Below are 214,239 nucleotides of genomic sequence, written 5' to 3' on the forward strand. Positions count from 1 at the left end.
ATGCATGTCCCTTCTGATGATATTGCTCATGGTAATTTTTGTTTTGGGACTTCATGGTGGACAGATGTTTCACCTGAAGGTAGCATCATGGCTTCAGCTATTAGGCCATGACATTACAGTGTCCCTGTGGCAGTTATAGCATCTCTATTGTCTTCCCCCTTGCATTTTACTTGTTTCTCTTCTTTGACATACTGTATCCTGTTTTACCAAAATAAAGCTCTAACATTTAAAATGAGATAAACCTCTTTTTCAAATGTATGGTGAAATATTAGCAGGTTCTCTTTTACAGACAAGTTGTTCACATGACACATTTTTCCCTCTGCTTGTTTCCAATGTTCCTTTACAGTAACTCTTCTGGGAGGAAATGGGAATGGAAATTATATCAGTGATACACAAGCCTTCTTAATCAGACATTATAGCTTGTATTCTGTGTTGTTTCTCAATTGCTCTTAAGTAGAAGCTTTTTCCATGACCCAGTTAATATGCTGAAATAACAATACATCAGGAAGAATAGTGAATTATGCCAAACACCTATGAATGAATACTGATTTGAGGTGAAATACCATAAAAAGGAAAATGCTTTAATTAAGGATATTAAAGCTTTTATTGCAAAGTTTGTTGAGAATCATTATGAATCTCAAACCTGCGCATATATAAATATAAGTAGCAACTTTACATTTCTGTGCATAGGGACATATAACTTCAAAATAGCAAGAGTTTTCATAAGGGAGTAGAAACCTGGAAGCTACTTCACACCATCTGCAATCTGCAGATGTAAAAGTGTCTGCTGACAATTTGGAGGTGAACGCACATTTCTCACACCTTGACAAGCCTATGTCTCGACAAGACAAAAATCTGTGAGGCAGGTTATAATGAAATCTGTCTAGTAAGGGCAATTACTGTGTTTCTAAAGGTTCCTGAATGTTATATACTGAGCTTCGAAATCTTATCATTCTATCCATGTACTGTATGTAATTAGAAAACTAAAGCATTTGGATTTTGGATTGATTTAATTGATTGTTCACCACTAAAGTACTATCTAATTACTAAATTGTGTAAGTAATGAGAAAGTTGCAACCTGTTAATTATCAAGCCCTGTGGGAGTCAAGAAAGAACAACTTAAAAGGAACTTTATTCTTGGTACAGTACTGTATGTTGTAGGCTGGATTTAGCCAAAGCACTGTCATTCATGATCTTCAGTGTTCACATCCAGCAGTTTCTAACCTGGCAAGACATTGCAGTCGAACACATCCCAACAATGATATGGTCAAGTCACCATTGGGGAGACTGAGAAACATAACACCTTGCAGAGGTTGATGCAACTTTGATGGTCTGGCCAGAACGGTCTATATAGAACTCCACAGTCACTTTAGAGCTCCTCCTATACTAACGGATTGGCAACCTTCCTGCACGGCTTTATATATTGATCAGGTCCTAGAGTCTCACGTACTGTACTGCTTCTTCCTGCAGGCTCCTCCTGAACTGACAACAAACACGCATAACAACCTTCATGCTGCCTGTTTAACAAACACTTTCTCATTGAATGAGAACATGGAAAGGCTACAGGACCTGCAGAACCTATCGTACCAGGCTTGAGACTCATTGAAAACTTGTGGGATATATGACTTTTAGGACTCAGAGACCAGTAAACAGGCACGTTCTTGTCTGGACTTTACAAGCTAGGACACAATCCAACAAGACCACATCTGCATCCTGGTCAGAATTTTGTACATTTGTGTTACAAATGTACAGCTTATATTCTTCCCAGTGGTGGTCATAGATGCAGCTAGCCAGTGACGTTCCATCACAGGCTGTTGTTATTGTTGATGTTGAATGTTAATTAGCACAATGGATTTATGTACAGTATGTCATGTGTGTTCAATAAAGTGTTAGCTCACCTGCTGAACAAAAATGATTGTTTTTTCTGTCAATGACATTATGTATTTCTCGCAGTTATACTGTAAATGTTTCTTTGATCATTTCAATATGCAGCCATTTTGGGAATACATGCAAGTTTTGTTTTTCTTATACACATACTGTACAGGCTGCTTTTTTAACCTTTAAATGCTTACTACAGTATGTTTTCTCTCACTTCATAACGAGAAAATATTGAAATAAGGAGCCAAAACATAGACAGCAGTTCAGTTGTGAGGATAGTGATTGTAAGCAGATTGTTTCAGACATGATACTTTGTTTTTTAAACTTAATGCTAACACAAACATGAAAGCAATGCAATACTTGTAGCATCAATATCTGATGGCAATATTGTTAAATTTTTGCTTCAACACCCAGGTTCAGCAGCTTTTTTTCCAATCATACAAAGTAAGTTTATACACTACCAGTACTGCAAATGACTTAGGACTTTCCGATTTCGGTTGTTAATTCTTTGAAGAGAGACAGTTAAGGTAGCAACAACTATAAAATAAGAAACGTACTGAAATGTACAAGCAGAGACATAGTTTATTGAGCACATTTTCATTAATTATTCAGAATTTTCACAAAGACGTGGAAGGTTAATGTACAAGGCCCTGTATTAGAAAGGTGAAAATCAATATGGCTCTTTGGTGCTGGTGTTATGACAGCACTCCAAGAAGCAATTAGAGAATCAGTACATTATCTGCTAATTGCCAAGATGTAGATTCCATCAAAGATATTCAAGTACCACTATCATAAACTAAAGGAGACACAGGAAATTAAGAATGGAGATAAAAATGCACCAGTCATAAGAAACATACTGCACAGGCTCATGTAAAACTCAGTAGGGTACATTTAGATTCACCATTACCTCTATCAATATTTTTAATCATAAGAATTATAATTACAATGCATGTATGTATATACTCAATATTCAATCGCTAGAGCTGATATTAAGCCAATGTCATTTTGGACTTAATGTGAAAAACACATTTGATGTTTTCATATTCTTTTCAAACTTCAAAATTTAAATGATTCCCTAAAAAAAAAAGTCTTGAAAAATATTGAAAATGGTGCAATTTGATTAATAAAAATTCAGATGTGCTTGGCAAAAGATAAGGCTGAACTCAGGTTCTTAAACTTAAGGGCCATGGAATGTTCAGTATTCAATGTACTGTATGTGCAGCAGCCATTTACTGTTTTTCATGCTACAGAATGTAATTAAATTGCACTTGCTAAATGATTCAACCCCTTTCCCAGATTTCAAGTTTAGTGAAGGAAGCAGACAAAATGTCATAAAAAGGACTTGTTAACTGCAACATAGAATTTAGGAGCATTTTTCCTTGAAGACGACATAACAACTTTAAATATGCCTTTTAGTTGTCTTCCGCACCTCAAAAGAGAGTATTATTCAAGTTATTTTAGAAAACATCTGGCAAAACACATCCCCCCTTTTGTCAAATTATCTTAAATCGCATTTATAATGATATGCAGAGAATGCAAGCATATGAGGTCTACAGTATGTTGTATACAATATACAATACAAAACTATTTATCTCAATTTCTATTTCTCTCAATTGCACTAAGATATACAGTATAGAGTAAAAATATGGAAGCTGGGATTAAAATGCAACAAATGAATATTGGAAACAGTTGCATTTCTTGTGAATACTGTACCTCTCAGTATGTATTAATGTGAAAAAGATTGTGTACCATGTTACCATGAGAGGCAAGGATTGATTTTAAAATCTCATTTCTGATAAATATCTTCATCAACTGGGACACAGTTATGTCAGCTAGTGTCTTACTTCATATGTTGTACTGCGATCCCTTAAAGTCATCAAATTGCACTCTTATTGCTGTCTCTTCCTAAGAGAAAATGACCTGTCATCTATTATTATGGAATTTAGCACCCTTTTAAACTAGATAATTTGGATTGACTTGTTAGTGTCATGTTTATTTGGAACTCTTAAATCAAACTTTAATTCCACACAGTATCTTTTAAAAGCAGTCTTTAAAGTATAAGTGTTTTGTGAAAGTCTCACCTGTTTGATCTTGTGTAATACTGTATGTATGATTAATTAGAAAAAAGTAGAATTTCCAGCCTCTTCAAATGGTGATTCACAACTACTACTGGAGTAGTTACTATTGAGGTAATACTAATGGCACCTCCATTAGCATTAGTAGTAGTAATAAAATGCCCCTTATTGTTTAACAAGTTTATTCTCATTATAATTTAATTCATAGTTTATCTGCAATTACATAAACCAAGGATTAAAAACATGCAAATGCAAGTGTATTCATCAGAATATTTTATTTTTAATTATATTTCAATCAACTTGCATCTACACTCATTCCTGTTATGTTTTCTTCATCTCCATAATAATCCAATTTGGAGTGTAAGGACTACTTTATGAATAACACATCACAAAAAGGTGCAGTGATAAACGGTAATTTAAAATTACAATTAGTAAGAATTCTGATTAAATTAGCATTGAACTCAGGACGGTTGGATTATCACGCAGTGCTTTACTCAACATGAAATGTCAGCCATGGCATTGGGAGGTTGGTGCCCTGAACCCTGATTTGCAGATCTTGGCTTCAAACACTTAAAGAGGGCAACATTGTCTTATGCACATGATTGACTCCTGACTCTGTTTGTTCACTTCATTGGACCACAGAAATCTTGCCTGAAGTGATACTGGATGACGATTGGCTGCTGCACAGGGAGTTGAGCCTTGTGTTCAGTTGCTCAGCAACAGCTGCCCCAAACGTTTTCCAGGTCAAAAGAATAGATGTTGCTGGCGCTTGGATAGCAATTCTCAGTGTCCAGGTTGAACTCTGATTTGTAGTAATTCGCAAAGTGTGAAATACAACTCCTGTAAATCTTAGGATCTAAACTGGAAATAAAATGTGAATTTGTTATAACATTATTAAGTGGCTATTAATTCTTGTCTCTAGACTTTTATTGATTAACCATTCCGATTCCTGTAGTTTCTCCACGTGTGATTTAATTACAGAATTAAATATTCATGAAAATAGCTTATGATTGCATTTATAACACATTTTGTATTCCATACACATGAGGAATTATAGTCAAGAAAACTGTCCAGATTTCCTGACTATATTGTCAGTTCAGAAATTCCAGAATTTCTATTAATTATGATTATACATTCTATAAATAACCGTTTATAGAAAATCGTTACTTACATTTAGTTTTGTTAATGTAGTTATTTTGATAATGTATAATCTTTTCTTCTGTTTGAACTTTGACTAATTTCTTTTTCATAGTTTACTAGTGCAGTATTGCTCATCGATTCCTGGCATCTCTAACTGACCATGTCAGTGATTGACTTGGAAAAGTTTTTAATATGATTATATTTACATATCCCAATACCTATAACAATCTAATGAAGTTTACCGCACTACCAAGTCAATCTGTTGTTTAAGGATTGAAGTCAGCTTCTTTGTCTTTATACTGTATAAGTCAGAAACAGATGAAAAAAGATGAGAATAAGAAATTAGATGTATTCTATAAAGGAAATGCTCTTTAAAGGCTGAATTCCTGTTGTTTTGAGAGACTGCAGAGCCCTTCAAGTTATGACTAGTTATCAGGTTGAGATGTTTTAGGATTTATCAGGATTGGAAGCTTAAATTTGTAGGGTACCTTCTGAAGCAGAATTAGATACTTGTAGAAATTGAAATACCATTATGAAAACATATTTCCAAAACATGTTTTAATGTATTCTTGCATTACAACAGTAATTAGTTTTATAAAATGTAAGGTGAAAAAGTTGAATTTTGCAACTTGAATGCTAATTGAGTGGGGTGTTGAAATATTAAGTGTGGTCATATTACTTTAACATGGTCACTTCTGTATACAAAGAGGAGATCAAGTAACTGTTTTGTTTCTTGGAAGTATTTTGCTCATTTAGAAGTCTTCTTGCTTACAAAAACAACACTTTAGTCTCACCTTTCTTCAGAAGAGTGGGGAAAAAATACATTGTGTTTTCTGAAGTCTTACATCACTTGTTATCTGTAAGACAAGATGGATGTGACTGTGAACAATCTGAAACTGGATATTGTCAAAGGTGAAAAAGTGTTTTATTGAATTCAGCATATGTTCAATTAATTCATTGTAATGAAAGAAACAGCTTCTCTTTTAATCCATTTTGCCCTCTAATTCAAATTTGATAAGTATTGTCAATTTATTCATATCTAACAACAATGCCATTTTTAAGGTTCTAATAGATGTTCTATTCTTTGAGCAGTCAGAGTCCTTCTAACTCATTTTTAAATGCAGTTCTAAACGTTTTTATTCTGTGATAATGCCTAACTGTTTCTCAGTAGCTGTTTTGAGCCATAATGTAATTATTGTATTTTGCCCCCAATGCCTATGAGTGTATGCCATCTGGCTACAGGTTTAAAAAAAAAAAAAAACAGATAAAACTCAAATTACCATTCTATTTTAGTTGATATAATCCATGTAGACCCTGAATACAGAGTTATTCACTGTGCAGACTATGACTGTGAGTGTGTAATTTGTGGTTTCAACAAATGCTGTTAAAATCCTAATTCACCTAATTATTCACTTAAATTGGTCAAATTAACAACTTTCAGTGTTCTTCAGATATTGATGTTAACAAAAGAAGAACAAAAACCTACACAATTGTGTCTCTTGAGGAGAGAATTTTGAAATTACCATATAGGACAAAAGTACAGTGACTGATAGCATGATAGGCCATGATTATGGTGTTGATTGCAAACATCTGCACCTACTGTATCTGTGTCCAATTTGAATATTTTACCCCTATGTGTGTATATTTTTTCCTACGGCTCCAGTTTCGTCTCCCCTTCTAAAAACATGCAAGATATGTTTGATTGGTTATGCTAAATTGCTCCCTTATTTTTTTATTTCCACAAGGAAGGCAACTGGACTCCTTGGTTCATTACATGTCTATGAGTAAAAAAAAATATTTCTTTGTAGAGATGAACAGATTATTTTCAAGATACTATTTTTGCATTTGGGAACAATAGTCTTTATATGTTCAATATTATTTTAAAATACAATACAAATTGTTAGTTTTCTGTTGGTCAATCAATCAAGAAGCAGCTGAATGCTCTTTGGGTCGGCTATCTACTGAAAAACAGCCACCTGTCATTTGTAATGGTTCTCGTGTTCTTATGAAATCCCTGTTTTGTATAAATAAAACCTTTGATAGAGAAATAATAATAATAGGTGTAAGGGATGACCTTTTTGTAGTGAAGCTTTATTTTATGACATGGTCAGTCACTTGATATCGAAACATCTAATGTATGGTAAAAAAATATATTTTTAAAATCTCTCTATTCGTAAAGTTCAGAAGGTTTGCAAAAATGTTACCTATGGGTTTTCAAGGCTTTGCTCTTTGTGTCATAGTAGCAGATTACTGGCAGGTCTCTCATATACTAAATCAAAGAGGAGGGCTGATTAATGCTGCAGTCCTTGTGACCCTTTCCCCCAGTGTTTCTGTCAGTGGAAGGAAGACATTAAGGAGGCTTATACAAAGACAGACAGAAAATGATAGAGCAATGTGCAGCAGGGAAGTATGAGAGCAGGAATTGCATATGTGTTTCAATCAGTTTGTTTACCTTGTGGGAGCTGAGATGCAGACTTTGAGACGTTTATGAAGAAGTGTAGACAGGCACCAATATCTGATAAAGAGGCTAACGCCAGAATTTAGTGCCAATAGGAAAGAAATTGATGCAAAAAATGTCCAGCAGGCAGGAGAAGGGGAAGGGGAAATGAGAGAAGACAGAAAAACAAAACAAACAAGCAGGAGCTTGTAAATGCAGGTGTGTTTGAAAGAAGGAATTGAATTGAGCCATAAAGATGCAAAAATGATCAAAATCTAAATGGGATTTTATATAACATGACATGCAGGGGAAAGAACAGCTGCAGAACTGTGCTGATAATCAGATCGGTTAAAGATAAGGCAATGGAATTGGAATACAATAAACAAGAATAGACTTCTGTCAAATACTTTGTGATAAATCAGACTTTAAATGGAGATGTGATGATTTGCTGTTCCTCATGTAATCTCAAAGTCAATGAGACCTACATATCTAAACTGCACATTGGAAAACAATCTACTTTTAGCCCATAGAAAGGCTCATACTTGAACATAGTGGCTCATTGAGCTGGAGCTTATCCAGTTTTCTGCAGAGTACATGAGTACTACCTGGATGCATTGGTAGTCAATTGTACGTTTACCCCAACAGATCTGGTACACTTTTGTATACCTAGGTGGAAAGGCGCAGTCAGGTAAAATAACTTGGTTAAGATCATCACAGCAGTGTGCATAGTAGATACTTGAACACGGAAACCTCTGGTCTGGAGCTACAGCCCTAACTACCATTTTATGTTGTGCCTGAGTTATAGTCTATAAAGTAGATAAAACAAATTAGGGTTCATGTGGTCCATTTTGTCTTTAATTATAGTGTATGCACTTGTGTAATAATTTACACATATTTTATGGAAATCCACATGTGATTAAGTTCTTTAAAGCAAGAAGATGTTAAACTGTTGGGGTTAAGCAGTTAATTAGTTGCATTAAACAATGCTGGGTTCAGATAAAGGAAGGCAATACCTGATTTTCTTCTGTCTTAGCCACAGGAAATGTTCAATCTAGTTTCAGGGCACTGCTGACTATTTTAAACCAGATGGAAAAACATTGAGTAAAATAGTTACCGATATGAGACAAGGAGAATTGTTGTGATAGTAATTCACTTCACAGTACAGGTGGGGGAAAAACAGCTGAGATATGACAAGATATCTGGAATGTCTAAAAAAAGGAAGAGACCGTAAGCTGTCTGTTTGCCATAGGGAAGCAATGAAGCGAGGAGAGAAGCTCAGTGACTGTGAAATGGATCTAATGCACAGGCAGGCTGGAGCACAGACTTGCGCACTGGCTAATTAATGACAAAAAGGAAATAGGCTGTGAGCCCAGAGTGGTGCCATTCAGACATTAAACCAGAGGGTGGGAAAGTATGAATAGAAAATGAAAGATGTAATTGAAGTTGGGATCAGTGGGAATCTATCTATATTTCTTCATACTGTTACCTTTTATGTTGGTGGGTTTATTGCAGTGGAAAACTGAAGGTTAGACATCTCTAGAGAGAACAACATGGGTGATATACAGTGAATGCTGGCTTCTGTTCTTGTTGAAGAGAACAAGTTTCTACTTCCTATATTCCAAACATTATTTTGTGCTGGCTACAGGGCATTACTAATAGAGCAAAGCTTGCAATTGAAATTTCTTTCAAACTGAATGCATGCCTCAAAGACGTAAGATGCGAAAAAATATATCTATTATAATAGCCTCTTATAGAAAATGCATGATTTTGTGCTACCAATAAATGAATGATATCTTTCTGTACATTGTTGAAATAGTTATAATTGACAGAAAGAGTAATACTGTACCACTTTAAATATATATACTGTATATATCCATGGCAAAACAACAATGAAAATACTGTACTAGCGCAATTAAAAATACAAATGTATGTTTTATTCGGATAATTAAAGATGAAAGTTTAATTTATAATTCCAGAAATTACAGTAGTTTTCAAATTAATGTATACCCCCTAAACTGTAACAAAAAGCAAATTCAGCAAGATAAGCCAGGTGTACAGTATGTTCTGATAGAAACAAATCCAAAATAAAAGACTTGTGTGATTTTCAAAATTGTATGGAGACATACATGTTCAAATGTATGCATACCACAGAATCAGTGTTTTGTGAACTTAAGGCTTTAAGAACCTCATGGAGGCACTTCCCATATTATTTTAATGCCTCTTCCTTCTTCTCATTAGGGGCATTCAACCATGCCTCTCCTGATGTGAAGGCTATGCAACTTGTGCTTGCGATCTGCCTTATCACCAATCAGAAATGCTGTGTTCTATGCCCCTTTAACCTTTTGGTCCTTGCATGTGATGCAGGCTTTGTATTGTTATCCTATCGTGATCCATTTGTGTCAAAATGTGTTGGTAAACATTGTAACTGGGATACTAGTATCACAGGACGCAACCGACCATAAAGCAAGGTAGATTCATCTATTTTTGATGAAAGGGATAATGTTCTATTTTCAACATGAGCATCAGTTTTTTGCCAGTCATACTCCTGATGAGACTGTGTTCCAATTTGACTTGGAAGCCAATTAGTTGCTGTTTGGCAAACTCATATCTTTTATTTTTTGCAGTAGAATTCAACCAGAGACTTTTTATGAGGTTAGTTTCGAATGATAGTCTTGGAACCTTCTTATCTTGATCACAGAAATATATTTGCTTTGGTACAGTTAAAGTATTTGTTTCTCCATTCTGACCACTTTATACCACATTTTAATTACACCTGTATTTTCTTTGCTAAATCAACTTTAGGCTCTTCGATTTCAATTTATTTATTTAGCGCCTTTCATAACAATGTTGCCCCAAGGCACTTAACAATGCAATGATCAATACAGAACAGAAAAGACCAGAGGACAACGTAGGAGCGGAACCACAAACGCCTTAGAACAAAAAACCTCTAGGGTCATCTGGTTGCCCAACCCCTTTGGGCATGCTAACATTATATAATTAAATATATATATATATTTAAAAGTTACTAAGTATAAGTGAGAAAATAAGGAATTCATTGAGGTTCATTTAATCAGTGTAATTTCTAAGTGCTACAGCACCCCTGGTGGACACAAGCATAAATTGCAACAAATCCAAAGTAAAAAAATGGCCAGAGCATTCATCATCTGGAATTTATAGCCTTTAATAAAGCACCAGTGTTATCAATTTTAAGCCAGCCTTTTGGCACATTGTATATTTTGTTATTATATTTTGTTTGTCTTATAGGCATTACATCCCAAAATTATTTCTCTGCTTGCAACACAGGACATAAAAAATGTAGATTTTTCTTATTCTTACTTCAGTTTGTTGACTAGCACTCCCTCAGTAATTTGGTTCTCTAATAAAAAAACTAGAATAATGATAAGCAGTACTAATATGTTGTATTTTCACTAGCAAAATAGTTTTTAATGTACTGTATATGAATGATGAAAACAGTAATTCAATGGTTTCACCATGAGTTAATGCTGATTGTTCGTGCTGTATGTATGCTGCACGTGCGTAGAAATGCTTTGCGATGATTTAAGAGTAACCTAGAAGCACCAGTCCTGAATTGGTTGCAGGTTTTTGCTTTGGTCTTGAGCCAGAACTGAAATGGTCAGGCTGGGAGCAGCTGCCGGTAAAGCACAAACACCTGTGTTCTGGGTCACCAAGGGATCAGGACAGAAACACAAACAACACAGAGGCAATGGTGTACAGAAAATAGACATTTAGACCTTATCTATTTCAGTGCAACTAACTTTAACCTGACAGCCGCAGTCTGTATCTCTAATGTCAGCCTAGGTCAGTACAACTGCCAAATGTAATAGGGTCTTTCAAGGGAGCATTGAAGGTGAGCTGATTCTCAGCATAATCTAGGAATGTTATGGTGTTCAAGGGGAGCTTTCAGTTGACTCTGCAAGTTTGGTTTTGAATTTAAGTTTATAATAATACAATTAATCTTCTGAGCATCTGTAGAAACTTATCATTCATTCATAGCTGCAACTGATTCACAACTTTTCCAGGGAAATGAAAATAAATTGTAGTGGGTGTTTTGACCTTTTATTGAACAGACATGACATGAATTAATTCTGCTGATTAACATTTGACATCAAGAGGTTCATCAACACGGGGTCTACTGTGAAAGACACAAGCCAGTAGCATTGTGTCTTTGAAAGGCCAACATCAATCTTTGCAAGGTTTTGTGATTTGTGGTCTTCCAGATTGTCTCTTGCCTGTGTCATGCTCAGTCATGTATATATATACAGTACTTCATTTTCTTAAAACATAGATTCATACATTTCTTTGATGCTTAGTATATGGTAATTACCAAAACAAAAGGGAGGAATAGAAGGTGCAATCTGGTTGTACAGATTGCAATCAGTGTTCTGTGAGTGCCTTCCCCTTGATTCATTGAAGAATGGAGAAATAAGGCAGTAGACAAGCAATATCCTGTTTCAAGCAATACTGTATCTCCAGCAAAATATTTCTACAACCTGAAATTTCAGGTTTATATTGGTAATAAATAAAAGGATCAAGACGGGCTTCTTTTAGATGAGACAGGGATATAGTACAGATGACAAACTTAAAACTTGTTATGAGCTCTGCTGGAAGTTGATATTGTCATAATGAATCTCTGGCATCAATTCTTATCAAGTCTTATCTTGAACCTTTGCAAGGAGTGAATTGAATGGCTTTGAACATTCCAGGTTCATCTAATGGAGTTTAGCTAATTTGGCATCAAAACAAATACTGTAGACTACTCACAAACAATGACAAAAAACATAATTGGTTGTGCACCAATCAGCACGTAATTACTATCGTAGTACATGCCCTTAGGCATACTGTAGTATGATGTACCAAAAGTAACACTAAAGTTGCAAGACTCTTTTCAATCTACCTGTAACTAGGTCATAATTATATATATATAGTATATAATTATATATTTGAGCGGAGTGGTGGCTCTGGGCCTGTGGCTGGAAGGTTGCCGGTTCAAATCCCGCTGCTGGCAGAGGAATCCTACTCCGTTGGGCCCCTGAGCAAGGCCCTTAGCCTCAACTGCTCCAGGGGTGCCTTTCAATGGAAGACCCTGCGCTCTGACCCCAGGCACTCTCCCTGTCTGTGTGTCTCATGGAGAGCAAGCTGGGGTATGCAAAAAGACAATTCCTAATGCAAGCAATTGTAAAGGGTTAATAAAGTGATGTTGTTATTATTATTATTATTATATTGGTTGGTATTCTAAATAATTACCTTTATTGTTTATCAATAACTAATGCTACTGTTCACGGCAATGACTCATAGTAAAGAAGAAACACAACGATTTACATTCCAGTTCAGCAGAGCTCATGATAAAGTATCAACTGATGATGTGTTATGCATACAGTATATAGCCACTGACACCCAAAAGTTAATACAAAGTAAAGCATAAATGGTGTGCTGGATGAAAACACAGAGATGGAACGCTCACATTGCTGGATAAACACAACTCCCTGATAACACAGAAAATGAGGAGCTCTCCAAACAGAGTCTGTGTTGAGGAGATACAGGCAACTTAAAGGTCTAGGTAAACTTCTTCAGCAAGCTGGGGAAAATGACTTACACTGTCTAGGTAATTAAAATCCCGGGCAAGTTTACAGGCAGACTAGACTTTTAAAAAAAAATCCCAGTTAACAAAATGCATCTGAATAGTAAACTAAAACCTAACTATACAGTACATAATGTACATTAACTTTGTTTTAGGGAGAAAAAAAACATTTGGATTTGCAAACTGTAATTGTCATCATCATTATTATTACCATTGAGAGTTCTCTATTAGCAGTCTTAAAGTGATATTCAAAACTATATTATTTAGGTAAGAAAATACATTTTTTGCTTTTTAATTATTGACACAAAATGTGACTCCTATCATGACACCTTTAAGCACGGTGCAGTCTTTTACTCTGTCTATACAGTATCTTGCCTTAAACATTAAATGAAAGTATTTAACAATGCAGTGAATACCAGAGACAAACACATCCATGTGTGTTAATGCTGAACCATCTGAGGAGATGAAAATAAACCATGTGGATAAAACCTGTAATCCAAGTTCTCACAAACTCTATGAAATTGTAGCATAAAGACACATTATTTAATTGATGAAAGTACTTTTGTTTATTACATTCTTAAAAGTCAATTAAAGTTGTATTTTACAGCTTTACCAGTTATTTTTCTTGACCACTAGATGTACACCGTTTTCCAATGTTGCCCTGAAGGGTCCTATGCTAAAATTTGAGGTCATGACCTGCTGATATTATTCTTAGCTGCATGAGATTTCTTACACTTCTTTCATAATCACAAGTTCTTCTTCTTTAAGGGAATCTTTAAAGTTTCTGACCTTTAGAACCTTTTATTCTGTTAAGTATTCCTTTATACCAAAGGAACTTGCTGCTACACTTCTTTATTCAGATACTGTGCATTCTGAACAGAGGTATTTATATCGACAGTTTCCAATATTCATTAAAATACTACATTTTTGTGTTACAGTTCGCACAAACTTGAATATTTTGGTGAAATACATGTTCAAACTGACATCACACGTGTTATATTATTGTTTTACAACGGCGGATCTTGTTCATTCGATTGGATTTTGCCAAGCAATCTAAAGGATTTCATTGAGTTCACTTTTGTTAATCATTTAGAATTCCTGGGTGACACGGCGAATAGATGATTACTAAAAACATGTACTCTATACAGAGAAAATGGTTTTCATCAGGCAAATTCAAGTAAATTGATTAACGGGTGATACAATTTAAGCATTTCTAAGTGACTGGCATGAGACATACGGAAATGTTTTGAAGTGAATAAATACAGTAGGTTTGATATATAAATTCTGTTTGCTCTGCAACAGTACAGTAGTATAGGAGCTGAACTATCTGTGCGTTCTCTCCCCACCTCCTCCTCCATCCAAAACAGCATCTAGACTGATACAATGCAGGGAGAGAGAGGAAACAAAATAATGGGGAATTCAGGCAGTCTCATCCGACTAACGCTCTAGCTACAAGAGCTCTGAGGGACTTAACGCAGCTCCAGAACGCACAACGATACAAAGCGAGAGACCGTACTCGGAGTAGCCAGGGAACAGTGGAGCAGACTGCTTAACAGCAGGGCATGCTCTTCACAAGTGAAGCTAATAGCCACGGGATGAACACTTGCCATCGCAGTTTTTCTTTCTCTGTAACAGCATCAGATACTGAAAGAAAGGGAGCTAGCAAGACAGCAGAGGGAAACTACAGGGCTCTGAATCGAAGGATGTACTGCACGCGTCTGCTCGACAGTTAGAGGCAGAGGACTCCCTCTGGATATAAAAGGCTACTCTGCCATCCCGTATCCCCCACCAGGCTTGAAGGCGTATTGGGCTTGTGATCGCTGGATCATCTGAGTTGGCAACACGACACACTGGGACAGTCGAGAGAAAAGAGTCTACATTCCGCTGGACGGTAAGTATCGCAAGAGTTGCGCCTGTTTCCATCTTTTTCTGTTCCTGGGGTGAAGTCAAATGTTCTGGGTGAAAAGTGTAATTGAAGCGAATAACAACTCATCTTTGACGCGTGCTTGGACCACTTGATGCGATTTTCAGTGTATTTTGATAAGATAATGATTTTAACAGTGGATATGGAAAAATCAGTAATAGAAGATCATTGCAGGGACTTGCAGTATTTTACAATAGGAGCGGAGCATTTTAAGTCAGCTTTATTTTACTCTCGTGAAAGTTTTTCAATAGAAACACTGTATTAGCGATTGAAAAAAATATTCTGCGAAAAGAGGTGCCGGTATTATTATTCATGTTGTTGTTGACTTAAAATATGTGACAAGATTTAGCCTCAATGCAAACACTGATTAGAGATCATTAAGGAACTGGTGATATGTGAAAGCCGGAAATAACAGGTTGTTGTGCAACTTGTTCAGCACATCATCAGCACCTTTTTGTTATTAATTATAGTACTCACTATTTCAATTTATTTTAATATACATGTACGTTTAAAGCGCATATCACTGTACCATCTGGATTAATTAATATTTGCCATTCGTTTGAATGACGTGAGTTGGAATTTGACGAATGATTAACTGGGATCTGGCTATCAAGTGTTTTTAATTGGGCCAATTAGTACAGCAGGCGTTGTGGACTTCATGTTAACATTAAGAATCAAAATTAACTAGACTAGAATAGGGTTGACAGCTAAATGTCTGACCTGTAACCGTTTATTACATTGAAAAGTGTTAGAAAAATACCTTATGAGCTTTGTCTTTTTTTGTCAATGTTACTATTCTGTAACATTTGATACCGACTTAAAGATATTGAACGCATATTTAGAATATTCAGACGGGCTTCTGTTTTATTCAGATGGGGTTGGTTGTATTGTAGTCGTAAATATGGTGTAGCTGTGAAAGGATTGCATCTACGTCTATCACAATGACTCTTGTAGAAGACGAAGTTAAACTTTTTTATAGTGGAATAAATCACGTTGTACATTTGTTTTATGAGTATATGCATATGTATATATGAGTTTAATATAAGCACGCACGACTAAATCGTCTGTGGTAGAAGTAGGGTAATGTTATTTACAGAGAAGCTCCAAAGATTCTGGAGATGCTCTTCGTCATTCTGCAGTTAGGTTTGCTACTGGGTACCACATCCCGATTGTGTTCCTTTATTGCTTGGCCCTCTTTAGCCACAGATGTACCTTAAGCAGTTCTGTGAATTTACATATAAAACTGCGAACTCCCAGTACGCCTGCAGAATGTGTTAACTTTTGCGGCTTCACATTATAATTTTGGAAGCAATAATTAAGCTTTGCCTCCCTGAAGTTTGTGTTTTCCTCCGGCAGAATTTCATTTGAATTTGCTGCTACTGACAGCTCGGAAACTCTCCTGCAGAATGACTTTGAAATCTACCTGTTTTTGGTCCGCTCTTGGAGTTTCAAACATAAATCGAAACGACTTATAATTGACAACTCTATGTTGTATATTACAGTTGGTAAAACTATGTGGTCTGAGGGTTTAATCTCAATTCAATAAATGTGGTGTGATCTGTAATGGGTTTGCTTGTTGATATGATTTTTAATATTTCTTGGCCAGTTTGTCGTTTCAAATCAAAATGTTATCTCACATAAGGTCACCTGTTAAATAGAGAGACTGGTTTATAATAACTGAGACTCTCATGCAGACAGATGATGAATTACAGATCTTTAAATGTCAGATCATGCTTTTCACTTTGATGGCTTTGGCTAAGTAAGATAAGACCTCTTGGATTTAGGTAAAGATTGACATTTGGTATTCCGTGTTGATGTAATATTGCAATAACAGTAATAAAAACCAGGACAAAAACTGTCATCACAAATCATTTACCCTTTTCTATATGTATTCAGCATACATTATTCAAAATTATTTAGAAAGAAAACTTTGGGCTAAGTAGATAGTATTTCTGTGTTTCAGTTGACAAAATTTCCAGGCATCTGAAGGTTTATCAATTTTCCCTCTCGTTTCCATTTTTTATTTGAAAAATATAATACAAACAACAGTCTCATTTCTTAGTCTCCTGTACTGTAACTGCCACCATTGTAAACTACAGTACTGTAGTATCATAATATCGCTGCTGTCTAAAAACAAAAGTGAAATATTTTATTCTTATTAAACACAAAAAAATGTACAGTTATCCTTCGGCATTCATTAAAATACAAAACTGAATTTGATACATTTCATAAATAGATTGTTTTTTTGCTGTAATTATCCTGTCTCTGTTCAATATGCTGTATTTGATAATTCACTGCTCAAAAACAAAGTTTATTTTTTTATTTTAAAACAGTCACTGCAAGCTTACGTTAAATGTAAGTCCTCACTCGTAATTTTATTACATAAAACATAATTAACGTTTGCTTGACTAGTACTGAATCTCATCTTGATTATCCCAGTTTGTACTCAACTATAATGTAACCTTTGGTTACTTAGATTGCTATTCACAATGAAATTGAAAATTATTGTGAATATTATTTTTTGTACAATAAAGGAAAGATGTGGACATGATTTGGGGATCTTATTCTAAAACCTGCTTTCCAAATCCTGATCCAGCTGTACCACTGTCACTTCGGGTTTTCATTTCAACTGAACTTCTAATAGATTCAACTTAGTGAGCCCTTAATCAAAAACATTGATTGATTAACAACTGTTGTCTGCACTCAGACTCCCAAATCCAACAAACTGAATGTTTTTAACTTGTTTGTGGTTCCCCTGTAGCTTTCTAAACAACTCTTATTGTTTATGAACTAATGATGTATAGATGGAGATAGCATTGTCTAACAGACACAATAACCCTTCTTAGTGTTGTATGGGACCACTGGGCTTAGCATTAAACACTGATTTAATGCTAATCTCTCACATCAATCTACTATTTAAGAAATGAAACTTTTTTTAAAATACAAGCAAGGAAGTCACTTTAAGAGCCTGACAAATTAACACATTTCAAATGGAATGAAAACTAGAAGACACAGGGGCACAGAATTAGGAAACAATGTTTTAAACTATTGCATTTTTTGGAGATACGCTTTTAACAGTTGCTGCAGGAAGCTAAAAATCTCTGTAAAATGGGGTTCCTCTTGCAAGCCTTCCAGTATCCCCTGACACCTTGTCCTTTGAAAACTAACATAAAAAAATGTGTTAGCTCAAATCGTTTTAGCTGGCATTTGGTGATTGGTTACTGTAAGATTCACTATGTGAGGAGTTTATTTTCACTTCAAAAAAGACAACACAGGTCTTCAGAGGTAGTAGGAACATCTGGTAAGCAAACTCGCATGCGGTGATATCTCATACAGGGATCTCCAGCCCTTGGCCTCATGACCCCACTGTTTGGTGTTTTTCATTCCAGCTGAGGACAGTTATGCAGTTGAACCCTTCTGCTCTTCTTCCTTCACAACTGGTCAGCAGCAGTCCAGTGCTTTCTGTTAGCACTGCCAGAACCTCTAATAGTTTGCTAAATCAAATTTAATTCAGTCATTAAGTTGCTGTTTGTAACAAAGAAACTGCAGCAAGGGGTTGAACAAATCTGAACCACCTATTTTCTTCTCTGGTGTTTGCCTGTGAATTTGTCCTCTGGAAGGTCTTAGCTGATTATTTTTGCTACCCTTTAGAATGTGAGCCCACTCAATCGCACATCATCTGCAACCTCTTTGCTTTTAAGCAGTGCAAAATTTAGTGATTTGTTTTTCTCACATCTCCAGCAAATATATTTACAAAACATAGCAGTGCATATGTGTGAACATACAGTATACATATTGGTAACTTACTGTACTTAATAAGATGGCCAGTGCTGTGATTTACCATTTAACTTTCAAAACACACCCTTTGTACTAACATCACGGACCACCAGGGGTCTGTGGACCACACGTTAGGAACCGCTGATGTAGTGAATCTTCAAATCCTGAGTTGTTGTATTTTTCCACTAGCAAAACAGAATGGTTATATAAGTGTGATCTTAAGTTTGTGCTTACTGTTTCGACTTCGGCCATACATGAACTTGCCCTGTTTCATAATGCGTTCTAGATTAGCCAGCCTGTTATGGTTTTAAAGTTTCTTACCTTCTGTAGCATTATTATTAAAATTTTCTTTTAAGTTGGTAGTTAAATGAGTATGCCAGAAATATTCTACCTGATCCTGCATGAACTGCACTGTTGCAATAGAACCAAAGAGCTTTTGAGTTCTCTTAGAAGTAACAGTGCTTTACTTTAAGTTATTGTTTAAATAAAATCTGAAAAAAATCTCCTTCATCTCACCTGAAAGGTCATTATCTACTCTGCAAACAATGTTATTCAAATGTTGTATTTTTGCCTAGTAAGGTTATGCTTTCAAGATCGTCCAGTTTGTTGGAGTCCATGTTTGTCAAAAGTACAGCATTTCTCACAATCCTTGTTCGTAAACCATAATAGGCTCCTGTCAGTGACCTTGTACGAACACTTTCCAAACACTGCCTCCAGCATTGTACAAATGGGTCAGGAATTGTTTAACTGGACCCTGGGAATGAAAGTAGAATCTAGTTTTAGCTTTTATTTTTTTCCAAAATAATTTTAACATGTTAATTTAGAAGTAAATTTGTTTGCCGGTTTTTATGTTTGTGACACTTGACCCAATTCTCTTTGACTCCCGATATGTAACCACTTTAATTTAACTCAGAAGGAGACAGACTCTCTTTTGATTAAAAGCTTGACCTGACCGGGATGATGTTCTTGCAAAAAACACTGACATGTTATTTGAACATAAGGGAAGGCCAGCAGTTTCATACAGCTTATGTACAGTAATATCGCCTTGACTACAGGCCTTTTAAACATTAAATATGGATCCTAACAGATTTTGCATTTTAAAACTCACATTTGTATAACATTATGTGGATATTATTCTCCCAGAATGTTCATTCTTAGCAAAAATCATGTTAAAATATATTTTATAATGTGATCCCATTAATTTACACTATATGGGTCTAAAAAAGACAGGTTTTCAAAACAAATAACTCACTGTAAAATACACATTTTCTAAATTTATCTTGCTGCAGTTTGAGTAAAGAAATCTTAAATGATGACATCTATAATTTAAATTTAAACATTAACCTGGAAATGGGGTATTCATACTCAATTGAAAGCCCTCTTCAGATTGTACACTGTGCTAGTCCTGAATTCTGCATTGTTTTGTTTTTGTTTTTTTCTGCAGGAACATGTAACAAGAGGCAATTGAAAACATCAAGTGCTTCGATATTCATGCAAGGGCAGACACTGTACTGTAAGCAAACATTAATGGACACAGGACATAAAGCGCAGTGGAAAGGACTACTGCCTGCAGATTTCTCTGAATCCCAGGGTAGTGAGAGTAAGCATTCATAATGCACTCCACAGATTAAAATGTAATTATAAAAGGCAGGGGAATTAAATACCATGTGTTGTTCATTTTAAAACACCATTCTCTTTTATCACTTTCACAATATGTGTGCCTTGAATGGCTAATAGTCATGGTGATTTATTTTCACTGTTGATTTTTTTTATGGAACCCTGTGCAACTATAGACATACTGTATATGACTCCATGTGAAACAAAGTTTTGATTTTCAGTTTCTTTCAACTATTCTTTAATTACTTCTTCCTGAGAAAAGAAAACTCAAATGACATTGTTGCTCAAATGGTGAGGTTTAATGAGAGTGAAGGCGTCATGTAAAGTCTTGGTTTTGATAACACAACATTAGTGTTGACCATGAGGAAAGACCACATACTTTCCATTTGTTTTGTGTTTGAGACAGAGAGAGTATTTGTGTGTTAAATAAAAGGATAAATATAAGGCCACAGGGGTTATTTAGATTTACATTTTTGTTTATGTGGACTGGAGCAAAAGATGGCTGACGCAGCATTGCACTTTGCAAATCACATTCCTATTTTACTTTTCATTATGGAGCAGCTTTATGTATCAATACATTTTATGATAATATGAAAGTAGTTTCTGTTATTAACTATTTGGATATTATGAACAACAGCTTCCATATTTTTCTTCTTGACAAAAAATGGCTTTTTAAGCTTTAATTTTTTTTTTATAGTTGGGCTGTGAAAGGGGAAGGGAATGTTTTCATTTTTAGACGCCTTCCTTTTAATGGAAAATAAGCAGAGTAATCACTTGTTGTAAGATGGTATACATTACATGGATTTTGGTGGGTAGCTGCGTCAGCAGCGTAGGCTGCAAAGGAACAAGTAATAGGTTTATTCCACGCTGAAAAGAGAAGAAAGAAAACACAACGTTTCGGCTGTAGAGCCTTCTTTGGGCTTATCCGTCCACTGAAGGGGGTTACCCCCAATCCTTTGCGGAATGGTGATGTTTCATGTTCTAACCTAACACAGCAGAGAGAAGTTGCCATGGAGAATTCACGTGTTAGTCAAACTTAACTTTTTAACAGTATTACGATTTTAGAGTAATAATCCATGTATTCTAAGTATGACGTTTTGTCATAGAAGCTTTTATTTCGTCACCCTATTTCGACTGATGAATATTCATTTATCCACTATGTATTTTGTACACGGAATACTTAACAGTACATGTATTTAATAGTACAAAGCTTTAGGTATTGCCGAGTTTACCTCATTTAGTTTACTCTGAATGGACGTGAATTAACGCATCCTTGTACTGACATTTTTGTGCTGGGTCAGACGGGACGAAATGCATTCAGTAATACAAAACTTTGAATGAACAGCGATATTCACACGTTTTCCTTAGTTTACAAAGGAAAAGCCTGTTTTGAGTCGAGCTTGCTCTACATGAATGAACACGATGTGACACTACTTTTGTACAGGGATAGACAAAATGAAATTCAATTTCATCAGACTGTGAGCGGAGAATGAGAAATTCTTAAAAAAATAAATATCTGCCGACATGCACTTACCGACTGGAAAAAAGGCATCAACAACAGAAAATATTATGACCCTGAGCCGTATAAACAGCGAGTGACGTCACGTTTTATAACTATGCCCTCTTGATTACTCATGCAATTTAAATCCACAATAGCGCTTTGTCACAGTAGGCCTTAGGGTTTAGGACAAGGGACATGGTATTAAAGTATTTTTTGATGTGGAACACGAAAACCTACATTATCTTCTTTTTGTCCTCCTACGTTTTTGTTTCCAGAATAAATGTTTTTTTCAGTTGAATGATCTCTTAAAATTGTCTAATAAACAAAGAATGATCCGCAGCATGCCTGTGTAGTGGTCAGAACCCAATAGAGGCAAAGGTAGTGCTGGAAGATAATGACAGTCACATTATTTTGTTTGTATTATATCTGGCATTTTGCCTCACACCTTTCAACTCTAAAAGATTAAATACACACATTTTCAGGACCTGTATGTGTTATTTTCTGCATGATCTCTTGTCACACTTATTTTGGTAAACTAACCCAGGGCATATGAATTGTACTAGGGTGTACTAAAGTGAAAATTGTTTATCTTAGAATTAATTTTTCTCTACCTTAAAAGAATTCAAGGAAATGATGTACAGTATCTCCATTTCCCATTATTAGTTTATACTGAACTTAAGCCAGCTGGCAGTCTTCTCAGCTGAGCTGGATTTTATTCAAACACTGAAGGCAAATTGGATCTGTGTGGTATGGAGTATAGTCATGCATGTTTAAAAAAGCCAATGAGGGAATATAAATTACTGATTCATATAAAATACTGTTATAAATGCATTCATATTGCTATAATATCACAAATTCTCAGTGACCCAGTATCTTTTCCAGGGTGTCTGTTTACCTGGCATGTTACACTGTAATTGGTGGTGCAGTCCAGAGTGGTTTCAAATACTGTCAAATCTGAGGTCAGATACAGCTTCTGGCAAAAGCTAAGTGAAATTGCCCTCAGTCCTTGGGGGACACTGTGAAGTTTGATACAAATGACCTTAAATTGAGGTTTAAACACCACTCCTAAACCCTCAACGTATCATTCTACTACACACTGTAATATGCATTGCAAAGCAAACAGAGTTTAACTGTTTAAAAGACAGACAGACAATTTTCAGATATTTTCCATATTAAATATACTGCACTGAACTAAGCCTCATGATCTTATTACATTGTGTACAGTATGTAATGTTTGAATTCAAAACATCTATTGCAACGTAGCACTGCAATTTATATAGCATATTTTTCATTTTGTAAACTGTAAGGGGCTGTCTTTGAATAATAAATGGAACCAACCAATGATTAAGATAATGGAATATGATATGATTAAGAATAAGACAGTCAATGCTGTCAGAACGTTTTTTTCAAACTCAAGAAATTCTAAAGTTCTTAAGTTTGTATACAATGTACATATGGTATACAGACCTAGGATCTGTATATTTTAGCAATTCAGATTGCCACAGAAATCAAATACAAATCTAAAAACATGTAAATGTGTGAATTACAATTACCCTTACAATTAATAGTTGTTCCCATGATCACGAACAGTATAATATTGAAAATATGTAATGCTTTTTTTCCAGACAAAGACTGGTGGAGATACAGTATATATAACCATACATATGGCTTGCATGTTATCTGACATTGTCCTTCAGGAGAAGCTTAGCAATTCCATTTTTGACAGTTTAAGGTTGCAGAGAATCTTAAAACTTTAAAATGTAAAATAATCTTATCTTAGATCACATGGCTGCAAATCTGAGTTTGGATTATTTTCTAGTAGAACCTATTTTATTCCAATGGCTGTTCATGAGATATAGACAACGTTCCTTGGATTTATTGATTAAAGGTGTTTAGATGGGATCTAGTCCACCCTGAGTGAGCCAAAGGGCTGCTATAAGAGAGATATGATCAGGCTGGTTGATGGTTGTTGTGCAGAGAACACTGGGAAGAAAAAAATTTATTACATGGAGGACGGAGAGGGTGATTGGTTGAATCCAGTGAATATCCACTTAAAGTGTTATTGCCAACTCCATTAGACAGAATGTGTTCATGTTCATCAGAAGAAGATATCTTATGTTTCTGAATCTGCTTGCATGTGCTGGACATGAAATGTTCTATATCTTTCTATACTGTACATGCAACCATAGAACATGTACTGTAACTGAAAAAGTCAAACTGAAAACAATGAACAAATATTGTAAATCAAGCACTTGTGTAGTCTAGGAGAATTATTGAAAGAAAGGTGAATTAATGAATCTATATTTTCTCTTGTTTAAGTGACAACCTAATGTTTTTAAGAAATGTATTTAGGTTCTAAGGTATTTCTGTATGTTTTTAAAATGTTAACCTCCAAGGTCAGAGTGGAATTGCAGTTTCTGTTTAAGGTAAGTGAAGTAGTACAGAAATGAAGGTAAAGAGAAACATTTTAAGTTATGACACCCTGAAAACATTTTTCCTCAGTTATGACATTCAGAAAACATTTTCCCACAATTTAAGGGTTATTGACATGGGCCAATAGGCATGGGAAAAAATCTAATTGAAAGTGACAAATTCTGTGAAGGCTGGCCCTAGGGGAACTTGAATAAAACTGCTGCAATTCTGGCTGAGAGAGAGAAAAAAACAGCATACAAAAGTGGGAGCTCAGGGAGTTGCACTGAGTGGTATGAGAATAATATGATGAAAAAAGATGAGAAATACAGACTAAGAAGGACTGTTTGTTTAACTGACCAAAATGTGTATTTAACTATGCTGGCATCCAGACATTAATGTATGTGCACACAGCCTTGAAACTATAATTTGGCAACTCCAATCTATCCACAATAATTATGTAATTAGCATTAATTTTATATACTGTATAATTAAAAGTTTTAAAAAGCTTTGCACTATGAACATACATTTTCTCCTGCCTTCTTCTAAGTGTTAGTGTTATACACCATTTAATACTTTAATACATAGGTATACTTTACCTATGTGTGAAGATAAATTAATCAGTCCTTTTAGGAAAAATAAACATTATGGTCTATGTATCACTCTCAGTATTATACTAAAGTGCACTCCAGAATAATGGAGCTGTGATTTATTGCAGATTTCTTTTAAAGCAAGCCACAGGGAAACAGCATCCTTTTGAAGATAATACAGTTTCAGCAAGGTAGCTAGTGCTAGCTACATTCTAAATAGGACAACATATGGCAGGAGGGTCTCTGTTAAGCTTTAGAGTTTTTAGTTGGTTCTTGGGAGACAGAATCCAGAACAAGAAAGGCAAGCACTTAGAAATACTCAGTCTATATAGCAATGATGAAGTCGCTGGGGATTTGGTTGATTGAACCTTAGAGATTGTGTGAGGTCAGAAGAAAATAGGAAGAGTTTTGCTGCATAGAAAGAGTTCAAATCAAACGATCGGTTGCCATCAGATGTTCATTAGTCTACATTGCCCTGAAGATTTGCAGCATCCATGAAATCTGATGCACAAGCACAGTGAGCCCTGTGTGGCTGTCAGTGATACTGATATATGTACTCATTTATGGGTAGCTTCATCTTGTACCTTTGTCTGACGTTTTTGCCCCTTAAGCAAAGCCATGGAGTGTTCTCAGGTGGGTGTCAGGGGTTTCATTATGCCTTATTATCTCTTTCACAGTGTGCCAGGTCATTGGCGGGTCAGTTACTTTAACCCACATCTAAACTACGGGGGAAATGTATTTAAGGATTGCCATCAGCTCTTAAAATAAATTAATCTTCTGTAAATGTACTTTTATTATCAATCATTTTTGCACTTCAAGTCACTTATTTTTAAATGTTAATTTTCCGAACAGTTTTTGTATGTTGTAAAACTGAAATTGGGTCATCACATACACTACAGCAATTAAAGTTTTTGTTTCCATTTTAATGAGGGAGTTGCAACTGTATTTCAGAATACGAAGAGCTGATTTCAGCACAGTTTGACTTCTCTCATTTATTTTGGTTTCTGTTCTGATTTTCATAGTGAAAAACGATACACTAGAGACTCAAGGCTGGTGGGTTGATGCAGAGAACTCTTACTAAAAGAGTAGATAAAAACAAACAAAATCTCAAAACAATGTTGACAGAGGTCATGTAATCTCTTAGTAGAACAAAGGTAGTGTCAAATATTTTCTGTGCTCCAATAAGGAACTGAAATATAAGAACAAAAAATAAATTAAGAATGCTTACTCAGTTCTCAATCACATTAATACAATTTTAAAATGTTCCTGTCCTTTTCTTGATAGTGAACTGAGAAAGTATGTAGTCTTTGATATACAGTAAGAGAGTTCCTATTTCCTCAACATAATGCGTTTTTCTCACCTACGTTCTGTCTGCTGAAGAACTCAAGATGAAGTGGTAAAAAGCAAAGATTGATGTGTCAGAGGTCTCTTACAATGTTTCCGGAAAGCAACAGAGTGTGCAATGTAGACGTTAATGCTCTAAAAACTGTTGTGAATGTGGCCACGCAGTCAACCAGGAGAGAAGATAAATTTCACGGGGGTGAAGGGTTTTCACTTCTGCATAAAATTTGCTTCCCATTTTCAGGAAGCAGAGCTGGAGTTTAGTTTAAACTGCATTAGCTGAAAAATATTTGATCGGGTTCTCTTAAACATTGAAGTCCTAGAAAACATTTGTTCTGAAGATGTTCTGCATTGCCTTAAAGCTCCAAATCATTTAAAGTTGAGAACCATGAAAAAAGTGTAATCAAATGTGTTCCATTAAAAGTATTTGACACTTCAGTCACTGAAAGTATCAAAGTAAGAGAAGGAGGTGAAACAGCATTTCAACGCTGTAGTTGGATTGACAGTGTTGACATTTCAGTGCGTAGGTTATCCAACTTATTTTCATTTATGTCTTTGCACTTTTTATGTGGTATAAATGATGTTGTTACATGTATTTGAACTCAAAGGTCTTTGGAATAAAATGTAAAAAAAATGTTTTACTGGCACTTAACAAGCTTTGAAAGTTTTCCTATCAGTTTTTTTGTCTGCCTTCTAAAGGCACCATGTGACTGAGAAATCTCAAAGGTCTCAGATAGATACAGGCAAATTAGTAAATCTTCCTTGAAGCAATAGCAAAATAGTATGTGTACATGTTGATCTTTGTGATGAATAACACCACACACAGTAATATACTGTACTGTAGGTCATGACAGACATATTGACAGGATGAGTTTGAGTTTCTGAATTGAAACGGGAGATCATTCTTTCTTAAACCTTTTTATCTGTTTTCCTACAAGACAGATTATAATCTTTTAATAATTGAATGTGACATGGGGTTTTTGTACATGAACTGCAGCAATATACAGTATAGTGTGATGTACTTTAATTGAATATGATTAACATTTTTGATTTTGTTAAATTTATTAGGTGGAGACATACAAAATAAGTTAACTGTCATTATTCTATTGTGGAAAAAGTATCTCATTATGATGCCTTAAAGCTAGGCTAATCTATGTTCTAAAAAAATAATTTGTATAAGCTTAATGACTCATAAAACTGCCCAGGTTAAATGAATTGATTCAATATAACATCTTGAATGTTGATCCAGGTGGACGCTGCACATTGGTGGTGGTGGAGGGGAGTCCCCATTACCTGTACAGCACTTTGAGTGGAGTGTCCAGAAAAGCGCTATATAATTGTAAGCAATTATGAATTATTAGCAATTATTAGTATTATTAATCTGTATCTCGATCATTGTGGCTTTGCAGTACTTGACTTTTATATACTAAGACCATGCCCCTACTTAAAGGCCATCTATAAATGTTTATTATAATGGATACAACATGAATTTATGAAGTAAAACTCAAATAATGAAATTGAAAAAAACTATTAAACTAGAGGTGTGGAAAGGAATTCCTCATTGCATTTGTACAGTGAAAGAGATATAAGAGGCTATTAAAATCATATTAAGGTATTCCATTGTGTGATGCTATTAAATAAAATGTTCAACAGATCCATCTGTAAGTGATCACATTTAGGATAATAGAATCATCTGAGTCTAATGTTTAGAGAAGCTAAGTGGTGCAGGTTTAATGAAAGATAAAATCTTATTCTTTATTGAGGTTGTGTCAGAGCTTGACAAGGCTCAACAGATCCTAAGTATGAAGCTCTACACAGCATTATGGTCTCACATTTTTAACACTAACTTAGAATGTTCCATGTACTCTGTCCATCTAACAAGTGTGAATTTCCCTTGTCGAGTATTACTTGACTCATTTCAAACATAAACTTAGCCAGGACCTGAAATTTGGTTCAGTTTTACTTGTGGAATATGTAGTGTTTCATCTTAGAACCCTTCAAATATGAACATTGTCCGTATATTGTCTGGGTCTGTATATCTTAGCTCCATTTTAACACTTCATTGGAAACACTTCATTCCAACAACCCATCATGATTATACCACTCCGTCTCACCCTTGTTGGGTTGATAGTAGCTAGCTGTGCATTGTGTTTCAATTAAAATTCAGTTTTGAATGTGAAGTGTTTGTGGAACATTTCTCCACGTAACTCAATGTACTTAAAAAGAACAGTAATTATGGTTTCTGAAACCATTGGTATTGAACATAAACTTCCCAACATTAGAACATTCTTTTCACCAGCACTGCTCTAGATCCAGTGCTCTCTAGGCATATAGATAATGGATCTCCATCCCTTCTGCAGGAGAACTCAAATCCAGTTATTCTTTTAAGTCACCCTAAATCACCTGTTATTTAAAGACTAAGAACACTTAGTTGATAAATTAAGCAGGTAATGTTTCAATTAAGTTAACGCTGGTCCTTGAGGGCTGATGGATATTTTGATTTGTGTTTCAAATTATCTCGAAATTACTTAAGTGTATGGTACATGCCACTTGTTTAATTGATCACTGATAAGTTGTTGTAGGCCTTTACAAATTGATTTCAAGGTTACCTACTGTAGGTGAGCTCTTTGAGCCCAGGGTTTGACACATTCTGAACTGGACAAATAATACTTCTTCTACAATACAAGTATACCTTATCAGTAAATAATTGTCTGTATTTAGATGATCTGTCAGGTCCAGTTTTGTCAATTGGTTGCCCAAAAGCAACTTTAAATCTTTTTACAACTACGATTACTTCCAAAAAATTGAGACATTTCTCCTTTGTGATGCCTGTGGCAGGATATGATTGTTATGGTGCTACAGTAAGTTGTTTGGAAATTCCATAACCCTAGATAAGATTTTCCATGCTGCGGCAGCCCTGAAGCATATGAATGATCAATGAGATGTAAGTACAAAAAATACAAATACAAATAAAAAACATAAATGTATGAGATAAGTTTTTCATGTTTTCCTGGAGAACAATGGGATTCAAAAGTTATATAAATGTAATTCATTGGGGGGTTTCAAAACAGTTTCAAAGCATGCTCAACTGGTTAATGTAGATGAGCAGAGTAGGAGGAGCACAGTAAAGCAAAGCTGACTTTAAAAAGTTGAATATTTTTGGAAAATGCTACTTTAACATCCACAAAAGCTCTAAAATGTCAAGAATAGGAGTGTTTAAAACTTCACTTGATTCAGATGTTTTTTTCTCATACACAACTGCACAGTTATTTTGCATAAACTCAGATGTTCCCAAGATTGATCTTGACTATCACTTCATATTCCCCCGTCACTCACTTTATTATCTGGCTTTCATGCATATCATTCTGAAATAGCCACAGGCACCCTCTTGCCTCATTTGACTTGTGCCTATTACAGGATAACAATGCCTGTAAGAAAATGCGAAAAAAATATTCATTGGATACTCCAGATTAAATTGCGTTTCTCTTCAACTGTGCAATGTCACAAAGGACAGGATAAATTGGATAGCCCAAAACTAGATACTTCATCACACCTTGCAACAGGCAGATAAAAGCTTTTAAATTAATTGAGATCCTGACTCTATCCTGTCAGACTGCTTTTATTGTAAAATTGCTCCATTACTTTTTAAAACAAATTCCTTTTAAATTTACGCACTTCATAAATGTACGTGGCACTCTTGCCTTCTGAAACAGGTAGTTTGCAGTGCAATATCTTCATAATATAGTATGAATGTGTATTTCCCAACCAAAAGTAGAGAAATTACCATTTCCCTACTAAGAACATTTTAGTGCTGCCAAAACGTATGAGCTGCAGGAAGTTTCATAGAAGGTTTTTTCTTGTTGAAAAATATGTTGCTGTAGTTATATTAATTAACATAGAATAACTACTTTAACCTACTTCCATTTAGACCTTACATCTCCCTAGATGACTAAGAAGCAACAATAATACACAACAACTAAGATGATGCATAATATCTTAAGGGGTTTTAAAGTCTTGCTTATTGGACAGCACTTCTACAAAAACTGGATTTGCCTTAAAAATAGATCTTCATCAAGCAAAACTGAAAAGGTAATTTGTGCAATCTGCACATATGAGTGCATTATTCTTTATTCAGCCTGTTCACAGGCTATTCATATTACTTACCCTGTTCTAGACTTAAACTTTAAAAACTGTGCACTGAAGTTCACAAACTGTGTGTTCATTTACACCTATAGACATACTGTAATGAGCATTGGTTCTGTTTGAGGTGATGAAGAGCACGGATATAGAATCAGCCAAATTATCCCTGTGAAATAATGCAATCCTAGGACATGTGGGTATACTTGATCATTTTCTTATGTTCTACTGCCCCAGAAACCTCTCTGTTTTTCCCCCTCATTAGCTCATGTTGTTAGACACATGGTTAACAATGTGGGTAAAAGTCATTTCAAATAAGCACATCTCACATACCATGAACATGGCTATCTGTTCAAGAGCTATCGTCTCTCTGCAGTTTTATGTTCTGTAACAAAACAGACTGAAGTGAATTTACCTCTGGCTTTTAGCCGTGAGGTTTTATTGCTTTGTAATATTCCTTTTAAATTGTCTGCCTGTCTCATATCTCTGATTGACATGCTGCAATCTCATAGATCCGTGACACTTTAACTATCTGGGTTGACTTTCTGAACCTAAACCTAGGAGAAATATGCAGGGAGTTAGAAATGAAGCTTAGGTTTATAGTATGGCAGTGTTCCTATACATGATAAAGCTGCATGAGGTTATCAGCTTGTTTTTATCATTTTGTATTTATTTTTTTTAAAAAGGCAAGAAAATAACATTACCTCAGTGGTACCTCCCTTCAAGTTTTTACCTAAGACTCAAACATTTTCATATAGCTGCTTTGCAGCTCCCCTGCATATAAATGTACAGTAATAAAAAAACATAAAGATGGGCCAGAATCCAGTGATGCTAGAAGAGAGAATGCAGAGCATCTCAATGCCAAAAACCTATTAGCTCCAGTCAACCAGCTCTGTTCTGTCACTGCCAGAGATCCATTTTAAGATCCTCATCCAGTAGGAGTACCACGGATCCTATTTCCTATTTCCAAAACCTCTAGACCACCTCTAGACACTCCCAGAATGTGTACAAAGGTGCCCACAGTGCCCCCCAGACACAGAGGAACAGGAGCTACAGTAGCATCAAATAACTGTGATGGGCCAGGTATGGTCTAAGGAGGAAATTTCTGTTGATAATTCAGTGGTTAGCATTACTGGAGGTAGATTTTGTGTTATCTCAAATATTGTCCCAGAAAATGGCCTAATCGGTGACATTGAAGTTTCTATTCCAGATTGTAACAGTTGCTAAGGAATTACATGGAAAACTGCCATAAAAGCCGTATTGTACATAGCTGAAGGGGGTAGCAATATTTTAACTGGATTAATGAAACCTGAACCCAAGAACTAACAATACATACAGTACAGTATTATCAATGAAGTTGATAAAAAACCTCTCTGCATAGTGTAATAACAGAATGGCAAGGGGGAGTCAATGTCTTTAGCCATGTGTTTAAGGCAGACTGGCTGGTAAATGTTATCAGAGGTCAGACGACTTTTAATAAAGTCCATTACATTCTGGGAAACTATTTTGAAGTTTTCAGTCAGTACAAAAGCATTATAGTGTGTAAATTGGCATCTGGGCAAATCAGTAATACATAATGATACTGTAGTTCACACAAAGTGTTGGATCTTTATATTTTTTCTGTAATAGGGATGTATTGGCAATACAACCTGTAATATTATTATCCCTTTAAAAAGAATCTTCCTTAATGGATGTTTATATTCATTCAAGCATATTCGGATCTGATTTTGCCCAAAAAGTCATATAATAAAGGAGGGACTCTTATCAAAGCCTGCAGATTTATTTTATCATGTCTTAAACCACTTGCTTTTATATCAGAAAGGGATATAAGCACCTTTAGCACAGCTGTCTCTACAGGAACAAGACTAGGCAAATGAAGAGACTGGAGAAAAAGTGTACACTTCCCCTGATCAAATTGGATGTCTGAACTGTATAAATTAGAGTACAACATGTTAAATGTTGAGTTTATCTGCACAGAATTCTACTTGTGCCAATCTAAAGGCTGGAATAACAGTAACTGCAAAACATTACTCATTACTGCAGCATGTGAAAGCTAGTAAGTGGCTCACCTGCAATTAAAACCATAATTTTATCTAAAACTATGCCTAGGACATTTGGTATAATGTATAAACAATGAATTTAAAACTTTTCTAGTGAGGTTAATGTCCCATGCAGTAACATAAGAAAAAAACTGAACCCGTTCTTGAAATGGTACTTCTTAAGGTGAAATTTAGGCAGTTGTAAGGCAAGTTCATTAGAGTTATCCTTAGAGTCTTTGTCTGCATCCCAGAATTTGTGTAAGTTTATGAAACAAGCCATCATTGAAATAAAGAATTTCCTCCAATTCAGCTTGAAACCTGTGTCTGAAACATCTCATTTTGTGGTAGTGTTGTAATGAAAAGCCACTGTAGAGCACATGAGCAGCCTATTAATCAGTTCAAACAATCTGTAGATACTGGTGTGGTGATCTGATAGCAACATGTATAGAACTTCCACATTGTGAACCACAGAAAAAAGTATGGGGGGCAAAAAAGAGTATGGGAGTAATGGAGTATGATTTAGCTCTTGATTGGGGAAAAGATTGCTCAGCAAAAACATTAAATGCAGCTATAGATAGTATCTGCCAGGTCTATCCCTAGATCAAGATATACAGTTTACCAATGTACAATAAATGTCTGGTATTTGTCTCAATTGTCTTCAGTCTACTGATTCACAGTGCCATTCATATTAGTTACCAGAATGATATGTCCAAAAGGGCTTTAGACAAATAAGGTAAAAGTCATAGAAAAAATAAACGTTTTTTTTCCTTAAATATTTAAAAGCATTTGAATATATCAGGTTTACCTCTGCTTCAAATGACCCTAATATAGAAATTAAAAATGTCTCCTTGTCTAAAGAAGAGAGCATTACCTATTAATGTACAGTGCATGAAACAAGCATAGGTGTATTCCATGCTGAAAAAAAGAAGAAAGAAACCACAACGTTTCGGCCATGGAGCCTTCTTAAATGTTGTGTTTTCTTTCTTCTTTTTTTTCAGCATGGAATAAACCTATTACTTCTTCATTTGCAGCCTACGCATGCTGATGCAGCTACCCACCTGAACTACTACTGTACATGAAACAAGTACATTATGACTACTAATTAAAATCAGTTGATTGCCATTCAGGCTTCAAATACCTAATACCAAAGAGATGTTGTATCATAGAGTGCAACAGCAAAATGCATGGGATTGGAACTGGCAGAGCAGTGAAAAAAAAGATGCTTTAGGGTTTACAATTGTTGCTGGTGTATCAGTCCTGTACCCTCAATGTTGATCACACTACATTATCTACAGCATATTATGTATTTGTAACTTAAACCATATTTCTGGACCTTGCATGCCAGTGTTTATGACACATTTGCAATTAGATTAGTCATTAGATACAGTATGTAAACTCTATGTCCCCCTTATCAAGTAATGCCTTTTTTATATAGAATAAAATTCCTTGTTAATATGGAAGACCCAAAATGGAATCCAGAGTCTAAAGAAAGCATGGGGCAGACAAAAGAACTCACTGGTACAGTATGGCATGACAGAAATATTATATGCATACAAATGCAGTGAACTGATAAAAGGCACCTTGGCTTGTGACACAAACCTGGCTTTCTGTACTTGGTCTGTAATTTTTTGTGTCCGTTGATTTTTGCTGTGTCTGTGTACTACTAGTCAATTCTCTGTGGAGTCAAAATTTATAGATTTTATTTATCCTGCAATGACTGGCAGCTGCTTGGGCACTCCTAATCATATTTTCTGGTTATAGTAATAGTTGTTCTTTTGTGTTTCACTGTCAGAAACACTTTCATTTATTGTAGTGAACATGTTACTGCAGGATGGGGTTATTTTTACCAAGTCATTGCTAGATACTGTATGTGCTAGGGCTCTCTTTTTTCTTAGATGAACCTAAAACCTTATTTAAATTCCACCTGTAATTTGTACTTGCCACTGATACTAACTTCTGTATTTGTCTCGATTTGTTTGTTTTGTTTACGCAAATATGACTTGTTGGAGAAAAGTCACATTTACATTATTGACAAATTAATTTAAATAACAAGAATATCTATAATGGATGAATGGCTAACATAATAAGCTACTTTTGACTATCATTGCATGTGATGATTATCATGCATGAGCTTGATTACTGGAGAATGGAATACTGAAGACAAGCCTACAGTTAGATGTCAATTTACTGTATCTATGCTTGCGTCACATTCTGTTCTCAATGCATTTTGGAGATATAGACATCTACTACTGTCTTGTGTACATTGATAACATCTTTAAATCCACAGCTTTAAATGGTAGAATTCCAAGCAGACTGAAGAACATTAATCTTTTAAAAATGTAAATGCAAACTGACCTGGAGGAGGCAGTTTTAATTGAAAATAAAAGAGATTATGAAGAAAACATTCTGTTCTTTTGTTAAGACTTTATAGCTGAGTGATGCTGCAAATGTACCCAACTCAGAAGTACATGTTTGAAAAGAAGATGTCTTTTTCTGACATGCACTTAAAAAAAGACTTTGACCTTCTAATTCCTGTTTTCTACATTCCCCCAGCTCTTCTTTAATTCACTGGTACACAATCTATTGTCCTCTACAATGCACTGTCAGAGAGAACTTGCCTGCTGGACCATATGGAATAATTATACTAGCAGTCCTCAAGAAAGCACAAGTGAGAATAAGAGAGAGAGTGCATAAGACAAAGCAAATTCACTAAATTAACACCCAGAGGATTTTTTCCTCCAGACCCTCGAGGAATCTGTCACACTCAGACTGATTCACTGTGAGCCAGGGTTCCACCCACTTTTAGGCATATGCTGAACCAGGCTATGTTTTTTTACATTGTTTTCAGTGTGCTGTCTGTGAAAGCTGAAGATACACTGGAGCAAGCTCCAGTTATTACCTGCAGAATCACTGCTGTTGAATAGTAGCAGGCTCTGGACTCATTCCAAACACACGCTCTGAAACACTGCAGGCAGGTTAGTGTCTTTTGCATGACTATCTCACAGCTGAATAGCCGTCTACTGGCACCTACAGGTGTAAGAATTATAAGTAGAACATCTGCTTGTTAGTGTACTGCCAATGTAATGATTTTAGTTTTGTTCCCAAGACTTTGAGCAAAAGCTTACTTGTGCCATATTGCAACAGCAACTGTCTTTTACTTCTTTGGAACCTGCAGGACATAAATAATGAATTTTTGAATTAATATACCTAGAAATTTTATTTTCAGCCTCTGGGACAGAAAGGAGAATTACAGTGTATGAATTAAAAATTATCACAACAGTGCTCCTTAAGTCTGTTTTAAGGCACATAAGTTGAATAGATCTCAGTGAATGTGACATAGATTTAAAAATACTTATAATATATACAGTATATTAATTCTACTTTTCCATAACTTAATTCAGATTTTTTTTAAATTATACATACAGTTGGAATTTACTATAATTATTTAATTATACAAATGTGTTACATACTGCTACAGTATATATTTATTATTCAATTCAACTTATGGGACCTTCACTGTGTGGTAAAAGCATGTTAAAGTATACTATTTGAATCAGGGTTACTAAACTGTGTATGCAGTTTTCTAGCATATGTTTTTAAAGCGCTGATATATTTTTCTAGGTCTGGATGCCAGACCAGGACAGGATGATAATTGCTTACAGTTCTCAAAGGGTACTTTATAGTTTTAAATCTAAGACTGCTTAACATGTACAGTATGATACTTCCCTTTTTGCTCAGGGATCAAGCATGCATTAAACTATGTATTGAATTTTACAAGAAGGTGTAGAATATCATTTGCTTTTACTCACTTTGCAGTCTTTTAAAAGCTTTAAACTCATAGTCTGTTTTTTAATGTGTGATAAAAGTACAGCGATTTTAATGATAGAGTGGGCAGTGGCATTTCAGGATTTTACTTAGTCACTTGAAAATCACTCATACCACCTGCTGTAGTGGGAAAGAGACTGGTCTTGATGTTTTGGTGATTGTGCTCCTGTATGTGAATGTATGGACAGACCGTAGTCCACTATCTGAAATGCACACCCCACTTACAATAATCTGCCAATACTTTTTACTCCACTCTCCTGTCCTGGAGGAGTGTACAGTATGTACAGTACATCAGATGTACAAGGGGACCTGTAGTATAAAAGATGTTGTCAGCAGTCTAAGGACAAACCAAACTGTAGGTATAACATAAAGAAAACCCAATAAACAGAAATTGATCCTTTTGGACTTCTGAAAGTGGTGAAATTTGTAAAACACATTGTTTGTAACATTTGTGTTTATTTTTAGTGTAGAAATGCTGTGAAATTGTAAATGCTCTTCCAAGTGTAGTTTGCACTGTCTACTTATAACACTAATAATACTATATTGTAATTTATTTCATTTACAGTATGTGTGTTGAGTGGGTTTCAGTTGAAATACTGTAGATTTAAAGGATTAAAAAAAAGAACACACATCCCTTGATAGTTACATCCAAGAATCCTTTTCTTCAAAGGAAGAAATTGATATTTAGGCAACAGCTGATCTTGCAGAAACTGCTGGCTACACAGTAAATGGTTTTGTACCAACTCATAAATGATGAGAAACCCTCCTGTATATCAAGGCAGATATATGGTCATATTAGCATATCGATTAGCAAAGCATTTAATTCAGCTGCAAATAACAGAATATGATCATTTATAATAGTGCACCACATAGGAGAAATTGGCTTTTATGAATTCACTTGGCTAAACTAGTCAATGCTTAATACTGGCGTGTTGTATACATTTAAATTCTCATCCATACGATTGTGTTTTTACCAGTGCTTGTTGCCTTTCTGTGGAATCCAACTGAATTAACAAGGAAATGATAGTAAATTTCATAATGTAAATATATTTGTAAATTCAGATATTATGTAATGTCATTTTCAGAACCCCAGGCGTGTATACTGGCAGGGAATAACGACACCCTATGGGGTTAAAAATCTCTATGTGTATTAACCTTTTTTATGCCCCAAGGTGTATCATTACCATGTGTTAACGTACCCCCTGTTGCGCCTTAATGCTTAATTACAAGAAAACAGTCATGAGAAATCAAGCAGCACGACCAAAGTAAATAAGCATTTCTTGTAAAGCAAAATGTTAAATGCAGGATCATGCTCTAAATGGATTGGAATATGTTTTCTTCACAGTCATTTGTGTAAAAAAATTTAATTGATTGTATGTGATTATATCAAATACAGAGAACAATAATAATCTCCCATTTCTCACCCTCTCCACCAGAGTTCTTCAGGAAAAGAATGGCAGTGCTGTAAATATTTAGTTAAAATATTACATTTATGTTTGCTATAAATTAATTAGGCTATCAATGTTGACTGTAAAGTGTTTCTGATAATGTTAAAAGCATGCTCTGCACAATTCATCACATGAGGGTCACTGTGTTAACACATGTGGTCAGTTTAATATCTATTTTGTATTGGGAGGGTATTTTTCAATGTAAAAACAGCCTATTACTGTACGTGGTGTTTTGTTTAGTTGTTGTTTTAAGTCTAGATCACCTCAGTTGTGATGATGATTGGGCATGGGTAGTGAGGTGATATAACTTGTCGATTGTCAAGCCTGGTGAAAATCAAGGAAGAAAAAACAGAAAGCTACTGATTTTCTCCTCTGACATAAAGAACAATGCCATGGTGCCATCAGTATATTGAAGGTGAAGCTCAGTGAATGCACTATTGCTCACCATCTTGGTCATTCATCTGCTAACCTGGCAAGATGTTACAACTAAACACAACCCATCGATGACAGGTCATGATCTGGGCAACCACGAGTCATGGTAACATGCCAAGATCAATACGGAGGTCCAAGTGTGATGGTCTGGGCAGGAGTGTCTAATTGCTACATTACTCCACCTGTAGTGATTGATGGCAGTCTTACTGCACAGAATTACATTGATAAAGTCCTGAGAGCACTTACTGCCCTCCTGTGGGCTCAATCCTGAGGTGACAACATTCCAGCAGGACACCACAGGTCCGCATGTTGCCTGTGTCTTGCGAGATGTTAATGTGCCAGCTATCAGTGAATGCCTGACTTGCCCTACACTACTAGTTTGTGACTTTCAGAGTAGAACCCCTGCTGATCAATCCTTTTGATGCCAAATGCTAATCAGCATATTGACTAACTGTTCACTAAAATGTCAGGCAAAGAGCGTCCTTAAACTGGCTTTTGTGACTTAATTGCATTTATAATTGATTGGTTTCTTTTTATGTTCAGTATATGACTAGATTTTATAGAATGAATTTATAAGATAAGAAAAGATCACTTTATTGGCCTTATACAATTTCTTGCATTAGGAATTTGTCTTTTTGCACACCCTAGCTTGCTCTCCATGAGACACACAGACAGGGAGAGAAGCTTGGGGTCAGAGCATTGGGTCATACAGCATCCCCGGAGCAGTCAGGGTTAAGGGCCTTGCTTAGGGGCCCAACGGATTAGCATTCCTCTGCCGGCCATGGGATTTGAACTAGCAGCCTTCCAGCCACAGGCGCAGATCCTTAGCCACAGTGCCACTGCTCCGCCCTGTGACATATTAGCACATGCATATTGGGTAAGGCATCATACAGTGCATCTGCTTGACTTTCTTCTTTAAATACTGCGAGGAAATGAGCATTTCAACAGAAGGGTCCAAGTCTTGTAGTTAAAGTTTTAGGGCTTGTGCAAATTGCATGTAATGGGTGTATTACCACTCAGTAATTAGAAACGACTGATTAAGAGTTTCAGTGAAAAGGCAGTACAGGGCTGGTAAAGAGTGTCAATGGGAATTTCATTCAGATTCCCCCATTTTTTTAAACAGATGGTGTTATGGTGATTCATTGCTTCTGATTAAGTCTGCTGCAATCTGCAAACCAGCTAATAGTAGCCAGGACCAAATTGAACACTCAGGAGGATTAACCTTTGAAGACATCTTTGTTGCAGCAATAAATTTAACAGCTCCTGTTCTCTTCACTGATTATGTGCCATGGTCATCCTTTATTTTTGGACAGTTTGTCTGACCCTGTCCTAACCCCTTGAGTGTATGTGCAACCATCACGAAGTACAACAAAGTATTACTGATTAATATTCGAAACAGATCATTTCTTACGTTTTTTATATTTGTTTTCAGTTTGTCAGGTGAACATTCTAAAATAGCGTTCCGGATAATTATTAACATTACATTATGGAAAATGCTGAAAATAGGGAATTATTATTTATATTATAAAATATCATTGTTTTAATCTATTCTTCTGTTAAAATAAAGATAATTTTGACTAACTTTGGGAAAATATGCTGTTTTGGCAAAACTTGATATTTAAGCTAACATTATAGTAGAATTATGCTCTACATGTTAGATACAAAGGTAAATTTAAGTATTTCAGGTTTTTGCCAGAGGCTTTTTCATTCTACTCAATAGTAAAAAAAAACACTGTCAGGTTGTGGATTTGTAATTTTTTGATTGGCAGCGGACTCAAAATATTGATTTAATATAAGTATATTAGTATCACACTTGATCTCATTTGATCTTCCTATGAACTCATCCTTTTGAGTAAAAATCAAACTTCTATTTTTAGTGGTACTGAATCTGTATCCCATCTCTGGTATGGATAATTTTATTAATAAATCTGTCTTTTTGTATTGCATAATATCAATTTTAAACACACACACACACACACACAGCAATAAACATTTTGAGGAGCTGCAAGCTGTTCTTCCTGAGTTTCCCAGGTGCTGGCACTACCTCAGAGGATCTACAATACAAAGAAAATGCCTCATGTCAGCAATTGACAGTGTGTTTTTGTTAGCATCTGGTCTCTACTGTGGTCTTCGTCTCTTACATTGTTTTATCACTTAACCTGTGAGTCACAGGTTGATGTGTAAGGCGAGGTTTTGGTTTGTCTGATTATTCACAGAAGTGTTTTTTGCACCAGATTTGTTGTGTGTGATCTGCTGAAGGGTTTTATTCAGTTAAGCCTCATGTTTTAACACACTGATTATAGAATGGGCGTATTTTTTCCTCAGATGGTTGTCACTGCATTAATATTTAAATTGCATATTTATCCCTTATTTATTAGAATAACATCTTGATGTTTAATATTGCACCACAGGACCCATTGATACAGTAAAAATCAAGTATTACCAACCTTTAGGATATATCCATTGAATCAGTTTGAAAACTGGGCTTCCTTCTAGCACTGCCAGCAATCTCTGGTTGTTTATTCCATTGGAATGTAGTATTTCAGAATTGAATTATGGATAAGACTGTTATAATGGGGACATACTTCAACCTTTAAGTGGTTAAGACATGAACTTTACAGCTTCAGACTTCACTTGTTCATTTGGCCATGATGAAGGAGAACAGAACAGCATCTGCTTGTTCACCTCTGGGGACCCCTGAAACGTGCTGGTGGAATCCTGCTGATGTCACCCAACATGCTGGCCCATGTGTACTCGGTGTTTATCTGCTGCCACCGAGGAAGGAGACACAGTCTCTTGAGTAGCAACAGCAGAAAGCAAAACACTCGGCAACACAGGGAATTCGAGCACAGGAACAGGCAAGGGGAAGTCAGGTATCACTTCACATATATATACTGCTAATCAGATGGAAAATGAAAACTTCAGTGCCATCTCCACACAAATGTGAAACAGTATTCAATATTTAAAGTGTATCAGTTGTTTCTTATGTGGTCTTTGTTAGAAATGTTTTATTTGACAACTTCGATATCTGATTACAATTGCAGAATTATTTTGTTTTTTTATAGCACATGTACAGTTGCTCTGTATCTCCTGCTACTGCCTGGCACATTTACTGTAACATTACCTGATCTAAAAATATTATTAATAGAAACATACATTAAAAGAAGCAGTCTTTTCTTTTTATTGTAAATTCTTTTTTTCCTCTTTCATACATTTTTCTCTTTGAAGAACAGGCTTTCTTTCTTCTTTCATTACTTACTGTAGCATACACAGTACTTCTTTCTTGCATTCTCCACATTAAAATTTTTAATTTAATGTTAATCATAAATATTAGAAACATCAACAAATTTTATTCAGTTTTCAACACCTTTTAATGAGATTCAAGGAGTCTTTATAAGTTTAAAGTTCTTTTTATGAACAGGTTAAATATTTGAAACACAATTGATCATTCTTATCTAACCAAATGATTTTTATATACATCCGCGGTGTTAATTCTCATCTATTCATATTATTCTGTGTGACTGATTCTTATTTATCTGCATGACTTTTGCTACTCCTTGCTATTTATTACCTGTTTTAATGTTCTCGTGCTAAACTGAGAAGGCACATACTGTATTGTTGTTTATTATAAAGGCTGATGCTGTAAAATATGTGGAATATCATTCTATCTGCTTACCTCTTTCAAAATAAAAATAAACACCTGGAAATCTGTGGAAAAAAAAATCACTTGATAGAGTTTGTAAATGGTTCAGTGTCAGATCTCTTGCAGGATATTTGAAGTCCAGCTTCACAGTAGGGATGAAGTAAGCTATCTCCATAGCGTTTTTATAAGCCCTTTACTTAACCACTCAGGACAGGTATGGTCAGCATATTTTCTGTTCTAAGCTTATACTGTAATTCTTAAATGCTAAAGCAAAATGTTGGAGAAATACTTGATTCTGACCTTTTGGCTTCTAGAAGCTCATCTAATAAGAATGCATCATGTAAGTTGTAAGATAATAAATATTATATTGAGTGTGGTTCTCTTGTGATCAAGACAACCTTAGGCTGATTTCAGAAACATACCAGTTGCAGACTGGAATCTGTTTAGAATTGGAAAGCTGTGAATGAATATATTTATCTTCTTCTGCTTGATTTTGTGACATCAGCTGGGCAGCTGGAGTGAAAAGCATTTGAACAGTGGCAGAAAATTATAATGGAAAAGGGCAAAAATTAATGGAGAGAGAAAAGGAAATGAAGAGCCATTTGTCAGTGAATGGGAAGTGATAGATTTAAAAAAATTAAAGTCAGGAATTCATTTTAGTGAAAAAGAACAGGAGTGGTAATTCTAAAACACTTAGCCTGCACATCATATTATTTCCTGTGAGCTATTATCACTTTTTTTCATGCCTATCATGAATTATGTCACATCTGGAAGTGCTTTATAAAAATATAATATACGGTCCCTTGCATCTGTAATTGGATAGCTCTTACTGATTTGTAGTCAGTGCTTTTAAATGTATAAAGAAATTCATTTGTTGATTTTTTTCACAGCCTTGTATGTTACATAATGACCGGTTTATAAAACGTCTTGAATGTGTGCATGTATAAAGGTAAAGTTAGGTATGGAGTTTAAAACACACAGCCCAAATTTACTTTTAAAAGTTTTATTTTAAAGGCCCTAGACCAGAAAATAACAGGAAAATGTACTGTACCTTGCATGTTTTTTGGAAAGTTTCTGTAATGTCCATTTTGAGTATGAGTCCATTTATATGTATATGATTTATGTACTGTATATTCAACGGCACTAAGTAAATGTATCTACTGTATGTTTGGAATATTTTTTACTAAAACAACAGAGTCAAAAAAGACTATAAAAAATAACACTAAAATCAGAAATATGAAATAAGTCCTTTATACTAGTAAAACAGACTACTTAAAAAAAAACGTCAAGAAAGGCAACGACGCATGAATTGCTTCTTAGACCCCCTGAACCATTTGAACCTCTTTTTCACTCGTCCCCTATTTTGGTAGAGGACTGTTCGGTGTAGAAGATTTTACAGGTTATAAAATGCGAGGAAAACAGATGTGGGACAAAGCAAATATTGTACACATTGTATACTGTAGTATTAAGAAAGCTGGGATAATAAATGACTTGCGCCGAAAAGGAATATTGCAGCTTGAATATTCTGTCATAATCATGGCTGATTTCAACTCACTGTACATCCCCATTTTTCTGTCAGGATTCATAGGAGAGGATTTGATTTTAATTAAAGCTTATGCTGAGGTTAAAAACAGAAGCACCGCAACTATAAGTGATACCCCACTCAGAGCACTTATTGATTAGATAAAAGCAAATCCGCTTCCCCAACCAATTAAAATTTCAGGGGAAACACCGACTGTCATTTACAATGGGATTTCAAATCGGTGTGAGCTTCACCGCATTCAGATTGTTATTGAATGTGTTATTGTCCATTTCCAGTGATGCTTGTTCTCATTCTTGAACATATCCCCTCCTGTTATTTCTCTAGTAAAAGAGAAGCCTTATATATGATTGTGTGTAGTCAATCTTATATTGTAATATGTTTTCATATTACTGTATACAGCTTGACATGCAGAGATGAAAGGCAGAAGTACAGAAACTTACCAAGTAGAATGGACTGGCAGGCGAGAGGTCCAAACACTGGAGAAAGTTCACCAAGTCAGGCAGTCCAGGTCAAGCAAAGGAAGACTAAGCAAAGCCAGAGGGAGATCCAGAAATTGGGGTTGAGGAAAACAATGCAAAGGGTCAAAGCCCTAATGGGGTACACAAACACAAACACGGGTGGGAAACAGAGTAAGCACGGAAAAATGCAACCCCAGGTCATAGAGCAAAGGTTAAGACCCAGCACTGTAATGTCAGTGGGGTAGGAATTAATAAAAGTTCTTTCTTAATTACTGGCCAGTAGTATTGACAACCTGCCCAACCGTATTGGCATGAGAATGGGCAGTCTGGTCAATTGATTAGATGATTGAACAATATTACAATATTTCACATTTTCATATTTGATTTGTTAGAGCTTAGATTCATACAGATCATCATCGACGATACATATATACTAACTATAACTGGTTTGTCTCTTGGTTTTTGACAGAACATGACATTCTAGTGAAAAAGTCCTGCTATACTTCTGAAAGAAAGAGCACAACATACAGTATGGTACTGTATATACACATTTAGTTAGCTTTACTAAAAGTATTCAATGAAGATGTAATGTTAATGGCATTGTAATACTGTGTGAGAAATTCAGTCCATTCCATTGCAGTACTGTATTGTAACTAGCTCCTTCATTGTTGAATTAATCCTTATCTATGACACTGAAATATAGTAATTAAGAATATGGCAAAAGCAAAGTTCTGTGATGGAATGAATTAGAAATATAAAGATTGCCTTCCCCATTATTATAGCATGTCACAATGCTTATTTTTAATAGTTTGCTTTTCATTTTATCTTTAGTTCCCAGACTGAAAATTAATAAGTAGAACTTAATCCTTTTATCTGTCAAATTAAATGATTTTACAGATATAGAAGTTGATCTTTAATTTCAAATTTATATATACATTTTCATATTTAAAGGACAGATCATTATTAAACAGTTGCTGTGTTGAATCATACTCAATATGACCCAGAGTAAAATATGAGTTTTTTTAAAATACTGTAGAGGGAACAGGGTCATGTAATTTAATGCATGTAGCTATTGTTGACACCATTGTTGCTACTCTTCTTGAATTTAGTAATTTTTTGTAACCCTTGGTATTTGATATCCATTATATCGGCACACTTTGCTGAAATCAGTTTCTGTTCATTACCCTTCGTGTGTGAGATGGGTATGCAATTGTTAGTTCAAATTTAGAATTATCTACAGAAGCTTGCTTTCCCTGCTGGAAAGAGGCTTTGTTTCCCTTTGTTTAAAAAAAAAGATGTTGCTTTTCAAAGTTCTCGTAGTTTTCTACCAAAACTCCATCATAATACTCTAACATAGCAGAGAAGGCTCAAGGGTAGAAATGGCATCATATGGATTAAAATCATATGCCAGCCATTCATGACCTGTATAAAAGATCTTGTGACATACAACCCCGGCATCCTGGCCAAATTTCCCATTGGCCCTTACCAATCATGGCCTCCTAATAATCCCCATCTATGAATTGGTTCATTACTCTGCTCTCCTCCCCACTGATAGCTGGTGTGTGGTGAGCGTTCTGGCGCACTATGGCTGCCGTCGCATCATTCAGGTGGGGCTGCACATTGGTGGTTGTGTAGGGGAGTCCCCATTACCTGTAAAGCGCTTTGAGTGGAGTGTCCAGAAAAGCGCTATATAAGTGTTAGCAATTATTATTATAATTATAAATATACACATTGAACTGAATGTGTTGTACAAATCCAACAATGGGTCTGTGGTTGCCTTCTTGAATCACAGATTATTTAATTGCTGAATCACAGTTTTATCAGTAATGAGAGTAAGACGTTTTATATGGAGCTGTAAAATCCCATAAAGTGTGCTTTGAGCAAGAGACACCAGGTTGAACTACAGTAGCAGTATGGTCTAGTGTGCAGGTAACCTGCATCAAATATAAATTGGGTCATTCAGCTGCTGATTTCTTTCTTGTTGATCACCCAGCTTTACAAATGTTTAAAGAAAAAAACATCTGTCTGATAGAAAATACAAGGTTCATTTAACAGTACATTTCCTGTTAGATGACAGTCATTTTTCGGCAGCAGATATTTTATAGTTAAAGGGACCTTGATTCAGAATCCATTTTTTATCAGGTCAAGGGCCAGTAATTTCATTGCCTCTATATGTTTAAAATATTTGACTATGAATTTTTTAAAATTGTACAAACACCAGTGGTTGCATTTTTCTTGCAATGCGTCTTACTATTCATTTGTAAATTCCTGCTTTATTTGCTTGAATGCAAGCACATTTTAAACATGTTTTTTCCATTGTTGTTTTAGTTCCTCCCAGTTATGTCAATCCTTACATTTGAATCGGATTGCAGTGACATTGAATGAAAGCTCTGGATATGACTAGATCAAGATGAGAACCTAGTGGTCTTGCCTGAAGAGTCAAATAAGTGAGCTGCTATTGTTGCCAGCAGTTTGGTGACTGGTCTATGGCAAGATTGTTGGTGTCTGTATTGTACTGTACATTAGTCTCGTGCTTTATTTGACTCATTTGTCCATTTTTTATAAAGCTATAAGGAAAGTCGGGACTTAGAAGAAGGAGAAGGAGATCTCTGATTATCTGTGCACTTCGATGCTTTTCGCAACCTGTATTTTATTGAGGATCCTGCTGAATATTGTACAAGATGTTGCAGATTCTGTACAGTCTATAGAATCAATCCGTAGAGTCTTCACAGGATTGTATAGGGTCATTCTGTGTCACATCTTCCTGATTTTGGCATGAACATCATAAGCTTATTAACATGTCATTATGAAAAAAATATTTGGAGGCAACATTTCCTTTTAATGTCTTAATATAGTTTTTAGCTAGGGTCATTGATAGTAGTCATTTTTATACCTATCCAGGCTTTCTTGAAGATATTTTAACTTCTACATTTGATAAGAAGATATTAGATAGAGACAAGAAGGTGGTTCTTTTGAGTACCTCCTGCCCCAGAATGCAGCGCGGAATGAATGACCAGTTAGTGGTTCTAGTGTTAATCTGAATTTGATGTCTAATCAGATCCTGTGACGTGCTGCACCAAATGGAGAGAGGGAAGAAAGTGCCTGATTAACTGTAGAACCTGTGGAACTGTAGGCATGTTTTTGAAGAGGTTCTTTTTTTAATTGATAAAAGGAGACTTTAGGTCGTGGAAAGGATCTCGTTAACATTTTCAAAATGCTTACAGAAGGATGTGTACTCATGGAAAACAAAAAAGTTCAGTTTTCTTAAGTCAAGCCCTCTCCAAGATGAAGGGACACTTCCAGAGTTGCTTACCATGCTTCTGTAAATTATCCACAATCCTAGGAGGGATGCGTATGTTACTTTAAGATTTGGATTAAAGTAAAACTCCAAATATTATTGTGTCTCTTCATGCTTCTGATTCATGGATTCAGGATACAAAGAAGAGGTACATTTGTAAGCGTCGACTCTTACAAAACATTAATCAAAAGTCGTTTCAATAAAATGCTGAACAGTATTTTCCTGGTGAGACCCATCTCTACTATTATTCATTTCTGGGACGATTACCTCTCATGCATGAAGAGCCTGAATAAAAAAAAAAAATCCCTCTAGAACCGACTAGTGTGAGTACTGTTTTTCTAGGTGAAGGAAGTGAGTTTATATGTCTTAATTGGACTGACCATTCATTTGCTTTATGCACCCCAATTTCAAAATCTGTCATTGCTCACAAACACAGCATTCGTATTATAACCTTCAAGATGTAGTGAGAAGCCATCTGCTTCTTATCACGTTCACACTGCGTGCACCTCAGTGTCTACAGAGCAGTTAGCATCAATCGTAAGAGTGTTGCAATGACATAATTCTCACTGATAACAAGGTAAGCTCACAGATGCCTTGGCTGATGATACCCTTGCTAACCCAGGCAGTGTATGACTGTTCTACCACTTCCTTCTGAGGGACCCCAATCACCATCTGATTATGTTCTAGCCCAGATTGAATCTATTTATGTTCATATTGCTATAATAAACCTCCATTCCAGAAGTGCTCCTTTAGTTGTTGAGGCATTTGGTCACACCAGTGATCTTTAATTTTCAGCATTACTTTACTGTATTATTTTCCTTACAAATCCATGCCTTTTTCACTTTTATGAGCTTTTACACAAAACAGTAATGCTTCACTCTTCTTTTTCATTGTCATAAAAGGAACCGACACAGTTTTGTTTTGCTTATGTTCCCTTAAGGTAGCTCTAAATTAAGGTAGAGAAGCATCTTCATCTCTTCAATTGCACTTAACATGAAACCCCTTTGGCTGAATAGATGTGCTTCCATTATTTCTTATAGTTCAGTGACAAACAGTATGTATCTGCAATTGTAGATCAAGATTCAGGACAACATGTGGTAGGCTTTTTTTAAGGCTTACAATGTTTCAAGAAAAAATACTTTTTAAGAAGAGTGGAGCTGGTCTTGAGTGTGTTCAGTAGAGTACATTTATATTAACTGATTTCATAATGCTTACGATTAAAGGGTTTCACTGAAAAATGTACAACAAAATAGAATTTAAACAGCTACAACATGCAGTACTTCATTAGAATAGCCAGATTGCTTGTGAAAGTGGACTGTTACTTATCTTTTGCAGTTTGAAGTGATATTTGGATTGGAAATGGTTTGGTGAACTAAACCTGTGAAACTTTGGTGGTGGTGTAAGTGATGGGAGGTTGCTAGTTTGATGCATCAGACATTTTACTTTACGTTTTGATGCATCAGACAGATTTCAAAACATCCTTTTCCCTCAGACAATAAGACTGCTAAACAGCCAATCACGGCAGCCATCAGGAATTATCCAAACGACCACTGATTCGAATCAGTCCACTTGAAACTGATAAGGTGTACCTATGTTTTTTTTCTTTCCCTGACACCTCCTATCCCTACCATAGCTCCTTATGTTATTCATTGCATAAATCTTGTAAATTGTAAATTGTATAATTTATTGTATTCTACCCTGTAACCTTAATTATATCAACTTCTATTCATTGCCAACAACCACTCGCTTTATGGTGTATTGTTGTGCATTTGGTAAATTAACTTTGATTTATTGATTGATCTTTAATCTCCTGTCTGAATGGTATTACTGACAACTATAAATGAATAGACAGCTTATGCTACAGTATGTAAAGAATGCTACTGTATCATAAGACCGGATAATCAGATTATAATCGCTTAAATAACAAATAATTTGTCTTTCAAGTTCTGTGCCTTGCAGAGAACACAGCTTTTCATACATTGGTTGAAACCCTGTTACATTCCATTGCTTATCATGTTTGTAGAGCATTCTTTGCAAGAGCTGTCTGAGAAGTAAGCTTTCCTTCCTTGATTTTGCAAGGTGCAATCAAGGTGTGACTCACACAATTACCTTCCACAGCTGAGGCAGTTGCTGAATGCAAATCAGTTCATTACCTTTCCTTGTTCCTATTTAGAAGTTATTGTATTTTATGGTCTGTTATAAAAAGGTATAACAAACCTTTAAAGATATTTTTACTAGCATAACATGTACAGCTTATATACTTACAAATACATGAAATTCATGTTTCTTATACATGAAAGAAACACAACACTCAGGTCTATTGAAACAGTTTAAACAGTTTTCAATTAGAAGTACAGAAAATTTAAACTAAAATGCAGAATGCAGACATTACTAACATGTTAACTACTGTAGTATCAGACATTGCCTTCCTGAGCTTTAATGCAGTCCTGGTGTGCGCGCATGCCTGATTAACTTCTGGATAGCTTCTGGACAGGCTGCTGTGGTAAGTTACATCACTCTTACTGTGCCGCTACAGTCACCTGAAAAAAGAGTGTGGTCTCCTGTTGGTGGCAAGTTCTTTCCACATATGTGGAGTGAAAAATCCAACCATGTCCTATTGACTCATGCCATTGTCATCATTGTAACTATATGAACTTGCATTGAACTGATAGAAAATGATAATTACAGTATATACAGTATAGATCATATACGTATACAGTAAAAGCAGTTGGAAAATAAGATGAGATAAAACTAAGCACCTGAGAATGAGGATGAGGATGTACAACTTGAGCTTAGTTATCTCAAGTTATCTGTTAAAACAATCTAACCTTTCTGTTCTTAATTTGAAAATGTAATCAGTTACACTGTTGTGGCTTATATTTTCATTGTGCATCACTATACCCGAAGTACCTGTAAGTGTGATAAATTATTTAATGGTTTGTATTACACAGTATATTTATTTTAAAAATCTATATATTATTTTTTGTAGGGGTATGGAATATATAATATTAAATAAAATAAAAACAAAATATTTTAAAAAATGGTAAATTACTGAATTTCAATCCCAATGATATTTTCCCTAAATATTTGTTTTAGGTGTGTTTCTCCTTAAGCCTTCATAGCATTTACATGCATTTAATTAGAATCTTTGGGAGCTATGCTTTTCTGTTTAAAGGTTACTTCAATACCAGATGAAGCAAGCTATTGTGAACATTAAGTAGATTTGATAATGTATAATGATGACGTTAATTTATAATCGCAGTCTAATGAAACCTGTTTAATTGGCAGTGTCCATTGAATTTCCTTTTTTCTGCTTTATTTATGCTTGCTTTCCTGTCAGAATCCTAAAATAAAGAAACTGTGACTTTTCAGATTTACAAATAAGAGCTTGGGTGAGTGTCTTTCCCAAAAATATTTTGATTTTCATTATATTTTACTGTAGATGTTGATAGGTTTATCCATATTCTCAGGAAAAGAAATTCTGAAGTGTTTTTAAAATAATTTTGTTTTATTTACAGGCTATAGAAACATATTGATCTACTGCCTAAAGCTCACTGCTCATGTTGCTTTTTGATAGCCAACAGACAATGCCCTTTTAGAGAAGAGATGTGCATGTTATTTAGCCCACAAAATAAATGATACCATAACAGTCTGCCAAGCTAGATTAATCAAAACCAGTGTCATGCCATGCCGTTTACAGGAGAATATGAATCACTGTCTTTTAAAAAAAAACCAGTAACATTGTTTTAAAAGTTTCAGAATCATGAAATAATAAAATTAAACCACTTCAAATATGAAAATTAGAATTTGTTTTTAAATGAATGAATAGACATGTGAAGAATAGTTAACACTAGAAACAAAAAGGAATGAATGAGACTGTTACAATATTTTTTTGAAAGTGCAACAGAGTTATGGAGATCAAATTGAAGGAGTAAACCTCGATTATGTACTAGCACACAACTTAATTTGGAAAGTAAGATTAAAAATACTAGTCCAACAGAAAAAAATAGGCAAAGGAAAAAGAAAAATGAAAGTGACGATCTTAATCTTTCAATAAAATTTGCCTTTTATTGCGTTACGCCCTTCTTTTGATGATCACTTGGAATGTTCACCATAATCCCATTAACAGAACAAAATGAGAGGCATAATTCCATTAATGTTCACTTATCCACCTGTCCCAGAAATGTCATTCTTTTTTATTATGTTTTATAAATCTCTAATGGGGGAATTTCAGGAGGATGAAACTTTTAAGAAAATGCTGGTCGTTTCTGTCACTTTTTAATATTTTATCAAAATGGCAAGAATTGTAGTTTAAGATTTTCTAATTTTAAAATCATTTGGAGCACTGTCACGAAAAAGGAGGTGGAGGTGGGTAATTCCCCTTACTGTTTCCTTTCTCCAGAGGACTGTTTATGTTAAACACTCGCACCTAAAACAGCAGATCTTTGGATGGTTTGGTTTCTATCAACTTTGTGTGAAAGGCTTTTATAATTCTGAGACACAGATGACACAGATTACTAAAATGTAACCAAATGCTACAAAAACCCACAGAAAAGGAAGCATGGCATTATGAGCATAGAAAAGTGCAATGACTTTTTAAAGATTTGATTCAATTAGCAAAAAGAGAAACAGCATATGTCAATCTTTAAAGTGGTTACAAAAAGAGCAGATCGTTTCAAGTGGGTTATTTTGCATTGCAACCATCGCACTTCTGAAGTTAAGAGCCAGTCTCTTTGTGTTATAAATAAAATCACACCGCACTGTAAATGGAGAACTACAATCCTCTCGTGATTAATGACATAGCCTAAGCAGCACTTTGTGGTACTGGCATTTATGTGGCAGCTGGAAAAGGGATGATATGCCTTAATCCATTCACAGGAAGTGGCATTCTCTCTCTTCCCTTAATGTGAAAGAGAGAAGCATGCAAATCTGTCAGCCTTGGGATCACAATCAGCCAATAGATTGGACAATAAATGTATGTGAGAGCTTGTTTGCTTTGCATATGGGAAAAATTCGTGTCCACTCTCATTTGCAGGAGCAAAATGATCTCCTTAATAATAAGATTGCATTATGTTGCAAGAACCACAAGGGAAATGTCAATGTGTGTCATTTATCATAGTAAAAAAATTTGACACTGACATTATGGGACATGAGATGCCTTAATTTGTGACTATTATGTTGGCTACACCCCAGGAGTTTTTATTTGTCAATCTTGTATTCATAAATGTTAATGCTCTTGGCTGAATGCTGTCTTATTTGCTTGCTTTTCCCTTGGCTCTAGGAATTCATTTTGCATGAACATGCAATTTTAGAAACTTTTACTGGCTGTATTTTTGTTGTGTTCTTAATGTGTTGAATAATAAGTTGTAATTTGACCATGTTCAGATTTCGTAACTTAATAACTGCCATCCAGATATGTGTGATATGTCATTTATTTTACAAAGTTAATTAAACCATTTAGTGCAGAAGAGTAAGCAAAATGCTACTCCACTACTACTGTAGAGTATATAGTTTTTAGAAAGTAAAATCCCTCACTGGGATTTACATACTGTATAGTCAATAAGTGTCAAAGTTTAGAAGATGACAGTTTACTGGAGAAAGGAAAAAGGCAAAGCATGGTAAAACAGACATTTTGCATGTGTCTGTTAGCAATGTATCATTTATGTCTTAAAAGAGTAACATCTGCTCAGATGTTTTGAAGGTAAAAAGGGTCATAAGTACCAGACGTCAAGATATCTGATATGTTGACCAAGTTGACAGGTTACATTTTCTCTGCTGCATGTTTAGTTTCAGGTTCAATATTTGGTTGCTCACTCTAGCAGAATAATTATGTTTACCATATTTAAAGACTGAAGCTAAAGAAAACCAGATGATCAAAAGTGAGGCATGAGCCAAAATTTATGCACAGTATCACTTTAATGTAGATCAGTTTCATAATGTTTTGGAGAATTAAGGCTCTAGTCAGGCTTTTATGTGAAGATTTTAATATTGCACTACTGTATCTGCCTCTTCAGAGTGCTCATTTCTGCTTTGTTATTCACAGGATTTTACCTTAATATAATTAAAATAAAAGGCAACTGGCAAAAAATTCAACTGCTAGATTGAAAAACAAAGTTGAGTTCCAATATGAAATAAAAGCTGAGGTGGCGTGACCTGAATCATTTTATTAAATTAGTGAGATGTTTGGCTTGGTTTTACATTGATTTAGAGGTTACTCCTTTTAGCTTAGTTGTAATATACTAAATCGCTACAGCCAGTATTAACTTTAATTTTTTTTTTGCTTCAACAATATTTTGTAGGCTTGGACAAAAAATCTGCTCCTGATTGACATGAAGAACATTCATTTGCATTAGGGAATGTATTACTGCAGTTGGTTCTCTTCGTGGAAGTCTTGAAAGAGATTATTTTAACTCAGAATACTGCAGGATGATTCATTATTTCAGCAGGTGAACGTGTTTCTGCGTTTGTGTTCCCTGCTTTTAGAACTGAAATTGGGGTAGTTAGAAAACTACCTTCCACAACAACTGTCTCATTCAGCACAGCATCTATAAAATCTGCTGTGTTTGAAAAATAAAGGAACAAAACAAAACACATGTACAGTACTTTGCTGCTTGCATCTAGAAGGCATGGGTAAATGCCAGTGAAATCTGTCTGAGCCCCGTTTCAGCAGTACTGTCCTAAATGCAGTGTTTGCAACCTTATGCGCACATGCTCTTTTTAAAGATAGAATTCAGTTGAGATATACTGTAGAAAGACGAGCCCCAAGCCTGAAAGCTGAACAAATGAATAAGGATGCTGTACAGCTAAATAGAAACGTTTTTGCTTCCTCTGCAACAGATACCCACAGAGCAGTACAGATATGAGTGGAGGGCTTTGTGATACGAGGTTAACAGAACCAGTTATCCCTCTTCTTCTACCATCTGCTCAGCTAATTTGTCCTCTGAACAGAGCTTGGAGGTGGGATGCGCTGATATAAATAAATCAGTGATGAGCGGCTGATGCACAGAATTGGTAGATTTTCATTGCAATTGAGGTCGACTCATTAAGCCAGGTGCCCTTCCTCTGTTCTGCCAGCACCTTGTGAAGTACTTAAAAAGTATCACCTCTGACTTTGTGGCCAGTGTTGTTTAATGGTACCCAGCACGCTAAACAGCTGATACACAGACCAGATGCAGTGAGTGCCTGTGATAAGTACTATTGCAGGTGGAACACAATTTTTGCTTGACTGAAGTGGTGCTGCTGTGTTATCATTATGGGGGGTAGTAATATGATAAATAAAACCAACTGATAAAATTGGAATTACTAATTTTGAGGAGTGTAGAGACATTTAACCATAACGTGTAGTGGACAGATTAGAAATAATGTCCATGGAAAGAAGAAATTCCCATGTTTCTTTGAATACAGTAAAAATAGGTTATGACTAGTATAGTCTATGCTTTTGTAGCAGAAAATCTGACAAAGCAAAACCTTAAATCCTGACTTCATTGAAAAAGTATGTGAAAGTAGTACATCTTCTATTATTACTGTTCATATGTAAATATTGTTTAACAATTTCACTGTGTGAATAATCTGTAGTGTATCTTTTAGTCTCTTGATCACTTTCTTTTTGTTCAAGGTACTGTATACTGTATGTTAAACCTTCAAAACTTTCTATGGTGTCCTTTAAGGTACAGTAGCTGTGGCTTTTGGGATCTACTGTAACTTTGTAGCACAGTGTGTACAGTTGTTTAATTATTAGTATACTGTTAAGACTCTTTTTGTATATGTGATACAGTACTGAAGCAGCAAACCTCATCTCAACAAACAATATCATAACTCATGATCATAAATACACATAAATATGTTGGGTAATGGAAAAAAAAAAGAATTTTATTTCCATGGTAATAGAGTCTTCAAATGCTTAGTGGCTTGACAAAATAGTCTTGTCAATGTATTTTCCTCTTGCAGTGACTGCAAACTTTCTTTGGTTAGGGCCGTATACTGAGACAAGAGTTAGTTATTATAATGTCTATGGCCCATCATTTTGAACTCAGAGATGACAGCTAAAGTATTTCTCAGAAAAAAAAAGATTAGGAGCAGGTCACGAGTCAGAAGACAGTTTTTTAAATCTTTGTCAACGGAAGAATGGTGGATTAAATGACTAATCTTAGTGTTATTGTGCAGTCTCTTTCCTGAATTTATTTTTACCATCATTTAAAATCTGATTAACCCTTTTGTACATCACAACTGCATGCCAGATTAGATACAAAATTAAACAAATGTGCTTTATGAATGATATTATCATTTTATCATACAATATATTGCACAATTCTGAAATTCTGAAATTTGCCTCAGGTTTTATTGTAATTAAGCGCTGTAAAAAGTATATTCATGAATTACTTTTGTTGTGTTGTGCCTTCAGATGAGGATGCCATTTTTTTCCCATTTAAAGCAATGGAAAACACAAACTACAGGATTTCAGATGCTTGTTTTGTTGTCATCTGTTTTCTGTAATTCATGCATGAAAGGTTTAAGATGTGTGCCAGCACATTTGGCAGCAACTTGTATGAAAGAGTAAAACAGTTCACATCTTCCTTAATGTAAGAAAATAATGACAGTAAAATCATGTTAAATAATTCAAATGTTAAACATTATGGTCTAAAAGTTCCCTCTTTTGCTGATTTGTTTATAGATGATTATTTTAACAGAGGTAACATACTGAGTGAGCTGGATATTTTTATATCTAGGTTTTTCTGACCTGCTTCTTGTGACAGACGTTTAACAGAATTAAAATCATATTACAGCAATGTTTTCAAGTGCCATAGCAGTGCAGTTGGATTCGGACCCTAAAGATGGCTTGCAAATACAATTTAATTATTACCTCTTGTAAACTGAACTGTCTGTCATTGTCTGTGAAAAAATAAATTTATAGGGAGGGGTTAGTGAGGGACTAAAGAATAAAACTTTGCTTAATGAATTTAATATCTTAAATCAGAGATACAAGCACGTTGTCATGAAAGAGTCTGTAGCTCCTGTGTTCTTCCTCATTTTTCTGTCAGCCTGAACTGAAATCAATATAAAAGCTCTGTGCCATAGCCCCACTGTTCAATTTTCCTTTCCACAACCCAATCAATGGGGGAGGCATAAAGGTCTTGGTAAGCTATAGCATATATATTGAATTCTTGACCAGTTCTGCTCATTACAAAGCACATATTATTGACGAGGAGTGTATTACAGTGCTTTCCTGGCCATTTCTTCAGAAGGCTGTAGTACTCCAGACATGAAGCAGGCTCACTAGAAACAATTAAATCTGTGAGTTCAAGCAGGCAAAGGATGATGAAATGGTTCACCATCAGAATCAGAACACATAGAAGCTATTACTTAGAGGAACCTTTTTTAAAACTGAATTAAACATCTGCAGTAATGTTGATCAGTACAGTAACTGTTATTTTTTGCATTTGATCATTTACATCCTTAAATGGTTTTGGTTTGAATATAAATCAGTTGAACATTATGCATTCGAATCATTGAGAGCATCCAAATTTAAAATTACATACTGTATATTTTAGGATTAGATCTGTTATTTGTACTGTAGATAAATATTATCTTTAAAGTTGTTCATAATCATTTTAAGCAAAACCTCTGAAGTAAAAAGAGCAAGGCTAAAATGTCATGGTCTTTTTTAAAAATGTGGGACCTTTAACCAGATATTAAGTATTTTATTTCTTCAGTTGTGTGTTCTTTGAAATGCTGGATAAATAAAAATGCTTTTGATAGATAGTGTTTCATAGATGCATCTTATTGAGTTGACTGCTATTGAGTTTCTATGCTTTTTTGTTATTTTTCATCTATGAAACACCAGAAATCCTTGGAAGCGCATTGGTTTAACTCAAAGTGAAAAGACCTTGTCATCTATTTTTCTGTCTGCAAAGTGGTTGATGAAAAGAAGTTGTAGAGAAATCAATGACAGTGGAGAAGATAGGGTGGAAACCGAGGAATAAAAACACATTTAAACACATTTGCCTGCAGTATTCTTTACAGAAAAACTGAAATCAAAGTGAAATAGCACTATTATATAAAAAGATGGACAGATGGACCCAGGGGTTAAAAAAACAAGGATTTCTGAGGGTGAGAATTAACAGGCAATTCTTCATTGGGGCAGGTTTATTGCAGTCTTCACTGATAGACTTAGCACCCTGACCCAGAGAGCTAAATGCAGATGTGATGCTATAAAAGCTGTCACCTAATAGAAGGGCAAATTCAGCTCTTCATACAGTTCTTTAGAAAAATCACCATGCTTGGTAACTCATGTCTGAGGCACTTAAATGTGAGTCATCTCTCACATCATTTCCTAACTTACAGTACCTGATACAGAAAGGTCAGATTTACAGTATCCTAGCATTGTATTTCTGGATATCACCTTCACAACACATCAGCAGGGGGTTGCTTTTACATTCAGTTTTTTTTGTCTACAGTTGAGTGTCAGAATTGATCTCTGACATGTTTGTATTGCTCAAACGATTTTATTTTGTTTTTGACACTAGCACTTAAAATATCCATGTTTATTTCGTGAAACAGTTTATGCTGTTATTAGCAAACATACAAGGTTTCCTTTAGTTGCTACTGTAAGTTTCCCTGGAGACCTTACTATTTTATTGTTTTCTGCTTGTTCTTCTTTTCCTTTTACTTTCTATAAACTGTTCAATTTGTGGACATTTATTTTAACGTTTAGAGCTTACTTGCTTCTGAATTTTTAATGTTACATTGCTTTCACATTGCTTTCATGGGATAGGATGTACTGAATTTATATCAACTTCACATTGTAATATAAATTGCTTTTTATTTTTAGGTAAGTTATTGATATTTGTTTTAATAGAAGCTCTTTACTTATACTTAATTGCAAGCTCTAAGTGCAATTTAGGCTACACAAATAGAATTATTTTACAAGGAAATTTCTGATAGTACCACACTTTGTTTACTGATTACATACTGTACCATTTACGTGTGGACCTAAAAGTTCTGTATGTAAACTGTATAAGTGTGAATAACAGGTTATTCACAAATTACTAAAATATTGGTGAAACTGATTTACAGTGTCTGTTCTGAAAGAAGAAGAGTTGTAGGTTCCTATGACAAACCAAGCAGTATAATCTGTAGACAGAGATTTCCATTGGCTCTCCTAATAAGTTATTCAGCTGTATGTCTTATCTCATAATCCATATAATACTCAGAATCTCTGGTGTGTGTCCTACATGAATTAAATTGTCTCTTAACCTTCATGAACTGTGTTTTATTGACTGGAGGAGTAATGCGCACAAATATCTGTTTTTATATAATTATGAGGACTCCAGTAGCCTACAGCAGATTATTGACTAGAACTATGTGCTTTATTTCATCATAAATGTATAATTTATTAAATTATAAGTAATAATTTAATCATTTTATCAGAGTCAAACACTGCTGAACTTTATAAGCCACGTAATATAAAAACCATGTTGTAGGGAAAAGTTTCTTATGTTATGACAAAGTATTGTTTTATATTTTCTTCTCTCACTTTTCACTGATCTGCTGTGCTGTTCCATTTGCACAGAATGGCTTCTGCATGTTATCCAACTAGGGGCTAAACCTCAGTAGTGGGTGAAGTAAGTCCCCCTAGATTGGTGTTTTCTGTTTTTGTGTTTTTTTCTGCTTGAATTGTCCCTTTTTTTTCAACACAAAGCATGTGCCCAGAATAAAATAAACATGTACTCTAGGTAATGAAATACAACAGTCTTCACATTCGGAAAGTAACAGGTGAAATACAGGTTAATCATGCTCAGACTCCTTGCAGAGTCCTCACATGTTAAATGAAGAAACAAATTTACCACCTTGACTCTCTGTATGGAAGAGGTGGCTGATGTAGCCCTGGATTTCAAGCAGGGTTATTTGATGATATCTTCAGCGATAGACTTAAAGCCATGTCATAATATATATGTTTATTTGTTTTTGGGAGTGTAGCCTTTGCAGCTGTGAATTCCTACAGGCGCATAAGTTGCTCTAGATCTCCAATGGTGCATGGCAGGATAAGTATATAAAATTTCCTTCACAGAGTTTTGTTTTCTAAGTCATTTAACCCTATCTGCTTCTTTTTTAACTGTACCCTGTAGAACATGACCTAAAATTGGTGCATATTCTGTTTTTTAATGGCATGGTTGATCGAGATAAAATTACATCACTACTGCCAGCTGATTTATACCCTCAACTAAAATTAGCTACAGTTTATTGGGAAGGGGAGATCTGTTTTATGTTCTTTTGGCTTTTGGCATGTCTGTTATTCTAACATTTATGCTCATAGCGATTATATGAATATGGGAAGTACTAAAGTTAATTTGAGCTTTAATCTTGTGTGGAAAATACAGTTGCTTTCTAGTACGCATAATTTGTACAAGTGCAAGTTTGTTAATTCCTTTCGCTTCCGCATGATGTTTTAAAATATACATTAGGCTTTTTTCCCACAGCCATGCTTGTTACCTTCCAATCCGTCAGTTTCCAGCATACTGTTATAGAGAAAGCTGACAATTCAATAGAATCCAGGCACCATGTGGAGAACCCAGAATCCTGATCTACAATAAAGATATTGTATCCCCAAGCAGAAATCACATTCAATTAACTTTGCTTTTACATATTGAACATTGCTGGAGCAGAATAAATGTGGCTCTAAAGGAAGATAATTCTTTAACCCTAGAGCGCATATCATATTACAGTTAGCTACATTTATTTGTGTATATTTGAAATATATATGTATTTTTAAAATGGATTTTTGATTGCTTTATAGCCACCACCAAAGATTAAGCATCACTGTCTAAATTTTGGGACTTAACAAAACCATTACTGTTAAATTTGTCAGAGAGAAATGTTTTTGTATTTATTGAGTAGGTTGGAGAAATACAGTACACACAGGATAAAAAAAAAAAAGTTTCAGCTGGTGTAAAATGCCTGTGTCATGTCTTTGGTCAAGTAATGTACAGTGGACTTTGAGTTGAATTGTTAGCAATTTCTTCACCACAAATTTATATATACCAAAGCTGATCTAAGGATTATAATTATTCTGCACTGTTACTGATCTTGTGAGATACTGTACACTGCTGTAACCTTAGTATCTGCTTGTTAGGAAGTGTGGCTAGCACAGGGGTTTGGCAGGACAATGAGGTTGATACTGGCCTTGGATAAAGACTTTTATGATTACATATTTTTCTGCATTTCTGTTTCTTATATTTTGATCCTTAAATCAATTTAATTTTTTTAAACTAAGTGATGTGATCTTTTGACAGTTTGGGTTGCATTTAGAATTACAGCTTAGGCAACGGCTTGGGTCTAGGTTTAAAGTTTCACTCCACGTATTCTTTATGCTGGACTGTGGCATATATGGTTACCTTGACTACGTGCCACATGCAGTATGCACCAGTGCTCTAGGAAGAGACAATGGAAATTGGTATTTAAGGCTGTATTAATTGCTGCTGCCTTTTTTACATTGGCTGTTCTTAAAACGTTTTCATTATTTTCTTTTTTGTCTATTATGGTTTGCAATCCTGTAAAGCAAAAGCCTTTTTATTTTTTAAAGCAGTTTTAAAAATGTCTGGCCCAATAATTAACTGCCATTTAATTTTACATATATTTCACTCGGTCAAGTAAGATATCTAATAATTGTGCCCTGTAGAGAGCAGATCTGCAAGCCAGCTCCATGCACACTAGGGAGCCTGCTAAAATATGGAGATTAATCATTTTTAATGTTACCTTTCAAATGCATGCAAGCTTTCACGGGATGTATTTAGGCAGTTGTTTCCAGCTCAGGTCGCTGTGTTTCTTGCCCTTGCTTCCACAGGGGATACAGGATCCAAAATTACTTGACACCTTTGCATTCTCTGGGGGCTGTTTGACAAGAGCATGTCATTATGGGGAATAATGAGTAAAGGAGCCTTTTGAAAATGTTCGTAATTAAAAAGTCATTTGGATTCTGCTGATATGCTTTATTTAAAAAAAACATTGTTTGGAGCAGCAGTAACTTCCCAGAAGGCCTAGACATGGCATGACAGTATTCTGATGAGTGTCAGCTGAAGGGAGCAGCATATCTGTCATCTGAAAATGTTGACAACAGTTTATTCAGGTTTTTAATGTTGTGCTGGGTGCTTCAAGGACAATAACTGTATTTGGAGCCATGCATTCTCTGAGAGAAAGATGTTGTCATCAAGTGACACATCAAATCTCCCAGCATCAAAGTTATAAAGGCTCACATTGCTCTCTCTAATTACAACACTGTTTTCCATCAGGCTCCTGTTTTGTCATGATGGGTTCTTTTCTGACACCTCTTCAACTTTTGGCATTTTCCTGACATTTACATACTCACATGTCTGGTGAAATTACTTTTTCAAACGAGCTGTTTAATAGCAAATGGATTTATAAGCACTTAAGCATAGCCGGTGATGTAACGTATGCGACTGCAAGACTGAACCTGATATAACCAGTATTTTAAACCCTCAGTCCTTTGTTTGGGATGAAGCTGATTTTAGAAGATGATCAACAATTTTTCAGGATCCTCCGGAAAGTTCCTTCGTTGTCCTCACCTTAGCCTGCTAGTCGGGATGGAACTGTAGCGTGGTGGCTGGCCCTGCTGCTTCAGAGGAATTTAGACTGGGCTCTATCTATGAGTTGGGGCTCCATCTTTGTGGAATTTACGTTTTCCCCATTTTTCCATTTTTTTTGTGTTGGGTTAGGGTTAGGGTGTTGCTCCACGCTGACTAGGTTTGATCAGACATTCCGATTTTTTCTTTAATCTGTATCCCTGCGAGGGACAGACGTTCTTTAAAGGTTGGGGAAGTTTTGCAGTCTGTCTGTCCTTTGTGCCCACTGATTCCAGGATAGGCTCCTGGTTGATCCTCACCAGGACAAGTAGTTTTGTGATTAATGTGCGGATGGCTGGATTATTGTACTATTTTCAGTGGAATTATGATTGTCTATATACTTTTAGACTACTAAATAGAACATTCATTATGATTTTTTTCATCATCATGGGGTATTCATATTTATGGTTTAATGCTCTCTGTTTCTGCTTTGCAGTGGACTGGTGTACTGTTCAGGACATAACCCTTTGCTTGCTGGGATAGGCCCAAGCTCCCCCTGTGAACATTGTGTTGGCTAAAGTTGTTAGAAAACGGATGGATGTTCTCTATTTGATGGTTAACTATACAATTCAAATTATTTTGAATGGAATATTTAAATACTGAACCATTCCTTGGTAACCATGTAAAAACATTCCTTGTATTGACTTATTCTCTATAAGCTTTTGTTGTGAAAGCTTGGTTCAATCTTTTGAACTGCCTTATATTACCAGAACTCAGTGGGAGTACTTCAACCTTTGTTCATATACATCAATTTAGATCAGAGGAATGACTGCAGTTTAATGTTACCTGTAGGAAGGTGACAGAGAGTGAAAGGGTGTAATTTGCAGACCCAATATAAAGTACCAAGAATGGATAGCTTTTGATTCCAGCTGCTTGAACCTGCTATAACACTTGGTTACCTTTGAAAAATATAAGTGAGCTGGAACATTTTCCTGATTTGCATGTAAAATAGTTGATTTATTCTAGGTTGTGGATTACACTGGGAAAGCAGAGCATTAATCTATCAAAATGTAAATTAGCGTATAGTATATTGTAACATTTGTGTGCCAGAATGGACAACTGAAGACTACAAAAACAGGGTATTGAAAACAGGATATTTGCCTGAAAGTACACAACACCCTGTAAAACCTACTAAAATTGTTGGCTTTTACTGTATGTTGTCTTCTTTCTGTGAACAAAAAAAAAAAAACAAAAGTTCAAAGTGTGAAGTTTTTAGAATCAAATAAGTCATGAAAGTAAAGTTTTCCTATAAAAGACCCCCAGGTATTTGTTATAGTGAGTGTGGGTTGGACAGCAGAATATCTTGGACCTACTGTAAGAGAGACCAAAGAAACTAAACAGAAATAAAACTGATAATGTAAGCTTTCTAAAATATTAGAAGTTGGATTGAGCTTTCATTTAAAACTAAATGTTCCTTTGTCTTTATATTTTCTCTAGAATAGACCATGAAGGTGTAATAAATATTATTTGGTGTTTATTATAATAAACACAAGATGTTATGACCTTGAAATCAGAAATATTTTGGAAATTCAACATGGCCTTAGCAATCCATTCATATTTAACTGCAGTTACTGCAGATTATAACAGATATAAATATAATATAAACTGTATATATATCATATCTTTTCTGCTGTCCAATATTTTTTATAAATATTTTCATAAACAGTGATTCAACAGGCCTGTGAAATGGTATTGAGTATTCACAGCACAGGGAACATTTCTAGTTACAACACCATCATTGAGAAATTTAGCATGGGATACAGGCCTCACAAAATAAATACACCTAGCTCTTTGAGACTGCAGAACGGGCAGCACAAATTATCCTTATTATACAACACCCTTGCAGATTCAGGAGGATTTTCAATTTGTCCTTGCTTTTGTCTTCTAGACCTCTACCAGCTCCTCCCAAAAAATGAAGTAAAAATTTTAAGTTGACTCCAAACACTACTGTATAGACTTTGAAAAATATCAAAATATTTTTTACAAGCACTATAAAGGACATGATAAAATCTGTAGGCTTGATTTGGAAAGTAGATGGTAAGTTAGTTAAGAATTGTATAGCTTTGATCTTTATTTTTTGTTATTAGACGTGGATTGTGTCCTTTATTTTTAATAGGCTTTCTTCATCGTGATGATGTTTCTGTCGTCCTTGGGACATACAGTAGGCTTCATTATTCTGTATTTGTAAGTCATGTAATGTGCTTGTTGGACAAGTTCAGAATATTTTTTACCTGATTTAAATTTTACTCCTGAAATCGTAGTCTTAATTATGTAGATATGATATGGACAGTCATAAACGTTTAAGGACTGCATTTATACTGTTCACTTGAATTGTCATTTTTAAGCCTTAGATATCTTGTAGCTACTTCCATAAAGTAGAGATCTATCCTATAAGCTATTTAAATGCATGCTACAGATAACAATGGTTTTTAGAGTTTATGACTAACTCCCTGAGGTGTTGTTCAGTGACAGTATTACACAGAGACATGCGCTTTAAGCTTGATTAGATCCACTTTAAATTAGAATGACTAACCAGAAGAAATATTACAATTCCGAACACTCACAGACTCCCAGATTTCTTTTAAAAAAGCAAGTTACCCCAACTAGGATAAATTTCATAGCAATAAAATATTTATCATTAACTGAAATTACATCATTGTAGAAGAAAGGTTGCAAATAACATGAATCAATTTGGCCCATACACTATAAGCCATTTGATAATTAGTAGCTACACTGCAATTGATCCAACCATTTCTTCTACTGTAGCAAGTTAGCGAAAGAAGTCGCAGGCTTCTGCACATTACTACATGACTTTCTTCTCCTCCTGCTTCTTACCTTTATAGAGTTTGTACAGGTCCGTCTTTGTTGGTCTACAAGAAAGCTTGACCAAATCTGTTATATTTTTGCAATGAAGTTCTGACAAGCCAGTTTTCACATTGGATGAAAATGTGACGTACAGACATGTTTTCTTTCTCATTAAATAAAAGGTGCAATATATTGGGTACTCTGAATTAATGATCTCTGCAGTCATGTCAATGAGTTGGAAAAGGTAATAAAGTCACTGACTCAAAGCAAAGCTGACTGCAGTTTCTCTCATTTTTGCCCCATATGTAAATTGTACCTCCAAATGGGAAATAGGCTAATTGGTACTTATTTATCTCATGTTGATTCCTCCTTCTCACCAGAAGCCTTATCCAATTAAAATGAGTCAAATAATGCTCTCAGCTACTTTCTAATGACTCTGAGCTCCCCTGAGATTGTTGCATCTGCAGTAGATGATGCACATCTTACAGAATGTTTTCATCCTCCTATACAAGCTAAAGTGTCTAGTAAACTTTCCTTCTATGAAATATAGAAATACAGTACTCGGAGAGAAATCAACCAATCATACTGATTAAAAAGCCTTTACGTAAGATGGGGCTAAGCCAGAACTACATGTGGTTTAAACAGATGGCTGTCAATTATGCTCCATCCTTTTAGTACTAGGTTTTCAGGTCAGCATGGATAGGAAACATCTATTTCTATTTTGTATTTATTTCAGAACTGGATTGAGGATGCAGGTCTGTGGTTTTTAATTTATTATACCTGATTGCAGCACAAATCTTGTTTTTATTAATTTGGGTATCTTGATCCATTTAATGGTTCAACTACTAATTTTCTTAGAATACTTTGTAGTGGCGATGATGTTGATGGAGCACACTTCTAATTTTGTGCTTGTGTACTTTATTTATTTTAATGAATGGAAAAATAATGCCATTCTCCTTTGCAAATTATTACTAAAGAAATGCTAAGGCTGCTACATTCTTAATGTAATAATTATTTAATGTCATCTTTTTCGTCTCTGAAAACATTTAAATATTCTTAGTTCTGTTCAGCCTCTATTTGAAATTACAGTTCTTACAGTACGTTTCCCTGTGGAATCTCACTTTCAAAATCATTTATGCCTGGTACATCTCTAGACAAGTTTGATTAAAAGTAATATTTTGATCAAACTTGGACAGCCTTTTGTCAATAATGATTTATAATTTGCCCAATTTCTAACGATTCAGTTATGTCAGATGAAGATGTCAGTGTATTCCAGTCTTTTTCTGATGCTCTTGACAGATGTCCAAAATCAAAAGTGATATTAAAAAAGTAATATAAAACATTACAGTAAACCATAAAGGGCAAAAACAAGACACTAGTGTATATATACCGAGAGAATGTCTATGGTTTCACAGCAATTTATATCAGTATGGAGCCTGGTTTAAATGACATTGTTCTCCAGGGAAAAAAGGACAGCTGTCCTGTAAAATTGCAATGCCTTTGTAATATCCATGTTATTATAGGCCAATTTAAATAATTACAGCAGTTTTCTCTTTCCCTCTTTCTTTATGTATCTCAATTAAATTTCATGAAAGGTTGTATTTAATTAATTAATAAATTATGATTTAAACTCACTGATGAGCAACAAACAGATGTAGGAGGGTGGCATCAAAAGTTAAACAAGCCTGAGGCAGAAAAGCTGTAATCTACTGTATTTATTATAGCATTGTCCTTATACTTTACAGACAGCAGCTCTGAATCACACACTGATAATATGCTTATTTCAGAATATTTAGTGAATCTTGAGATAAATAATACTTTAAATGATTCCACTCTACAAATGTTTAATAAATGGCAATGCATCTCTCTTGCTCATCCACAAGAGTTTTGCAAAATTGTACAAAACATTTATTTTTATATTGTATTTGGGGATATTTGATCTTCCTGATCGTATATATCCTATTATATTAAGGCATATTTTCCTTTGAAAAAATGATTGGAGAGGGTACAGGGTTATGCAATTTTCTTTTAAATGGACAAGTCCTGCCCTTGCCTTGTCTCAAAGAGTACAAGTATAGAACCATTTTTCAAATGTCATAATACAAACAAATTTATGCTCCCTTAGGAATGCTACTGAGATATATTTACTGTTTAGGTAACTATGTAGGGAGTAAAAGAACAAAAACGAAAACATTTGAAAAAAGGGAGTCTAAACAAAATTTGACTTTAATTAGCTTAAAAAGTTTCAATTCTTTTAATCCTTTTTTTCCTTGTTTTAGGAACTATAGAAATGTGCATTCTCATAGACTGATTTATTTATTCAGTGGATGTTGAACTGTATTGTACACAAAGTACCTTATCAGCAGCGAAATTGAAATATCATATGGAATCAAACACATTCAGAAAACACAGATAGTCTCATCACTGTAGCATCAGCACTTGTCCATGATACATCTGCAGCCTGACCTACATTCTCTTTCAGCTTTGGATCCTCAGTAGTCTGCTGATGTATTTTGGACAGTAGAGCCCTGCAGTGCCCCCTAAGAAATGTAGAGTTAACAGACGAAACACATGGAGGTTCTTTTACAGATCAATAACTGGTTTCTGTCCATCATTATAAAAAAATAAGACTGGAGGCTTGAGACCTTCCAATGCAACCTTTTTATCTGATTCACCCTCAGAAGAAGTATGCTTTATTGCCAAAATTATAATGCCCATTTCTATGTGCTTGTACCAAAGGAAGTCTATTGCACATATTGTAGTGACCTGTGGATTTAGTTCAAGATATAATTTGACCCATGCATTTTAAAAGATTACAAATTTAAGCTTAAAGAAGATCAATGCAATTAAATTTATTTTTTAACACTTCATTGCTTTGATAGTCTGGAAGAAAGGATATCTCACTGAGCGTGGGGAATTCCCTGTTTTTTTGTTAAAATACAGTCTTGAGCAACATGTAAATGATTCTTCACAGTAACACAGAAACATAACTTGGTAAGCAAATTAAGTTACAGTTGTATAAACCAGAGTGACTTTGTGAGGACACCGTCTGTCAACTCTTTCTGTATTGAGCACATTTTACATAGCCATTTACTTACTAAATATTTGTTTTACGAAGTATGCTGCAATTTGTAGGAATTTTGTTTACAAAACAAATGGAGGTAAAGACATGAATTTACTTTCTTAAGATTAAAAAAATTGGATTTAAAATATGATTTGGATTAATTTCCAAATCTGAGAGAGAGATTCTTCGTCTTTATTTGTATGGACACAATTCAGTACTCTTAATTTTCAAGCAAAGGTACTGTAACTGTTCTCAGCATAAAATGTACTGGAATTTGAAATTAACATTCGTCCCAGCGTTGTAACCAAATGCCATAATTTTTACTTAGACCTCCCAAAAGAGTTCATGTGCACTGCTCCCCATCCCACAGTGCAAAGTCCTTTAAACAAACAAACTCAGATGATCATTGTAAAAGCACATCTATTGTATATGCATTGTCTTTTTAAAATGACAAGACCCAAAACAGTTTTAATGAAACTACCTGCTGGAAACTATAGGCAGCTTGAGAGCTTTTGTTTCTAGCCCTTTTCTTTTGAAGTTTTAGTGCTTTTTAATATGCATGCTAGGTTAGGGACAGATAAGCATTTCAGTCACAAATTTCTTGCACATTTCTTCATCACAGCAGCACTCCCTCGTCACACTTATAATTTTACCACTGCCAATGCTGCCACGCTCTATTCAGGTGTGTTCAATCTCAGTGTGATGGGGATAATTGCCTCCTGCCCTTGCCTGGGTAATTGTCTTTTGATTGAGGTCATCAGGACAATCAAGGCAGTGAGGGGTGAAAATTACTGGCAGAGACAAAGGCATGAACAAGGAACAAAAAAAATGGAAAAAAATATATATCTTTGAGCACGAGGAACCCTTGAGACTGAGGTCTGAGTTCCATGCTGTGAGGTAAAGACTTTTTTTTACCACAGCAGAGTCTGGAAACTTTGTTGTTGTGCTGGTTATTAAACCTGGCTGATAAAGCATTGGCCGATACTAGCAATTGCTCTGCTGAAAGAGGTGGCAATTATGTTTTAATCCCTGCTATAGCACCTAGAGCTTTGTTCTTCTGTGGCTATTACCACATTATTAGTACTGTATTTGACCTACTAATTATTTTTTTTCTTATTCCAGTAGATCTTTTACAGTTTTAGAAAACTATGATACAATTCCTGAAGCAAAATAGCCCCCTTTTCACCTGCATTCAAATTCAATACTTCATTGCTTTAACAACTGGTTGGATTTGGTAAATGCACCTTGCTATTACAGCATTAATTGTTATAATACTAACAGTACTGTACAGCGCAATAAGCAGCACTTTCCTTTAAACTTACTTGTTAAAGTGTTTTTTATATTGCACCATGTATAGAGTTTTATTTTGCTGTATTGAAATCTCAGAATGTTACTCTATAATTAAAAGAATGATGTTCATGTTCCATTTCAAGATGGAAATATAAAAAAAATCAATCATATGAAGGTTGAAAATGACACATGAAACCCTTTTCATAATGTCCACAATAAAAGGGAGGGGGGTAAGCAGAATTAAAAATGACAGCATACATTAAATATTTTGACAGCAGCCATCTCTAGCTTAGTGCTGGAAATTTTAACAGAAGAACATGGTGCTGACAGAAAGCAGATTATTGTGCTACATCCAGAACTATAATAAGACCATAATAGAAGGATTGTAATAAGGGGTTTTGATGGGAAGATTCTGAAGTAGAATGAGGTCTATCAAATCTTTCTTCAACCCATCGTTTAAAGTCCCTTGTTGGTAGCCCTTTTGATTTCTCCCTTTGTAGGACAATTATTTTAAGATATGCAAAACAAAGAATGGAGATTTGCTAGGTTTTTATAGTCCACATTATCCACAGAGAATGACACTAGTTTCAGAAACATTGTACAAGCAAAGGACTGTTCAAGGATGAAAATATAGCCTAGGATGGTGACATGGCTTCAAGGGTTAATTTCACATAATACCTCCACCACATTACTTTGCTTGCCTATATGTGGACAAGGTGAAGACTTTGTCATTAAACATTGCACTGAAATTAAGAAAACTTAAATATTGCAGCCCTCCTGACAGTGTGCATTTTCTTCCTTGTAATTTTTTTAAAAGCTGTAATTCAGCTTGAGTTTTGTACAAATAGTTATGTGGGTATCCATCCACCTATTTTCTAACTGTTTTATCCAGTTCAGGGTCATAGGTCTGGGTCAGAACCTATTCCAGCAAGAAATGAGTGCAAGGCAAGGTACACCCTGGACAGGACACCAGTCCATCATAGGGTACAGCAGACACAGACAGACACACGCTCACACCAGGGCCAATTTTTCCAGAAGCTACTAGTACTGTACTGTATGTCTTTGACTGTGGGAGGAAACCAGAGCAACCAGGTGAAACCCATGCAAACACAGGGAACACATACAAACTCCTAGCAGGAATTAAACTCAGGGCCCCAGTGCTGAGAGGCAGCAACGCTAATCAATATGCTATCATGCTGCCTGTGGATCTTTATGTTGAGCTTTAGTTTTTACTGTTAATATTTTTATTATGTTTTAAGTGTTTGAAATAGAGACTCGAGATAAATAATATTGGTTGTAGATGGATTTAGTTGAACCTCATTTCACAATATAAAGTTTAAATGCTTTATACAAAACCTGATGTTGTAGTGTAAAAACAAAAACAGAAGATTTTAGCTATATTCTCTATTTCACTTTCAACTTTTTTGTTCTGTTAGTAAACTTTGACTAGATTCATTTATGTATGTGGGTATGTATAACCTATGCATGCTCTATAATGTACTTTACATTTTTCTTTAAAGTTAATTGAAATGTAGGTAAATATGATGTGGTAGAAAAGTGGTCAGGTGAATTGGTCTGCTTTTGTTTCTGAGAGAGCACTTTGAATCTGATGTGGTTTCTAATTTTGAGTTATTGTATCTGAGTGGGAATGAACTGAGCTGAATTGTTATGTTTCAAAGAACAAAGTCTTTGTTCGTGCGATCCCTGGGCATCTCAGTAGTTTGCCCACAGTTATCATTTCAAAGGTTTACTTTAAAATGTGGAGGGAGGATCAAAACACTGTTTGATGGATTCCAATGAATGTCGGCAGTTGATCAGTAGGGTTTTCTCCAATCTGACACTGGGCCAGGTTTAGGCTCTTATCCACATTGATTAGTTCCTCTGTTGTAGTTTTGTTTGGATTGATTATGTTTTGCATACAAAAGTCCTTTTAAGCATGACACTGCTATAAATCTGATTGAACGTGCCTACTTCATGTTGCAGCCATGCATTACCATAGCATTAAATTATTCTAATCAATAATGTCATCTGCAAAATAAAATTCTCTTACAAGCCATATCCACCTTCCTGCCAAGGGACCTGACTTAGGATAAAATGCAGCAATTGATGATATTATTTAATTTATGAAATGCTAATAGAGTACATGCTCTAGCATGTCCATTCCTGTAATAGAATTATGTGGGGTTATTATAAGATGTATGATGTATTTTGGCCTTATAATTTCTGTACTACTATTGGGAAAAACCCCAGCACCATTTACAGTATGTATCTACGGTATAATACAACTCTCTATCCCTTTGACTGGTACTGCCCATGATATGATGGCATTTTAGGTTTCCTGGTATATTTTACACTGCATCAGTATTCTCTAAGGAAGTGTTTGCCTGACTGAACACAGAAATAAGGTTGGAAAGAAGCACACATTAACATAGTGTTTGTTTGCTTCTGTTGAGGTCGAACAAGTGATAAGCGATATTGAGTGTAATCCTGGGTTTATCACGTTTCCAAGTTTATCCCTTGGAGCAGTTGGATTAATTCTTCCAGTTGGTGTAACACAAAATCATCTTAAAGAGCTTAACAGCCTACAAAATACTGCAAAGACTTGGGAGAATAATTTAACATGAATAAAGCATTTGAATAACTGAATTTCAGGCTTCTCCCAAAAGCTAAGGGCAATAGATATGTTTTTTTATTGTTTTTCCAAATTTGTAATTCTGATTATATTGAAAGTAAATGGTGCTATTTTTTCCCTCTGTAAAGTCCAAGAGACATTTTCTGATATAAAACAACTCAAACTGTTAGAATAGCACTATTTAAATGTCTTTTTTACATAGAAAGCTAGGATGTGAAGAGTGAGGAAGTTTATAGTATAACCTGTTAGGAAACTGAAAAAATAAACAGCTACAGTAATAAACTGCGGCAGTCCTCTGTCTTCTTTTTCTTAATTATAGTAGAGTAGCAGGAGTGATGATGACGATAGAGTATTTCACAGTCTGTAGTTTACTAGTATTCCCTTTTGGAAAAGGTTCAATGCAAGATCACAAAACACAACAAAGTAGTTCCATGCAGCATTTACCTTAAATGATTGTATCCCTTGGGCAGAAAAGTAAAAAGAAATACAATACAGTCTTGTTATTATAATTCAATGAAGGTATATGCAATCCGGTTTTACAAATAGTTGCATACACCTTCTACAATGGAGCACAGACCTTTGCTTAAATTATATTTTGCTCAGATTCCAAGCCTTAATTTAGATTAGATTAATGCTCAGGAAAAGCTTGGACTATTGAGAAGTTTAGCTCATTTAGAAATGTAGTATTTTATTTCATAAAGAGAATACATGTTTTTACTGGTAAAAAAATATTTGCTTTGAACATTTCAAAAGGCTACAGTGTATCAGGTCTCTCAGTGCCAAATCAGAAAAAAATTATATGTGAATGCTGGGCTGTTTAAAAATTGCCTTCAACATACAGTAAATGAGTCACTGCAGTTATTTTACTTATTAGGTATTTTTCATATTAAGACCAGGTACCTTTGACTTGAGAGTAAGTTCATGAGCTTTCCAACCTGTTGAAGGTGCAACAGATTGGTGTTACTGGGTTTTAACTTAATAACCAAAGGCTATTGGAAATATCTGACTGTATAATATTGCCCATGTACTGGATTAAAGGGTCTGTAGATTGCTTTGGATTTAGTAACAGATGCTACCCTTTTTGTAATTTAAAGATAGTCCAGCTGTACTAATCACCAAGCTTGTTCTCAGAGAGTTTGAAGATGGAAAATAATGGATATCTGCAAATGTGTAAGCACACTGTGCTTGGTTGCAGTGTTGTCATATTTACTGTATTTCGTGGTTTTTATAAAGTTGTACAAGGGCAATGTGATGAAAACAGTAAGAGGAACATCATAACAAGGAGGAAATGAACAAGATAAAACATAATCTCTTTTAAAATTATAGAAATGGAAGTATTGACCTTACATGGTGTTGTACTTTATAGGGATTACAAAATCTGAGATACTGTAGTGTTCTGTTCAGAAGACAGATTTGTGTACCCTCATACTACGTTTTGCTTCAGTAAATGAAAATGTATTCAAATGTTACATCCTGGGAAACTATTTAAATGAAAATTGTTTTAGTTTTGTATTCCCAAATTGTGTATAGAAAGTTAGAATTTTTAGGGTAAATTATGCCTGTGGTATTTCTTCAATGGAGTTCTATTGAAAGTTCAGGAGGGATGAAGGCAGCCAAACTAATTAAGCTCAGCTGATTAATCATAACTAATCCTGATGTAATTGCTTCAGTTCCCATATACAGTATGCCACACATCACCCTCTCCTCTTCCTCACTCATTTTTGCATCCTTCCTTCACTCCATTATTTTGCAGCTACCCCTTGGTTGCCCTTTCACCAAGCATGGGGGTTCTAGCCAAGCAGGCTAAGCCAAGGTTTCACTAGATCCAATAAACAATTCTACTGTTCCACAATCTTCAGCTGCTGTGATTCCTTCTGAATTTAAATTAATGTAACGCCCTCACCTGGTGGTTAGGAGGAAGCGCCCCTAGGCGCTCGTAGTACCGCTGGGCATGCTGGGAGTGGTAGCCAGGGAGAGTCTGAGGGTCAGCACGATGACCAGCGGCTGACCCTACCTGTGTAAATAATGTCCTAGTAGTTCTAGTGCCCTGTGTAGTCCTGTAAAAGTATAGTGTGTTGTTAGGTAATTACCACCCTAAAGATGTGTAGTGTTCCATCAGTCTCCTCATGTGTGTGTATATCCTGTGTTTGGTTTTGTGTGGTTGTTAACAAATAAAGCTAGTGCTTGGTTGGTTAATCGCGTCTCCACTGTTCTTTAGTTCTGAAAAGAACCTGCAAACGCTACAATAAAGACATTTAGGTAGAAAGATGTGTTAATTCAAGTTGAAATATCTTCACAGAATGATGATGTTTTCCAACAAAAGTGAAATGTAAAGGATATTGATCAAATATAATTTGATTTTAGATTTGATGGTATGAATGTTGAAGTTCAGCCATGCTGCTTGTGATGAACAAGGAATCTCAAACTTAATGTAATCACACCGAGATTCCTGAATTAAAGCAAAGCATGTTATATATCTAAATAAAATGGGCAACAAACTGCAGTGGCATATGGCCAGACATAAATGCCAAATCAGGCCAGTCATGCTCTTTTAAGCCTGGTTGCTTGAGAACACTAAAAAAACACTGGAGTGGAACAAAGGCAACATAAATCCTTGTAAAAATGTCAGATAAAACCTTTACATACTCCGTAACTAAATAGAGGTGCAAAGTAACCAAAAACACAAATGTGGAATGAATCTTAATTGTTATCTCACAGGGCAGGCCTGTTTGTTGAGATAAATGGCAGTTGTTTTATGGCTGACTTTGACAGCAGCCATTAGAAGGATGTTAAATTTGAGGAAAGTTCAACAAAAATGAGCAATGCACCCCTAATTGTATTACCTCTTTCATAAGACAAATTAGGAAGGTGCTGAGAAATTGTTTTTGTAGATCCAACAGTGTTTTCTTTAAAAACATGGGATATCCTCTAAGGTGAAACTGGTAAAAGTGAACTGAGAGGAGTTGCTTACAGTATATGTCAGAGAGGTACAAAAACCAATATGAACAGTAGATGAAGATATTATTTAACTTATGTTTTAGAAATAAGCCTGCATCTCCAAAATCACAAGTAATGAATTTTATTTGTGACAATGTCTGTCAGCTTATATTCATTTTTAAAATAACTCGCTACTGATGAAAATAAATGTCCATTTTTGTGAATTCCAAAAAACTCCAGGTACACAGAAAAACAGTCATTCTGCAAATACAGGGCATATATTTTTTTTCTTTCTTTTACCTGCTATCATATGTATTTTAACTCTACTGAGGTGGTGTAAAAAAAATAACAGTCTATAGAAATCTAAATGATCTGCCAGTATTCCTGTTGAGATATAGTTGACATGCTGTCAACACATACCCACAGTGAGAACAGTTAGTGAGAAATGAAGTGTTTGTAGAAGTGAGGAAAAAATAGTATTACTCTGGGTGGAAATGACACAACTCTAATTCCATGTCTTCAGACAATAATGAGCATTTGATTAACAAAAAAGTGACAGTGCTTTAGTGAAAGTCTTGTCATAGTAATAAAACTGGAAAGGTATGTTTCTGTATGCACAGTACTTGACTTAAAATCTTTTTTAAATTTTATCTATTGATACCTTGTCATGGATTAGTTCAAGTAAGTAACTGCATCAGCATGTATAGGCTGCAAAGGAACAAGTAAAGGGTTATTCCATGCTAAAAAGAGAAGAAAAGAAACACAATGTTTCTGCTGTGGAGCCTTCCTCCGAAGAAGCTTCATAAAAAAAAATCAAGAACACAAGCAAAAAAAATGCCATGTCTAAGGCACCTTTCTGTGTGGAGTTTCCCTTCTGTCGCTTGGATGTTTTCCGAGTGCTATGGTTTTGTCTCGCCTCCCCAAAGACATGTTGGTAAGTTAATTGGCTGCTCTAAATTTTGGCATTTCTCAAAGAAGAGAGCCTGGCTCCCCCAGCTCATTAATCTGCCCTGTCAGGCATGATTCCCTGACAAACTGACCCAAAATAATTGGAACAATGTTTCTGATAAAGAAGACGAGGAAAAAGCAAGATTAAGGGTCTTCAAGTCCAGATAAGATGTAGGCTTTAGGAAGGTGATAAATTCAGATCATAATGCATAGGTTTTAAAAATGGATGTGATATCCCTGTTAACAATGAATATCCCTTTATTCCTGGAAGCTTACTTTTTTTTTACATTTTTGGTTTTGTCAAGTAATTTAACTTTTTTCTCTGCCACAGCCAGGATGGATTTGCAATGGAGTGAAAAATCATTTTGTCACATACTGACTCATCACAAAAAATCTCTTTAATCTCTCTCTGTATATACTGTATAACATAGCTTGTAAGCAAAAAATACTTTAAATGCTAAATATCTGTTATGGGAGATGTTAAGCTTGTTTTTATGCCACAAATCCTGTGCAACAGAATGCTGCAACAATAGATGATAGACAAATGCATATTCCCACTGAAACTACTCACACAAAACCTGCCCAAAAATACCTGTCTATCCTTGCACATTGCACACATCCCACTTACAGTAGCTTGTCTCCCATAAATTGTATGCTCTTGTACTGTATCAGTGGTCTGTCATTGTGTGTTTTGTTTGTTTCTGACAGATGTGTTGTTTCCTTTCAAGGTAGTGAAACTGAAAGGGGGCTAGGATGCCAAACAGTAGTTATGAGGATATCTGATTGTCCAAAGTATTTCATTGTGTTTAGGAAAGAGTGTGGAAATGGAATCAAAACTAAAGAACTAGGTCTATGGCAGTGTCATTTAGTTACATTGCTTACCATACAGGAAGACTAAAAGTAATTAGAACATGATAATGTTTCCAAGGTAGAAAAAGCACCGCTATGCTTATGTACAGTACTGTACACATCCAAGACATTTTGTGAATACCATAGCAAGAAAATGGTAAATTTCAGCTTTGTAACATAAAACAACACTTGTACTAGCTATATTTGTTCAAGAATAGTAAAATGTTAAGCACATATTATCCTGCAAGTCAATGTCTTGAAAGCATGCAGGTCAGATGTTAGCTTTGGCAGTTGTGATCACCTAATTAAGTTCTAGGGAAAATGCTTATTTACAGCATTCAATCAATACAGTAATTGAAAGGTGGGATGAAATGAATTTGAAGCTGCTGAGGCCCCTGTAGAATAGGGCTGATTACTTTTCAGATGCAGGTCACAGTTTAAACTATGGAACATATTGGGACAGTTATCTGTCTGCATCACGTGCATGATAGAAGAATGTTACTAAAGAGTTTTAGTTTATACAGAGAATGCAAATGCAAGAAATATTTTACAGATTATAATAGGGCCTGTTTTGCTCCTTTTGTTGTTAGTAGCTTAATGATCAAAGGAATGTATCCCACTGTTTCCTGAAGGATCTCAAAGAAGCAACCTCAACATAATAGGGTAGCCTGTTTCTAACATTCTGAAATCTGTGTAAAGAAGCACTTAATACTGTATAGTAAATCCTTAATGCAGTAACAGTAAGTTCTCTCAACTCCCATGTGGGTTTCTGTCAAATGTACTTGTGCTTTTGAAAATACGGTTGAGAACAAACTTGTTTTGTGTTACAAATTATGATACTTTTTTAGATCTATGTACATATAATGTGGTTTTAGGAGTTTGAGCATGTTTTGCTATTGTAACAATGCAGGAGTGACAGGAGCCAAAGCAAACACTGGAATAAGTTAAGGCCCTGTCTGAAGGGGCAGAGGTACCGCTGTGAGGCTAGCGAGATCACAAAAAAGGGAAAAAGAAAAATGCACAACTTTAAACAGCGGCATCAAGGCTGGACTATCCCTATTTAGTGGGGTCCAGCCTGGGAAAAAAGAACTGCTTGGAACAGCTGTCTCCCGTCTGGACTATCCAGCCATCGGCTGACCGAATATCGGCCAATACCACAGGCCTATCTCCCCTGTGTAAAACAGTGACCAGAGGAGGAAGGGTAGGATGAGAAAGAAAAAATACTCCTTTTGAGGAAAAAGGAAAGGGAAAAAAGCACCGCCTTACAGCAGGGTCTTCAAAAATACAAAAATAAAGGATAAAGTCACTTTTGACAGGGGAGTCCAGAGTGGACATAAAAGGGGGGATGCCTTTGACAGTGGGACAGGGGGGGGGTCGCCTGTGACAGCAGGGTCCAGACTGGACCACAAGAAAAAGGGAAAAAAATGTACCGCTTTGAGCAGCAGCATCCAGGCTGGACTGTCCCTATTTAGTGGAGTCCAGAATGGAAAAAAAGAACCACTTGGAACAGCAGTCTCCAGTCTGGACTATCCCTATTTAGCAGGTTCCAAAGTGGAAGAAAAGGGGACAAGGAAATGAAAAGAAGAAAAACGACGGCCTTACGCTCGCGTCACAATCCACTCCAGGATTATCACTGGAATGTTCTCCCCTTGCGGGGGTCTGCTCGTCCCTCTGGGGAGGTGCTCAGAGTGTCAGGGTCCTCACAGCTGCGGCTCATCCTTAATTAGCCAGGACAGCTGTGGTTGCCAAGGCAATGTGTCGCCCTTAATCCAGATTGGGTGTGTTATTTCACCACACCACTTCACAGCTTAGTTTGCATGTTGAGGATGTTCCACACTGCAGTTAATGGAACCTTATACAGTACCTACAGTACATCAAACAAAGCATTGCATAAATATAGTTATGTTAGACACATAACTATAAAGTATTTCACAGTGAACATTGGAAAGATTAATCATACTCCAAAAATAGCTATCAGATTCTTAGCAGGTAGATGTTTTTTTCTATCCATGTATCCAGTACTGTAGATATATGAGGAAAGTATAATTATTTAATTGCACTTGGCTCTGTGTTAGCTGCCTACCTTTTGGTTAAGAATTAAATTTCTTGCCACCTTGTCTATTTATGATGCAGTAACATGGAATATCATATCCTGATAAATCATAAACATTATTTTCTAACTCTTTAATTAACCATGCCAGCATTTTTGGATTGCTTTGTGGGACTGTGCAGGCAGACATTGTGACTTTGTATGTACATATTTGCCAGAACTAGCTTCCTAAAAATTGCCTGTGTAATTGATTTCCAAAGAAACAGATGTTACTGTGTGTCCATGGTATCATATCACACTGTGTGTTTGCAATTGCTTGAAGTTAATCATGCAGCTCCCCATAGCCATGCTTCCAATATCTGTATCCAAACAGTTGTGGCAAATATACATTTCCTAATCATAAGGTTTTGGGTTAAAAGAAAATTGTTCTGTAATTAACCTTGTTTGCATAAATGAATAGAGTCATTATGCTTTCGATGAGCCGTTATGTGGCTGGTATGTTTGTCAATATTAATTATGCCGGGATAAAGCTTAAGAACATTCAGCCTATCTGTTGTGAGTGACTAAGTAAAGTACATTTGTGAAATTAAAGGGGTGCTTTAAAATGTGCCATTGCATTCAAATTGAGTACAGTATAACTGCACAGCAGAGCAAAGCATCCAGCTCTTGAAAGGTGTTCAGTCACTCTGAGTAGAGTGTAAGAGCTTTTAGCATTTTCTCCCTCTAACGTTTTCAACATTTGTTTGATTTGTGTGTGAAGCCATATACTATACATCATCCCATGTAGAACATTGCCGATAATAAAAATAGTTTTTCAAATATTTATTTGAACAGCTCTCCACTCATGTGGGTCTTTAGGAATACACTAGTAACATTCTGTGTCTATCATTAGAAAGCCACTTATTCCTGAACATATACAAATAAGGAGGAACAAAAGTCTTAGGAAGAGCAAACAGAATGACTTTTCTGGTAATAATTCTTTGTCATACTGTATACTGTAAAGCCAGGTTAATTCAATTCAAGCATTATTGTCCTATTTGGGGAAATTTGTTTTACAGCACACCCCCAACATAACATAACAAGAGACAAACAGATACCATATTAGCAACTGGGTTAAGGGAGCTAAGTCTAGAACAAAAATAAATAAAAAAATCAGATATTGATAAATGAAAGATATTGATAGGGTGACCTTAGCAACACTTTCACTCTCAATAATGAAATAAGAGGCCATGGTTGATAGCTAAAAGAGAATGTAGGTCATAGAATAAGACATGCTCCTTTAAACAAACAATTATGACAATGCGGAACAGACTTTCCAGCAAGGTGGTTCAGGTACAGTACAAAAGCAGGGCTTTTATAAGAACCCTGTGGATAAAACTTTTCACTTTGCGCCTACAGTAAATAAGCAAGGTGGGATGATTTGTCTTCTCTCATTTGCAATCCTTCTTATGTTCCTAGGATCTTATTAATAATCAGGTAAAAAAATCAATATTCTTTCCTACCTACAGTACAACTGTCCATTTCTGCAATTAAGCTGAACTTAATTGAGGAATTAAAGACTATGATGGTGCAGCAACTTGTTCAATAGCTGTTCAAGTCATTTGTTTGTTTGCAGCCTTTTGAATAGTCTCCCTTTCTGAAAAGGTCTTTAAGCTAAGAAGCTGAAAAAGGACTAATCTTCTCTACAAAGGATGCATTTTGTTCCTAATCTTAATGAAAAAGTATTGAACCTCTCCTCTTTAAAACTATATTCAGAATTCCACAGAGCTCCCCTGTTAGTTATCCTGTCACACAAAGCAATTTGTTTTAAACACATTTTAAGCTGGAATTGGATATAAAGAAAATAACCAGTAGGTACAGGTACAGTACCTCACTGTGCCCCTATTACTGTTGTTTTTTATTGGAAATATTAGGTTCCTATAAGTCATGATGATTTTATTGTTCTGTCCTGAGGTCACTAAAGATTTTCAACTGCTTTAAGCTTCATTTATTCAATGGGCACCCTCTGTAAAGCTTACTGAATTGTCTTTTCTTACATCTGAAATAGATAAGATACTAGGGTGAAGAATCCATCAATTTGATAAATGTTGGATTGATCAAAAGCTTTAAAGTTTTACTTAGATTACACCTAGAGGAACCTAAAGGAGAATGATAATTTGGTATATCTTGGGGTTTGGGGATATTTTTCAAAATAACATCCAATTGTGTAGCATTTTGTAACAAGGTTAAAATGCTTTCTTTTTTATTAAAATTAGAAAATAACTGTATATCAATATCATAGCTTAGTAAACATAATTATTTTTCATTATATTTTATAACATTTGTTTAGACTGGATTGTCTTTTGTTGCAGGAACAATGAATGGTAAATGGGTTAGTACTGCATTCCTCACAAATATTTTTATATTCCATTTTGCTTAACAAGTACTAAAAATATTTCGGTATGAGCAGAATGTGTAGGCAGACAAGCTGATACGTGCCAAGGAGGTTAACACAAGTCATCTCTACAAATAGACTATGGGTGTTAAAGATAAAATGAGAGTTGGTGGAAACACAGATAGATAACCCCGACTGATCCAAGTGCATCATATTCTGACGTGTGTGATATTCCTAAAAGGTCTGCTATACAGTCAATAGTTTAGTTGTTAGAGCACCATTTTTTTCTCATAGTTGTTGTATAGTACATTGGTTTTATATTTCAGCACAGAGGAAGACTCACTAAAGCAGGGACAGACAGTGTGATGATAATTTACTGTCTTAATCAGTGTTTCTGTTCTACAGTTCATAGCCCTTTTAAACATAGGCAAAGGCACTGATTAGTTGAGAGAAACTGAATTCCCCTAACGAGGACAGACTTTGAAGCCTGGTTCACCCTTTGTTTGGTTTGTGACAGCAGCTGTGATTGGTGAGCACTGGAAAGCTGAAAGCTATTTTATTGATTTTGTTCATATTAGAAGTCCTTATGGAGATCACACTGGCTTAAGTTGTGTTCCTTTTCCCCAGGGCTCCTTACCTTGGTCATGTCTCTGATCTAGACCATATTAATCTCTGTCCCTTTGGAGAGATTACATTTGATCTGGCCTTTTTTAATTAAGGATTCAAAACCAACACTCTGCATTCCGTAACTAGTAGGATGTATTTATTTTCATTTGACAAATTCTGCTATGCACATTAATTACCATTGCTTTTAAACTACTGTAATTAGCAGAACTGCTACAACTTGATTGCCTTTCATACTTTTATGTCAAGTTGCAGCTTCAGCATGCATGGAGAGAAAAATAGAATTCGGCTGAAACTGCGAAAAGACTTTTTTGTTTAGCCTGAGCAGTGCCCATTTCTTAATGCTTCAAATGAAAGGTTTCCAAGGTTATCACAGCATGTAAGCCAACCAAAGTGGCTGTCACCTCTCCATCGGTTTCAATTTGAATGCTTCAGAGCCAATGTAACTAGAACGTCAAAGTAATCTCCTCTGGCGTGCTCTGAATCCATAATATTGAAAATATAAACATGGAAACTTGTCAACCCAGATTACCAATATTTCATGAAATATCAATTTCTTAAGCAGAATAAATGTAGTGACATTACCTTTCACTTTTTCAGTTTTAACAGAATCACACTGAGGTTTTTTTAATGCACCAAAAAAGTACAGTCTTTATGACACAAAAATCTCTAGCCATCTAATAGCAGGGTTCCGCATACTGTACATGTTGATATAAGACAAATTGAATATTTTTTATTTAGTCATTTATTTCCAAACATCTTCATCCATACATTTAGTTTTTGCCTCTACCTTTCCTTTCCATCATATAGTGAATCAAGACCAAGAAATTAATGTTTTACAGAAAGGATCTGTTGAACTCTAGAGGACTTATAAGGAATTTTCACATTTGCTATGAACTAATCTGAAGACTGTGATGGTAACTATAGATTATTTCTTGAAGATGAGCAAAAGCCAAGACGAGAAAGAGGGCAAGAAAAAACACCAACAAGATCAATTAGCTTGCATTTTCTTATTAACTTTATCACCAAATTGAAATCTTAATTTTGTAGCACATTAAAAGCAGCTTGGCACAGAATTTAAAATCTGCAGACTGGAACAGTTCAGAGTGGAAACTGTGAAGCTAACTGTTCACACACAAACACTGGTTTTGTACTTTCATAACATTTTGATTTGACAAAACTGAGGTACACGTTTACAACAGAAATATTCTGGTGCCTTTTTCTTTCATTTTTGTAGAAGAGAATATTGTGGAGGCTGCCTGTCAGTGAAATGACTCATTGATCTAATTAAACTTTCTCAGACATTCTGTGGCTTTCAGTGAGTTGCTGTTATAGCTTCATGCAGTTTTACACTGATTGATTTGTGCGTAGAAGGCTAAATCCCCTTTTTATGATTAGTTCTATCCGAAATTGGTGTGTTCTTTCCATCAGTGGGACGTCAGCATATCAATGAAATGAGTAGCTTCAGGCAGTACTAGTTTGACAGGTCTAGCAGTCTGGCATGCTGATGTTGACTAGTCAAGTGAGATGAAGTGTAGCCAGACAGACTGCAAACCTGGTTTGGGTGTTGCTGCAGATTGAAGATGAAGCAGGAAGTTTGAGGATGTGAAAAATGGGAACAACAGAAAGACAAGCAGAGAAGACAATTAAACCTATTGGTCTGAAACAAAAAAGTTATCAAATTGCTCTTGCTTGAAAATGTTTTCCTTTTCACAGGCAATGATTTCAAGCATTCTGGAAAAATGAATGTTATTCACCAGCATGATGCTAATATTTAGACTACATTTTCTTCCTACTGTTTTAGGGTTATCATCATCTTTTCTTATTATTACCCATTTTCTAGCTCTTTCACAGACCTCCAATATATGTAGGTTAATGATTGCAAAAGCTTTAATAAATGCACTCCTTTATCTTTTTCCAGAGAACCAAAAGTTAGCAGCCTGGAGACACAATTAATCTAAATTTTCTATTAAACAAGATATAAACTATTTGATAATACCAAACTTCTCATATAAACATTTATTACAGGAGTCAACTCGTATTAGGATAAAAGCAGAGTAAAGTGTAATAATCCTTGATAAGGTAATATAAAATTCATTGAAAATATAACAAAGCAACCTAACCGTTTGGTACAATTATGATCCAACCACAGGCAAACTTCTAAAATAATGCACAAATTAAGGCACACTTACACTGGTGGTACACTTAGTTTTTTTTTTCTGCTGGTTTCTGTATCAGTTTCTGCTCCAATTCACACAAAATTCAGAGCTCTGGGAATTCCCTACCGTATAATAATAGATTTTCTGTATTATTACATGGCTGAGCATTACAGAAGAGAAACGCAATGTAAATTGAAATTAGCATGACATTTAAATATTTCTTGTATCATTCAAATGGTTAAAAAAGGTTTGTATGTGAGAAGTAACATGGATAGACTTTGAGTTAAAACCTTTGAGTTGTAAAGGTGACTTTGATGGTGACTTTTTTATTATATCAGAAAAACAACTACAGTACAAACAAGTGCAAGAGGTACTGGGGATAATGGAATTAATGGTATTAAGAGTTTTTACTCTTGAAGATCCTTTTGAGGTCACTGTACTATCCATAAGGGAGTAGATTTTCATACAACTCATAGAGAGTTGGATTGGTGCTTCACAGTTATGTGGGACTGCTGAGACAGACATTAGTCTAGGAGTCACACCATCTGTCCTTGCTTAGAAATATTGTTTCAGTATACTGCATTAAACAGTTACACTCCCTTTCATTTGGTGATCTGTAAATCTGTTAGTCTGACAACTGTTTAAAGTTTAACAACAAATGAAGTGCACACCTGTCTTCAAGTTTGTATTTTTTGTTTTAGAAGTAATACTGTAGTCTTCTGCTAATTCCTTAACCCAGTACATACAGTATGTCTTAAATATGAGCTTCACTGCATAGCATAGCATTTTTTTTCCCAAAATGAAATAGGTTTTCTGGTTATGAAAACATGTTTTAATATTTTATTATCAAAATAATATAATATTATTTAATATAATAATATCAGAAAGTGAGAATTTAATATAATTTTCTCCAAATAACGACCCATTTTGAATACTTCTTTAAATTGATTTGTATTATGAAATGAAAAAGGTCTTTTATCTAAAAGCAAGAGAATCTTGGGAAATAATTTACATGTAGCTTTATGATTTTTAAGTACCAGCTTCCTGTAGAAGAGGAAATCCTTTCAAACCTTCAATATTTGTGATTCAGATGCAATTTAATTCATAATCTCAGTTCAGGTGGAGAACAGCTACTCATTCATATCAAGAATCTACCATATGCTATGGTGAATATTAGTATTCAAAATGCTAAGTAAAAGTAATCTGCTTGTTGTTGTGATTGGGAAATACAAATTTGTTAGTTACCTTTGGGAAAATAACATGCTCTTTGAAAATCTATCAACAAACCCTTGGCAACTTATTGCCTTTTTATTATATTTTCAGGTGCTGTACCTTCTCTCCCACAATGTACGGTATCTCGATTTTTTTCCCTTTTACTTTGTTGCACACATCTATAGAAGTATGCAAAGGTAATGGCTGCAACATAAATTCCAATAACTCTTCAGCTATATTTTCTCCCCCCCACCTCTGATAAATAAGAACTTGTAAAATAATTCACACTTTCATTTCACTTTAAGTATCTTTCACACTGGGTTTTTGTATTCTCATTCCATTTTTTTTCGGATGTATATATAGTACAGTATACCTTGTGTGTTGATTAAATATTTGGAGGCTGCAGCTTTAAAACCGTTAACAACAAAAATAATCGACAGCAAAGAAGTATGCAGTGAATTCCGTATCATGCTTTTTGCAGAAAATGATACAGTACAGAGATACAGCTTTCCACAAATATAGAAAAGAGAGATAGAAATAAAAACATTGTTCTAAGCAATAGATTTTGTCTTCTTCCTCATGGATAGAATAGATTGTGATTCCCCTCACTTGCTAAACATTATTATTTCAAATTATAAAGTGTACAGATTTTTCCAAAATAAGTGGCAGTCTGTCTACAAATTTGAATATATACAGTACATTAATTACTTAAAGTTTTATGAAACCTCCCAACTGCAAGGTGAACATGAGGAGAACAGTTTGAAATGAAGTACCTGTATTTGACCTATCATGCTCATCTATACACAGAGTTTGCTGGAAACTGATTGCTTCCCTCAACCCTCAAAAGACAGTTCTACTCCGGTGTTTTTTTCAACTTAGTTCAGTGCTTTTGAAACACAGATGATAAGATCATTAGAATTTATTGAATTCATCTTTGGTCTTCAAGTGGCACTACTACCTTCTAAAAAATAGTAAAGAAAGGAATGGGGATTGTGACGATTTAATCTGACACTCTAGTGATGTGCTTCTAATTCAAATCAAATTAGGTTGTACTTGTCACACATAATGTGACTAGTATATATTTTTTTATTCTTTTACAATTCATCGTTTTTTTTAAATATAATACTGCTTCTCAGGTGAAGAGAAAATCCTACTATATATAACAGACATTTATTTTTTTATTAAATAGAATGGAAATACTTAAACTAAAAGTCTAACAGAACCTAAACATATATTTAGAACCTAATAATATTTTATGTAGTAACTTAAAATCACAGAACCTAAAACTGAATTTATTGTAGAGGTACTTTAAGATTTTTGGGTAAGGAGGGATAAAGTGTGAGGTACAACTCTAGGTTTGCTTTAAGAATTATGACACACAAAAAAGTAAAAAAAACAAAACATTTACAGTACAAGTGCCCACCATCTCCAGCTCAGTGTATTCAAGACTGAGCATCCTGTAATTCACATTCTGGTCAAGCCTTCACTTAATTTTGAATGCCCTATGACCCTGAACACAGCAAAAGTGATCTCCACCAAGACTGCTGAGAACCTCGGTGCTGTCATTGTCGACGACAACCTCCCGTTCACACACTACATCTCACCTGTGCCTCATTCCTGCAGATTCCTTCTGTATAACATCTGAAAGGTCTGCCTGTCCCTGACCACACACTGAACTTTGACCTCTTCCCAGAGATTGCTGGACTACTGCAACTCCCTTCTGCCAAGACTCCTTTTACCAGCAGATCATGTTTCCTTCCTCCTAGTCTCTCTACATTTGCTGTCCACAAAAGATTCCTTTAGTGGTTCACATATTTTCTTGAAGAAGTGGCTAGTCGTAATTTAAGGTTAACTTTGGCGCTTTTGAAATATTTCCTTTACGTTTTATTGTCAATTTAGTTAGTATCAGATGCACACTGTGAAATATTGTTCTAACTGCTAGTTTATGTAGTTTGTTTTTTAAAAGGAATCACTTAATAGTAATAATAAAAAAGATCTGTTTTATTGTTAAAAAATATATATTTTGATGGGTGGATAAATCATATTAAAGAGAGGTTAAATGAATTCCCTGAGCAGCTCATAAAATTGAAAGTCCCCATCTGGAATATGGAACGAGTGTCTTATCCTTGATGCTGGCAGTTTGATTCAAGGCTGTGCCCATTTTGTTGGCCATGGCCTAAGCTCAGTGTGGTGCTGAGAGCTGCCAAGTCTGTGTGGATAGTTGCAGCCGGTAGATTTTGGCCTTTTGCACACCAGTGACCCCTTCTCATATGCCAGGGGCCTCTGGGAATGAACATCGTCACCTAAGAGCTTGATTCCCCCTTGGGTAAAGTCTCTAGCTTGACTGTGTTCCAGAATCGCAGGGCGCATCCAAAAAGGAGAATGGCTTGGCAGTATACATGTTCTGGAAAAAAAATGTCTCCTCCTGTTTCCCAGGCTGAATAAGAACTGGCTGTACTACACTGGAGGGAACGTGACAGTTTTAAATATTTTTCTACATTTAAATAGAAAAAAAAATATCTTGTACGATAGTAAAGAAGAAATTGCAGTACAGTGTATGCATGCATTTTGCTTGGTAGTAATTGCCTTTCAATAGTGTTCCTGAAGCAGCACTGGATAATTAAATTAATTTATAGATTCTGCATGTGTTGCATGGCGCGTGTTACTTTTCTGTCGATATTCCATGTACTCTGACACAGAACCAGTTTTTATAAATCTACAGATTTGTGTAGCCCCTGATAATGGCTCATTTCCCTGCTTGGGAACAAATCTGAAAAAAAGACATGGTAATCTCATTTCATGTGCACCTGTTTGTCTCTTGTGGTTAGGTTTCATCAAGCGAACAATCAAAATCATGTCATCAATGCAACTAGCTGTTTTTCTCTATAGGATCATTTACAAGCATTATATTTCAAAAAAGGTTTAACAATTATTTATTTTTATCTTTCATATCAAAGGAATAATGTCATTTTATTCAGTTATGGAGATTGCAAGCTGTCTCCTCTGTATACACACACCTTCTTCACACCTGAAGAAGGCTCCACGGCCGAAACGTTGTGTTCTCTTTCTTCTTTTTTTCAGCATGGAATAAACCTATTACTTGTTCCTTTGCATACACACATCATGTTCAGTGATTTAACCAGTTATCAACACTATAGGCACATTATGTCAGTCAGTAAAAAAAAAATGTCTTTAGAAAAGACACTGGAATAATTAAGTTCATATACTGAGAATGTTTTTATGTGATTTTGATTAATCATTCATGAATGACAGTGGTGCTTTTTAATGATTACTGTATGTTGCATAGGTGGTAAATCACCTCAAGTGATTGCATGTAAGTTATGATGTGATTTAATCTGTTGAATGCTAAACCTGGTGAAAATCAAGAAAGAAAAGCACAGAATGGAACTGATATGCTATGATTGTTGAGAGAACACTTTATTGCCATCAGTATGTAACTAAGAGCACTGCTGTTCACTGTCTGGGGTGATCGCAACCAGGAACTTCCAACCTGACAAGATGTTGAAGCCAAACACAGCTTACCAATGATAGGTCAGTAAGTGTTATGGTCTACCATTGTGCCTCTGAAAAGTGATCACATCCTGGGACTTCACTTTCTACACTTAAGCAAAAGCCTTTAAAAAATCAGAATATACCATCTGAGCATTTGCTTGTTATAAGAACTTTATTATAAGTTATTTAAGCAAAATTTGGCTTTTATGTTGACTGTCTTCTAGAATGTTTGGTTTCAGTTATCACATTTATAAATGTAACATGTAAGAGGAGTAAGAATTAGTTTGTAGAAATTGCTACCCATTTTATAGATAGGTGCTGCATATCAGTTTTCCAGTAAAAGGGTATTACCCCTGAACTAAGTGACTGTTAGAATAGTTTTTTTAATGGTCTATGACTAATCTCTTTTGTATTCTTGAGTCCAGTAGGTAGAATACCATATGTTTTTGGAGAATGGTTTATGTCCCTGTACCTACATGTACCTAATGTTCCTAGGTCTTATAATACCTCTGCCTCGTTTATGGAAAAATCACTTAGTACAGAATATTTCCTTTCCTCAGCTGTCGATTTCTGCCTTGGTTAATGCCTGAGTAAAATGTTCTTTTAATAAATACTGTAATAACAACCATTCGTTGTAATTGTCTGAAAATTCGCTATTTTTTATCTCTAAGACACTTTGCGTCAAAAGTAAAATATAAAAATATTTGTTATTGTTAGATAAACAGGAGCCAAGAGGCAGATGAAAACGGTATAATTCATTCTTATAATGATATGATTTCTGGACAAAAGAGATCAATATGCACGGCAGCGTATGTTGTGCTGAGATAACTGGAGCAACAGGGGGATGCAGAATATCATTGAGGTGAAGAAAAGGCAAGTGTCATTAATAATTAATGGAGAATGCTTCCCCATAGATCCTTGGACATTCTATTCACAGTTTCTGACCACTTCCAGCTGTGGTGCCGATTTCTTTCAAAGAGATGGATAATACTTGATTAATCTGAATCATTGTAAATTAATGTTTATCTTTCCTTTGTGCATGTCTGAATAAGGCCAGGAATGCAAAACAAACAAATTAACATTTTTAACACAGTGTTTTAGCTTTTAAATTATTTTTTAATACATCACATACAGTAATTATATACACAATTGTAGATTTTTGTATAAAGTTTTAAAAGAAGATGCTTATCATAGAACTGCAGAGTGAAGTTTTCTGGAAGCTACTTGCTATTCAGGTGTGTTTGCCATCATATTACATTAGTGCCTCCACCTCACCTAGTGCCTCAAAGATCAAGAGGCAGCCCACCAGATTGACCATCAGATTACAGGCAGTTACTTGCTCTAACTGAGACCTGTGCTGTGTGTTTCCTAGGCTCAGCTTTAATGAAGAAACGTCAAACCTGCTAACAATCTCACCAAAGGGGACACAATACCCTGAAGACCAAGCATGGGGTCACCATGGAAACCACTTCTTTTCCTGTCAATCATCAGTGGCCTTTCAGGTAGGAAACCAGTTCACTCATATTTGTGGAATAGGCTACTACGGATTTTTTAAAATTTATTTCAAGAGGAATGGAAGGTTTTAAACACCAAGTAATACCAAAGGGACCATAGCTCAAATTTGTGACCTTTTAAGCAGTTTTAAGATTTTGTTATTTTTATAATTCCACAAGCATCTGAAACAATCTTCTTTGAACTATTAAACGTAGAAGTCAGAGTAGTAGAAGTTTTTGTTTTGCTGTTTTCTTGTAGCAAACATTTCTATTTTTTTGTGTGGTTTTGCTGACTTGTAGTGTATTTTGCATTGCATGAAAGTTAAACAATAATAGTAAAAAAAATACATGTGAAAATCTTTTAAATTTTTACACCAATAATCACAATAAGCATTTTTATGGAATGTTACAGAAGTAAAGCTGATTATCATTATAATCTATTTAGTTTTGTATAATGGAAGATTATACAAAAATACTTATACTTTCAATAGTATTGCTATTTATTTCTGCTCTAAATGAGAAATCCTGTAACTGTTTGAACTGTTAATGGGACTCATATGGCTAGGATAAACATATTAATCCATGTCAAGAGCTATTTCATTATCTGTTTTCATTTACTGGAGCCTGTAGACCAAAACATAGAAGAGTTAAGTGAAGTATGATTACAGAGCATTTCTTGTAATGACTGAAATTAGGATTTTGGTTTGAGCTTTCAAAAGGCTTTGTACGCTCAAAACAAGTGTAAAATTCCTACATGCATGTCATGGGGGTGTGAATATTAGCACTAGTTGTTTAATAAAGCTGCAAATCATAATCAAATGGTCACCTTCTATACTGTATGCAAAGTTACCTGTGGTCACTAACAAAAGTCTGACCAAGTCAGAACAAAAATAAACTCTATATTTTCAGAATGTATTTTTGGTCTGTATATTTGATTCTTAAATGAGTCACTTTTCATCATAATAATTTTAAAACATTAAAGGTTAATAAAACAATCTACTCTGCTAGCTGAAAATATTCTACATAATATCAGATATGAAAATAATAACAGAATAAATAGAACTCATAAACCCCTCAGCATTACATAGGTTTTAAATTTTAACCTGTGTAACCTAAAGGGTTGTTCTTTCTTCCCTGCTAACTGCACACTATCCTTATTTAATCGTTAAGTCCCTGGTTGTATTAGTTCAAGAGAACCCCGAATGAGATGTGTGGGCTTGTCTTCATATGTTGCCCCTAGTCAGCTGTTATCAAACACTTCCTTCCAACTTCATGCGCCATGTGCAATTAATCACAATGAAATTTAATTTTCATCTGTCTGCAGGGGGTCACTAGTTTTTTGTGCCTTCTTTTTTTGTCATGTTTTGAATAAATAACAAGGGAAGGTGCTAGAAATGGAATGTTTCCATCTGAGACTTCTGCCGAGATTTAAAATTAATCTGTCGATTGGACTAGAAGAGATAGTTCACTGCCCTAGGAGAATTAGCCCGCTAGTGAGCACAGTGTGTGGTGTATTTGCAGTTCTAAAAAATGTCAAAGACATCTTAACAGTAAGGATCCTGGATAGGGGGTATAGTGTTATCTTTGTCACCTCTTTTTTTGTGTGGCAGCAATAATAGTTCTGCTGAAACAAGATCAATCCATATTTTATTTTAATGCTAACTAAAATATTAACTGTTTCCAGGAAAACCACAGATCATAAGGCTTCATATATGGAATAAAATCTGGCCCTTAATCCAATACAAAAAATAGTTCTTGCCTTAAAACAAAACGGTTTGGTCCTATAGCCTGAACTATTACTTACTGTTTGTCTCAGTGGAACCCCGGTGAGTACTATGGTATGAAAATAAGTTAAAGCATTGAGGTTATGCTGATCAGAAAACCAAAGAAAGAACATAGAATAGGAAAAGTGCAAAACAAAATTGACTTTTCCTTTATAATGAGCTTAGAATTTAGAATTTTATGGTTAAACTGATTTAATGTTCAAACTGAGCATTCAGTCACATAATTACAACACATGCTTTTAGCACTCTTTCTTGAGATCTAAACAAAGGGGAACATTTTTCAAAATATGTCCACTAGCCTTCTGACATGAATTCTCCCTCATGCCTTGTAGCTCTGTGCATTAGCATAAAGTACTGACCAGAATCAGCATTTAACCTCATTTCTCTCTGTGTTTGTTTTCACTGTTAGAGCAGCACTGAGCCTGGCTATGATTCATTGTAAAGCACTGTACAGCAAGAATGAGAATGAGCTCTCAATATCAAATGCTGATATAATCACAAGTCAGGGAGCTAAAAACAACTAGAACTTTTTGCCGTAATTATCATGTTTCTGTATGCAGCACTGGATACAGAACTGGACACTGGATGGACTGTCATTTATGGTCTGCTGCAGAACTCGTTAATGATAAACATTTTTCTTCTGTGGTTGCTGAATAAGGTCTACATTTCTGTTTAAACTACTTTAATCTGCATCCTAGATTTATGATTGTATTGTTATTTTCTTTTAAAGTACCATTTCTTATAATGATATATACTGTAAGAAAAGTAATAAAAAGTGAGCTCATTGTGTTTCAAATGCAATAAAAAAATCTGAAAAAGGCATAGAAAAAAGTAGAAAGTGTGCTTGTCCTTGAATTGCAGCTAAAGTGTTTGGACTGTATATTCATATAATCCTTTGCTATCATTTTCTCTTTATTGAAAGCACCAATATGATTCACAAATAGACTTTATCTCAATTTATTTTTTAAGCAAGTCTGATGTTTCAGATCTCCTAAGCTAACAATCAGACTTAGTTTATTTGTTTTTCATCTTCACTGCACCATTTATAAGTATATTTCACTATCCCGTATTAATGGCCAGAGTGAAATTCTATGGCTCCATTTATTTGGTAAGATTGACTGTCACTCTTTATTTCATTTGGTCACCCCATAATAGTGAAACTCATTGCTGAAAAGCAAATTCATTAAAAGCTTTCACAGACCTGAAAACAAATGTAATTTATGGGCCTTTGACAATCCTGTATGCTGCAGTAGTGTCTTGAATGCCCTTGATCCCCAATGACAGGTTCACTGTAACTTACTGCCTGTGTTTAAAATAAAAACAGCTTGACTGTCTTAATAGAATCTATTCTTGAATGCCAATATAATTGAAGAGGTACTGTAGGCTTTTTAGTGGAGTGCATCTGATAGTTAATTTAAAACCGCTATGGTCATGGAATCTACAGCAAGTTAAAATTTTGCTATAAGGCATATGTCGGGTCATTTTAATATTTATCCATTCCCTTAACTGCACATAATCATTGAGTACAAAGACGACAGATTTTGGACATTTTACTTTGAATAATAAAATTAATTTGGAAAAGTATTGGAGAGCAATGTCCTGCCAACACAACTGCTATACATACAGCCCTACAGTACCAATGTATCCTTGTCTCAGGCAATAAGCGAAACATTCCAGCTCTTGGCCCTTGTTTCTGACATTGCTTTGCAAAGCTGTCAAGCTCAAGTTGCACATTTGTGTCTCTGCTTGCCATTCCAGAAATAAGGTAAAGCAGCTTAATTTCTCTTTTTTGGTCTATGTTAGCTTGCTAAAATTTAAAATCTGATTACATACCAAAGTTGTGGAATACATACTGTAGAGCTGGTTGAACCACATCTTGCATATCATTTCTTGTTCAGCAAAGAAAAGAGACAGGTCAGCAAGTGCATGATAGGAGGAGACAATAGCTCTTATAATGCAGAATCACGGAATGGAATAAAAAAGAATGTATTCAAATTCAGAGTAAAGCCACATGTCTTTTAAATTCAAACATGAACAAACCAAGGCAGAGGAACTAAACCGTTCACCTGACAGCAAGAATACAGTATGTGGATGTATTCGAGTATATCAGGTTTCCAATTCATGCTTGAATCCAGTATTAATCCATTTGTTATCATGCAAACCAAGCAAATTATTTTGGCTTATAGATTAATTTGGACTAGACTCATTTTTGTTCTCTTTCATTGCTGACTATAGGCTGAACTGTATATCAGAGCTGCTGAAGGCATCTGTGGGAATTAGTGTACTACACTCCGCCTCCTCTGAGGATATAATAACTACACTTCCCACAGATTGTCTTCTTTTGCTGTCTCATGGCTGTAGGCAGAATGTAGATTTTCTTCCTCTCTTGAGACTTTTGAGTGCATGTGCATGCACTTACACTAAAACTATTTAGTCTCTAGAAACTGATGATTGCATTTCGCACACTTCAATTCTATACCTCCAACTTCTGAGAACTTTATTGACTGCTTTGGCGGTGCCGGGTGGATTTTGTTTGTTAGAAAACGTGGTTTCTGCAGAGCTGAATTGGTCTGCAGTCTCTTTGTGGCAAAGAAAGCATTCCCCTTCCCCTCTCACTCTGTACCAACTGTCCCTCTTTGTGTTCAGGTTCTCTCAGATCCCACTTCTACTCTTTGACTTCTTTACTGGCCTTTTGGCTGGGTGAAGCACTTGTACTGTATGTCCTCTTTTCTCTCAATTTCACCATGTTCACTGGCAGTGGTTCCTGTGCTGGAGCCCAGTTTTTCTTTCATCCAATCAGTGCTTGTCCACGCGATTGTGGACCTACTGTCTAGGTTGTAGCAGTGCTAGCCTCCCATTACCCCCCATGTTGCCTCCTGTCTGCCATTTATGCTGAAGCTAACTAGTTTACCATGTACAACTTCACAGTTTCCCCAAAAGGGTGTAACAATGCGTTAAGCTCTTTTTCAGTGTCCATAGGATCTACGGCAACTGACACTGGTGTACAGCACAAGACCCACTTATTGTCAATGCTACTGTGACCTACAGTAGCTTGTGTTAGCTTGGGTTAAGTTCTTATTGGCGGTGACCATTTTTCTAAAGTAAAAATAATATCTGGTTATGAATGTAAACCTGGTTCCCTGAAAGAGAAAAGTGGCCACTAATCATTTACTGTAGGTATTTTGTGAACTCAACATAGCTTAACAAGCAAAAGAAGAACATACTGTACTGTGTGTATTTATCATAATCTTGCATACATTACATTACCACACATCCCATAAAATGTACAGTTCAGTCTACCTGTGAGCTAACCTGGATTGTGCACCAATGGTGCCATCTTTCAGGGAGCAAGGATTACATCCAAAAATGGACTGTTTAATTATATTCTGGTTTATATTATATAGTACACTAAACATGTTTACTTATATTAAGCCCTTCATTTTGTATATGAAAATACAACTCAAAAGCAATTAAGTTGCTTTACCCTGAAGGGTAATCCTTATCGAATTATTTATTTGAACAAATGCTTTTTTTCATATATTTCTAAGCATATTATTAGCATGTTATATCAACTGCTGCCGATTTGTGTCTGTTGTGTAGCATTTGATATTTTGTCCTTGTATGAAGAATATAGTTGATCGTTTTATGGATGCTGGAATGAAATATCTAGTTTAGTATTAAAAAATGTATAATGGAGTTATTTTTTCATAGTACGGGGGAAACAATTAAACTCCGACTGTATATTCTGTATTTATGCATAATGTGTTTATTACATCTGAAAAATGAAGTATGGGTAATAACATAATCAAATTTATGTTCAATCAGACTAAAAGTGATGGTTGCAATCAAAACTGGGAAATACTATTGAAATTATTTCTATTCTGTATGAGTTCCATATAATATATAGCAGTACTGTGTTTAGAGCAGCCTGTGATGTACTGTAAGAATAGTCATTTAAGTACTTTTGCAGGCAATCTAAGCAAGAGTCAAGGAACAATTGACTTGCTGTATTTGAAATTCTATGAATAATTTAACTCTCTGGTGCTGAAATATGCATTTTGTTTTTACTCTTAAAGTTAATCCTAGAAGAAGATGATGAAACAGAATCAGATACATACTGGGAAGGACAAGAGGTTCATTTCAAAAATGAAAAAACAAAGTATGTGGTTGTCTGTAGTCTTAAGTTTCACTTATTCTGACCTTGCTGATTAGACACCGTAAATAAGTCTTTGATGAGTGACTCAGAAACCTTTCAATTAACTTTCAATATGTCCTTTGAAATCAGACAGTTGGAAAAATGGCTGTAGTTTTGTGATTTAAAGCTGGCCTTTATATCATGTTTAAGTTTAGTTCTATTCAACTGTAATGTTTTTTATGTAACGTTTTAAAATAATTTTAACAAATAGAAAGATTTGGTCATCTCCTGTTCTGTGTTTTTATTAGATTCGTAAAAAAATGTTCACTGTTCTTCAACATACTATTTTACTTTTCCAACACGTTTTACTTCTTGCAAAAATGTTTAAAAAAGTAATATTTTCACACTACTGAAGAACTTCATTTGTACTTGAATTCTGATTTCTAAGCAGCATCTTATTGTAATAAAGTGTGAACGTAGATGTGCTTTGCATGGATATAGCTTAATCACACTGAAGTGGACTATGATATTGTCTTCAACATGTACTGCCTAGAAACCAAATTAGAACAATTTTGTCTGATCAATGCCTTGATTGAGAATCAATCCAAGGTCTGTCTTTCAGTCTGATTAATGCACACACAAAATCATAAAAAATGCTTCTGTGTTTTTTAAAAAAAATTAAATGTGAAGCTCAGGCAAGGTATATTATTTACAGGGTAGTTGAAAAGTAATTCCACTGGTTGATAGAGTAAAGATGTAAAATAAGCATACCAGTCCTTAGTTTTCTAGTATAAAGCTATGGAATCAAAGAGCTGGTGAATTAGTACAATGTCTTACAGTATATTCTTTTTACATTGAAATGAAAATCAAAAGAAATGGATAAGTATTGCAGTACTGCTTGAATAATTCCATTTGAATTTACAGCTGAGACAGTTCTTTGGTTACCTGTACAGGTTCAAAAAAACACTACTGAATGAGAGACTAATGATGTTGTGAAAATTCGTGGAAAATGATAAAAGAAGTTAAAAAACTAGTGTGAACTAATCTAAATACTGTTGCAGTTTCTCCAATTGGGATTACATAAAAAATATCCTGTAATCTAAATGGGCTTTGTTTGACCTTGCATCATGTGAGTGCGCAAAGAGTTCTCTGAAGGAATCACCATGACTCAGGCCTGAACATGGAGTTTTGGCAAATGTAATATATTAAAATGTTATATAATATAAAATGTTTTTTTTTCTTTTTGTGCATCATTCAACAAGCATTTTCTGATACAGAGGGCCCTGATGTACAGTAGTAGAAACTCAATATTTGAATAGTTTTTGCAAAATGAATTACTTTAGGTGCAGTCAAACAAAATAACTTCAATGCTGCAATACATGTAGTGGACAAATTAAGTTTTGATTTCCCTTGTAGAACTCATCTTGCATGATTTCCCATAAAGCTCCTTCAGAGTCTGGAGGGAAACAAAATTCATCTTTTTTGGCCATAATGTAGTCTAGGATTTGCAAATTACACTTTATAAATGGATAATAACCCAGTTGTTCGAACATTACTAAATAATTTTAGATGGAATGAGCTGTACAGTAAATTATCCTATGGTATGGGTTTGGGTTAATTTTCAGGGTAATGTCAAGATTAGTTTCAGTCAAGATAATTTTTTGTTACTGATATACTGTATAGTAGAGGATGGTTTCATTTACTGTACAGTTTGTCACTGTAATAATTTCATGTATTAACACCATTAATGCAAATACATGTTTTTTTGTAAACTAGACCAATAAGAAATACAATTTAATTGATTCCATTTATCCCTTTTTCTTGATTTGATAAGCTATGCTTATACTGTATTTTATAGTGGCAACCATAGCAACCAGATTCAGCTGTGACTTTAAATCATTTTCCCTCCTTGAAATTTTTGAATAGAAGTACACTGACAACTAAATAAAATATACAGTGCAACATTTAGATGAGGATTCAAAGGACAAATAGAAGAGAAACTGAATGTTTCAGTTTCTGAGAGCTTATCCATAAAATTAATCAAATTATAAAGCAGACACTGAACATTTATACATATACTGTATGCAAAACATTTTGGTTCACCATGTGAGCAATGAAGTCATAAATCCAGTTTAATTAAAATGATTTTAGTCTCCAGCTGTGCTAATTTTCTGTACCCCATGATGCCTGTCATTGTCTTGTTGCCAGACCTCTAAAGGTTATCAGTTGATTGTAACAGCAGAGCATTCAAGGTATTCTTCTGAAATCAATATAAAAATTTACATTTGATTTACATAGTTTTCAGTCCCTAATAATACCATTCACATGAGGCATATTCATCATTTCTTTTAACTGACAAAACTTATTTCCAAGGTCACCTTGCATACTTGGAGAGAAAATTCAGTGTTTACTTCACAAAGCCATTCAGATGTGTTGCTCTTTAAACTAATGGTTTATAGAACCTGTTACTACCATCCCTCTTTTTGCCCATTTTAAAATTACTTTTTCATCAAACACTTAAACAGTTTTACTATGTCTGACCTAATTTGATAGGTGATTTTAAAGGTAAGAACTAGTTTTCTTTCTAGCAGAAAAACCTTTACTAATTATATAGAACCTCACTATCTTTTGGATGAAATCACTTATGCAATTATTTTTGTTTGCTTAATATTACAAATGTTGTTTTGGACCTTTTTCTAGAACAAAAAAAGAGCTGAAATGGAGTCAGCAGCTCTGAAGGTCCTTGATTGCCATTTTATATAATCTTTTGGTCTGAAAATCTTAAAAATGTTTAGTCTTTTCTTAACATTGTGCTGAGCTGCTAACATTTAATATGAGTTTTGCAATCCTGTACGACTTCCAAATATTGAAAAAGAATTTGCAAGAAGACTTTGCAAATTGTCAAAGTGTAAAGACAGAATTCTGTTCTGTCTCAAACCTACTGTATTTGGCAATGTTTAAAATACAAAGTGATTTGTGCATTATAAACAGGAATGTTTGGTACACAGAATTATCTTTCAAGCCAGTAAGTGGCTTCAGGTCTCTCTCCATCACATGGCACATCACAAGAAATTGATCATTTTATTGATGGAGTTTTTGTATACAGATTTTGATTACATGCTTTGGCGTATTTTTGATTAATTGATTAATGAGTAAAGTCATCAGTGAACATGATACGCTTGAGTGACTGTTGCATATGCACTACAGTAAGTCAGATCATAAGTGTGTTGAGTAGGTACAGTTGATGAGGTGATTTAACCTATTGAATGAAAAACACATAAAGATTCCATGCTTAGCAAGAAAAAGATACCTTTGTGCCACTAGAATGTTAGAGCAGCACTTTAGGTGGACTTACCAGAGGTGGGATTATGCCCACCTAAGTGATGAATCAAGGTAAAGTGAAGATCAGGGGTCAGCAAACATGCAATTTTTGGCATCCAATTAGATGTTTAATGGTCCTCACAATGGAAGTCTAATAGGCCACAAAGAAATTAAGTTAAAAAACAATAAAAACTATGCTTAAATGTTTTGTAATTCTCTACAACATGCTACCTAATGAGGGCTCTTTGATGTAGAATTAAATGACACACTGGGTAAACCAACGGCATCTGGGTTCACCAACTGCATCTATTTTAGTGGGGCTAGCCTTTCTACTGTAGCTTTTGCAGGAAAGCTCGCAATCCATGCCGCTGATCAACTTTGTGAAGTCAAACACTGTAAAACTATGGCATGCTTTTGGCATGCTTGTGGATTGTCTTAATGCAATCAAGATCTGTTGTCAGAAAAAGGTCAAAACTACCCCGAACTGCATGATGAAAAATGGGATGCAAAACTAATGTTTCTAGTCGACATCACCACGCATATAAATGAACTCAACCTCCATCTGCAAAGTGTACATCAAACTGTTGAAATGTGGAAGGCTTTTCTTGCAAAACTTGCCTTTTTTTTTTTGAGACACCTCATCTTTCCGTGCCAGAACTGGTATCAGGATTTTCTATCAGATTTCAGGATTTACAGCTTTTTGACCCAACGCTTTCTTTTCTGATTAAAGCAGACAGATACTGTATGTTACCAGCGATATGGATTTTTTGGAACTTCAAAAGCATCTTAATGAAATCACCTAGAGATGTTAAATTTCCTGATTTTAATGAGAGTGTTTTGTGAGTTTTTTCACGCCTAAGGTAGATAGATAGATAGATCATGATGGAATATTGCAATTGCTTTTTAATGTGCAGGATACATTATACAAACTGCACTATGACCACCAATCTGTTAGTTGTGGTTGAGCACACCAAAAAAATCTACCCAGCAAGATGTGTGACCATAACCTCCGTTTAAGCAGTGGAGCTTCAATTAGATTTTCAGAATGAGTTAATACTGAATAACCATTGGCCAAATTATTAAACACCTATAGAAAATATAAAAAAATCTGTAGAGATAATAGGAACCAGTGTAAGAGTGTAAGACCAAATATGTGAAAACAATAAAACATGAAAAATACCTTAATGCAATTTTTTCCAGTATAGGAAAACATAGTCCTATAATTATGTTCAAGCTTTACAATGCTAACAGTTCTATGGTAATTTGGGAATTAGAAAAGTAAATAAAAAAGTAATGACAGTCAAGTGCAGCATTAACTTAACAGTGAAATTTCCAAATTAACTGTTCTTTATACAAAATACTTTAAAAAAGCTGAACAGACATGAGCTGTAATTGGAAGTAAAAAAAGTTATTTATAATGGATCCTACTAGACTGGCAGCTCATTAGTGTCTGTTTTTAAATATTCATTGCTCATAAAGAAGGTTCAAATATAGCCTTTATTACAGCCAAATAAGAAAGAAATTTAAAATATGCTGAAGTATTTATTTTATATCATTAGAGCTCCTTTATATCAATGCCAGTCAATAAGCATTTTTTTCTCTGTTCTTTGAAGAGATAAGCAGTATTAATAATTTAATTCAGAAGAGGAAAATTCATTAACAAGAAATATGTTTATATGCCTATTGAAATAAAAGTTGTAATTGCTTTATAACATGAACATTTATGTTACTTTCGTGTGTTTTGACAAATAAGTTGTTAAAATGTACATAACATTAAGATTTTTAAAGCATTTGAATGTGGTCTCTTGTTGTAAAACCCCAGATTTATTTAGCAGTCCTCCAAATTATGTCACCAAAGAGGATATATACAATACTTCCACGAGAAATGAATTAGTTTTCATCCTTGAACCTCTGCTTTTGTGGCAAACTTTACATAGAGGAAACACTCCAGATTTTCTTGACACAATGGTGTAAACATTACTATGTTAGAGATATTGTGAAGTCTCGGGCTTTCTAAAATTCACTGCCCTATCGTAAAGATTTAGATGTGTCCAATATGTATTGTTAGTGAAAAGTTAGATTTAGACCACATATTTTCTGGTGGTTACTAAGCAACAGTGTTATTAGTTACGTTGGGCATTTACGCAAAACAGGAACTCTGGGTAGAACATGCAGGCATCTATGAACATACTGTATAGAAAGCATAGCTGGCGTATATAAATTAGTAGTATAGAATTGTTTCAAGCTGGCAATACTTGGAGAATTGCCATCAGTGAGTTAATGTGAACATGATGGGCAAAATGTAAAATGTATTTATAGCACATTTTAATGTATCTGAACCTTCAAAGTGTCTTATTTACATGTTTGGCTAAAAATATTCTAAAATGTAAAGTATTTTTGATATCTGTTTTTTTTCTCATTCCTATACTATATCTTACAGGCCTATGCCTATAAAGGAACTTTAATACTTTAATCTTGCACTGTCCCCAGACCTATTCAGCACAACGTACTGTATATAGTACTTAAAAAATTGATTCCTTTAGGGCACAGACTCACTTTGTAGGACTATCTTGAATCATTTAAAATATGGTAATGAGGCATATTAGTAGTACGAGTAGTAAACAAGGATTGTTTTCTCAGCAGAGCTATAAATATTGTGCTTTTGAACTTTAATGTATGCATCCATTTCTTTAGTATAATGATTGACCAGACTGAATATTTGTACCTTTGCTGTGCATGGCTTTTCTCTAGATCCTTAGTTCAATCACGTTAATGAGCAGCTTCTTCCGTTTTCCCAGTGAAACGTGACTTGTTTCAGTTGTGACAGTTTTTAACACTTCTAAAAACTCATTAGAGACTGTAAGCAGCTGATGTGTAAGCTCATTTTTTAGAAAGCAAGCAATAAAAAATTCACTTAACTCTTAAAAGGGTGAGTCAGAACACAGAATACATGTCTTTTTCTGCAAAGTGTGAAATTGCTAATGTTATAGTAAGGTGAAAATCATTTATTAAAGTGAACCAATAATGGTTTAGAATAAGTAACGTAACTCATGTATAATGCTAAAGGAAGATGATACAGAATACAGAAACCAGAAATAATATCCAGTTTTATTATTGTTTTTCAACCTTCCTATCACACAAATGTAACCCTATAACACAGCAATTCTTATCACTGCCCACCCAATTCACAGAACACATGACACCACTTACTCATGGAGCAGTCCAAGACTCCCATTAACCAGAGCAAGATGTCCCAAACAATACAATCTGGTATTACCAGCTCTAGTCAGTAACCTGGCATGCCTCCTTATGCAACAGCGATGAAATAACGACATTCCAAGCATCCTTCGTAGTCCCGGGTATCTCTGGCGTTCCCCCCTCTAAGATGTTTGTCTCTATATCCAGTTTTGGTTAGAGAGGGGAGAAAGATAATGCTTGGGGTTTACTTCTCTGCTCTCAGTCCCTGGTCTCCAAGTCGAGTCTTCTACTGGGTCCAACTGCTGCAATGTATGTAATTTTCCAAACGTTCTGAGTTCTCTGGTAGGGTTATTTGAAGCCCCCCCACCCCTATATGGGGGTCGTGACTCATCCCCAGTGAGGCTGGAAGTGTCCTGATAGTGTCTCGGATATTGGCTTAGGTAACTGTTCAGGGCTCTTGAGTAACAGGCTGCATGCCGGTAGCCAGGTGTAGCCATATCCAAGGTGTAGCCATGTGTTGTATGACCCTGGTCTTGAGCCCCTCTCGTGGTCACAGGCACAGTTAAACCTGTCTCATACGCCCACACGTCACCTCTGAACTGTGTGGGGATTAATGATCGAGTGAGGACCTGGATGAATGGGAACCTTAAGAACTTGAGGCGGGAAATACAAATGCACCACCCTTACAGAGACAGTGGCCATTCAATGCCCGCTAATATCCATCAGCCCCAGACACCCTTCGGGCCCCGACTAGCTCTGTTGGTAGAGCATGAGACACCATAATCTCAGGGTAGTGGGTCTGTGTCCCACGTCGGGCGCCGGGTCCTCCATGTTGGAGGTTGGGCACAAGGCTAACAACCCTGTCCTGTAAAAAAACTAATGTTACGGAAACAGCAACAGGATGTTACTGTCCATATATACCGGGAGGCATAACGGGCAAACTTCCAGTCGGCCATTATTTTTCACTCAGTGACAAAAATACTGTAGTTACTTCCATAGTTCCCAGTAATTCATTCTCCATAGCTTTCTTAATTTCTGAAACTTTTATTTTATGTTAAAACGCTAAAATGCAAAGGAGGAGTTAGATTAAGCTTAGTAAAGTGCCAGAGAAGTCTTCAAATCTTTTGGAACTGGGAACGTATCATCTGTTCCAAAAAACAATGAAGCAAATGTCCAGTCCATCTTGAGTTTTTGACAGCTGTTACATCCCTAGGCTTTACTGTACAAACTTCACAAAGGATGGAAATGACATGAAGTCATTCACATTTCCTTGGGATCTTTCAGAAGCTGCAGAAGAAACTTCAATTACAAGTCTTTTTCCAGTTAATGCTGAACTGAAATCCATGTAGCTAATGAGACTAAGCTTTTTTTTCCCACCATTGTCTGCAGACAATTGAGCTGATGAATTGCATTCTAAATTGACAAAAGCCTTTTTGGCTGCTATTGTAATAAAAACAAAGAGTCAAAGGTGCCATAGTCTTGACAGCTGTAATGTTAAGCAGTAGGAAGCTGAATGGATAATAAGGTTTGCATGTTCAGAAACTGCTGATTAAAATTGGATTTTCTTTCATACATACTGTATCAGCTACCGCCATATTTATTTAGTTCTTCCAATGGTATCCTGCTTTGACATAGCTTGTACCAAATTAGATTTACGAAACTGACTTCTTCCAAGTTGAAATTTTCATACAGTACAGTATATAAACAAGATTTCAGATCATCTTGACATGAGGTTTCACCACAAGTACTTGGAGAACTGTCTGTATGCAGTTCACCTCTTTACTCTGCTGCTCCTTTCCCATTTCCTCGCGCATTTGCTGTCTGTTCAGTGAGAGAGGAGCAGAGCATTATTTCCTTTATTTCCTTCTGCATTACATCCTATGTAAACCACACTACAGTGAGGAACTATTTCAACCATGGGCAGCTTTGGACATTAAAATAGATGGTATTGGTTATGCATTTCCTTCATAAATTATTTTCATTAGTGCTTTATGTGAAGAAAAAGATGATTACTTGATGGAAATACTATAAAAGGGTTGGGTAACTTAAGTCCTCCATAGTGGATTTCTCAAGCTATTATGAGTGTCTTTCAAGTACCAACTGCTGCAGAACTAAAAAGTAGTTAATGTTACCAATTATCTAAACAATTGGTTCAATTAATTAATGACCTGTGGTAGAATGAAAACCTAAGGCCTCTGGCCTCCAAGGACTGAATTTGTCCATCCTTGCTTAAAATGAAGAACTGCATGAATACTAAAAGGAATGATGTGTGAACATTAGTGACGTTCTAGATGTGCATAATGTGTATATGCTACTGATTGTTTGTTTTTTTCCTGGATAACTTAATGTTCCATGACCAGGGTATATGCCGCTCTGGGTGAACTTTCGAAGACATTTTGTGAGATTGATCGAGTTAATTAATTGTCCTTACATAAACTATAGACTACAAAGGTAATGTTTCCTGGATTTCTCTACTAGGAGGATTTGAAAAATGACCTGAGGTACTATAAATTGTAGGTTTTAGGTACTTGTTTATGATACTCAGGCGATAACTGTATAACTAAACAATGAATAGTGACCACTTGTATTTATCATAGGCATTAGACTGAACCAATCGCAAGAAAATAATTGTACAATAAAAACATTTCGTTTTGAAAGAAAATTTGCATTTTCATCTCACATACTATATACATATATAATGCTGCTTATACCGAGAATTGTAATTTATCAAGGTTATCAAGCAAAGGAGCATTTCATGAAGTAGCACTAAACACAAATCCATTTAAATTGTAACCTTCTAATTGTGGAAACCGGGCTCTGATTCACGTTTTATCCATGGGAATTAAAAACTAATACGTTATTCGCAAGCTGATAAGATCTTCCTGCAGTGTTTCTTCACTCATTAATAATAAAAGCCCCTGGAATTCCCAGAACAGCAGTGAAAGTGATTAGGGCTAGGAGCACACCCTTGAAAAACACGATACACGTTTTTTTTTTCTTGGGGGATCCTGCGAGGAGAAAATCATTTCTTTCAATCAAACCCCATCTCCAAGTTAATGTGCAAGGCCTATAACTAACTGGATTACTACTATTAAGTAATACTAATATTATTACTAATAATAACAAGGATCCAACTGTTTTATTTTTATAATAATTCTTTTTATAATAAATTCCCTTCAGTTTTACAAATCACGTTTTAAAAGGTGTTTATTAACATGTCATTATCCTGTTACCAACATGCAACTATGCATGTTTAAGCACACAATACCTTTAATACAGAAAGGGAAAATGTGAAGATACAATAGTGCAAAACATGTGAGCTATGCTTTAAGCGACATACTGTACTGTATACCGTATCACAGATATGGGGTTTATCATTTGCCACTATTAGCTGAAGTTTATGATTTAATAACAGGTTTGGGTCAAATATGCAGTTAAGGTTTTATTCAAATGTTTTAATGGTACTAAGATACTGCTACAAGTTTTTAGTTTGTTTCATGACTATATTATCTTCAGTGAAAAAACAGCCCAAAACTATCAATCGAAAGCTCCACATTGTCATCACTTACTTTGGTATTATAAGCTTGCAATGTACTGTAGCATCTATACATCTATTTCATGCTATTTTTGCCTTCACTCTCACTTCAATTCTCTCATCGAAGACGCATGTGCTATTTAGCATACAGTAGCTGTTTAACAAATGGAATGGTACAGCACAGCCAACAAAAATAACATAATAGGGAATGTGCTCTATAAAAGCTGCCTCATTGATTACCAAAACCTCTAGGGCATCATGCAGCTTGAAAAAAGAAAATTAGGCAAACAAATATCATGCTGAGCAGTAGATTACTTTAAAAAATTGTTTGGTAATAAAATGGCTTACATCACTTTTACGCTTAAAGGAACAATTCATAAGCACCTTCAGACTATACAGCTTTTCGATATTCACTTCCAATTTTTTCTTTGTAGCTATACTGATATTGTTCTAAAGAAAAGCAACGTACCTCCAGCATTGAGAGGTTTTGGTGAAAGAACTGTCAAAGAAACAGAGATGAGAGCTTATACAGTATATCATCTACAGACCCTACTTTGCAATACCTTTTCTCTTATATAAGACAAAAGGGCAAGATTCTTTGGACACCAATGCAGCAGACTGGTGTGCTGTCCTTAGTGCATTTATTATGAGAATCAGTACTTTAACAGGTATTTGAAGATGTAATTTGAGAAAAATGTCAATATAACAGCTTTATAAAGAAAGTCTACAGTAATTGTTAACAACTAAACAAGCTAATCTACCAAACAAGCAAGAAAGGCTTAAAGGCCTCCCCTCATTTGCAGCCCATCATGTGTTATTTTTAACTTTGGGAGGTCTTTTTACTTATTTATTTACCCCCTATTTATTGAAGCTTTATTGGATACAGTAAATAAAACCTAATCCATTCCATGGTTTGGTTCTTTGTATTTTTGTAACTTTTTAGGTTATTTTCAATATTATGGGTACCTCTAAAGAGTTAAGCTCATCTTCACCATGTTTAAAAAGCAGGTTTCAGCTCTTGGTACAGTTAATTTGTTTTTGCCTAGTCCATTTCTCTGTATTGATTTTTGATCGTGGCTATCCATTGCTAGGAGCTGCAGTTATTTGCAGCTGACAGCATTTGCTTTGTTTGTTTATTCCAGTAGGCAGTTCGTGCCTTTTTTCCCCCTCTCTGCCTTATTTCACTCTTTTTCACTTAAAACTTCGAACAGCAATAAGATTTGTAGTTCAAGGGATTATTTTATTTTTAGATGATCTGGCTTGATTTTCTTTTTTTGAATGCCAGGCCTGTCAGGCTGGTAGAGGCATGGTGGGTCTCATGACCCCAACAGTTCAGTTGTCTTCTGTAACCTCTGTCCCCTCATAGATAGGCCCTGCAGTTGTGATGATATTGGCCACGGATGCAGTCATATAATGAAAGCAGATGTATCTATTGGAAACCTTCCCCTGTGGAACCGAAACAGCACATCAGCAGTTTTTCTGGTTTAATAGCCAGCATGTCAATTGTCTAGTACCTGTTGGGCCTTTGCAGTATTTAAAGTTCTTATTCTTCGACTGAACCCAACATTTTCTTCTGTGGTTGTCGCAAGCACTATTCTTTATCCTGGGAAGTTCAAATGTCCTGCCGAATTCCAAAATATTCATTTTTCAGTTATAAAGGTGTTTTGAAACTTCTAAAAGACTTTAAAAGTCTAAGATTTTTAAATGAATCAAATAGTTACAGTTTACATTACATATGCATAATAGTACATCTAAATGCATATTTACTGGTGTCAGAGAATATAAATGTGACCTATGAGATTATACTGTATGAGCAGATTGTCAATTGCCTTGTTTTTTAATTGTGGAATTGTGTTGGAGATGGCATTGTTATATCATTGTTATATTACATAATCATTCTCTCAGGGTTACCATGTTTTTGCTAGAGGGATGAGAAAGACTACGGTTGTATATAATTCACAGCAATTTACATCACACTTGTGCGTGTTATTAAAGATACTCACACGTATGGGTCAAGGAGCAGACTTCATTAATGTCAAATCTCACTTTAATTGCCTTGTACTGAACAGAAAATATATTGATTAAGGCAATCCCAAGATGATATCTCCACAGAAGTAAATATGGTTTTAAAGTTGATTTTCCTCAGGGCCCTTTAAAAATTAAAATCCACAAATAAATAACAGTAATCAGTATCACCAGCATGCTTTCTGAAAGTTTACTGTTAGGTAAGATTAATCTAGCATACATTGTACACATGAAAATGCTTTTGTTACAAGTCTGCAGACCTGCTTCTCTCTGCCACAAGATGTTGGCACCATCCAAGTGTTTGAAATGAGGCCAAGCATCCCTTGAGTGACTTAATGGCCAGTGTTAATTATCTCTGTATATATTATTTAAACAGCATTACAGGGCAAAGTATATGATTTTGTCATTGGAAACATATGGAAGATATCAGCAGTACTGTCTTATCACAAAATGGCAGATTTCATGGATTAGAGTTAATTAAAATAAACTGTTTTGACTCTTCAGTTTTTGTTACTCTGTACCTCTATTTTTTAAATGTTTAATTTCTTATTTGTGATAAAATATTGATGTAATCTCTGAATTATAGCCATGGTGTCTCTTAGCTGACTGTTGTGCATGAGTTTATCTTTTCTGTATCATGGTTTTCCTTGGCCAGGAACCAACAACAATTGTGTCTGTATCTGTAACAGTCTTATAGAAGCAAGTTATGGTTTCATGTAATTGAACATGTGTCATTGCAAATTTGTGGCAATTGAATACAAATCGTACTGTATATTGACCAATTCAGCTTACACCTCAGTATCTTGAACTATTTGACCACTTTTCAGTGCAGCTCTAAATTTAGGAAAGGCATAATGTGCTTACATGCTTCTGCTGTCATTTTGTAACTTAGCATTCATTACTGAAGACAGCTAAGATAGATAACACATTGAATGAAGAGTATTAGATAGTGATTAGAATTTATTTTCAGCAGTACTTAATTGAACAGGGGCATGTCAGGCACATTCTTAACTTTTATGCAAGAAAATGATGAATATCCTCATTTCTGATTATACAAAGGTACTGCGTGTGAACCTGTAAGATGTTCAGTACAATTAATTTGCAGCTGTTTTATAGGCCTTTCCTTATCTGGTCGCAGATCTGTAGTTATCAGTTTTGTGTAATGCTTTATTTCTCAAGTACCTGTTATTCCTGTTTTTGTCTGATTGTTTTTGAATGTTCAGTTTTGATTAGCTTAGAGTACAGAGTTTTTATTAAATACTGAATTTCAAACTTGTGATTAAACATTGTTGGTGGTAAATCACTTAACATAAAAAAGAGGGTGCAATCTAAGCAGGTGTTTTTACCTCATCAGTTTGCAGTCTTTTTAAAACACCTTTTGATCTATCCTCATAGACCACTTTGAAACTTTAGTCATTTTAAATTTATCAGTGGATAAAGTTTTTTAGGTTCATTTAAGGTACAGTATTTTGACACCATCTCAGTTCCTAAGAACATTTATAAGATTCATGTCTAGTATTAACATTTTTATAGGCAGTAGATACATAAATTGGTTTGACACCAAAGTCAGCAAGGGGAATGGAGTACATTTTTGGGTGGGGACATTTCATTTAAGACATGCATGAATTAAGGAGCAAGAGTACAACAGTGTTCTCCTTGTGTCTTCCATTGCCAATAAATTAATTATTCGATCAGGAAAATATCTGCTTTCTACAGAAGCTTATTAGTGCGGAGAAAAAAAATCTAGTTTATATATATTGTTTATACGAGGTAGTATTGCATTTGTACAAGAAACGTATCCAATTTCTATGAGAAAATTATTGCGTTTATACAACAAAATTATTGCCTTTAAACTCAATAGTTAATTTGTGAATAATGTTGCCTACTATATTAATACTGTATATTGCATTATACTGTATATGCAATAGTATTGTCCCGTGCAAAGTAGCATTGACTTTAACAACAGTAAAATATTGTCACACTCCTCTTTTTGGAAAAAATAATCTAACGGAGCACATGTTCTGTATTTTATCTACATGAAGTACAACACCATGTCAGTGAGCATTCCCAGGTTAACATGTACTGTACATAGGTTTTTGCCAGCTCTTTCAACATTGAACAGAATACATTTACGATGACTTGATAGTCAGCTTCACATCAAGAAGTGTGTGACGATATTCTACTGTTGTTAAAGTGACTACTGTATTGCATATACTGTACGGTATAATGCAATATACAGTATTAATATGGTTGGCAAGATTGTTAACAACTTAACTATTGCGTTGAAATGCTATAATTTTCTCGTATAAACGGGATTTTTTCTTTCCGTGGCGCTAACAAGCATCCGAAACTCACTGAACATCTGTAAAGTTTATTATTTTTGAGTTTTGAAGATACAGTTTTTGTACAAAAAAGTGACTAATATTTTTTAACATATGTAGTAGACTGCTTGTGACAGCCTTTTACTTGTGTAGCCTCCTGTGTTTTTGTCCCTGCAAAGAAATGAATTCCCTAGAAATAGGGAAATAGACATCTAGAAATAGACACTCCCTTGAGCTCTTTTGCCTAATTTTAGATGGGTGTGTTTCAAACAGCTTTATCGGATCACTGAATAGGTTTTAATTTTCAACCATCACTCAAACATCAACAGTTTCATGCTGCGTTATTAATCTAGGAAGGCCCAAATTAAATGTCAAATCTAGCTTGCAGTTGGGTATGTCTTTATCCACTTCTAATGAGTACAGGCCTGTAGCTGAAATAGATGAATTTATACCTCCAGAAGAAGGCTATCATAGTACCACTATTATAAATCATTAAATGCCTCTTAACCTAACAAGTGGTGAACCTTTTCTAGTCTTTTCGGCCTGTGGTAGATAAAAAAAAATAAAACTCTTATTCACATAGAATTTTATTTTTCACTGAGAATGGAGAATTAATTTGTTGTTTTGAAATCAAGATTTCAGTAAAATTTTAAAATAAATTTCCTAACCAGTAAAATAACATAAAAGACACAAGTAAACATGCGCTGCATAAATGAGCTAAATACAGACTGTGCAGCTGATTTATCTCCTCGGTGTGTTTAACATTACCATATGTCTGCTGTGTAATTCAGTGAGCCAGAAACCTGCTGAAATTTGGTCACATAACAGTATACTGTATTTGGGACTACAGGGGTAACCTTCTGGCTAAGATAGAATGCTTTACAGCAGTTACCACATAAAAAGTTAAAGTAGTGTAAATTATTTACACATATGGAAAGCCCCAGTGAGATAAAATGCGGTAGCAGTATATCTAGTCTCTTGCAGTGAACCAGAAGAAATTGTATGCGCATGAAACCCTTGGTACCCAACAGCTACTGAAACAAGTTTTGGTTGTTTTTAATCATGTTCCAAGAATTAATAAAATTATATCTGAGTATAACATCTTGTGTTAACAAATGATGCTGCAAAAAGGCTATCTTGTATTTCAATTCTTAATGAATGAATAATAACTTCATTGGGCAAGTATACCAAATCAGAGGATAGCATTTTACATAATCTTACTGTTCTTACATATGAGATGTGTCAATGCAGTATCAAAATCAGCTGGTAGGACCCCATCTCTAAATTTTGATGAATGAGGGGACATATACTGTCCTTGCCAGAAGGAGTTCTGAGGATAGTTTTGCCCCAACGTGACAAGCTCCAATTGATACCTCTCTAAGTGTATTTAATTATTCAGTAATAGACATCTCAGACATATCTCTCTAGAATAATGTTTCGATATACCTAAAAAATGAATTTGAGAATATATTTGTTTCTACAGTTAAGCTTTTCTTCTTAACAGTCAATGTAGTGTAATGGGAATGTATTTTCTTAAAGGAAAGCACTGAAGTGGAGTTGAACTATCATATGGGTAAATTCTCACCAACTAGCACTCTTGGGTTCATCACAGAATGTACTGTCAGGGATGAACTGCCACAGTAGAGAGATTGCCAGAGTTTCCATTATGTTCATCTTCATACTGGCTTTGCAAACACATTTGCATTTTTGTCATTTTAATGAGGAATGAGACAGTTTGTCTGTCTATCTCTCCATAAAAAAAAACAAGACACTATCTGTGGCATAGGTTAGCCTTATCTGTTGAGTAGATTTGCAATTTGATGCATCAAATTGTTATTCACCTTGTACCCACCCTAAATCTTTTTTTTTAAATGCCCGTGTTTTATGTATGTTGTGGGGGATATAAATATGGGGTGAAGGATGAGTGATGCATGAAATCATTTTTGGAACAAGGGCAAAGGAGTCATGCATTATAAAAGGGGTTATGAGCACACAAGTATTTAAAAGGAAAAAGACACTTATTGAGATATTTGGTGAAATTTACACTGTATGCCATGGATAGACTATGGCCCCTGTTAATAAAATATCAACAGCAAACCAATAGTGTGACCAATCAAAGCATAGTTGGGAGTCATTTTACAACTAATAAGGATTCAATATTCTCTTTAAGAAAATGACAATGAACAGAGGCAATTTGAAACCTGAAAAGAAATCATGAGTCAAAAGCCAACTTGGGCTAATTAGAAAACCCAATTGTGGTGTAATTGTTATTGTAGTCACTAGATTCTGTTTGCAGGCTAACAGAGCAGGTCTCTGTAATATTTATGAAGAGGTGCCTATTGGGTGCTGGTGTATGTTGCTACACATGTGTAATCGGTATCTGCCGGGTTACTAAGATGTTCATATGTACCAGGAAAGCCCTGCTCTATCTTTTTGCTTAGTCATGAGTTTAGAATGTGTTCCCCTGCTCTTATCTGTACTTACTGTAAGTCACTTGGGTCATTCTTGCTGTATGAGCCACTGTACACAGGGGTGAGCCTGTAGGATAACATTTTAGTGCAAGAGAAACCAACAGGGCTACAGGCAAATACCCCCTCCACATGCTCTCCATACTGTATGTCTCCTACTGGGTCAGCCTGAAGCAGCTGGAAGATATCAGCGATTGTCTTTTGAGATTAGAATTGCTGCATATATTTTGCATCATACAAGCTCAGGAAAAATAAGTGAGTTATAAATATCTGTCGGCGTCTCCCCCTTATCCTGTTCTCTTCTTTTCTGCAGAGGTAAAAATCCAGCACATTCTCTGTTTCCCCTTATATCTTCGTTATATATTTTCAGATGTTTTTTTCACTTTTCTTTCTATATCTGCTTGTCCTGATGGTTATAGCTAATGAAGGCCCTCAATGGAACTTGCCATTTTGTTAAATTATGCTTTTCATGTTGTAGAAAAACATATCATGTGTTAGTATATATATTTTACTTAAGGCACTAGACCACAGCTGTTTTTGAAACACTCAACAGCTGGTAATCGAAATATTGATTTCAGTCAAATTAAGGCACAAACACTACCTGTTTCAGGAGTGCTAGTATTGCTTATGCAGGGCAAAACCATCCATGCTGGTGCTACAAAATGAACAGCAGAGAACAGTACTGTGCATTATAACATTGAGGCTGGATTTTGAGAAACCACAGTGTATATCCTGAATATAAAAGCATGTTAAAAAATCAACTTTTATATGGGACATCAAGTTTAGTTTAAGGATCCTGATATTGTTCCAAAGTACGGTTGACCACATATCCAAGCCTGGTTTAAGTAAGATTATCTTCTCTACAGAATATACACATGATCTAAATGGGTTGGATATCTACAGTATTAAGATGTATTATTAAATTACCAGTCTCTTGCATAATCTGCCTCACTTGATGTAATCTTTTTTATCTCAATTAATCTTAAACATAATGCACTGTGGCTAATCACATTCCTGTGCCATAACTTGCCTGCATTTTTCACCTTGCCCTGACTATTAAAACCAATTTTTCTTATTAAAATTCACGTCTGTGAGTTTAGGTTCAATCCACTGGATGCATATTCTTTAAATCTGTTATTTCCAAAAGTACCACAGATAGTCATCAAACAGCAAACCACATGGATATAATTATATCATATTATTATAATGTGTTGTTTCCATTTCTTTAAAAACACTAAAACTCTGATACTTAAAAGTGATGACAGGAAGATACAATAAGCAAAATACCAGCTGTATTTTACATGGTTAAGTTGCTCAGGAATCACCCTGGATATGCAAGAAAATTCAAATATTAATTATGATGATGATAATAATGATGGTTGGCATCTTTTTATTGTGCATCAACAGTCACAATAAAAACTCATTAGTTTCATGGACAGAATTCTGGGTGATTTTACTTCAATAACAAAACAGGAATCATGGATGAGAAATCAAGTGTGTAGAACTAGAAGCCAATGTTTTGGAAAGCAAGATAGTGTGCTCAACATTTCTGCATTGAAAACGAATATAAAGTCACTGGAGACCTCAAAGTTGGAGTGAATTCTGTTTTACACTGTAACAGCAAAGTCAGGAAATAATAAGATTTGGTCCGACAGTTTGTATTAATTGAGTACTGACAAGAATTAATAGTTAATAGTAGTTCAAGTAGGTAGCTGTGTCAGCATGCGTAGGCTGCAAAGGAACAAGTAAAAGGTTTATTCCATGCTGAAAAGAGAAGAAAGGAAACACAACGTTTCGGCTGTGGAGCCTTCTTTGGGTTTGAGCTTTCTTCTCTTTTAGGTATGGAATAAACCTTTTACTTGTTTATTTTAATAGTGTTTTATTACCTTCTCAGCATGGGAGTTGAATCTATCAAAATGGCACTGCATCACATGTACAGAAATCTGTTGTTGTATGGCTTGGATGTTTACTGAAATAAAATTATCTTTTGAATACAAAAATGAATAATCTGCTGATTTCTACAAGATATGCTTTCATTACCATAAGTCTCAATATACATCTGTTCACTTAGAAAAGCTGAAACTGAACAGCAGGCTCCCAAAGGAATAAAAAGGGTTCATTTTGTTATTTTTGCTTCAAAGTGAATGTAACTGACAGACTAAAATAAACAAAGTGAAACATCTACATTCAGATTATTTTTCATGCTTCCAGAGTAAAACTGTTATACTGTACTATTTTTGTAACTGTGAGAAAACTTTGCACCACGAAAAATGTAAAAAAATACATAGTTGTTGTTTAAATCAACAAATTGAAAAAAATATTCTACAATTTCAAAAAGACTGAATATTAGCATAAAATATTTGTTGAATTAGAATGCCAGTAATCTAGGGTATACTGTACATCTAGTTGCATGTTCAATGACAAATTAAGAGAGTTCACCATGTACTGTACAACAGGTTTTCAAGCAACTTTTGATATGATGCAGTTTTGGAATACAATTACTGAGCAGTGTAATATACAACATACAGTAATCAGCCAGAGGACTCCAGAAAAAAAGTTGCAGTTAGGAGCAAATTAACACTCATCCTAAATTTCCCTTGAGACCAGAAATCCAGCACTGAGTGTAAAAAATGCCTCCGTAGTGTGGGAATGCTAACCCTAACCCTAGCTGGGGTTTCAATGGAGTAATCCTGCAATCGATCTCTGAAGCCCTCCCGTCATCAGATTTGAAAAAATGTTTCTCAAACCAAAACCTAGGAGTCTAAAACAATCAAGCCCTCTGAAAAAAGCACATGGAACATTATCACCTTCAATAATTTGTCTTCCTTAGAAACATTTTCAATCAGCTCAAAATTGCTGTAAAAGTGGTGTTGAGGGTGAACATACCACCAGTGTAGGGTTTGGATTACAAGACCCATTAAATGTTGACTCCAGTTATACATCTAGTTGCACGTTAAATTACTGAATTTAGAGAGTTTACCCAGTAGAACTGCTTTTCATGCAACTTTTGATATGATGCAGTTTTGGAATACAATTACTAAACACTGTAATATACAACATACAGTAATCAGCCAGAAGTCTTGGGAAAAAGGGTGTAGATAGGAGTAAATAAATGATCTTCCTTAAGTTCACTATGGACTGAAAAGCCATCACTGAGTGTAAAAACTGTATTTGCAGTGTTGGTATGCTAACCCTAACCCTATCTGGGGTTTCAACAGAGCAATCCTGCAGTATACAGTATCTCTGAAGTCATCCAGTCATCAGATTTGAATATGATCCTGAAACTACGAGTTTAAAGAATCTTTTTTTGTGAGTATGACTACCCTATTTTCAATTGGCTCTGTGGATTTTCACAAATAGATACCCAAACCAAAATAAAAGCACATACAGTAGCATTCACAGTTTCTGTTTGAAGGCTACATATTGATGCCGGGTCAGCAAAATGTGTATGCATCGCTAGCATTATTATTAAAGGTTCAGCTGAGTACGGGTTGTCAGGCTTGAACAATTCACTCAAAATTTAGTTTAGAGATCATAATGTGTAGCTGACAGAGCAGCCTGTATCACCTTCTCATATTAGTCATTTAAAAGTGCTCTCCCTCCCCCCATCAAATGTTTTGTCAATGATCATGTTATTCTTTGGTGTGAGTGTGTGCGTGTCTGTGTCTGTGTTTGCCCTGAGCCTTCAAGGGTGTATCTCGCCTTGTACCCATTGCTTGCAGAGGTAGGCTCCAGCTCCCTTGCGGCCCTAAATTGGATGAAGCGGTTGTAAAATAGATGTTGTGCTTTGGCATATTTAATTTCATCCATAGAGGTATGTTACCTGGGCTGCGCATTGGATATTTTCTACCCCACGGCTACAATACCTGTCTGGAGCGAATGTTGAAAGAGTTGAATTGGGGGCTTAAATCTTCAATCCTTTGGTTCTTTAGTGACGGAACACTGTGGGACTTTAATTCTGCGTCTTTTTTTAAAGAGAAGGACGTTTTTGGCGTGTCACACACTCTGGCTATGTGTTCTGAATGAGCCCTTACAATGTGGATTTGATTAATCTTAAACACGTTGGTAATATACAGTATTAAAATGATTTATTTTGTCTGAGGTGATCAGAGTGGCACAGGGATGCAATAGTTAGCATTGCTACTGTACCTCACAGCCCTAGGGCCCCTGGTTTAGTTGATGATGTGCTACAGTATCTGTGTGGAGTTTGTTTGTTCTACCTACTGTATCTTTGCATGGGTTTCCTCTGGGTTGTGCGGTTTCCTACCACAATCCAAAGACATGCTGGAAGGTTAATCAGCTTCTGCAAAAACTGGTTCCGGGTGTGACTGTGTGTGTTTGTATTGGTATGTGCCCTGCTTTGGACTTAGTCCCATCCAGGTTGTATCTTGCCTTCAGTGTGTTGATTGCCGAGTTAGACTGGGGCTCCCCCCGTGACCCAGTACTGGATAAATAGATGAGAAAATGGATGGATGCATATGGTCATTCATAAATAACTAAGTGCAATATTTTGGACTGTGCTCTCTTGTTTTTTAATGTTTTACTGTTTACTGTATAAATTGTTAGGGATCATCTTCCTAATTGTTTGTTTCATTTTGCTCCTACAATATGGCACCTAACTTACCTGATTCTTACTTTCTTATCACAATTTCAGTTCACATGCTTTGTCTTGAGAATATTTCTATTTCGTATGCTTAAGCAATACCACTGATTATTCTTTCTCCACAACACCCACCACCCTATCTCTAGATTATGACTTATTTCCCTGTTGTGTTAAATACTCACTAACAGCTGTGACAAGGAACACAATCAGAAGAAATATGACTGCACTATTAAAGAAATAAACGTTTCATTTTAAAACTGTATTAAGTGTTGGACCCATTTTTCTCATCTGTTTTTGTTTCATTTTGGTATTAATAATGTAGTTAAGATGAGAGCATAGCACTAACTTCACAACAGATAAGATAGAGGATGAAGCATCAGATCCTTATAATGACATTTTAGTAGGAAAAATGGAAATAAGGGGGAAAAAATCACACATACAATTAGCATAAATTCCTTGCACCCGCAAACACTATATATTGCCTTTGTTCCAAACAGGTGCAGCATTTTGTAATCAATCCCATGTTCACTGTGTAATTTACCAAGAATGGGAGGCAGACAGAGCAGAAAAGGAAAGGGTTGTCCTTTGGAAAAAAGGTTGAATTAAGCCCTTTCTGTTGATAGTTTTGTTCTACATCACTCGGTTCATGTCCCTCTATCATTATTGTGATTGATTCCCGGCAACAGTGGATTGGTTGAAAAGATTGATTTGTTGCAGATGGAAATCTGCAGGGTTTTGGTTTGACACATCAGCACACTGTCCTCATTAAACGCTCCTATTGATGGACGAAGAATGGTTGATTTTGTCCGAAGCATCTGCCCCCACACTGTGAGGCAGTGGAAGAATAAAGTAGTTAATAAATTATAAAGAAGAAAAAAAACTAATCCAGTAATGCAGAAGTAAAATACCATAAATATTTTTATTTTTAAAATATACATTTAAATATATTGTGCAATCCCTAAGATATATTATTATTTCTCTATGTTGGCTAAAATATTCTTGTCCGATGGCTAGCTTCTCTTTAAACCATACTGATTTATACAGTACTCCATTACTGCAGCAAAGTCAATTGTGTCCCTGCTATCAATTATGATGTTTATTTCTGTCAAGATTACATCTCATTACAAAGATTTTTAAGTTCTACAATTAGTTTTGCATAGTATTTCATGAATTAATAATATTTCTTCTCACTTTAGATCATTCAACATAAATGATGTGAATACTATTTTGTCATGCTTTTAAACTGTTTCATTTGTCTATATTGTGAATAAGACCAGTGTCTGGGGACGCTTTGTAAACCTTCATAGAGTTGTATTCAATTAGATTGCAAAAATTTAAAATCTAAGACATAAAAGACCAAATACCTAAATTAGAGTATGAAAGTGTAATTGGTGTTTTATTTCTACACGCCTGTCTCTCTTGATTTATTGTACAATGACATGAAAGGAGCTATTGAAAATAGTAATAGTTATTATCATGTGCTGTTAAAAGCCTTCAAAGTAAATTCTGAGAATTACAAAAATGCTAAATATTTTTTACTGTTTTTATATATTTATATATTGTCTTCAGAGGTTGTATCGGTATCCATTTCAGACCCAGTCCCTGGAGTGACCCTTAGGAGGATTAATATAAAATTGGAGTTGTCCTAAAGAACAAACAGAAGGAAAATGATGGCTGGTACTGACTTGTATGTTAAGAGACCATTTGAACATTTACTCTGTGTTGAGCAAATTTCAGTGGTCATGCACACAAATGCATGTTTGAAGACATCAGCAAATCTTTTCTTTTTCTATAACACTTGTTAACACTTTCAGGAAATGGATAAAGCACTAGAGCAAACTTCTTAGAAAAAATGTGACTAAAATTATTATTAAGCTTTTGTATTTCTTGTGTATGATAGTCTTAATTTAGCTTGCTACGCATATTTTATGTCATAAAATGAGGCTACATACTGTACCTGTTTTAGGAACAGCAGTAACACAGTAGTCAGCATGTTTTCTCATTTAAGCTTTTCAGGTTACACCTAACTTAAATTATACTGATGAGAGTTTGTATACATATTGAAGATGCATACATCTGGAAATAACATCACACAGACTAGAAAGGGGTACTACATAACATTAAGCAATCCTGGAGGGTATTGTTTCTTTGTTGTAAGACATGTGCCCAAAGCTTAACAGTGCAAGATGAAGGTGCATTTTTTATTTACTTTCCTTTTCTGGTATTGCTACAATACTTGCCTCTCTCTCATGGAGTCTGCTGAACTTTGTGTTCTGAATAAGCTTGCAAAATTCACATCTTCAAGATATTCTGTCCCTTAGAGTTTTTAGTTATAAAAATTAATGAGGACATTTGCATACTTTTTCTTTCTAGAAGTGAGGGGACTACAAAGTGTAAGGAAAGGGTTTAGAATTCTAAACAATATGGTAAATATTTAATGTATAGCAATACTATTGAAACACTTGGAAAATGAATTACCATCAAGACGTCTTTAATGACATTTCCCCTAAACATGCAAGGGCTAGCAGAAAATACACAAGTGAAGGTCACATTTGCAAGTATTATAAGGTAGCTTTTAATTAGGATCTTGTAAATGTCAATGAACCTTTTCAACTGGCCCAAGTGCTAGTCTGGAAAATGAAAAGAAAAAGACATATGCAGCCTAGAAATTGATCCCCATTTAGCAGGGGTTAGCCTCTATTTCCTCTAAAGCCAAAATATAAATGATGTTTTCTGTTGAACAGAGAAGACCCTTAAAAAATGCTTGCTTTTACCTATGGTGTAGTGTATTTAAAGTTGTTCACTTGGGGATTAAATTGGCTAGTAGGTTTGATGTAGTACCATCTGAAGCTGTTAAAGTGTAAGATTGACACACAGAGGTATCAACAGACAAGTTTATTAAGACAAGTAAAGAGCTTTTTTGTTCGAGCAACTTCCCTTCATAAACTTTATGGCAGTAATTTCTCCTTTGAACTCCTGTTTGTAATATCAGTAGAAGCTACAAAGTTCCATTTCAGGAAGACAGATTTTAGACTGTTAACTCAGTCTGCTCAAAACACATTTTTTTGTCAGTAGAAGCTACAAAGTCCACCTAGTCTCCCATTTCTGGAAGACAGATTTTAGACGGTTAACTCAAAACAAATTTTTAATTAAACTAATTATATAAATGTGGAAACTTTATGCCTCACATCACAATTTTTCAACCTGTGAAACGTGTTATGAAAATAAAGCATCTGACCTAGAAGATAAACTTAAGCTGGTTATATCAACATGGCATGGCATGAACTGCAGGCTCACTCTCCCATTTCTATATCAGCATATCAGACCATAAAATAATTTAAAATGATTTTGAGTGCCTTGATAAGATAGAATGAATGTTAATTAAAAATGTATTAAACTAAGTTTTCTAAAGTACAGTATAGGCTTACTACATATTTACACAAATAGAATGTGTGGCTATATTAACGTTTCATGTTTACACCCTAAATCTAACCACTTCCTCCCGTCATCGGTAATGTCTTCTCTATTCATTCCCTGCCTTAGGGGGTGGCACGCATGGTTAGACAAGCTCCTCATGGCTCCAGGGTCTTGTGTTCAATTACAGCTTGGGGTGCCTGTCTATGAGTTTGTATGTTTTACTCATGTTCATTTGGGTTTTCATTGAAGACTCCAGTGCCCCCCCGGCGTCTCTCAAAGGCATGCAAGTAAGACTTGATTGGCATCTCTAAAAAATCCCTTTGCAGTAGATACAGTATTATGGAATGTGATCTGTGGCCTTTGATCAGTTTAACAAATCACAAAGTGAATGGTATTATTTGGGCACAACCTAATTACAGTAGGTTTGCATTAGAATTATAATCTGTGACAATGCTTACATTTTCTTTGTCATTTTTTTTTCTTCTTCAGAAATTTCTAAAGCTATTGCTGGGCGGCCTGTTTCATATGCTGCTATTTTAAGAATTAAGCCGGACAGCTCATCATCATCTCTGCTCAGTTCAAAGAACAGACCCAGATACAGCCATTCCAGTAGTGGGTCCTCAAAATTGCACGAATGGCCAGACTTTTCCCATCAATACCTGGCATCAAGGAGTATCTTTAGTTCAACTGAGAGTTTCAGGAAAGGTGGTAAGACGTATTTATTTTTTTAAGATGTTTGTTTAATCTGGTGAAAATTTGTTCCAGATAGCTATGCCTTTAGGAGCTCATCTAACATAATCCTGAATAGAACATGTATTCATATACTGTTTATACAGTAGTGTTTTTTACAAATACTGTATAATCCACAGTCTACTATATATCCTACATGCATCCATAGATGAGTCTTTACCTAAATATATAATTCTATTCATCTGAAAAAATTACAGGCAGAGATTGTGTTTAAAAAAGGAGTATTGTGGGTATTAAAATAGTCTTTGCATTTAATATAAATTTCATAAATATATTGGTTTCAGAAATACTATGCAGCATGTTGTACAGATTTGGCAAGCATAGCTCTTAGTCCATTCTCTCTTCAGCTTACCTATTAAGTGGTTATTTCTTTATTTCTCTTCAGGCAACTCTTATTTGTCTGGTAGACAATTAAAGGTAATTAATAATTACTAGCCTTTGTATTCTCACTATGGTACTACAATTGTGAATGAGGTGGGTATCATCCTACACTGTAGGTGCAGCACCTTCCTTGTTGGCATGTGACAAGTGATCACTACAGATCAGGTGGAAAAGTGAGAAATTACTTCACCAGAGAAATTAAGGTGAACTTTAGGAAAGCCAGATTATGCACATCCGGAGTGAATTTTAGCTGCCAGAACACTTGGTTTAACAACTTTACTGTACTTTAAAGAACAATGAGATGCAAATCCAAGAATTTAGGTCATGGTTGATAGTAATTACAGTACTTTTCCTATCCAACCTCTTAAGTCACAAAAAAGGACTTAACCAACACATATAAATTAATTAACCTAGCTGATTAAGTGCTTAGTTAGAAGGAAAACCATAACAAATGTGTCCAGGATCAGGAAGAAACATTTTATGACTGCAGGTGTTTGCAATTTAATACGGCAACTCTTATACAGTACCTGCCACAATGCTCACAGCAGCTCAGCAGTTCTGGCACATACTGCAGTTTTTCTGTCTGTTTTAAAGTGCTCATATAAATATTGGGAAAATAACATTTTAAAACATGTGAGTTTTATGAAGAATTGAGAGTGGGTTAAATATGCTGAGACAGAACCCATGAGGAATCGAACCATGCTGAAAACGAAGCCTGCCGTTTCTTTTGAAACTGTGTTGGTTGTAGAACCAGAACTCCTAACTAGTAGAGCTGCTTACCATAAAGAAAGTTCAAAATAACCTGAAAAGAAAGCAGAATTCAAAATATACTTAATTATTAAAACCATAACATGGTGAAAAAAAGTTAATACTGTACACACACAAAAATCAGTTGGCCACTATTATTTATAATGCCATTCATCCATTGTGTTTCTGGCAGAAGTGATTTTATTAACCTCTTTGGCTCTTTTTTTTCCAGAATGTTCTAGTGTGTACTGTAGGTTACAGTAATCATAGAAGTCTTGATTTTGATAAGACCCAGAAACTGCCCAGCTATTAGAGTGTGATAAAGAGCTTCCATAATCTTCTATCAAGGATCTGGCACTATGATCAATAGATAAGGGAATTTCCTAGTACCATAGGAAAAGGAATAGCATATTTCTAGATTCTGTTTTTGATATTCACATGGAGCACATTTGTTAAAGCTTTGGGTAAAGTGGTTATACATTATTTTCATTGGTAATGGTGGTGATACTCATTTCATAGAATGGATGATGATGTTGTAGCATAATTAATTTATTCAATTTTAAGCCTCAAGCCTAATATTATTCCTTGTATTATTTCCCTGTTACTTTTACAAAGGAAATAGAACATGTGCATCATTTTCGGTAGGGTAAGCACGTTTGTATGATTCTATATACTATATATTTAAGTAACCTATTACACCAGAAAACTGTGGAATTTTGTTATCCAGCTGAAGAGTTGGAGAATGGAGTAATGTCTTTAGTGTTTGACTATCAACTGCCCTTTATGCAGGGCATAAGGTAGTGGTGTTCTCATCATTTAAAAATCCCCTGGCTCTTGTCAATACAGATACAAGAGTTTTAATGGATACATTTGTTAAAAAGGGAGATTCATTTTCACAACCCAGCAGGGGAACATCAATGACTGCTACTCTTATTAATAAATCATTTCACACAATGGCCAGTGCTTGTCAAAACTATTCCCAAACCAGCATTAATGTGGGTTTTGTAAAAAAAAGATTAAATGTGACACCAGACATAGTCACTTAAGAATCTGTCTCAGATTGCATACTCTTACCTCTGTAGACCTTGGTTGCACTTCTGGGGAAATAAGAGTCAATTCTATAAAGATCAGCATTTGTTCATATTGAGTGCTTATTCTCTTGCCTTAGGTGATGTCTTCCACTTTCTTAAAGGGCATCATTGGCTGTGATTTGGAATGCTCCATTTGAATGATGACGTGCACTGGACATTAAGATGTAGCAAATGTTTCATCACTGTTTCAACTCTCTTTCCACCCAATATACTGTATGTGGTCAGTGAAAACTCTCAAGGTTTAGTCTGGACAACACCATCTGGTGGTTTATCTATAGGGTTGAGCACAGATTTAGAAACTACCTTGTTCTAAAAGGAGCTAAAAGATCAATAAAGCCTAAGTCATCTGATGCAAGAATACATATCCTGTACATTTTTTATGCAAATTCAACAAATTCCTATCATTGTCCTCCACACACACCAGCATTAAAGGCTTATTTAAAATATACAGTATAACCCTCTTTTGTTCAATTGAGAAGTCTGGAGGATTTCATCCAAATACTTTAATAGCAGGATAACATAGGTTTTATTTTTAAAATATATACAGTAGGCTTTGTTTAAAATGCTCAAAATAGTTATTATTTTTTATGCAAAGCAATGAAAATAATGAAAGGTCAGGTTCTGCGGTATGATTAAATCTTGATTTAGGAAAGATCTTCTCTGGCCTACATGGTACAGTATATAGTGGATTTTTAAAAACAGAAGTATAATTCCTTGATGATATAGCACCCTTTTGAAAATCTTGCATAATTCATTACTAAAATTGATTTTTTTTTCAGAGTAATTCTCTAGCCTGAGTACACAGGGTCATTATAGCACAGTGTTCTGTGTTCATTTGTCCCATAACAATAAATCCTAGTGAGGTATTTTTTTACTTTCTTTGTTATCTCTTCAGTCACTGTACGTGTTGCTTTGGACTCTTCACTGATGTGTGTGCAACCTTGATGTTCTGCCAGAACAATTGTAGCAAATGAAATTATTTTTTATTTTGATTTCAGAGAATGTTAACTGCAAGGGATCACACACTGTAACTTGTTGGTTGCATTGCTTTCATCCTATTTTTAAACAATCTATTTAGCATCTAATAAACAATAGGAAAACAGCTCTTATCTTACAAAAATATGTATGATTTTCTTCACGGAGGGTGATATTATAGTGTATAGAAGCATTTGGCTATAAAATTGAATTGCTACATACATCAATAGTGATCAAGAAACTGAGAAAGCGTTTGGTCTAGCATATACAGTAGTATGTAAAAGCTGTGTGCCTCTTTTATAGCCTGATTGTATATTATCCCAAAGCTGTAATAAGTAGCTCTGCCCCCACAGTTTCTCTCTGCCTCCTGCAGTGGTGCGAGAGTTGCCAAGTATATCTTTCTGCACTTGCAAAGAATAGATAAATTAATTAGGAGCCTTGGGCACAATAATTTATCTGGAGAGGTGAGGTGTTTTCCAGTAGCTTTGTTGAACAAAGGTGGCTGCAGAGACAACTAACTGAAAATTTCACAGCCCAGTTGAAACTTCAGTTTGTCTTCAACATAGAGCGCAAGAAGTAAATGCTGGTACAAAGAGCCTTGAGGGTTAAAAGAATATTAGATAAATGTTTGGATCTGTCCCTCAAGTACTTGGTGAAGGATAAAATACTGTAGTCTCTCATAAGTGGTTGAACTTTGACTGGCCATATGGGTTGTTTTGGTCTTTAGTTATTTGTAAACCACCTTGTATCTCTATTTATTTCATCCTTTTTAATTGTTTTCAAGTCTAATTACTACATATTTTTATTTACAAAGATGACCTGGAGACCCATTTATACAGCAGGGCTATTAGTGAAAAGATTGGAGTGAGGTACCTTGCTCAAGGATACAACAGAAGCATCCCACCTAGGATAGCAGTAGATCTGTCCCTCAGGCACTTATTCAAAGATGAAACAGTATCTCATATCTGGATGAACTTTGATGAGCTACTGTATACGAGTTTATTTTGGTCTTTATTTATTAGTTGACTTCTTTGGAGTATTATTATTTTTTATTGTTTTTACAGTGACTATGATCAGCACATTTTGCACACACCTACAGAATGTATTTATTTATTTTTATTTATTTTGTTGTCTTTTGTTTTATAACTATTCTGATGTCTGTTTTGCTTGTCTTGGGCTGGACTACTGTAACACATCAATTTCCCTACAGGATTAATAAAGTATTACCTATCTACTGTATCTATCTATTCAAACTCTTTCAAACACTTAGTGCAAAAGAGTACATTGTGCCACCACTGATTCCATTCCCAATTGCTTCACAGAAAAAAATGACATTAGTATGTTGCAGATGATGGATCAAGTAAGACAGAAAACAAGAAGCACCAGCCTAACATGGTGGTATGATCTCTGTAAAAATCTTTTTAACAAGCTTGAATACAAGCATACATCACTCACTAGATCATATGAAATGTACACTGACTAAGGTGAAAGTAGATGCTGAATCAGGGCCTTCGGTGTGCCTGCTGAATTGCAATGTTACTGTCAAATAAATTATTAAAGTGACATTATTAAACTGTAAAATAAAGTACAAACCAGTACCACATACCGATAATGTGATCTGTGCTTCTGAATTTACAACAGTAATATAGTGCATATAAAAAAGAGATTTCATCTGAAATGACAGTTCCAAAGTTTTTTTTACTTTAAAGGGCTTTTTGACATCGTCGTGAAAAGAACTGGTTACAGCAGTATGAACTGAAAACATAGCAGATAAGCTTGGATAATGCAAAACTTCTGTAACCCATTAATTTTGTTTGTTTTCTGTGTATCAAAGTAAGATAATAGAAGACAGTGTAATGCTGCCTGTATACTACTGTATGTACTGTATGTGCTGTGTACAAAAAGGAACAACAATTTATTGTACAATATCCACAGTATATTTGTTGTTGCTTCCTATATACTGTATGTTCTTAAAGGATTTTGCATTGATGATAGCCCAGAATTATATTCTACTAATAATAATCAGAGTAATTGTGTATTGTTCTGTTACCAATAAAATTGGTTTCAATGATCAGATTGCATGAATGATCCTTTCCCCCCAATGCTTAGTCAACTAAGCTTAGGCCAGTCAAACAGACACCCCATTATCCTTATTATTATGCATTTATCCAAGGTAACCTTGGATGGGCTCAAGTATTAGCTCTAAGGCCTACGGTGGTTTGCTCATCTTACACAGCATTGATATATATGTAGGCTGCAAGATTAACATCCCTGAGGACAGACAGACAGTTCTTACACTAAACGGTCCTGAGCAAAGATTCTAGGCATGCTGGTTTTATCCTCCCTACTCTGTGGTTTCAATTATCAGATTGCAGGGCTGCTGGATGCATGCTGCTTTCCCCCTAATGCTCAGATAGACTCAGCTGAGCTAACACCAGCTCCTCCAAAACAACATGGGAGTTCTGTTCCAGCATGAGTGACAGCCTCCAGTGTGTCTTTCTTATCTCCAGTAACAGAATCTTATGCAAAACATGTATGTCCTGGTTATAGTGGTGGAGCATTGCGGGAAAACTGGATTATTTTCTAGAAACCACACAGTAGGATCATGGTTGCGTGAAATAAAGATCAGTGCTATGCCTGTCCACAGGTTTTTGAATTAGGGCTCTGTAGAACACAGATCTATAGATAAGATTTGTGAATGTATTAAATCAGTACCACATGCCTTGGAAGTGATTAAAATGAAACATATATTGTCTAAACAACTTTGATGCCCCATATTCAGCAAACTGATGCTTTTATTTAACACTATCCCTTTAAGGAACAAGTTTTGCTAAACCTCATTACTCTTTCTGTATAGTATCTGGAGCATTTTTAAATGTGGTTCAGGCTACTGTATGTGGAAAAGCTAAAAGGACATCCATAACCTGTCCAGATGTAACCTCCCTAGAATTCTTTGCATAGGTTTAGACTACTGTAGATCCTAAAATACACTGTACAACATTTAAATCTGAGATTGTGGTCAATTCATCTAAACTCAGTTACAGAGAATTAAGAAATGGTACTCTGATGATAAAGTCTGGCATTTACTTGATCAAATGACCTTGGTTGTTCTAATTGTTTATTAGCGCTGCATTATTAAAATATGAATACATACAGAATATAACAAAAACAGTACAGTATGAACACAAAACCCTTTCTTCCACATTGTCCTTCACAAATCCTTCTGCACCATCTCCACATTTGCAGTTACTAGTGCATTTTTACACCTGTGTGTATGCATAATGCAATGTTTAGAATTTGACTTCAAATGAAGTCTTTTTAAGAAGAGCCCAAAAACAAACAGTGCCTTTTTTATACCACTGTGGAAAACATTGTCATTTTCACCATTTGTTTGGCAATTTAAATCTGTGTCTTCCTTTCAGTATAGAGTAGTGGTACTGTATGTGAGACCTTTAAATTATAAAAGCTGCTTTTTTGGATTCAAATTCAATAAATGCAGCCAGGAAGGACTCAACATAGTTTTATTTTTTTCTGAAGCATGACAGTATATTTTAATCTTGTGGAAAAGGTTTTCATAATTCTGGATACGTTGCAACTATAAAAAAATAGCATTGATTTATTTTGGAGAATGTAGGAATCAAGGAGACAGACAGATTATTGTTATTCCTTTTTGCTCTAAACTTGTGATTTATGTATAATACTAGGGAGCATTTTATTTCCCTGTGGAGAAGTATTTTGCTGACAAGAGATGAGATTACAAGAGGGTGAACTTGTAGAGGTGACATGGCCTGCTTTTGTCTTTGGGTCATTTTGAAATGGTGAGGAATAATATTGGCTTCAGCTGTAAACATTGTCCTTTCTATTATTTTTCTTCTTCGTGTGATGGGAAAGCATTTCCGTTTCAAAAGTTAGTTTTTATTACTACCATAATAGCATAATCGTTTAAGAATAAGTTTTAAATGGTATGTATTTTTTTTTTGCTAGTGGCTGTTGTCAAACGTTTCTTTAAAAAAGACTTTGGTTTTAACAAAAGACAAATCATTGGAAATCGCACCTACTAAAATTGTTTTTTAAAAAGGAGATCTCTATAATTTCCCCTTCTCCTAGCTAACCGCTTCTGTATACTATGAAATAAATTGTTATCAACGTGAAACAAACTGAGGTGACACTCTGTTTTACAGAAAGCCTTCCAGAAATGCATTGCATTGCTAGCCCATTTCTACATTGCTGAGACTGACAGAAGGAGGCTTTGAAGAACTTCAAAGCATTATACAGAGTATCCCAGAACAAATGAAAATAAAACTAAACACACAAAAAAATGAGCATCTGAAGACCATTATGCTAAAAATAAAATATAAATTATTATTTTTTCCATGCTAATAACACAATTCCCCTTAACACCTCCCAAAAGAAGAGAGCAGTGGCATGCTATGTGGAAGAAACCCTTTATTTCAGCTTAGATGTTTCCCAGTTTTACTTGAAAGAAATTCCAATGACATAAAGAGTGTAAATTATTCACACAGGAAGGAAGGAGATTGTAGTTGGAACCACTAGAGAGAAGCAAGCAAACTATCAAGCATATGGTGGATGTGTGGGAGTATTTGTGCAGGGGAGAGCTCTTAAATCTCAGAAGGTGTAAGATTTCTGAAAAGCAGTGAAAATATTGCAAAATTCAGTTTTTCATGCCAGGACTAGGATGCTGTGATGCACTTAACAAATTGATTGGTATATTTAATTAAAAAATGACAATCATGAAAAGCCATGAGTAAGCATTACCTGGCAGAAATCTAAATCTCTCAGACTTTAGGTCTGAAGGTTCCTTATCCATTCATCTGTGCTTATTTTTTTCAAATAACTTTAGTGTCCAGTTCCTTACTGCAAAGCTTTCTGCAGATGGTAATGCAAGGACAAACTGAAAAGTACATAATGTGATTGCCTGAAATATGCCCTTCTTTTACACACTATAACAATAAAGTGTGGAGACTTTTAAAGAAGAGGCACCAGTAGAATTGTCAGGACAGTTTAACTGAAAAGATGGGAAGACATAGGAAAGTAGCCTTTTACAAGCAATTAATTATCCATGCCATAAACTATAAACAAAAGTGTCCTGCTGAATATTTCTAAATGTTGTTGTCCTGACAATTGTTTTACAAACCCAAAGGGCATTATAAAACCTGTCCTGCACAGGGAAATATCATTAGTATTAGTATTATAAGTATTAACCATTTGGGAATGTTATTAATTCACCTGTCTAATCCTTTCATTTTCTATTTAAATAGCGCTACGGCTTCTGAGGCATGGATGTAAAACTTTCACTAAAACAAACTATAGTACAGTTTTAGGATGAGTCTGTCTTTATGTCAAGGACTAAAAGTTACACAAATTGATCATCTGAATAACTGCTGAATGTTTAATTGTTTACTTTTAATATTTCGAATGTAAAACTGTCCTATATTCTTACATAGATGCCAAACAGGAATTAGCACATACTGTATATTATTCTTAATAGTCTCACTATGATAGATCATAAACTAGGTGTGGAAGCATGATGTTTTCGGTTGTTTTGTAGGAGTATTTTTTTTTAATGGGCTGTTCCAGGTGACATACTTGTATACAGTAAATGTAAACCAATATACTGTAGTTTGAACTAACTACAGTAGATAATCACCTGTATGGAAAGAAGATCCTAGGGAGTAGTCATCATGGATTTTGAAATGTTAGGTCTTACCTAACCAAATTGTTAGAACTCTTTGGGCAAGAAATGTACAATAACATCAGCAATATGATGTATTTAGATTTTCAGTAGTCTTTTGATAAAGTTATTCATTAAAGATTAATTAGCTGATTACGAGTGGTAGAGAAATTCATGTGTTTAGATAGAGAATTGCTTAATGTATAGAAAACAAATTACAGATAAGGAGTGAATGCTCCAATATGGGCAAAGTAATTAATGGAGTACCCCAGGGAGCTGTACTAGGGCTGCTGCTATTCTTAGTTTATATCCGTGATTTAAATTCTAGCATAGCTATTAAACTAGTCAGCTTTGTATGCAAAACCAAATTAAGGAGAATTAGCAAATGAAAGCAAATGAAACTCAAATAGATTAAGATTCTATCCAAGAATGGGCAAACACCTGACAGATGACATTTAACAAAGCAAGTGCAGGATTTGTTGTAAAACCAAACAAGAGATCGAACATGGAAAATACTACGTTAGAAGAGGCTGCTAATGAAAATGACAAGCATACAGTAAGATTTACTGAACATATTTTAGACAATGTTGAAAAGCAGTCATAAACAAAAGTAAAATGTCAAAATGTTAGTAAGTGTAGTTAAGAGCATTGAATGGAAATCAAAGAATGTCATGTTAAAATTGTACATCTACTTTTACAATATTTTGACAATTTTATCTTATCTGCTCTGGAATCAGTCCAGAGAGGATTCAAGAGAAATGTGAACACATGACATGTGAACACTTCTTTCAAAAAACAACTGGATGAGATGTACTGTTCAATTAATTACTAACTGTTATATGGGCCATGTGGTAATCTCTGGTTTAGATATTACTATTTACAAACATAATAAATAAGCTATACTGTAAAATGCCAGCCTGATTTTCTTTTCTCCTCAGAATAATGTCACATAATCATCTATAAGAAACAATGAGAATTCCTCAGGTTTCAATGCTCATTCATCTCCTACACTGACTCTCCTCCATGCACTTACATTATTTTTAATTTTCTTCAGAATGACTGATTACCTTGTTAAGTGGAACAGGAATGACCTTTGGAAGTAAAGAAGATCTAGTTTAGGTCCTGCAGGAGATTTATTACATACTCACATGAACACACACGTGCCCTCAAGAAAACATCTACCCTAACACAGAATACAAGGTCATACGTTGAGAATACATTCATGGAGTCTTTTAAATTTGTACAGATATACAGTATGAAAGTTTGTTTCAGTTTGCTTGCTTTTGGCTGACAAAAATGCTTTGTTTTGTGTGATTAACAATATTAAATACCAGAGTTAAATTTCATTTTCATTGATAATTGTATAACCTGATTGTAGCTTGATAGCTTGATAACTTAATTTATGCACAGAAGATTGTATTTATTTTATTTTATCCTCCCAGCACCCACAGAAGCCATTAAACCTTACTCAAGTTTACTTTATCCCATCTACATAGTGAGAATCAGCAATGGGGACTACCTCATTACAATACTAATTGGATTGATTCACACTGACTCTAGTGGAATGCCTGAGAACATGCCTTGCGGGCTGGAACATGGCTGAAGTGAAATGAATGACATTGCTATAGGAAGAGTCGGGGAGCATTTGAAATGCAGATGCACTATTATGCTGAAACAATGGCAGATGTGGTATCCATCTTGAGCATTTACACGTTTGGAATATTAGAATAGTTAAAATTCTAATCCAAACAATATTATCATCAAGAGCCATTACTCTGAAAGGGGTTTTTTTTCCATCTTCTTGCATGATTTTCACATTAAACTAGAAAAGTCAGAAACAAGTTAAAGAGTACTAAAAAACAATTCAGCATGGTTTCACTACATATTATCAAAAGCATCTTTACATCTTTTTGACTTTTCGATCTTGAATGACATTTTTAATTATGTTTTTTTTTTTGTTTAATTCTCTAGAAAGTATGGAATTTGGACCCGTGTTTCTTCAAGAGCCAGACAATGTCATCTTTGCCTTGGATTCTGATGAGAGGAAGGCGACATTGAACTGTGAAGCCAGAGGAAACCCTTCACCCACCTACAGGTGCGCCATCATGTCAAAAGCACAATAATGTAAAAATAGCTATTCAAGTTATTTTTACTCCTAGCCAAGTCTGTTATATTCAGCATGCTTGTGTTGAAGAGCTGATTGACATTATGTGGGAATGCCCATTGGGTGTTCTGTCAAAGTAGTTTTCCACATGTACAGTATGACATATACCTTTGGCAAAACGGTATCCACTGTGGGCAGTGTCATTGAGAAGTGAAGGACAGCAGGATGCTTTAAAATGCTGCCTGTGGATAAAAGCCATCAGACAAGCATTCCTACATAAACCTGTAACTGCTAGATGGAGAAATGGGAGCTATATTTCACCACTCCCAATCAAATATTGCTGTCCAGTATCAGCGAGGGCCCAAAATATTCTTGCTGACACAAGGTGGATCCACAGATTATAAAAACTGGATCGATGAAAATGTGACCCTCTGGACTTTTTCTTTTTGCCATGTTACTTTTGGTCATATTATAGGCATGAATATACAGTCAATAAATATTATTTTGTTGTGTTTTAGGTGGTTGATGAATGGAACAGAAATAGACATCAGCGTCGATTACCATTACAGCCTGATAGATGGAAGATTGATTATCATCAATCCCAGTGAAGCAAATGATTTTGGGAGATATCAGTGCTTGGCAGCCAACAGTTTTGGTGTCATCATCAGCAGGGATGCTGTCCTGCAATTTGCATGTGAGTGACTCACTGTATAGGTTGCTTGGTGGTGATAGTGTTTAACTGGTCTAAAAATGGGGTGAAATGTGAACACTGTTCATGTAACTGTATAAATGGATTTCTAGGCTACATTTGAATATGGTATTGATCTTACTGTACATAATTGCTGCAATTTTGGTTTGTTTTTGTTGTTTTTTTATTTGAAGAAGTGTTTGCAAAAGTTAAATATGAAGCCCCCAAATCATTTTTGTTAGCTTTGACAAGTACTGTAGTTGAACTGACTATTTTACAAATGATTAAATCGAAGTAGCAAAAATCCAAGTAAATTGACAGACAACAATTTGGCTACAGGAAACATAAAGCTGGTCCATCCTGGTGAAGCTCCGGCAGAGAACTCTGTGTATGTGTCCTATTAATGACAAAGGTGCCTTTACTCAAAGCTTCAGCACTAAATATGTCCAAAACATTGTTTCATTTTTCCATTTATCTCCTGGCTGTCTTCCAGTAAACCATCACAAGTTAACGAAGCATACAGACAGGCCAGGGGCAGAACAGTTGGTGGAGAAAGTATTGCTAGTTTTGCTTGCAGTTTCCCTAGAAGCAGTTGGTTATGTCATCCTTATTGCCATGACTGCAGGGAACATATGCTTGAATGCCTTTAAGCATTAATGCTTTACTGATCTGTTTCCAGAATAAAATATAATTAAAATCTGTGCATGTAAAACCCATAGCACATGTGCTATAACATTGAAGAGCTGTAAAGATATCACTCAAAAATAGTAGATGTAAAATTACACACATTCCATCAGAAGAGGCAAGAGTGACACAGCGGTTCAGAAATAAGCATGTTTGTATTATGTACAATGCTCATGTTCAGCCTCTACTCAGTCCACATTTTAAGCACAGTATTGACAACCCAATCTAAAGAGATCGTTTCTTTGAATTGTCTGGTTAAATTGGATAAAGACAACCATTATAAAATATATACAACCTTGTTTAATCCCAGGACAGTTCATTAACTGTAGGCCTGTCTAAATTCATTTTGCAAAAGTCATTAATTTATTTTTTTTGATACAGTCCCATCTTGTTAAAAAGGGGTTGAAGCAAAAATAAATCTTGCTTTGACAGGCTGTCCAGTGAGATCAACAGATGCTGCTACCCGCTCAGTTGAGGCTACGGGCAGCTCGGTTTTAATCAGGCTATGTGACTAAACTTGAAAATGAAACTTGAACATGAAATTGCTGCCTCAGTGGCACAGTGCAAGCGGGATGTACTTTACGAGGACTGCAAAGTCAAAGCCATACATTTATATGTTTTAGTATTATTTAGTTCCATTTTAGCATTTCTGTTTTTCGGGCTTTGGCTAGAGCTTGGATCTTTTATTTCCATTCAATGTACCTTCCCAGAGCTCATGTTATTGGAGCTACACAGGTCACAGAAATCAGTACACTGAGAGCTGCCCTGTCGGTGTTGCTTATCCACTGCCATACAATGACTTCTGTGCAGTAAATAAAAGAGCATAGAAACAGGCATTGAAATTGCAGAGGGGCCTCTTTACTAGTGTTTTAGAAATTACTCTGATTCATTAATGCCTTTTAGTCCAAGGTTTTCACACAGTATGTATTGTACAGTATAGTATTTTTATTAGTACATTATTTTTAACAGAGTGTTTTTTTTTACTAATTTTATATTAATCAGTGATTCACACTTTGGCGATACTCAGTTTATCTAATCTCGAATATTAATTTTACATCTCGTCTGTTTATTGCTTACAGTACCATGTTTACGTGTGCTTTGCTTTTGTTGAACCGTATCACAGCTCGACTGTCTTCTAATGCAATATCAGAATGAAAGAAAAACATTCCGATTCTGTCTACCGTATACCATCTGAAACTCGGGACAGAAATGATTTGTTCCATTCATTTATAAGATTGCATATTTCCGAAATCTAATGAGATCATGCTAATGGCTTCGTTAAAGATGTGTACTGCAGTTGTCCGAAATTAATTTATCTAGCAATAGTAAATGTTGCTGTTCTCTTCTCACCACTGTTTTTTTATAGCTTTTGCCTTTCTTTAACAGTTGCCTACATTTGTTTCATATTTGATGTTTTCATTTTTTTAAAAAAATTTTGCCGTAGAAGCCTGCTGTAGAAAAAGCTTTACAGGGTGTTTGAAGAGCTATGGTGCTTCCCACTTTAAGAAATGTCGTGTAGACAAATTTAAGAAAGCTGTCAATGTACAGGCCAGACCTCTGTCATTGTGATTCATTATCAGAGATGATGAAATAACAAATAACAGTTAGCAGGCAGTGGGAAAGGGTTTTTGTTGTTGTTGTGATCGTTTTTTTTCCTCCTGGTCTCCCCAAAGCTTTGGACTCTTGGGTGTCTGTGACAAAACACGTGGAAGACACAGTGTTTTTCGTTGGCAAAATGCCCGGTCTAGGAACCGTATTGCACATGGGCTTATTGATTCAATATCCAGTATTCTTAGAAAAAGATGTAGCTGAATCCACATCTTGTAGAGATAAGGGAAATACTAACCAAAGGCCAATTCTTATCAATTTAAATTTGAACAGCATACTCATGGTCGCCAGGCTGGCAGGAATCTGAAATAACACTGCCGTTGTTTTAAAACAGTCTAGGATCTAGCAGTTCATAGCATCGATAGAAATCACACCTCCAAACCCCACACAGACTGTTTTTTTTTAATTTGAAGGTTAAATTTAAACGCTGCTGAAACCTGCACTTTGAAGACAGAAGGCAGGCGTGTGCTCTAGGATGTAGCCCACCAGCCAGCTTCCCTTTTCAAACTGGAAATCTAATAAGCAGATGTTGCTGAGCTATTGATCTAAGCTGAACCCCAGCAATCACTCTGTCCCCATGTCTCACCTACTAAGTAGATGTCGCCGTAGAATGACAAGGCAAATTAAACCCATGTGACTTTCCTTCCCATCCAAACTCATGGGAGTGCAAACATTTTCTTATTCCTTTGGCTTAGCCAGTAACAACTATCTTCTGCATCACCACAGCAATGCATAGATCATATACTGTACACTCTCTATGAAATATTTTTCATAGATTAATTCATTTGTGCTTCACAGTTGTCTATAAACTCATTCTGTCCCTGACTTTTTACCTTCTTTGCAACTAAAAATTGTTGCAATATATATATATTACATTTGTTGAGAAGTAGAAAAGTGAGGAGGAAATATTACATAGTAGTACTGTAATTGTGCACAGCTTGTTCTAGCCAATAAACCAGAATGACAATAGGAATGAAAAACATGAATTATTTTTAAAAAATATACAAGTTTATTTTCTAAAATTAAGGCTGAATATAGTTGAGAATACATAGTTTTTATATTTATTTGTTATCATCAAAATAATATCTGTGTCCATCACTATACTGTACCTACATTTAATGTTTCAAGATTTTTTTAGTACAAATCTATTAATAAAGTAAATGTTCTTGCAATTCCCTTTCTGGGCCTGAACCTACTGTCTTCAACCTTCTGTCTGACCTCCTTGTTCAGTTTAAAGTGATCACAACCACCCAACATCTCCTTTGCCGTGTTCTTCAGCCTCAAGACCAACAGGTGAATGGAAAAGGTTAGGTGGAGTGTTTGTCTATTGCATATTGAAAAGCTGCTGGCAAATGTGCACTGCACCAAGGGCAGTGCTGTGCTGTAAACAATCATTTGTACAGTAATTGTGCAGTTCAGTGACATGGAAAAGATATGGTTACCCTACACACCTGCCTTTTCCCTTTTATTTATAAAAATGCGTTTCTTATTATGTTAGTTTAGATCAGCAGGTAAAATCCTCTGATAGCAAATGCAGGTGGCAAGACCTAGAACTGTAAAGGTTTTTACTCTGTCATTAAATCTCAATAAAACCATGCACTTATTTTTCTTAATTTTGAGAACATGTTTTTTTTCCCCCCTAGTGCTGGCACTGTAGGATGCCGACAGTAAACAATGCTATTATAAACATGATTTAATACGTAAGCTTTGAAATTCATAATATCTCTTAAAGGTCTGCTGGACACCTAAAGTCATGAACCATTACATATTGTGAAAGATCCTAGCTCCAGGTTAGATGTCTCAATGGAAATATCTGCATATTAAATACACTGATACTGTCGTAACACAAAGATCCAGGTTGGTTCTTGGCTTTATGAGCTCTATTCACCAACAAAAGACTTTATGGAACAAATATCTAGTTCACTTTAGCTGTAATTAAAGTTTTTATATAGTATGCAGTTTAACAACCCAAGCTTAGCTGTTTTCCCAGTACAACACTATACATACATGGATGGGCGTTACAAATCTACTGCATGAGGAACCGAACAAATTTGCAAAACATACTGTACAAAGGCTTTTGTCCAATTCTGTGGCTACATGAATTGCTTCAAATACCAGTCTCTCTCTACTGCCTCCTGCAAATTCAGTAAGATTCAGTAACTCCTTTATACTCACTTTCCATATCTATGAAATATATTTATTTTATTTTATTAGTTTTATTAGAAAAAAAGGCTTGAATAGTGAGGTTCCTGGTCAGTTTTGAAGCTGTTTCTTTCACTGTTCATTTACACTGTTTACTCACACAGTTAATAGTTGTTACTGAATGCTTCTCTCGGTTGTTGAAAAACAAAAGTATCCAAATTCTTTTTTTCAACAATGGGGTGTTTTAATATAACTAATGAGGATGCTTATAAATGTGAACACGTATTTACTGAGTTGTTTTATTTTTTACAATTTATTTCAAGGTGCATCTGGAGATACATGCAAACAGCAGAATGTCCACTGTACCTACTCAAACTTTTCTTTTTCTGACACTTACACCTGACAGCCTTATTGTCTCTATTTTGCTTTTATGGCACAACACCTCACAAAAGCCGCCTCTGCTTCATCCATGACACATCCATAAATTACTCCTATTTTTAGTGGTGCAGCCTGTCTCAACAATTTACAACCCTATCCCCACAACTCCTCAGCTCGCCTCTTAGAGCAATTTCAAGATCCAGGTTGTCAGGCTCCATTTTCCGTCTTTATTTTTTTTTTCTGTGCATAACAAAAAATAGAAGAAAATCTATTTTCTCATTTGGACTACAGGAGAAGGTATTGATTAGCTATAATTCATATGTCTCCTTTGAATTGACGAGTGGCTGTGTCAGGATGCTGACATAGAGAACAAGGAGGCAACAGCGACAGGGACTGATAAATCAATACCTGCCTTGGTGACAACATGTTTACTGGGCGTTCCATCACATTGCACGTTTGACAGCTCGTTAGGGCAGATCACCTTCCTCTGGCTGAGCTTAATGAACCAGGCTTTCTCCCTGATGATGGGCTTGTCTGTTGAAAATATGACCTGGCCAGGTCTATATTTTCTAATAAAAAGCACTAAACACAAAGATTGTTTTTTTTTTTCACTTTTCCTTAGGCCTGGGCCAGCTGTTGCACTCCAATAACAATCCCTTCATTTAGTTATCAATAAATTAGGGCTTTTATTGTAACCAAGTGAGCAAAACTCTGTGCTCATTATCCATCTAGCTGTTTCACAGCTATGAGGAGGCAGAACCACAGCTAGGTTTGTAATTCCTCTTTATACACATGCTGTTTGGCAACCACAGACAGCTGTTCCACTATCATTCAGGCTCACTATAATGCAGGAAGCTTTGACCAGTGTAATAATAATAATTGCTTACACTTATATAGTGCTTTTCTGGACACTCCACTCAAAGCGCTTTACAGGTAATGGGGACTCCCCTCCACCACCAATGTGCAGCCCCACCTGGATGATGCGACGGCAGCCGTAGTGCGCCAGAACGCTCACCACACACCAGCTATCAGTGGGGAGGAGAGCAATGAAGCCAATGCATAGATGGGGATTAGGAGGCCATGATTGGTGAGGGCCAATGGGAAATTTGGCCAGGACGCTGGGGTCACACCCCTACTCTTTTCGAGAGACGCCCTGGGATTTTTTATGACCACAGAGAGTCAGGACCTCGGTTTTACGTCTCATCCGAAGGACGGCGCCTGTTTACAGTATAGTGTCCCCGTCGTTATACTGGGGCATTAGGACCCACATAGACTGCAGGGTGAGCGCCCCCTGCTGGCCCCACTAACACCTCTAATATATTAATATGTGATATATATTATATACAGTATGTGTGATTTATTTACTTATTCGTTTGGCTGAAACTTTTTTCCAAAATGACTTATATTTGCACCCATGTATATAACTACGTATTCATGGAAACATTCGGATAATTACCTTGCTCTTGCTGAACGGTACAACAGCAGTGGCACATCTGGAATTTAATTTCAGTTTCAGTTAGTCCTGAAACCTAACTACTGTTCCCTTGTATATATTCCAAGGAACATCTTTCAGGCACATTATGAATTAAAAAAAACTAAAACAGTTCAGGAATAAAACAGCAATGTATTTTAACTAGTGATGCAACAAGTATACCATATATGACAAAGGAAGCAATAGTTAACAGGGCAGCTTCAGTAATGCTCTCAGTGTTCTGTATATGCCCATCAATAAATTCTGGGAGAAAAATGATGAGTAAGGAAGAGAAGTAAGAGGTTTGGTGATAGATATCTCACAAGAAACCTCTTTGGGGTTTATGGTGTGTTTTAAGAGCAGACATCTGCTATGAATTATGGGAATGAATATTAATTAGTTCTTGCTGCTTCACAATGTTGAGGACTGAACAGTCCAAAGAGACTTTTAATTCTGCCTATCTAGAGTCACAGTTTTCAGCCACTGATGACTGTTTTTTTTCTAATATTATAACAGCAGTGCCCTTACTGAAGAATGCATGCCATAATAAGTGTCATCTAAGCACATGAGGGAATTAAGAGAAGACATCAAACTTTCATAACATTGAAATATGTTATTAATCTCATGTAGTTCAGGCTGTTAATGTCCCTGGAATTTTACGTGGGCCAAAGGGTCAGAGCTTATTCCAGAGAACCCTGGTAATTATGCTTCAGTATTGTCTTCCTACAGGGCATAGTGAAGGCATAATCGTTTTCTGAGGTATATTTTGACATTGATTTTGTTTTTTGGCTTATGCCTTTATTGGTAGCTATCTACAATAAAAGCAATCTGGAAAATGTAAAAGAAACTTTGCAAAATTGCAAGTACATGTGGAGTGGAACCAACTGAGTTCATTAGAATACAATATGAGGGAAACAATAGATGGGCTGCATGCGAGGAAAATGAGTAAGAAAATAAATGATGAATTGGTAGCTCGGTGGTGCATTTCTTTTGTAAATCAATCAAATTAAACTGTTCAATACATGGACAAATTATATACTGTATGTAAAAAAGTAAATATTCACACAAGAACTGACATTGAATGTGGACATAGTGAAGTAATCATATCAGCCGTATTATAAGGGAAGGATTAAACATGTGACCTTTATTGCTGTTGCTAAATGGAATGCTATAGCTGTTGAAATGGTTGCAATTGTTCATGCTTCTTGTTTTTTATTATTATGCTACTATAAATGATGCTAATAAGTTCACAAAAAATAGTTCCCTAGGAAAACATTTTTATGTATCCCATTAGGAAATGAAGACTTGAACTTTGGTGTTATCTCAACATGTCTGAAAGAGAGAGAAAAGAAAACTAATGCTTCTAAAGTGCTGTGAGGTATAATTATCAAACATTCTGGTATAATGAAATATTCTGCTGTCACAGGGATAGAATAAAACTACACAGAACACAGAAATCTGCCCCAGGTTGACATTTTGTCATTTCTTTTCTATTGTATTGCAGAGCTGCAGTTGGAAATTAAAAGAGCCCTTATTAACTTGAAAAGGGATAATCAGCAATGTTTGGATTTTTTCCAGAAATAGCTCTGCAGCAGAGAAGTCTCACAGCAACTGCTCAAAAGATCCAAACACAGCATATTAATCCTGCAGCTCTTTACATTTCCTTAACTTTATTTTCAAAAGGCAAAAAACAATTTCCTGGTTCTGTTGTGTTGCTATCTCTCTCTCAACATCTAAAAACTACCTTTTGTAATTATTATGGCTGAGTCTGTTCCAGTATTGACAATACATGCTTCAGTTCTTGGTACTGTATGTTAACACAAAAATAGTATAGTGCTAAAATGTATAAATCACAGGAGCCAGTTTTCATCAATATGGTCAAAATTCATTGAGCTTCAAAATGTCTATTTTATTTTAAAAATCTTAAGAATGAGTGATAGTGAAAGTTCTCCACTGAAATATTGGCAGATTACTTTTAATGCAGCTACATTCCAAAGTTCATAAAACTCTCATGCCACAATACGCTTTAAGAACAATGAAGGCGTTTTAATGTTAAAGTGTTTTTTTCAATATCCTTGATTGAATTAAGCAATTTACTCTATACTGTACTTATATTTCGAGTATTTTAATTATGTGCTGTACTTGGGTGTGACATTACTTAAAAGCATTTTTAGTCAACTGCATTTCCCTTCCTTGCAGTGCAGTGCAGAAAGTGGAAGGTAGTTATGTTTTGCCAAAGTTGTTCATTATTAATGTGATTTCTGAGAGAGAGAAATGTAATGAAACACATTATATGAAATGTCTTTCCCATGTGATATACTGATCCTTAGAATGGGAGAATTCTGATATATATCGTCTTAAATAGACCATGGTGAGACAAAAATTCAATAGAATAAAAAACCTTAGAATTCATTTAACTTTCATAAATATCACTGTTGAATAATTCACATTGAAATCCATATATCTTGCTTTATGCCTAATGTTTAAGATGGTGTGAATCCTTCTTCAACAAAAGTTCATATCTGAAAAGAAAATGTAATTATTAATATAGATCTTACAGCTGACAGGTGTGTTGATATTTAGTACATCCTAATTCTGGTTGTTCATTTGATTTTAAATATATTTTATCATCTCTGTTCCATATGAGCAACTTTAAGTTTGTGAAATGACTAGTTAGTTTTATTAAATAATTATTATAATGCCAAAAGGAAATTATCACCATTTTTTGTGTAATCTCAAGTTAACTGAAAAAAAAACAAAGAGAAGGTTGTTCTGTATAGCACAAAATGTAATACAAAATACAAGCCAAGAGATGGCAGTTGTACTAAGTGATAATTAGACCACATCTAAAGTGCTACCTGCAATTCTGTTTCCCACTTTATGAAAAGGATCAAGTTGCATTAGAGCAATATTTCATTCAATCCAGGGTTTAAAAAAATGACTTATGAGGACGGACAGAAGGAACTGAATAATTTATAGTCTTCAGTATTTTAAAGGGAATCAATAATGTAGAACCAATTATCAATGCTACTGGTAATGTATTGAAACTAGTAATGCCAATTTCAGACTAATATTAGGATTTTATTTTACAAAGAGTTACTTGTGCATTGCCAGGGCATGTATTGTACTGAAGTTGGAGAACCTGAGAACATTCAAGTTCAGCTATAGGCTGGATGTTGTGATACTGTAGATTTAATTAGTGTATCAGAAGAGCACCTATGGACTCTTATGCCTGTTTACAGTCTCTTTATTACACTCTGTGCAGCTGATTCTGAGTGTTTTGTGCTGTTTGAAGTACCAGCAGAATCTGAACAAACGGCTTCCCTTTGTTCCTGCAACCATCATTAATATTCTACATCCTAATAGTATAACTGTATAATAAGGAACAAGTAGAAGTTAATTTCACACTGACAAGTTGAAAGAGAGAAAGAAAATGTTGACTGTATAATATCTGAATGTATAGCTACTGCATCGGCAGTGTAAGAGTTGTCGTTTTTTTTATATTGTTTTAATTAAAAAAATAAAATGCAACACAGACTTTTCAATATTTTGATTTGAGGTCTGGCGTCTCCTTCTCTTTGCAGACCTTGGTAATTTCAGTGGGCGGACGAGGGGAGCTGTATCAGTCCGTGAAGGGCAAGGTGTGGTTCTCATGTGTTCTCCTCCTCCGCATTCCCCAGGTACGTGATACACTCTGCATTTACCTTGTTCTCACTGTGCATTACAACAGTTTACTGGCTTTTAACTTTTATTCGCTATGGCAACTTGCTGTATGTAAAGGTAGACTCAGTGACGGCACTGTGCATTCACTTCTCCTTTTTACAACGACAGTCTTCCTGCAAAGATTTTTTCTTTTCTTGTACAAGTGTTTTACTGATTCAGCATATTGCTGAATGGTTCAGACAAAGCAAAAACAGTTTATTTTACTGCATATCAAATCACTTTGGGCCTCCTGCTGGCATTAATACAGCAATAGCCATGTTAATGCCTGCAGAAACCCTAATTTCCCCATACAGTCTTGTAAGGACATCGTAACTGCATGAGGCAATTTGGGTTTTTTGGGGGGACAAATTCCATCAGGGGCAGGACTGAATTAGATTTCGGTTTTCTAAATAGAGCATCAGTTCTAGCTTTTCTTTGGACTTCAATTCCTTATGTTACTGCATGTGTCGTGATAAAATACATCTCAGTTTTGACAATACTGTTATACCTTTGAGACAGTATGTGTTTCTGGAAGGAGTGCAGGTTAATTTTGTGCTGAAAAGTTCAAATGTGGTGGCTTCTTCTGGTGTGTGGGAGAATAAAGGGGGGAATCAGAGAGTAGGGTAAACATAGCACAAAGGGGATGTGAGAAATGAAATGGAACTCTGGGAGACAGTCTGTAAATGAATGAAGTCTAGAAATAAATGAATCAATCACTGAGAGCCGGCAGGAGGTGTGAACATACTTTAAAAATAATTTTGACTTCTGATGTCCTGGAATCCCTGTGAATAGGTGCAGACAGAAAGGTCAGTGTAATTATGACCAGGGGAGGTACCGTGCATTAATGTGGGGAACTACTGGCTCAAAGAGATCTTTGATCCTCACTGCTCTGATCCCCTTCCTAAACTGTCCAACTACTCATTTCATTTTCACTGATGGAATATAAAATAAAAGACTTAATGTAAATGAAAGGCACTTTCTGCAAGTGGTGCAATAAATGAGATTGCTAGACAAAACCTTTGGGCATGTATACTGTAGATGTTGTTTTGTATATGTGTTTTTGCTGGAATCAGCCCTACTCTGTTTAGTGTATGCTGTTTGATAATATACACCTATCATTGTAATATCCTGTTTTATATATATATATTGCATCTAAACAGAATATTACAATATATATACCATGAACCTACCGTACATGTTCAACAGAGACTAACTGCACATTAACCATCAATAGAAAATGCTACAGACAAGGCTTGTTTGAGTAAATATCCTGTATCTTTGCTGCTTCTGAGGTAAAAAAATATTCACGTTTTGTCTCTTATTGTTGCTCAACCACTGTATAGTTCCCTCGGGACCTCCTTTAGAAATGTTCAGAGAGTTTCCGGTAGCTGAAAGACCCCCCACTGGCAACTATATCTCTATGGTTGTATGTTTAACAGAAACAAGCTACTGCACAGCTGTTAGCTAAATTCTAAACATGTACCCAGTAAGTTATTATACTGACAATTGAGAAGCTTTTAAGATTAGACACTGATGTTCAGCAAGTGAAATATTTTTTCAGTCTGATAGATATGCTAATCTAAACTTTAAAGAAATACTTGTATTAAAGAAATGGAGTAAATAACAAATAGCATATTTTCTTTAAAATCATGCTATTTGTTCTTCATGTTGCTACTGTTTATGGGAACTAGTTCCGGGTTTAGGTTTCTAACAGAAATATTTCATTTGTGATTGGCAGCACATGTAAGGAGGGAAGGCAATTTGCATACAGTATGGCTCAGTACAGCAGGGGTGCTTCCCATAGTATTTCTCTGTGCTGTGTAGAATACCAGTCATCTAAGATTTGAGTTTCTAAATGTAGTCCTGAGGTCCTCTCACCCAGGGTCAATCAATCTCTTAAAAACACAATTGAACCCTTAATTAACTAACTAATGGTATTAGTTTGAACCAGTTGATTGTTTTCATCTCACAAGTGTAGGTATGCTGGGGGTTGTCTTTTAACCTGTTATGTCATTCCAAACTTTTAATACCACAAAAATATTTGCTGATGTTCCCATCAAGCAACCTATTTTTTCTTCAAATGAGTATTTAAGCTCGGCTGCAATGAAAACCAGCAGGTGTGTGCACCTCCAGGACCAGGATTGGCAACCATTTAAAAAAAATGTATATGATAATGGCAATATTAAGTGAATAAAAGTAAACAAGAGATAATAATCCCAAAGTCAAAATGGAAGAAAAATAAATATTGAATAATCTGCTACGTATATACCAATTAAATGCTGCATTCATAAGGTGTGCCACAATAATGTGGTAATAAATGACCTCCATTAAATATTTGCATAAGGATTAATGAGTATTTAGAAATAATGACAGACAAAAAAGCAACATGAAAAATGATGCAGAGAATAGAAAAGAGACCTGGGGTTTTATTTATCTTTTATTTATCTCATTTGTGGTAGGAGGGTTTATTCACATTAATATGGTTTATTGACTAAGAAAAGTATATAATTAAAATGGGAGACTAATTGGAAACAATTTGGAGGCAGTGGAATGTAAAATGTTCTTAAATTTCATACTTCAAGTCATCTTGAAAATAATTAGAATGAAGTTTTTTTAGCCAGAGCCTTATATACAATGGCATAATCTGACATACAGTACACTTCATGCCATTATCAGAACCCTGGTGCAAACACTCCATAGTATCTAATGTACAGTATATAGTCTCTTTGTAATATTATTCTTTTTTAAAGGGATCTCATCTTTTGGGTTCAGCAATGTAAATTATTCAAGGGGTTGTTGGATGTTGGAAAGGTATGGCTCTTTTATTTGTCTTTCATTGTTAAAACTAAAGCTTGGCTGTAGATACCAAGTTTTTAGTAACGTTTGTCTAGTGTATCATGTAACATACTGTAAGATCAACATCTCATAAAGGAAGAATTCTGGTTGACATAAACACATAGGAGATATTACAAATGAGAGGAGGCCATTTGTAGAGCAAGCCATCTGCTTTGTTTGGTACAGTAGTTAGTAGCTAATTGAACAAGATGTCAGTTTTTCATCTTCGACAATATGACTGGGAAGTTTATTCCAAGTTGATAGTGAAAAAGTTCACTGGCTTGAGTTTGTCAGATCCTTTGAGGATTTTGAATATACTTCGATCATATCCCTGTTGGAGACTTAAAAGGTTTGATTGTGCCAGCAGCCATATCACCCTGCAACTCACACCTGGCAACCCACTGAAGCTCAGCAGTTGTGAGCCTGGTCAGTACCTAGATGGGAGACCTCCTGGGAAAAACTAAGGCTGCTGCTGGAAGAGGTGTTAGTGGGGCCAGCAGGGGGCGCTCACCCTGCGGCTCACGTGGGTCCTAATGCCCCAGTATAGTGACGGGGACACTATACTGTAAACAGGCGCCGTCCTTCGGATGAGACGTAAAACCGAGGTCCTGACTCTCTGTGGTCATTAAAAATCCCAGGGCGTTTCTCGAAAAGAGTAGTGGTGTAACCCTGGTGTCCTGGCCAAATTTCCCATCGGCCTTTATCCCCCTCTATGAATTGGCTTCATTACTCTGCTCTCCTCCCCACTGATAGCTGGTGTGTGGTGAGTGATCTGGCGCACTATGGCTGCCGTCGCATCATCCAGGTGGTGGTGGAGGGGAGTCCCCATTACCTGTAAAGCGCTTTGAGTGGAGTGTCCAGAAAAATGCTATATAAGTGTAAGCAATTATTATTATTATTATTATTATTATTATTATTATTACACTGGTCAAAGCTTCCTGCATTATAGTGAGCCTGAATGATAGTGGAACAGCTGTCTGTGTAAGCAATTATTATTATTATTATTATTATTATTATTATTATTATTATTGTAGAGCAGCAATATCATTTTTGGAACCAAAATTGTAAACAGTACACTTTGTAGCACATGCATGTTTTAAGAATGCTTTGTTTTCATATTTTTGTATTCTCTCCTGCCTGTAGCACCACCTTAAAAAAAATGCAACTGTCTTCCTTTTTTGTATTACAAAACAAATACACTAAATGACAATAATTTGATGTTTGTGTGTAATTAATGTGACGTTTTAGTGTAAATTTGCAACTTTTTATACAGCTTACATTTCACCTAAGCCCTGTTTTTTCTTAGACCTCCTGCCTCCCATGCGTCTATTGGAAATGGAGGCAGTGATCAAAAGGAAAAAATAGATTTAAATAGCAAATGAACTACCCAAACAGAGATGATGCTCATAAGAACTACCTGAAAATTGGATTCTTATATTGGTGTTACAGTAAACTTTCTAAACTCTATGTGTATCACAAACTTTTAAGAGGGGATAAATGATTTCAACATGTAAATGATAACTTAGACTGGACTTACAGTGGGAAACAGTGTTTAACTGAAGAAACAAGGAAATATTATAAAATTACAGTTAAGAATGAGCAATACTAAAACTGGTGCTGATTCATCAGAGGTGTCTTGTCACAGCAGCAGTTTTTTTCCCTCTTAGAAGTAAACACTTGTGTTGTTAGAGAATATGTTGTTTTTAGTATAGAACATGCATTCAGAAAACTATCAAGGCATGTTTTTAATTCCATAAGGAAATCAGCTTTAGACTTCTTAAGCCAATAGAGAATTTTTGTGGATAACTATCTTGGTTAATAATAGAACTGATATGTCAAAGTTAGATCCCTGAGGAACCCCAATTCAAACAATAAAAGGACAAGACTAAAAAGGCACTATTGTAATTAAAATCTTCTGACAGTTAATTAGGAGCATTCCCAAACAAGAGAAACAAACGAGTTTTGTTTATCAGATAAATATTCATAGCTGCCCCAGACAGCTCACTGCTTGACGACTGGGGCTGGAAGCCATCAAAATCAGTATCCTCATGCAATTTATCAACATTATTATACCTTCATCTAAAGGTTCAATATATTTTGTTTGGAATACGAAAAAAGATGATTGCAGCCACAGTTTTACCTTAAAAATTACTCAATGATGCATTTTGGTTTAAATACATTCATAATGCATCAGTTGACCCAGGCCTGAAGCCCAAGATAGTGGTCTGGACTAAATCTCGTAATTAGCCCAGAGAGTCTGTCTTGATAGCATCTTTCCCTCATATGGAATCCAGCTCATTCTGAGTGCCAATGTTTTATTTAGACCAGCTATACGGTACCTCATTCTGCAGCTTTTCTCAATAACAGACAGCCATCTTGGCTCACGGCCACACCATTGCAAAGGGTATTTAGACATGTTTGGGGCTTTCTCCTAAAATATCCCAGCAATGCAGTCTAAATACTAAAATGTCTGACAATATTTAGCTTTCTATGTTCAAATTGATGCGGTATCTTTCTACTATGAATGACAAGTTACATTCTTTTAATCTTTTAAAAATTAAATGAGAACCATCCTAACAATGTATTTTTCAATATATGTGACATGTACAGTATATCTTGAGATTATACGTATGAAATTAAGTCTAGAGAAGAAAATGCAATTTTCCAATAGAATGTTCTTGTAATATTCAGGAGAGAAGAGTGTCTTTACATCAAATATACAAACTAGATACCGGTTAATAAACCCAGTTTTTTAACCTTTGAACCATTCAGTGGAAGATTTTGTTTTGCAATTCAGCTAAAATGTGAAAAGGTTTGAATGTAATATTGATGGATGATGTTAAATACTGTATGACAGGCACAGAATAGAACCATTCCGAACTCACCAATCCTCGGCATTTATCATATTCTGTATTCTTAAATTAGGGGTTAGTATGAAATGTTTTCTATAGTGCAGTCCCTGTATATTGAAGTTGATGTCCACAGTGATGTTTCCTTCTACTCTTTCATCTTTCAAGGAGTCCTTAGGCATTCTGACTTTGAAGATTGCCTGTTATTTTATACTGCTGCCAGTTTTCTTAATTTTATATCTAATGAAACCTGGAACACTTGACAGATGACAAGTCAGTGCTGTAGGACTTAATTTTCTTCACCTGATATTCTGTTGACATATTTTCTGGTATTCATAATGCTGCCATCTAGCTTCAGGCAAATTGACTTCAGCTTGGAGTTAAGCAGACACAATTAATGATGATCTTTTTTTGTCAAAATGTCATCCTCTGAATCAGCTGGCCTTGACACTACACTTCATTTCTGTTGTACTGTATGATAAAGTAGGACACACAATTGTGTCATTTGCCTCCAGCAAACTGATTTACCTAAAGCAGGTTTCCAGACTCTAAAATCAGAGGAGTATTTTTAGAGATATCAATTTCAAATCAATAACATAAAACGTACTTATCCAGCATAACTTTTTTATTGCTGTGGAGTTATGCTATATAGCATCGTGTAACTGTTGTTAATATCATGTTATACTTCAAGACTAATCTCCAAGAGGTTATCCGAAGAACAAAAAATGCTGTAGATAATGATTAATATCATGGTTGCTCAGTTTGTTTTACTGCTTGGATTGTGTATCTGTTTAATTGTCTTTTGAAGACTTTTGTACTGAAAGATGTTTTAAAAATTTTAATATTAGTGACAAATAATTGCCAAAATGACACCCCCCCACCACCACCACCTCATCCCACACAATTGTTCATGGTATTAATTCCTTCACAGTACATTCCCGGGGTTTACTCACGAGAACCCTGTAATTCAGAAAGATTAGGAGCAAAAATCAGCAATTTAACCATGAAAAAGATCCCAGCTCATCTTAACAAGAAGGTTGAGAGAGACAGGACTGGATTGTAAAGCAAACTGTATTTTGTAGCCAATCTATGTCACTGAGCATTAACAACACTGACTTACTGATATTCTGCTGTTCAGGTAGATTTTGGGATGGCTGGTGACTGTACTGCAGATAGACAGATTCTGTCTGTGTAGATAGGCACATATTTGTCATCCAGTTCCACTGTTATTACAGCAGACACTGCCCTGACACACTGATTGCGGGGCTGACACTCTTGTTTTACAGACTATTCGGATGATAGTCACCACCTTAAAACAAAACTGACTACATATATATGATTTTAGTGGATTGGAACAGAGTATTAATGTTATGTACACAATATACATGGTGTTAACCATGTACTAAGAGACTAACTCTGCCTCACTTTTTAAATGACTAGGTGAGTTTACTCAGCTGCTAGTGGACACTGACCTTCTGACTAACACTTATACTCTGTCTGAGAGGTGTGAGAGGGAGTAGGAAGAGAGATGGGAGAGCAAAACTAAGTAGGCAGTTGAGGGACTGGAATGGAAGATGGAGAAATTTATCGTGCTGTTTTTTTTATATTATTATTCCATATCTCTTATTCTAGATTATTTTACTTAAATGAAATACAATTAAATAAAAAGGCCAAAAAGCTTTATAACAGTTAGGTACATAAAACTATATTTAAATTAGGTATCAGGTACCTTCCTATACCAGAATAACTAATTAAATACACAGTATAAAGTATTACAAGAGAACAATGCGACCTTTCTCTGTTCTTTTCTTGTTCTTTCAGAGATCACATATAGCTGGGTTTTTAATGAGTTCCCCTCATTTGTGGCAGAGGATAGCAGGCGATTCATCTCCCAGGAAACTGGAAATCTCTACATCTCCAAAGTTCAGCCCTCAGACGTTGGCAGCTACATCTGTCTGGTGAAGAACACAGTGACGAATGCGAGGGTCCTGAGCCCACCAACACCACTGACATTGAAAGCAGACGGTGAGGTTCTGACATTCATTTGGGCCAGTTTTCACAACTTTTAAAAACACCTTACAATTCCCACAGATGCTCATAGTTCTTCTAAACCAAAACGATTCCTTAGAAGTGAAGTGAACTCATTATTGTAAGGGCTTGCCCTTTTTTGCCTCTTAAGAAACTGTCTTCAGCTCTTCAAAGTACTGTAAAATATCTAGCCTGTGGTCTGAAGTCTGTTTTGCTGATTATGGTTATACTGAATTAACACTGCTCTTATTACAGGTATATTCCTAATAATTAACAGTGTGCTCATTCTTTTTGACATGAGACAGTTTTTCAAAATTTGTTTAAGACTGAGGATTATTCTGGGCTCTGATACAGTATGTATGGTCTCAATCACTTGATTGCACTGATTGGTTCCATTTTTGAAGCCAACACAAAAGCAAACTACAGTTTATGGTTCTCTGCCAAAATGATATTACATTAGTGATGCAATTCAAATGAAAGATATAACTGCTATAAAAGGTAAATGTTCAAATGTTCAGATTATTGCTTGAAAAGCAAGGTTGACTCTTGTTTATAAGGTTTCTAGGTCCTCAAAACTAGTAAGTTATTTGTGTAAATGATAAGCTGCAAACATAAAGTGTATGTCTGCAAAGTAAAATGTGATCAAAGCCACTAAATGGAGGTCGGATTTCCTCCAAAACTATGCTTTATAGTGCCAACTCCAAATTTCCCATGCTTACTATTGTATTTGTTGCTAGATGACCAACAAATCTAAATTGTCCAGCACTCTCCTGAAACTGCTCTTTTCTCAGTTTCTGATGTCCTTCAGTCAGCTCACACTGCTTAACTCTCATCTCTTTGAATCCCCCTTGACCTCTCTACTGCCTTTCACATCAGGGATCATATTACCTTGCTGTGAACACATACTGACCTGGTAATCTCTGGCATGGCCTACACCTGGTTCTCATCCTATGTTTCTGATCACATTTCCTGGATCTTGTGGCACAGCTTGCTCTCTGAACCTCATTCATTCTTTACTGGTGTTCCACAAGGCTCTCTGCTGGGCCTCTGCTATTCTTTCTTAACCCCCACCCTCTGAGACTTCTGCTCTCCTGCTACAATTTTCATACCACTTCTATATGGATGATGCTCAAATTGTCTTTTCTTCTACTCTTTCTGATACCTTTGTCTTCTCCCACATTGATGCCTGTCACCCAGAATTACCATCATCTTAAACTTACACATCTAAAAAATTCAGACATCCTTTTCTTCCTTTCTTCTGCCCATTCTTTTGACCTCTCCATCTCTATTGCAATGGACTCCAACCCCCTCTCCCTTTCTTCCTTCTTCTTGAATCTGTCTTCTGTGTCACATCATATTTCTCACTTCTGTGACTTCTTCCTGATCAATAACTCCCTCCTGGCTGGCCTTCCTAGCCAGTGCTACTAACCCTCTCTTACTCATTCTGAATCCTGATGCTAGCCAGGTCTTTCTACCTCCTTCTTTTCTCTGAAGCCACAGAACTGCACCAATCCCTCCATTTGCTCCCTATGAAACACTTGTTAGCTACCGGTAACTCTACACTCTTCCTTCTCTCCATTTCCACACCTGTTTAGATGCAGTACAGTAGGTCTTGTGATCCCTTTCATTCTGTCATTATCTTGTACCACCAACCATTTCTGCTCAATAGTATCCCTTCTTTACTGCAATCACTGCTTTTTTACTTTCACGCTGTTTGTTGCTTGATGGACATTTTTTCATCTTCTCTGCACTACACAGGCATTGCATCTGTAATGTGCCTGTTTTTCTTGTCATTTGTATTTTTAGTTATTTTTCAGCTTTTTATTGTATTTATTTTTTGTATTTACTTTATGTGTTTGCATTTGGTAAACCACTCTAAGAACATCAGCTAAGAAAACAATAATTAGCTTAAAACTGTTTCATAGAACAGGGGAGCACCTTGTCAGCATAGAAATATAATCATTAGTCTTCAGTCTATTTGGGATTTTGCTCTTTTGCAATATTCTCTAAGGAGCTGAGATGGTATTCTTTCTGTAAAGATCAAATACAGGGTTTATTTCAGAGCTTTTCATCTGATTACAGAGAGAATGGTCCATCATCTGTCCTGCAGGTGCTTGTCAATGACAATGTTACAGAGCCCTTTAAATGGCATTCCCAATGTGCTTGTGAAATGAATCCCAAACAACTCCAGTTGCCTTTAAAGTATCCTCACAGGGAATTCTGCCTTTATTTGCTACAATAGAATCATGTCCCCTCCAGCATTCTTTTATATTCCTCACCATTTACATAACCTCTCTCCCACTGCAAGAAGCTCTCCTCTGGGAGACCTAGCTAGCTGCAAAAGGCATTACCACACAGAATTATGTTGTGCCTTTCATTTGTGAAAGCTCCAAATAACTAAATCTTTTAACAAGCCTATATCTGTAATTAGAGTCAGGTACAGTGACAATAAATAACAGAGAAAAGGTATCTGCAGTAAAGCAGATGAGGGTCTTAGAGGTTGATCTAAATACTGCAAAGAACACTGGAATTTGCTCAATGAATGTGGCTTCAAAAAGTTTAATTAAATGATAGCATACATATTTGCAGAAATATGCAGAAAATATTTATTAGGTTTTATCCTTAGAAGACAATGGAGCAGGTTTTACGTGTGTAATGGGCATTTTGCCCACAAGGGAAATAAAGGCCAATATGGTATTACACATGGCTATTAACCAGTCTTGCTTCTCCTTTGTATTCTTATGCAAAAGCCTTGAGAAAAATGCCCTACAAGTTTTATATGACATTGCTTCTTAAGTTAAGGTGGGTCTCTCATAACGGGGCTGGGTCTTATAGCTACATTGTGTGCCTTTGTGCATTATTAAACTGTAAATAAAAACTGTTACTGCCACATGTTTACATGTGTCCTGCTGTAACTCAAACTCTGTTTTTAAAAACTATGAGGTTTGTTTGTACTAATCCCGATCTTAAGAAATCTTTAACTAACAGTTTGCTAGAGCTGTTGATTATGCTGATGATGCTGCTGTTAATTTAAACTTAATTCAAAACATTTGTCATTTATATAAAACATATAAAACAATTATATTCATTTTTTTAATATAGATGTATTGTATATCATTGTATTCCTTTTTTATCATTAATAGTGTTTATATTTAAAATTACATACTGTACAGATTGAAGTTTTCTTTTTTCTAAGTTCGTTTTTTGACACTTGCAGCTTAGCATGTAAAATATAATAACATACTCACTCACTGTCACTGTCACTGTCACAAGTGATTCATGGATTTTTTTAACCAATCAGAGATGTATGCAACCAACAACGTTTATCTGCAGTTCAAATTGAAGAAATTGGAGATAATTGAAGAAATGTGGTCAATAGGCAAATAATCTGAAAATAAGATTGTATGACCCCATAGCTATATTGACGCTGTTTGCTGTGGAGATAGGTACAGGTACTTTACTTTCCATCACAACTGGCTGTTGGGCTTTAACCACACTTAGTCAGTGCTGCATGATTCCCCAACAGGAACATTTCTGCTGTTCTCAGCTCCTAAACATTTATGCATACGTTGATGCTGCATAGCCAAAGCTAAAAAATGGTTTGAATGAAAGGTGCTCTTCTGTAGTTGCCATTAGAATTCCAACGGTGTAGATAGGCACAGACTGTAAAACTTTATTAGCCTTTCAGAGAGAAATTGCCAATAATTTCTTTTTAAAATGGTGCTATTAGAATTTGCTGCATTATAATTAACTCAAACTGAAGGGCATACAAGTTTATAGTTGACACAGATTACTAGAGCAGTCTTAATGTCCTGCTATATCAAACAACTGTTTGTTGTATGAATCTGCAATGTTTTAGCATATTTATTTCCCACGTTTAAACTTTTTTTTAAGTGTGGTGCAAAATCTTCAGGTTCAGCATTAGTGTAAGATAAGCTCTGTAAAGTGAAGATAAAAACATGTATGACACACTGTAAAGGTTTGAAGAGTTATATAATTGCTGTTAAATATATTTATTTATACATATGTTTAAATTGAAAAATGATGGAACTTGGGTGATATGTTGTATTGAAGGGCAGGGCAGAACTAGAAACATTTACTAATACAATTTTAATTTGTCACAGAAAAGACAGATTTGTATTTTCCAAAGCTATCAGTGGAGGTAATCTTGGTAAGAATAGGAAGGCAATTTTTAAGCCAAAAATAACAGGACACAGTAGTTAATCTTTTATATGTGAAATTCACTGCAATATTATGTATCATTTTACAGTATTTAGAGAAGCAAAATAACTTCTTTCACAGTGTACATCAGTTGCCTTTTTTGTATATACTTTAAAAGTCTGCATTAAAAAGCAGTGTATTCCACTAATGACTACCAGATTGAAATGTATTTCAGTCTCTAAGTTCCATTAGACTGCTGATGTGAAAACCATACCTGAAATAATGGCTACATTCTCCAGAATTAGTTTAAAAGCTTTTCTTTTTAATTAGTGAAGTCGTCCTACATCTACAACATCTGTTTTACAGAAAACGGAAATGCAAAAAAATAGAAAATCTCAATACATGCATACAATTGAGGTCATTACATTCATTTGAATACATAAGAAATAGATATGTGCGTTCTGTATGAAAACCTGTTATTAGTTCCTTTTTCATCAATAAATGTGCTGAATGTACAGTACAGTAGTTGTGAGAATAAGTAGGTATTTAGGTAAGTTATTTTCATGTTAGTTTTCCTATCAGAATTCCTATTCCTTCTGTGAATAATGTTCTGTGAATGTGTTACATTCTAAACTATTTTAATACTAAATCTTTCCTTGAATTTGTGAAAGTAGAAATATTTAACACTTGCTTTAAAGAAGGGGACTGGAAAGGTGAAATTTGCATTGAAAAAATACATTTTAAAACCTCCCTGTATGGTACTTTTACTGGATTTATCGTGAAACAATGATAGACATTGTTTGACAATGATAGGAGCTTGTAAATGGAAAAAATGACAAAATTAAATGATACAAAAACTACACTTTTTTCATGCTTATATCACATATTTGCGTCATTGATGAAAATGAAATGAATATGATGGCAACGTCAATGTTAACCGTGTGTAATACTGTACATGATACACTGATAACTGTACAGTAAATACTGGAGTGTTGTAGACTGTGAAGAACATGCACTTGGCAATTAAGGATTTAGACAACCAGTTTGACAGCTGTGTGATGCTTAGATGGACAATGGAATAATGGAAAAAGTAAGCAATTTTGAAATTGTTTACTGACGTGTTTTACATCATCAAATGTATGTGCATAAGAAGTTGTGCTGTATTTTTACAGGAAAAATAATAAGCATCAAGCTCATCTTATTCATTATCATAATTCCAACAGGCCTCTGAAAGAAGAAAGACTGGCTCCAATGCAGTGGCACATTATACGCCAGGACTGTTTATTTGAACAATGCCAAATTATATGATTGCTTGCTTCAAAATGGATATACTGATTTTCTGTAAAAAACATGACAGTTAATGGAAGCATATCCTCCTGCTAAGACTTACAGAAAACTACTACCGACATGGCATTTTTTCCAGTGCTGTATTTAATGGGGTCAATTAGGTTTTGTCATGCTACATATACTATCCTTGTAAAATGTTGTCCCTGTCTCTGCTCATTTTGGTTTCTGTAGGCTAATTCTAACATTATTTTAGATAAGAGGTTGGTTTGCATGGTGTTCAATAGATGCAGAGCATGCATTACTTTAAGCTTCATTAAGAGTAAACAGCCATACCTCAGCACTAGGATCCACTTACAGAACTTTTTCTGCAATGCTGTGAATTAATGTAAGTGCCCAACAGATTACTGAAGAAGGGAGACAGTTCTGCCTTAGGGACATTTGTGTTGTCTGTCAGCTAAAAATGACAAGTGGAGACTGGTTAACTGTAATAGGCTTGGATGAGAGGCTAATTCTATACACATCCACTTTTTATACACATCACATTTTTATTACTAGCATCTTTGTATTTATAATCTGCTTCAATAGTTTTTTTTTCTTTAGCAAACGGTTTCAAATAGGAAATATCTACATACAAATCTACAAGTTTGCACAAATTACATGGAATGGGAGTTATTATTGAACAGATGTTCACCTGAGTAGAAGCAAGTTGTTTCCTTCCTTCTGAGATTTGCTTCAGGTCCATGATTGCACACCATAGAAAACAATGACAAGAAAAATCAACTCCAAAAGCAATGAAAGTTACTGAGTATTCTAGTAAGGTATAAAGTGTTTAAATTTGTGTCTTCAGGACCAGTTTGAAACCTTTGAAGTGGGACCTTTTTAAAATGACAAAGCCATACAGTTTGTAAAGAAAAGCTCTTTCTGGAAAGCAACTTGACTCATTTATTGAAGGATCACAAACAGGCAACTCCCCTAGTCTGAACCGGAGCATCTCTTAACACACATTATTAATGAGCTTGTGTTCATCTGAGCCAATGGTAAGAGACAACAAGATGGAATTCTCAGAGTCAGCAGACGCAGATAGTGTGAATAACAGGCAGGCTCATTAGCTGAATGATTTAGTGTGATATAACTGCCAACCAGAAGAGTTGTGCCTCTGCAGGCTTTTTGACACCACAGTACTCCAGGTGCTGCATATCGTATACCACAGCAGTTTGTGTTGTACACGATCAGCTAATAATTAAAATGCTGCCTTCAGATCTGCAGAAGTGTGCAGTAGTACTATTGTGTGTAAATTATAGGTGCTTCTAACTGTTGTAGAACTTCATTAATCTGCATCTCAACAAAATACAGAATACTGTATGTGTATGAACCTTATCTCCACTGTACTTGTACATGTTTTGGATTTCTAACCATTTCTTATTTATTTTTTGTTGCATTTTTATTCTCAGGTATAATGGGAGAGTATGAGCCAAAAATCGAGGTGCATTTTCCTCTCATAGCTACTGCTGCCAAAGGAGTAACTGTGAAATTGGAGTGCTTTGCACTGGGAAAGTAAGTACGCAGAAAAATGTTCTCTTGTGGAAAAAAAAACACCTGAGGTAAGACTTGCCAAAAAAATAGCAAAAACAGCAGCTCATACAAAAGAAACCTCTTGCTGTTTAATAATAAAGATGTTTGTCCCTGCAACTCCAGCCCATTATCTACTTTAATTATTTTTTTTTTTTAGCTGTCTGGAAAATTTCTTCAGGAGAGAATAGAACAATTTTATTATGTCGTGTTGATTTGTATTGTGCTGTTATTAAATGAACTTCCAAAGGCACTGAACATTGTAACAAGTGTGGTACAAGTCAGGTCCTTCTAGGAAAAGAAAGGAAAACAAATTTGGTGCTTGGGAAAAGGACCTTGTGATAATAGTAGCATAGACAGAGAAGCAGACACTGAATAAAGCTGAGATTTAGCAGCAGAATATTGCATGCTTTTCGGGGGTCAGTTGCCAGCAAACCTGGCATGTGCTATTACTATACATTCAGTCATGCATATATTCTCTGGAATTTTTCTAGCAGGCTTTTTTCCATGGATACCAGCATTTGATGATATTGCCCCTCCTAATAATGTGTAGTGGGGGTGCAATTAATATGCTCTTTGAAAAGATTTGCACTAATTAAAGTCTGCCGTTGAATGATGATCTTTTGAATATACAGTACCTGCTCCCAACCTGTCATAACCTCACACAATGTTGTCCAACATGTCGTTGACAAAAGTCCATTCTGGTCTGAGGACTGGTGCTATATGTGATCGGCATTATCAGTATATTTGAGGTGGCAGATGGCCTTGACATCCTTGACATCCTATCATAGCTGTCGTAAGTGTGGTGTGAGGATCCTTTAGCTGGTAACTGGAGAAGGGAACCATTTAGTGCTGATATTGTTTTGTGATTTACCCTGGGTTACATAATTTCAAAGAAAGAAAAATGTATTCACACCAAAGAAAAAGGTGACTCAGATCAAACACATGCTGAATGATAGGATTAGACAGGGCTCTAGCTTCTTAATGTGATAAGTCCATTTTATTTCAGATTTACAGAAGAGCTTGTTGTGCTCTTATATGAAAATAGTTGTAGTCAGACCTCAGACCAATGTGATCCAGACTAAAACAAAAAGATGGTGTTCTGTAGCCTACATCATTGTGCATCATCTCTCATGAGAACTGCAATGAAAATCACTGAATTAATAACAAGTGCATGATCAAATAGGAAATACTGTTCCAAACAGTTTTGGAAACACACTGATTTAAATGAGGAAATTAGTCATTGTCAGCAGAAAACATCAAAAAAATCTCAGAATGCATGCATTATGCATGACCTGTAATTTATTTTTTGGCAAAACGCAACTATTAATTGTTGAGTTAACAGATGAGGAAGATTAAAATCCTAAACTGAAATGTAATGAGTGATAATCTTTATTAATTATAAGGTAGGAAAAAATAAAAGTAAATGGTTCTGCAGAGCTTTATACCTGATTATTGTTTTAATTTAATGTATTTTGGTCACAAGAAAATCAAATCTGAAACATGATAAACCCCACAGTGACTTCATTGTTGAAAGCAATTGGTAGAATGTAGCGCCTTAGGCTACAGAAGAAATTTTATCCGTGCAATAATGGTAGTAATAACTGTATATTACATTTGGATCCTTTGGTAAAGCTTAAGTCATGGTCTACCAATAGAGCCCTGAAGCATTGTGTCCATCTACAAAATGGCCCCTGTTCGCTGAAGTCTCTAAATTCTCTTTATGCTTGCGTGAATCTTGTTACTTCAGTGAGATTTTAGTACATTTCAGTTTGTGCATTTTCTGTGGCTTGATATCTGAATGCTTTAAATGGGGAGTACGACGTGCATGTACTGTATCTTACTAATAAAGATGTGAGTAAAACCATGTCTATTGAAAAATAGTCTCAGAAAGACTTCTTTCCATGCCTGAAGCCTGGACTGCAAAAACTCCCAGACATCAGAATGTTTAAAAAAAAATATCATGAACAGCCAGCAGATTTTCATTAGCTTTATGCAGATGTATATCTGCATGATTTCCTTGCAGTTTTCTTTTAAGAAATGGTAATTTAAATCACGAGCAGTTTTCCTATTGTATGTGCTACGTATGTTGATGCATATACTGGACAAATGTCATACAATGCATTTAATTTAACAAAGAGGTCTGGGAAATTATGATGTGTATAAGAATGTGTGCCTTTTTAAAATAATTTATGTGTCAGTGATTTATTTTAGATATGATATTACTAAAATATAATATCACTGGAAAAAGTAAATAAGTAAGAGTAAGAGTAAGTAAGTACTCTTACTGGAAAAAGTAAGTAAGGGGAAAAGCAGTATAGAATATAAAATCTGATACAGTTATTAGTACTTATTAATTGTGTTTGAAACATTTTTTCTGAACCATCACTGCAACAAGCATGTCTGTTGAGTTTGTCTTTTCATATTGCATAGGCAATTTAGTAGGTTTGTTCACTAAGAAGATTTTTCATTATGTCTCTAGTATTCTAGTATTCAGAAAGTAATTATTAACTATTTGTTAGTATAGCATAAATGTTGTACCAAATGTTCAGAACCCACAATTTAAATATGTTCTGTACAGTATATCTTGGATATATTGATTTCCTTTGACTTTATTTTTTGCTTTTTTTTTCTATGTGAATTATTTAGCATTAAGATCTACCTTGAAAGTAATGTGCTTCTAGTCTAGTCTTTTCTTTTTCTTTCTAAACAACTTAAATTGTTTACCTTGATTCCAAATGGGACCTGTTTGTACTGAAAGCAATTTACAACTAATCATTCTCATTAGTGTAATGAATCATTACTTCAACTTATAGACATTAAGCTGCAGATTTATTCTCCATTTTAAATTAAACTGAAAAGTGTTGGATACTGAATAAAAAAACATAGATTGATGTGGCTCTTAACTCTCTTTTTGCACTTCCAAGCAGAATTGGGCATCCTGCCTTTGAGACTGAAGTCTGAGAATGTTATTGGCTTATATTCTTGGCTGAGTTCCTCCTTTGCTTGCAAATTAATGATTTATTAATACACCTTATTAGGAAATGTCAATCTCCCTAAGTACTGAGAATGAAGATTGAATTGGGGTCATTCTCAACCTGTCTATCAATCTGAATGACTATCCTCTAAACTTGTTGGAGACTGACAGTGCTTTGTTTAAAGAAACTGCTTAAGAGCACAAGTCGTGATAGTACAGTAATCTATTCTATAATCTAAGATTTTAATGTTTGCCCTTCAAGTCCCTAATCCTTCAATAAATTTGCAACATAAGTGTTTTCAAGGAGGCTTAAAAAATCATTTTATTCTACATTTGCAGTTAGTGAGTGAAATCTCTTGCTGATGCAGAAACTGTTGACATAAATACTCTGAACAGTGCTTAGGTTAAAAGTGACCATCTCCACTTTGTATTAAAGTAATTATTATTATTTTTTAGCAATGCAGGGAAGGGAAGACTATAAGGTTAAAAAACTGGTCCCATTTATGTTAGCTCTAGCATTTAAGTGTATTCTACAAGTTCTTGTGACTCCAAAATCAGCCTTTCTTCTTAAAAGCCTGGCTCTTTTTGAAGAAGGTGGAGTGCCTTGGTAAACCAGACAATAATGATCTAGTGCAGGTCTGACAAGAGCTCCCTGTAGCTTGCAGGAGACCCTGGAAATGAGCAGTTGTTTCTGGTGCCCGTCAAAGGGCTGTTCTTTTGACATGCACCCCCCACACGTTATCAGGATGCAGTACATTGAGAGCAATTAATACACAGACTCATGAGGCTGGAATTTATGCTGCAGTACCTGTACAAGTACTTTTAATTTATGCTGCATGTCAACGCTTGGTTTGGAATATGATTAGGAGTTTTTTGTTAACCACAAAATATTGTGGAAAAAAATACTGGTCTTCTAAATCTAAGTCGGGCATTGTCATTTGCTTATTTTGACCACTTAAACTATCCATAAATTAGGGCTTAACAATTTTAAAACATGTTCTTCACCTTTAAACCAATAACACTGAAAATGAAAGTATTTGTTAACCACCCATCTTCCTTTTTTACTATATAATTGTGTTTAAAAGGTCAGTGTTTTGTCGTGGTATCCTGAATGCAGGAAAAGTACAAATGTTGCAGATTAGCAAGCCTATGCAAATGGGTGTTCATAAACCACTGAGAGAACATACTGCATGCATATGAAACATCACCAAGCACAAAACAGGAGGCAAACATAGCTGTACCTAATAACATGGCCTGTGCACACCATAGTACAGGCCTTTATGCAGATGTTCAGATATTTTAATAGGGCCCATGTGACTGTTTAGAAAGGAATGCAAAATTCTGGTACAGTATGTTTGCCTTTTGTAATATGACTTGGCTCTGTATACAGTAAATGAAAGATTCACATCCCTAGTTAATCAAGGCACAAACAGCAGGTATTATTCATAGGGAAAAAGATGTTCACATTCGGCACCCGATTCGTAAATCTTACATATTACATTGGTATATTTCTTCTTTAACATCAGGAAATAACAAAAACTGTTTAAGTTTTTAAAACCTAGCTCAAGTGTTAAGCTGTGCAACTAGAGGATTCCAGTGCTTTAAGAGTGAGTTTTAGTTTAACAGAAAAATGTTAGCTGCAGGACATTCTTTGATTGCATGCAGTATTCTGAATGAAAGGGGATAATGACTTCTCTCTGAGGCCTGTCAGAAAATCGTAGGTGAACAATAATTGAAAAGGATTAGAGAAGACTCAAGGTATTTTAAGGCATCATTACAAGCTTATTCACATTATAAGACCTTATTTTCAGGAGCAGAAACAAAAGCCAAATTGCCCTTGAGTTTTTATTGATGAATTTACTGTTGTATTTTCTACTTACTTTGGCAAAAGTATACATTCTATCATTCCAAAGCTGCAAAAATTGATCCTGTTTCTTATGATGCTAGTCCCCATCTCAAAACACCTAACTACTGTACATTCTTGCCCACTCCCTTGAAATATGTCAATATTCCAGCGACCACATGCGATATCTTAAAGTGCTTCTCCTTAACATAAAATAATGATTTTATTCCTTTTCAGTACAGGCATTTCTTTATTTATGTGCTCTGAATTTGGCACAGCTCAAAAATATGTACCCTTTCTTTATTTAGAATAAATAAGTTCTCACCTTAACACTCTTGGCCACAGTCAGCAACAGACAAGTTGAGGGAGTGTTCGAGACAATATACGCTGTGAGATAAAACAAAGTACTGTTGCAGTCTGTAAAAAAAATAAAAACTAAATTAAATGCAAAGAATTTGTTAATGAAACATTGCTACAGTAAATCATTTTAAAAAATAATGGAGGACAATCAGAAAAGTCTAAGCATGTAATAAATTCATCCATCAGTTCTAAACCAATACGGGGTCGCAGGTGACTCATGATTTGTGACACCGTTGACTACCCATGAATAACAAGTCTTCCCTTCACATTTTCTATGAAACAGCTAAACATGAACACAAATTTAGTTTAGAAATGACTTATAGTACAGCTACACAACTTACATGAGCGAATATATGTAGTTGTTTTTCTGGCTGGGAGTAAACTGTGGAACGTTATCCCACCAATATCCATGTGCTCTCCTGGAGAATTAGTTTTGTGATTTACTAGTTTTCTAATTACACATCATTTTTCAGGAACATACTATATATACTGTACAGTACAATGCAAATTGAAAACGATTGTCCCCTATATTACTATATAAATTATTATATTATTCCTTTGTCCCAAACATCAAATCATTTGAAATACACAAGTTTACTGAATACTAATCTATCCTAAGAGATAATTGCCTTTGAAATATAACATTTTACATTAATTTATTTTTAATTTAGCCAGAATGTCCTTGGTAACACTTTAGTAAGATTTCCCCTAGTAAAACATGTGTCACGTTCTTTTTTCTAACCTTGAAGGGTTGTTCTAAATATACCAGCTGTTAATCTGAGTCAGGATTAAGGGTAATGGAGATTCTGTCTCTAACTGCAATGAGGCTCGGCGCACTATACACAGAATTGTTTTCACATCAATGTCATCTTGAATACTGAACTGAAGAAAACAAACGGATATTAGTTAGAGCTGGATACATGATCTGTTAAAGGAAGGTTTTTTGCTATATACATGTCTTGTTTTCCTCTTTAGGAAACCTATTAGGCAAAGCTCAGTCAGAGCCTATGCAAACTCTAGACAAACACCATCTCTTTGGGAAGTTGATTTTTTCAGGTACAACACATGTGACAGGATTAAATTATCATTGTGCTGTTCAAAAATAGATATATGTCAAGATGGGGAGACAAAACACAACCATGGACATTTTCATTGTTAGTTTCACTGCCTCGATATGCTTAATATACACTATTAAATATGTAATAATGCATCTTATACCTCTCACTGGCACGCATGTGAAAATGGCCATTTTCCAATATGTGGTAGCAGAAATCATGAATCATTGTATTCCTGAAATAAGAAGCTCTCAAAGAAGATGGCACTGTTGTTACTTTATTATCCTGCAAGGTGGCATTAAGGACTTCCTGTTTATCTCTAGGGGTTGGAGAAGAATATAACTTAATCTATTAATGTACGTATTTCACTTACTATGATGAATCCACTTTCACATTCAAGAAACGCCTGGTGATTTTACTTCTATTATCACCATAATCCACTGACTCACTTATTCAATCTCTCTTTTAAAACTGTTGAAATCTCAATAGACTGCAAGCCCATATTTAATTTGCCTCTTTTGAAAGTGGTTGATAAGTCAGACCCTAACTGTTGTAGACCCATATACAGTTCATTTTTTCTTTCCAAGATGGAAATGAAAAATTAATAAACGCTTAACCAAAACTGCAGTCCAAAAGATCCTGAGCATGAATGTGTTAACAGCAGCCTTAAATATTTTTATCTTTGTTATAATAGCTCTCAACTAAAATCACATTTGTACGGCTACGGTACAGTTATAGATTTATCTAAGGCTTTTGATGCTGTGGAACACTAGGATCTTCTGAAAAGGCTGCATAATATTGATTTGAATTCCCTCACATGGTTTCAGAATTACATACAAAACCATATGCAATGTGTAAAAATGGACAGATTTGTTTCAGATCTTTTCCAGTTATTAAAGGAGTCCACCATGGTTCTGTGAAGTGGCCTACACTTTTCCCCATCAATATTATCAAAGTAGCACAGACAACTGATAACTTGCATATCCACTTCTGTACTGAGAACACCATTTTATTCTCAGATGGTGAATTGCACACTTCAACTGTGATCTGCATTTTCTGAAAAACTGTGCTAAAACTAAATTCTGTCTGTAATAATAAAAATAATAATAATAACAGCCTTTCATTGCAAATGATTCCAGAATTCCTTATATACAGGAGGGAAAAGCATTTTTTTTACATTTTATTTTATTTTTATTTAAGTGTTGCACGTGTAGGTTGCAGTGCTGGTTGAAGCGCGGTGACGTCACTGCCCTCCCTACATATAACAGGGACCTCAGCCGCCTGGGCCGGGGGAGGTCTCGTTTAGCTCCGCCGGCCGGTTCTCTGTTGCGTGACACGTAGACCTGAGTTTGCGCCCAGGTAGTGAGGGACGAACCAGACGGTCACACACCAACCTGGTCAATGTGCACCAGCAGTCCATAGCAAATAGTTGGCAAAGAACTGAGAAATTGCTTCACCAACTGAATCAAGGATTGCGCCTTAGGTAGACAGGATTCCAAAACCCCTGGAAGAAGTTTGGACACAAAACAGTGAATAGCAACCCGACTATCTTGGGATCTTTATTGAACAAGTAGTCAGTACTTCAGTTTAATAACAGATCCGGAAGTCACAGAGTCACTGCTCACCCTACTGGGGTACAAGTTTGAAAACTGCAGTTCATAGGGAAAGGGTGCTACCAACTGGGCCACCAACACTGCTTGCTGTAACAACCTGGTTCTCTTTTGAGGTCTCCTATTTCAGTACAAACCAAGCTCAGCCTTGCTTAGCTTCTGACAACTGACAAGATCAGTCAGAATCTGATCAGGTGGATAGCTCTGCTGCTGCCACTACAAGCAATAAAGTTGAAAGTGTTTTTGTCTTTATAAACTCATATTAATAAATTACAAGCTAATATCAGTCTAGGTTTGGGTTTCCTTATCACTACAAATCACGTTTCATCTACACCTCTAGGTGTACACACTCTTTAATTGGCAAAACACCTACATTTATTGTAGTTCTCTGTACTGTCCGATGATTTAAGATGCTTTTATCAAGTAGAGCAGCTGAGTGGATCATTTTAATTTGCCTCTGACATTGCGAGAAACAATTTGCAGAATGAGCTGAAACTATCCAAATGTGTATCAAAGGGCGTTTTCAGTCGTAGGACTAAATGTTTAATGCTTGACACTGGCACTTGTTAACACTAACGTACCGTTATGTTATTTATATTGATTTTTCTTTTCTTTCACTGCTTTTTCGGTTCAATAATGATGTAAGGCACTTGTTCAGGTTGTCATTGCCAATGTGAGTTGGTTTTCAACTGGCTTATATGGTTAAATAAAGGATGATAGTGATTCAGTAACAAATCCGTTGAGAGGTTTGTTTTTAATTTAAAGTGTCAGAAATCTGTTCTCATTGAATTGTTTTCTTTAAATACTTTTCTTCCTGTTTTTGTTTCTCCTACAGGAGAAACCTTACCAGTATTTTGAGAAGATGTAAAAAAAACTGAAAGTAGGCCACTCTTTTAGCAGAAATAGTTAATTACTGTTTTTCGGTTGCTGCAGAGACTGAGAAACTTTCATTTTGAAGTTTCAAAGCCTCTTTCTTCCTGAAATGTATACTGTCAATAATATATTGTAACAGCCCTGCCAAGCAAATATGTTCAGATGTCACCGTCCGTGCCTGACATTGGATGTATTTAAAACCTTGTCTTCTGCTACAGCTAAGTTAAAAACAGCTTCACAGCAGAAATCTAAATAACAGGCAATGAACAGAATCATTCCATTGTTCAATTACCTTTAAATGAATCTGTGTTTCCATTATGACCCACTTTGTTAGTAATGCCTAGCGATATAACGAAGTACAACTGCTTTTACTATTTTCATGTGGCTTATTGCATCCATTAGCTGATGTTCAGTTTCTCACACTGGACCACTTTTTTCTCAGTCCAGTCCCCACAATTACATGGAGAAAGCTGAATGGCAACATCCCTAAAAAAGCACGGCTGCGGAAATCACAGGCTGTTCTGGAGATTCCCAACATTCAGCTGGAGGATTCTGGGACCTATGAATGCAAAGCTGAGAACTCCAGAGGAGGGAATGCTTTTCGGGGTCAGCTCCAGGTGTACAGTAAGTGTATATACAGTACACTGCTATTTTTAAAAAAGGAAATCCATTACCTGAGTTACTTTTTATTTAGTTATTTCAAGGCATTGCACTGTATTGCACGGCGGTGCAGTGGCACTGTGGCTACAGATCTCCGCCTGTGGCTGGAAGGTTGCAGGTTCATATCTTGTGGCCGGCAGAGGAATCCTACTCCGTTGGGCCCCTAAACAAGGCCCTTAACCCCAGGGGTGCCAAATAAATGGCTGACCCTGCGCTCTAACCCCAAGCTTCTCTCTCCCTGTCTGTGTGTCTCATGGAGAGCAAGTTGGAGTTTGCGAAAAGACACATTCCTAATACAAGACATTGTATACAATATGGCCAATAAAGTGATCTTATCTTAAATACAGTAAATTGTAAACCATTTACTTTACTTTTTTTGTTAAATCAATTGTAATTGTACTAGTAATATGCAATCAGTTGCTTTCACCTTGCTTGTGAATTAAACAGTAAGTACACGAGATCCCATCTTGATATGTTTTAGTGACAATAATTAGTTGAACTCGGTTGAAGTGAGAAGAGTGGGGCTCAAGCTTGATGAATTTCACCCCATCTAATCAAAACGTTGTAAAGACAGAAGTGGTGACACAAAATAAGACACTACTGGTTTTCTCTCTATAACTCTTCAGAAATCTTAGGGGGTGATTAAAGTTTCTGCCCCCTGATTAGACTGGAAATTGTGACTGTGAACAGTCATGTATATGTTTCAATATCTATTTTACCTATGGGTAGAAGTACTAAACTACCTGACACCCTATAAAACGTTTTTTTTATTTTTGTTCTTTTCATTTCCCTGTATTTTTCCTGACCCCCGTCTCACTGTCACCTTTGGTGAGGATGTGTTTCTGACATTACAGGATAGCCATCCTGTATCCACGGCTCAGCTGTTGTCCATTCTAAAAGATTGTGCCAACTCTCAGGATGAAGTGTGTATTTTCCTGTCACACTCAACAGAATATTGCTTTCCTTTTAAGACAAATGTTGTGATTCCTTGTTTTTATTGAGAACTTTTTCCAGAAAAACAGAAGCTCTGAGAGTTTCAGGGATCATCAAAAGGGATGATCTATTCTTAGAACTTTATGAAGAGAGATCCCAGTAACTTAATAAATATTGTCTATTCCATGCAATCAGAGGGTATATCAATACCACAAAACAGTATGTCAATCCTGCCTTATTTCAGATGTATTTTGTTAACTGAGGCTGTGTACTCTCATCCCTCTTTATATCAACTCTCATACTGTATATCATCAGTTTTCTGTCTTGAACAGATTTGAATCTGTCCCTCTTAGTTCTGTCATCTTTATAATGCAACCTCTTCTGATCACTGCCTATTGTCTTAATTTATCTTATTGTTGTATGTTGTGTTTCTGCCAATATTAGCAACTGAGACCTCTTTTCTCTAATTGATGGATGAATGTGATTAGACATCTTATATATGACAATGCATTGTTAAATCATATGGAACCACAAGCTGAGGGAGTAGCAAAAACAGAAAAAATTCAGGTGGAGTAAAAAAAATGTCAGCAGTGGGTTCACAGTTCCCTGTCAGGAATACAGGGTGTGTGGTTTATATTGCTGAGTTCTTATCCAACCACCCTTTTTATAGTGCATGCAAATCTTGTGGCTTTTCACTGATTGCATGCTGCCTTTAGTATAATGATTTCATTTTATAGTTTTCATGTAGTTTGATTACTATTATGAAGACCCTTTTCATAATGAGGGTTCACAGACCAGAGTGACCTATGTAAATTGGATTCTACACAGGGCTCTCTATACATATATTTATTTTGTTTTATAATACTGACAGACTGAAACCTGATTTAGATCATATACCTACAGCAGACTTTCATTCCAAGGCCATTCACACTAATTATTTAACTAGTTCACTCGTGCCTTAGGATATTATGTTTTGATATCAGGCGGACAGAGGTTTTTATCACAGGCAAGGGCAATAATTAAAATGGATTCAGCTTTTGCTGAAGGTTACATCAGTCATCCTTCTCTCTGTAAGAGCAGACTGGATGAACTGGGGACAAAAGTGGAAAAAAGCTAAATTATTAAATATGATTTGAAAATTGTTCATTACTGCCATCCCACGTACAATAATTTTAACAGGTATCCACTGTCAGAGCTGAATTCTTACTTTTAATCAATGTAGCAACATTGCTTGTCCAGAGTTTTGGTTATATGACAAGATGTTTTGTGTCCACTTGTCTAGATAAAAAAAAAAGTTTCCAACATAAATAACTAAACTGCATTTATTTAGAAAATAAAAAGATACCTGGATTCCTATCGTCATTTCAAGCTGTAATGGATTTCCATTATCATCCCCAAAGAGGTTCTGAAGTGAACTACTGTAATAAAATTTTTGTTCCATCATGTAATGTTCTGCTATTACCGTCAGAGGTGACCTCTGTGGAATGGAAATGTCAATGGAATACAAGCTTTACACCTGCTTTTGAGTACCAGCCTGTCAGTCTTGTTAAGTATGGGATTGCACATTCATGCCAATATCTGCCTGTTGCATGAAGCAGATAAGTCACAGATACACATTTTCATAATAATATCAAAATTCTAAATATTTAGAATCACCTCATTAGCACTTATGTGGTATAAACAGCTAGTGATATTACTTTAAACCTTGCATCATATTTATTTGTAAATCTAATCCAAATTAAGGAATATTTATTCACTCATTTTTCAGCTAGATTTAAAATGGAAGCTTGCATTTCCATTTCCATTGCACTGCTAAGCTTCGGCAGTGTGAATCTCCTCAGCGGTAACCTCATTACGAGGTGCATATTGTCTTCTGAAAAAATCTGAAATGAAAAATGCACAGGTACTGTTCTGCTAACAAAATGCTGAACCACATATTGCCAAAGTTGATGTAAAATGACAATGCAAACCAAGACTAAATGAATTTTCTGCTGTACGCTATATTGTGGAAGAACGCAGTAGTGTGTTTTGTGTTTGATATTTTGAAATTGTGCTTAAATCGCGAATGCCTGTTTAAAAATCCAAGGTCCCAGTCAGGTAAGCAGAGTCTGCGACCTTAGCTGATAAAGGACTTTTATTGGATTTCTTTGCTAGCTTATCCCCAGTGGATCCGGATGATTAATGACACCCAGCTGGACAGTGGAGAGCAGCTCCAGTGGGAGTGCAAGGCCACAGGAAAGCCACGACCCACTTACCGCTGGCTACACAATGGAATTCCTTTGTCTATACAGGTAAATTCAGTTTCCATTACAGTGCTCATCAGCTCTATTGCACATTACAGACTTGTCAAACACCAAGGGAGACATAGCAATAATTACTGGCACTTTGTATCTTATTAGTTAAATCACTACTAGGACAACTTAACTGGGCCCTGCTAGGAGTAGTGTTGTGTAAACATACTGTACATGCGAAGACACAGGAAAACAAGTTAATAAAGTACATTATTTCTTTCATGTTTAATAATTCCTGAATAACTATGGATCAGGCAAAGGGTATACATATACAGTATGTGGACCAGAAGAGAACCACATGAAAATACTTCTGAACCGAGTTAAAAATAAAAATCTAATTTTGCGAATGGTGTTGAAATTTTAACGAATGACGAGACGTGTTTTCATTTTGTTACAGAGCAGAATGGAGATGGTTAATGGAGAACTGATTATTCGGAATGTCAACCAGTCTGATGCTGGGATGTACCAGTGCATTGCGGAGAACAAATATGGAGCCATTTACTCTAGTGCAGAGCTGAAAATTCTAGGTATTTTTCTAATATTCGCTTTTGAACGAAAAGGCATATATGTTAATTTTCTAACCACTGTCTCTCCAAATGTTGTAAAAGAGAAAGCATCTGATTCAAAAAGAAATAATATACAACATTGACTAACATATTTTTTTTAATCAATGGCTCATCTTTTTTTTTCTGATCATGGAAACTCGTATTTCAAGACCATTGTGAGCATTGATCCTCTCCTAAACTTGAATTTAGTCCTAATGATAAGTTTTCAAAACACAGAGGACAGAATGTAAAGGAAGAATAAATAGGGCTGCTATCTCAGTTGTTTTGTGAGGCTATATCTGTGACTAGTATTTGTTCTTAGTGTTCTTGCATATTGTAAGTGACTCTCTTGGATTCTCCTAGATTACCTTCATTCCAAGTGGTAAGAGTCTCAGATATGGTCAAGTCATTGTATACATCGCAAACTAATTGATTCGCATTTATTATTGTCGATCAGGTTTAAGGGATTGACCATCCACTTTTGCATGTTTTTCAGACACTACTTGTTATCCAATTCTGTACCTAACTCAAATTGCTTATGCTATTAAAGCAGTGCACCTAGCCTGTTTAGAATAAAGCATTGCTGATACAACAGACCATTTAGACTTCATGTTTTTTATGTTGCTAGGTGTTGTTGAACGAGTCATCAGCTGTTTGTTTCATGCATATAAAAAAGGAGTTACTCACCCCTGTGTGCCTTGTGTGGCTGAAAGCAAAGGAGGATAAAAGAATTCAGAGACAGCTGAACAAAACCATGGGTCTGCTGATTTTCTGATCCATCATTCGTCTTGTAACCAAAGTGCCACTGTGTATTGCTAATAGAATTAAAGAATAAGACTTTTAATGAGATGTCTCCTTGCATAGGGCATCATAGACTAGAGGGGAATTCTGAGTTTTGGTTATAGATCCATGAGAAGGACAAATTAAGAGGCAGGGGGTGTGCTTTAGGGTAAAGAACTGAAGCATGAAAACTAAGGGGAAAGAAAGGAAACAGTGCAGGAGATTAGTAAAAACAGCTACTGTATATATATATGATTCCTGTGGCTCCACATCTGATGAGCAAAGCACGCTCTTAAGCAAGCGTAAAAGATTGTGCCATAAACATCGCTTCCGGTAATACACAAGCCTACGGATTTACTCTGTTCGTTTCTCTCCTTGTCATTTTAATTTTTCTGACAGATATCTTAGTCAATACAGTCGTCTCTGTCCTTGAAAATATTTGTTTGCGGGGGGGTTATAAACTCCTTTTATTGTTGATAAGATTTTTAACAGTCTGAAATGTAAACAATATCTACACTCATTGTACTGGTAAGTAGCAAATACATCATAATTATTTTAATGCTTGATTTTTATTAGATTTTCAGGAGGGGTGAAAGGTACATATTATTTTTTCAATAAGACTAAAACAATCAACAGCTTGGCAAATGTTTTTACCTTTATTAATTCAGCATCATTAAAATCATCCAAATTAAAAAAGAATACTGTAAATCACTTGATTGGGTTTTTGCCAAATTAACTTGAACTACAGATTTTACATATGTCACTTTAGGACTTTACATCAGTGTAGCTTCCACACACACCTGTGACAGGTGTTAGCCACACAAGATAAGAAAGATTTAATTGCATTTTTTCCTCTCCTAAAAATACACATAAATAAATACGCATACAATTGCACTTTACTGAGATACTGTAAAAAAATCAGTTCCAAAGATTAAACGTACCATACCAAGCATACCATTATTATGGTCCCACAACCAAAATTAGTGTGTGTTCTTTTGCTATGTACATTTTAAATACATTTATAAAGTGGAGTTCCAGTTTTGTCTACCAAAAAGGATAGAATTTTACTAAGTTTCATCCACATTAAGATAAATGATTGTTTTCAATGTTATCCCTACCACAGAGTGAATGACCATTCTTAGTTCTTTTAAAACTTTGACCTCTGCAACGACTAAAATATGCAGAGGATTTAATGTAATGCCAAGTCACATGGTTATTTCAAGATGGAGACATGAATGGAATTTGCTGGAGGCTTAGCCACAACTTCTGGCCTCTCTGTCACTGTAGCCATACAGTACATGACAACAGACCTTCAGAGGTGAAGGATTTGAGTCTCCAGTAATTTAGCCCTCTGAGCTGACTACTGATGTCTATATTACAATAGCATTTTCTACTGCACCGCAGCTTATTTGAAAACACAAATCAGCAGAAAAAGTTTAATTTGATCATATTCACATTACACATTGATCCTTTTATAACTCACACTTGATTGCATTACAGTACTCCTTCAAAGAGCTTGTCTTAAAATATCCAAATTGAACCAATTAATATGACTTCCAAATAAGTCAACAAATAAAAAACATTATTTAAGAAATAAGTTATATATATACAAGTTGAATTTTATCATTTTCATTTCATAGATATACACATTTGACACTGTAACATTGGGTGTGATGAAATAGATATTCATAAAGGAATTATTATACTGCACTTGTACTTGTTTGTATGTAGACATTCAGAAACATATTACTATACCTTATTGCACTTATAGGGTCACACAAACAAATACATTCCTCAAATATAAACAACCATGTTTTTTTTGCCAAAACCTCTGGAATTGTTTTTACAATATACAGTATTTGGTCTGTATTATATTATATTGAATCCTACACACTGGCTTCCTTCAAGACACTACAACATCTTGGTTCAACTACCAAACAAATTAGTTGGGCTAAATGGCCTTATTCGTAACTGTTTTATGTTCTTATGTTTTTTTTTTAATTTAAAAAGTCATACATTTGCATTTCTAAATATGCACATTGTTATAGCGTTGTTAAATGGTATATCCTGTAGTAACATAATGATTAATCATTACTTAATTTGCTTAAGGAGTTGTGTCTGTTTTATAATTATGAAACATGGTTGTTGTTAACTGAAAATGCAATACTTGTTAATGACCTCTAGAAAACATCACTCAACTTTGACTAACCAGGACTGACAAGGCCTTGTGGCATAACTGAGTCCTCAAACGTCTATGCTTGAAATGCACAGTGAATTCAGTTTTGACTGCATGTCATAGGTTGTTTCAAGACTTTTTGATGCAGCATAAATGATGTTCAGTTGCCCTTGCATTTTGTTGATTTGTGATTGCAGAAAAGTCTGGGTAAAAAACATATATTCATGTATAAGGCACATAATGATGCCTCCTACTTATTGAGAACAAAAAACTGAAAGGAATGCCCTTGAAAATTAATTCAAAGGCAGAATAACACCACTGTATTATTGTTATTTATTTTTCAAATAAGCAACTAATCAGAGCAATAAAAGCTGAATGAATGCCTTCACATAAAATTACTTGGATTCACTTAAGCGTGCTAAGAAATAAATGGCAGTGTCTCGTTGTTTAATTTTTCTTTGCCAGTCTGTAATGAACCATTTCATTTCATTTAGCCTCTTGTAGTTTGCAAGTAAAAAAAACAACAACACTAATATAGAAAACTGCATTTCCATATACTTTTCAAATTCAATTACTATAACGCTTCATACCCTAGAATATGCAATATAAATGTAACTGTATATAGAAAAACTAAGTTTTGCTTTTACTTTTTTAAATTGATTTTTCAGTAACATTCCTCTAGATAAAGGAATAGCAGTTTTCTCCAGGAAGGTTAGGTAACCACTCTACTCATACAGTAACAGACTCTCTTTAGTTACAGAATCGAAAATGTTATACTTAGAATGCTTGCAACCATATAGGCAACATCACAGCACTGCACAAAGAAGTGGTGCACATATTAATTATATTATTTTATATGCTATTCTTACAGTACCTCCTTTTGACTTTTTCATATTACCTTATAATTAGTTAAGCTCTCATATACTTGTAAAGCTCCTAAAACAACTATATCTATGCAAGCAAGTATTACTAATAGTATTCATATTATTAATGAATCAATTATTTATTTAAAATTATATTATTATACACAATCTTCTAATGCTGTATTAGGTCTAAGAGACTTGGTTTAGCCTTTTTTCATTTCAGTATGTATATTTACTGAATCGCTGACATACAGTATAAATTACCTTGCCCACTTTAAAATTATTTTACTTGAATTGATAACAATCTTCTTTGGTCCGTGGTGTTCTTGGTGTTTCTCCTTTCTTAAAATGCAATGAAAAGAAGTACATTTTCACACAAAAATGTAATCAGGCACCCTATTCTGTGTCTAAAGAAGTAATGATTACACTCCATCTGTTATTGAGTCTGTACGTCTCTGTGAGCCCAGGTTCAATAACAGATGGGAAGTAAAAGTTTCACTTCCAGGTTCGAATGATGATATTGTATGGAATTCATAACTGGATTTAACACTTTTTGCATGTGCTGTGCATGTGTTGCTTTTAACAGCCGCAGCTCCCAGCTTTGAGCCAGGCCCTGCGAGGCAAACAGTTATGGGTACTGTGGGTAAAGACATATTGCTGGAGTGTAAACCCCAAGCATCTCCCAAGCCAAGCATTATCTGGACGAAAGGAGAACGGAAAATCCAGCAAAGCAGGAGGTACGTCATACCTGAGCACTTCAGCGGCCACTAAGCTTAACAGCCCCAGAAATAATCCTGATCATTCTTTTGATATAATTAGGATCTTTGACTGCTGTTAAAGAGTGTGGAGTATGTCTTCTATTGTGGAATCCGTCTTTGACTTGTCTGGGTCTCTGTGCTCCTAAATGGTTCTGGTCATTGAACCTAACAGAAACATAGTGCATTATACTGCTGTATAATACAGCTGTATTTTTAGACATCACCTGAAACCATAAGGCAAACTTAATACACTTTAGCTTAATGGCACTAGATGATTGACATGTACAGTACCTCTTCTGAGTCCAGACGCAATCCATTTAATGCTTTTCTTTAAGAAAATACAAGCAACTGATTGAAAGTAAAAGGATGAAGTTGTCAACATCAAGCACAGTACAGAGCACTATGCTACTTATTTTACATTCTAATTTTACGCAAAACCAGCTGAGACCCTGTGAGTAAATTTTACCCAGTTTTCTAAATGAGGCATGAAATGGTTGGTTTGCAAGGAAAATATTTCCAGTGACCATGAACTGATATGAAAGCATATACTGTGTGTCCAGTATCTGCAACATCAAAATAGCACTAATCATTATAAGTGTATTTGCTTCTAACTTAGTTAAGAAAAATACCTTTGGTTTATCTGCAGAATTTCAGGGACCATTCCTGTTCTTCATCAACAAGCAAAGCCAGTCAATAATCAATACTTGCGATTTTATCTGATGTGCTCTGCAAATACATCCATAAGACCTTTTTTTTCTGAAGAATGTGAAGTGATAACCCTTATAGTCACAGGCTTGGGAGAAAAATAATCCGAAGCTTATGTCAATTACTTTTGTGGTAATTGATTCTCAGTTTAATAAGATTTGACTTAGGTGGACACTGGAAAAAAGCTGATGTTTTGTTTTCTGCAAAACAGTTTCATAGGAGAGTAGTCTACTGCTATTAAATGTGAACTGCTTTGTTTTATGTGTACATTTTTTATGCTTTTTTGAAGGAGTCTGTTGTATGAATAGTATACAGCAGCAAGCTGGAGAAAGCTGCCTTTCTAATTTAGTACCCAAATCTGATTCTACTTACCTTTTATTTTTTCCAGATTTTTCCTTGGTACAGGCCTTAGGTGCAAAACCTTGTCAATCTAATTAAATTGCAGTAATACATTTCTGAGTTTATGGTTTGATTAGATCAAAACCTTAACTCACCCACCAGCAGCAAATTAAAAAATGAAAACAAAATTGCACAGCCAGTCTCCAATGTGTTAAAGCATGAAGCCTCTGGCAAACAAACACCTACTGTATCATTAAGTACTTGGTTTGTAATTTGCGACTAGTAGGTAGGAAGAGCTTTCGATTTAATCTGGGCTTTAAAATTTAGTTTTCTATACTATAGCAAGTGGAAATATTTGCTGTTAGTCTGCCTTAGTTTTACCTGGAAGTTATGCTAAAACTTAAGTTATGCAGTTTGGATATTTAATAATAATAATAATAATAATAATAATAATAATAATAATAATAATAATAATAATAATAATTAGCCTTATATAGCGCTTTTCTGGACACTCCACTCAGACTCCCCTCCACCACCACCAGTGTGCAGCCCAACCTGGATGATGCGACGGCAGCCATAGTGCGCCAGAACGCTCACCACACATCAGCTATCAGTGGGGAGGAGAGCAGAGTAACAAAGCCAATTCATAGATGGGGATTATTAGGAGGCCATGACTGGTAAGGGCTAATGGGAAATTTGCCAAGGACGCTGGAGTTACACCCCTACTCTTTTCGAGAAACGCCCTGGGATTTTTAATGACCACAGAGAGTCAGGACTTCGGTTTTACGTCTCATCCGAAGGACAGCGCCTGTTTACAGTATAGTGTCCCCGTCACTATACTGGGGCATTAGGACCCACACAGACCGCAGGGTGAACACCCCCTGCTGGCCCCACTAGCACCTCTTCCAGCAGCAACCTTAGTTTTTCCCCAGGAGGTCTCCCATCCAGGCTCACACCTGCTTAGCTTCAGTGGGTTGCCAGCTGTGAGTTTCAGGGTGATATGGCTGCTGGCTAAATTAAATTCCAATTTGGACAATTTCACATCAAGAAGCAGATTTTTTTGCATGCTATGACTCTACACAGTCCTGGAAATACCTCCACATGTGACAGAAGTAGTTCAACAATTGTATTGCTATGAGCCACCTCATCAGTAATAAACACTTCTTTGTGTTTGAGCTGACACCTCTGTGCTTGAAATTGAACTCTTGTCTGCATTCGCACTCAGTTTTGTGTTTTGTCTAATTCTGATTTCACACTTCACTTGCTTTTGAACAATCCGTGTCTCTGTGATGATCATGTACTAATTTAGCACTGACAAGGCTGTAATGGAAATTTGAATGCTTGTTATGTTTTTTCTGTAAAAAGGAAAAAAAAAGTCCAGGCTGTACATGAGTGGCCCTAACCTTCTCCTGAAGCTATGCTCATTTCACCAGGCTCAGTAATTTCCAATAACACACACCCACACAGTATCACGTCAAACAGTAAATAACTGATGAAAATAAATAAGAGGCAGTGGAAGAAGATGGTGGGCCAATTGTGAGTGCAGGACAAACAGAGCAACAACTCCAGACATCATATTAAAATATATACATTTATATAAATCATATCCTGTATAGATATTTCCACAAAACATATAGCATGATTATTCAGGAAGATAACAGCCACCACTTCCATAATCTGCAATATTTAATTCTTTACTGTATGCAAGCTTGTTGCAGTAGACTGTACACTAAACTCTCTTTGTATTCACTACAATTTGTTTGTCCATGCTATTTTCTAATAATTTGTTTTTTTTATGATATATGTTAATTGTGAGCATTTTTTCGCTTTTGAAAATGAAATTTACCCTGGTATAAAGCAGTTGTCATTTAAGCTATATTTGCTCATGTTAAAGAATCAGAATTGTACCACTTATTCATTGTTAATCTTGCTAAAATATCAGTAATTTCAGACAAGCAGATAATCCAGAACATTTAGCGGCTTTGCAGAAAAGCTCATTTCAGGAATCTATATATAATATAAAATCTAGTAACAAACTATTATGAGGAGAAACTCTGTTCTGCAAATGCATACGGTAAGTGCTCTTTTGTTTGACTTTGGGGTAAATTACCTATCAAAGTTTACAGATTAACGCTAGCCATTGCTAGCTTGCAAGCTAAAATAAAGAGCAGTCCATGTGTCAAAAATGACGGAATAAATTGCCCACCACCTTCCCCCTGCTAAAACAACAGAGGATGCTCTTGGTAGCCACTGGGCATGCATGAGTGAAAACAAATTCTCAGCCAAGACAAGGGGACCATCCAAATCTCCTTAATTAAAGCAGCACTTGGCTGACAACTCAGAAAAAATAATTGGCTCATAACAAAATGTATTGTCAGCTTTTAGTTTTAACTTTGTAGCTATGGGCCAAGAAAGGAGGGAAGTAATCATTTGAGCAATTAAAAATTAGGAAAAAAAGGTATAATTATATACATAATTAAAAACTGCAATAAAAAGACGGGGGACATACTTTATCCATTACTGAAGTACAGCCACCACGTGGATGTGGCACAACATCTATGCGCCCACAGTTGCACTACATAATAGAACAGGTGGGCATGTGAGGTTCCTTTACCAGTCCACCAACTGAATCAAGGGGCATTTTTTTAGGAAGGCTGGTCTGAACAAAGCCAGGTGACAGGGATTAACACTTATAGTCTTACATAAAATGACACGGGACCTTTAGAGACCAAGACCAAGACCTTGTCTAATATCCTGGAAAATAGAGCATTGGAGAATATGGTTGTCATGTATTGTATTGATAATACATTAGCGTGTAAGTGTTTGAAGGGGTTGAAAACTGATCAATATTAGTGGAAGTAGTTGGATCCTTACCCATTCCAAGGTCTTGTTGAATTTGATGGCTTGATGATAATGGCTACATCTCCTGCAAAAGCATCATTTGATGTTTGTTTAAAAAAATATGTTTAAACTGATGTACTGCATCTATTTTAAGACAAACCAAAGCACAAGAACATATGCTGCCTTCTAAATAAAGCTTTTCTGGATCATTAGAGATCTGCATCACAGTGAAACTTGGGCTGCAAAGCTACCTCTCTAGTCAAAGTCCCTGATTCAGCTCTACTGGTTTCAGTTTAAAATACTGTCAAAATCTGAACATTTGCCCCAGGCAGGGAATAAAGGCAGGATAAGCTTTGGATGTCCAACCAGAATACACACAGGGTTAAGAATCTATCGTTTAGCAGCTATTCCTTATTCAATGCCTTTACTTGCGGGTTCCATGACATCCATATTCCCAGAACGGCTTGTTATTTATCACTGGGTGTGCCTGAAATTGTACACACAGAAATAATTTACAGAATTTTCTGCTGACATTGTATCTACTGCATTGTAGGCAATTTACTTTTGAAAAATAACCGTTCAGATTTCTGTTCTTAAAGTGTCATAGCTAAATGGTAATGTATAAACAACAAAAGCTCTGATAGTTCACACATCTGATCATTCAAATCATACTTGAGCTGCTTCTTACAAGTGTGCTCCTCGGACAATTTGAGATTATACAATTGCCAAAATTCTTCATCTTCAGTTTTCACAGTTCGGCATCTGTTAGAGTGATATGTAGAAGAGCATGATTTCGGATGTACTGTACACTAGCTTCTTGGTAATTACAATTTTTGGGGGACTTTATTGATGATCAGCTGACAAATTGAAACTTAATTAACTAATTAGTAGTTTAATTAAATTTTTTGTCCTCCTGCAACAGTGTTCCTGTGTCATACTGGTAGAAAATGAATGGCAGATCCTGTTTCCAGCACAGCCTGTGAAGTTGCACTTGTTCTATCCTGAATCTGTTTATTTTAGCCATCCACTGGATCATTTATAAAGTTGAACCTCACAATTTCATTTTCTCCTTTGTAGTACAGTATATGATTTATGTGTGTTTATAAATAGTGGCTTAAAGCAATATATACTTAATTAAATGTCAGATGTCTAATCCCTTCCCTTTAGTCGATCTTTGGAGTCTTTGATTGATGGGGAGAAGAAACTGTCCAGAGAGCCACTCCATATGAAAAGGCAATGATGAATGAACAGCCTACCAATTTAATCAGATATATTTCGTTACATATTTTCATAGGCTTAAATTTATTACCATTTTTATTCTTTCTCAGGTGAAGTCACTAACAATCTTCTTTGCTTTTTTCCTCTTCTCACCTTACTAACTAGAAGTGAATATCTGTAAGTTTAATTTTTGTATTTTTTTAGGTCTGCTGAAATAGTGCAGCTGGTGTGTAGGGGCATATGACTCCAGTTGCAATATAAGTGTAGGCTATAAGTGAAATAAATAACCTTAATCTTCCAGGCTCTATTAAAGTGTATAAAATACATTTCTGAAATTAGGAATGTGTTGCCAGGACTCTATTATTAGTGCAAATGGCTTGTATTTTATGATTACATTGGAAATGCTGGAAATGTGTATCAGTTAGGCATGATTTCAGATGGCTTGATTGCTTATAAACAAATGGAATTTTCTGAAAAGGCCAGTTTATGCCTAACTTCCTTTGATGGTATATTATGCTATTCATAAATCTATGGGACCACTTTAACAAGGAGCTAATAAGAACAGAGGATTTTAAAAATGTAGATCCGAGTAATGGAAAAAATAATTGTGGTTGTAGGATATAAACAGCACCATGCGTTTTGAGGATGTAATATAGTACTTGCCTGGTTGCCTGGGTGATTTTTTAAGTATAGGGATTTTCAAATATCACCAGTTGCCAAGAAAGTCAGCTCTAAATTAGAAGTCGATAACTGGAAGAGCAGGGATTGAATTGATGTCTTGCTCCACACAGCCTTTTTATCTGACATTGACAGCTGTGCTGAGTTAATGAAGGTTTGTAATTAACATGGATTTCAGCTAATGTTCAGGGCTTTTGTTTTCTAAATGGAAAGTATTAATCCCATTAGTTTTAAACAACACTGTAGCCTGCACTAAAACCCAAAGCTTTCTGCTTTAAAGATGTACAAACTAGACGTAATATTTGCATGCCGCAGAAAATGTAAATTCTGACTTGCACACTCATCCCAGTTTCCTCCTTTCTGACATGATTTGATGTCTATGGTAACTTATTTTTCTTTTTTTTCTTTTTTTCCTTTGGGAGGCATGTACTGCTGTGCATCAGAACCATAAAGGAAAATGGTCATGTTTGTCAACATTTACATAAATAAAATACATAAATTTTGTATGCCCAGATTTTTTCATTAATGAAACAGTGAGCCCATAAAATCTTTAATGTGCTTTGCAGATCCAAACAAATCTAAAGCCTAAGTGCACTCCATCCTTTCGTATGCATTCTAAATTTTCTTAAGTTACTGAATCTTCTAAGTATAGTAATATCCTTGCAACCTATAAAAATGTTATTTGGGCTTTGGCAGCCTTTATACAGTAGATTTTAAAAGTTTATTTTGCATAACTAAATTAATTTATGACGTTTTAAGAATTTGGACCACAAAAAAGATTAATGTGAATGCATCCCAGTTTAAAACTATTACATTGACACAAGTTCCAGTCTTTATTCAAACTAAAAATACTGGGCTTTAGTTGCAATTGATTAAAAACAGAATGATTCATGTATGCATTAATTTAATAAAAAAAAACATTTCAGTTCTGTGACAGAAGAAAAGATCGAAGGACTTAACCCTCATCTGTCTACTATATTAATATATTTTCCAGTGTCAGATATAATCATGACTCCCCTTTCATTAAAATGTCTTCTTGCGATAGTGTTTTCTTCTTCTGGATGTCTGACAAGCTTATTGATGCAAGCACTGTCTGAAGATTTTAATTCAAATGTGGAACACAAAGCATTCAAAATAGATTTCAAAATTCCCTGCTGTATCTCGAATATGTGTGGTGGAACATGCCATTAATTCAGAGAATATGACTTTTTTTCTTTTTCTTGTCTTTTACAAAATTTGTTCTTTGAACATTTAAAATAATGCTCTTTTAATGTCTAGGTCTCTGTTCTGTTTTTAATTAAGAAGAACCATATACACAGATAAATTACCACATTCTATATCCTTCAGATAATCATATATTTTGAAGCATATTTCAATATATAATTTCATGTGAAAAGAGTATGTACTGTATTTATAGTCCTAAAGGAAAAATGTGGTTTTGTCATTCAAAAACAATACAGTATTTCCATTTATTTGCACAATTTAGTCAAGACATTGACTAGTTTGTTTAAAGTTCAGACAAATACATGATTGTCCTTTGATCTAAAGACTTCCTGACTTTCATGTACTGTCACTTGCTTGCCAGTGTTTATTATGATATGTGTACTATTTTTCCTTTCCTTTATTTCCATTAAAAATAAGAAAAAATAAATGGTTGAAATCTTTGAAAACACACTACTGACACAATTGGGGTAATCAAATTAAGACCATTTAATTGTCTGTATAAGAATGAATGTGCTCCATACTGTAATGAATGTGCTTTTGGAGTGGAGAATATCATTCTGTCTATGTACAGGTATGTCCCCCACATCAGGCTGCAGTTAACCTAGACTTTCTATATAGGAAGAAAAGGCTTATTTTTAATATATGGTTTCTATAGAACTGAAGCTGTAGAATGTTCTATTATTGTTTTTCTGTTTCCTCAGCGGTCTCCTTCAGCAAAAGATAAGGAAACTATCTTAAAGCAACCAGTATTGGAAAACTGATAAGAAGATCATTGCTCTTACTTTTTTAATGAGATAATATTGACCCAGTTTGTCTGATCCAGAACTTCATAATTTCAATGCCTTCCTGCTTGTTTTTGTAAGTGCAGAACAGTCTAAAGCATGAGGAAAGATAGAAGCAGGAGAGATGCAAAACAGAGAAGCAAGATACAAACACCACTACCAATACCAGCATTTTTTTCACACCTTTAGAATGAAGGAAGACGAATGTGTGCTGACTGACTTATCTTCTTGCGTGACTGGATAGCTCAATTACTTGGCAAAACGCTAAATGATTCTGCTAGCACCTCAGCACTTTCAGCATGATGTAATGAGATTCTATTACTGTATTGACATAATCCCATTATTTTTAGGGGCATAATAGAAACTGTTCTGCCAGTCTGGTAAATACAATAAATAGGGATTTTGTAAACAGCTGACAGAGTATCATTTATTCTGAAGGACATACTGAATCACATTAGTTTCAAGACCTGTGGTACAAAAAGTGATCATTTCGTACACTTAATTCTGCAAGATGCCCCCCCCACCTCCTTCATATTTAAATAAAGTAAACATTTCCAGACATTCACTTAAAACCTCTTAAGTTGGTTACACAGAATTAGATGGTCAAGCAGGAATATTAGAAAAGCTATTATGTGTACAAGTACAGTAAAATACTAAATAAATACCGAACTGAACAGTGGATAGTGCACATATTGTTCTATCACTTTTCTGTGCTTATACTCATTAATTTGAGCTATAGCTAAAAATGTCAATTAAGTTCATTAATAATTCTTATAACCTTGGACTATTTCAGTCTGTGTCTTGTTTCTACAGTTGCTTTTCTTATTGCCCTGTTATTGTCTTTTGGGTGTCTTCATTCTTTCCAGTCGCTGCAGCTGCCAATTCAAACAAACGATTAAACAGCAACAAAAGCACAGTCAGGACATGGCTGTAATGCACTGTTGAGCCCCATTTAGAATAAAACCAGTGTGCAGCTGAGAAAGTTACTTCTATTTTATGTGTGCTCTACCAAAAAGGATAAGAAAGCATAACAACATTTTGTGCTCTAATTTTATTTAAATACTATATCGGACGTCAAAGTAAGCCACACTGCAGGGTGAAGGTATCTTCGATGGGAGACCAGAGATCTCCACACTCAGCCGATTTGTTTGTGTGGGACCAGAAGTTATGTAACTGTCACACACTCAGCCAAGTGAGACACACACAAGAAAGTGGACACACATGCAGATATAATGCTTTGGAACATCTTCACTATGTATGTGAAAAATATTTGCAAAAATAAGTTCAGTCGTGCGTATGCCATTTCTGATCCATTGCTTACTGTGAAGACAAGATTGCACTTTGTGAATGCCCATTTAAGAATTCAGATTAGAACTTTTATGTGTACATTTATCATTTAGGATTGCTATTGATTCTTTTTCAAAGGATCACTATTCTGAGGAATAACACTCTCAGGATTGTGAATTCGACTAAATCTGATGAAGGCAGCTATGTGTGCCATGCAGAGAATCGCTTTGGTGGTGCTGAAATGACAACCACTGTGTGGGTTAAAGGTAAAAAAAAGTACTTATACTGATATTTCATATTGTATTAATTCAATTTATTAACAACGGAGCGATATTCAGTATTGTTAGTTTGCTGTCTTCACTTGGCTGCTCTATGTTTACATTTTATGATTACAATTCTATCATTTGGAGTGGTGTCTGTATCTGGTCATGATGGCATAAATCAATGATTGACGTTTAATAGTCGTTACACTGCACACTTCAAATGATGAATGAAAATTCCAAATCTTGAGTAATATAAATACCGTAACTACAACAGTAAAAATGAGTGTAAATAACTAACAAGACATTGCTGAGATCTATCCATTTTGGAAACATGTGCAAAATTGTACATGAGCTTTTTTTTTTATTATAATGAGCTAAGAGATTTTAGCATGTGATGTTATGTGATATTACCAAGAGTGCATGTGATGTTAAGGAACAATGATAATACTAGGGACCTGTGTTGGGCTTTGTCATATTTCCAGAAGCCATGCGCCTGGAGCTCAGTCCTGTCCGAGTGGAGGTCACGGTGGGAGAAAGCGTTGTTCTCAGCTGCAGGGCCTTCCATGATCCTACTTTGGAAGTGTCATTCCTTTGGTTATTGAACAGGCAGCTCATCAATTTTAAGCAAGAAGGTGGACATTTCGAATACATCAGGACAGTAAGTATTTACATAAAAAATGTTTTTATCAATTAGCCTTTTCTTTGAACCTTAAATGAGAATCAGTCCTTTTCTAGTTTATCAGACCTCAGGTCCCTCTACAATTAGAGCACCATTGATAATGTTTATCAAGGCTTACAAATACCACTGTTTAATACAAGAGTTATATTGTATTTGTAAGATTATATTTCTTCCATACAATACCTTCTGAAAAACATTCCCATGTTATAAATGCTATTTACTGTTGTTTATGATTCTATTTGTTCTATTAATTTCCTGGTAACACTTACAGATCTAAAGTGACACAGTTTCAGTTCAAGCAACAAACTGTTTATGCTAATGTGAACTTTTACCGAATTTTTTATGCCACTTCAAGTCTTGTTTGTTAAATGATGGGTTGACAAAAGGTGGAATTCTCTCAATTAAAAGAGCAGTTTAAAAGGTCTATTGAAAAACTTTTTATTATCATGATTAAACACCACCCTCAAGTTCTATTTGAGTTTCAATAAGATCATAACAGGCAAAGGTATATTGAGTACGTTACTGTACATACTCCTTCTCTGAACTCCATAAAAATGTGTTTTTCCTTACCAATACTTCATTGTTTCTCATAAGTGGTGCATTCAGATAAAAAATAGGCTTCTTTCATCTACCTGTTGGTTGTTTGGTAATCCTGTCAGGCAAGATCTATGATACTTTTATTAACACACAGCTAAGGAGCAGCCACAAAGCAGTGATAATTGGTAGTCCAAAAGTATTTCGAAAAACCTTAAATGCTGTAGGGTTCATAGACTGTATTAACCCTGGTAATATTAATTATTTTGAGGGGACGGAAGTGATAAGAATTTAAATAATGTGCAAGTGCACTGTTTTATGAATGAAGATAATAGTTGAGTGAGGTGAAGATGGAATTAACTCACAATTAATTTGAAATGCATGTTTGGAATTTCTCAGTAAATTTGCTCTTTGAAAGAGAGGCTATATTGAACTATTTTGGTAGTTGTAGTCAAAATAAAGAATATAAAATGAAACTTGGCTAAGTTGAAGCCATTTGACAAGATAGCACAAACCATCAAAGAAGATTATCTTGCTGCCTTTTATCTTTTGTTGCCAAAACTGGTTATTTTGATTATAGAAAATGTTTAAATTGCATTCAAATGCATTCTTTTATGTGTTGATTTGGAAATGTGGTGTATATTTCTTCATTATGAAACACTATATAGCATAGCACATCATGAACAGCCATTCATCTTAAAAAAGAATACATAAATTCAGTTCTTTTAAACTTAAAAATTAATTTGGCCTAACTCCAGGTTTAAATTATTTTAGTTCCTCCTGATCTGTTCCACAGTACTGTGCTTTTCTTCAATTAGAAAACATTTATACTGCAGCACTAGAAAAGAGGAGGTACAAAACTGAACACAAAAGTTTTTTTGTGCAAAGAAACAGCATTCAAAAAAATCTTCTGATCTCCTGTATGATATGAATTATTGAGAAGAACAAAATAATAACAGCATTCACCTGAAGGTGGTCATAACCACATGAACAATAAACGACTCCTTCTAGAATAAATCTTGTTTACCGTAAGCTAAGGCCTTTTCTTACATGAAAAATAATATGCTTAGGCTTCAAGGTTACTGCAGCTTTTCTAAGCTGTAAACTTTCTTCTTGCCTATTTTGCAGAGCCCTGTCTATAGGTTATGTCACAACCAAACAGCCTTGACAGTCAGCACAATGTACTCTCTAAGCGCTGCATTCACCCAGTAGGATTGTGTTCAAGATTGAATGCATTTGTTCAGATGGAGATACTTGAAACCTTGTTAAGCAGCATATCAGAAAATAGCCTCTGATTCCAGGGGAAAATAGATCATGCATTTGATGGTAGGTGCTAGGGAGAGACACACAGTTAAGCAAACACAAATAAGCAGGATGAAAAGAATAAAGGGGTGCAGAGTAGAGGGCACCATCTACAGCAGAAAACAGCTGGCAACATGGGGATATTCATATTAGTTTTAGAAGAAAGGTATAGTAATCCATCGAAATAAGATTTGTAATAAGACTGTAATAAGTAAGAGTTGTAATAAATGGTTGAGGTCCTTGACACAGCAAGGGTAGCAAACAGAGAGCAAGATGTCACCTTTGAGTTCACTACTGCTATAAGTACAGTGAGATAGCAGACTTTCCATCTGTCTCACAGAGTAGAGCAGACTTCTGCTTCAGAGATTAGGGGGAGAATCTGTTGGAAGAAGCCCTAGTAACAGTGTTGATAGGTTTTAAAGCAAAACATAGTTAATTTTAAAAGTTTGACAGGTTAGGCATACAAATGAGATGAGTAGTGGATAGTACTATAAAATGCTCTATTAACAGATCAGAAGGTCTTATGTGCCCAAAAGGGCAATTTGTCAGCTAATGGGTGAACTTATGTACAGTATGTGACCATGGGGTATTTACCATCTGTTTTAGGGACAGTAATGTGTATAGTTAGTACAGCTCTAAAACAATGCTTTCGCTGCATCACAATACTTCACAAAACCTACACAAAAAATCCCACCTTTAGTTTTCAATCTGAACCCTATTACATCTGGAGAAATTAATTTAGTATAATCCCTTAAGAAAATTGATTTCATTTTGCTTCCTTAAGTCCTGCAAACAGAACTTTGGAAAGCATAATTAAATTGCGGCTTTCTTCTTTGTGGTTTTCCACAGCACAAAGGTTACCATTAGTAACGTGTTATCTTAAGCCATTCTCTGTCTCCAGTTGACCTCTACTAACAAGGAAATAGGGCTACAGAACCTTTGGAGATTTAAAGTGATAGATCCATTTAGAAGCTAACCTTCTATCTCCCTTGCCTGGAAGCAATTCAGCAACGTGGAAGAACAAGCAGATGTGTTGAGCAGAGGTGAGGGGGAATAGCAAGAGATGGAAAACAAGGTTTGCTAGCCATGAAAATTGTTGGTCAGCTTAGTTTTTTTCATATAATATCCAAACTGTGATCTGGCATTCAGTGTTCAATCCAGCACTTCATTGCACTTACAGGTCTGCATACACAGATGTCCTCTCACACTGTACAGCCAATAAGCTGAAAGCTTCTTTTTGAACTGCCAACCCAAAGTAAAAATACATACAGATGTTAACATGGAGATGTCTTGACAGAGAGCTTGGAGGTATCTTGACATAGACTCTCTGTCTATGAGCTGCAGTCAGGCTTACCCTAACCAATCCTTTAAAAACCTCAATCAATTCTGTGCCACAGCTGGATATTTCTAGGCAGTCATCTGTCATTGAGGATAAGACAACAGAAAAGCCGCAAGCAAGAAGAAGCTATTTGGCCCCTCCAGCTTCAGTTTGGTTGTTTGATCCAAATTAAGTTTCTTAAAAAGATACTTCATACCTACGTTTGTCACAGAATATAGTCAAATTTTGTATTTTGTAAATTAATGAATTTGTGTAGACACAGTAGTTCATACATAAAATAGCACACAATGTTAATAATTTGCTGTGCTAAACAGTTGCTGTAGATAATGAATTATTCCTAATACAGCCTGTGGTATTTCTTATTTTAAATTAACAAAATTGTATCAAAATTGGGTAGGATTTCTTAGACTGTACCTTCTAATGGTTTCTTTTTTAAAAATGTTGTATTACCCAGAAGGCAAGGTCCCAGCATTGGCCATGTTTTTTTTCCTCTCTTTCTCAATTTGTAGCAGACATCCACAGCAGATCTAATGATTAGAAACATCCTCCTGAAGCATGCTGGGAAATATGGGTGCCGGGCTCAAACCAGTGCCGATACCTTGTACACAGAAGCTGAACTGCTTGTCAGAGGTGAGCTTGTTGCTGCCATTACATAGTTTGGTGGTTTTCTTTCATCATATTCCTTCCTTGAAGGACCACCCAACATTCCAAATAAGGGTCACTTGAAAAGACTGCCTCAGGATGAAAAAGAGTGAATATACACCTAACCATTAGGATAGTCACACTGCATAGTTAGTCATACAGTTTTATGTGGGAGTTGTTCAACAGAGTCTTACAGAACAATTTCTCAGAGCTCTCTGGCTGAGATTTGAAACCAAAATTTCTATCACTAGGCTGTTGCTTGGGAACAATATTCCATCTTATATTTTATAAAGAGTTGTGTAAACATTATTTCTGAATTCATTAGCCTGCTTTTGTATTTCTTAATACAGTGAAATTGCACATGGAGTACTGAAGGCTTTTGCACACAGTTTGGCAAAGAACAAGGCTTTACTTTGCTTCTCCCCATTGTGATCTGCAACAGATACAGTATTAATGTAGCTTAATGCAAGTGTAGACCAAGTGCACAGTACCTTTCCTTTCCAGCGGTCACAGTGCATTGGTTTTCATTAGGTATACCAGCTGTCTGCCTTTCATTTGCAGCTGTTTCCTCTAGAGCCATTGCATATTTGCAGTGGTGACAGATTTCTATGGGTTCATTTCTTTCAGATGGCTGAAATAAACATATGTTCAGTGGTTTTAAACAGTGTAAGGTCTGCTGTAGTATTTTGGATGACTCGCAGCATAGATGGCGTACTTGGCTTCCTGCTTTTTAAGAAAACCAGAAAGTTTGATTGTTTTTTCCCTTCAGAGGTGAAGTCTTCCATTTGGATGAATTCTTTGACATATCATTGTATCGTTCTAACAGTATATTATCTGTTGAAATACATTTTAAACTTTTAAAATACAGAGTGTATAGGAATACATGTTTTGTGAATACCCATTTGTGGTTAAACTGGTACGGGTAAAACCAAAAATACACTGTATATGAATGAAAGGCAGTGATATGGACTCTGAATCTGTTCTCAATAACCACTTATTTCAATACAGTGATGCAGTGAGCACATGTCTGACCTTTCACAAACCCCAATACACCAGTCCCTCACAGGGAACACAAAACACAGTAGCCAATTGAGAGACACAATTCAGCCCAGTTAGTATGTTTTCAGAGTGTGAGAGGAAACTGGAGCACCTACTGTACAGTAACTCTGTGGAGCCATGTGGAGAATTTGCAGAATGCACACCTACTGTAACTGGAATTGAATGCAGAACCCATGAGCTGTGAGGGTTACATTAACCACTATGCCCCCACACTGCCCACCCTGTGAGCAACTCCAACTTGAATACATTTAAAGCAGAAAATGACACAAAACTAGTTATTTACAGTGAGTAGTTTGGGGGAAAAATATAACTCATGCTAACATTTTGCTTTTTGAGTCTCGCCTGGGAAAGACAGGTCCTTGGGATCAGGTGGCTGCTCCTTTCAGGAGACTCACTTGTGATGTACAGTATGTGATCAGATCTCAGAAAAGGCTCAATCGACAAAGACTTGAGACGTATTCTTGGATTACAGGAAAGGAAAAAAAAACAGTATATTTGAGCTCCTTCTGTTCACCATAAGCCCTTGACTTGGTGACTAAGCAGCTGAGAATAAAAAAAAAAATGAAAATTGCTTTTCTTTGTCCGTATTGTTATTCACTTCTAGGTCCCCCAGGGCCTCCAGGAATTGTGATAGTGGAGGAAATTACTGATGTCACAGCAACACTATCCTGGAGTCGTGGAGTGGATAATCACAGTCCAATCACTACCTATAATTTGCAGGCAAGGAGCCCGTTTTCATTAGGATGGCAGACGGTTAAAACAGGTAATCAATACAGAGAAACACAGCCTTCGGGTATAGACAGTTTGGCTGGCACAAGGGAAATGTCATGGTGAGAAGCATGGCCTCTTAGGGTATGTTGAAACCTAGTTTGTGGACTCAGTGTTTCAGTGTGGCTCAGAAATACAGCTGGGCTCTTTGTTCATTACTCAGGTATAATTAGATTCGTGGCTTATAGAAGGGTTACCCTTTTGATTAGGCTTAATTGGGCACTTAAAAATCTACCAATGTACAAAATAAATTAATCTTAGAAATTCATCTTCCAATGTTGCATCACCTTGTGCAATAATTTAGGTCTTACTCAAAGTTCCTGCTGTATTATTGTACAAGTGATATTTTAAAAGAGCTCAATTAAGCTTCTTCAGTGATCATAGTAAATGTCAGTGACTTTAATTCTTTGTAGAACTAACTTGACGGTTTTTCCCCTAATTAGTTTGTTTTTATCATTAGAATGAGGATTTTAAAACAACATACGATTTATGGACTGTCAGAAGATTAATAACTTAATTTCTCTGTGGCATGACAGCAATGCCATCCATTTTAAGCATTTAATGAGTAGAGACTATGAAATTTAAAAGCATACATAATTTGTTTAAATACTTTTAGTCGGATATTGGCAATGGGACATTCTTGGGGTGCAATGATTTGTTTCTCTAGGTGAATGATCCACCTTCTTCATTTTCTACACTCAACCCAATTATGTAATTACTTCAAATTTAATCAAATCCAATTTGGATTTCAACACCATATGCCATAACAAGCTTCTGAAGGAGTTTAGCATATGGAGCCTACATAACAAGTGAAAAGGTTTTAGGTTAGTGTCTGTAAACAATGTTTTCATGTTGATATTTGAATAGTCAAATTAATTTGAATAAGTGGCAGACTCACAAGATGCTTTAATAAGATGCATCAGTTGATAAAATTTTGATGTTCTTCACACATCTCACATCAAACAAAGCAAAATGTTAAATACATAATCTGAAGGTGTCAAGAACAGTTTTATGCCATGTACAGTATACTGTATGTACTGTAGGATTAACCACTGTGTAAGACCTGCATAGGCATACAGTTTACTGTATATTGTATCACAGAATTGCCTTACCTACTGTATTTCAGCATTTTAGAATATATTTTCAAACATATGATTATGGATTTCATCAGAGGTTGAAAAGAATTATGTTTTTTGAGTCTCACTTGATGACTTTACTAAATAATGCATTTTTGCCCTTCCGTTTGGAAACTTTTCGTACAGCTTTTTAAAATATGCAGTACCAGACAATTCCTAATGAGTCTGTACAGTATGTCATCTTTTATTACACATGATGAACCATTAAAATGAATCCACTTAGTACTATGGCATGTGGTGGACTAATGCTAGAATTACACAGAAGAGCTCCACTTGTACAAGACAGGAACAAGGCCTGGATGTATAAATAAATATGGTGTCTGCAGTTGAAAGGAGTCGTAGAATCAATTGGTCAAGACAAAAAAGCATAATTAATGTCAGTTATATAAAACAGTGTAGAAGTACTGTTAATTAAAATAAACTTTTTCTCTATTCTTTCTGCGGACAAAGACTCTGCAATGCTAGAAAAATGTAGTCTAGTATAAGCTATTCTTCTCTGTTGCCTGTGCATGCCTTAAACCTCACAGGGACAGGGCTTTCAGTTCTCTTTTTTGTTTATGGTTTTAATTTATTTAAACATTTAAATACAGAATATATACCTAAGTACTTGTACTGCATATTACACACCAATAAAGAACAAACATTGAGCTTAATAAAATAGATGGAAATTAACCCAATGTACTGAGAAATACAAATATAAACTGCTTAAATAGTGTGTGTCATAGCAAGGGAGTAGTAGAGGGGCTGACAAAGTTGATAAAGTTAATAAATACATGACTAATAAAGTTAATAAATACTAATGGGTAATTAACCGATGCATGGAAATGAAGTTAGATAACAATTCAACCTAATTGGAGGAAGCCAATGAAGTGGTTCCAAATTGTTTTAAATTCAAGTTCTTGGTTTTTGAGTGACATTATTGATTTGCTCAGCTTTTGGTTGTCTACCATTAATGAGAACCATTGAGAAAAAGTCATTTTGCTTCTGTCCTTCCAATTAAGCAGAATAACCGTATTTACTATATGGGTGATAATAACAGAAAATTTGACTTGTACTTGTACTGTACTTGAGTTTGTTGATTTCAACAATGAGACAAAGTGCATCTGGATCTGTTGGAATATTCTAGCAGGTGAGGTCAGATAACAATGAGGTTATTTGGGACTTTTATTCACAAACAGGGGGACAATACCAGAATGTATTAAATTGTTGTCCGTTAATTGTGGTGTGAAAATGCCTGTATCAGTAAGTCCCAGGAAAAAGAAAAAAGCCTTTGTATTGTGTCAACTGAACTTTTACATTTATGTGGAACATTTGACATTTATTCTGAGACAAACAAAAAGACAAACAAAAAAGGGCTAATTATTCTGAAAAAAAATAAACTGATGCACTATTTAAACGGTGTCTTCAGATGTATCTTAGGTAAGGTCTTTATGAATAGAACACCAGGTGTTTCACGGACAAGTAATATCTGGGAACAGGTTGCACAGTGGCCCTGAAGCTAGAAACTGAAGGTTGAAGTTCATAATCTTGGAGGATGAGTCTTGTTTAAGGACACCCTTTGGTACTTAATTAGTACTTAATTTTGGTACATAGACTTGGAGGGGTGATTTTCTAGTTGTTTTTTTACACAGATCCTGATCCCGTGACTGGTGAAATGGAATCTGCCATGGCTATCGAGCTGAACCCTTGGGTTGAATATGAATTCAGGGTGGTTGCAACCAATGCCATTGGAACAGGAGACCCTAGTGCCCCTTCTAGGGTGGTCAGGACGAAAGAAGCAGGTATTTACCAGTTCACATAAAAAAGACATGTGGCCTATATTGTTACATACTGTATTAATATGTAGCAATGTACTAGAAACTGTATCAGACAATTTTATTGGGCTTCCAAGTGGCTCAAGTTGTAGCACCTCCTGCTGATAGTACAGTTTGAGCTGTATGGCCAAGATGTCATCAATTTAAGCCTGGGTTATGTCATGAGTCAAATGTGACACAGATTACCCTGAAAGGTGATGTGCAATTATTTACAAAGTTAATTCAATCTACTGAAGGTCATAGTCTGTTAACTCTTAGTTAAACTCTCAGATTTTAACAAAGCAGCCTTGTGTGTGTAGAGTGGCCAGGACCTGTCAGCGAAACGGTGGTGCCTGTGACCTGAGACCATTTGTAAGGGTGCCCTTACATCACTGTGAGATGCAATATTCTTCCAGTTGGAGCTAAATGTCCTGTAATGTGGTTATGCTAACATGTAAAAAGTTTACTGTCTCCGACAGGTGGATGTGTTAAAAAGCATGTCTGCGAGTTCTCAGTTTATTCAGTATGTAATAGAAAATATAATTCCAAAATTTTGGAACATATGTATTACTGTTCCACACATTTTTCCTAATCAATGTGAGAGTGCATTTGCATCCTAAAATACCTAGTATACATAGTGTGCATTGTTAAAGTGTACATAATTATGGACATTGTTCAAAATGAATATCAAAACTTATATTCTTTGCAAGAGCATTGTAACTATCTATTATGCACATTTAAATAGCTATAATGACCTTTGTGTTTAGGAATGACTTGACAGAATCTACAGTAGTTATGTAAAACAATTATCTATGCAGGTAGCCTAATGGCAATAATTTTAGTAGAGTGTTTTAAGTAAGACTAAGATTGGAATTACACGTGTAATGGAAAGTGTTATGAATAGCTGTTAAATGTAATTACAGAGTTACAAATGGAACTCCTAGTGTTGTTTAATCAATAGATATGAGTGGAATCTATCAGATAAATGCCTCTAAGCACACAAGCAAATTCAGCAACATTAATGTTTGGCTGGGTTTGCACAGAACGGTTGGCATTAATATTTAACACCTGCCCAGTTTAATTTAAATAATTATCACTGAACTGATGTATCCTGGGACATAATACTGTCACATGCTATCAAAGCTTTTTGTACATATTCATTTTCCTCTGTAGTTTTTCCCTTTCTTTTGAAATCAGCCCATTTATCCTTAAGATGTGTTTAATATTTATTTTTGCTATCATTCTGTTTTAGTAGTCAGTTCAGCATTCATTCCCTTAAAGGAGTTTAAGGGAATTTTCACCATGCCTTTTGTTTCTTGTTGAGATTTAATATTTATTATTTCACTTGTAACAAGTTTACAAGAATGTTCCTCCAAATTATTTTAGAATGAATGTAAACTGAAAAGTATTTATCATTTTTAACCAATTACTTCAGTGCTAATTTAAAAAGTTTGCATGTAACACATCCAGCTGTTCAGTTAATGCAACCTACTGTCATGTGCAATATATTTTAATTGATCTGATGTTCCCTTTGTTTTTAATTTAAAAAAATAAATGTGAATGTTTCATCATTGTGCATAAAACAGCTTCAAGTACAGATGAACTCTGAACATATGTAAAATGAAATTATATTCTTTATCTTTAAATCTTTAATGAGCCACCTACTGTAAATTACTTTAAAAGAAAAACACAATTATCCATGCAGCATATGTAACTATTCTGTATGGAAGATGAACTTCTGTGTATTTTGGTATTTCACTAATTGGTTAAACAGATGCTACAAAAGAGTATGATGAAAAAGTACTACTTAGCTACAGGTGGCGCAGGATCTTTGCAATTTGTCATTCATAGCAGATTGTGGTCTGTATGCATCTTTCTGTGATATCACAGTTTCGGTCAGAATTTTGAAATCTTAACGTTTCATTTCGTATTCATCTGTTTGGAAGCACGAGCTGTCAGTGAACTGGCACAGGCAGCCAAGCACAAGTCCTCAATAATTTTCACTTTGCAAGCCCCACAGTGCTTAAAGCAAGAAGTACTGTAGCATCAGATGGAGGACAGGATGAAGTAGATTATCTCTTATGATTATATAGAGTATACATTTCTAATGTCCCAGAGTATTGATTTCTGTAGCTCAGTCTCTGTATTTGAATCTTAAAAACATCCTTCAGCCTTTTAGCCAAACAATGTTTTTAATTTTCTTGTGCAAGATACAAATATTCAATCTAGTTTATTCATTTCTGTGTTCAGGAGTAACATCAGAGCATTCAGAAATAGCCCATCTTGTAAGGTCTATGTGTTTGATTACAGTATTTCATGAGATAAAGCTATTGTCAGAAAGATGTTTTTATCATCTGACCTCCATCAGCTTTCACACATGCTCTTCACAGAGACAAGAATTATATGTAGAAAAAAATGAGCACCTGAAAAGCAGCAATAGCAGCTGAAAGAATGGGCAAAATGAAGGCAATTTAGAAGGAAATTTCTTTTCTGTTTGGTGGTGCCTTTGATTGGTTGATTTTGATTGAAAATGTAAGATAATCTGCAGTATACAGTGACTATAGTTTGTTTCGATCAGTTTTAATATACAGTAGTTGCCAAAGCAATTATTCAGTTCTCTCTTTTTTCAATAGAACTTCTGAAAAAGTCCTGCTCTGCCATCCTCTCTTCACATTATACCCCAGCTATCTACCGCTATTAAATTTTTAATTGGTTGAGAAGATGAAAATGAGCTGGTAACATGAATTCAAACATGTTGGGTGTTTGAGTTAACACAGCCAGGCATCTTTCACCCTGAGGCTTAGAACCAGTTACATTATCTATTCCCGGAGAACACACTCCTGGCAGTGCACTGCATTTAATCAGAATGTCTCATTTACCTGCTGCAGAGGAGATTTAGGCACTTTAATGTGACAAAATTTCCAAAGACCTTATTTGGAAAATGACTGGTTTCTGTGTCTACTTTTCTACCTTTTTTCAACAAGTAATACAACAATACAACAATTTCAACAAGTAAAACTATGTCTCATTTCTACTTGTTTTAAACTCCGTTTCGGACAATTGTCAAGTCTGGTGAAATACTGTGTCTTTGATTTTCCATATCCATCCTATGGGCTTAGCAAGTTTGCATGTTCTTAAAAAATAGCATTTTATTTGCATAAGTAGTTTTGGAATAGTGAAATCCTGACCTACAGACATTTTCTGTTTTAATTTCATAATGCCTGAATAATAAAGCTAATAGAGTATAAATGATAGCGAAGACATCACGTGTTAGAGACGTCCTTTTATCTCTCTGCAGTTCCCTCCGTGGCCCCAGCAAATGTCAGTGGAGGAAGTGGCCGGCGACATGAACTGGTTATATCGTGGGAGGTAAGGCCTGCTACTCTGCTGGCTCCTAAGGCCTAATTGAGGGATTGTGTGAAAGTAATGGAAGTGACATACTGCAGTATTAGACAGTTTGTCACCTATTAACTGAATATAATGTCCTAAAATCCATATAACTACAGTACTGTATGTAAGGTACACTGTAGTAATTGCAGCTATTAAACAAGTGCTTCGTGGTTTTAACACCAATTCAGATCATTCACCTCTCACTAGTTGGAAATTAATGCACATCTCCTCTTGTCATTTTTTTTTCCTACTTCTCCCCAAACTTCCCAGCCGTAGACTTGTTAAAAGTTGAATTTTTGTCATTAATTGAGAATAATGTCTTATAAGGTTTCAAAGTTTGCAATGTATCCTCTGACATGAATTATGTTTATAAAACACCTGTTCTCTCATCACACTGCTTTATTTTGGCATATTTATCATAGATTTCATAGCTGGCATTCCTTGCTGCCCACTTTCTGCCTGTTTCCACTTATTTCTCAACTTCATAGACGCTCTCCATCAGTCGTTTTAGTTTATTGCTTCTTGCTCATTTTTATTCTTAGTTTTTTTTTTAGTTCAGTTTTTTTCTTACCTGTTATTTCTTGACTCTGCAGTAGTTGACATGGTTGGCTGGGAACTTTGTCTCTGCTGTTCCTGCCAGTTCCCTGATTTTGTTGCGGTCTGCTGCGTTGCTTCTTTTTCCTAGTCATGGTTCTGGTCGTGTGGTCCCTGATACTGTGATGTTTTTTTCCCGTTTGTTTCATTATTCAACCCACCATTTTTGTGCAACAACCCTTGGTTCACTGTCCGGTTATGTGCTGTGTCCTGCGTCTACAGTACTGCCATTGCTGAATTATTTGCTGGCTGCTACTATACAATTTTCTTGAGCTTCTTGGTCTGAGGAGGCATTACTTGTTGTCTGTAGAAAACACTGTACTTCCCCAAACTGGGAAAAGAATGTTTTTGTTTTTCAGTTCACCTCTATTTTTTTTAATCCTTCAGTCTGCTTATTTTCCTTCCAGTAATCATAATGTTTTACTCTGCCTTGAGATTATTGAGTCTGCCACCCCTCACACCCTTTGCTTCCACACAGAGCGAGTTGTTTGAGCACTGTCGTACTTCATGAATTCTGCACATATATCCATATCAGCACAGGGGCTCTGGTCACATATTCAGTAGAGGTTCCATTTCATCCCATAGGTGCCAGCATTCACTTGGGGTCTAAGGCATTGGTTTTAACTGTCTTTAGTTGCATTTGTTTTAACTGGCAATATCCCACTGTCCAAGCTCTCTTTAATATGTGGTTTTTAAGCAACAAGACTGTGTTTCTCAGTTGGCTTATTGCTTACCATAAAGTAGATTTTCTTTTTGGATCATGAAACATGATGTAGGGTGGAGGACTAACTTTGGTGTAACACTAGGTGGCACTGTGTATTAATGTTAGCAATTCCATGCCTTGACTACCTGTGGTTCTGCCTCATGTGGCCAGAGTTCCATTTTTACTTTTGTGAAGGGAGGTCTGTCATCCCATGAAAATTAAAATTAAAATTAAATCAACCTTGTTGTAATTCACAACTGATTACTCCTGATTTTCTACCCAATCTGAATTGTTTTGGATTTTCTCAGTAAATCACCTTCCCAGCATTTAAACATGGACATTCAGAATATTTTAGTTTTCTGGCATTCAAATATCCAGTCTTCAAGCATTTAAACTGGGGAACTCTGACCATAAATCTGTTTTACTAGATCTGACATTCCATCCACCTCCTATTAAGATTTAACAGATTATGACCTCCAGTAGACTTCATGTATTGAATTCATCTAATTTTGCAGAGAATATCACAAAAACTCAATTTAATGTAGCTTAGCCTGTTTAGATTGATGAATCTTCACAGTATTCTCTGTATGTCTGCCTGTCTAATGGATCTGATAGCTCAGATTAAACCTACTGCCCATGTACAGGACCTTATTCCTATATACTTGTCACTCAGTTCTACCATAAGACCATGTTTGTACAGGTTTAAAGTGCTGCTTTTAAAAAACTGGCCAGGATCCCCCAAGACTTGCATTTAAGGAGTTCTGTGAAACTTTTCAGCCAGGGTTTAGACAGAGACATTGCATTGAAACTGCATTGAAACTGTCCTTGTGAAGGTAGTTAACAATTTGTAAATGGCTTCTAACTCTGGATCAGTTATCACCATTGAATGTCCTTCCCTTCACTTGGAAGTTCCCTTCCCTCCTAATTTGTAAGTCTCAGATGTTTAAAATCTGATTTTGTCACAAAGTGCTGGGACCTTTACCTTTTAATATTTACACAGACAGTACTGATCACTTGGTCTGACTATTCACCATCAGAAATTTGGGCTGCACTGCTTTCTCAATGATGCTTACTTAGAAACCCTTGCTTTACATATCTAACAGAAATATTAACACCAGTCTTTAATTGATCAATATTATACAATTGTAATGCTTTATCTAATAGGGTGCTTTGTAATCAGATGTTTTTAATTGAGCTTCAGTATGTCTAGAATTCAGTGGTCCTTGTGCTAACTAAAGATGCACTGTATCTTTGTTGTACACAAGGTACTGAATGATCTCACACCAAGTTATCTTATGTACTGTATTACTGCATGAGAACCAAATAGCATTTGAGCAAAGGTGTGCTGGTTCTGTCCTACTGTGATACATTCTTGTGTGCAGCACCAGGTCTGTGGAATTAATGCACTAATCTATTGTAGACTATGCAATTGGGCTTTTTTCAGCTTCTTTTTTCTTCAGTTGTTTATTGTGCTGTGTTATTGTGGAGCCCTATTAATTTCCTGAAAAGCTCACACAAAATTGTATTATTAGCATAAGCATCTACTGAATCGTATTTACCACCTCTGAATACAACTTTATAATAAGATTAAAAAATTCACTTGGGTGTTATGGTAAATGAAAGATCATAATTCTGAGAGATAATCTAAAAGATGAAAATGACTTTACCCTCCTGAGAACAGGTAAAGCCTTCAGATTTTTGCATTTTTTGAGGGGCCAAATTATAGTTTACCGAAGCAAATTAGTAATTGAATCAATGCATAATGCAGAGCAGGTCAATGCAAGATCAGATGGCTTGCTCAGAGGAACTGAGAAATTACATACATGCCCTTTCTGAGTCTGTCTTTAGGGCATCATAAAAGACGAAGCTGTAATTTTGATCTCATAATATCCTTTGTGTTTACCAGACGGTAGCATTGTCATGTTTTGGTTGTACTGAAAGAGAAGAGTTTGTTTGCCACTGGAGATAAAGTCTGTAGGGGCCACCACAAGGCCTTAAGAATCCCATAGAGCTTTGCCTGCTTAATATCCCAGCAGAAGTCACATTTTGACGAGATTTTTTAGATTTAACACAGATGTTATTAAATTGAGCTTTTCATTAAAAGCTATCTGTGTTGGGTTGCGAGGCAGACAGGGACTAAAATGGTATTTCCCTTGAGTTAAAATCTGTTTTAGTTTTGTTTTTGTTTTTGTGCCCATTGTTTGTCTTTTCCACATGCACTCTTCAGACAGGACTAGAATAGTTTCTTTATTTCTGGCTGTGTATTTGTCCTGTATATTGCATTTCATGCTAATAACTGCTCAGAAAACCTGATGTTTTATTCATCTGACAAAAGTCTGAGAAAAACTGTTTGAGGTGCAGCAGACTTACAACCTGGAGGATGCTGCAAGGTGCCCAGTCCACAGCATTTCCCTTGCTGACAATTGCCTGTAGTATGTAGTAATACTACAGTAGTAGTAATAGTATGTGAGCAATTGGGCGAGTTCTGGTGGGACAAGTCGGTCAGCAGGGATTCTTGGCTTGGTGCTGAAAGATAGCGCTTGGCTAGGATATGTATTCTGGAATTGTGGTGTGGAAAAAAGCTGACAGCTTCGCTGTGCACACCTCAAAGGGCTTCTGTCTAGTCTTTTCATCTTTCTCTTACTGATGCAAGGTGGTAACGATGACTCAGGCAGAGTGACAATTTTGAAAATCTAAAATGGGGCATAAAAAGGCTGCACCAGCTTTAGAAAACCCTCTCCTTTCTAATAAATTGCACATTCCTCCTTACTGGGGAAGTGTGATTTATAATAAAGTGTCAGTCAAGTGCTACTTGTAAAGCAAGACATATTTAAGAACATCTGCTCATAATTCAATCCTTTATGGTGTTTGAGAAATATTTAATAAATCTTCTCCAGCATCAAGAGAATAGTGAGGTGAAAGATGTGTTGCCTATGGAGAGAACATCTTTGACTTTGTATGCTGTTGCAGGGGTTGCTTCATGTAAATGAATAAGGTAAATGAATAAAGCCTGAGGATTTCAAATGAGGAGCAGTTAAAGGTGCTATTAGCTTGGGATGGGGGAACAGATGTGGATGTTACTGATGGTTATCCTTGCAGATATTAACTGCAGAGATCTAACTGTCACTAGGAAAATAACCTTCATCTAAAGTGAACTACACCTCTGTGTGGCATTATGTGGTGAAAAAAGGTGCTTTCCAGATGGGGTGAGTGCTGGCCTTGTTGGTATGTGCTGTTCATTAAAGCAAAAGCAAGTCATTACTGTAAGTATGGAATAACCATAATTTTAATAGATTCTGTATTCGCAGTGACAGCTCAATTACAAGGAGCTGTAAAGGCTTGTTCAACAAGTACCAGTGTACCAAATAGTACCTATTACATTGTTTTAGCAGAGGTATTGAATTTGCGGTCAATTATGTTCCAGGCAATGCATGATGTATTAAGCAGCACAGGTTCATTCCTGTCATTCTGTTGACTCAGGTGTTCTGTGCATACTTAAAAAGGTTTATTTTTTATACTTCTATATACACAGACATGTTATGAAGCCCTTTTTAAACGTTTCATGGTTGAATGCTTTGAAAGAAACCCAAAGACCCATGAAAGCTAAGCAAGCTTATCAGAGACAAAGGCGAATGTTTTTTTTTAGTGGTTCCTAAATGGAGAGAATATGAATTTCCTGTTCCTTGCAGAACAGATGCTTATTTACTTCTGTTTCAAATTACTGATACTAAACTATATTGGATTTCTAATGTGATGCTTATCTTTATAAAGTATAATCAAAGTTGAAAGATGGAGACTAAATAGTGACAACAGTGAATTAAAAATAGGTCTTGGAACAAGCAAGTAAGAAATACCCCATTATGAAAAGCATTTAGAATATAAATCATTCTTGTTCACATTGAAAATTTACAACAGGTGCAATTACATGCAATTTTAATCATGCAGTACTATAAGTCTTAAAGCTCATTTGGAGTGAGAAGAGTTAGAATAATCCTCTTTAAGTTTCTGTTTGTGCAATTTAACACTGGTTTAACATTTTTTATCCAACATGTTATAATCATCTGTGAGTCTGTTGAAGGTACTTCCTTATATATATTTACTTTGAATATATCTTAAATAAAAAACACTATATAAAATGTGTAGATTCACTATATGAGTGTAGATTATGATCCATGCCCTGGCAGTGCTACAAGAATTGCCCTGACAGAGATGAAAGGGCTACATTCAATGCTGGTCATTTTAAGCTGTTTTCTTGCAACAATTGTCAACTATAAAATTATGTCACAGGAAGCAGACTGATGTTCTTTCATAGTATTTGTCATACTTGACATACAGTATTTGTCATACTTGTTTCTTGTTGAATGAAAGCGCACAGAAGTCTGTTTGACTGTTATAAACAGCTATGCGTAGTTACCTGCATTTTTTTCATCAGACAAGGTATGTAGTGTCAAGGCGATCATTTTAGTGAAATGTGTTTTACAGAATAAATGCTAAATCAATGAAGGATAGAGATTAATATTAGAAAAGACTGCAGGAATCCGTAGTCATCAATAGTCTGAACACGTCCATAGGTGACTGCTGCCTCTCCAATCTCTGGATGGTTATCAAAATGGTCTGCAATAGTTGAGTCTAATTATTAAGTAGGATGAATTACTGAACAGCCTGTGCGGATCCACTTGCCCAGCTCATTAATGGCAGTGATGAGTGACTGTTTTCAGTCTGAACCAAAGAGCACTTTTAGAAACCTAGCTGTTCTTACCAGTGTAGCTGAACAGCTACAGTGGGCTGAACACTAGGGACTCTGGGGCATTTTTTCTGGGACATAATCAGTTTTATTTAAGCTTGGGTCTCTCAAAAAATTAGATCTTTAAGATGTACATGTTACACTCTATTTTCCAATTTAAGTACCTGTCCTGGCAGAAACATTTTAACTAACATGGTCTAGAGCCTTTTAAAAAATCCAAGCCAACTTTAATAATGAGAATGTGATGGAAAGTAATTTATTTTCAGGGAACAATCTCATAAGTTAATTAAATGGTTCTGGTAATTTCTCCTATGAGTTTCATGTATGCTACATCTCTCTACCACAACTGTTCATGAGAACAGGCTAATTTGGGTGACTGCAAGAGGGAATGGTTATTATGTTGATGCCCAATGAAATTGTTTGAATTGCCTTATGAACATAATATTTACTGACATAAGGTGTGTGCGTACAGGTGTTTTAGGTTTATTAAATTTGCACAAGATTTACAACCTGCTGCTCATTTTAAATCAATTTCTCTCTTTCATGATAAATTGAGTGTAGACCTATTGAATTGGAAGCAGGTGCTGAGTGCTCTGTTTTCTGTCTTCAGGTCTGTCAGTAGAAACCGAAAATGCTCCAATGCCAACATCCCAATCCCAAAGGATACAATAACACAGTGCCTGGAAGTCATAAATCTGTACAATAATTAGTACCTTTATGAGCCAAACTGTAATGGCTTTTAAATGACGAGAAGATAATAAATATGAAGTGTGGAGAGATACTAAGGTCTCTTTTTGAGAATTTGGCATAATACACAGTACCAGAATTAAGACAAAAATGAACCATTTCTACATACAGTAGTTACACTATCAATTTCTTCAAATTCTTGATATTTTGGGAGATGTTAAGGAAAATATTAATTTGAATATGAAGTTGAGATGTTTTAATAAAAACACATGATTAAGGATTAGTTAATTTTTTAGAGACACCTCCTTCATGAATACACCCCATTTGGCAGGATACAAATTTATTAAAAGTAGATAATGTATACTTCATTACTCCCCAGTGTGCTCTTTGCAGTTGCGTTGCAAAGTTGGCCTAGCAGCATGGTAAATTTTAGTGCCTTTGGAATTATTCTCATATATATATATATGCATGGATATTTTGGCCAGTAGCACAGTATTGGAGACTTTGATTCTATTCAGAAACACGCTTTATCTTTTCAAGCTTTATTACCTGGTAATAACCACAGCAGCCAGCCACGTGTCCACTCACCTAGCAGGCTACTGTTTGTAGCCGTGGTTACATTATCAGAAAGTAAGCCTGCTCTACCTGTGCAATTTATGACCACTCCCATCTCAGATGGATCAGGCGACATAAAGCCTGCCCTGGGCTCAGTTATAGCATTCTGCACTGAGAATTGTTCTTTTTCTCTAGTTCTCGAGTTCTGACTTCACTCTGACCTCATCTATTGGATGTGCCTTAGTACATCTGAACTGTGAAGTTTTCGGCTATGAACCTTCCTTTGGTGTCTCAATCCCACTTGTTGATTTCCTTTTGAACCTTACACTGTGTTTCTCCAGCTTTGAGCTTCTCTTCAATCCAGACTTTGGACCTGGACGAGATTTAGTCTGCCTTTTATCGCACCTGGCTGTGCCCATTCTACCGAGTAGCTGGGTTCTGAACCTTTTCGAGCAGTGGTATTACATTTTTCATGTAAATACCACTTTTCGAGCAGTGGTGTTTCGTGTTTGCAAGATTCTCTGTGGGATCATCTCTACAGAAATATACTTAGAGACATCAGAAAATGCAACAGATGAGCATTTGGAACCTCTAGCTTTTGTTGAGCTTTTAATGCTTCTCAGTAGATTTCAGAATATTTCTGAACTCTGAGAAGAATTTACTGGTTAAAGCCTGTACAGAGGTCTTTGCTTATTAAGTGTGATATATCATGTATTTATTCTCCTATTAAGTTAAGATATACCCCCTCAAGTGTTCAATTTAGTTTGACAGATTTTAAATTAAAACTGGTCAAAGACCATATTGTGAGCCCATCTAGCTTTAACAAACCTTTTCCCATTGTAATCCCATCTCAATGCCAATTAAGATGCTATTTCCCTGAAATTATCGCTGCAAATTGATATGAATACAGTTTTAGAACCATACAAATGTCATTTCTATGCTTTCTGCTGCCTCAAAGCTGAGTGTGCTAGATTTAATTGAAAATCTTGCAAAGATGTTTTATTAAAATTGTGGAGCTATTAATATCACTTCTGTAGAAACACTAGTCATCATTTTGCCAGACTGAGCATCTTTATTTTAGCAAACTATCCATTTATGTGTAATCAGTACATGAAAATATCTGTAGAATTAGAGGTGTATCCGTGAATTGTGCAGAATTTCATCGAGATGTTGTGGTTAAGTTCAGGGTTACAAATCACAGAATATCTTAAACAATGATGCTGCACAAGGATTTATTTTGCTTCTATTACATAGTCCCAGCGGTTTGCTTAATTCATTTTTCCCCATATCAACATTTAGCTTCCTGTTTTTTGTTAAAAAATGTTCATATGCACATCATTCATTAAATAAAAGTAGAAACATTTCACCAACGTACAGTATGAATTTTGAGTTGTATTCATATAAGATCCAGGATAACTATAGTAATGTCTAAGCGATACTATATTCAAGTTTTGTTCTTCTATGGTATTTCTCTGTAGCCAGTGTCAGAAGAATATCAGAATGGGGAGGGATTTGGATACATTGTGGCTTTCAGAGCCAATGGGACTCGAGGCTGGAAAGAAAAAATGGTAACGTCAGCTGACTCCACCACTTTCAAATACCGTGATGAGACCTTCCCTCCATTAACCCCATTTGAAGTGAAGGTGGGAGTTTATAACAACAAAGGAGATGGGCCCTTCAGCAAAGTTGTCACTGTCTACTCTGCAGAAGGAGGTATGTGCTTTGATTGACTTTCTTTTCTTGACCATAGCAAGAGAATAGTCATATATCATGGGTAATAAAAAAGATGCTAGAATTTGTTGCATTATGAAACATAATGTTAAGCAATTTAATCCTGCTATAATTATGTTTGCTCTCTGTCCCCAACACCTATCACTTTTGCATGCACAAATACACTTTACTTCATTTTGAACAGACTCGGTTACGTTTATAAAATGATTGGATGTGTGTAAATACAAATCCAGTGGCTGTGCCAGTGTAACAAAGTGGCAGAATTTCAAATGGGACTTTAATAATTCCCTTGCCAGCTTGATGTGCAGTTGTTCTTGGAAACCTGAGACATTATTTTCATTAAAAGTTGATCACAGGAGGTTGACTCCTTCAAGCAAAAGCACTGACTCCATCACTGCCAGGCTGACACTCGCCCATCCCCTGTGTTTGATGGGTGATGTACAGTATAATGCTTTCTAATGCAGAGCCCAGGGAAGCCCCCTCTGAAGTGAAGGCAGCCAGTGTGTCTTCCTCTGAGATCCAGGTAGCATGGAGGCCTCCTACTCCTGGTCCAGGAAGACCCCAAGGATATGAGGTAGTATGTGCAATAAAAATAAGAGAAGCTAGTTTCTGCATGTGAGTGTACTGAATTGTACAGTATCTGTGGGTTTTTGGTTTATAGGCTGCAGTACTGTCAATGTAACATAAAAGTCAAAACCCTCTAAAGATCAGGCTTGCTCAAGGATATTTACTATCTTTAGAAAATCAATCACTAAATGTGTTGTTGCGTTGTTTTCACACATCAAAAAATTCCCTGTGTTCTGCCAAATCTATTTGCAGATGCGGGATTCAGTTCTTCCATCAACACAGCCCCTGCTATAGGAGTGAAACTGTTTTTTTTAATCCATTGACTTTTTCATTTTTTGAGCAAGTAATTGACTTTTTTGTTTGTTTTTGTTTTATTGAATTTTACATGTCTATAAATAATTAGCACTGACGTGGCTAGATTAAAGACATTTTTTCACTAATGACTGCAAGGCTTCTCTAGTACTAGCTTATGTTTATACTGTATATAATATATTCAGCTGTGTGAAGTACTGTTTGGAAGTTAACTGGTGACAATGAATCGATCAAAGTGTTTCTGTCAGTCAGAAGTGAATATTCCCATGTGTGTTTTTGAAAGGTGAACTTCTGGAAGGATATGGAGCAGGAAGAATCAGGGGAAAAGCTGAAAACTCCTGGAAATGAGACGGCCATCTTATTAACTGGTTTAGAGGGAAACACTTTGTATCACATCACAGTGAAGGGCTACAACAACATCGGCCAAGGCCCCGCAAGCACTGCTGTTCGTGCAAAAACCAAGAAATCACGTATGTTGTTCAGTGACACAACACATTTTTTATAAACCTAGTGGATCCATTTTCAGTTTTTAGCTCAATCACTTCACATACGAGCCTGCAGAATGCAGAAAGTAAATTGTGAAAATCCCTAAAAGCAAAGCACAAAAGTGACAATCTTGAAAATCTGAAGTTTAAGAGTATAGTCCTTCGTCCTTAATCAATTATCCACCTCAACCACTCCATCAAATAAAGGGAAATGCATCCATTGGTTTATTTTGCTTCTGTCATTTAGCTCCAAGTCAACCACCCAGCAATCTCATGTGGATTCAGGATGGAGATAATGTGTCCTTAGGATGGGAGCCTGTGAAATCACTTGATAATGAATCTGACGTCATGGGTTACAAGGTGAGCTTATTACCTTTAGAATACATTTTGTTACATTTAAAGTCTGGGACTTCACCAATGATGTTGAAGAGAGACAAAGACTCTGAGATATACTGTGCTGTTAAGATTGGTAGGAACCTAGTAGCTCTTTTTGACTTGTAAGTGACCGTTTTTGCAGTGCCATTTAATCTGGAAAATAGCAGACAATAATCAACATCTAGGGAAAGTAAACATTAGAGATTTTGAAAGAACATGTTTTCTTGCATGCCTGTTCTTGTTTTGTATAGTCATGGACAATGAAAACTTAATAGTGTTAACCTACCATCAATAACTCATTGGGCATATACAGTACATAATGTTATGTACATTTCAAGTAATAAGCAGATACTGCAGGTTTGTTAACATCGAGTTGTAACAATATTGTTCCTTGCCAAAATAAAATACTAAGAGCAAGCCAAAACGGTAAAATATTTTAAAAACTTCATGGACTTGTATTTGAGTTGAGCAAAATTACAGCATCCCACAGCTCTCTATCCAGAGGCTGATCAGGCCTGTGTCTCAATGTTGCTAGGATTGGGTTCATTCTTATAGAGCTCGTACTGACTTTAATGTTTTATTTCCTCACTTTATGTTTCATTTTTCTTGACAGCTCTGTTTTTAATATTTAATAAAATCCATTAATCCGCAAGTGTTGCATTTCTTTTCTGTATCAATGCATACAATACTGTACTTTAGCCTTGAAAACCCGCTGAAGCTACTTTAGACATAATTACTGAATGTCATTGCATGGCTTGTCATTAAACAGGAAGTTACTTACACTGGCATCGTTTGTGCAATTTGCATTGCAGGTCTTACTTCGTCAAGAGGGCAGGAGCCACAGTCAGGTGATAGAGACAAGCAGTACCTCGGCTGTATTGTCCCTTACAGATGGTGGGACCTACATCATTGAGGTGCGAGCTTTCAGCGAAGGGGGAGAGAGCACAGCCAGCTCACAAATCAGAGTCCTCAAGTCCTCAGGTGAAAGGAGTTTGTCTCTTACTCATGACCTTTAATTATACCGGTGATATTTACATCCTTTACCTTTATTGTCTGTAAACCTTAGTGTATGATATTTCATGCTGTATATAGCACTGGAAACTCACAGGTCCCTTTTCAACAGGTCTCACAGATGACAGGCTGTTCAAACATGCTACATGTCAACATCTGTGAAGAAAATCTTTCCCAAATACATTAATAATAGTCGTTACAGGAAAAAAAAATCACTTTCATTATTAAGCATGGATACAGGTTTTTTCTTCTTGAAAAAAAATATATAGTATCCTTTCTTTCTGTGAATATTTCCAGTACTGAGCATATTTCAGATAAGGTTCTGAGAATTTGCAAATGACTGGTAACACTCAGCTTGATTCATGAAAAAAATCACAATATATGCTTTCTGTATGAGAAGAATATGCCTTTGATGTAATACCAATAATCCGTTTAAAAATATGTTACACCATGTATTGTAGGGCTAATGAAATGTTTACCAGCGTTTTTTGTAAATGTGGTACATACTGTAATAATTAAGTTACCACAGCTGTTACACAAACAAGTTTACCAGGACTTAATAATCTTTTAATTAGCACACTGGTGCACACCTACACTGTTCCACAGCTAATTAGGTTTGCCACTGGCCTTGAACGACAAGATGAATTATAAGTTTACCATCACAGTTACTGCAGAACTAACAGGCAATTTAGTAAAGTTATCACATTCAAAAGATTTTCCCAAAGCACTCGTTCATTTACATAGCTTGATAGACACAAAACATGAGTTTGTGCTGCACCAGATGATAGTTACAAGATTTTTGACAACAGAAAACTTTGCACATTTATTCAGACATCAGGAGTCATCTCCCGCAGCACAGTTATTGGGAAACAATATTTTCATTTCAGGAATCATCTACAAAGTGCAAGCATGGGAAAACACAGCAGTGACTTCCCAACAGACATTATCTTAAAGACATACCAGTAATTGGTATCAATGCATCAATGTACTGTATAATGCAGGCAAAGAAAATTGAAAAAAAACTCATCAAATATAACCATAAAATATGTTACTGTGCCTAGGAATGCATTGATGTGCTCATTTTTAATATTTTAAACTCTAGGCAAAATAACACAAGTAAACTTTGAAAGTCCTGTAGCAACTGACATTATCAAAAAGGGTTTTAAGAATGTGACCTTTAAGCCATTTTAGGGTTATCACTATGGAAAGCATACTCATACACATGTACAGTACAGTATGTCAAATGACAAACGCTATTAAGTTCTATTTTTGTTATTTCTTTTCAACTAGACTGAGACATTTTTCTTTTCCTGTTTCCCCTCTTCAGGTGTCAGAGCTAAAAGCCACCAGAGATCCATTCACAGTCTATCAACATGCTCAGTGACAACAACATTACTCCTGGCTTTAGTGATCCCCTCTGCTCCATGGTGAGGTTGGACGACAAGCTCCTCAGATATTGCTGGAGCTGAACTTTTTATCTGAAAACAGGTGGTTTGCCTGGCCTTATCCCTTTGACAGACCCAGAGACATGGTGATTAGGACAGCTCATCCCAAAAAAAGGAAGGATTGAAAATATGCATTTTTATTTTTTAGTTTGTTCTGTTTTTCCAAGTCTTTCCAATATCACTATAGTATTGTATTGTACAGTGTGGGGAAAGAGTCATTCATTCCTTTAAGCCAGCTAACAGGGCTCCTGTGCCATGAACTTTGCCATCTACTGAATTTTAAAATATTCATCTAAACCTGAAGCTCTATGGTAAGTGGAGTGTTTACCATTTAAGCTATCGTGGCTGTTAAACTAGGGCTTCTTTTAAACTGGTTCTCTTTGTCAATTATTTCTATCACTTTCCCCTTAGCTGCTAATAAGAAAGAAGAAGCAAGAGGAGTACAGTAGAAATAAGTGCATTGTTTTCTTATGGACAAAAGTTTTTTATAGTATCAGAGTCTTACTATTTCAAGATCTGCTTTTTGTACTTTGTGTTACCTTTAGGAAAAGTGATGTGTGTATCGGCTATGTCAACGTTTTTGTTTTTCTATAGCCAACAATGATGCTAGGTGAAGACAGGGAGACTTGCTGTATGTACCAGATAGATAACAGGCTCTTACCTGTAGTGCCCAAATTAATTATTAGAAGATGACAAAATGACTCTGTGGCAACTCCAATGGTGATTAACAAAACAATAAATGTGATGTATATTTTTAATGCATAATGGTCTGTCTGTTCATTAAAGTGAAACAGAAGGAAAACTGGAAAATAACAGTGTGATGACGTTTGCATTTTTTCGGTGACTCTGACGGCACGAGCAATCCATTTCATTATTAAATTAGAGCTATATAAGTGAAAGGCATATGCAGGCCATGATCATTAAGTCTGATCTGCAGTTCAACCAATCACAACATTGTTTCATCTGGTCTCTCGAGGCTGATGGTTTCGTTTTGAAATTGTGTCCTTTCCAGTGACCTGAATAATAAGATAAAAGCTGAGCTATTTTACTGGAATGCAAATTGCCAAGAATATTTTATTAGAGACTGTCTTGAAATGAAATATTGTCTTTATTGCTAAAATGTTGATATTGCATGAGGATATTACCAGTCATCATGGGAATACCATTTTTTTGCGATCAATAGCAACATCACTGTACTGACCGTCTCTGTAATAACAAGCTTTGAAGCTAACGGTGAGTATGAACTCAATGAAAGCACAGTATTCATCCATGTTATACTTCCCTTCTTTCTCTTAAGCAGCTGTGCATTTATAGAAAACCTGGACTTTGCTTCATCTGGAGCCTTGCATGATGTAGTATTATGAGAATTAATAATGATTGTTCCTATGCATACGGAAACTGGTATTTTTCATTCTCATTGAGGGCGTTGCTGGGTTACCATTTGCTCTTTTCTTTTTTATGACATTGGCCCAGAATATTCAGTTCCCTACCGAGATGAAGTCTAAATTAATTTGCAGCTAGTCTAATTAATGTCAGAATGGAGGTGCTAAGTAACCTCAGAGTAGCTCGAGCATTGTCTCGCCTCAACAAAGCTCCATATGAGAAAATAAAAAATGACTTTCTTATTTGCCCCACATTTTAACTACCTCCCCAGGCATTACCCTTAAATATGGTATGGAAATTCTTTTGCTGCTCTTGTGCTTTTAGATGGGACTACCTTCTAATGCGTTTAATGGAAAAAAGCAACCTGTGGTCTTCTTGTGCTGGAAGAAAACTTGTTTTCCTTATAAGTCCAGAGTCTAACAGTTAATCAGAGGACTGGAATATTTGGAAGTATATATAACCAGGGACACGATCACTTACTGCCAAGCACAAACATCTAATTTTGTTTTCAACTTTCATTCTGGTATAGATCATTGATTTCAGCACTATTTATCCAATCACAAGTGGTGAAGTTATTTGTGCATGTCGATATAGGTTCAGCTGAATTATGCTAAGAGGCAGTGCATCTTGCAATAGTACCTACTTGGTTCAGAAAGCCGGGAAATTCTGCTGTTGCTAAATGGAAAAAATGTCCTCTCCATTCATCATTGTACAGAATGAAATGTGTATCCATATTAAATAATGTATGGAGCATTAAGGGGTATATCAAACAGCTGTAGTCCATTTGTAAAAAAAAAGGGTTGGTAGTCGATGGCATTTTAATGCAAATCTTGTACCTTTGAACAGCAAGAAGTCGCAATGGTTACTGAAGAGCTGCAGGCAACAGGAATAAAGAAAAATACACATGCATGTATTACTGATCCCTTATTTAAACATGCTTGATTTCTGACATATTCTGATTCTATTCTTGTTTAGCTGCTTGGACTGTGCAAGCAGAAAAGAACAACAAAATAGGAGTTGCGTATTGTGATACAGCACTTAACTTGATTTTTATATTTTTAGCTAAAATATAAAAATCTATTTTTTTAGCAATATGTGCAATATGCTAATATATGGTATTTTAATATTTTCCCTGTTCATATATGATGGTTTTTATATAGATTTTCACCTAGAGAATGGATTGTATTCCTTAATTCATACTTCATGTTAATGACACACATCACTAGTACTATTATAATGACTCACATGGGAACTTTACTGAATCTCGTGCATTGCTCAGTATGGAATTTCAATGTATTGTATTCGCAGCAATTTCTACAGATTTTGATATTGACCACCAGACATTTAGAAAATGTGGTGAATCGCTGTTGGATTGAAAGAAGAAAATCTGTTAAAATGTTTTTCTCACAGGATTGCAAAGTAAATTAATTTTGTAATATAGAATTATCCTTTTAGATATAATAATTATCTAAATAAATTGTTTTGTATATTTAATGTTGCTAAAAAGTATCATAGCTTTTCATTTAGTTTATCATTTAGCATTTAGTTAGGTTTTTGTTTTTTTTTGTTCAGTCTCTCAGCTACAGTAACTTTGATGATTATGAATATTAGGATGCTCCTTGAGGTTTACCTTTTTCATTTGCAGTTTGCTTGCTTTTCTGGTTATGTGCTTTTAGCTTAACCAAATCTCAAACAAAAGTACAACATTCAACTTTCTTTTGTGATAAATCTACTACAGCTTCTGTGTGCGTTCAAATTCTACATCTCATGTAGTATTACAGTATATCCTTACTCAACACACATGCAAAACCGCGTTATCTGTCTTCTTCCAAATCTTATAGAAATGGCAACTGGATGAGGAAGAGTAGTGATCGACAGCATCTATTGCTATCTTACGTTTGCTCCCTCTGACCTGCACTGAATCCAGCTCTAGACTCATAGACACACTAAGCAGCAGAGACACCTGCTGTTTTTCGGGAAAAGGCAGTCTGAAAATCCAGATACACACTGTCATTTAAGCACCACAAGTCTGCATACTTTTGTGACTTCTTCAAAAATGTAGATAGGCAAGCAAGAATCTGTTCAGCAGAGCCCTTGTTGACTGTCAAGAATAATAGTATCACTATATGTTCACCTCATACACCTCACCTCCATGCTGCTCATCACTCTTCACTATTGGCCTCATGTCATGATTACACTTCTACACTTGAATTACTTTTTTATTTCTTGAGTGACTTCCAGTCAGAGCGAAAACAGCTGGAAGTCTGACTGCCTTTTTATCTTTCCACCTGAAACAAA

At 35.5% G+C, this 214,239-nt stretch overlaps 1 protein-coding gene across 5 annotated transcripts; it reads left to right on the plus strand.

Annotated features, from left to right (window-relative positions):
- Window positions 1-14,488: 14,488 nt before the first annotated feature.
- On the plus strand, window positions 14,489-211,365 carry cntn5 (contactin 5). 5 transcript variants are annotated; one of them, XM_015341784.2, is made up of 24 exons: window positions 14,489-15,020; window positions 89,577-89,706; window positions 120,994-121,212; window positions 132,112-132,235; window positions 132,763-132,938; window positions 142,800-142,895; window positions 150,423-150,626; window positions 157,529-157,631; window positions 166,807-166,988; window positions 170,112-170,248; window positions 170,646-170,775; window positions 175,199-175,349; window positions 184,583-184,710; window positions 185,190-185,365; window positions 189,074-189,191; window positions 190,867-191,025; window positions 193,798-193,947; window positions 197,258-197,328; window positions 206,111-206,345; window positions 206,828-206,937; window positions 207,526-207,712; window positions 207,975-208,087; window positions 208,915-209,083; window positions 210,441-211,365. In XM_015341784.2, exons 2-24 carry the CDS (start codon window positions 89,652-89,654, stop codon window positions 210,542-210,544), a joined length of 3,297 nt encoding a protein of 1,098 aa, XP_015197270.2. In that variant the 5' UTR covers window positions 14,489-15,020; window positions 89,577-89,651; the 3' UTR covers window positions 210,545-211,365. The 5 variants fall into 5 exon arrangements, with proteins under 5 accessions (XP_015197270.2, XP_015197269.2, XP_015197264.2 ...); XM_015341783.2 differs by having other exon boundaries at window positions 120,994-121,209; window positions 189,071-189,191; XM_015341778.2 differs by having other exon boundaries at window positions 14,490-15,020; window positions 189,071-189,191.
- The last annotated feature ends 2,874 nt before the right edge of the window (window positions 211,366-214,239 follow it).

This window comes from Lepisosteus oculatus, chromosome 5 (genome assembly GCF_040954835.1).
Source record: "Lepisosteus oculatus isolate fLepOcu1 chromosome 5, fLepOcu1.hap2, whole genome shotgun sequence".
Taxonomy (NCBI): domain Eukaryota; kingdom Metazoa; phylum Chordata; class Actinopteri; order Semionotiformes; family Lepisosteidae; genus Lepisosteus; species Lepisosteus oculatus.

Excerpts from the sequence above, each read along its gene's own strand:
- cntn5 (XM_015341778.2), top strand. The coding sequence starts at position 89,652 with ATGGGGTCACCATGGAAACCACTTCTTTTCCTGTCAATCATCAGTGGC. Across the intron at positions 184,711-185,189 it reads AACCACTGTGTGGGTTAAAG|AAGCCATGCGCCTGGAGCTC; the intron begins GTAAAAAAAAGT and ends TCATATTTCCAG. Across the intron at positions 189,192-190,866 it reads AGCTGAACTGCTTGTCAGAG|GTCCCCCAGGGCCTCCAGGA; the intron begins GTGAGCTTGTTG and ends ATTCACTTCTAG.